The 288,358-nt window shown below is 40.2% G+C and overlaps 2 protein-coding genes across 6 annotated transcripts; both read right to left on the minus strand.

The window, feature by feature from the left end:
- Positions 1–40,578: 40,578 nt before the first annotated feature.
- Positions 40,579–159,398, minus strand: LOC149147469 (NADPH-dependent aldo-keto reductase, chloroplastic-like). Of its 5 annotated transcripts, none has more exons than XM_089445257.1 (8): positions 159,253–159,398; positions 158,030–158,189; positions 76,877–76,927; positions 76,381–76,457; positions 41,758–41,845; positions 41,419–41,646; positions 40,990–41,238; positions 40,579–40,874 (listed from the first exon to the last, which is right to left on the minus strand). In XM_089445257.1, exons 2-8 carry the CDS (start codon positions 158,159–158,161, stop codon positions 40,788–40,790), a joined length of 912 nt encoding a protein of 303 aa, XP_089301383.1. In that variant the 5' UTR covers positions 158,162–158,189; positions 159,253–159,398; the 3' UTR covers positions 40,579–40,787. The 5 variants fall into 5 exon arrangements, with proteins under 5 accessions (XP_089301383.1, XP_089301386.1, XP_089301382.1 ...); XM_089445260.1 differs by having other exon boundaries at positions 159,282–159,305; XM_089445256.1 differs by lacking the exon at positions 159,253–159,398 and adding an exon at positions 158,974–159,181.
- Positions 159,399–166,681: 7,283 nt separating this feature from the next.
- On the minus strand, positions 166,682–170,989 carry LOC149147470 (uncharacterized). Its single transcript, XM_089441845.1, has 2 exons — positions 169,051–170,989; positions 166,682–168,585 (listed from the first exon to the last, which is right to left on the minus strand). The coding sequence occupies exons 1-2, from the start codon at positions 170,987–170,989 to the stop codon at positions 166,682–166,684; spliced, it is 3,843 nt and encodes a 1,280-aa protein (XP_089297971.1).
- Between the last annotated feature and the right edge of the window lie 117,369 nt (positions 170,990–288,358).

Below are 288,358 nucleotides of genomic sequence, written 5' to 3' on the forward strand. Positions count from 1 at the left end.
AATAACTAGCATAATAGAAACCCTAGATAATTAACCCTTCCATACATTAAACACGAAAAGTAACGGTTTATCAAATCCAAGGTACACTTACAATATAGAATGCATGAGCAAGCCTTTATTTCTCCAAAACAACATATTTTAAGCCAAAGAAATAGCTCCAATGGAAAAAACCACCATAGGTTCACATCTCCATGAGATACAAGCTAGGCCCAAATTCTCTAGAGGGTTGAAAAATATCACAAGTGATGATGAACAATTAAATGAACTTATCCTCTACTTATATCAGGATTAGAACAAGTAATTATGCCTAACAAAGCCCCTAAAACAAGTTTTATCACTAAATGTACTTGGGTTACTGTTGAAATATGTAACTAGGTTCGGTCTTCATAAATGTATTTGAGTCACAATGAAATGCATTTATCAAAAGAATGAAGAAAATATTATTATTATTATTATTATTATGACTTATTAAAGCATGGGTTCCGTGCTCTGGTCATCATGTTTTAGGTGAAAGTCCCCATTGATGACTTGTAGGATTTATTCTGAGCCATTAGAGTCATTATCCATTTAAATAGACCCTTATTAGGCTTTTGAATAATGTAAAAAAAAACATTGAGTAAAATAAGTTATTTGTCACCTCCACACCAAGTCGGCCTCAAGGAGATCAAGCCAACTTCAAGAAAGACATGTTGACGGTGTTGGGCTTGCCAATGTCAGGGGATCTCCCTGGTATGAAGTCCCAACTAGACCTCACACCGTTTGGTGTAGGAGTCCCATCCGGTACGATGGCCCGGTTGCCATTATCTTAAAGATATGCCTTAGCTTTTGCTTGTCAGCATGTGAGAGTGGTCTTCTTTGTCTTTGAACAGCAAGGTTCGCGTGCCTGGTGAGTGCTAGTGTTACTTGTGTCAAGAATCTTTCAGCGCAGAGAGAGAGGGTGGGAGCGAGTCCCAAGTCAAATGGGAGGAAGCCCAACTCTAGTAGGAACACACAACACAACAGGACGTGAGCATCTTTTGGAGGAACAATCCACATGGGTGCAGAAGTCACAACACACAAGGGAAGATAGCACGTACAACACCCAGCAGACAATCCGCGTGAGTGTGACGGTCACTATAGAGATTTTACGTGAAAGGTTATGTCTGATGTCCAAGAGGTAACCAACACGGGGAAGACAGCGTTAACAACTTATACAACACATTTTCATTAATATATGTATTAGAATAGTTGAATGAATTCAAGTGTTAAACACGGGCTAAAGCAACATGTAATACACGTGTTCAAGGCAAATCTTACAAACAATTACAACACGTGTGAAAACATGTTGGCCTGTTAACAGGCTTCTAAATTAAGTGAACGTTCCAAGACACATCGATACACCATAAATCACCAACCCCGTGGACGGGGCATTGGAGCCACTACTTACTCCTCAAAGAAAATATTACAGACTCTCAAGGCTATGTGGGAGGAGCCAAGGTGAAACGTTTTTTGCATGTATAAATGAGGGATATTTATAGCCAAGGGTAAAATTGACCCTTGTAACTATTCGACTTCCCTCGTGATTGTTTAACTTTCATGACTTTTCAACTTTACATGACTTTTCATATTACAAGTGGGTCTCTTGGACTTCCACGTTACATTACATTGATTGACACAGTATGGCCCACAGTAGTGATGTGGCTAACATGACTTAAGACATGACTCAACATGACAGCGTTGGTACGTTCATGCTGTTGCTGGTGTGCATGTCAAGTTGCAGTGTTGCTGAATGATGGATATCCTTATAGTGTATCACATCTTCACCTCTGAATGGCAGGTTGTTCACAGTGTTCGATGGTCATTGGGTTCGCTTGATGTTGTGTTCACACACTTCTCCTTGCTTGTACTTTGGCATGCTTGACATGTTCATCTGTTCGTGAAAATGCATGTTCGTCTGTTCCTCTGTCCACGAACACATCTTCGCATGTTCGTCTATTCGTCCGCCCGTGAACACATCTTCGGATGGTCATCCATTCGCAAACACATCTCCTTGCATGCATCGTTTGTTCGTCCATTTGCGAACATGTCCTTTTGCATGTACTCTCCTTGTTCATCCCATCTGTCGTCACGTCATGTCTATTCATGTACATGTATTTGCAATCACTCATGATGAGACGATATCAAATACAAAAGCCTCCTAGTCTACCATGATGCATGATCGTTTTCAGATGCAGGTGACTGGAGAGAGAGGACAAGGTACGAAACCACGCGAGGCAAGTTTCGACCTAGGATACAGGCTCTAGGAACTACTAATGAAAATTGCGTAAAAGTCACTAGGAGACAAAGACGGGCATTTTGCATCGACAGTGACTATATGTGGGATCTGGCTCGACTAGAGCACAAATCTGCGCAATTTTTGGGACGAGTGTGGGTTGCAGGAGGACTGGATAGGCAAGATCTACATAATTTCGGGAGTGAGTGGGTAGCGGGAGCTCAGCAAAAACTGTGTAGTTCCTGGAGGGAGCTGGCAGTGGGCTGCAGGAGCTTAGCAGCAAAAACTACGCAATTCTTGGAGGGAGCTGGCAGCAGGCTGTTGGGAGCTGTTGGCGAGAAAAACTGCGCAATCGCTGGGAGGTTGACCTACTGACCACCTCTATGCAATTTCTGAGTTGAGAAAGCTGTTGGGCTGTAGAGGGATTTCTCATGAAATATGCACAGTTTTCCGAGTGAACAGAGTCGGCTGACTGGTGACTTCCTAGGAAAACTGTGTAATTTTCTGACGGAGACAGGGACGGGCACTGGGTGTCTATCTGGCCTGTCTGCGCAATTTTCTCAGTCAGTGTAGAGGGCACGGTCTGCAGCCTCTGTGCAAATTTTAGGGGAGTCAGTCCCAGGTTGACTTCCCGGTCAAACTCTTTGGTTGACCAGTAGGAGATTTGATTGATGAGCTTGCGGGCAGTACAGCTTGAAATGGCTTAATGGGTGCTTTTATGTTGTTCTGATGATAATCGATCGAGTTGATGACGGGGTGATGGTCTGGCTATGAGAGGGTGATTTGGTCGTCATAATTTCAGCAAAAATGACTAAGTGTGTGAGCGAGTGAAATGGTTCACATGCGACCTTGCAAACACACACTCACATGACTTGACGACAAGACACCTCAAAACATCAAGACACACATGCTCAACATGACCGACCGATGGTGCGAGCGACAAGCACGATGCTTGTGATCGTTCGTTGGATGACAGCAACGACGCTTTCACGATAGTGCATACAACTCCAAGTGTGAATCTTATGGATGTTTTCCTAAAAAACATAACACGTACACATGAAGTGAATACCTTGTACATGACAAGAACATGGTCGCAAGCGGGACATTGATACCAACATACAAAAGTTGTTCGTTGAACGATCAAGCAAGGTGGGTGCAAAGACTCACATGAGCTCACAGGGTGAATCCGAGTGCGTGCAAACATGAAGTAAAACTTTCAAATGAGACTCTGAAATTGGATGCGGACCAAAATTTTGGAGGGCGTTGCAGCCGCTACAACACTCGGCGACACACTGGTAGAACTCTAGCTTCTCTATTTTGGTTCATTGTGTTAAGTTATGGTATGTTCTACGCTTATAACAGTTTACTTCTTTTTCTTATTATATTCCACCGATTAGCAATCACATGTACATAAAGTAAAGTGCAGATAGAACATTAAACGATCGACAGAAAACAAGCCAAGACAAGAGACACAAGATGTGGCGGCTAGCCAGGGACAAACCCCACAATGTGTGGGGAAACCCTTTGATCAAATCTTCTTTTATCTTCAATAATTCAGCAGAGAGAAATAGTACAAAATTTGATTCATATCAGCAGTAGCAAACCCTAGATCAGCAGCATCAGCATTAGCGGATTCATTATCAAACTAGGGCAGACCATATCTCACAAACCGACCGTCGGATTGACTTCATTCCACCACCAAAAGTTTTGGCTTCCAGAGGAGGTTTAGATGAACCTACAGTGCAGTTCAGATGAGGAGATCTTCTAGGCCATGCAAGTCAATCTTTACTTCTGCAGTTGCAGCTTCAGTTTCAGCAGTTTCCGGCTTCAAACTAGGGCAGTCGATATCTTACAAATTGTTCGTCGGATTGACTTCATTCCACCACCAAAAATTGCGGCTTTCAAAGGAGGTTCAGATGAACCTACAACGCAGTTCCAAAGAGGAGATCTTCTAGGCCACGCAAGTCAATCTTTACTTCTGCAGTTGCAGCTTCAGTTTCAGCAGTTTCCGGCTTCAAACTAGGGCAGTCGATATCTTGCAAACCGTTCGTCGGATTGACTTCATTCCACCACCAAAAGTTGTGGCTTTCAAAGGAGGTTCAGATGAACCTACAATGCAGTTCCAAAGAGGAGATCTTCTAGGCCACGTAAGTCAATCTTTACTTCTGCAGTTGCAGCTTCAGTTTCAGCAGTTTCCGGCTTCACATGTGTGAGAGAGAGAGACCCATTTCAACGCAGTAGAGAAGAGACTCATATCTGCGCAGTAGAGAGAGAGAGATGTGATGAGATGAGTGAGTCCAAATGAGGAAAAGTCCTCTCATATTTATACACAACGTTGGTGGGTGAATAGATGCGAATGTTGGGCTTCTGAGCCTACATGAGTTGTAGGTCGGCTTGATAATAATTCCATAATCAAAATAAATTCATATCTCCATGAATACTTATCGGAATCGGATGATCTTTATATCAATCTTACACCTCTCGACGAGAGGAATCTAATAAAAATATTATCAGCCATGAATAAGATGACCCACATGAAGTTTTTCCCTGGTTTCCAATTTTAACACTCCCTCTCAACCATGGAGAACTTCATCTGCAATCTGTCTATTGGTCGTTACTATTCATCCATCAAATGCACTGCCCTGTACAGCCTGACCCTTGCCCTGCTCTGCTCTATTGTGCCTGTTCTGCTTTGTCTTGTTCTGCCCTGCACTGATTTGTACTGTTTTGCTCTGTTCTGCTCTGCTCTTGCATTGTTCTATTTTGCTCTGCTTTTGTCCGAATTATGAAGAAGAAGAAATGATCGAGGATGTATCATACTGACTCAAAGTCAGTCTCAGAGTATGTACCACTGATCCCAGACCAGTCTCAACCGACCCGAAGTCAGCGTCATAGTATGGTACAACTCCTACCACTGGTCCCAGACCAGTATCATTGATCCCAGATCAATGGAGGTCATCCTAGCGTAGGGAGTACGGTAGTTACAACGATGCGTCCATCAGTACTACTATGGTCCCTATCTTCATTTCCCTGCTCATTGATCAGATGAGAGGTACTTCCCATGAGTCCAGAATGCATGGGTAGGATGCCTCGACAGGAGAACTAATCAATCTTGTCCTCACAGGAGAACACATCAATCCTGCTACAATCGCCATGGAGAACACATTAATCCAGGCCTCACAGGAGAGCTAATCATCCTGCTACCAGGAGAGCGAATCATCCTGTTCCACAAGAGAGCGAATCATCTTGTTCTAGTGTGCATCACCAGGGGAGGGTGAGTCACCCTGTGGTCGTATGTTGCTCCAGTAATAACCGCAAGCCCTCAGAGCTCCTAGAGCTCAATGTATGGAACATGCAAGACCCTTGTACAAGGGTTTCTTACCGACTCCAAGTCATTTGGGAAAATCACAGATTAGATCTTTCCTCGGGGCTTTGACAAGGTGTATCAACCTGTACATCATCTTAATGCGATGGAGCCTCCTTGCTCATCAACTTACCATATCCAAGATGATGTCTATCTGCTGGAGCAATCGACGAATACAGGATTCCTCAATAATCGAATCCCACCTCTGGTTGTTATAGAGAATCACAGTGGTATCCAATGTAAATCCAAACAACTCTATGAAGAGCTTTCGCAACCAGACTACCTCACACGAGGTTATGCTAGCAACAATATATCCTGCTTCGGCGGTGCTCAAAGCCACCGACTTCTGCTTCCTGCTCATCCAGGATATCGAAGCAGATCCCAAGGTGAAACAGCACCCGGAAGTGCCCTTACGGTCCACCATACTAACTGCCCAATAAACATCAGTATATCCAATTAGTCTCACATCTCTCGCAGTGTATCTTAATCCATGAGAGATTGTGTCCTGAAGACATCTCAGAATATTCCTGGCATCAATCCAGTGAGGCTCAACCAAATATGAGCTCACAATGCTAACTACAAAAGATATGTTCAGACGGAGGTTCACCAAGAACATCAATGCGAATGAGTTTATGAAACTCAGAGGCATTTCCCAAATCTGGTCCGACATCACTACCATATAACTTTTAAAAGTTAAGATCCTCGAGGTAGTCACAGGCTTGCAGTCCATCATACCAAATATTTCCAATATCTTTACCACATATTTCCCTTGAGATAGGAAAATTTCCCTTGGCTTCTGCCATACTTCAAGTCCTAGGAAGTAGTGCATCAGTCCTAGGTCTTTCATTTCAAATTCAGAGGCCAGCTCCCTCTTACATTTGTGAATGAGATGGTTTGCACCTGTTAGAAAGAGGTCATCCACATACAACACCAGTATGAGAGGCTTGTCATCTTCAACCTTAAAGTAAATGTTAGGATCAGCTTCACTCCTAGTGAATCCCAGCTTCATCAAGTAGCTATCAATCCTCTCATACCATGCTCAGGGTGCTTGCTTCAGCCCATAGAGAGCTCTCTTCAACCTGCATACATGAGATTTTCGATCATAAATCTCAAATCCTTCGGGTTGCTCCACGTAGACCTCTTCTTTGATCGAGCCATGCAAGAACGCAGTCTTGACATCCATCTGATGTAGGTTCCATCCTTGTGAAGCGGCAAGGGCTATGATCGAGCGGATGGTCGTATATCTGGAAACATGTGCAAATATCTCATCATAGTCTATACCTTCCTTTTGGGAGAAACCTCGAGCAACAAAACGAGCCTTATACTTTTCCGTGCTTCCATCTGCTGCATGCTTTATCTTGTAAAGCCATTTGGAAGTAACAACAGTCTTGTCCTGGGGTCTGGGAACTACTTCTCAAACATCATTCTTTATGATAGACTCATATTCTTCGGTCATAACATCCTTCCATACTTGATGCTTGACGGCATTTGAGAATGACGAAGGCTCATTTTGTATGATCGTGCTCATGATGGTCAGGTATCCTTGATACTTATTAAGTTTCTTACTTTGACGGAAGGTTCCTTAGGGTGCAGCATGTCCTTCAGCATCATCAAGTAACCCCTTAAGCCATGAAGGCCTCTCCCTAGAAGAGGAAGGCTCATATGGAGGAGGATCAATCGGATCCATGGGTTCTTCTACATCAGGCATTGATTCATCATCCTTTTCTTTCGGTTCCCTGGTGTCGGCTTCTTGAGAGCTCCTCAAAGTCAGAAGATTGATCACCTTGCTAGAGCCATATCTTCGTCAAAGGTGACATCATGACTAATTATGACTTCCCTTTGACCGGCTACATAGATTCTATAGCCTTTAGTATTTTCACCATAGCCCATGAAAATTCCCTTCTTTCCAGATGCTCCCAATTTATTTCTTTTCTCTTTCGGCACATGAAAGTATACAAGGCTTCCAAAAATTTTAAAATGAGAAGCATCAGGTTTCTTACTGGTGAATTTTTCTTCAGGAGTCTTGGAACCCAATGCTTGATGAGGGCATCAATTTTGTAAATATACGACGGTGATTGTAGTTTCAGCCCATAGAAACATCAGAAGTCTCTGATCATGTAGCATGGCCCAGATAACTTCCATCATAGTGCGGTTCTTCCTTCCCACCACACCATTCTGCTTAGGAGTATGTGGTGTAGTAGTCTCCCTCTTAATGCCAACCTCAGGTATGCCTGAGTGAACCAATTGTAATATATCAGAGGTCTTGCTTTGGCTTGAGGGGAATGGTCCCCTTTTGAGCTTTCCTTCAGCACATCCTGGACATACACCTTCATTCTCTATTCAGAATTTGGGCATCCCTATCACCATTTGTCTTACACCGAGTATAGCTTTATAATGAAGGTGGGCAAACCTCCGATGCCAAAGTTCGGACTGAAGAGATGTGTCATAAGACATGACACCTAGCAAACTTCCATCGACCTGATATAATGAATCAACACTAAACCCAAGAGTAAAGGCATCTTTAACATTATTTTTCCATATACATACCTTGCCATCGCTGAAGGTTACCTTGTAGCCTTTGTCTTCCGTTCCCGAGATGGACACTAGGTTCTTTTTGAGGTCAGGTGCATTTAATACATCCTGGAATTTCTGGCCTTCTTGAATGCTTGTCCTCTTCCTTGATTCCCAGCTCTCGTCTTACCTTTGTTGTTGAATTTGTCATTCCTTTGATTGCCATCAGAGGGATTTTGATCATCGTCCTAGAGTGAGTCCTTTCTATCAGGGCACTCCCTTGCATAGTGACTTGCTTTATCGCAAATGTAACATCGTCATTTTCTTCTAGCCTTAGGTCCAGCCTTTCCTTTTGATTTAGTCCTGGAATTATTTCTTTTCTTTTCATGAAAAGAAAAGGCAGCAGGAGGACCTTTAGGCATGGGCATTTCTTACACTTCTTCCCTTGTTTCTTCTTGAATGCATCTAGCCATTAATTCCTCAAAACCAGGAATTACATTATAGTTCAGAAGAGTAGTCCTGAACACATACCATTCAGATGGTAATCCTTCAAGAGTTGTGAGTGCCATTTCTCTGTCAGTAATAGTTTCCCCAATAGATAGGAGATCGTTTTTGATCTCGGTGATTCTTAAGAAGTATGCTTGCATACTCTTATCTTTATCCTTCTTGATTTCCCTCAGCTTATTTCTAAAAAACAAAACTTGATTTGCATCATTAACTTTAAATAAACTCACCAGTCTGTCGTAGATTTCCTTGGAGGTGTCTAGATTAGATATGTAGGCCACCAAGCGCTTGTCGATAGAGTCCCGGATGATCTTCTTTGTTTTGACTTCTCCATTTTTCCATTTGTTCCAGGCAGCAGCAGATGCATTTGATGAAGGCTCAACAATATTGCCTCTTACATGGTCCAGCGCTCCTTGATCTTCAAGGGTTAGATCGATAGACATCTTTCATCCGTGATAGTCAGCTTTCTCACGGAGCTTGTCTTTGGCAGGAAAGAGTGTTGAGGACCCCATAGTTCTTTTAGGATAGCCTTGCCAATCTTCTCTTCAATGATTGCTCTTGCTCTTGCTCGGGCTTTGTCTTCACCTCAGCTCTAATACCATGTTAAGTTATGGTATGTTCTATGCTTATAACAGTTTACTTCTTTTTCTTATTATATTCCACCGATTAGCAATCACATGTACATAAAGTAAAGTGCAGATAGAACATTAAACGATCGACAGAAAACAACCCAAGACAAGGGACACAAGATGTGGAGGCTAGCCAGGGAAAAACCCCACAATGTGTGGGGAAACCCTTTGATCAAATCTTCTTTTATCTTCAATAATTCAGCAGAGATAAATAGTACAAAATCTGATTCATATCAGCAGTAGAAAACCCTAGATCAGCAGCATCAGCATTAGCGGCTTCATTATCAAACTAGGGCAGACCATATCTCACAAACCGACCGTCGGATTGACTTCATTCCACCACCAAAAGTTTCGGCTTCCAGAGGAGATTCAGATGAACCTACAGTGCAATTCAGATGAGGAGATCTTCTAGGCCACGCAAGTCAATCTTTACTTCTGCAGTTGCAGCTTCAGTTTCAGCAGTTTCCGGCTTCAAACTAGGGCAGTCGATATCTCGCAAATCGTTCGTCGGATTGACTTCATTCCACCACCAAAAGTTGCGGCTTTCAAAGGAGGTTCAGATGAACCTACAGTGCAGTTCCAAAGAGGAGATCTTCTAGGCCACGCAAGTCAATCTTTACTTCTGCAGTTGCAGCTTCAGTTTCAGCAGTTTCCGGCTTCAAACTAGGGCAGTCGATATCTTGCAAACCGTTCGTCGAATTGACTTCATTCCACCACCAAAAGTTGCGGCTTTCAAAGGAGGTTTAGATGAACCTACAATGCAATTCCAAAGAGGAGATCTTCTAGGCCACGCAAGTCAATCTTTACTTCTGCAGTTGCAGCTTCAGTTTCAGCAGTTTCCGGCTTCACATGTGTGAGAGAGAGAGACCCATTTCAACGCAGTAGAGAAGAGACTCATATCTGCGCAGTAGAGAGAGAGAGATGTGATGAGATGAGTGAGTCCAAATGAGGAAAAGTCCTCTTATATTTATACACAACGTTGGTGGGTGAATAGATGCGACTGTTGGGCTTCTGAGCCTACATGAGTTGTAGGTCGGCTTGATAATAATTCCATAATCAAAATAAATTCATATCTCCATGAATACTTATTGGAATCGGATGATCTTTATATCAATCTTACACCTCTCGACGAGAGGAATCTAATAAAAATATTATTAGCCATGAATAAGATGAACCACATGAAGTTTTTCCCTGGTTGCCAATTTTAACACATAGACAGCATAAGGCCTTGGTATTTCGGGGAGTATTGAATCATTGTGTGGGTTGCTTTGGTTTCCCCACTGACCCCATGGACAGACACAGTTCACCATTTTCCATCTCAGTCAAACACAACAAATATTTCAGCTTGATCACAGTGTTTTGAAATCAGGGTAGCTAGTTTGGTTCGCGAGTTGAAAATTTTCACGAGTATAAGTTTTCATCTCTGGTGTTACTTTGCTGCCAGCAGGCCTAGATAGTACCCCGGCCGAGTCACGCAGGAACACACACATTGCTCCATTGCGAGCGAGCCTGGTCAGTACTCCGCTGGAGTTGCATGCTTCACCTCTCTGCGCAGGAAGCCTTTCTTTTCTTTCGCCTTTGTATTTTTTCAAGAGTACTTTGCATTGGCACTTATTTGTTTTTGGGTAGAAGAGGGATCCTGACTTATTGAGAGCAGAAGAGGTTGTTCCTTCAGAGAAGCATATAAGACCTCTGACATAGGTTTTCTCGTTTAGATATTCCCCTTCTCCATTTCTACTAGTTGGATGAGCTTGAATACACATAGCAGAAGGCTGAGTACAGGCATGGGGTTTCCTAGTGTGGAAACAAGTTCATGGTTGGACCAAAGTTCCCCTTGCAGATGGCTCATATTTTCCATCAAGACTTCATCGGCCGAAGTTTACAACTAAGCACAAAGAAGATGAACGCAAGACTGGCCAAGTGTTGCAGTGTCGCAAGTCTCTTAGATTTCATCAACATACTCATTCAAAATCCAAAACTCAGTAAATGGAAGCACTTATTTCTGGAAAACAAAAATAGCAAGGTATCAATCAAACAAACAAAAAATGAAACAAAAATAGTAAGCAAAGCCAACACAACAACAAGAAAGCAAAGCAAACAAGCAAATAAACTAAGCCAAGTCAGCAAGCAAACCAACGAGCAAACCACAAGAAAAGACAAGCGAAAAAGAAAACACTACTTCTACTCCTACGCTAAACGGTCAGGGTTATGTGAAATGAAATTTCCAATGAAGCCACTATAGGCGTACTCGACCCGCAGTCACAAAGATATGAGCAATTAAAACAGATAAAAAACAGTGTGCAATAGAAAATGCAAAAACTTGACAAACTTGCACACGAGAGAGAACGTCTCGCATGTGGACAAAAGAATGTGTCACAACCACCCAAGACACATGCTTACCTCTTCCGTGACTACCATTTTTCAACAAACCTCGGAGGCCTCTTGCAAGTGTGTGTTGTTCTACACCAAGTTTCTTAGCAAGTGTGAGGAAGGATTGAAGCTTGTTACCTGTAACATGACTCGCCAAGTAAGATTGTTCCAGCCAATCAGTGATTTGATCATAAAATACGTGATGGTTGTTTTGAAAGATTCGTTACCTTTGAGAAGATGGATTCCTAATTCGAGAGAGGGGATCACGATGGGAATCTAATACGGATACATATATTTGGTCATTCTCGTCGATCATGTCAAGGCAGTGAGGGCCTTCCATAGCCATCAGCACAAGCCAAAGTGCCTCACTTGCTTGACAGAATTCTAAGAAGAAAGATGTTACACGGTGAAGATAATAGTGCGTGAAGCGACTATCATTGGATGTATTGTTGGGAAAATAATAAATTGACTAACAGCCACCCAAGATAGAAGAAAAATCAGACCAATCGGTCGAGATGCCAAATTCTCAGATTGACATGAACAGAAAATTTTTGAACAATCATGCAAACACTCTGAATGAGGGAACCAAGTTCGTTGTGCGCTAGACATGATAGAACACCCACCTGCAACTGGTGAAAAAGTGCACATGCATCATGGTCATCACGGAAATGTAGAAAGTATGCCAGCACTGTGAATGTGTGAAACCATTTGAGGTGTAGTGAAATGAGAGTAACTTGATTCGTGCAATAGGTTGTGCACTCGTCATCACACAGGGAGATTGCTGGTGTGATGAGTGGGCAGATTTGATGTGCAAAATTTGCAAAAAGAACAAGGAGTTAATTACAAGAGAGAAAATCTGATAAGTATGATTCCGGATAAAGATATTCTTTGAGATGATCAACTCCATTGTCCCATGATTGCATGAGGGACGGACACTCCCAACCCGAATTGGATGTAAGAGAGGTGCATGAAGACGGACATGTCGTAACAGACTCGTGGGTTTGATCATTAGCGAAAATCTGAAATTTTGAAATATCACACCCATAATAGTAAATATTCTTTACATGGGGATCCACGTCGATTGCAACCATGCCGATAGACAGATTGTGTGTGAGAAACGAGACCTGATTTGGTTTGACGGGCTTGCTAGAGTCGCGAGGTCTTGACATAACCATCAACGGACGTTGAAGTGCCTCGACTCCCTGGCATATCCCAGAACTTTCCAGAATTGAAAAATTGCATTTTGAGATGTGAACCAGATCATGCATGGCTTGAGGATGGCTATTGTTACTGATTTCAAAACTGCTCTTAGGATGACAACCATCTCTGTCACAGGCTTCATCAAAATTTTCAGCAAGCTGACTTGACGAGTTGTCTTCATGCAACACACAAGATGATGACAAGTGGGAAGAGTCCTGTGTGTTGAGACTATTTTCATCATGGACAACCTCATTGCCTTGTGTCGATCAAGGAGATAACTCATAAGATGAAGAAGCAAGAGAACACGGAGTATCTCTGACGCATGTTGATGCGTTGTGAATGATAGGACACATGGGCAAGTGAGGTGCAAAGGAAGCTTCGATATGGATGTTTGCTTTGACTGATGCGCATTCCAAATTTGAGTTAGAGTGTACATGAGATGACAGTAGATCATATGATGTGCTTGGGCGTTCATCACAACATACGGAAGCATGGGAGTGATGACAACCCAAGACTGGAGGTTGATCGAAAGAATTGATTGTGCATGATGTTTCACCAAGATTCGCAGATCAAGAATCAATCAAGAATGGAAGCTCAATGTTTTGAGAGGAATTGATTGTGTCTTCATTGTCCTGCTCCTCTACTTGTATGATGAGACTTCCTTGCACATGACTGCAACTTGATCCAGCAGCTCGATAATCAAGAGAGTCTGTGCATCTAGCTTGTGAAGTAGATCACTCAAGTGAGTCATGGTGCAAGGAGTTATGGCTTGTAGATGATGGAGGATGGAAGAGATGAAAATTAGACTCAAGACTTGGGTTATGAACATTGATGTCCTCTTGCGGAATGGAGGGATGAATTTTCACCATAAGCTTTCTTAACCATTCTGGAATTTCCTCCATTGGGGCAGGAGACAGCAGAGTAGATGGGTTGGGAATGTGCTGCGCAGATTTCTCAGTTTTGCAACCGCTGCGAGGGGGTACCCACTGCGCAGATTTCTTAGCTGTGTGGTTACTGCGAGGGGGCACCCTCTTCGAGACATGAGGTGTCTCGTGATCTGCAAGAGTCGAGGAAGAAGGGAAATTAGGAGGTTCATTGTTTCAGGAGACATGAAACAAGCGTTTCATCTCTTGGCTCATGAAGTCAAGGTCCACAAACCATTCAGGAATTTCATGACAGAGGTGAAGGAAGCGGGTATCAAAGTCCTCAACTGATTCGTCAGTCTTCATTCTTAAAAGAGATATTCTTTCATAGACACCTTGGTGGTCACACTCATCGATTGAGGAAAGTGAGAAGGGAATGGATGGAAGCAGGTGGCAGGGTATGACACCACTGATTAGCATGACCTTCAAGGGTGAGGAAGAAGAGTACGTAAACAATCTCATAACTATTGATTTCATGAGATTTGCATAAATGAAGAAAATCATAAATGTGCTCGGTTACGGACATTAATTCCTCACCGTCAAACTTTAACGACGACAAGTAATCGAGAAGCTCATCGGGGATTAGTAGATGATTAAGGGAGAAATGAGAGAAACACCCCGGAAGCACGAATTGTGTATGATTCAATGGGTAAGAGATTCAACCTAGATGTACGGGCTCAGCTTGTCATTTATCCCTCCTTCTAGTGCCAAAATGTTAACGGCGTTGAACTCACCAACATCAGGGGATCTCCCCGGTATGAAGTCCCAACTAGACATCACACCATTTGATGTAGGAGTCCCATCGATACGATGGCACGGTTATCATTATCTTAAAGATATGCCTTAGATCTTTCTTGTCATCATGTGAGAGTGGTCTTCTTTGTCTTTGAACATCGAGGTTTGCATGCCTGGTGAGTGCTAGTGTTACTTGTGTCAAGGCTCTTTCGCCGTAGAGAGGGGGTGGCAGTGAGTCCCAAGTCGCATGGGAGGAAGCGCAACTCTATTAGGAACCACAACACAATAGGACGTGCGTTGTTGAAATATGGAAACAAGAATATTCCAATTTAATTTGTCCTTGAATTAAATTGTGAATTAAAATCGAATTTAGTCTTAAAAGCTACTTGAAAATAATTAATTAATTAATTTTTAATTAATTAGTTGGAGAAATTCAAGTTAGAAGTCTTTCTGAAGTCATGCAAGATTTATCCCTTAAATTAAGGAAATAAGATTGAGTTGTAATTAGTTAACTCAGTTTACTGAGTTAAGTCCAGTTAAATTAGTTCCAAACTGTTTGAGGAACTAATAGTGAGTTAACAGTCAGTTGATGCATTAATGCACTCAACTAGTGCTACTCCAGTTAACTGAAGATCCCCTCATCAGAAACTCATGCATGTCTATTCTAAGAAAAACCCAATTGTGATAAATGTTCAAGGATAGTGTACTATCAGTTGTATGTGTTTTCTCATGGAGAAAACTCATGCATGCAGTCAAGGATTCATCCTTGAGGATTACGTAGTTTTAAAGGATTGGTTTTCCACTTGGTAATAGGCTAATCATCCACAAGGAACAGCGCAAGGAAATAGGAGCTTGGGGGGCAGAGAGAAAGGCTGCAGAGAAGCCAAGATTTCCTTTGAGCATCTATGAGGATTGTACTTAGAGCTCGCTCGCTGTGAGAGCTAAGGCTTTGTATAATTCCTATGTATTTCCACCTTGTGTGATAATACAATAGTGTGGGGCTTTTAGTTGAGGCCTTCCCCAAAAGTATTTTTATGTGTATTATGCCATTGATTCTTCTTCTTCTGGTCATATTGTTTAGCTCGATCTTTAAGCTTCCTCAAATTGATAGTAGAAGTAGGTTATAGTATTCTGCTTTGATTTATATTGCATTATCGGGTTAACCTACCACCATATTTTCTACATGGTATCAGAACTATGAACAGTATACTGAGAGAATTCGAAGTTTGATGTTCGGGGTTGCAGGTGCAAATCGAATTCATATCATACTTCAAGGTTGGTCAATGGAGTTCTATGGCTTGAGACTCGAGTATGCCTTGGAAGGTAGCTCGAATTACATAGCATGGAAAGATAGAATGGAGACTATATTAGAAGACAATGGCTTGAAGGAATTCATTGATCAGGAAATCCCAAAGCCAGTTTCAACTAATGCACAAGAGTTAGCTGAGTGGAAGAAGTGTGTGGCGAAGGTGAGACGGGATCATCCTTGAGGGAGTTTGAGACCATATTGTCTTGAGTCTCCATGGGAAGGATACTCCATTTTCAATGTGGAAGACATTGAAGGACCTCTACCCGAACAGTTGCCACCAGAGGAAATTGGTGCTCAAGGATAAACTTCAAAGAATCAATATGGATAAGGGCGATACTATTTCCACATATCTGAACAAGTTCACCACCTGCAGAGATGAACTTGGCAGTGTGGGAATAATTATTGCCGATGATGATATGGTGAGCCTCACTCTCCTTGGCCTTCCAAAGAGTTGGAATAGCTACCAGGACTTTGTGAATGGAAGGGAGAAACTGCCGGATTGGGAACGACTGTGGTCGGATCTTATGCAGGAGGAGATCAGGAGGAATACACGAGATGATTCTTCATTTAATAATGTCGATGAAGAAAATATGGCCTTAGCAAGTAAGGCAAGGAAAGGAAAGGGGAAGGCTTCCCCTTTAAAATTGAATTCTTCTCATGGAGGGAAGAAGGGTGACATGTCTAAAGTAAGATGCCTTAATTGTCACAAGATGGGACATTATGCAACTAATTGCCCATCGAAGAAGTCTAAGAAGGGATCCTCAGAAGGATCGAAAGGTGAGGCATTAGCCTCTTAGTTCGAAATGGAATTTACCCTCATCGCATGCATGGTGTCATCGATGATGGGTTGTGTATGGTATCTTGACAGTGGAGCCTTACTCCACATGACCGGTGATAAAAATGTATTCAATGCCTTGGAGGAGAAAGACCTCAAGATGTGCATAGAGATGGGTGATGACGGAAGGTATAGTGTTTCAGGAGTGGGCATGGTTGATTTTCAGAGGGAGCATGGAGCTCCTCTCACCTTGACAGATGTGATGTATGTGCCTGGACTGAAGAAGAACTTGGTATCAGTCACGATGTTGGAGGACAAAGGCTACGATGTTTTCTTCAGTAAAGGAAAGGCGTTCCTAAGACACATAGACACGGGTCAGACCAAGAAGACAGGGATTCGGGTGAAAAGTCCCTATAAACTAGAGGTAGATGATTGTGCAGAATTGAGTACGAAAGCAGAATTGGTGCAAAGCCAAGACATTGGCTAGTTGTGGCACAGGCGGTTGGGCCATTTGGACCATGGGGCTTTGAAGATAATGCAGCAGATATCTACAAGACTTCCCAAAGGTAAACTTGAGCAAGTTGACACATGCAAAGGTTGTACCTTGGGAAAGTACACCAAGTCTTCCTTTCATGATCAAGACAGTTGAGCAAAGGCTATCTTAGAGCGATTTCATATTGATTTGTGTGGACCATTCTCGACGGAATCCACAACAAAGCAAAGGTATTATGTTATTTTCATTGATAACTATTCTCGTAAACGCTGGATTTATTTCATGCAGAAGAAGAACCAAACCTTCACAAAGTTTTGTGAGTTCAAAGCTTTGGTTGAGAAAGAGTTAGGGAAGAAGATCAAGGTCTTGAGAAGCGACAACGGTGGAGAATGTGTCTCTCAAGAGTTTAAGGACTTCTGTGCAGCGAAAGGAATTAAATGAGAGTTGATGGCACCTCATAACCCACAGCAGAATGGGGTGGCCGAGAGGAAGAACAAAACTATTGTAGGGGCAGCACGGGCAATGTTGCATGACCAAGGCCTACCACTTCACTTGTGGGCTAAGGCATGCAACACAGCGATCTATTTGTAGAATAGAAGCCTGCATCGCATACTTGGGATGAAGACACCAAAGGAAGCTTTCTCTGGTAAGAGACCAGATGTGGGTCACTTCAGGATCTTTGGCTCATTGGTATATTGCCATGTGACAAAGGATGCACGGAAGAAGCTTGAGCTGACAACAGAGTTGGGAATATTTGTGGGGTACACTGATACACCTCACAACTATCAGGTGTACTTACCTACCAGTCGGAGGACAGTGGTTCGCAGAGATCTCAAGTTCGATGAGCAGAAGGTCGTGCGAGTTTCCCTTGATAGGGAGCTCCAACTACAGGCTATGGAGGAACTTTTGGTTCCTAATGAGGAGGAGCCTCAGACTGATGCGGAGCAGCCGCATGCAGAGGTTCCAGGAGTGGAGACATCCACTCAAGCAGAGTCTTCCAAAGATGGACGGAAGTGCACAAAAGAAGCTGACAGATTGTTGGAGGATGTGAGAGAGAATGTGGGAGCACCATATTCTCAGTGCAGACAGAGGAGGTCACCTGAGAGGTACACTGGATACATGGCCCTTGCTGGGGAATGTGTTGAGACTGAGCCATCTTCCTTTGAGGAAGCAATGTAGCAGCCGATTTGGGTTGATGCTATGGTGGAGGAGTATGACTCCATAGTTCGTAACAGTGTTTGGGATGTGGTTCCGAGAGCGGAGAACAAGTCAGTTGTGAGTTCCCGTTGGCTTTACAAGGTAAAGCAAGTTGTTGATGGTAGTGTAGAGAAGCATAAGGCAAGATTTGTTGCTCGTGGCTTTTCACAGGTCGAGAGAATCATGTTACTGCAGTATATTTCGACAGAGGAGAAAGATGTTGATATTTTGACAAAGGCATTGTCAAAGTGTAAATTCGAGTTCCATAGAGACAGGATCGGGGTGGCGGATAATCCCTTTCTTGTTAAGAGGGAGTGTTGAAATATGGCAAGAAGAATATTCCAATTTAATTTGTCCTTGAATTAAATTGTGAATTAAAATTGAATTTAGTCTTAATAGCTACTTGGAAATAATTAATTAATTTATTTTAAATTAATTAGTTGGAGAAATTCAAGTTAGAAATCTTTCTAAATTCATGCAAGAGTTATCCCTTAAATTAAGGAAATAAGATTGAGTTATATTTGAGTTGTAATTAGTTAACTCAGTTTACTGAGTTAAGTCCAGTTAAATTAGTTCCAAACTGTTTGAGGAACTAATAGTGAGTTAACAGTCAGTTGATGCATTAATGCACTCAACTAGTGCTACTCCAGTTAACTAGAGATTCCCTCATCAGAAACTCATGCATGTCTATTCTGAGAAAGACCCAGTTGAGATAAATGTTCAAGGATAGTGTACTATCAGTTGTATGTGTTTTCTCATGGAGAAAACTCACATATGCAGTCAAGGATTCATCCTTAAGGATTGCGTAGTTTTGAAGGATTGGTTTTCCACTTGGTAATAGGCTAATCATCCACAAGGAACAACATAAGGAAATAGGAGCTTGGAGGGCAGAGAGGAAGGCTGGAGAGAAGCCAAGATTGCCTGTGAGCATCTGTGAGGATTGTATTGAGAGTTGGCTAGCTGTGAGAGCTAAGGCTTTGTATAATTCCTATGTATTTCCACCTTGTATGATAATACAATAGTGTGGGGTTTTTAGCTGAAGCTTTCCCCAAAAGTATTTTCATGTGTATTGTGCCATTGATTCTTCTTCTTCTCGTTATATTTTTTAGCTCGATCTTTAAGCTTCTACAAATTAATAGTAGAAGTAGGCTATAGTATTCTGCTTTGATTTATATTTCATTATCGGGTTAACCTACCATCAGATTTTCTACATGCACAGCTTCCGGAGGAGCAATCCACACAGATGTGGTAGTGACAACACACAAGGGAAGAAAGTGTGTACAACACTGAGCAGACAATTCGCACAAGTGCGACGGTCGTTATAGCGAGTTTACGTGAAATGTTAAGTGCTATGTCCGGGAGGTAACCAACACAGGAATGACAACGTTAACAACTTATACAACACATTTTCATTAATATATGTATTAGAACAGTTGAATGAATTCAAGTGTCAAACACAGGTTAAAGCAACATGTATTACAAGTATTCAAGACAAATATTACAAATAGTTACAACATGTGTGAAAACATGTTGGCCTATTAGCAGGCTTCTGAATCAAGCAAAAGTTCCGAGACACATCGATACACCATACATCAGTAACCCCGTGGACGGGGCATTGGAGACACTACTTACTCCTCAAATAAAAGATTACAGACTCTCAAGGCTATGTGGGAGGAGCTAAGGTAAAAAGTTTTTTACATGTACAAATGAGGGATATTTATAGCCAAGGGTAAAACTGGCCCTTGTCACTGTTCGACTTTCCTCATGATTGTTTGACTTTCATGACTCTTCAAATTACAAGTGGGTCTCTTGGACTTCCAAGTTACATTACATTGATTGACACAGTATGTCCCACAATAGTGATGTGGACGACATGACTCATGACACGACTTAACATGATAGTGTTGGTACGTTCACGTTGTTGCTAGTATGCATGTCAAGTTGCAGTGTTGCTCGGTGATAGATGTCCTCATGGTGTATCACAAATTCACCTCCGCATGGCAGGGTGTTCGGAGTCTTTGATGGTCATTGGGTTCGCTTGATGTTGCGTTCGCACGTTGCTCCTTGCTTGTACTTTGGCATGCTTGACATGTTCGTCTGTTCGCAAAAATGCATGTTCGTCTGTTCATCCGTCTGTGAACACATCTTTGAATGTTTGTCCGTTCGTTCGTCTGCAAACACATCTTCGCATGGTCGTCCATTAGTGAACACGTCTCCTTGCATGCATCATTTGTCCGTTCATTCGTGAACATGTCCTTTTGCATGTACTTTCCTAGTTCATCCCATCTATCATCACGTCATGTCTATTCATGTACATGTATCTGCAGTCACTCATGATGAGACGACATCAAATCCATAAACCTCCTAATCTACCATGATGCATGATCGTTTTCGGATGCAGGTGACCAGGAGAGAGGACAGGGTTACAAAATTGTGCGAGGCGAGTTTCACGCTGGGATGTAGGCTTCGGGCAATGCTAATGGAAACTGCGCAAAATTCATTGGGAGACGGAGACGGGCATTCTGGATCGGCCATGACTGTCTATGGGATCTGGATCAGTTGGAGGACAAATCTGCGCAATTTTTGGGAGAAGGAATGTGGGTTGCAGGAGGAATGGGAAGGTAGGATCTACGAAATTTTTGGAGTGAGTCGGTAGCAGGAGCTTGGCAGCCAAAACTACACAGTTCTTGGAGGGAGCTGGCAGCGCGCTGCAGGAGCTTGGCAGCAAAAACTGCGTAGTTCTTGGAGGGAGCTGAAAACGAGCTGTTGGGAGCTGCTGGCAGAAAAAACTGCACAATTTCTAGGAGCATGACCTGTTAACCACCTCTGCGCAGTTTGTAAGCTGCGCGAACTATTGAGCTGCAAAGGGCTTGCTCATGAAATCTGTGCAATTTTTCGCGTGTGCAAAGCCAACTGACTAGTGACTAGCTGGGAAAACAGCACAATTTTGTGAGGGAGACAGGGACGGGCATTAGGTGTATGTCCAGCCTGTCTGCATAATTTTCTCAGTCAGTGGAACGGGCATGGTCTATAACGTCTACACAATTTTTTAGGGGAGTCAGTCCTGGGATGACCGCCTAGTCAAACTCTCTGGTTGACCAGTAGGAGGGTTGATTGATGAGCTTGCAGGCAGTGCAGCTTGAAATGGCATGCTGAGTGCTTCTACGTTGTTCTAGTGACATTCGGTCGAGTCCATGATGGGGTGATGGTCCGTCTATGAGAGGGTGATCTGGTCGTCAGAATTTCAACAAAAATGACTAAGTGTGTGAACAAGTGAAATGGTGCATACACGACCTTGCAAACACACACTCACATGACTTGATGACAAGATGCCTCAAAACATCAAGACACACATGCTCAACATGACCGACCGACAGTGCGAGCGACAAGCGCGACGCTTGTGATTGATCATTGGATGACCGCGACGACGCTTGCATGACAGTGCATACGACTCCATGTGTGAATGCGACGGATGTTTACCTAGCGAACACAACACATACACACGAAGTGAAGACCTTGTGCACGACCAGAACATGGTCACAAGCAAGACATTGATACCAACATACAAAAGTTGTTCGTTGAACAATCAAGCAAGGTGGGTGAAAAGACTCACACGAGCTCACAGGGTGAACCCAAGTGCGTGCAAACATTAAGTAAAACTCCCCAAGGAGGCTCCAAAATTGGATGCGTGCCAAAATTTTGGAGGGTGTTGCAGACGCTACAATAGGACAATTCAACCTCACTGGAAGGCTATATATAAAAGGAAATTTGAATTCATTTAGAGCAATCACTCTCTCTCTCTCATAAGTTTGATATCCAGAAGAAAAAAGCTGGGAGGTGCGTAGTTGGAAAAGAGCTGGAAAAGGGTGCGAAATTTGGAAGGAAGGAAGAAGACATCAAAATTGAAGTTTTGGGCCATCTATCTCTCACTCAAGAGGAGTGTCTAGGAAGACCAAAGTTTTCCTTTGTCTATTCGAAGTTGTTGTTGTTGCTACTGCCATTTTTTGGCTCAAAGCTGCTATTGCAAGTTGTGGCTGCTAGGTCAAAGTTGTTATTGAAGGGTATTCATCTGCAAGGAGGAAGTGAGGATTGACTTGGTGTGGAGGAAGTCTTTGTCTAGGTAAAAATTCTTGGATTATCTCGAGAAATTATTGAAGGAAGAATTGTTGACTGGGTTTTCCCCTAGATAGGGGTTTTGCCCTAGCTATCTGCCTACATCTAGTGTTCGTGTGCTATTGTTTTGGTAATTTCTTGATGAACTAAAAGATAAAAGAAAAACATAAGGATAAAAAATCACAAGTAATTATCTATATAATAAAATCTTTCTATCTTTCTGATTTCCTAACATGGTATCAAATCTAAGGTGAAGAAGGAAAAAGGAAATTTGAGGATCTACTGAAAGGAGTCTAAGAAATCTCAAAAGGATTGAACTAAGGGATCATATCAGGAGATCTTATAAGGGAAGAAGCTTACTACCTTCAAGGACAATGTCTAATACAATAAAGAGTGAGAACAAATTGGAAGGAGCATCAAATTACAGGGCATGGAAGAAGAGAATTGACCTCATTCTTGAAAAGAATAAAGTCTTGGATTTGGTCAAAGGAAAAGTGAAGAAACCTATCGAAAGATCTAGTGATGCAGATAAAGTGAAGTTTAGAGAGTCAAAAATATTGGCTATGACACTAATGGTAGAAAGCATAAAGGACAATCTTGTCACATACATTTCCAACATAGACCATGCTTAAGAAATGCATGAAGCCTTATCAAAATTGTTCACTATCAAGAACATCAGTCAAGTAGCAAGTCTGAAGAATGAATTAAGGATGACATTGCGGCTTCCTTCTTTATAAGGATATCTAAAATTAAATATGATCTTCAAGCCATAGATGAGATTGTACCGGAAAAAGAGGTAGTGATTACAGCATTATTGGGACTACCACCTACTTGGAGTTCTTTTGCTTCAGGTCTCAACAGCTGAAAAGAAGCTCCTACATTCGAACAATTATGGAATGCTTGCTGCAACGAAGAAATGAGAATCTCATTAGTATCCAACAATGAAGAAGAAAAGGTTTCAAATGCATACTCCGCTTCTCACAAGAAAGGAAAATTCAGGAAGTCAAAAGGGCCAAGGAGGAAGGTAGACATGTCCAAAATAGAATGCTATCAATGCCATAAAATGGGTCACTATAGAAGTGATTGTCCTGATAATCCAAAGAACAAGAAAAGGAAAAGGAGCCAAGCTAATGCTGCTGAAGAAGGATCTCCAAAGAAGAATAAAGCCAAAGAATAGGATATTAGGGACTTACATTACTAAGTCCTTTGATCTAAGCTTTAGTTGTTTCATTTTTATTCCTAATATTTATAGGTTTAACATATTTTGGAAAAACATTTTTGATTTGTTTTTATAAGGTTTTAGGTATCCCTCAAGCTTGGAGGGAGCCCTCACCAACCTCTAAAGATAAGTATCTTATTACCCTTTTCATTTTTTAATTTTCCTTATCTAGTTTTGCTTGCATTATATATTAAACACATTTCTATTCATATTTTCCTTGTTTAGGAAAAGCTTGCTCGATACTCAAGGATTATGGAAGAAGGCCTCACAAGACCAAGCATTGGAATTACAAGGTTTGTTTTACAAAAGGTATGCCTTAGACTTTAAGTTTTGCTCTCTTCATGATATTCATTCTTAATTAACTATTACTAATATCATTGTGTGTAGCTCTCTTGAATCATAAATATTCTTGATTGGGTGATTCCTCATTAGATAAATCTACCCTCCTCATATCTTTGATTACTCTTGTGGAACCTTAGAAAGGCTTTTTGTAAAAACCCTAACTTAAGGGTTTGTCGATGATAATGTGTGAAGCCCTAGCCCACTGAGGGTTATTGATGAAATATAAAGAAAACGTTTGATGCTTTGATGAAGTCATGTTTGGGGTTTTGGCATGGTTATGAAAACCCTAACTTGTTAGGGTTGAATGGTGATGTCTAAAATCCCAAACCTTTGAAGTATTGATAATTTAGGGTTTATTATGTTTTGTATTGAAACCCTAGATTATTAGGGTTTGGTGGGATTTTTTAGAGAGACCCTTATTTTAGATAGTATCCTAGAAATGATATCCTAGGTATATGTGTGTTTGTCTGATCAAGTTTATTATATGTCTAATATATTGATATGTGTGTCATTGAGTGTGACTAACACATGTTATGATATGCTTGTGCATGATGATGGAATCCAAGATATATGAGTTGACCTAATTATTGATGGTCATAAGTCCTAGGGTTTGGAACTAAGCCCTAGTCAAAGTTTGATTCTCTAGGATGATAGTATTAGTGAATTCTAGGGTTTTGTAACTAAACCTTAGTAGAAGCTCAATTCTCTAATATGTGATGACTAGTGTGATAATCTAAGACTGTTGAAAGATTGTTGAAATCAGAAATTGAGCTATGATTGATGTTTGATTGTTGAAGCTTAATGACTAACGTATGAAATCTAGGATCTTACACTAAATCCTAATGGAAGTCTAACATATAAGCTCTAAAGTTGTTAGATGCATTGTAGAACTCTATTAGTTTGAAATGTTTCTAGGGTTTGCAATATTTTGTATTAGGGTATGTCATACCTCTAGAAGAAATATTGAAGTTTTAGATATAATAAAGGTTGTTATATTGATTAAGGTACACAAAGTCTTGATGATGTAATCTAGGGTTTATGACAAAACCCTGGCATGGAGTTGAAGTATACAAGTATGTGTTTCTTGTTTGTGAACCTAACTAAGTTTAGGGAGTTGATGTCTAATGTCAAATGCTTCCATTATTATATGACTCTGATATGGTTAACTTCATGCTTTAATAGATTTGGTTGTACTTGCTATCTAAAGTTGTGCAGGGACAAAATCTTCAAGTTGGTGAAGATGTTCGTTTGATAAGCATGATGAAGAAATTTATAATGGTCATAATAAAGTATGGAAGCCATGAAAGATTCTTCGATGTCGTATAAAAGAAGTGGAGCCCCTTAAATTAAGGGAGAGCTTGGATGAAAGAAATCTCCCTAATTTGAGACGGAGCTTGGATGAAAGGAATCTCCCTAGTTGAAAGGGAGGTCATATGATAGTTATGGTGGACACCTTGAAAGAAGAAATTGGAGAATGTATTTTGAGCGACTGCTGAGATAAGAAAAGTTGGATCTATTTGTAGAATATGTTGTTGCATGTGAAGTAGGAAAAGAATATGTATGATTAGGAAATCTTCTGTCAAGATTCGTTTGGAAGTCCTACTATGATAAACTCAGAAGCAATATCAGTTGTCTAGAATACCCTAGAGGTTTGTGTTTACTTGTGTACATTTGAAAGTTTGTTGCTAATTGGGGTTATGTTTGTACAGGTAAATATCTCATAAGTTTGATAGCATGTTGGTTTCACGAGAGAGATTTGTTACCGATCTATTTGATCGGGTGGGATTTGTTACCAATTAATCTGGAGCATTGAGGCTTTATGTGTAAGACACATTGCCTAGGAGGGCATCTGGTTGGTACTTTGTGTTGATGTCTAGATCTCGAAGTAGGGAGGGTGGCATTGGTCATAGAGCTCTGACCTCGGATACGCACCTGGATCCCTGGGTTGGTGGTTAGCAAATAACCCTGGTGGTACTTAGAGAGGTTGAAAGTTGTAATCCATATTAGTCCCACTCGAATAGATTCCCTGGTCAGGAATCTAGTATGTGGCACTGTGAATGCCTAAAATGTTTGAGGACCTTAGATAGATTACCCTAGTCAAGAATCTAGTCCATGGCATTGCAGTCCCTAAATTCTTCATGGTTCATGTGTTTTCAGATCTTCCTTGTACTTATGAATACCTCCCTAGTTAAGAGGGAGTGTTGAAATATGTAACCAGGTTTGGTCTTCATAAATGTATTTGAGTCGCAATGAAATGTGTTTATCAAAATAATGAAGAAAATATTTTTATTATTATTATGACTTATTAAAGCATGGGTTCATGCTTGGGTCACCGTATTTTAGGTCAAAGTCCCCATTGAGGACTTCTAGGATTTATTCTGAGTCATTAGAGTCATTGTCCACTTAAAAGGACCCTTTTTGGACTGTTGAATCGTGTAAAAAGAATTAATATTGAGTAAAATAAGCTATTTGTCACCTCCACACCAAGTCAACCTCAAGGATATCAAGTCAACTTCAAGAAGGACAATTCGACCTCACTGGAAGGCTATATATACAAGGTCGTTTGAATTCATTAGGAGCATTCAATCTCTCTCTCTCTCATAAGTTCGATATCCAGAAGAAAGAAGTTGGGAAGTGCAAAGTTGGAAAAGAGCTAGAAAAGAGTTGGAAAAGGGTGTGAAATTTGGAAGGAAGGAAGAAGACATCAAAATGGAAGTTTTGGACAATCTATATCTCACTCAAGTGGAGTATCTAGGAAGATCAAAGTTTTCCTTTGTTTAGTCGAGTTGTTGTTGTTGCTACTATCAGTTGTCGAAGCTGCTACTGCAAGTTGTTGTTGCAAGGTTAAAGTTACTATTGAAGGGTATTCATCTACAAGGAGGAAGTGAGTGTTGACTTGGCGTGGAGGAAGTCTTTGTCTAGGTCAAGAGTCATGGATTATCTCGAGAAGCTATTGAAGGAAAAATTGTTCATTGGGTTTTCCCCTAGATAGGAGTTTTTCCCTGGCTATCTGCCTACATCTTGTGTCCTTATGCCATTGTTTTGGTAATTGCTTGATGAACTAAAAGAAAGAAGAACATGAGGATAAAAGAATCACAAGTAATTATCTATATAAGAAAATATTGTTACCTTTCTGATTTTCTAACAGTTGCAAGCCAACCCATTAGCTAACAACAAAACGAGCCTAATTTTCCCACACATGTGAGACACAGCTTCCTTTATTACTGACATCATGCCTAATTTATGCTCGAAATGCCATGCCATGGTGCAATGAGGTGTCCAAATGTGTGTCGATGCTTATGTGACCCAAAATTTGAGGGTTGGCCCTCAAATTTTAATCAAAATATCTTGTGGGGTCCCAAGATCTAGTTGCGCTGCCACAAAATGGTCTCCACGAGTCTCCAACATCTAAATGAGGCCCCCTCTCTAGCATGAGGGTTTCCTCTAGTGCAACAATCCCTCCCTCGTCTCTCAGTGTGAGATCATCCTCATATGGGCTATGAATCAACTCCTACACATCTCTGAAAGGCCTGGATACCTATGGAGTGGGTGCTCAAGGCCTAGGTTGTTGAATGACCTAACAAGAACATGGATTCTAGTGAAAGCAAACAATCATTAAGGACCAAGTTCAATAATGCATCTAAGTGAACCAAACTTGAATGTTAAGGGCAATCTAAGAATTCAAACAAGGATCATTTTCCAAAATCAAGACCAAGGTCTCGCAAAAGTATTTTCTCCCTAAGTAGGGGTGGCTAAAGGTCAACTCTACTAAGTGCTTCCAACCCCTAAGAGTAAGTAATAATTCCTTGGTCCACCCTTCAATTGATAGGTATTAATTAACAATAATGTGGTAATGGAGGCGAGAAGACTTCATGGCCAAGTTCCATGGTCAAAGGGACCAGTTGATGGGGGTGTCCACGTCCTAAGTGTATAGATGTGAAGAGGGAGAATTAGTGGATACATGAGCTACCAACTCGACCTTGGTTTTTCCACCCCTCTCGTGCACCTTTTACTTCTTCTTGATTATTCCTTGAATTACCGCTCATAGATCAAGGGTTAGAGTTTGCTTTATATGACGTAGCAATTTTAATACCCCTTTAAGAGGAGTCAATTTATCAATAATCGAGGTTGAGACATGCAAGGGTTCCTTATTTGATGTAATGGATCATGTGCTCAGGAACTGGGTGATGGCCATATGAGGTAAGTAGAGCTCATGCTAGGTTTTTTCCCATGTGCTAATGTGTATGTCCCAACCACCAATTTCTTTCCTTTGTCTTATTGTGGCCATGCTTTGTTTTTCCCTTTTCTTTTAGCTACATCAACCTCCCAGGGAAAATTTCAAGGCCCTACTCAAGGTATGTGAACATGTGAGTGCCAAATCCCAAGAACCAATGACAAGTTATACCCAAAGAATGGAGGTGAGATGCGGGGCTTGTAATGTAGGCTTGAAGGGGTTCAGTATGATATAGGGAATATCAAACACATTATCTCAATCATGGCTTCTCATGTAGTGCCCCTCCTATAACCCAAAGGGCCTTATGGGAGGTCCCACTAGACTAGGGTAAAAAATTAACCCCCCTGGTAAGGTGAGAGAACAAGAATATGATCAAGGTTTTTCAATCTTACAGATCACCCCATAATCCATACTAAATGCCCAAAAACAAACAAGTATAAGCACCTGATTGCAAAAATATCAACATACCTTTTGAATGGCAGTCCACCTTCGTCCAAGTGCTAATGCCAAATGAGTGAGAAGAACATGATGTATGCAAGTAGAGGAAGCGCATGGCATATCATCACCTAATGGTGGTTCGCAAGGGATGTTAGATGTTTGGTTGACCAGCTAGCTATCAAAATGTAGGAGAAAAAAATTCTCCTATGGTGTTACCCATTTTGGTGGGTGACTCTACCCATTTGTTTTATGGTCCTCCTTAAACTACCAAACTCAGAGAACACATTCAACCATTAACAATTGTCCTAATCTCTCTGCTTGGACTCCCATACACCCCATCTGATTAAGGGGAGGGAATGTTAGATGTCTAATCCCTTAGGGTTATGGTGTGGAATATGAACCATCATCGAGAGTCCAAGAGACCTCAGAAGACGAGTCCAATGATCGTAAACATTGTATTTATATATGTATCACACCTGTCTTTTCAAATTTTGGTCTACAGACTCAACAGAATCCAAGTGGAACCTCGAAAGGTCACCCATTGTCCCCTGAACAACCTACCTCTGCCACTTTAGGCCAACTCTCCTCGAACTCGAGGGGGGCTTCGTTAAAGAATCGCTAGGGCTAAGAAATAAGGGGCAAGGTGATATTACAAGTAACCCTAGCAACCAAGTTAAGTTTAAGAGAAAGGAAAAGATCAGTTTTGGAAGGATGTGAAGATCAATGTTGATATTCAAGGGAGATGGAGTCTAGAGAAGATCAATGACAAGAGCATATCAAGAAGAAGAACCCTCCTTTTGTCAATTACTCGAAATAATGGATCAGGGGAGGGACTGTTATCTAGAGGATGAGTAATCTCTTAGCCAATCAAGGCAAAATGTAAATCTAAAACCCATTAGAGAGCATTCCTCAATAAGTGTTCCCTCAATGCAAGGATTGACTATGTCATGAAAGAAACAATTTTTTTACTAAGGGAACCCTTTAAGAGTACACCTAACAAAGAGGGTCAATGCTTACTTCATACTAACAAAGGGGAGATGAAGATGTGTGTCTTTGACATCCCCATCCAGATGACAATGTTGCCCCTCAATTAATCAATCTCACTAAGCCCTGTGTTGATCTTGAATTGCTTACTAATTCAAATTCTTAAATATTATTGCAGACGTAACCAAAAAAGAACAAGTCTTCTTTGTTGAAACATACATCACATAGTAACCACTCAACCTCAATAGACACTAAGAAATATTTTCATTAAACCCCAGAGAGAAGAACACTCCCACTATCCAACCATAAATTACAAATGAAGGAGTCCTTCCTTTATACAAAGGAAGCAAGAAACATCCTTCACATTAAAATAATATTAATATAGGATTTCTTTAGATTTAGCAAAGAAATTCTAAATCTAAACTACTTCTAAAACTAGAAATTATTAAAATAAAGTGATCAAAGCCATATGTACAATTAGAAATAAATAAATCTCAATGAGGAAGGGGTCAATCCTTGCAAATTAAGAAATAGTCTACAAAAGGTTATTCCTCTGAGCAATGTGCTAGACATTGCCCATGATTTGGGCTAAAATAGTTGATAAACTTTGAAAATAATGCCCAATTAACCTTGAGGTTGTTTGATATCCTTGAAATATGCTCAATGTCCTAAGAAAACAATTGAAATAGTAGTTAAACATTGAATAATGTGCAAATCAAACCTGCATAACAGACATCACCTGGGTGGAGGGGGTTTGATTTGCTTAAGGAGACCCACGTTCACGTTTTGAGTAATGAAATACATTACAAGGAGAGGCTTTCAAACGAGGTGGAATTGTCTCTGAATAATATTCAAATGCCCAACATTGACTAGGGAACCTTCTTTGACCACAATGGCTAGTTGACCCCCTTTGACTAGCAATGTCCACTTGCTCTTATCCATCTTGCATGATTGATGGGGCATTTTGCTTTGAGAAGATAACTCCAATCTTAGAGAGGCCAACTTTTAACCAATCTTAACTTGGGGCATTACACGTTCACCACCTTACTATTCCAATGTGTTGGCTAGGAGAGCTCAAATTGCTTGCATGGAGCTTGAGATCAACAACATTCCTTCTCTTTTGACCTTGGAAAGGCTTGCATGGGTGATATGAAGCCTTATAACCCACATGTAATGTAGAATATAGCACATGCAACTTCCATTTGTTTTGCTACCTTTATTCTCTTGGAATACTATGCCAATGTTCTCGCTTTGGAGATTAAATTTGCCACAAATTTTGATGAAAATTGCCAAAATTTTCAATGTAGCATGTCAAGTATGCCTCTAGCTAATCATAATGAGCCCTTGTTGAATTTTGGAGTGGGGACCTTGTGCATTGGTATTTACGAAGTGCCTCGGGAAGTGTGAAAATGCCCAAAAAATAGTCTCGTCTCCAATCTACCCTACTCATAAAAAAAGCAAATTAACTATGTGTACATACTACTAGGAGGGGTAACAAGGCCCACTCTAAGTATCATTTTCTTTTTTGGGTTCGGAAAATGAAGATACTTTCTTTTTTACAAATGCAATTCACATATCTCACCTTCAGTTATTATGGTTCCTTATGGTTCCAACTTCATTTCTAGGGCATACCATCCAAGATAAAACTCTATGACACATTAACTGAACTTACAATTGTATATGGGTTTGAGATTTGTGGCTCTAGCTTTAGCATCTTATATTATCATGCTTTAGCATCTTATTCAATGCAAGCAATTTGTTCTTTAATCCATTGTACAAGTAGTGTTTATGAATATCCCCTTCATCATTTTGATTCATCTTGAGACAACGTTTAGGCTAAAAATACACCTTTATGGAGTAGGACAAGTGGAAGACTTAGTGTGATATATACCCCTATTTGGCACTCTACTCCTTTGGGAGACTTGCATCCATATGCTAGTCAAGTGAACAACCTTGTCGGTTTTGCAGGCACAATCTTTGTGGAGATGTGGGTATTTTGATTAATCACTTCCCTCCCTACTTTCCTTCGATTCCCATTCCCACCTCCTACCCATAAAGGAGGAATTAAGTCTATGGCCTCATTGTCAAACTGAATTACCTTCAATCATGTGTTTTACACTCATTTGCCTCTAGATGAATTCCAGGTCTGCTCACACTGTTTGAGAGGAAAGGTAGCTCACCATCTCTTTAGGGTAGAACAAATCTATGAACTTTGCACTCGCATCAGGTAGAGATTAGGCATCACTTTATCATTAGGTGCCCAATCAATTATGAGATTAAAAAGAAAGGTTTCAATGTCTTTGCAAGAGTTCAGGAAATCGTTATTAACCTTTTTCAAATACCCAGAACAAAGGTGACTTGCCTTGTATATTTGAGAGGCATTAAGTCTCAAATGCCATTCTCCTTCCTCTGATATGGGACACTGGGGGCATAAAGCACCTCACAAATCTCATTTTGTTAGAGTCCAACCCTAACCCCCTTATTTATGTAATAAGATCGAGTCATAGTTATAAGTAAAGAGTCAATAAAGCCCATATTAATAATTGTAAGTGGTTGACCCGCATTTAAAGAAGGGACCACAGTTAGTTGCAAATGGGCCATGGTATTAGATAGACGGTATTAATAAGAACCATGGTATTGACCCATAGTATTGCATGTATGAATCCTATATAAAAGATAGAGACTCCCCTCGAGGAGCATCGTGTCTTATTTTGTAATTGAGCCCAGCTCTATTGGAGGTTGCCCCCTCGAAGAGGCAAGTGAACATTGCTTTCATGTCTGAATAATAAATACTTGTTGTTATTTCTTATTGTTTTGTGTTTTGGGTATATTTCTTCGCATATTTGGTATTTTGGTATCTTCTTGCAAGTCAAGAGCATAACAAGTGGTATCAAATCACTTTTTAGAGCCGGTGGGATCTCCATTTTTAACAACAACAAAAAAATGGCTAGAGACGTGTTCCGGCATCTTTAAACCACGGGATCTGTCGTTAAGTGCATAAACCTATGGATTTGGGGAGGCATGCATGTAGGAAATACAAGAGGTGGTCACGCTTGTTGGACTCCCTTGTAACCCTTGTGGGTACCCCTTCGAATAGTAGCGCATTAGATAGAACCGTGCACGGACTGTCTTCCAAGTACCCTTTGGGTATAGTGGAAGCCCCCTAAGCTCTCCTGAAACCTCGCCATAGATAAACTGTTGGTCGTCTTGCTGCTACAGTGCACCAAGAACAGCACTCGGGGAGATTACTCGCGCATATGATAGGGTAGTCAGGTTGTACAGCTAAAGGTACAATTGATCCTCCTTGGTTAGTGCCCTAAAAGATTGGGCCGAGTACTACTGTCAAACCCTTATGTATATTTCGATCTGTAGCACCTGACACTCCTTGAGACCATAGTTCCTGGGTCTCTCTCTAGATCACACATCATCTTTGCCAGATCAAATCTAGCAGGTGGGGTTCTGTTGCAGCCGCAACAATCAGTTCCGCCATTCAGATCTATCAGATCCACCAATCAGATTTATCAAATCCGCCATTCAGATCTAGCCGTTGGGTTCAGTAGCAGTTGCCACAATCAGATCCGCCATTCAGATCTAGCAGCAGGGGTTCGATCACTGCCACATTCCTACTCAGACTCTGCAGTTGAGGGAGCCAACAGATCAGACTATTTGTGTGGGCCCCTATACCTGGGCGCGATTCTCGCAGGACATTGGGCAGAATTGACTTTTCTGGGATTCGGCTACTGCAGTATTCCTAAGCGAGGAGTAAAACTCCTTTCGAAGTAAAAAAAAAAAGTCTGAGACCCTCCTAGGACGCTTATAGGAGACTTAGCCCATAAGAATCAGGTCGACGAGCTGAGCAAGGTGGTACCATTCACTTGTTAGCGTCAAAAATTTCGAGCAGTCCCAAATTTTAAAGTGCACCGGATCGGTGCATGGTACAAACTAGAGCTCAAGCTATGGCCAATGAGAAGATCGACACCCTTGAAACAAAGTTGGACGCAGTACTGTCGTCGCTCAAGACCTTAGCTGACACACTCGCAAAGGGCAAGTCAGAGGAACACTCGGAGGCATATGCTTTCAATGAAAACATTGAGGGCGAGTCTAGCCATTCTCTTCACCTCTTTGGCAACCACCAACAGTCCCAGACGCGACCACCCAAGCTGGACATGTATAAATTTGATGGCTCTCATCCAGCCACATGGCTAGCACAAATGGAGCAATATTTCACACTGAATCACATCAGAGATGATGCGACTCAGCTTAGTGTGGGTAGCATGTATTTGGACAATGAAAGATGGCATTGGGGGCAGTGGCATCAATGTTGCTATGGAAGGCTTGTGACTTGGCAGACATTCGCAAAAGCTCTTACGGTTCGCTTTGACCATGAATCTAACTTTTTGGGTCGTCTCACTAAGCTCTGACAGACAGGAACAGTGAACAAATATATTACAGCGTTTGAAGCCTTAGCCTTCCGCACAGGAGGTCTACACGATCATTTCTACTTGGAATGTTTTGTCAGTGATCTCAAAGAAGCCATACAAGCCCACATCCGACTGCAACACCCAACCTCATCGTTGGATGCTTGCAAGATAGCTCGTGAAGTAGAACGTGCGTTAGCGGCCCAGTCCAATCGCCCAAATTTCATAGCCAAGGGTCACCCCACCCAGGCTCAAAGCACTACCCAAACACTCAAGGTTCAAAAGGTGTCCCCAGCGGAAATGGCGGAAAGAAGAAAGCAAGGATTGTGTTACTACTGTGATGAGAAATACTCCCCGGGCATAAATGCAAGGAGCCCAAATTCTTTCAAATTGATGCTACTGATCACAGTTCATCAGAAGAAGCCCCACCACTTGAGGAACCAGAGGAGGAAGATGAGGACAACCAGCTGAACAATGTACCTAAAGAACTAGTTATCTCACTTCATGCTTTCGCAGGGGTTTCTTCTCCCCAAACTCTCAAAATCGATGGTTTTATTAAGCATCGCCCTGTAGTAGTCTTGAATGATAGTGGCAGTATGTATAACTTTATCCATCAAAAACTCGCGGAAGCAGTGCATTGTTTTGTCATAGCAGTCTCTAACTTCCAGGTCCAAATTGCTGATGGGGGGACAATGAAATGTGAAGGCCGCTGTGAAAATGTCAAACTTCAAATGGGGGATTATCAATTAAAGACCCACATGTTTGCCATACACATGGGAGGGTGTGACATTGTCTTGGGCGTTGAATGGCTCTGCACACTCGGCCCAATCACAATGGATTTCCAAGAGTTATATATGAGCTTTAAGTAGAACAACCACACACATACCCTCCATGGACTCCAGGCAAGTGATCCCTCTATCATCAGCTCACATAGGATGGAAAAATTGTTAAAAAATGGCCACCATGGCGATATAGCCCAATTTAATGCCATCCAGGCCTTCGAACCCACTTCTCTTCATATTCATCCTGAGATGCAACAAATCTTAAACAACCATCTGCTAGTGTTTGACAAGCCTCATGAGCTTCCACCCTCGAGAGGGGAACATGATCATAGCATTACTTTGGTCCCAGGGGCCCAACCACCAAATGTGCGCCCATATAGATATCCGTTCGACCAAAAGAATGAAATTGAAAAAATCATCAAGGAACTCTTGGAAGCAGGCGTCATTCGTCCTAGCATTAGTCCTTATTCAACACCTGTGGTCATGGTGCTCAAGAAAGATGGGGAATGGCGTATGTGTCCAGACTTCAGGGCCCTCAACAAGTTGATGGTCAAAAATAGATTTCCCATCCCGGTTGTCGATGATTTGCTGGATGAACTAAATGGGGCTCAATTCTTTACTAAGCTCGACCTTCGCTCAAGGTATCACCAAATTCGCATGAAATTCAACATTCCAAAGACTGTTTTCCGAACTCATGAAGGCCATTATGAGTTCCTGGTCATGCCATTTGGTCTTTGTAATGCCCCATCCACTTTTCAGAGCCTCATGAACCACCTGCTCAAACCATATCTCATAAAATTTGTCCTTGTTTTCTTTGATGACATCCTCATCTACAGCCGCACCTGGGCCACACATCTTCAGCATGTAGATCTGCTCTTGCAACTGCTCCGGAAGCATAAATTATTTGTCAAGATGTCCAAGTGCTCTTTTGGCATGGAAGAAGTTGAGTATTTAGGCCACATTGTGGGGCGTGAAGGTGTCAGGGTGGACCCCAAAAAGATCCAAGCAATGCAGGATTGGCCTCAACCAAAGACCTTGAAGAGCTTGAGAGGATTTTTAGGTCTCACGGGCTACTATCGCAAATTTGTCCACAATTATGGTCGCATTGCTAGACCCCTCACTCACCTCAAGAAAAATTCATTCTCTAGAATGATGAAGCGCAACAGGCATTTATAGCTCTCAAACATGCCATGTGTTCCACTCTCGTATTAGCACTACCCGACTTCACCAAATCTTTTGTGATTGAATGTGATGCTTCAGGTACGGGTATTGGGGCGGTCTTAATGCAGGAAAGTCAACCCTTGGCCTTCACTAGCCAGCAACTAAGTGGGACAAATCTGGGACAATCTTCCTATGAGAAGGAGATGATGGCCATCTTACATGCAATAGATACCTGGTGACCATACTTATTGGGGCAACGTTTCCAAATCTGCATAGACCATCAAAGCCTTCAATATTTTTTGGAGCAATGCCTATCCTCGCCACAACAAAATAAATGGCTCGCAAAAATGCTAGGATATGATTATGATATAATTTACAAGAAAGGGCGTGAAAATGTCGTAGCAGATGCATTATCACGCCAATTTGAGGAGGAAAGCACCCTGCTCGCAATCTCCCTTCCCATTCCAGAATGGATTGAAGACGCTCGCAAAGAATGGTTTTCACATCCTTTGCTCTCCCAACTCATTAATAAATTGCAGGCGGATCCAAATTCCATAGCGAGCTACTCTTGGCAGGTTTGAGATTCTTCGCTACAAGGACAGAGTCGTGATATCACCAACATCCACTCTCAAAAGTCGCATTTTGGTGGAGTTACATTCATCTCCCACTGCAGGCCATTCAAGCTTTCAGAAGACTTATGTTCACACTAAACGTTCATTCTTTTGGACAAGCATGAAAAAGGACATTCTTACTTTTGTAGCTGAGTGCGACGTATGTCAGTGCCACAAAGGAGAAACAGTCAAATCCCCAAGCACATTACAGCGATTGCCCATCCCGGCCTCAAACTGGACGAAGGTTTCTATGGACTTCATTACAGGTCTTCCGAATTTGGGCAACAAGTCAATCATCCTGGTGGTTGTGGATAGACTTACTAAGTATGCTCATTTTTGCGCCCTACTGCACCCTTTTACACCGACTTTGGTAGCTCAATCTTTCATGGACCAGATCTTCGAATTGCATGGCATGCCCACTTCCATTGTGTCTGATCGTGACCCGATCTTCACCAATAACTTTTGGTAAGTGCATATGATCATCAAAACCACTGTCCTCTATTGCTCAGAGATCTAGGGACCAAGTCTGTTGCAGGCCGATTGAGCCAAGACCGAGAGCGTCCATTTGGTGCCGGTTGCATCAGAGCAACCTGTACTCTTGGCATTGATTAGTTACACTTACGCTCGCTCGGTTCAACCAACAAAGAAAGTGACTATCGGCGGTTGGTGCCGGCTCAGAATCACCTACTAAGAAAGTGGGCTTATTCTCTTTTAACCGGGACCTCGTGCTGCTCATGGCCGGGTTGTCTTCCTCCTATTTGCGCTTGTTGTTATTGTTGGGATGAGAAGCTGCGGACCTCGTTCTAGTTGTTGGGCTTATAATCATCCTTACCTGCTATACCGATTATCCCCGAAGCTCTGTCCAAAAGAAAGAAATAAGCAATCGTAATGGCCTGCCTAACGACTGTGAGACTTACCGGTCGAACAGAGACGAGCTAGAGGTAGACCTGCTTTGATGCGCCTACTATTAATACCCGGATCAATTGCTTCTGGGTCTAAAACTGGCGGGGATGCTACCTTTGCTTCCCCTGCCTTTCTTGGAACCAAGCGAATGGGTGCTTACTCTTGAACTGCTTATTCAACGAGGTATACTACGACTTTCACCTTTAGAGCCGTTTCCTCTCCTGCCATAGGTGCTTATAGGTCTCGATCTACTCTTGGTTTTCAAACAGGTCATGGATCACTTCTTTTTAGCTGAATCTGCTCGATCTGCATTTGAATCTGCTTGAATGGGTGATCAAAAAGTTGGAAAGGTGGTATGCTACAAGCTCTCGATCTCGATATGGGGGGGAGGGTGCTTAGGGGAAAGCTCCTGAATCAATTGGTTCCAGGTCAACTTGGGTTTTGAAACAGTCCATGGTACTTATAATGGTTCGGGAACAACTAATGGCGGGTCAACTGTTGGTGGTGCTTATAGCTCAATCTAATCAATCTGTTGAAACTGTTGCTCCTTCCTATGCTGTTAGTGATGATGGTAGTGAATAAACTGAATCAACTGATGCCGGGTGGTGCTACTAAAGTTTCTACTCCCTACTCACTCACTCCGCGTGTGGTTGGTTCAACCTGCTCCAATGAGCATTCTGATCCCTCGGCTGTGATTATATGATCTAATTCCTAGCCATTTTCCCCAGTACAGCTCAGGGCTGGCTGGGTCCCTCACGTTCATTCACGGAGTGTGCTGTAATCACTCGTTCCAGGATAGAGGTATAAATTAGGTAAGGTCCTCGGCCCCATAATTCTCATTGATCCGTATTAGTGCTAGTTATCCCCGGTAGTCACTGTAGTAGGTGGATATAGTAGTTGAGTTTAAGGGGGCCACAGGTGATCCGTCCACTGTGTCTTGAGTAGCTTCATAAGGTCCCATGCATGATTCATTAGTCTCCCTAGTGTTTCCGCTCACTCTCTACGGTCGTTCTACTGGTATTCTTTCTATATTATCCCTATATTATGATAAAGGAGCCTTGCCTTTGACTATGATGGTGGTTCTGGGTCAACTACTCAGTCAACTGCCTGTCTCTCTGCTGACTTAGACGCCTTTAATCTTGCTACCTATGCCGCTGCTTCCGGTGCTTATGCTTTTGCTGGTGAATATGCTTATACGACTGGATCTATTGATTCAAGGTCAATTGGTGCTGCTTTCATCTTTCCTTCGTTCACTTTTATATCACGACTACTGAATAATCGTTCAAGACTGCACTGCGAATCTGCCCTATTACTCTTCAGGCTACAAGGTACCCAACTACAACTCAGTACTTCCTATCATCCCCAAACTGATGGTCAAACTGAAGCAGTCAACAAATGTTTGGAGACCTACCTTAGGTGTTTCACTTCAGAAAAGCAACATCTATGGGTACAGTGGTTACCTCTAGCTGAATGGTGGTATAACACCAACTATCATGCCACCACCAAAATGACTCCATATGAAGCAGTTTATGGTCAACTCCCTCCTTCACCTACTTCTTATATCAAGGGATGCTCGAAGGTACAAGCAGTGGATCAACTCCTATAGAACCGCACAACCATGTTGGCCCACCTCAGAGAGAATCTCCATCAAGCTCAAAACCACATGAAGCAACAGGCAGATCAACATTGTTCAGAACGCCAATTTCAAGAAGGGGATCAGGGATTTTTGAGAATGCAACCATATAAGCAAACATCACTCAAAGACAAGGGTTGTCAGAAATTATCTCCAAAATTCTACGAACCGTATCAAGTACTTCAGCGCATTGGAGAAGTCGCCTACAAGCTAGCTTTGCCACCCACTGCAAAAATCCATCCAGTGTTCCATGTCTCATGCCTCAAGAAAGTGATTGGGAACCACTGCCGAATTCAAACCAGTCTACTTGAATTGGATGAAGAAGGGTCAATCTGGCTCCAACCTGAACAGGTTCTTGACACACGAGAACGGCACCTGCACGGCCGCACAATCAAGGAAGTCCTCGTCAAGTGGAAAGACACCTCTCTGGAAGATGCAACCTGGGAACCAGCCATTGTCCTTCAGCAGTTTCCGCAGCTTCAGCCTTGAGGACAAGGTTATTCTTATGGGGGAGGGCATGTTAGGGTCCAAGCCTAACCCCCTTATTTATGTAATAGGATCGAGTCATAGTTATAGTTAAGTAAAGAGACAATAAAGCCCATATTAATAATTGTAAGTGGTTGACCCGCATTTAAAGAAGGGACCACAGTTAGTTGCAAAAGGGCCATGGTATTAGATAGATGGTATTAATAAAAACCATGGTATTGCATGTATAAATCCTATATAAAGGATAGAGACTCCCCTCGAGGAGCATCGTGTCTTATTTTGTAATTGAGCCCAGCTCTATTGGAGGAAGAGGCAAGTGAACATTGCTTTCATTTCTGAATAATAAAATATTTGCTGTTATTTCTTATTGTTCTGTGTTCTTGGTATATTTCTTCGCATATTTGGTATTCTGGTATCTTCTTGCAGGTCAAGAGCATAACACATTTTGATAGCACTAACATATTTGGCACTATTCTCTGCCCTACAATACCTGGGTTCCTAATTGTGTCATGTTGATGACTCATAGAAGGACAAGATATGCTCGAGTGCATCCCCATGACCTATTTTGCTCTTGGGAATGGAATTAGATCATGATTTCTAGATTACTTGTGATCTGATCCATGCTAGTCGATGTTGCAGGTTTAGAAACATTGACTAACATGGACCAAATTGCAGATCACCCAGAAAACATATATACTAATTACATCAATATAAATTTTATTTTATTTCTTCTCAGTTCATTGCATGGTTTCCTCATTTTTTTGATCTTTCCCTTTCATAAAAAAAAAATTGAACCCTACTTGCAACGTAAATTACAGAAGTAAACTTCTACTATCCACTATATTATTGACCGTTTGCCAGTGTGAAATACTGTCAAACTCCAAATCCACAGTGGGTAATCCAGGTTGATTTGATAATAAATTATCCTGTTAGGAGCCTTTACCATAAGTTTCCTCCTAGCATTCACTGTAAAATGTAATTGAAGAAATAACATTGATGTTAACAGGTTATATTTAGTAGAAATTGTTGTCTGGGTTATATATGATATTTTCAAAAAAAATAGTTCATATATATGTTATTCTCAAAAAGTTTCAGACCAAACACTATTCAAAAATATCCAATGGCAGTTGCTTTAGTTAGCAGCAGTCAAATTTCAAGTCTACTTGTAACTCAAGGCAAAATTATGAATAAGAAACATCCTCTCAGATTTCCCCGTCCCAAAGTTCTTCCACACTTTTAAATGGACCACGTGTCTCGTTGACAAGAAATTCGCCTCGAATCAACCTTACCTAGAAAACCACATAAGAAAGGGCTTTAAGCCACATACCATAAAAACACAGAAACAAAAAACTCTTTGGAAATGAAAATGATTCACTGATGTTAGGCAAACTACAATGTACATACCTGCTCTATTTCGGAAAACTGATCAAATAATTCTTTAGGGATTGACCAGTCAAATACTTCAAAGTTTGCTTTTATTCTGTCTTCATTGGTGCTTTTTGGTAGGACACTATTGCCAGTTTGTAAACCCCAGCGAAGTGCAACTTGTGCAGGTGTCTTGCCCAACTTCTCTGCCACTTGCTTTAGTATAGGGTGCTCTAACATTTTCACTTTAATCCATCCACTACCTGGAGAACCTAGAGGAGAGTATGCCTGTAACAATTGCGAAAAATATAAATATTCAGATCTAAATTTGTAAACTGAATCCAAAAACGGCACAAGAACTGAAATAAAAACACCATATATTGCAAACAAATAGTATATCCACATTAGTTCCATAAACAAGATAATAACGTTCATTGTGAAGGATTCATTTAAACTGATACTACTTACAGAGAGATGAATATGCTGGGACTTGCAGAATTCACGAAGATTATGTTGCTGCCACATTGGATGGCATTCAACCTGGTTCACAGCTGGCAACACTTTTGCATATTTGAGTAAATCCTGCAACTTTTTCACAGAAAAATTGCTAACCCCAATAGCACGGACTTTGCCAGTATCTACTAGCTTCTCCATTGCCTTCCACGTGCTGGGAATGTCAGCATTTGGCCAGTGCATCTATTGCAATGAAAGAACAAGCATTGTGAAAGAATTTACCAGACAGCTTAAAATTTGAAGCCAAAGGAATCAAATTAATTAATAACGTAGTTAAAAGTTAACGGCACAGACAAGGTAAAGGTCAATATAGTCAAGCTGCAGATCCTGCAAAGTACAATCCAAAGCTTTTGGCACATCTTCTGGGGCGCAATCACTGATCCTGCAGTATAAACAAATAATCACAACATCAAAGATAGAAGCATGATAACATCCTTCCCCAATCTAAATAGCTTAACAACTGCACATCAATTTTAGGAACAAGCACTGCAACATGGATCATGGCAGGGAAAGTAATAGTGAACAGTTTATGTACAGTAACGTGCTTCAAACTTCAAAGATTCTTGACACGTTAAGATCATAGAAGCTTTCCCTCTGATAAGGTAATAATAGCATATAGGAAAAAGAAGCATATGAATACTAAAAACATGGTCACTATAAATATTCATGATTGAGAGGATAAGTGGAGAAATATACCAACATAACTTTTTCAAAGCAGTCTGAACTGCCGCAGCATTAACTCTCTTCTGAATGTAACAAACCGAACCCCCTAGATGCCCTCAAGGAGATGGGGTCACCAAAAAAAACAAGAAAAGCCTTTAAACTAGCTCAAAAGTCTATTCTCAGCTCACGTTCATCTTCTACTTGTCAATAGTCTTTGGGGGATTGGCATCGTACCCTGCCAAGTCATTGGGTATTAACTTTTAGGCACATTCATTGATGTATAACCTCACGTACTACCATTGTTTTATTTAGCTTACTGGTTAATCGCATCATATTTTCTTTGCTATGTGATATATAGCTGGCTCAAAAGCTCCTTTACCAAGCAATATATCGCTGGCTCAAGAGCTTCTTTGCCAAGCGAAATAATGCTGGTTCAAAAATATATTTGCCCCGCAATATATCTCAAAAACTTCTTTATTGCACCTGGAGTCACCATGCCAACAAGCCACTGGAAGGGAGACATTCTTCTCCCCACTACCTTGTTCCCATCGCTCCACAAGTCGACACCTCGGCCATACCCTTGTCACCAAGGGTTATCAGTTATCACTCACCCAATCTTTTCAGAGGCATGATACAGGGTTCAAGATCTTTCATTTAGCCCGACACAGGGTTTCCTCATTTTGAGGGTTCAACTCATGCCCCGATTTCTCCTCAGGCACAACATTTCACAGGTCCAATATCTTTTCGTTGGCCCTGTTACCCACCTACCTGGTGCAAAATTTTCCTTTAGTGATTCTTGTATCCTTCAATTTGTGACAATTGGTCAGATGAGAAAATTCCTAGCTGAATTGAATGACACGATCATGATGACTTGAGAGTTAAAAAAACTAGAGATTCCATTAAAGTGGTGGGACTCTGTGGATAGATATTCCGGTCATAATAATGAGGGAAGATAACAAATCACCTTTTGTGCCAGAAACCATGCGGTCTCTCTTCTTCAAATGGTGCACCTCATATTTTGGAACATTCAACCTCTGGTGGTGTTGTTCAAATGGGAGGTCTTGAGGAATCTGATACTGTATAGGGTATACTCAGGTGTCTATGTTGAGGTAACCAATTGGTCCATTTTACAGAGAGCCAGGTCAAGAACTTGGAACTTGTACCATTCTTGATGTGTTTGTCTCTAGTTCAGTTACAACTCGAGCTCTCATATGTCTAGACTCTGGTTTTGAAAGAGAAATTTGTGGAGTGACCCTTTCTTGTTTAGATTCCTTTCTTGGAGGAAAGCATTTGAATCAATTTGAGTATGGTGTTAACCAATCTGTATGTCTTGGTAAAGCCTGCAAAGGGACATGCACTCTTGCCAAATGAGATTCCCCAAAGACAGTCATTCACCGTCCAATATACCTGCTTCAAAAATGGGTTTGGAAACTATGATATATTTGAGAACAATTGCGAGTAATTCACAATGTTTTGCAACACAAGAAAGAATTATGCCTTGGAGACATTCTTCCAGCACTTAATAAGGGGAAAAAATTTCGGCCTAGTTTCCTTTGACATCAATCATTCTTTCCATGCATGTAACACATACACCATCAAATGGAAGAATCCTGGGTCATTCTGGAACTATTTATCAAAACAAGACCCCTTTGCACTTCAAATATTTATACAGTGTCTGAGGAATTGGCAGCATATAGTGCAGCAGGTCTCAAGTTCATTTAAAAAATAGTGGAGCTGTAGACTCTGTATACACCTTAAGTAAAGATGACAGGATAAGATTGTGTCTGTCCAAGCTGTTGGCAGCCCAAGTGTGTGGGTATTTCAGGGTTATTTTAATTATTCGGAAGCACTATATATGTGTGTGTGTGTGTGTTAAATACTGGAATACAGACCTGCAGCCAACCTTAAGCTTTAAAAATTTGAAAGGAACTTAAGGAGAATTACAGGACCGAACCATACTTGAAGAAATATAAGTCTAGGGCCGACTTGAAGTAAGTTGTGGACAGGGATAACTTGTGTGAATTTTGTAATAAGAGGGCTCTTTTTGGAGACTGTCCGATGTGTCCATGTGTGAAAGAAGCAAGCCCTTGGGGTATTACTTGCATGATTGGTGGCGACCCACCATTTAAGGTGGCGTTGTCATTTTGGAAGCCCACTTGGAGAAATTTGGTTAATGGTTTACATTCCTTATGGCGGAATTCAAGCGTTGAAGGACCTTTTGAGGTTGGATGCTATGAGGTGAGGACCTTTCTAATGATTTGTCTCAACTTGCAGGGCTCATGCCCCTTAAATTCTGTATATATGGCTTGAAAATCCCCTACATTATATTTTTTACAATTATTTAGCTGAGCAAGAGGGCTTTTTACCCCCTCCATAGGCTAGATTAAGGGCTTTCTCTTAGGAAATTAATATTCTATTGTAAAAAGGAGGTTGAGCCTTTCTTGGTATAAATAGAGAGGAACTTCCTCTCAATTTCTCATGGTTGGCTTGGAGCTAGAAATCTCTTAGCAAGTCTGAAATTTCTATAATTTTACTTTTCTCTTAAATTTGGCTATGGATGGATGAATCGAACAACCTCTTGGAAAGGACTTGTTGATGTCTATTGCACTGTTTTCTTGGATGGATATTGGTGAAACTTGGATGAATGCATAATAAGTGGACTTTCTTTGTCTTGGTTATGTTTATGGATGATGGTAAATAAGTATTAAGCAAGTGGTGTGTGGTATTTTATTTGCCATTGGCTCTCTTAAACAAACCCTTCTTCCAAGTCTTTGAGGAAGGAGCAAGTGGGCTCCTTCCCTTATCTCATCATTGAAGATCAAGAAGCTTTGCGTTAACTTTTTAAGGATATTGAGTGGACTTACCCCAGTCTTTTAAACGTAGATCTACTCCAATCCTCTTCAAGTGTGCTGATCCTTAACCCCTTACACCCCCTGAAAATATATTGGCAAGCTAAGGCACTAATCTTCTATCCACCATCACCCTTTTCCGTCTAAAATCAAGTAAACCATTTTGCTGGGATTTGCTCTTCAAGATCACGTCATAATTTCTTTATTGTGTGTGTTTGGGGACCTCTCTTGAGGTTATATTAGTTGACCTAAGTCTTCCAATCAGCCATTTAACCCTTTGAATTCTAACCCAAAAATTACCTTCAGAACCCTAGCAATCCTATCTTAGGGAGAAACACCCCTTGAGTTCGAGGAGTCGGCTAGGAGTCAGAAGAGGGTTGGTAAGGGGACAAATGGCAAGGTCTTCTCAACCTGAGGATTTATTGATGGAGCCTTGAGGCTTGTTGCAAGGTATTTTCACAAGGAGTTTATTTTATACAAGGGATCTATTGTCAAGGAAGAATAATTTTCTTCCAAAACACGCCCTTTCTCTAAAACATGACTTATGTGTTTACAAGATCAATAGGTCAAAGCTTGACCTATAAGATAGCTCTCATAATGATAAAACATAATCAAATACCTCCTTTTTCTCTAAATGTGTGTGAAATGAAGCTCTCCAACATGACATCATCCTCAATCAAAATGTTAAAAGGTCCAAAAGTGCTCCTCACATCAAGACATCTCATCAACGTGAAAGGGTGCATCTCTAAGCCACAACTTTCCAACCATATGTCTAATGATGAAGTCACATGTCATCAATCTAGGGCTTGCAAGGGTGACATTGCAAGCCTAGAGCATGACATCATCATCAAGATAGGGTGTACCAACCCTCCCAAAGCATCTTGAGTCATCATCATCCTTATCTGGGCCTTGGATCGAGGCAACGCCCATCAAGAAGGTGCAAGGCTCTAGGAGCATCTTGGTTCCTCTGGCGTACATCAATACTAGCAACATCCTAGTTTGTGCTTAGCGTTTCAGCCTCTCAAGGTGTAGAATGTATCATACATCCATGTGGGGCTCCTCAAGGGCCAATGCTCATCTATGTGCGCGCAACGTTGTGGTTGCAAGGTCATAAGTGCTCTTATGTTGGGCAAGATGTCCTCTTCAAGGAGTTGTAGAGGTGTCAAGCCATCCCTCAAGGGATATCCAATGCATCTGGGAGAAACCACTTGAGACATACGCTCAACATCATTAGGTAAGGAAACCATAAATAAGTCATAGTGGGCCATATTTAATGCTAGGGGCACCAAATTACTTCACACAAGCCTTGCCTTCAAATGTCTTTATAGATGATGATTTATAAGCAAGTTAGCACACCTATTTTTGGGATGGCTAATCAATAGCCCTATTAGGTGCTTCCAACCCTAAGGGGAAAGACAATTCACATCAATCCACAAGTGCATGGGATAAAGGTGGGTGTGAAATGGGAAAGACTTCAAGAAAGATGCCATTGCCTTGGTACCAAAAGAATGAGGTCCAACATCTTAATTATAATGATAAGAATAGGGGCAATCATGGGGGCCTGAGTTACTCCTTTCCTTAACCTATCTTTACCACCCTTCTAGTGCATCTTTTGCTTTAATGATTTTCTTTTTCTTCCTTGCACAGCGTGGGTTACCAGTTTGCTTGATGCTTTTCAATACCCCTTAAAGATGTAGTGGTTGATCGCTCATCAGAGTTGGGACATTCATAAGTTCCTTTTATATAGATAAAGCACAATATGCTAGGAACCGAGTCATGGCTAAGGAGGAGAGTAGAGATCAAGCTATTCACTTGTCCATGTACTATTATTTGTCCCAACCATCTTTTACATTTTACATTTCTTTCATTTGTGGCTATAGGTGCTTTTACCTTTCTTTCAGTCGCATCAACCTCTTTATGGAAAAGTTTTCAGGCCCTTACTCAAATACAAGGATAAAGGGAGCAAAAACCAATGATAAATGGCAATCAATCCAAAGAATGGATGTGGATATAGGGTTCTAATGTAAGGTGATAAGTATAGATTGCTTTGGGCATGGTATATCAATCAGTGCCTCTTATTTGTGCCCCTCTTCAATAATGGAAAAAAGAGGCCGCAGGGAGGGTCACATTAGACTAAGAGTAAGGGGATAACTTCCTAGGTGAAGCATGGGAACAAGGATATAATTAAGAGCATTCAATCATCGGTGAAAAATTGGACAACCCAAATTTCTACTGCAACAACTGATTAAGTCTCTTCTATTTGTTAAATTACTAAAAAAATTATTTACTGCATCCTACAACAAATACCTAAACTAATACACTACAGTCTTCACCAATTAAATTAGATGCGAAAACAAGAAAGTGAACAAGAAAGAAATATACAACACATGACACCATTATTTTTGTACAAACGTCCCCAGAAAAAACCAATGCAGGAAAACCAGTGCAACAGTTGAGGGTTTTAATTATTATGTAGTAGTAAATGTGAGTACAATTCATTGGATGCCCAACTGGCTATCTGATACAGAGAGAAACTGGCAAAAAGGTTAGTGAGAGAAATATCACATTGTTCTGGGAGATTCAATTATAATCAAGGGCTTGCTGACTGGCCCTACGCTACCTCTACGCAGCTTCTACGTCAACCCTACGCATAACTGCGACACTCTGGCTGGGCTCAACGTCAATCCTTCTCTTGACCTCCCGCTGACTGGAAATTTGATCTCCAGGCCTTCCAGTCTCACACCCCAGATTCCTGCAAAGAATCTCGTCTCTCCTAGCTGGAATTCGAACTCCCTCTGAAGCTCTGTGCTACCTCACTGAACTGTTCTCTGCCATCTCTGCCTTGCAATCCCCAGATTTGGAAATCTTCCTCTGGTCTACTATCCCCGCCCCTCACTGCAAGAAATCACCTTGATCGATTCTCTAGCAACTATTGTGTTGCCCTCTCTGAGATCTCTTGATCTCTCTCTGATGTATCTTCCAAATTCCCATCAAGCCTCTTCTTATAATCTTCTCATTGAGAACCAACGGCCCAGATCAGATTCTAATCAATGGCTCAGATTATTTTGGCTTGATCCTCGTCTTCTTCTAGAAGTTTCACCCCGAGTTTAATTAATACCCTTTAATTATTTTAATTTCCTAAGTTTAGACTTAGGCCTCCATTAAAAATAATTAATTATTTTAATAAAACCTTCTCCGGGTGGAATTTCCCAAAACGATTTTTGGGTATTGTGGAATGCATGTGATCTAGCCTCCCTGCAAATTTTGAGGCTTAGAGCACATCCAATGCTACCAGAAATTAACACTTCCTCTTAGCGAGGAATGTGCTCTAGTAATGCAACCTGCTGAAGCATCACGCTTCTTTGTAGCATCTCCCTTTGCGTTGCTAATGTCTGACATCACTGTGCACCAACTACTGCGCAAATGCTACATATGTACTGTTGTTGACCCTGCCACTGCCAACACTGCATTTGCACTGCAACCCTTGTAAATGCTACATCTGCATTGTTGCTGGCCCTACCACTCCCAACGCTACATCTGCGCTGAAACCTTCTCCAACTGTTGTTGCTACTATATCAGCAACGGAAAAAACATCCAAAATTACTAAACAGGTGTTCAGTATGATGCTTCTGCTGCTAGAGTTCTGACTGCTACTAGTCTCTGCGTTGTCATTGAAGCCACTGCGTTGTTGTTGACTCTGCTCTATGCCAACTACACTGTTGTCAACACTAGCTCTGCGTTGCTCTGATTCTGGTGCTCCTAGCCACTGCAACTATCACTCCGGCACTCCTCTGCACCAACTGACACTGGTCCATCCTGCTACTTCTGTTCTAGGCTCCCATAGCAAGGTATTGATCCGAGAGGTGGACTCCTCAAGGATTCTGCCCATCTGCAGTTCTTTCGAACTACAGTACTAGATCAACCCACCTCTCCACTGGAGGTATCTGGGCAACCATGGAAAACTCCTCAATCTTTGCCGATGCAGCCTTCGGATCATGCTTCTCGTCTTTGTCCTTCTTCTTGAGAGGACACTGTGTAGTGTAGTGACCAAGTTCACCACACCGGAAGCACTCGATCTTCGAGACGTCCTTCTTCTGCCTTCGTTGCTCATGCTGCCCCTTAGATGCAAAGGTTGCATTCTCTTCCTCCTCCTTAGGCTTCGTCCCACTGCTGCTGCTACTACTATCAAGATTGCACTTGACAAAGTCTCTCCTCATCTCTTCCTACTGAAGAACTGATCCGGATTTAAACAGGAACGCAATAAAATACAGAGATAACCATAAAGACAGATATGCAGCGGAAATAATACCTCAATTCATTACTGTAAAATACTGAAATATGCTTACAAACAGAAATGAAAATAAACCAGCTAGGGCGATGGTAGCTTATCTCTGAGAAGAGATGTGGTGGCTACATGCCTCTGAACTGTCTTACAATGAGGCTCGAAGGCCTATTTATTGTTGAGAAACAATGGAAAACCCTTCACATTCCAAAACCTAACCCTAGAAGATGAAACGCCAAATTGTGGGCCACGTTTTTGGGTAAGTTGGTACATCAACTTCCCGGGGTCGCGAATTGGTCGTACTATCTCCGTTTGACGTGCATGATAGCCCGTTGGAAAGATCTCTCCGAGGACTACAACGAAAAAGACTATTTTTATCAGAAAAATCGCTGGCGGTGGATTTCCCAAAAAACGTCGTTTAGGGTCTCAAAAGTCAAAACGGCTCCAAAAAACGTCGTTTAGGGCCTCAAAACGGCTCCAGAAGTTTAGGACCCGAAAAACTGCTAAAAATAGTAAACTGTGCTATAATTAAGGAAACTGAAAAAAACTGTAAGAAGCACTAGAGGGGATCCAAGTGGAATTAGCGGGTGGCCACCAATATCCACCTGGATCAAGAACGGCCCACATCCCTTCCCAATCTGGCAATCTCTCTCTTCCCAGGATGTTCTGGACAAACACTTGCCACTCTTCTGAGACTGAATTTAGGACCAGCCTCACCATCTCGGTAGGCTGAGGTGTTGACCCCACAGTTTCCAACGAGTCTCAGATCTCCTGAAGCTTCGTAAAGAACGGATCAATGCATTCCCCCTTCTACATCTGCTCCAAGTACATCTTTCGTTGCTCGAAAGATCCTTCGTATAGCGTGGCCAAAGCTTCCCACATTTACCAGTAGTATCCTTGCCGGCAATGTGACAGACCATATGATCCCTCACTCCATCGAGGATCAACCTCTTGGCCTTCACCATCTTGGCCTTGTACTTCTTGAGCGGATCTGGATCTACGGATACAACTACCACACTATCGACGTAGGTTTTGAGATCGCGCTCATCCAGAAGGCATGAGATCCTTGCCTTCCAGATCACATAGTTGGATGCTCCCTCCAACCAATCCTAATCTCGCAACCCATTCACTGCCATCTCTGCCAACGAACTGTCGAGCTACCTCCTCTCTTCTCTGCGCAGTACCAGGCTAGCCTACGCACTCCCTACTGGAGTTAGTAGATCAGCTCCTCTCTATTGTGGCTCAGCACTTGAGAAATCAGACTTTTTGGCTAGAAGTCCTCTAAGGAAGAATTCCCTCCACAATGTCTCCTTCTTCCTTCTGATGCTTTTCTGCCCTAGCAACTGCTGCAGAAAATTGTGTCTCACCAGAAAACTTCTCTGCGTTGAAGCTTCTGTGCTGCTCCCTCTGTCACTGGAAAACTTTGATCTGGAAATCTTTCTCTTTATCGACTCACTCAAAGAAGGATTTTCCCACGAAAATTTTGCCCTCCTGGCCTGGACTGCGCAATCCCTCTAGGGATTTGATTTGCTGCCTACGCAGCACTTCGACTTCCCTCCTCTTCAGCGTTGGGTGCTTCTAGCTCTACTCTCTTGCTTTACCTGCTCTCTGATACTATGTGAAAATTTGGAAGACCCAAATTTCTACCGTAACCACTGATTAAGTTTCTTCTATTTGTTAAATTACTAAACAAATTATTTACTGCATCCTATAGCAAATACCGAAACTAATACACTGTAGTCTTCACCAATTAAATTAAATGCAAAAACAAGAAATTCAGCAAGAAATAAATACACAACACATGACACCATTATTTTTGGACAAATGTCCCTAGAAAACCCAATGCGGGAAAACCAATGCAACAGCCGAGGACTTTAATTATTATGCAATAGTAAATCTGTGTACAATTTGTTGGATGCCCAACTGGCTATCCAATACAGAGAGAAACTGGCAAAAATGTTAGTGAGAGAAATCTCACACTGTTCTAGGAGATTCAATTTTGATCAGGGGCTTGCTGACTGGCCCCACGATGCCTCTGTGCAGCTTCTGCGTCAACCCTACGCAGAACTGTGTCACTCTGGTTGGGCTCTGCGTCAATCCCTTCGCTGACCTCCTACTGACTGGAAATTCGATCTCCATGCCTTTTAGTCTCACACCCTGGCTTCCTGCACTGAATCTCGTCTCTCCTAGCTGGAATTCGAACTCCCTCTGAAGCTCTTTGCTGCCTCACTGAACTGCTCTTTGCCTTCTCTGCCTTGCACTCCCTGGATCTGGAAAGCTTCCTCCGGTCTACTATCCCTACCCCTCATTGCAAGAAATCATCTTGATCGATTCTCTAGCAGCTGTTGTGCTGCCCTCTCTAAGAAATTAGATCTCTTGATCTCTCTCCGATGTATCTTCCAAATGCCCATTAAGCCTCTTCTTATAATCTTGTCATTGAGAACCAACGACCAAAATTAGATTCTAATCAAATGGCTCAGATTATTTTGGCTTGGTCCTCATCTTCTTCTGGAAGTTTCACCAACAATTTAATTAATACCCTTTAATTATTTTAATTTCCTAAGTTTAGACTTAGGCCTCCATTAAAAATAATTAAGTATTTTAATAAAACCTTCTACAAATGGAATTTCCCAAAACGATTTCTGGGTATTGTGGAATGCATGTGTCCTAGCCTCCCTGCAAATTTTGAGACTTAGAGCACATCCGATGCTACCAGAAATCAACATCATCCAACTCAACCTGTGATTCATATTAGAATGCTTTTAACATTAAATGAAAGCACGTGATTACAGAAATGGTTAGTGTACCTTATAATACATGACCCACCTTCCCTCAAGAAGTATTCTAGATGGAAGAATAGCACTGGCTGAAGCATATGTGAAGTGTTCTGAGTCATAACTATTTGTGGTTCATCATGGGGATGTTGGGTGGCAAGCTGATTAAATAGAAGAAAAATTTTCTCCGAGGGGTTACCCACTCAAGTGGGTAACAGGATATATCATACCTCGGATTTCACTGTAGGAAAGGCATGTATCTAGGCTAGTATATGGCTTGTTCCAAAGGATTTAGTAAAGCTATAAAACCCTGTATTCAAGGTACACTATAATTAGTTAAAGAACCCTTCAAAATCCCAATTTCAACCAAGTGCAAGACCCCATTATAAGGCTTTTAACGAAGCCTACCAACAATTGAATGTAACGCCTTATTATAAGGCTAGATCCAAACGCTTCCAAGGGTGCTCATGAGGCTTTTCCAAGGCCATGAAAAGATAGTTCCAAGAGGCTTCTATGAGCCTTGAATTGAAGTTGTGCAAGGCTGATTACAACGCATACTAGTGAAGGCAAAAAATCTTAGTTTTAAGACCTTGAAGAGCCTAAAACACTCTTGTTTAAAGCCTCACTCTAAGCTTCAAGAATGAGGTCACCTCCTCATCATGTAAACTACTCCAACCACCCCCTATTTAATAGTGTAAACTACTCCAACCACGTTCCCTCCACCCCCCCCCACCCTCTTTTGTAGTGAACACTTATTCTTGTTAGCAAAGTGTATATACAACATAGTATCAATATATGTGCTCACACAACATTTAAAGGCATTCTCCACAATTGAATATATCAACCAATGGAGATTACCCTTATCCACCCACAAATAACCATACCATTATCATATCCATCCCAATGTTGCATGAAGCAAGGATGAGGCAGGTGCATTTTTTGGAAGCAAAGCATCCTGAAAACGTTTATACACACACACACACACACACACACACTATGTCACAAGGTTCGTCAAACTTTAACCTTGAGGTTCAAATTTTGGCGAACCTTTAAAAAATTTCAAGGTTTGGCAAACCTCATTTGAATCTCATCTAAAAATTCGAACTCAAACTGAACCTAACCCAAACCATGTGACATTATATATATATATATATATATATATAAACATCCAAATGACAAATTAGTTGTAGAATATATGAAAACATGCATATTTGTACATAAATCAAAATGTAAATGGCATCCATAGTACATTAATGATTAATTATTCGAGCATCAACCATCTAGATTCTAGCAATTACAAGCAAACATCAAATTTTTACGCATATCGCAGACGATAGAAAGTGAAAAGTATCAAATTTTTAAGCATATAAAAAAAGTAACAAGGTAATGACTTGATGAAGATGGATGGTGAAGGAGAGAGGAATGATGGAAACGAAAGCCGACGAGCTCGATGGTGGGTTGGGGTTTTCATTGAATTTTTTACTGCAGTTTTTACTGAACCAAGCGCGGATTGCTCACGGTTTGTCTGTCAACTGGTTTCCCCCTTTGCCTCGGGGTTATTCAAAGTTGGTTTTATATTATTTCACTCCTCGTCCATGGTGTTCCTTGTCGCTAACCGTCGCGGCCTCTCGAGGGTTTTTTCGTTCTTTACTGCTTGTTGCTTGGGTGGTTACCTTAGGTTGTCACGGGTTTTGGCAGCACTGTCAGCGACTGAAGATAATCCTCCACGGGGTTTCATTCCAACGTTTACAGTTTCCCCTCGCATTGTTTCATCTGACGATTTTTTCAGTTTAGGGTCGCCCTCTAACCCTGGTCAGTGGGCACAAGGGTTCCTCTACGGCTTTCTCGGAACGGCCCCACAAATTTATCTACGGCAGCTGTCAGTTGAATGGAAGAACAGCTTCTTGATTATTCTTCAAACTCGCTGGCTCCAGAAGACATCTAGGTCAACTACTCACACCCGTCAACTGCCGAGTCTACACCGAAAGGTAACTGCTTACTGGCCCCTCAGGTAATGGAACTTACCTCACTCTTCGATATGGAGGTCTCTCTTCAAGACTTGGGCAACTCTCATCCAGTGGTGGCTGCGTCAGGAGGTCTTTTTAGTTCGGGCGAGGGTGTTGAATCGCCTTTCCTTTCCATTCCCTCTCCCTCTAAGCTCCAAGAGTGGTCTCGGGCTCTCCCAACTCTCTCAATCCCTCACGGTGGTACAGGCATCTCGGTGGGGGCACCTAGTGGTTCTCTACTCGCTTCGCAAGGTTTTGACGCTCAGGCTGGACCCCTGGACTCAATGCCTACAAGCTCAGCACACCTTCCCTCGGTCCCAGTTCCACCCTCGGGGTTTTTCAGTGGTATTTTAAGGACTGATATAAACACGGAGGAGAACAGGTCCTCAGACTCTGACAACAACGTTCCTGAGGAGGGCGCCCCGGCCGCTCTTCCACCATCCCATCATGAAAAGAAGAAGTCAAAGCTCTCCAAGATCCGTGAAAGAAACAGGTGACTAGTTTTTGGAGCTGGCATTACTATGGCTCAGGCTGCCCTTACAGAAAGCACTATGCTCGTGGGTAGGGTTCGAGGCAGAAATTACACTCCAGTATGGCTGCAGAAATGGACCGGCTCAACTTCCTGGTATCATCACCCTATCACGAGGATGGTTCACCCTGATTTTTGCCCAGCCTGTTCAGGTCGATTGGGTGCTAACTAGATACTGGCACATTGAAATGGCTCCGGTGTTGCTAAAGCATTGGTCTCCGTTGTTTGATCCGAACAAAGAAAATCTGGGTGCTGGGTCGATTTGGGTTCGTTTGTTGGGTCTACCACTCCAGTTTTGGGCAAACAAGGTCTTCAGAGTCATCAGTGATGATTTAGGGGTATACCTTGATCATGATCGGGCTTATCAGGATACGGGTTGCTTGGCTTTGGCCCAAATTTTGGTACATCTTGACACCAGAGAGGGCCTGGTGGAGAGCTACCTGCTTCAAATGGGGGATGTTACGCACACCGAGATTTTGGATTATGAATGCCATGAGGTGGGTCATTTATATAAGGATTGCCCTCTTCTATCTGGGGCACAACAGGAACCACCCAAAGCTTTGGTCTCAACCAGCACTCAAACAGTGGACTCGAACTTTCCCTCTCCGGAGGCGCAACCTGTGGTTATGGAGCCGCAGATGCTGGGTGCGCAAGTACCTACCTCTCAGCCAACCTCTTCGACTGTCGTGATTGCACTCACTAGCCCTCGGGTTCGTGACTCGGCCTTTGCAGGTACTTCTTCCCCCCCTTCTCCTATGATTACTGTTGATTGTATGGTTTCTGATTCTGTTTCTACTTCTTTATGTTCTGGGTTGCTCCCTAAGTCTAGCAAGTTGTGCTCCCCGGTGTGTCTGATTCTCCCAGCCCCTCCCTCCTTCCCAAAATCATCACCTGCAACCAGCTCGATGTTGTCCGTCCCTAGTCAGGGGGGGGAGCCCAACCTACAGTGGCTACCAACAATATTTTCTCCGCTCCCTTCCTGCCTCTCAGTCCCCGACCTTCGGTCTAGAAGCGGATCCCCTTTCCCCCATCCCTTTAAAACCACCCCGCAGCAAACAGTCCAAAATCTCCAAAGCCATTAAGAGGGCCAGTGTGGAAGTGGCTTCGGGAGTGCAACATCCCATCGATTGGGTCCTTAGAGCAAAGGGTAACCCACTTTCTGATCTCCCATGAAGTGCCTCTCCTTCAACTGCAGGGGTTTAGCCAGCCCGGAAAAAAACTGGCTTTAAAAAGGCTCTGTCTGTTAGAGCGTTTCAATGTCATTTTCTTGCAAGAAACCCTTGGAGAAGGGAGTTTGGTCAATTCTTTGCTTATGAGCTTCCTCCCTGATTGGGAGTTCCACTTCCTAGATGTCTGAGGTCGTTTTGGAGGCTGTGCTTTGGGTATTAATAAAAGAACCCTATTTCTTCACAATGCTTGGGGAGGGGAGGGCATTCTGGGTGTTGACATTACCTCCTCGGAGTTAAACAGGCCTTTTAGGCTCATCAACATTTATGGGCCATGTCACAACAGGGAACATTTTTGGCACAGTCTCTTGGACGCTGACTTTATGCAAGTCGATAACCTGATTATTGGAGGAGATCTTAATTTTTCATTAGGATTGGCCGAATCTTGGGGTTGTCAGGCTCAAAGTGATCACCTCTCAACTTTTTTCGAAAATCTATTGGATTCACATGATCTCCTTCCCTTTGGGGCGCTTGCTAGGAGGCTCAATCGTTTTTTGATAAAGGCCCTGCTCCTCACCAGCTTGAACCTCTTCCACCAGTGGGTGGGCTCGGGTGGAATTTCGGATCATTCCCCTATTTTTTTGGAGATCAGGGATAACAATTTTAAACCCCTGGCACCCTTCAAATTCAATCCGAATTGGCTTCCTGAAGCAGATTTCGTAAATTAGTCACTGATTCGTGGATTCATTGTCATCTTGTCGATCATCTCTCCTTGAATAAGGTATTCTCCAACAATTTGTCTCGCATTAAATCTAAAACTATCATCTGGGCTAGGGAGAAGCGAAGAAGAGATGAGGCCAATCTCCTTGAGATTGAGGAAGCCCTCAAAAATCTGGAAGTGTCCAGGATTGCTTGTTTTGCTTCAGAGGGAACAAAGGCCCATTTAACTCATCTGGAGTCGGAAAGATCCAGATTATTGCGACAAAAAGAAGACCTCTGGAGGCTCAAGAGAAGAGCTCTTTGGTTACAAGCAGGTGATGAAAACTCCAAATTTTTTCACAACTTTGCTCGTGGGAGAAAAGCAATCAACACTATATGGGAGTTGCAGGATCAGGCTGGCAGAAAGGCTAATAATTTTGAGCAGTTGGCCGACATGGGAGTTCGTCATTTCAGCAAAATTTTCAAAGCCCCCATTGGTGTTACCCTTCCAGAAATCCTTCGAACAGCAGAAGCTCTACCCAGATTTGTTGACCCTGATGAATCAGAGTCATTAAACTCCCCGGTCACTAGAGGGGAACTGGAGGCTGTGCTGAAATGTTTCAAAAGGGACAAAAGTCCAGGTCCGGATGGGTGGCCGGTGGAATTTTACAACTCCTTTCTGGATCTTATTGGCAACGATCTACTACTGGTCATAGAGGAATGTAGAAGCTCAGGCCGAATGTTTGGGAGTTTTAATGCGACCTTCTTGGCCCTCATCCCCAAATCAAACAACCCCTCATCCTTTGATGATTTTCGCCCTATTTCCCTTTGCAACAGTATCTACAAAATCATTGCTAAGATCATCTCTCTCCGAATTAAACCTTTTCTTTCTCGAATGATCTCCCTGGAGCAGTTTGCCTTCCTCAGTCAACACCAAATTCATGAAGCTATAGGAACAGCTCAGGAAGCCCTCCATTCAATCAAAAAGCAGAATATAAAGTCCATCATTCTCAAAATCGACCTCTCCAAAGCTTTCAACAGGGCTAGTTGGACCTTTCTTCAGCTCACTCTTATTCATATATGTTTCCCCCATGCCTTTGTCGCCTGGATTATGTGTTGTTTCACTTCTGTTTCCTTTAGTGTTCTCATAAATGGTGTTGCCTCCGGTTTCTTTCATGCGAAACGCAGGCTAAGGCAGGGATGCCCTCTTTCCCCCTTACTCTTCCTCCTCATTATGGAAGGTTTTAGCAGACTGATTAAAAATGCTCGTGTGGTTGGAGATCTGGGGGGTGTCCAAATTTCAGACATGATCACTCTCTCCCACCTTCTATTTGTTGATGATATACTTGTTTTTCTAAATGGCTCTATTCGTGACTCACAAGTGTTCAAGAATATCCTTTCTCTCTTTTGTAAAGCAACAGGTATGGAACCAAATTATGCGAAGTCCTCGATTATATTTGTAACTTGCCTTCCTAATGAGGCAAGATTCGCATCACAATTGTATGCCTATGTTTGTCACGAGCTGGATGCAGGTTTAAAATATTTAGGCTTCCGCCTGAAGCCGAATGGATACCGTATTTCCGATTGGGCTTGGCTCCTAGCAAAAATCGAAAACAGAATCAATATTTGGCAGCAGCGCTGGCTCTCCAGAGCGGGTCAACTCACCCTTATAAAAGTTGTTCTGGAGGCTATCCCTATTTACTGGATGTCACTGGCTTGGATCCCTAAAGGTATCTTAAAAAGAATCCAACAAATCTGTTGCCGCTTTCTCTGGAGGGGCCAAAATATAGGAAGATTTTTGCTTGGGTAAGTTGGGACCAGATTGCCAAGCCCAAAAAGTTGGGGGGATGGGGCATAAAAAATCTACAGTTATTTTCAAGGGCTCTTGCGGCAAAAATGGGTTGGCATATTATCAATTCTCAAAGCCTTTGGCAGCAGGTTATGTATTTCAAATATATCTACCCCCTCCCAATGTTGGATTGGATCCGCAGGCCCATCCTTCCCCTGACTGGTGCTTCTTTAATCTGGAAGGCTATTACCCAATCCCTTCCCATCATAAAAAACGAGCTGGCTTGGAAAATTGGTCAAGGCACTCAGGTGAGATTAGGCACGGATGCCTGGGGTGGATGTGGTAATTCCCACATTCTTCCTCATGATCTATGTCATTTTCTTTCAAGGTCTGGTTTCACTCATCTCTCACAGATTGTTGTTGTGGGTCATGATCAATGGATGCCCCAGCGTTGGATGGACCATCGGGACTTAAACATCCCAGATAGATGGATTGAGGACTGGCAATGTTTCATTGGGGCTCTTGAGAATGCCAATATAAGATTATCTGACCAGGAAGATGTGCTCATTTGGGCCACAGACCCTCACAGTAGATACACTCCCAAAGCTGGTTATTTGGCAGCTATGGCCGCTCGGGAAATGGGTGATAGCATTTGGTGGTGGCGTCATCTCTGGAAATTAAAAGCCCCCCCAAAAGCAAGACTGTTCATGTGGTGCATTCTCTCGGAAAAAGCCCCAACTGAGTTAATCCTCAGACACCGAGCCTTCCATGGTCCCTCAAGATGTTGTCTCTGCAAAGAGCAAGAAGAGGACACAAACCACCTGTTTCTGTCCTGTCCGATGACGGTTGGTTTCTAGGCTAGTATTACAACAAGTCTGAATTTGCCGACGATCTGGTCTGGTCTGGGAAAAATGTTGGGGAGGCTTGGCATAATTGGTGGAACAGGGCCATCACTCACAAAGCTAGAAACCTTCCCCTGATTGTTTGTTGGGGTATCTGGATCAACAGAAATAGGAATATCTTCCTAGACTGCCCGTCAACTGGTTAACTTCCTGTATAAATTCTTTAGCCATTTACAATTTGATCCCAGACGATCCGAACAACAACCCTCCTTGGGTTATCTCTCCTGAATCTATCGACTTCAATTTCCCATGGGGATATTTTGATGGTTCGGCCCAAGCTGAGGTTGCGGGGGAGGGGCTATCTTGCACATCAACAATATTGTGTCCTTCAGAATTCAAGTTGGTTTGGGCAGGGGTACCAATAATTTTGCCGAGCTAAATAGTCTCAAACACCTTCTCCTTTTTGCGAAGGAACAAAATTGCCAAAAGATTCAGATTTTCAGGGATTCACAGCTGGTTATCAATTGGTTTAATGAAGTTCACCACTGTCACTTGCACACACTCAGACACTCGATGGAGGATATCTTATCATTAAAAGCTCAATTTGATTTTACTGTATGCTCTCACATATATAGGGAAAGGAATGAGATCGTTAATCGTCTTTCCAAAGAGGTCGCGCAGCTGAACAGAGGACAATGGGAAATCCAGGAATTCAAGGAAGGTGTCTTCTACCGTTTTTCCACAGGCCGTTCATAGAGATGCACAGGGATCTTTTGGAGTGATCCATGATCACTCTCTTTTTTTCTTTTTGTTCCATCGCAGTTAATAGTTACTTTATGGACATATCCTATGTATTTTTTGTTTTTCCTTGCTGCATATTTATCACTATGGACATCTATGATGTAATTTGTATATCTGGGTTCTAAACTTCTGATCTGCTATTGTACTGAGACTGCATCTCATACATGTTGGACTGATACAACATGTAATTTTCTTAAATCTTTAATGAAAATTGCGCCTTTTTCCTTGGAAAAAAAAAATAAACATCCAAAATGACAAATTAGTTGTAGAATATATGAAAACATGCATATTTGTACATGAATCGAGATGTAAATGGCATCCATAGTACATTAATCATTAATTATTCGAGCATCAACCATCTAGATTCTAGCAATTACAAGCAAACGTCAAATTTTTACGCATATCCCAGATAATAGAAAGTGAAAAGTATCAAATTTTTAAGCATATAAAAAAAGTAGACCATTAAAAGTTAAAACATTGAACTAGGTTATCTGGCAACTCTCAACATGAGCAAATGGTAATGTTTATAAAATAGGCCATCTGCAAACTGAAGTAGGAAGAGTGAAAGTTCAAATTTACAACACTAAAGTCTAATCTATCATCTATAGATTATGAAAATTAAAGTAGTGAATCTATCTACTAATCTCTCCTCTTTACACTGCGACGACTGTTGTGTGGGCCTCAACATGGTGGTAGTGAAGAATATGGTGGCCATGAAACTAAAGATGAAACCCCATTGTTGTTGTTGAATTCTTGGATGTGGGGATCATGGCACTGGATTTGGGGGGCATCTCAACACGATCACCACCATTCTAGATAAGAGCATCTTCCAGTTGCTCTAAATACAACACTCCATCCTCCAAATTATTCTCATCTAGATTTTTGTCCCAAACCATCAAGTCTTTATTTGTCTTCACCTCATCACAGTAATGGGGCAACAATCACAAGTTCTAATAAACATAAACCAAGCTCTTTGCCTGATTTACATTCAACTTTTTCTTTTGACACTGTGGATGAAACTATAGGTTCTCCACCACCTCTCTATAGAAGACGCACTAACCACCTATGACAGCACCCACATTTCTAAACATTGTAGATGTGTAGTAGCACCGCCATGCATGTTCCACCACTCCAGAGAAGGAAAATTCCCTCGATCTTTGACTGTATGATTGGTCTCAAAGGCACCAATGCAAAGGATGTAGTTGCTCAATTATCTTTGTATGGTATCACACTCCTCATCAGGGATCAATTTATCCAATGCTTTCATATAACTAGCTTGAACTTCTAGATCTTGATGTTGTTTGCTCTCAAACCCCCCACCAAGTGTTGGTGATGAAAGCCATGATATATGATAGTATTTAGGTGTAAGAATATATGCTAAGGAATCTCGTGAAATGTTTAGCATTTCTCATCATTTTTCCACCTCTACACAAATAGAATTATACAAGTTGACATCTCTAATCTCAATAAAGCCTTTAATCAGCACCAACATACTATCCATCTGCTCATACACTTCCTCAATTATTAGCTAACCTGATCTGCAAACTTGATCATGTGATAAATTGGCTTGGTGAATTACCAAACATATCTAGCTTGTGATCAAAAGTGATTGTCAAGAACAGTGTCCACTACATTAGCACGATCTCTATCAGTGCTCATGTCATCCCATGAATCACTCTTCACCATAGCACCCAAAGCTTTCATCAACTTCAATAGGTGCCTAAGGGTGAGGTAATGGCTTGCAAGTCTAACTTTTGCCATTTTAAGCAGCTACAATTTGGAGTTAGTGCCATAAAAGTAATTGACCCTTGTATGCCATGTGACAAATTTAATGAGTTGCGTCCCTGTCTTGTATAGTTGACTAATCGATCCATATTCTTTGTGATTCACAATATCATGCATCAAAAGGTTCAATGTGTGCACCGAGCACCCAAGCCAAAAGATGTGCGGATAAGTCCACTCAATGAGATTTCCTACTCCCTTACAATTTGTTGCACTATTAATAATTATTTGAACCACATTATTAGGACCAACATCATTAAATACTTTCAATAGAAAATCTATAATGTTTTGAGAAGATGCAGTGATTGAGGAGGATTCATGACTCGCAAGAAACAATGCATTGCTAGTAGAAACACTAAGAACATTTATTAAATGTTGACTTCTAATATTTGTCCAACCATTTGATATAAAGGGTACCCCGCAATCCCACACTCATTTGTAAACCATGTCCAAGCTTTACGAAGCTTTGCTTTTTCTTTGTCTAATAACAAAGCTCTAGATTTCTCAAAGTTGGAGCTCTTGCATACTTTTGGGGATTCATTAATGGCCTTAACCAAATCATGCCAATAGGGAGAGGGAAGCAAATTGAATGGTATACCACAAGCACAAAGAAACTGCAACACTTTTGCAACCAAATCATCCCTCCCACCATTATTACGGAAATATGCTATTGTTGCTTCAAGTTCAAAGATACCAAAAGTTCAATGGTAAAATGAAGTTGTGTGATGATAGTTACCCACCAAAATGGGCAACCCTATAAGAAAACTTTTTCTCCTATCTCGTATAGCCAACCAGCCAACAAGCCCACACATTGCTCAGCGATGATGAAATGTCACATCCCTCCGCCATTTGCATTGAGCATGTTGTCATTTATGTCAAAGCGAGTGGTTGTAGGATGATTGAGCAGGTGTACAACAAGTCATTGATGACGAAGCAAGAGCAGAAGCATGTATCAGGAAGATTAGAGGTTGTTGTTGATTTGGGTTAGCATCGGATGTGCTCTAGCCACGAAATTTGGTGGAGAGATTGGGCACATGAGATAAACAGTTTGGGAGATATTAAAATAATTAATATTTTTAATGGAGTCCATAAGTCTAAACTTAGGGAAACTAAAATATTAATGTGAATTAAATAAAACTATGTTAGAATGGTCCAAAAGTCATGGATCAAGCCAGATCGAATCTTAGCCGTTGATTAGGGACTTAATCTCAGTCGTTGAATTGTCGATGAGAAAAGTATATGAGGGTCACTTGGAGAATACACGAGAGTGATCAGTTATTCTATTCTCTAGAGTGGGGTTTGCTAAGAGAGATAGAATCAATGATCAGTTGCAGCGAGGGGCAGTGAGTACGAGGCAGAGAGGCAAGGACAGTGCCAAAAGACCAGCGCAGAATCAAAGAGAGGCAGACGCAGAGCCAAAGGGAGCCACGCAGAGGCAGCAGATACTGCGGAATGCCAGAAGGGTCTGCGTCATCCACGCATAGGCTACAGGAGTGACGCAAAGAGCCAGAGAGGTTGCGCAAAGCCTCAATAGGTTGACACAGAGGGTTTCAGGCCGACGCAGAGGCCAGCAAGGCTGACACTGAACTTCAGATTGTGCTGGAGAGGGATTTCATGGAGCAGACTTTCCGAATACCTATTTCCGAAGAGAGGTATTGATGCTAGATTTTTATCTCTATCGGGTTAGCCAGTTTGGCACCTAGTGTACTCAGAAAATAATTACTTAATAATAAAACCCTCAGATAGTTGCACCAGTTTTCCCGCATTGGGCTTTTCCAGGGACATTAGTCCAAAAATAACGGTGTTATTTGTGTGCTTGTTTCTGTTTCCTTCAGTTGATGATATGTAATGTGTTGAGCATGCACTTGTATTTAGTTTCAGTATTTACATGGTAAATAACTTGTTAATTAACAGAACAAGTAGGTAGGAATCAATTAGTAAAGTGCATGAAGGGTTTCTAACGTGTTAGACTTAGAAATTCCAACACGGTATCAGACCATGGTTGTAGATCACAGGAGAACTAAGGACATCAACAGAGCATAGCAACAGCAGCAAAAAACAATCGTCCTGAGTGACAAAAGTTGTTCCTAGCAGCAAGGGGTGACTTAGTGCCTGCATCATCAAGTTCGAGCCAAGGAAGAAGCTACGCAGAGGCTGAAGGAAGCAAGGACAGGCTCACGCAGAGCCACATAGAGGCCAGGAGGGCTAATGTAGTTGGCTTGAGAGAGCTAGTTTGTCAGTGTCGGGACTGCGCAGAGCCTAGGAGCTCTCACCTTTAGGTTGTTGGGGTTTAGGAGGCTGTGGGTAAGTTGCAGAGTGGAGTTGGTGGGGTACTATAATCAAAATAGTACCTAACAGGGCAAGACCAAGGAGGAGGGAGTTGCTATCGAGGGTTTCTTGCCGAGAAATCCGGATCAGTGGTACAGTTGCACAGACGATCAACGTAGGGGGCATCTCCACATCGACAGAAGGGTTTCCAGGAGGGAAATCAAGGATCAGAGGGAGTCACATCGAGAACTTCCAGGAGGGAATTAGAAGAGCAGCATGGCACTACACAGAGTAAGAGACCAGGACAAACTGGACGGAGCCTCAAACTTCGAAGTCTGGAAGGCCAAAATATCATCCGTACTTGACAGAAATCGTGTCAAGCACTTCGCTTTGAGGAGGGAGTTGCTACCGAGGGTTTCTAGCCAAGAAATTTGGATCAGTGGTGCAGTTGCACAGACGATCAGCGTAGGGGGCATCTCGACATCGACAGAAGGGTTTCCAGGAGGGAAATCAAGGATCAAAGGGAGTCACATCGAGAACTTCCAGGAGGGAAGTAGAAGAGCAGCATGGCACTACACAAAGTAAGAGACCACGACAGAATGGACAGAGCCTCAAACTTCGCAGTCTGAAAGACCAGAATCTTATGCGTACTTGACAGAAATCGTGTCAAGCACTTCGCCTTGAGGACGATAACGATCCCAGTTGACCTAGCTGATAATGACAAGTACGAGGAGGCAATGGCGAGGGCCAAGAGCATCATCCTTGACAGGGTCAAGGACCATGTAGTACCACACATTGTCGAGAAGGAAACGGCAAATGAGATGTGGGAGGCCCTAAAGAAATTGTACCAGCATACTTTTGTGCAAAGAAGGATATTACTAGAAAAACAGTTGTGGTCATACTAGATGAAGAAGGGAGAACCGATTGACACCTTCCTCGGTCGACTGAATAAGATCCGGGATCAGCTGACTTCCCTAGGGACCACACCGGATCAGGAATTGATGGTGAGAACAGCCCTAAACGCAGTCTCAAAAGACTGGGAGGTATTTGTCCAGAGTATACTGGGCAAAGCGACCCTTCCACACTGGGAGAAAATGTGGGTGGTTCTTCGCCAAGAAGAGATCAGAAGGCTAAGCAAGATGGAAAGCAGTAGCAAGGGGATCAGAGTCAAGAAGAAGGAGGATGTTGCCCTAGCATCTGAGGGAAAGGAAGGGAAACATAAGAAGAAGGACCTCTCCAAGATCAAATGCTTCCACTGTGGGGTGCTGGGTCATTATGTGACCTAGTGTCCAAGGAAGAAGAACAAGGGAGAGGCCTCTAAGACCAAGGCAATGCCAGCAAGGGCAGAGAAGGAAGTGGAGACAGATGATGATTGTGCCAAGAGTGCACACACGCCACTTGAGCGAAAGTGGGGAGACATCGAGCTATAGTCAGACAGACTACAGGCGATGAGGGGCAGGATCCTCGAGGTACCCAACGTCTTGGATTAGACCATGCTATGGGAACCCCGAAGAGGAGTAGCAGGACTGGCGGATGTGGGTAGAGACAAATGCGAATGAAGCGGCAGAGAGAGCTACAGTGCAGAATTCCTAGGACAGCGCGAGGCTAGCGGGCTGCAACAGTGCGAGAGACACGAGAGTGTTGCACCAGTGAAGGATGGCACAAAGAGGTGTGCAACTGTGCGAGATGCAGCGAGTTGTTGCAGCAACGCAGAGGTCAGAGAGGGAGCACTTGTCAGTGGCAGAGGGAGCTTCAGCATCAGGAGTACTCTAGCCTGACAGAGAGGTCAGAGTTGGGAGATCAGTTACTTACTTCTCAGTAACTGAGTTGTAGTGCAGCAGTTAGCAGTGGTAGTGCTATGGGCAGCACGATGCAGCATGATGAGAGGAGATGCAGTGCAGACGCAACAGTGGCAGTGGCAGGGCCATCGACAGCAGCGCGGATGCAGAGGGACTCGTCGTACAGATGCAACAATGGCAGTGGCAGAGCAATGGGCAGCAGTACAAGATGCAGCAATGCAGAGGATGTTGAGAAGCAGGCCTAGCATCAACACAGGAACTGATGCCAGATGGTCAAGGTAATAATCAGTGAGGAGTATTACTAGAGCACAATCCTCACTAAGAGGGAGTGTTGATTTGGGGTAGCATCAGATGTGCTCTAGCCACGAAATTTGGCGGAGAGGTTAGGGCACATGAGATCTCCAATACCCTGAAAGGGTTTGGACAGATTCTAAACGATTTGGGAGATATTTAAATAATTAATATTTTTAATGGAGTCCCTAAGTCTAAACTTAGGGAAAATAAAATATTAATGTGAATTAATATAAAATTGTGTTAGAATGGTCCAAAAGTCATGGATCAAGCCAGATCTAATCTTCGTCGTTAATTAGGGACTTAATCTCGATCGTCGAATTGTCAACGAGAAAAGTATAAGAGGAGGCTTGAGCGTCACTTGGAGAATACACGAGAGTGATCAATCATTCTATTCTCTAGAGCAGGGTTTGCTAAGAGAGATAGAATTAGTGATCAGTTGCAGTGAGGGGCAATGAGTACGAGGCAAAAAGACAAGGACGATGTCGAGAGACCAACGCAGAAGCAAAGAGAGGCAGACGCAGAGCCAGAGGGAGCCACGCAGAGGCAACAGAGACTACGCAGAGCCAGAAGGGCCTACGTCATCCACGCAGAGGCTGCAGGAGTGACGCAGAGGGCGAAAGAGGTTGCGCAAAGCCTCAATAGGTTGACGCAGAGGCCAGCAGGGCTAACACTGAGCTTCAGATTGTGCTGGAGAGGGATTTCATGGAGCAGGCTTTCCGAATACCTGTTTCCGAAGAGAGGTATTGCTGCTAGATTTTTATCTCTGTCTGGTTAGCCAGTTTGGCACTTAGTGTACTCAGAAAAGAACTACTTAATAATAAAACCCTCAGATAGTTGCACCGGTTTTCCCGCATTGGGTTTTTCCGGGGACATTATTCCAAAAATAACGGTGTCATTTGTGTGCTTGTTTTTGTTTCCTTCAATTGATGATCTATAATGTGTTGAGCATGCACTTGTATTTATTTTCAGCATTTACATGGTAAATAACTTGTTAATTAACAGAACCAGTAGGTAGGAATAAATTAGTAAAGTGCATGAAGGGTTTCTAACGTGTTAGACTTAAAAATTCCAACAGTTGCAGGAAAGAAACCCTAAGCTCCAGAGTTTGGGTTCCTTGGATGATGTCCACACCCCATTTTTGTTGGAGCTTTTTAGGGAGCAAATCAACGAATTTATCTGGGAGACTGGCCAGTAGATTCTCCTCGTCACGTTGTTTCCGTTGATATGTGGAACGCCACATAGGCTTTCACGGTTTGAGAGAAATGCTTAGTCAAAGTGTTGCACCCATTTCATGAACCAAAACCCCAAGGGTGGTTGATGTGGTACTGCTCAATTGATTTTTAAAATAAGATGTGATGATGTGGCAATCTTGTTGGCATGATTAAAAAGGATGATGTGGCAATCTTGTTGGCATGATTAAAAAGGATGATGTGGCAATTACTTTCATATGAAAAATGTCATTGGGCAATTAATTATTGTCAAGGATAAATATAATTTTAATATGATCCAATTTAAAAAGAATATATGGGACCCATATTAAAATAAATTATCCTCTTTATCCAAGGTGTAAAGAAGTTTTTGGCCCCACGTTTAAAATAAACTGATATAGGCCAAGGAAATAAATTCATATCCAAATTAAGGCTTGGCTTCACAAATCGAATACACCAAAGAAAATTTGGGAGAATTTTTTTATTAAAATTTAATTTCAAATTTGCTCCAACCCTGGTCAGCTGATCCATCTAGAAGCCAATCAAAATCTATAAACACACGGATTTCTCCAAAGGAAGAGTGCATCATGAAGGAGATTATCTATAGCAGGTGATTGGTCTCTTTCTGGAATCGTTTTCGGGCCTGTGGAACAGAGCGAAATCTTTTCTTGCAGCCAAGTCAATCTAAAGGGTGAATCGAACGACAAGTTTTACGGCCTGGTTTCTCGTTGGTTCTGTAATTGTTCTGGAGATCGTATTTTTTTTAGGAAGGGTTTTTGTCTGCGGTCATAAGAGATGATGAAGATCGGTGCATCCAAGCTCTACATGCCTGCAGACTCAAGGAACAATTGAGCTTGCCTTTTCTGAATTATTATTGCGGTCTCTGTCATCAGTGAAGGGGGTCTTTAATTTATTTTGAGGGACAAGAGTTTCGATTGGTTATTTTTGCAGGTGATCTGAGATTCTTCTTATCTGTATGGCCAGGGCACAACGATTTCTGAAAATCTGTTGATGAAGTTTCGATTGGCTAATTCAGTGAACATTGACTCACTGGGGAATCTCTGGTTCATGGTTTATTTAGGAATTCACTTTTCCCTGTACACAAAGGTTTCGTAGGGATTTTCTATTGCAAGGATTGAAGACAATATCAAATTTCCTAGTTCAACGCCTTTCTTAGCCTCATATCATCTGAGACCTTGTTTCTGAACATTCTTTTTCTGAGGCTAAGAGTTTTCTGGCAAAAATGATATGAGGAACCGAGCCTATATCCCTATCTAAATTGCATCGAACTGTCATTCACTGAGGTTATTTGCAGACGGTTCTAGCTCAGATCTAAGGCATGAAGGCATAGTATTTGAAGACCTGTGATCACTCCATCAAAAGCACTAAGCCAACTTTGCAAATTTGAAATACCCTGCTCACCTATTCGATGTTGTTGAGAAAACTGAACAAACACCTGAAAATGCTAAGTGCTGGAGTTGGTAGACATTTGGTTATTTTCATAAGTTTGTGACAGGCATAATAGTGATGCCTTGTGAGTCAAAGATGCACTTGAAAGCTTGATGCTACAAAACTATTGAATATTAATGAGACCTATTCACAGTGACAGAAGTCTGAATCCTTTACCCTACAGATATGAAGCATCAGTGAAGGTTTCCATATGTTTTTTGCACTATATGTTAGAATTGACCAACCTTTTACAGATCTGAGCGAGAAGCTTGGTAATTCCAGCAAACAAATGAAACATTGTAACTTGTAGCGGAGTTGCACTAAGCCTAAAGTCATTCTGCAGGCAGAATGCCTTGATTGCGTTTCAATTGGTGAAGGTTTTCATTTGGATAGAACTAAAAGGCCATAATCAGTACCTCATAATACAGTAAGGAGCTTACTCGAGATCCTTGAAGAATTAGAGATGAAACTTACCATATCTGAGCTGAAGTGTAGTAAATATATCTCTGTCAGACCTGGGAACAAACCATAAGGAATTGTCATTAATGTGTGGAGTTGTATAAGGGTTATCTTGTGAAGATTTGAAGTAATATTAATGATGTTGTCATGCCTCTGAAATTCATACCAGTAAGGTCTTGTCAGTGAAAGAAAAATTATATAATATCACCAACATTTTGGATGGATATCACAAGATTCATGTATTGTTGAATGTTAATAAAGCAGAGACCATAGCATGAATTGGGCATATTGAGACAGGATTGTGGCAGAAGTATTTTTGCTAGGATGACATTGCAGAAGAGATCAGGATTATTGACAGTGGCATCCATTTATGACAACATATCTCACCTTCAGTATAAAAAGAGTCTTAAGAAGGAGCTTCAGCATATAAGAGCAAATGGTTTGCAACCTAGATCCTTGATATTTAGTGTGAGGAAAGGACTGTGGCTTGAATGTTTGCAAAAATTGTCTTAACTGCAGCCATCCTTATATCTGAGATGTATCAGTACATGTCATTGACTCTATAACAGTAACCTGTGACAGTGTGATGCAAGACATTGAATCCGTGACAATGACATACGGCTTATGACAGTGTGGTTGATGAATAACAATGACAGTGCACACAGTGAACCAATGAACAGTGATTTGGCATGATGATACTGTTTTCTCTATGACAGCAGGACAGTAGTGAAGTGGCAATTATTGGCAGTCAGATTGTGAATGAGCTGAGCTGGATTTTGACAGTGAACCAGTGACAGCAGATGAAACAGTAAAACAGTATTGGTTGCAGCAGTTGAATATGAACGTGACAAGAGCGTGATTGAGGTGCAACAGTAGTAGAGGGGGCAGGAGTAGTTGTATGAGTAAGGCAGTGGGAGCCATGGATTAGCAGAAGCAGAGTGCAGTAATGGATAGTGTGTGTAGCATTGGCAGCGTTGACAGCTATAGTATCTTGGACAGAGAGAGTGAGCAGTGGTCCATTGCAGCAGGAGCAGAGGTGGCAGAGTGGACAGTGGCAGTGTGGCAAAAACAGAAGCAGTGGAAGTTGTAGTGGCAGCAGTCCATTGTACTTGGGTCATTATCCCTAGTACGGGAGCCCAACCACTCAAGGAGCAATTGCTTCCTTCAAGCTTTAGGAGTCTTGTACTTCCTTCCAGATTTCTCTGGTAAACTATTGTATGTACATTCATACATAATGGAGCTTTTGTTAAAGCCAGATCTATTGTACTGTTCTTCATGTGATGTGATTTTATGATTTTATGTTGATCCTCTAAATAACTGATAACAACTAACTAACTGTAAAAATTAACGAAATACTGATTCACCCCCCTCTCTGTGTTTCCAACAATTGGTATCAGAGACAATCCTTAAGTTAACAAAATACTGATTCACCCCCTCTCAGTATTTCCAACAATTGGTGTCAGAGACAGTCCTTCAGTAGAAGCTTAAGAGCTTGAAGGCAGATCCATAGCATTCAGAATTTAATGACGAGATGGTTGTTGATTGCGAAGAAGATGTCGAAACCCTCAAAGACAAGGTTAAAGTACTAACACGTGACTGGGAGAGGTCCAGAACCTTGTATGGTGTTCTTCAAAAAGAAGATGAAGACCTGAAGGCTGAAAAGAAGAAGATTGAGGAAAGTATTCAGTTTACCGCTGCTGACAGCATCTGGCTTCCAGCTCAAATTAATAAGCTACAATCATCTGAAAAGGATAAGGAACTTGATGAAGCCAAGAAGGAAGTGGAGCATCTCAAAAGAAAACTGCTAGAGGCAAATGATAAGGAAAGAACCTTGACAAGTCAGCTCAAGGAAAAGGGAAAAGGAAAGCAAAACAAATGGAACAAGCAAGATAAAGAAAATCAGACCACCTCCTTGAAGAGGGAACTTGAAGAAGTCAAAAGTTTTGAGGATGTCTTAAAAGGTCAGATAAAGCAGAAAGAAGAAGACTGTATAAACCATGAGCAGGAAATCGTCACCTTGAGAGCTGAAGTGAACAAATTGAAACAAAAACTGAGAAGTTCACAGGTCTTGGAAGACATTACCAATTGCCAGAGATCATCACTCATCGAGACAGGTCTTGGATACATTGGTGAGTCCTCACATTCCAATGATGAAGAGCACCCACAAGAAGAGATGCAAACCTCATCCCAATGTTGAAGAAAAGCCACATGAAGAGAAGCCTCATCCAAATGATGAAGAACAACCACAAGAAGAGAAGAAGTCTTATGAAAGAAAGTCCCATTCCAAAAATGGAGAGAAGCCCAAAGTTAAGGTCCTACATAAATCAACCAACATAGAAAGCTGGAAGACCAATGCCTCAAAAGTTCAAAACAGGATGATGCATTCATAACACCAACTCATGAAAGAGCATTCAGTAGTGGAGAGCAACAAAAATATTCTCAGGGACGAGACACTTTCAACAGATCTTCATCTTATACACCCAAGTATGCAGAGACATTTCATGGTTATTGTTACACATGTTCTAACTATGGACATAGAGCTCAAGATTGTAGGACAGTATCATGGCATTCCACATGTTCTAACTATGGACACAGAGCTCAAGAGCTAGTGCCTTATTTCCATTGGGCCTTTTGAGGAGTTCCTTGCACTATTTGAGGGATATGTTGCACCTTGGAGATAGTACTAGCCATGATTTGAGCCTATTTGATGGAGCTGTCCACTTCTAGAGGGACTACATGTGTGTCCTTTTTCATTCTTTGGAGGAGGACAATTTGGTGGCTTAATTTGAGGAGTTTGTTGAGGAAATTTTGACCCATTCCTCCTTTATTATGGCTATAATTGTATAGGTGGCATAAGAACCTCATATTTTACTAATTGTTGACCATATCTCCGCACTTAGCTGAGGAGATAATGGTTGTCTATGTTTTTCTAGGCTAGATCTAGGAAAAAAATATTTTCTATTGAGAAGGTTGTTCGATTTCTTGTCTATAAAAGGAGCAGCACCTCTCATTATAAATATTGCTAGAAGCTTGTGAAGAAAATACTGTCTACTTTTGATTATCTTATGGATGGTTAGCTAGAGAACTCTCTTGAAGATCTTGTTTTGTGGATGCTTTGCAATTGATGGTTGTTCAATGGATCAATGGTCTTATGTCAATTTGATGAGTAAGTGGTTATCTTTAAATCCTTGTGGTAATTTATTTTGAATTGTTGTAAGTGTGGTATTGATTCACTAGTGTTGGCGGTCTGCCCTCTTCTCTTTTCTTGATCGGTCCCTTTTGAAGACAATTGGAGAATTTCAGTGGTAGGATCTTCCCCTTGATCATCTTGAAGCTTGTAAGGTAATTAGGACAATTTGGTCTGTCACTGACAAGTTCTCCCTCTCTAGCCTATGCGTTGCTGCAACAACTCCATGCATCTCGCACCGTTGCACACCTCTTTGTGCCATCCTGCACTGGTGCAATACTCCCGTGCCTCTCGCACTGTTGCAGCCCGCTAGCCTCGCGCTGTCAATTGGAGAATTTCAGTGGTAGGATCTTCCCTTTGATCATCTTGAAGCTTGTAAGGTAATTAGGACAATTTGGTCTGTCACTGACAAGTGCTCCCTCTCTGGCCTATGCGTTGCTGCAACAACTCCATGCATCTCGCAGCGTTGCACACCTCTTTGTGCCATCCTGCACTGGTGCAATACTCACGTGCCTCTCGCACTATTGCAGCCTGCTAACCTCACGCTATCCTGGGAATCCTGCACTGTAGCTCCCTCTATCGCTCCATCCACATCCATCTCTACTGACATCGCCAGTACTGCTACTCCTCTTCGGGGCTCCCGTAGCAAGGTCTAATCCAAGAGGTTGGGTACCTCGAGGATCCTGCCCCTCGTCACCTGTAGTGGCACATGAGCACTCATGGCACAGTCATCGTCTGTCTCCACTTCCTTCTCTGCCCTTGTTGGCACTGCCTTGGTCTCGGAGGCCTCTCCCTTACTCTTCTTCATTAGACACTGGGTCGCATAATGACCCAACTCCCCACAGTGGAAGCATTTGACCTTGGAGAGGTCCTTCTTTCGTTTTTCCTGCTTTCCCTCAAATGATAGGCAGCATCCTCCTCCTCCTCCTTCTTGATTCTGATCCCCTTGTCGTTGCTTCCCACCTTGCTCAGCCTTCTGATCTCTTCTTGACAAAGAGTAGCCCACATTTCCTCCCAATCTGGAAGGGTCGCCCTACCCAGTATGCTCTGGACAAACACCTCCCAGTCTTCTGAGACTGCGTTCAAGGCTGTTCTCACCATCAATTTTGGATCTGGTGTTGCCCCTATGGAAGTTAGTTGATCCCGGACCTCCTTCAATCGACTGAGGAATGGGTCGATCTATTCTCCCTTCTGAATCTGATATGATCGCAGTTGATTTTCTAATAGCATCTTCCTCTGCACGGAAGTATGCTGATACAACTTGGTCAGGGCCTCCCACATCTCCTGTGCCGTGTTCTTCTCAGCAATATGTGGTACTATATGATCCTTGACCTCGTCAAGGATGATACTCTTAGCCCTCGCCATTACATCCTTGTACTTGTCGTTATCAATCAGGTCAACTGGGATAGGTATCGTCCTCAAGGCGAAGTGCTTGACACGATTCCTGTCTAGTACGGATAAGATTTTGGCCTTCTAGACTACGAAGTTTGAGGCTCCATCCAGTCTGTCCTGGTCTCTTACACTGTGTAGTGCTCCTCTACTTCCCTCCTGGAAGTTCTTGGTATAACTCCTCTGAGCCTCAATTTCCCTCCTGGAAACCCTTCTGCCAATGTCGAGATGCCCCTTTCCAATCGTCTGTGCAACTGCAACATTGGTCTGGATTCCTTGGCTAGAAATCCACCTCGGTAGCAACTCCCTCTACCTTGGTCTTGCCCTATTAGGTATTGTTCTGACTACAGTTCCCCACCCACCTTCACTCTGCAACTTACCCACAGCCTCCTAAACTCCAGCAAATTGAAGGTTAGAGCTCCTAGGCTCTGTGCACTCTAGGCACCGACAAATCAGCCTCCTTAGCCAACTGTGTCAGCCCTCCTGGCCTCTGCGTGGCTCTGCATGACCCTACCTTTGCCTCCCTCAACTTCTGCACTGCTTCTTCCTAGCTCAATCTTGATGACGTAGGCAATACGTCACCCCTTCCTTCCTGCTACTCTACTAGGAACAGCTTTTGTCACTCGGGACAGTTGTTTTCTACTACTGTTGCGTTGTTCGGCTGATGTCCTCAGTTCTCCTGTGATCTGCAACCACCCTCTGATACCATGGTGGAATTTCTAAGTCTGACACATTAGAAACCCCTCATGTACTTTCTGATTTATTCCTACCTACTTAACAAGTTATTTACCATGTAAATACTGGAAATAAATACAAGTACATGCTCAACACATTACAGATCATCAACTGAAATAAAACAGAAACAAGCACACAAGTGACACCGTTTTTTTTTGGACTAATGTCCCCAGAAAATCCCAATGCGGGAAAACCGGTGCAGCTATCTAAGGGTTTGATTTATTAAGCAGTTTCAAAATACAATCTGGATTCCAAATCCGGCTCACCCAACAGAGAAAATCTCGACAGTAGTACCTCTCTACTTGAAAGCAGATATTTCGGCTGAAACCCTAGATAAACACTCCGGCAGCTCCACAGCTCCAATCTGCCCCACGAAACCCCAGCGTCAACCTCTAGGGACTGCGTTAGCCTCTCTCTGGCCCTGCGTCAGCCCAATAACCCTTGTGTCAGCCTCTGGAGGCACTGTGTAAGCCCTCTGGCCCTCTGTGTCACTCACGCTGGCCCTCTGAGGCACTGCGCAGCTCCTGGCTGCCTCTGCGTGGGCCCTAGCTGGCTCTGCATCCCTCTCTCCCAGCTTCTGCGCTGATCCTCTCGGTACTGCCTCTCTGCTTCTGTATTCACTGCCTCTCCGCTGCAACTATGATCACTCTCTCAATTTTCTCAGCAAACCCAGCCCCAGAAAGTCGAAATCTTGATCTCTTGATGTGTTCTCCAAGTGACCCTCAAGCCTCCTTTTATACTTTTCACGTTGATAAATCAACGGTCGAGATCAAGTCCCTAATCAACGGCTAAGATTAGATCTAGCTTGATCCATGTCTTTTGGACCATTCTAACATAGTTTTATATTAATTCACATTAATATTTTAATTTCCCTAAGTTTAGACTTAGGGACTCCATTAAAAATATTAATTATTTTAATATCTCCCAAACTGTTTAGAATCTGCCCAAACCCTTTTTGGGTATTGGATATCTTATGTGCCTTGGCCTCTTCACCAATTTTCGTGGCTAGAGCACATCCGATGCTATCCCAAATCAACAACCTAAATCTGGAATTTACCTAAAACAATAAACTTCACTTTCAACTTTCATATCATACTAAGTTGGTTATAATTGGGTAGTAACATAAGTGACCTTAGAATCGACTCGCCTTACCTTAGGAACCCTATGTGCTACTAGGGAAGTCCCCCTTGTGTTGGGTTTGCCCCACACTAAAATGAGGGAAGTAGTTGTTTTGGTGACAATGGTAACACTTACGTGTAATAGTCAACCTTGGTACCTTGTAAGGGCTTTGCACTAGGGTGCAAAATTGTGTGATGACACCGCCACATGTGCAATAGTCTCTCCAAATATCTGAACTCAACAATGAAACACACCTCCAAACATGTAAAAGTCCATTAACACGTGAAAGAAAAAGTAATCATGTTGATCTCTACCACTATCTTCCCCTGCATGATAAATAAGATGGTGCTCAAACCAAAGACTCATACCAAGCTCCTAAAGTTCACATCAAGTACAGTACTGCTGAAAAGGGTACCTCCTAAAATGCAAAAATGGACCTTGCATTTTCAGGAGGTAACAAGTACCAAATGGATTTGCAAAAGCCCATGTGAAGTCCAAAGTTATCATTAGCTGAAGGAGGTTAGAACATGAAAAAGTACTCTCAGAAAAGCTCAAAAGCTCTCTATATAGCTACGAAAATATTACCCCTTTAAGATTTAAAGATATAGATGATGAGTTCAAAGTACAAAATTAGAAATTAACTTGAAAGATGAAATCATGAAAGCTTAGTATACAAGTAAGAATGAAATCATGGTAACGATTCATTTCAAATCATTTTTATTGTCATCAACAGTACTGCATACAGAATGAAATATGAAGCTGACAGCGATGTAGACTACCTAAAAAGACATCACCTATACTCGGAATCATTAGAAAGGTATATGTTACCTAATTTTGGATGTAATCCATAGATCCTGACGTTTCACCACATTCAAATGAAACATTTCTGTCAGCGCACAACCAATCTGGCAAACATATAAATTCATCAGGACATCAGACAAGGTCATTATGGAATGCGCAGCGAACAAAACATCCAGATTAACAGGCGATCTAGACATGCTTCAAACCAAAAACTAGTGCAACTCGCTTAATTATTGGAAAAATTCTAGTAAATATACAAAAATAAGCAACATACCTGTTGGTCAATGACTAGACTTTCATCTTAGAAGGACACGGCAGTGTCAAGTTAACCTTATGATTTAAAGAAAAAAAAAAAATGATGCAAATGGAAAAGGAAGAAATACCAAACATTAGTTGGACAGATCAGTTTGGATGTGCACTCTAAAGTCAATAATAATCATATAGACCATGGTGGCATAAAATTATTGTGTTGCTATTTACCCAACTATTAAGGATGTCATGCGATGTCTTTTGTGGCAACTACCTCTTTTTCATTAGCATATGCACGAGCACAATCAATATGTCTGTATCCAACCTGCATCAATAGGAAAAATAAATTAGTCACAAACAGTCAAAAGCATTGGTAAGAAAGTATGTAATATGCACCATACTTTATCTTGGCTCACACATTGATCGATAATTACTAAATCTCAATCACATCAAGACGATTCCAAATAATTTCAAAATTGACAATGAACTTATTGATAGAAATTTCAAGAGTTTGAACAAATGTAACAGAGCATTGGCAATTGGTGCCATTATAAACTGCAACAAATGAAAAGAGGAAACATTCTATAAGCCATCTACACCGTGTGTGTATATATATAGGGAAGCAACCCAATGACTAAAATCCCTGAAGCAATGCAGCTACATCCTCTGGCATTTTATTAGTAAAGATGTTGCTAGTACTGACTCCTGAGCCAGCTCAGATTACAAATCACTGACTGCCTGGAGGCTACAATGATTAGATTAAAATCAGGATGACACTTATTCTAGCAACATTTAAGAGCACATGCCCCGAAGGTGGCAGAGCCACAAGCTGCAAGCCACAGAGCAAACCCACCAAGATTTGAACCCGGGTCATCTCCACAGCAACACTCCAAGTTGCCGCTAGACCACAACACTCTCTCTCTCTCCTCTCTCTCTCTCTCTCCCTCTCCCTGTATATATATAGATATATTCAGCACCATACCCATTAGTACATACGTATGTCCAGTGAACTTCTACATACATACATGCAGAGCATGTCAATGATTTTCTGAACACCATTTACAAGTAAATTTTAATAATGTCGCATTTTGCTTAATATTTATTCCCAAAGAAATACCACCTATAAAAATGAATCAAATCAATGAACCATCCAAAATAGAAAAGACACAAATATAAATACTTGGCACAAAAGTTAGGGAAATTTTGGTAAAAGAAGACAACAAGAACAAATATCAAAAAGTTCCAAAAACTTAATATAAACCTGAGAATAAATGAACCAAACAATAAACCATCCAACATATAAAAAGGTAGAAATCTAAATATTTGGCACAAAAGATTACGGGCATTTTGTTACGAGAGTAAGAAGTCAAACAAAACAAGAACTTGCTACATGATATAAAATAATTCGAGAATAACAAATGTAAATTTTTATAATAAAATTACTAACCATGGGTTTGTTACCCCCCTGGTTTGCATGGGTTTGATTTTGAAAATTTTGTTTAATGACACTGTTACCCCTCAAACTAGCAAGGGTCCTAGAGGGGATCCCATAGAACAACTACTAGGTCAAGGGGCAACAATGGAGCCATAGCCCACTGTCACCTCGGCTAAGGCTCCCTGCTCTTTACAGACTTTCACCGATGGGAGGAGACCCAGTAGAAGAGGAATCACAATGATGAATAGATCAATGATTGGATAAGGAGTGCTTCTTAAAGCCTATTCACAAGAGAGACTCAATTAATAGCTTGCTTAAGAAGCAATGTAATAGGCTCTCTGGGAAGGGCTAGGAGGATACTTAAGCCTAGGTTTTGAGAATATCTCTTGACAAGAGCCTTCCTAAGTTTAAGGATTCTTGTGGAAAAATGGCTTAGATGTAATCCTTGTAGAATATGAGTTACAAAGTTGTGAGACCACAAAGAAACCAAGTGGACCCAAACTAGGTCAAGGGTATGGAGTTGATCACTCAAAGAAGGGCTTGACCTAATTGGGGAGGAGAATAGGATCAAAGGGCTAATTTTCTCTTGCAATGACCCAAGTGAGGACACTAACCTCAATCAGCCTAGGGCAAGAGATGGTCTCGTGGCTAGAGCTTGTTATATCTCAGGATTCCACTGTCAAAATTGCTTGAAATTTGGAGGACCCCTTGAGCAAACTACAACGTAGTAGTGGACCAATTTTCAAGGTGTTTGGATGGCTACAAAGAGATTCGTTTGATGCCCTAGGTGACCTTCTAGGGTTAGGCCTAGAAATTGGAGAAGTGAAGAAAAGAGGGGTAAATTTGACCACCAAAGGGATATGAGGATCAGTGCCTTATTGATTGGGCTTAATGGAGTCAAGATACACATAGAACATGATTTTTTGTGAGCTAAGGAGCCTTAATTGATCTTTGTTAGCCTCTCCAAGGGCAGCGACTAGATCAATAGAGATTTATACTTCAAATTTGCCAAACATGAAGTTTCGATGCTCAAAACCTATTAGGTGCGTATAGGAACATTCACCCACCCTCTTCAAGTACAACGAATGCATTAAATCACTTATTCAAGGTTCCCAGAAGAATTTCGCATTTACTTTAACCCATACAAGAATAATGATAACCATAACATGCAGTAAACCAGTAAAATAACAAGAATAGCATCAAAATTCGACTTACATGAGAGAGAGAGTATATCCATTCATCAACTTCGCATTAAAAAGAAGCTCCAAAGACAATAGCGAAAATCCAAACCTCATAGTGCATCAAGAAAAGCTCCAAAATTCATCCCAGCAAAAAGTGCGAAAATCTCTTAAGAGATATCAATCCAATCCAAGTGATGATGATCAAAATGAATCATCTCACTTCTATTTATACAATCACTAAGGAGTTCAATTTGCCTAATTTGGCCTAATTGAGCCCCAAATAATAAAATAATGTGCAATAATAACATCCCTTGGTGACAAGCCCACCAAGATAGCTCAATAACATAATGATAAGCCTCTCAAGAGGGTCGAATGATCAATAAAGTGAGTCGTTGGGCCTTTGAGGAGGCCTAATGAAGTCCTAAGTGTGCCATGATGTGAGAATGGACCTCAAACATAGTGGACAAGGGTTTGGCCCCTTATTATCCAAGCAAATCCCTGTGGTGTCGCCAAGTGGGTGTGGAGGGCACAAGGACATCCTCATGGGTTTCCAAGTGGATCAAAAGTGCCTGTAAACCATCTATAAGGGCTCGGATAATGACATAAGTCCTCATCTGGACCCCGGATCATCTATCAAGTGTATGGTGCATGTGTGAAGTCATTTGGGCATTGTGAACCAGATGCATCATCCTCATCCCAAAGGTGGAACACAAGCAATCAATGAGTGGTACTGGGGATCCATGAAGTATTCTCTGCAATGGGTGGAGGCCCATGGCTCTCAACGATCACCCTACAAGCAGTGTTTTTAAAACCGGAACCGGTGACCGAACTGGTCCACCTAATGAATCGGTTTACTGACCGGAACCAGTCTAACCGGGACTGCTTTGGTCTAAACGAACCAGTTTTAGAAAAATACATTAAATAATTGATTTTTAATGAAACAAAACTATTTTTAAGATTTAAAACCATGATTCCAAGCCAATAGAGACAAAATATGCAAAGTTTGCTCATTTATATACCATGTAAAGGTGAATATATCGAAATGGCACCGAGTGCAATACATATCATCGACAAAATAGCAAAATACATAAGAAATGAGGCTCTAAATGGCCTATAAAGTCCAAAAACAATGTTGCAAGCTATGAGGCCATTGGCCTACTACAAGTCTACAGTGTACACATGATCAATCATAAAGTTCATCACCACTACTAGCCACAGGATCATCATCAAGAGCTACATAGACATCATCTGGTTCAGAGTTTGAGGATGCCTCAGCCTAATCTACAACCTCAGTAGCAATGCCACCAATAACAATAGAAGTGGACCTAATGGAAGCACGAGTTTGTCAACCTGCACAACTAGTGCCTTCCATTGGTTCTTTGCCTTTCGTTGATGCCGCTACTGATCCTGGTTCTGATGCTGCCACAAAATCTGCTTCATCCCCCACTAAAGCCATGTCGATATCAAAATCAGCCTCAAACACAAGATCTTCAATCTCCTCCACCCATTCTGAAATTGGATCAATATCGTCCAATACAATGGGATCTAGATCAGGTGCTTTGTTCATCATTTGGTTCCTCCTCAGTCGAAGGTTGTATTGCATGAACATCGAAAACAAGATCATTTAACTGTTTTTGTTCCTTAAAGGCTTGGAGAGGGCGTTTTTGGAGGGAAAGCACCCTTAATTTCCCTCTAAAACCCCTAAAATACCTTGGAAAAGCATCATTATGGGTCCTCGGTGGGCATGGCAGGTAACCAGCCGGTTTAGGACCGGTTAGGACTGGTTAGACCGGTTTAGGACCGGTTAGGACCGATTAAGTCAAATTTTTCGCCACACAGCCTATTAAACCTGGTTTTTTCATCGGTTCCAATCGGTGGGCCTGCTACCCGGCTGATTAAACCGATAACCGGTTAGCTAGGCCAGTTTTGAATGCCATGCCTACAAGTATCAATGTGGCCCTCTGGAGGGCTAGGACCCTATCTAGGGAGACCAAGCCCCAAATGGAGACACACATGCAATTCTACATAAGATCCAATGCGTTCCCCTGCCCTCCAATATAACAAATCATTAGAATAATCAAGTAAAAGAGCATACAAGTCATGGAATCAATGGGGCACTTCATGGTGGCATGCCCTTCCATAGCGGGTTTTGGCATTTACAAGTGTCTCCAAGCTCAATAAGTGGGTTAACCAAGGATCCTATTAGGTGGTTTCATCCTTTAAAGGGGGGAAATGTCCATGGTACATCCTTCAAGTGGTAGGTGGTAAATGATAAAGTAATGGAATGGAGTGGGGATCATGGGAATCATCCAGACCACATGTTATGGTTCAAGGGTAGCTATAATAAGGGAAGCCCACACCAGGGTATATGAGAGTAGGAGGGAGCATATCGTGGTACATGAGTTTCCTCGAACTTTGTTTTTCCACCCTTCTTCATATGCCTTTTGTCTTTGATTGATTTTTCTTCATAATTACCCGGGGCTCTAGGGGATGAGAACATGATGTGTAGTATATAGCAGTGGATACCAATGCCTTTTGCCTTTGATTGATTTTTCTTCATAATTGCCCGAGGCTTTAGCGGATGAGAACATGATGTGTAGTATATAGTAGTGGATACCAATGTTGCACGAAGCGGGGACGAAACGGGGACATTTTTTGGAAGGGGGGACGCGAAAGCGTCATTTTCCAAAAATCTAGGAAGCGAAGCGTCTCGGAAGCGTCTACTATATATATATAAAAAAAAAAAAAAAAATTATATCTTTTTGCATTTATATTAAAAAAACATCCAAAATACCAAATTAGTTGTAGAAGACATGAAAAAATGCATATTTTTACATAAATCAAGATAGATATGGCATCCATTGTACATCAATGATTAATTATTCCAGCATCAACCATCTACAAACTAGATTCCTCTTCTCTTGTCTATCCTTTGCCTTTACTTCAATTCTACAGGGATTTTAGTCAACATTGCCTAATTTGATCAAACAGCTTAATCCAAACCTAATTTTGATCGAACAGCTTAATCCAAACCTTATAATATGGTAGAGAAAGCTTAACATGCCTGATCAATGATTTTGACTTGAGTGAAGGGTACATAATTGCTAAGGTCATGACAAAGGAGTTCAACAATCAATAAAACCAACACTGGGGTACATATAGGGCTTGTTTCTCTTGATTAAATGCCAATCACATGCCCTCATACATGATATAATCCAATGAAACACCACAATCCCATTGATCCTGAAAACTGTTAAGTCTGCTGAATTTTGAATGGGATATGAAATTCTATTTCTACATATGAAGTCTGATGAGGTTGGAACCACTCTCAAACATCCTAAGTCATTTCATGGTAATGTTAAAAATTTAAGAATTTAACAGTACCATTAGGAAGCATCAAGGGGTACCTTGGGAGTATTCGGAAAGTGTAGTTCCCCACAGAACAGTTCGAAATTTCCAAAAACCAAAAAAACCCAGCGGAATCGTTCGCCTTCTCTCGGATCCGTTCATGATCCGTGGTGGATACATGCTCGAACCTCCACAGATCCGCACTCGATCCTTTCCGGATCCGAGGATCGGGAAATAGGAACCGCAGATCGGGCAGTAGGAGTCGCGGATTTGGCCCCCACAAATCCAAATTTGCAGGAATCGCCAAAAAGAGGAGGAACTGCAGACCCGATTTTGCGATCTGCGGTTATGTCGAAGGATCAGTGGCAGATCCGTACGGGACGTGGATCTGCCTTTGGATCCTTGGGGGGGACGGTTCCTGCAACACTGGTGGATACACCCTTAAAGTGGGGCGGTTCATCGCCCACCAGGGGTTAGGACAATCATGGGTTCTTTAATGATGGAGGGGGTTCATCTAGGGCCCATAGGAACCAGGGTGATGGCCATAGATAAGGGGTAGAGTTCATGTTTGGCTTTTGCCCACATGCTAAATTTGTATGTCGCAGCCACCTTTTTCATTTTGTGGTACATTTCCTGTTGAGAGTGGCCCAATTATGCTTTTTCTTTTCTTTTTCGCTGCATCAGCCTCTGGGGCATCATTTCAGGCCCGACCCAAGGTGTGGACATGGGGAGGGGGAGGCTAACCCTTTTGTACCCAGTGGACACATGTGGACCCGGATAGGAGAAGAGATGAATAAGGCCTAAATGAGTGGAAAGAGGTAATGTATGTGATGTCGGGCAGTGGGACCACACAACCAAAATCGGGATTTCCCATGTAGTGCCAACCCTAAGCTAATGGCCAGTAAAAGAGATCCCACGGGACTAAGATACAAGGCTAACCATGAAATCGGGCAATGGAGACAAGTACAAACCTAGCCCACTCTTTCCATTGAATACCCCCATCAATCCGTGCCCCAAAGTGCCCATGACAAGGAAAATTACTCAACTATACCAATGAAAAGCCATACATTCAGGGTCAGGAGACCCACCTTAAAACATGTTATCATAACAAGTGGGTGAGAGACCACATAGCTGGCTCAGGTGGTGGAGATAATGGCAGATCGAGTTATCTGGTGGCTGCAAGGGGTTTTTGGCTTCCAGCTAAGGACCATCTAGGAGAAAAAAAAAATTCTCTTAAATACACTACCCCACAAGTGGTGGGTAATAGACACCACTCATGATCCTGAAAAGCAAAAGGATGTAATGAAGGTTAGGGAGCTAGAAATCACATTTTATCCCAAGGGTGAGGCACTGCCTGTAAATTTTGACTTTACACAAGCTACAAACCATTATAAACAATGCCAAGAGAAATGCATTTGCATCTAAGTTCAATTATATGAGAATTGTGAGAGCTAAAATACCATCTATTATTTAAATTCACCTTAAAGGACCTCAAAAAAGGAAACTGGAACCAAGACATTACTTCTTGTAAGCATACTTCAAGTATTTCAATGCAAGTCGTTTAGGTTTGATTAGTCAACTTTCAAGCACTTATGGTACCATTCGTCTTACTTGAGCATATAAGACATGAAGGAAATTCACCATTTGCATTAAGACTTGTTAACCCCTAGATTTTCCCCCTTACAAATCAAGAGGTTTAATGACCAGCACATTTCGCCAAGCTGATGGTTCAAAGACATGCAGTTTCGGTTTTGCTTGGTTTGAGGGTTAGTTCCTAGGGAGACTAGTTGCAGGATTGATTCAATGATGATTCAGGGACAAATTTTCTTTAGATTTGAGAGAGTTGCTAGTTTTAGCAGTTTTCATACTTTGTAGGAGACAAAATTTTGGGGCTTGTATGATGACACTGATTACATATTCGAAGTCCTTATGAACTCAGGATTCCAATGAGACTTCTTTGAGTGACACGCATGGCACTTACTATTTTTAGCAGGGAATCCTTGCGAGATCTGAATCCAATGAGTTGTTAATTTTCTAAGTGCAATATGGACTAGCACAATATTTCTGAAATACTGATAATTACTTTTGATGTTGATCTTCTTTTAAATTATTCCAATATATCATTTAGCAATTATAATTCAGAAATTCAACCATACAAGAACAGTAAAACAATAGAGATCACAATGCACAAAGAGAAAACAAGATTTACCATGGGAAATCCCAACGAGGGAAAAACCCAGCAACATTTTCAATAGAGATATTCTTCTCACAACAAGAGACATGCCAACTTGATCAACCCCTCCAAGTCAAGCCTCCCAATCTGATCCATAATTTTGCTCTACCTGATCTAATCCTGAATTTTGGCCCTCTTGCAACTGTCAGTTACCCCATAATTTCGGCCCCTGCGACTACCCAGAAATTCAGCCCCCTGCAACAGAACCACCCATAAAAGCTGTGATCCAGAAGAAGAAGGGACTATCCACACATGCGAGCTTGAGAGAGAGCTAATTCATCTTCTTTTCCATCCTCCTTGTCCTTCTTGATCTTCGCTAGGATGGCCACAAACTGTCTTCACAAGAGAGTGCGAATTGGTGCCAAGAGAATGAAGTCGAATTGCCTTTATATAGTATCTTCTAGGTCTAATGTGTGTGTCCTTTGCCCTAGGTCGATTTGACAACTTTGAAGTTGTTACCCACCACCTGTGGGTCACACCCATAGGAGAAATTTTTCTCCTAGATTGTCTTCAGCCAGCAACCCCGTGCAACAACCAGATAGCTCAATGTGCCATCAACTCCGCCACCTTAGCCAGCCATTATGCACCCTCACCCATCGGTTATGATCATATGTTTGAAGGTGGGCCTTCCAACCCCGAAGGTATGGTTTTCATTATGTAGTTGGGTATTTTTGCTTACTTATCATGGACACTTCTGGGCATGGATTAGTGCGGGTATTCAACAGAAAGAATGGGCTTGGTCTGTAATCCTGTCCCCTTGTCCAACTTGGTGATTAATCTTGTATCCTAGTCCTGTGGGATCTCCTTTATTGACTACTAGCTTTAGGGGGAAATCTCATTTTTGGTTGCATGGTCCCACTTCCCGACACCACATACATCACTTCCCTCCACTCATTAAAACCTCTTTTCACATATTTCTTGTCTATGTCCACATTTGTCCATCGAGTCCACAAGGAATTAGCCTCTCCCTCCCCTTGTCCACACTTTCAGTCGGGCCTAGAACAATGCCCCAGAGGTTAATGCAGCTAAAAATAAATTTAAAAGCATAATTTGGCCACTTATAACAGGAAATGTACCATAAAATGCAAAAGATGGTTGGAACATAAAAATTCAGCACGTGGCAAAAAGCCAAACATGATCTCTACCCCTATCATTGTGGTCATCACCCTAGTTCCTAGGGCCCCTTATGTGATCCCCCTACATCATTTAGGATCCCATGATTGTCCCCACCCCTGGTAGGTGATGAATCATCCAACCTTAAGGGGGTATCCACTGCGATATCATTCACATCATGCTCTCATTCCTTGGAGCCCAAAGCAATTATTAAAAGAAAAAAATCAATAAAATGCAAAAGGCATGTGAACTCATGTACCACAATTGCTCCCTCCTACATCTATACACCCATGTGTGAGCTTCCTTCATTATGGTTACCCTTGTACCACAGCATGTGGCTTGGAGCCTTCCCCTGCTACCCCACTCTATTCCATCATTGTTTCATATGACACCCACCATTTGACAGATGTACCATGGACCTATCAATCCCTTAGAGATCAAAACCACCTAGTAGGGTCCTCGATTATCCTCCTCCTTGAACCTAGAGAACCTGCATATTCTAAAGCTCATTATGGAAGGGCATGCCACTATGAAGTGCCTATTTGGTTCCATGATTTGTAAGCTCATTTACTCAATTGCATTGATGGATTGTTGTACTAAAAGGTGAGGAGATGCATTGGATCATATACAGGATTGCAGGTGGGTCTTCATCTTGGGGCTTGGTCTCCCTATACAGGATCCAAGCCCTCCAGAGGGTCTTGATGGCACTTGTAGGGTGAGCGTTGAGAGCCATGGGCCTCCAACGTAACAGAGAGTAGATAGTCACACCATGGGATCCTTCAGCACCACCTATTACTTGCTCGTGTCCTATTTATTTTATGATGATGATGCACCTCGACCACCTTGCCCCGCTGGCTACACACTTGGCAGCTTATCTAGGACCCAGATGGGGTTTTGTCTCACCTACGGAGACAAGGGAGGGCTTGCATCATTGTTCCAGCCCTTATAGTTGGAGCACTGGCTTGCTCAATTTAGTTGGAGACCGATGAAGATGTTCTTTGTGCCCCCACGGCCACTTGGGAGCACCAAAGGTTATTTGCTTGGAGATTAAGGGGCCACCCCCTTCATCGTTGTTATTGAAGCCCTCCTATTCATTATGGCACATGAGGGACTTCATTTGGCCTTCTAACGGCCCTTCTAGCTATTGTATTGTCATTTTGGCCCTCTTAAGAGGCTAATTATTCATATTATGGAGCTATTTGGTGGGCTTGTCACCAAGGTAGGGTTATTTTGCTCATTATTTTATTGTAGGTGCATCATTAGGTTAAATTAGGCCATTCGAATTACTCCAAGGCTCATATAAATACAATAGAGCCTCATTGTAACATTCATCGTCACTTGGATTTGGGACGTATCTTTCTAAAGATTTTGGACCTACAATTTGTGGAATGATTTGGATGATTAAATGCATTTTAATGTGTGGAATATTTTCGCTATCTCTCTTGAAGCTTCTATTTGGCAAGTTGATGGATGGATATACTCTTTTTGTCATGTAACCACTCTTTTCATGCAAATTTCATAATGTTTCATGTCTAATGTATGGAATGCTATGACATGATTTTACTTGTGCCCTAAAATTAATGTGAATTTCTAAAACACTTGTAATCTTTGCTCACTGCATATGTTATTCATCTTGGCAAGAAGAACAAATTTTCCTAGGGGTGGGTTGTGCACCTTTTACCCTGAAACTCCATCAAATCTTGCATATCGAAGTATAAAAGTCTAAACTTGTCATGCAGCTGCATCCATCAATAGTGAAGCTGCTTCTTTAGGCCTCCTTAAAGAGCGAAGTTCCCAAATCTTGGTCATTTTGACTCCAATATTCCCAATAGCCAGGCATTGATCCGAGATCATTTATGGTCAACCCTAAAACTACTTTTCTTTCACCTTTTTCTTATTTTTCTGCCCTAACCCTAATAACCTCCTAGGGCCTAGTGCTAAATGGATTTGGCTAGTTCAAATCAAGTATGAGTTGGTCCCCATGTTGCTTGGGAGCGGGAGCAAAAACGAGAGCAGGAGCGACCATTTTCAGAAGCTCCCGGTTTGGGAGCGAATCCAGGAGCGATTTTTTTTAAAAATATATATATATTTTATATTTTTTAATTTTTGATACATATATGTCAACAAAAACATGTAGAATGATGAATTAGACACAAAAAACATAGATTGATCATTGAACCATATCACATCAATCTTCTAGAAATTATAATTGTCATCAACCATGTCCACAAGTTAGTAAAATACATATTACAACTGCAACATATTGAGTCTCATGAATCATGATTCATCAAATTCAATCTTAAAGTTTCAACTTCAAGCTTTCAAAATTGAAAATTCAATAACATTTATCATCATTGATCACCAAAGTTGTACTTGTAAGCTAAGTTTAACCATTACAAGAAGTAATATCTTAGATATTTCTAAGTCCTAACTTCTAACTGTTAACATGATATGAAATGTTATAAATTTATAAAATGAAACACGAATAATGAAATGAAATGAAACAACTTTAGTCTTTCACGAAGCATCATATTCATAATTCACAAGCATTGCCAATGAGTTAAAATTGCCAAGGCCCAACTTCAAACTTCAAATTTTCATTGTCACAGTGATATATTGTTTACAAAAAATATCATTATGATATGAAAGAATCAAGAGTCAAGAGTCAAGGACTCAAAACTCAACAGTTATGAAAACTAAAGTCTAATAGAAACTAAAAAAGACAAGTAAACTGTAAATCTACATGTGGCCCTTGCCACGAGAGTCTCCAGGAGTATGAGCAGGTCGTGGTGGTCTTCTAGGAGTCTCCCGCACAGACCGACGACTAGAACTAGAACCTCCACGTGAGGGTGTAGATGGAGCTGACGACAGCAAAGGAACAAGACTTGGACCTCGAGCACTGCTACTGGATGGTGGAGGTGGAGGTGGAGGTGGCATGGCTGCTGCAACTGCTTCATCTTCATCCCTTACAAGTTCCTCTTCCAGTTCTTCAATATGTACAATGCCATCCTCCAAATTGTCATCCTCTAGGTGATTGTCCCAAATTTTTATATGTGGGATCCTCATAAGCCCGATCACAGTAATGACTCAACAACCTCAAGTTGTAGTACACATAAACCAAGCTTTCTGCTCGGTTTTCATTGAGTCTGTTTCTTTTCACATTATGTATGTAGTTGTAGGTGCTCCAACACCTCTCTGCAGAAGAAGTATTTACAACCTGTGAAAGAACTTTTTTTGCCAATTTTGGCAAAAGTCCCTAGCCGCCATATGTTTCCCACCATGTGAGAGTATCAAATCTATCTCTGTCGTCCATTGCATGGAAGTTACCATACAACCCAGTGCCACTGAAGTATCTGCCTATTTCAAGGCGCATAGCTACACATTCCTCCCTGTCAGGTACCAACTTTTCTAATGCTTCCAAATATCCTCTAGTTACCTCTGGATCTAAATGGGGTTTGGTCCTAACCCCACCCCCTGCTGCAGGTTGGCCCAACCAAGATGTAGAGTAGTATTTTGGCGTAAGGATATACGCCAAGCAATGTAGTGGCAGATTAAGTCTATTCCACCGTTCACACACACAATCGCGAATCAGTTTGTACAAGTCGGGATCTCTGTTATGAACAATATCTTTTATTTGCCCCAACATGGTATCCATCTGCTCATACACCTCGCCAATCACTGGTTTGTCTGTATCTGCAAACCAAATCATGTGATAAATGGGCTTGGTGAAATCCAATACTTGCCTCACACTTGTCCAAAACTTACCATCAAGAGCGGCCTCCTCCACCATTTCAAAACCTCCCCTGTCAGCTGCATTTGTAGCCCTTTCCTTTAATACCTGCCAATGTGGACTTGATACCATGCTAGCCAATGACTCTCTTACCTTCAAAAGGCGCCTGAAGGTGAGGTAATAGCTACCAAATCTGGTCTTCGCAATCTTCAACAACTCCAATCTCGAGTGACTGCGGAAAAGGCCATGGGTATTGCTATGATTTGTAATAAATTTTATCATTTGTTTGCCTTTCTTGTACAAATCACCAATCCATTGGTATTGTTCATTTTTGTTCTTGACAATATCATGCAACAAAAGGTTCAATGTGTGAACCAAACATCCAGACCAAAATATGTTGGGGTATTTATCCTCAATAATTGCTCCCGCTGCCCTACAATTAGAAGCATTATCATTGATGACTTGGATGACATTGTATGGCCCAATACGGTCAATTGTTTCAAGTAATGTTTCTGCAATGTTGATGGCGGTCTTGAACTTGTATAAGTAATCATGTGCAGTTAGAAAGATGGGACCACTAACAGACACAGCAAGAACACTTACCAATGGCTTGCCTTTTACATTTGTCCATCCATCAGATACAATGGACACCCCATGGTCAGTCCAAGAACTTGTCATTCTATTCAAAGAATGTGATATTTTTGTTTTTTCATGATCAAGGCCAACGATTGTTGCCTTGTCATACCCAGGGCTCTTGTATCCTTTAGGGGCATCATTTATGGCAGAAACCATTTCGTGCCAATAAGGTGAGCGAAGAACATTGAATGGTATCCCACATGCATAGAGAAACCTGTAAACCTTTGAATCCACATCATTCCTACACCCCTCATCAAGGAAATCTGATATGGTTCTACACCTTAAAGATGATGACCCTATGCCTCCATATCCACTGCCTTGGGAGGATGCTGAAGGAGTTCTTTGTGATTGTGAGCTTGGTTCAAAGAAACCCCTTGATTTTTTTTATTTGTATTGGGCTTCCTCCTCTTCCCTTATGTATTTGGCTCTATCCGCTACTGACACCGCTGTACAAGTTTTGATTCCTATTTGTTTGTCCCCATCCCATGGCCTTTTCCCGCAGAGGTGTCTTCTAGCACGGGTGTATGAACCTATGTAATCAGTGTTGCAATGGGGGCAATGAAATTTAGTGGTTCCACCCCCTCTCCCTGTTTCAACCCTGTTAACATATTTCCACAATGGGGTTTGGTCTTGTTTAGTTTTTTGAGGGTCATGTTCACCCTCCTCCAGCTCCTCCTCACTGGGGTTTTCATCAATTCGACTTTCTCCAGCTTATTCATCCCCCTCTTCAGTTTGGCCCCTCCATTTCCTACTCTCCAGCACCATAATAACCATAAAAGGGACCAAGAAGAGGAAAATGCCAAGAAATATAGCTAGGTCCATGGCGTTTGATGTTTGTAGGGTTTTGAATCTGCAAATTAATTTAATTTATTGGGATTAATTAATTTAATTTATTAATTTAATTTAAATTCATGATTTTTAAACTAAATAAACTAAATTAAATTAACCAAATTACTACCTAACTAAATTAAACTAACTAAACTACTAAGTTACTTACCTCTGCAGGCTTGCTCCTCGCTCCTCAGTGCTTGCTCCTCGCTTCTCCTTGCTCCTTTGCTCTTGCTCTCCAACAAACTCAACTCAATGAAGTGATAATGAAGTTTTTTTAGGCCCATTGGGCTTTTAAAACATTTTTTTTTTTAATTTATTTTTTTTTGAGGTCCGCAGAATTTTTTTTCCGCCAGATTGCTCCTGGCGCCGCCCGAAACGCTCCCGGAGCGATTTTTTAATGCCCGGGAGCGATCAGGAGCGATCGCTCCCCGATTGCTCCCGGGCTTAAAATTTCGCTCCGAGAGCGACGGAGCGACCGCTCCCTACAGCGCTCCCGAAAATGGCAGGGAGCGCAAATTTTTCCCGTCCGGGAGCGATTTCGGGAGTGTGCTCCCGAGCCGCTCCGAAGTCGCTCCCGCCCGGAGCGCGATTCGGGAGCGGGTTCCGGGGGGGCCACTCCCCCGCAACTATGGTTGGTCCATAGTTATGTTGGGGTGTCCTCCAGGTCTCCACAAAATTTCAAGTTATTCCCATAATTGAATTTCGAGAAACGCTAAGCCCTAGCTCCAACACCATTTTCGTCCTAGGTTGCTTTGGTTAGTGGCTCCCAAAGGGTCATCTCTCGCTCAAAAACTCAAAGGAAGTTCATCTTCAAGTGCTTTTTCTCATCCTTGTTTGGCCTAGTCGCATTGTTGGATGATCATCCTAAACACTAGGTCTTGCTTGAATCCCCTAGGTCTCTCTCTTGTGATCCGAAACCATTACAAATCATCATTTTACATTGCCCTAAGAGAGGTGCTTTCCCATGTCTATGAATCATTGATCTAGGTATACTCCTTGTGTTGAATACCCTTTCACCTAGGCCTGGGCCTCCTATCAATAACCCTTTTTGCTCAGCCCCTCTCTTGCTTTTAAAGCAAGCAAGCCATTATTTGAGCCTCTCCTTTTAATGGGGTTTGGAAATCACATTGTACATTCTTATTGACCTCAACATTCTAGTGATTTCCTTAATACCAAGACTCCTCCCATCGGTGAAAGTCCATAAAGAACAGGGGACATTGACTGAGGTGACAGTCAGTCATTGTCCCATTGTTGCCACTTGATCTAGTAGTAGTCCCTCTGGAAACCCTCCTAGGACCCCTGTTAGATTGAGTGGTAACAAGAGCCAAAAATTTCAAATTCAAAATTCAAAATTTTCTTCTTTTAAAAGTCATAATGGGACTTTGACTTAAAATATATTTGTTCTTTTGACTCTAGCATTTAAAATATGTTTTACAATAATCAATACAAATACATCAAGTGGTCAAATATACGTTTTGAAGACCGACCATAGTTACAAATTTAACACTCCCTCTTAACTATGGAGGTATTCATAATCACTGCCATTGGTGTTCTCAAGTTGAAAATTTTCTCTAAGAAAAGGCTAAAACAAATCATCATCTACTATCAGCATATCCGGGGTAGTACCAAACCCATGGCATATCATCAAAATATCAAGACTCACTCCTACAGAGTGACCGATCCTCGAATCCCAAGGCCTCTCACTAGGCAAAAATGTTGGGATCTCAACTAGCAAGCACTCACTCACCCTTCTTCATGAGCACTCTATGCCAAGACCTCATTCAACCCTTCCTTGGTTAGTGATAGAGTCTAGATGTTAAAAGGACCTCATTACACCCTTCCTGGTGTGTAATCGGGTCCAGATGTTGAAGGACCTCACTACACCCTTCCTAGGTGTGTGATCGAGTCCAAGACCTCACTACACCCTTCGTGGTGTGTGATCGGATCCAAATACTAACAAATCTCACTACACCCTTTCCTTGTGTGTGATTAGGTCCAAATCTTACTCAACTACTAAGTTATGGTATGTTCTATGCTTATAACAGTTTACTTCTTTTTTCTTATTATATTCCACAGATTAGCAATCACCTATACATAAAGTAAAGTGCAGATAGAACATTAAACGATCAACAGAAAACAAGCCAAGACAAGAGACACAAGATGTGGTGGCTAGCCAGGGACAAACCCCATAATGTGTGGGGAAACCCTTTGATCAAATCTTCTTTTATCTTCAATAATTTGGCAGAGAGAAATAGTACAATAAATCTGATTTATATCAGCAGTAGCAAACCCTAGATCAACAGCATCAGCATTAGCGGCTTCATCATCAAAACTAGGGCAGTCGATATCTCACAAACCGACTATCGAATCGGCTTGATTCCACCACCAAAAGTTGCAGCCTTCAGAGGAGGTTCAGAGGAACCTACAGCGCAGTTCAGATGAGGAGATCTTCTGGTCCACGCAGGTCAAACTTCACTTCTACAGTTGCAGCTTCACTTTCAGCAACTTCCTTCAAACTAGGGCAGTCGATATCTCGCAAACTGTCCGTCGGATCGACTTGATTCCACCACCAAAAGTTGCAGCCTTCAAAGGAGGTTTAGATGAACCTACAGCACAGTTCAGATGAGGAGGTTTGATGGTCTATGAAGGTCAAACTTCACTTTTGCAGTAGCAGTTTCAGTTTCCGCAACTTCCAGCTTCACATGTGTGAGAGAGAGACCCTTTTCTGCACAGTAGAGAAGAGACTCTTTTCTGCGCAGTAGAGAGAGCGAGATGTGATGAGATGAGTGAGTGCAAATGAGGAAAAGTCCAAATGTATTTATACACAACTGTTGATGTTTGAATAGATGCGACTATTGGGCTTCTGAGCCTACATGAGTTGTAGGTCAGCTTGATAATAATTCCATAATCAAAATAAATTCATATCTCCATGAATACTTATCGGAATCGGATGATCTTTAGATCAATCCTACACCTCTCGACGAGAGGAATCTAATGAACATATTATCAGCCATGAATAAGATGACCCACATGAAGTTTGGCCCTAGTTTCCAATTTTAACACTCCCTCTCAACTAGGGAGAACTTCATCTGCAATCTGTCTGTCGGTCGCTACTATTCATCCATCAAATGCACTGCCTTGTACACCCTAACCCTTGCCCTACTCTGCTCTATTCTGCCTGTTCGACTTTGTCTTGTTCTGCCCTGTATTGATCTGTACAACTCTGCTCTGTTATGCTCTGCTCTGTTTTGTTCTGTTCTGCTCTGCTTTTGTTTGAATTATGAAGAAGAAGAAATGATCGAGGATGTATCATACTGACTCAAAGTCAGTCTCAGAGTATGTACCACTAGTCCCAGAGTAGTCTCAACCAACCTGAAGTCAGCGTCATAGTGAGTACAACTCCTACCACTGGTCCCATACCAGTAACATCCTCTACTAACTCAAATTCAGTCTCAGAGTGCGTACCACTAGTCCCAAACCAGTAACAACCGACCCGAAGTCAGTGTCATAGAATGTACCACTCCTACCACTAGTCCCAAACGAGTATCATTGATCCTAGATCAATGTAGGTCATCCTAGCGTAGGGAGTACAGTAGATACAACGATGCGTCCATCGGTACTACTATGCTCCCTAACTTCATTTCCCTGCTCATTGATCAGATGAGAGGTACTTCCCATGAGTCCCAGACTGCATGGGTAGAATGCCTCGACAGGAGAACTAATCAATCCTGTCCTCACAGGAGAACACATCAATCCTGCTACAATCGCCATGGAGAACACATCAATCCAGACATCACAGGAGAACACATCAATCCTACTACGATCACCATGGAGAACACATCAATCCAGGCATCACAGGAGAACACATCAATCCTGCTACAATCGCCATGGAAAACACATCAATCCAGGCATCACAGGAGAACACATCAATCCTGCTACAATCGCCATGGAAAACACATCAATCCAGGCCTCACAGGAGAACACATCAATCTTGCTACAATCGCCATGGAGAACACATCAATCCAGGCCTCACAGGAGAACTAATCATCCTGCTACACAAGAGAGCAAATCATCTTGTTCCACAAGAGAGTGAATCATCTTGTCCCACAAGAGAGCGAATCATCTTGTTTCAGTGCGCACCACCAAGGGAGGGTGAGTCACCCTGTGGTCGTATGTTGCTCCAATAAGAACCCCAAGCCCTTAGAGTTCCCAGAGCTCAATGTATGCAACATGCAGGACCCTTGTACAAGGGTTTCTTGACGACTCCAAGACGTTTGGGAAAATGACAGATTAGATCTTTCCTCGGGGCTTTGACAAGGTGTATCGACCTGTACATCCTCCTTGCTCATCGACTTACCATATTCCAGATGATGTCTATCTGCTGGAGCAATCGACGAATACGGGATTCCTCAATAATCGAATCCCACCTCTAGTTGTTACAGAGAATCACAGTGGTATGTGTTCAAACAGCTCACTAAAGAGCTTCCCCAACCAGGCAGCTTCATACGAGATCATACTCGTAGATATGCATTTGGTCTCAGCAGTGCTTATGGCAATCGACTTCTGCTTCCTGCTCATCCATTATATCAAAGCAGAATCCAAAGAGAAACAACACTAAAAGTGCTCCAATGATCCTCCACACTTCCTACCTAATTAGCATTCGAATAATCATGCAGTTTCATATTTTCAGCAGTGTATCTCAATCCTTGAGAGATTGTGTCTTGAAGACATCTCATAAGATTCTTGGCACCAATCTAGTGAAGGCTCAACCAAATATGAGCTCACAATGCTAACTGCAAAACATATGTTCGGACGAAGGTGCACCAAGAACATCAACGCGAATGAGTTTTTGAAACTCAAAGGCATTTCCCAAATCTGGTCCGACATCACTACCATATAACTTCTGAAAGTTAAGATCCTCAAGGTAGTCACAGGCTTGCAGTCCATCATACCAAATCTTTTCAGAATCTTCACCACATATTTTCCTTGAGATAGGAAAATTTCCTTTGGCTTCTGCCACACTTCAAGTCCTTGGTTCTTCATTTCAAATTCAGAAGCCAACTCCCTCTTACATTTGTGAATGAGAGGGTATGCACCTATTAGAAAGAGGTCATCCACATACAACACCAGTATGAGAGGCTTGTCATCTTCAACCTTAAGGTAAGGGTTAGGATCGACTTCACTCCTAGTGAATCCCAGCTTCATCAAGTAGCTATCGATCCTCTCATACCGTGCTCGTGGTGCTTGCTTCAGCCCATAGCAAATTTCCCTTGGCTTCTGCCACACTTCAAGTCCTTGGTTCTTCATTTCAAATTCACAAGCCAACTCCCTCTTACATTTGTGAATGAGAGGGTATGCACCTGTTAGAAAGAGGTCATCCACATACAACACCAGTAAGAGAGGCTTGTCATCTTCAACCTTATGGTAAGGGTTAGGATCGGCTTCACTCCTAGTCAATCCCAACTTCATCAAGTAGCTATCGATCCTCTCATACCATGCTCGGGGTGCTTGCTTCAGCCAATGTTTTAAAACTCCGACTCCGACTCCGACTCGGCCGAGGGTCGACTCCGACTCCGACTCCGACTCGGTATCGACTCGGCCGACTCGATTTCAATGACTCGGTCGTTGTAAAAAATACATTAAATATTTATTTTTTATAAAAACACATAATTTTAAAGATTTTCATTCATGTTTCCAAACACACAGCATTAGAATATAGATAGAAGACAACATATTATCAAAGTAGGCTCATGAATATATCCATTATATCAAAATGGCACCCAGTGCATTGTCCAATACATACACGATGATGATATAGAGATCAAAACAAAAACAAATAACCAAGGAGGCTATAAATGGCCTCTACAACAAAACTCTGTGACCAGTACTACTGGCTACTGCTAGAGTTGCCAACATCATCTGGCTCAGTGTCACTTGGGAGCGAGAGCGAAAGTGGGGAGCAAGAGCGAAAACGGGAGCTGGAGCGACATTTTCAGAAGCTCCTGGTTTGGGAGCGAATCCTGGAGAAGTTTGACAACCAATGTCACTAACATCAAGGTACAAAGAGGGATTGGTGCTCTTGGTTAAATACGAGTTCCATACCCTAATACAGGACAAAATTCAATGGAAACTTTGTAATCCTCCAATCCTGAAATCCTAAAAATCTGATAAGTCTGCTGAATTTTGAATGAAATCTAAAATTCTACTTTCTCCATATGAAATCCAATGAGGCCGGAACCACTCTCAAACATCCTGAGTCATTTCATGGTAATGTTAAAAATTTAAGTAAAAGGATGAAAATGAAGATTAAGGAGAATGTCACTTTTACTTTAAGAATTTAACATTACCATGAAATTTGAGTAGCATATCAATACTAGGAGAGGTGAATGGACCCCAAATAGCACTTAACCAATTTAGAAAACACCTTGGAGTCCCCAACAATCAGCTAAATGTTAAAAAGTTCAAAAAAAATTAGAAAAATCGTTGTTTTTTGTGGGGACTGGCTAGATTTAATGACTCGGCCGAGTAGATGTGGAAACGGCCGGGTTGACCGAGTCATGATTGACTCGGCCGAGTCATGCAATAACTCGGCCGAGTCAGTCATGACTCGGCCTCCCGAACTGGTTTTTCTGCCGAGTCATAAAATTCTTCAATGACTCGGATCAACTCGGCCGTTTCGGATTCGATTCGGCCGAATTTTAAAACTATGGCTTCAGCCCATAGAGAGCCTTCTTCAACTTGCATACATGAGATTTTCAATCATAAATCTCAAATCCTTCGGGTTGCTCCACATAGACCTCTTCTTTGATCGAACCATGCAAGAACGCGGTCTTGACATCCATCTGATGTAGGTTCCATCCTTGTGAAACCACAAGGGCTATGATCAAGTCAATGGTCGTATATCTAGCAACAGGTGCAAATATCACATCATAGTCTATATCTTCCTTCTAGGAGAAACCACGAGCAACAAAACGAGCCTTATACTATTCTGTACTTCCATCTGCTGCAGCTTTATCTTGTAAATCCATTTTGAAGTAACAATTGTCTTGTCCTGGGGTCTGGGAACTACTTCCCAAACATCATTCTCCATAATAGACTCATATTCTTTGGTCATAGCATCCTTCCATACTTGATGCTTGACGGCATCTGAGAATGATGAAGGCTCATTTTGTATGATCGTGCTCATGATGGTCAGGTATCCCTGATACCTATTAGGTTTCTTACTTTCACGGAAGGTTCCTCGGGGTGCAGCATGTCCTTCAGCATCATCAAGTATCCCCCTAAGCCATGAAGGCCTCTTCCTAGAAGAGGAAGGCTCAGGTGGATAAATAGGATCCATGGGTTCCTCCACATCAGGCATTGTTACATTATCTACCCATAGAGACAGCTCCCACAATCGTACGGTTCTTCTTTTTGGCCACACCATTCTGCTCAGCAGTATGTGGTGTAGTAGTCTCCCTCTTAATGCCAGCCTCAGATATCCCTGAGTGAACCAACTGTAATATATCGGAGGTCTTGCTTTGGCTTGAGGGGAATGGTGCCCTTTTGAGCTTTCCTTCGGCACATCCTGGACATACACCTTCTTTCTCTACTCGGAATTCAGGCATCCCTGTCACCATTTGTCTTAGACCGAGTAGAGCTTTATAATGAAAGGGACAAACCTCTGATGCCAAAGTTCGGACTGAAGAGATGTGTCATAAGACATGACACCTAGTGGACTTCCATCGGCTTGATATAATGAATAAACATGAAACCCAAGAGTAAAGACATCTTTAACATTATTTTTCCATATACGTACCTTGCCATCGCTGAAGGTTACCTTGTAGCCTTTGTCTTCCATTGCCGAGATGGACACCAGGTTCTTTTTGAGGTCAGGTGCTTTTAAGACATCCTGGAATTTCTAGCCTTCTTGAATGGTTGTCCTCTTCCTTGATTCCCATCTCTCCCCTTACCTTTGCTATTGAATTTGTCATTCCTTTGAAAGCCATCAGAGGGATTTTGATCATTGTCCCAGTGTGAGTCCTTTCTATCAGGGCACTCCCTTGCATAGTGACATGCTTTATCGCAGATGTAACATCGTCTTTTTCTTCCACCGTTAGGTCCAGCCTTTCCTTTTGATTTAGTCGCGAAATTATTTCTTTTCTTAGCATGAGAAGAAAAGGCAGCAAGAGGACGTTTAGGCATGGGCATTTCTTGCTCTTCTACCCTTGTTTCTTCTTGAATGCATCTAGCCATTAATTCCTCGAAACCAGGAATTATATTATTGTTTAGAAGAGTAGTCTTGAACACGTACCATTCAGATGGTAATCCTCCAAGAGTCGTGAGTGCCATTTCTCTGTCAATAATAGTCTTCCCAATAGATAGGAGATCGTTCTTGATCTCGGTAATTCTTAAGAAGTATGCTTGCATACTCTCATCTTTACCCTTCTTGATTTCCCTCAGCTTATTTCTAAGAAACAAAACTTGATTTGCATCATTGACTTTAAATAAACTCACCAGTCTATCGTAGATTTCCTTGGAGGTGTCCAGTTCAGAAATGTAGGCCACCAAGTGCTTGTCGATATATTCCCAGATGATCTTCTTTGTTTTGACTTCTCCATTTTTCCATTTGTTCCAGGCAACAGCGGATGCATTTGATGGAGGCTCAACAATATTGCCTCGTACATGGTCCAGCACTCCTGATCTTCTAGGGTAGCCTTGCCTATCTTCTCTTCAATGATTGCTCTTGCTCTTGCTTGAGCTTTGTCTTCACCTCAGCTCTAATACCATGTTAAGTTATGGTATGTTCTATGCTTATAACAGTTTACTCTTTTTTTCTTATTATATTCCACAAATTAACAATCACATATACATAAAGTAAAATGTAGATAGAACATTAAACGATCGACAGAAAACAAGCCAAGACAAGAGACACAAGATGTGGCGGCTAGCCAGGGACAAACCCCACAATGTGTGGGGAAACCCTTTGATCAAATCTTCTTTTATCTTCAATAATTCAGCAGAGAGAAATAGTACAATAAATCTTATTTATATCAGCAATAGCAAACCTTAGATCAGCAGCATCAGCATTATCACCTTCATCATCAAAACTAGAGCAGTCGATATCTCACAAACCGACTGTCGGATCGGCTTGATTCCACCACCAAAAGTTGCAGCCTTCAGAGGAGGTTCAGATGAACCTACAGCGTAGTTCAAATGAGGAGATCTTCTGGTCCACGCAGGTCAAACTTCACTTCTACAGTTGCAACTTCAGTTTCAGCATCTTCCTTCAAACTAGGGCAGTCGATATCTCGCAAACCGTCCGTCGGATCGACTTGATTCCACCACCAAAAGTTGCAGCCTTCAAAGGAGGTTCAAATGAACCTACAGCGCAGTTCAGATGAGGAGGTTTGATGGACCACGCACGTCAAAATTCACTTCTGCAGTTGCAGCTTCAGTTTCAGCAGCGTCCAGCTTCACATGTGTGAGAGAGAGACCCTTTTCTGCGCAGTAGAGAAGAGACTCTTTTCTGCGCAGTAGAGAGAGAGAGGTGATGAGATGAGTGAGTGCAAATGAGGAAAAGTCCAAATGTATTTATACACAACTGTTGATGTTTGAATAGATACGACTGTTGGGCTTCTGAGCCTACATGAGTTGTAGGTCGGCTTGATAATAATTCCATAATCAAAATAAATTCATATCTCCATGAATACTTATCGGAATCGGATGATCTTTAGATCAATCCTACACCTCTCGACAATAGGAATCTAATGAAAATATTATCAGCCATGAATAAGATGACCCACATGAATTTTGGCCCTAGTTGCCAATTTTAACATCAACCCTTCATGGTGAGTAATCGGGTCTCTTCCGAGAGGCACTCACTCAACCCTACCTAGTGAATACTCTAGGCCTCTCGGACCATTGTCTCGATCGGGAGAATGTTCATCCATGCTGGTATCAAATCAGCACTCCCTGTCATCAAGAGGGGTAATCTCCACGAGCCCCAGCTTGCCTTGAAGTATACGAACTTCTCTCTTGGCAATAGTTTCATCAGAACATCAACTGTGTTGATTTTTGAGTAGCTTGGGAGGTACTCCAAGCCCTAGGGTTCGGGGTTTGGAGGACAAAGCGCCACAAGAGTCACTTGTGGGCTTGAAACCATCGTGATCTGGGACAAAACCATGGGCACATTTCGACATGTTAAGGATGAGGATGATAGCTCTCACCGAGATGAATCCAACGCAACGAAGATCATCTGATTCCGAGTTGTAGAAATGGAGTTGTGAATTTTTGAAGTTTAGAAGTGGGTTTTGCACATGTATGGTCAAGTCGGCTTGATGATAATAAGCCACATGACAGTTGTACAAGCCCTATGTTGGACGTTTTGAGGAGCCCTTGTATTTGGTATAAATACAAGGTGATGTGTGTTATTTCACTCATCCAAAAGTGCAACACAAGCATAAGAAGAGCTCATTGGAGGAAAGAAGAGACTTTTGTCTAAGCTGCGACAAAAGGAGAAAGACCAGCGTGGAAGAGGAGGTTTTTTGGGCTTCCTTTTGGTAACCGACTTGTAGGGAAGGAGGGTCGAGGTACAGGGGTAAAATTTGGAAGGTTTGAGGGCCGTTCCATGAGGGGATTGTCCCAAAACAAGGCTACTGCAGACCTGTAGGTGAAGATCTAGGGCAGCCGCAAAGAATTGAAGGAGGGTTGAGGGTTGTTTGAGGGCTAGAACAGCGCAGACTTGCAGCAAACCACCTCGACCCCTCAAGGAAAGACAATCGCAGTCTTGACGAGGAAATCTAGGCAGAATTTAAGGGTTGAAGTGACTATGGGTTTGCCCTAACCAGGCCTAGGTTGACTGCAAAAAATCAGACCTCAAACATTGAGTTGAAGGTATGTACTTTGGTGCATTCTTGTAGGTGTTAGATCCGTGTTTGGGATCAGTTTTTGTTACATTATGGTATGTTCTATGCTTAGAGCAATTTACTTCTTTTCTTCTTATTAGCAATCACATATACATTAAACATGTCAGGCCAGGCATGTAACTCCTCAAAACAATTCGTATCTTATTCCTTCAGGTTGGTCTTTATTATATACATGAGGGAGAGACTGTTCACTTCATCTCCCAATGACTATTCATATTTCTTATTATTTATTTACATTAATTACATTCACCCAATCCTGATGATTAGATGTCAACATTCCCCCCCTTAATCTGAAGGGATGTTGGTGAGTCCAAGCATCATTCTGAATCGTTCAAGCTTTTCTCTTCCAAGCGCTTTGGTGAAGATGTCTGCAATTTGCTCATTAGTGGAACAATGATGGACATGGATTGTCTTGGCCTCAACATGATGTCGAATCAAGATAATATTTAGTATTGATGTGCTTCGTTCGATCATGGAACTTTGGGTTCTTGGCCAACTTTATTGCAGAGGTATTGTCAATCATGAGTGGAGTTGATTGTACTTGTTTTACCTGCAAATGTTCAAGAAATTTCCTGAGCCACAATTTCTTTTGTTGCCTCAGCCGCTACCACGTATTCTGCTTCTGTTGTGGAATCTGCTGGAACTGATTGTTTGCGTGATCTCCATGAGACAGCTCCTGATCCAAGACTCATAGCATATCCTGAAGTAGATACCCCAGTTTCTTTGTCTCCATCGAAGTCTGAATCAGAGTATCCAATCAAACTGAAATCGTTCACCTGTGTATACTTGATTCCAAAGTCTTGAGTTCGCTTCAAGTACCATAGAACTCTTTTTGCAGCAGACCAATGTCCCTCACAAGGCTTTTGCATAAACCTGGAGAGGATTCCAACAGCAAACGAAATGTCTGGTCTGGTAGTAGTTAGGTAGTTGAGACTTCCTACAAACTGTCTATACTTTGTTGCATCCTCAAGTTCCTTTCCTTCAATAGATGTGAGTTTTAAGTTTTGTTCCATTGGAGTAGTTAGAGGATTGCATTCTGTCATGCCAAACCTATTCAACAGATCTCCAATTTACTTCTTTTGAGAAAGAAATATGGACTTCGGATGTTGAGTTACTTCAATACCAAGATAGTAATGAACATAGCCCAAATCAATGATTTCAAAACTTTTCCCCAATTCCTTCTTTATGGATGCAATGTAGCTTTCTTCGTTTCCTGTCATCAAAAGATCATCTACATATACCACAAGATATACAACTGTTTTGCCAACTTTCTTGACAAATAAAGTTGCATCATCAAGATCATAATGTTTGAAATTGAGTTTCAGAAGATGCTCAGTTAGCTTTTCATACCAGGCTCGCGGTGCTTGTTTGAGGCCATACAAGGACTTCACAAGTTTGCATACTTTATGTTCATGTCCTTTCACAGCAAATCCTTCAGGTTGGGCCATAAAAACATTCTCTTTTAGATCTCCATTCAAGAAAACAGTTTTTACATCCATTTGATGGACTTTCCAACCGTTCTGAGCTGCTAGGGCAAAGAGTGTCTGGATGGTAGCCCATTTTGCTGTGGGGGCAAAAGTCTCCTCATAATCGACCCCTTCCTCTTATGCAAAACCTTTTGCCACAATCCTAGCTTTGTGCTTGTCAAGTGAGCCATCAGCTTTATACTTGTTCTTGTAGACCCACTTGCAGCCAATTGGTTTGATTCCTAATGGAGGATCAACCAGCTTCCAAGTGTCGTTCTTTATGAGGGCATCATACTCCTTTTGCATCGCTTCTTTCCATTCATCATGAGAAGCAACTTCTTTGAAGGAAGTTGGTTCAAAATCTGTAAACAAGTTCAATTCACAATCATAAGAAACATCCATATCAACAGGTGAATTAGAGTCATCTACATCACCTCCATTTTGCCGGTTTGAATTTCTAGTTCCTGTCTTTCCAACCTCATCAGGATGAACACTTTCAAGTGTCTTTGTCAACCACTTTGGGGGACCTTTCTTAGATGGTCCAGGCTGCTCCGTTGATTGAGTTGGGACTGAATCAAGATTGAGTCTCCCAATTCTATCAATCACATCACTTAAAGCATCATCCATTGCTGGAGTTTCATGCCGGGGAGAGTGTTCTTCAGAAGAAGATTCCACATGTTGATCTAGTATAGGAATCCCCCCTTCAAGATGTGGAATCTGATTATCAAATTCTTGAAATGATTTTGCTTTTGTGAATCTATCCATGCGATCAAATTGCCGCACAACAACATTGTCAGTTTTGGATGATTCAAGAAAAATTACATCTCTAGATACAACAAGCTTTTTATTTACTTCATCATAGAGACGGTATGCTTTAAAGGTGTTTGAATACCCCAAGAAGATACACTTACGACTTCTTGCACCAAGTTTGTTTCTGGGTATCTTTGGTATCAAAGCATAACAGGTGGAACCAAAGACCCTGAGATGCTTTACCGAAGGAACATGTCCATACCACATTTCATATGGCGTCTTGTTTCTAATAGCATTAGATGGACATCTATTCTTTATATATGCAGCACATAGAACAGCATCAGCCCAAAACATTATCTTTACATTTTTGAAGAAGAGCATGGATCGTACCATATTTAAGATTATCCTATTCATTCTTTCAGCTACACCATTCTGTTGGGGATTATAAGGCACAGTTGTTTGATGTTTGATCCCATGTTGGCGAAGATAGTTTTCAAATTCATTTGATGTGTATTCTTTTCCATTATCAGTGCGAATAGGCCCAATATGAGATTGTGCATCATTTTCAATCCATTTATGGAAGTTCTTGAATGTTTGAAAAGCATCAGATTTGTTCTTCAATAAATAAACCCAACAAATTCTAGTGTAGTCACCAATAAATGTCATCATATATTTGTTTCCATTTGCAGAAGGAATAGGCATTGGACCACATAAATCTGAATGAATGAGTTCAAGTTTTCTATGTGCTCTTGAATGTGAATCATGAAAAGACTGTTTGCTATGCTTTCCTAGAATTCAAGCATCACATTGCTTAAGTTTCCTAGGAATTGTAGGCAAACCAGCGACACCATTTTCCTTCAACAAGCGGAGGCTGTCATAGTTCAAATGTCCAAATCTAGCATGCCATAATAAACTTGATGGAAGTGTACCTTCTTCATAATGAGAATTGTATGAGAAATGTTGTGCACGTGCAGAGGTACCTTGCAACTTGAGAAGCCTTTCTTCTTCTATTCCCCTCATGACAAGTGAGTGGTCAGATGCTTTTCTCACCTCAAAATTGCCATCAAACATATGAATGGAGTGACCTTGCTGGTGGATGTGGATCAAGGACAACAAGTTTTTCTTCAGCTGTGGGAGATATAAAACATGATGCAGAAGAAAGTCTAGAAGACCAGGCAATTTAAGCCTGATTGTGCCAAACCCTGATGGCTTGATTTTTGATTGGTCTGCAAAGTATACTACTCCATCAACATTGTCAGTGAATTCTTCAAAAAAATCTTTATTGTGAGTCATGTGGCAAGTTGCTCATGAATCAAGCAACCAATCATTTTTCCAAGAAGCAAGTGAAGCATTAAATAAATCTTCATTTACTCCAATATTACATTGTGCCACAACATAGTGAGAAGATTCAAGTGCTTTACCTTTGTCTGTATCATCAGTTTTACCTTTCTGTTGGTTTCTTTGCTGCTCAATTTTGTCCCATGGTAACTTGCATGTAGAGGCATCATGTGATCCATTTCTTTTGCAGCGTATGCAGTGCAAATCTTCCTTTTCTCCTTGAGAGTGTCTACCCCCCCCTGCCTCTGAAATCTCTTCCACCTCTTCCTCTGGAAGAATCTTGAGCAAGATTATGTGCAAGAAGAGTTGTCTTCTTTTCCAAACCCTTCTCTTTTTCAACAAACTTCTCCATCATAAAAATTTGAACTGAGCCCAAAATAATTACAATATTCGTAGCAAAACACTAATAGTAATTTGCTATGTCTTTACAAAATGGAATCAACTGCAAACTCTCAATATTCATATATCATGCAATATATATTCCACATATTATACCATGGTATGTCATATATATGCACATCATACAAATCAGAGGGACTAACCAACGCAAAGAATCCCAATCTATGGATTGAAACCAAGGTTTGATGGTGATTTTTTTAATATCAAATATAGCGCATGCATTCAACGCAGAGAGATAGTGTTAACTAGCCCACAATATTTGTAATCCAACAGTTCACCAACACATCATAAGAAAAACTCCACACTTCATAAGAAGAAGTCAACGTAGAAATTGTGAATCCAAAAAAAAGGCACCAAGCACCAAGCACGGTTACCAAGCTCAAAGGTAAATACACAAAGTTTTATAGTGTAAATACCAACAGCGTCCTCAATATACCATGTATTCAGCTGGTCGTGGGTTCAATCCACGGTTTACCATGTAGATGACAACAAATAAAAAATTTACCAAACTTGAAGGGAAATATTTAACAAACAGATAGAGGCTCACAGTTACAGTTCCCTAATACCAACCCACACACAGCTCTCGCTCTCGGCAGACTTTAATTAGCCCAAACAGCACCAGCATTTCTTCATCTTGATGTTTCACTCATCATCGAGATTGTCCCAGCAAATGAACGCGACCAATAGGGAACCTCAATGATTCTATTGAAGAGGCATGAAGGGAGATTCTGTGCCACGTCTAATATTTACAAAAGACTGTGATCAAAAAGCGTAAAAAATTCCAAAATCTCTCCAAAACAGTACTACCGGTGTTGCAGAACTCAGACTCGGCAAACCGGTGTTGGTGTGGTAGCGATCAACATATGGGCAGCGTTCAATGTACAACACCAAGACTGTAATACACCAAGACCTTAATACAACGTAAATACAACAGACTTTAATATATATGGCCAGCGTTCAATATATGGGCATTATATTAGAGGTGGAGTGGGATCAGTAGTAGAGTATAGCAGGAGATAGAACATAAAACATAACAGTAGCTGGAGTGTGGTTCTGCTGCGCAGTGGGAGACCTGTGTGAGTTGAGTAAATGTATGGGCAGCGTAAACGTAAATAGATATATGAAATAAACTCAAGGTAATATGGGCAGCGTAAACAGATATATGAAATAAACTCAAGGTAATATGGGCAGCGTTAACATCAGCGATGATACCAGCAGCGTAAACAGATATATGGAAAGAAGGCAATCTGAATGTAAACCTGAGAGCTCTTATCATCGCCCATACGCCATGACCATCTGATTCTATCAATCACAAACATTATCTTAACCTCACCTCATCTCCATGAAACCACCAGAATCAACGTTTGCTCGCTTCTGCCTGCCTCCAATGCCTACGACTGTCAAATCCTCCAATGCCTCTGAGAACGTCCAGAAGGTATTTCAAAGGGTGAGCAGCGAAGCGTATGGTGAATATGAATAAAAATGGTCAGAGAAGAGGGCGCAAAAAAAAAATGGTTATGGCAGAGAGCCCAGAAAAATTAATACAAGGAGTTACAACTAATTTTAGGAACCTGGGAGCTCTGATACCATGTCAGGCCAGGCATGTAACTCCTCAAAACAATTCGTATCTTATTCCTTTTCCTTCACGTTGGTCTTTATTATATACATGAGTGAGAGACTATTCACTTCATCTCCCGATGACTATTCATATTTCTTATTATTTATTTACATTAATTACATTCACCCAATCTTGATGATTAGGTGTCAACAAAACAAACAACAGAAAACAAGCCAAGACAAGAGACACAAGATGTGGCGGCTAGCCAGGGACAAACCCTAATGCAGGGAACCCTTTGATCAAATCTTCTTTTATCTTCAATAGTTCAGCAAAGAGAAATAGTACAAAATCAAAATTCTGTAATTTTATATTAGCAGCAGCAAACCCTAGATTAGCAAAGTCAAACTTGGTCAAACGAGTTGAAATTGACCTCCAATATGCTTGGTCAATTTCCGGTCAACTAGCCCTCAAACAACCTGAAGAAATAGCCCTTGAACAACCCCAAAAACACAGTCAAACTGTTGTTGACTGAAGTCAACCTGCTGCCCAAAACTAGGGCAGTCAACGCTGGTCAAACCTATGGACAGATTGCCTCAATTTTTGTGCCAAAATCCGTTGCCTGCCTAGGAGAGGCAGCGACACCAAAACCGCACCCTTGATGAGTCAACGCAGGTCAAAGAAACCTTCAGCAGCTTTTGCATCCTCCTTGCCTAATGCGTCCTCCTTCTTCCCACATGTGAGTTGCTCCTTGTATAACCCAAAGCTAAGGAGAGAGAGAGAGAAGAATGAGTGAGATGAGATGATGAGAAAATGAATCAACCTCTCTTGTATTTATATGATTCACTAGGCATGTGTGCCACACATTTAACTGTTGCCCGACCTTGACAATTTGTCAAGTAAATACAAAGAAATTCATATGTCCATAAATACTTGTCGGAATCGGATGATCTTTAGATCAATCCTACACCTCTGGACAAGAGGAATCTAGGAAAAATATTAACTGCCATAAATGAGGTGACCCACATGGATTTTGGCCCTAGTTGCCAATTTTAACAGCTTTGGATCAGTTTGTTTAGAAGCCTGTGGAAGCCATTTGGAGGACATTTTGGTGATGGTCAAAAGTCTATCCTAGGAGCAGATCGTGCAATGGATGTATTGGGCATCATTGGTCTGATGGAAGGCAACACGTTGATAGCCCAAAGTAGCCCTAGAAAAACATACAAGAAGGGCATTGGTTGTTGCGTGATTGGGTGAAGTATTGGAGCCTAATGTACAACGCTTTGATGGACAAAAGTGACTGCTAGATTGGCGGATTGGAGCTCAGGTATTGGCCATCTTAGAGAGCAGATTGGATCAGCTTGTGTTCATTGTAGCAGACATGACTTGCAGCAGTGATAAGAGGCAACCCTTGTTGATTTGGGGTAGCATCGGATGTGCTCTAGCCATGAAAATTGGTGGAGAGGCTAAAGCACATGAGATCTCCAAAACCCAGAAATGGTTTGGACATATTGTACCCAGTTTGGGAAATATTAAAATAATTAATATTTTTAATGTTGTTCCTAAGTCTAAACTTAGGAAAAATAAAATATTAATGGGTATTAATATAAAACTGGGTTAGAAGGTTCCAAAAGTCATGGATCAAGCCAAATCTACTATTAGACGTTGATTAGAGATTTAAACTCGGTCATTGAAGGACCAACGAGAAAAGTATAAGAGGAGGCTTGAGGGTCAGTTGGAGAATACACCAGAGTCATCGGTCATTCATTTTGCTGGAGCAGGGTTGCTAAGCAAAAGTGAATCAGTGATCAGCAGCGAGGGGAAGTGAGTATTGGACAGAGAGGCAGAGACAGTACTGAGAGACCGGCGCAGAAGCAAAGAGAGCGAGAGTGGCATCCAGTTCAAGCCACGTCGAGCCTAGCAGAGACAGCGCAAAGGCCAGAGGGACTGCGTCATCCACGTAGAGGCTGCAGGATTGACGCAGAGGGTCCCAAAGGTTGCGCAGTGCCTTAGAGGGCAGACACAGAGGGTCCTGGGGCTGACGCAGGTCAGCAGGAGGTTGACACAGAGGCAAGAAGGGCCAGCGCTGAGCTTCAGAGTCGCCGTAGAGGGTTTCATGGGACAAGTTTTCTGAATACCTGTTTCTGAATATAGAGGTATTGTCAGTTAGGCACCCAGTTGTACTCAAGGAATTACTGCATAATAATAAACCCTCAGAATAGTTGCACCAGTTTTCTCACAATGGGTTTTTCCGAGGACATTTGTCCAAAAATAACAGTGTCACTTGTGTATTTGCTTTCTTTCAACTGATGATCTATAGATGTTGTGACTGTATTGTGTTTATTTCGGTATTTAAATGTTTTAAATAACTTTTTCAGAATTTACAAGTAGAAGAAATAAACCAGCAGAATACAAATTAATTTTCTAAAGGATAGACTTAGAAAATTCAACATGGTATCAGAGCGTGGTTGCAGATCACAGGAAAGTTGAAGGCATCAGTTGAGCAAAGCATTTGCAGTAGATTCAGCTCTCCCAAGTGACAGAGTTGATCCTTGCAGAAAGCGACAAAGGAAGGGTTGACGCAAAGGGACTGCGTCATTAGTCCGGGCCTGAGAGAGGCTAGTGCAGAGGTTAAGGAGGGCAGGAACAGACTCACATAGAGCCACGTAGAGCCCAAAAGGGCTGACGCAGTTGGCTAAGGGTGTTGTTTTGCCAGTGTCGGGATTGCGCAGAGCTAAGAGGCTCAATCCTTCAATTGCTGGGGCGAAGGACGCTGTGGGCAGTTTGCTGGAGGGAAGCTGGTCGGGTATTGTGGTCAAAACACCTAACAGGGCAAAACCAAGGTAGAGGAAGTTGTTGCCGAGGCAGATTTCTAGCCAAGAAATCTAGATCAATGTTGTAGTTGCACAGAAGATCAAAGAGGGGCAACTTGAAGGTTGGCAGAAGGATTTCCAGGAGGGAAATCGGGACTCAAAGGGAGTCGAAAAGAGAACTTCCAGACGGGAAGTGTAAAGACTCAAAGGAGTTGAACCGAGAACTTCCAGACAGGAAATAGAGAGACTCAGCAGGAGTCGAACCGAGAACTTCCAAGCAGGAAGTAGAGAGACTCAAAGGAGTCGACAGAGAAGAGCAAAGAGATGGTCGTGAATGGGCTGAGGGATAAGGATAAGCTGGACGGAGCATCCAACTTTGTGATCTGGAAGGCCAAGATCATGTCCATTCTAGACAGACATCATATCAAGGGCTTTGCCTTGAGAGTAATGGCTATCCCAGTTGACACGGTAGCTAATGAAATGTACGAGGAGGCAATGGCTAAGGCAAAGTGCATCATCCTTGATGGGGTCAAAGATCATGTGGTCCAACATATTGCCAAGAAGAAAACGACAAAGGAGATGTGGGACACTTTGAAGACATTGTACCAACATACTTCCATGCAGAGGAAGATACTCCTGGAGAATCAGCTAAGGTCATACCAGATGCAAAAGGGAGAGCAGATAGATGTCCTCCTTGGTCGATTGAAGGAGATTCGTGACCAACTGACTTCCATAGGGGCCATGACAAATCAGGGGTTGATGGTGAGGACCGAACTTAACACAGTCTCTGAGGATTGGGAGACATTTGTCCAAAGCATACTGGGCAGGGCGAGTCTTCCAGATTGGGAAGAACTATGGGCGGCTCTTCGACAAGAAGAGATTAGACGGCTGACCAAGATGGGAAGTAGCAGCAAAGGGGTCAGGATCAGAAAGGAAGAGGAAGAGGATGTGGCTTTGGCATCCACGGGAAAGCACGAGAAGACCAACTGACTTCCATAGGGGCCATGACAGATCAGGGGTTGATGGTGAGGACCGCACTTAACGCAGTCTCTGAGGATTGGGAGACATTTGTCCAGAGCATACTGGGCAGAACGAGTCTTCCAGATTGGGAAGAACTATGGGCGGCTCTTCGTCAAGAAGAGATCAGACGGCTGACCAAGATGGTAAGTAGCAACAAAGGGGTCAGCATCAGGAAGGAAGAGGAAGAGGATGTGGCTTTGGCATCCGCGGGAAAGCAAGAGAAGAGGAAGAAGAAGGACCTCTCCAAGGTCAAGTGCTACCACTGTGGGGAACTGAGTCACTATGCGAACCAATGTTCGAGGAAGAAGAACAAGGGAGAGGCTTCTCAGTCTAAGGCAGCGCCAGTGAAGGCGGAGAAAGAAGTCGAAGAGGATGACAATTGTGCCATGAGTGCTCATGTGCCACTTGAGAAGAAGTGTGGAGACATCAAGTTGTAGTCAGGAAGACTACAAGCGATAAGGGGCAGGATCCTTGAGGTACCCAACCTCTTGGATTATACCTTGCTACAAGAGGTCTGAAGAGTAGTAGGACTAGCAGATGTAGGTAGAGACGGATGCAAATGAAGCAGCAGAGAATGCTACAGTGCAGGAGTCCGGGGCAGTGCGAGGCTAGCAGGCTACAACAGTGCGAGAGGCACAAGAATGTTGCACCAGTGCAGGATGGCATAGAGAAGTGTGCAACGGTGCAAGATGCAGGGAGTTGTTGCAGCAACGCAAAGGCCAGTAGAGGGAGCACTTATTAGCCACAGAGAGAGGTTCAACATCGAAAGTGTTTCTAGCCTGATAGGGATGTCAAAAGTTGGGTGGATCAGTTACTTACTTCTCAGTAACTGAGTTGCAGTGCAGTAGCAGTATGTGGTAGCACGATGCAACATGATGAGAGGGGGATGCAGTGTTGCGAGGATGGACCAGCAACAGCACAGATGTAGAGGGAGATGTCGTATGGATGCAGCAGTGGCAGAAGCAGAGCCATGGGCAGCAGTACGGGATGTAGCAATGCAGAGGATGTTGGGCGGGTAGGCCTAGCATCAGCACAGGGACCGGTGCCAGATAATCAAGGTGATGCTAAATGTGGAGTATTACTAGAGCACAGTCCTCGCTAAGAGGGAGTGTTGATTTGGGGTAGCATCGGATGTGCTCTAGCCATGAAAATTGGTTGAGAGGCTAAAGCACATGAGATCTCCAAGATCCATAAATGGTTTGGACAGATTGTACCCATTAATATTTTATTTTTCCTAAGTTTAGGCTTAGGAACTTTATTAAAAATATTAATTATTTTAATATCTCCCAAACCGATGGATCAAGCCAAATCTAATCTTAATCGTTGATTAGAGATTTAATCTCAGTCGTTGAAGGACCAACGAGAAAAATATAAGACGAGGCTTGAGGGTTAGTTGGAGAATACACCAGAGTGATCAGTCATTCATTTTGCTAGAGCGGGGTTAATAAGCAAAAGTGAATCACTGATCAGCAGCGAGGGTCAGTGAGTACTGGACAGAGAGGTAGAGACAGTACTGAGAGACCAGCGCAGACGCAGAGAGAGTGAGAGCAACAGCCAATTCAGGCCACGCAAAGCCCAACAAAGACAATGCAGAGGCTGCAGGGCCCCAGAGACTGCGTAGTGCCTCAGAGGGCAGACGCAAAGGGTCCTAGGGCTAACGCAGAGGCCAGAAGGGCCGGCGCTAAGCTTCAAAGTCGTCGGAGAGGGTTTCGTGGGACAGGTTTTCTAAATACCTGTTTCCAAATATAGAGGTATTGTTGTCGTGTATTTTTCTCTGTCGGGTGAGCCGGTTAGGCACCCAGTTGTACTCAAGGAAATACTACATAATAATAAACCCTCATAATAGTTGCACCAGTTTTCCCGCATTGGGTTTTTTCGGGGACATTTGTCCAAAAATAACGGTGTCACTTGTGTGTTTGTTTCTTTCAGCTGATGATATGTAGATGTTGTGACTATATTGTGTTTATTTTGGTATTTAAATGTTTTAAATAACTTGTTCAGCATTTACAAGTAGAAGAAATAAACCAGCAGAATACAGATTAATTTTCTAATGGATAGACTTGGAAAATTCAACAGCCCTCCTAGAGTCTCTGTGTTGTCCTTTGATGGGCTAAAGGACAGCTAAAGAGCAGAACGGGAGCGAAGGACCGACAGGACGAGATATGACATAGAGGCTACAGCGTGATTGTCATTGTATCTTGTATTCCATAAACTGTTGTATTATTCAGATTGGTTTAACATAACGAAGATTGGGTTGTATATTATTGTACAATATTTGGTTTTAAATCGTGTATACTTGTGCATACGTGATTTACTGCTTTATATTTTCCATTGTGCAAAGTAGTTCTATTGAGATTCTTGGTTTGGTAGAATCAGAGATTCTAAGATTCTAACCTAGACTCAAGATCATGCAAATTCAACATGGTATCAAAGCGTGTCTGAGCTACTTTGGAAGTCAGTGAATCAGAGTCGTGCACAGCGAAGTATAGCTTAAGAGGGATTTGGTAACATTGTAGGTGACAATGTTGAAGTTGCAAGCTGGGATCTGGTATGAGGACAGGTTGGAGGGGTTGTCCAACTATAGTCCATGGAAGGAAAGGATCAAGTTGGTCTTGCAGGTCAATAGGATCTAGGAGTTCGCCAAGAAAGCCATATAGAAGCCAACTGACCCAAAGGCACTGGAAGTGCATGAGGATTTGGATACGAGAGCGAGATTGATCATCCTTGATGGTGTGAAGGATCCCCTAATACCTCATTTGTCTGGGAAGAAAACTGCACATGAGATGTGGATGGCTCTTTAGAATTTGTTCCAGAATAAGAACGAGAACCGGGTACTAGTATTGGAGGATAATTTGAAGTCCACCAAGATGATACAAGGTGAAGGAGTGACTTCGTATCTAACAAGATTGTCTCAGGTCAAAGATGAGCTTGTTGTCGTCGATGTGACTATTTCAGAGAATGATATGGTGAGGATCGCCTTGAAAGGGTTCACCAAGGAATGGAAGCCCTTCATCAAAGGGATTGTTGCCAGAGAGAAGTTGCCAGACTAGAATAGGCTGTGGGACGACTTCATTCAGGAGGATTTGTGAGACGAGGATCTTCATCCGAAGAAGAGGGCTTCAGATGATGACATGGCACTTGCAACACGAATGAAGGGTAAGCAGAAGAAGGAATTGAGTAAAGTCAAGTGTTTCAACTGTGGCGAGATGGGTCATTTTTCATCGAGATGTTCGATGAAGAAGAAGGGAGATGACGAGAAGAAGAAAGGAAAGCAAGTCACCGGTGTTTCCACTTCTGCTGAGATAAATGCTCTCACCAGGAGGTTGGAGGAGGACTTTGCTATGATCTCTCATTTCTCGCAGGGTACTATCTGTTGAGAAATCTAGGGCATTAGTGTTAGTTGATTTCTCTTCCATTAGTGACTGCTTGTGAATGCTTTTTACTAACTTAGATTAAGATCTTCTTTACGTTAGATTCTTAGGGTTCTTCTTCATCAAACAGTAACCAATGCATGAACATAAATAGACAAGAGACACAACATGTAGGCATGAGCCAGGGCCAAAACCTCTCACTCTTTGAGAAGAAAACCCGCACAAATTCTTCTTATCGAGATTCCAATTGACGAATACCAAGACCAAGACCCTTGACCTATTAGCCACTCTAAGACCAAGACACAAGTCCTCTTTGACAGTCCACCTTCTTCTTTTATTCTCTTCCACTTCGATCTTCTTCGTAAATACCGAGACCTTGCTTCTTGTGATGGCACCGAGTCCTTGTGATAGCACCGAAACCGAACTGTAGTTTCCTTTTGCACCGAACTGTAGTATATCTATACTTGTCCAAACTGTGTAACACAAAGATTCTTGTTGTCACTGTGTTTGCAAAGAATTCCGAATTCCCTTGACTACACCGAACTGTAGTATCTTCATTGAACTGTGATAGGATACCGAAACTTTAGTCATCTCCTTCACTGCTTCTATTCACACGAAATTATAGAGGCATCCAAAATTACTTGATTGTTGTACCTTGGTTTGAGTTTCTTATCCAAACTGTCTTCTGCACTCTTATCCGAATTGAATACAATGACTGCCCATCGAATTCAGAGTATGACTGTCTCTCTTCATCAAATTCGAACTTTTGTCTCTGTAATTGACCTCCAAAAATCTCAGAAATAGTTAAGTTCTTTATTGTCTTTCTATGAAGATCATAGTCATGTTATTTAAATAGTAGTATGTCAATAAATAAGCCGACTTGTATACATGAAGAGATGTGTCTCTTATTTGTGAGCCGACTTGTGTTATTTAATTCATCTTGCAGGCTAACTTCAAGAGCAGATTTGTGCTTTTCTTTTGGAGGGCTATTTTGACAGTTCTATAAACTTAGAATATTTTTGACATATCTTCATACATGACATTGACTCTTTGACAAATCCTAAAGCTCTCAATGGTAGCCATCTAGAAATAAAAACTCTTGCTCATGAAATCCATGAAGCAAGGCATACAAAAATAATTTTACTCTTTTCATTTCATCATTTACAAAGATCATAATTACATGTCCTTATGAAGACCGAACCTAGTTACAGTTTACAAGACTCCCTCTTAACTAGGGAGGTATTCATAATGGTGCTTGGTCATTCTCAGTCTGAAGAATTTCTCATAAGAAGAATTCGGATTTGTAACTCATTTGTATAGCATCGTACCAACCAACATTTATATAGCAAGGCCTTGACTAATAGCTCTATCTCTCCATAAGATCAGAGAAAAATGCATTTCTAATCTACACCAACCAGCGTATATATAGCAAGGCCTTGACTAACAGCTCTATCTCCCCATAAGATTAGAGCAAAATGCATTTATTTTTGTATGCCCGAGAAGCATTTCTGATCTACACTACAAGAGGAGTCGAAGTATATTGAAGGCAAGAAGGCATTGTCATAATTTTCAAGGTTATAAAGCAAGCAAGGTCTCTCTCCTCGCCCTTGAAGAAGTTCATCCAAGGAAGCAGCAAATCATCCTCATCAAAAGAAGCAACCTTCTCTATTGAAGAAAGGCTTTCTCATTTGAAAGAAGATCATCCAAGAGGAAGCACTAATACATCTTCTTCAACCATCATCAAGGTGATCAAGATGAAGATTTCATCTTCACTTGTCAAGTAAGTATTTTTCATTCCCTAAATAATTTGGTAAAATGGCTTCGTGTTTGCAAGGAGATCTATAAATTGGGTGGGTCGTCAAAATTCCTTGCATGAAGGAGTATAGACATGGTCCTCTAAGTGGTTGAAGTCATTAAACATATCAAAAGGTCTCCTCTAAATTCATGGGAAGGAATACTTATGAAAGATCCCCTCATATAGCAATATTGGAGACATCAAAAGGATGCATATGATAAACTCATTCTCTGAAGGTACGATAAAGAGGTCAAATGAATTAGATCTGATCTACACAAAAGTAAAGATATCAAAGGATGAAGGATATCTTCATAAGTTCTCATCTATAAGATGTAGCATACCTAGGGGGAACATTATGGGGTACAGAGGGAGGTACCCAAGGGAATAATGTAATAATGAGATGGGCCATTGTTAATAAATAAAGTGGTTAATCCGCATCATGTAAGGAACCACAAGTAGTTAGCAATAATGTGATAAGCCCATTGTATTCGATATATGGTATTAAGAGAACCATGGTAATGACTCATGGTATTGGATGTATGAATCCTATATAGAGGCTAGAGACTCCCCACTGAGAGATGTCAAGAAATATTGTATGGACAAGCATATGGCTTGTGGAGTGTTCTCCTTCCTTAAAAAGTAGTTGTATGGTGTTACCCTACCTCAAGGGTTTTGATATTAATAAAGATCTGAAGTTTATCTATTTCTCTCTTGTTATTTCTGGGCATACTTCTATTCTCCTATATTTCTGGGTCAAATCTATTACAAGTGGTATGAAGCACTTTCTTGAGCAAAGCAGACATTTTTTTTTCCCAAAATTTTTTGGGGCGGCGAGTTTGCAGATCAAATCTACAACTTCTGATGCAAAATTTGAAGAAAAAAATTGCAAATCTGGATTTTTTGCAAAAAAATACCCAATTTCAAAAGAAAAATCAGCCGAATCGAGTGCGAATGAGGGAGCTATCGATGATTTAAAAATTAGCTATGTTGAAATATTTTAACGAAAAATCATGGACAGCAGATCTCTAGTTAATTTTTATTGTTTTTGTGGGGGGGTTTTAGAAACTATTTGCAGATCTGAGATCCTCTTGAAGTTTTACCCAATTTCAAAAAGCAAATCAGTCGAATCGAACCCTGAATGAGGGAGATATCACTGATTTAAAATCAGCGCTTTTTCAGAAATTTTGGGTGACGACGAGACAGTTGCAGCGTAAATCTGAAATTCCAGAGTGCCTAGATCGGGATTTCTATTACATGGGAAGATGTAGAATGGTCGTTCCATTTCCGAAAACATGTCATAATAGGGATTCTAAGCAATATTGACCGAACTATAGCCATTTTAAACTTTCGCCAAGTGATTTTTTTCAAAACCCTCTTCATGGCTTCTAGCAAATTGTTTTTTATAGGAAAAAATGATGGGCCGGCAATTGAAAATTTTATAGAATCTCAGAAGTGTGACTTCCCATGGTGTTGGAAGGACAAAATAGGTTATTATTTGAAAGATGAGGCTGCTATATGGTCGAAATCACTTAACAGTGAGATTCTAAAGTTATGTCGTGCTGACGAAATTGAAAAACTATTTTTGGACAAATGGTCTCATACTGGAAAGAAGGAAACCAAAAGACCTAGCAAGATTTTATTTTTACAAGAAAAGATGATGGTCCTACTATTGAAGAAGTCATAAACAGACAAAAGTCATTATGGCCAAAACATTGGAAAAATTTTGCACAGGATAAATTTAAAGATGAAGTGGCCACATGGTGGGAATCACTTAACAGTAAGAAGTTGTTAAGCCTTCCTGATGACAAATTTGAAAAATTCCTTTTAGACAAATGGTCTCATGCTAGAAAACAAGATAATGAGAAACATGTGGAGCTATTTTCTACTAGTATCTCCTTATTACAGGGTCATGGATGTATTCAGAGGGAGAAGATCATTGTGTCTATAAATCCTAGTTGCAAGCAAAATCTTATAAATATTAATTTGGCAAAAAATTTGCAAGTTTCAGCAAAACAGATTGAAAACACACAGGTTGATAATAAGGATGTGCAAGTTTATGAATATTTGAAAATTTCTATGGATAAGTATGTATTGCATTCTGATTTTTATGCTTCAGATATGGATAATGTGGTTGTTGTTTTGGGATACCCTTGGATGGAATCTATTGGTACTATCAATATTAATGTGCAGAAGAAATTCTTGAAGTTCTAGTATAAAAAGAAGAAAATTACATTACAGGATATTTCCATCAATAAACAGGTAGAGTCCAAGGAGGCTGAAGCAGATGATGTTGCAGGAACTGACACATCAAATGAGGAATTAGTGGTTGAAATAATATTGAAAGATAAGCAACAACTGCAAGCACCTCAACATGTACCAGATACCAATCAGGCTCTATTAGGGGGTGAATTAAAGAAAGATAAACCATTGATTAAAACTGCAACAGATCACCACCCACATCACCCAGCAAGAAAACAACCAACAAGATGGCAACAAATTAGCCACAAGGACAACAACCCCCGCACGACAGATAGAGAGGTGTGAAGATCCAACCATAGCACATCAACACAGAGGAACCGCCAGGATCAACTCCCATCTCAAGCGAGCGAGGCACCGACTAGATCGAGTAATCACCTCTCTCTGGGATGGCTAAATGCATGTGCATGGTACCAGTGGACTACTCTTTTGAGTAGATCTTATTATTTGTGTTCTTCTTATGTTTTGGGGACGAAACATGTTTAAGGGGGGTGGAATGTAGTATACCTAGGGGGGATATTATGGGGTACAGAGGGAGGTACCCAAGGGAATAATATAATAATGGGATGGGCCATAGTTAATAAATAAAGTGGTTAACTTGCATCATGTAGGGGGCCACAAGTAATTAGCAATAATGTGATAAGCCCATTGTATTAGATATATGGTATTGAGAGAACCATGGTAATGACCCATGGTATTGTATGTATGAATCCTATATAGAGGCTAGAGACTCCCCATTGAGAGATGTCAAGGAATATTGTATGAACAAGCATATGGCTTGTGGAGTGTTCTCCTTCCTTAAGGAGTAGTTGTATGGTGTTACCCTACCTCAAGGGTTTTGATATTAATAAAGATCTAAAGTTTATCTTTTTCTCTCTTGTTATTTCTGGGCATATTTCTATTCTATATTTCTGAGTCTGATCTATTACAGAAGACCATCCAAGAGGGAGCACTAATACATCTTCTTCAACCATCATCAAGGTGATCAAAATGAAGATTTCATCTTCACTTGTCAAGTAAGTATTTTTCATTCCCTAATCAATTTGGTAAAATGGCTTCGTGTTTGCAAGGAGATCTATAAATTGGATGGGTCGTCAAAATTCCTTGCATGAAGGATAGTCCTCTAAGTGGTTGAAGTCATTAAAAATATCAAAAGGTCTCCTCTGAATTCATGGAAATGGATACTTATGAAAGATCCCCTCATATAGCAATATTGGAGACATCAAAAGGATGCATATGATAAACTCATTCTCTGAAGGTACGATAAAGAAGGTCACATGAATTAGATCTGATCTACACAAAAGTAAAGATATCAAAGGATGAAGGATATCTTCATAAGATCTCATCTACAAGATCTAGGAAAGAAGATAATCATCATTGATCTATAATGCAAAGACTATGAACATTATAGGAAAGATTGTCCTTAGCTTAAGAAGGACAATAACAAGAAGGATACAGAAGATGTCCATTTCACCAAAGAAGCCGAGGAAGCAAAAAGAAGGAAGTCCACAAAAAAGAAGCATTAGTAGCAAGAGCTCATTACATCACCATAGGAAAACATGAAGGACCACTGGAACAAAATCTATGGTAGTCAACTTTGAAGGATATAGCTCTTGGTGACCTCATTGGAAGATCAAAGGAAGAAGTCATACAGGACAAGTCTCATCATACATCAGTTTAAAATGGAAACATCTGCTCAATAAGGATATGCGAGATGGAATTCTCATTAGAGGATTCATCGATCGAGAAAGGAAGCAAGTGTTTCATCAGGATATCCAACTTGTGGAGTTCATGGGATGATGGTATGATGACATGAGAGATGAAGCAGATCAAGCGGCTAAAGATCTTTTCAATCAAGGAAGTTGTTGAAAGAAGCCTAGATGACCTAAAGATAAAATGAGGTATGCATGCTTGTATTTAAAAGTCATGTCGTATGGTTGCAAGTAACAAGGATCACTACTTCTATTTTGATAAACATGATCAAAGGAAAGGATTCTCCTCCTATGAAAGAATGTCGGAAGGCATGAGTCACACTAGATGAAATCAACATAATATGTCCTCATATGAAGTATGAGGTGGTTGACTACGATTGAGGAACTCTGATTGGAAGACCCTGGGAATGAAGTGTGTGAAAAGATAGGAAGAGATCGTGATAATATGCAACAAAGGTAGAAGGCATTCAACATCCGAAGTCCAAGAAGATTTGACTAGAAGATCTCTCGGAAGAATGTGAAGTCGAAAAAGATAGAGACCCTTGACACTGAACATCTATGGGAGATGTGTCAATCTGCATGCAGGATGCTAATACTTATGGGAAGATGTCATGGTGAAAGATCATCACAAAGGTAAATATGATTTGAAGTGTTCGGTTATTATTTTTGAACTAACATCTGGTTGGGCTTATGTAGGATTGTCAAAGGGAACATGTGTGAATGATTCCAAGCAGACTATATAGAAGGATGCAATGTCCTTACGAGAGATATGGCATGAAAGAAGAATGACATGAAGCAAAGCCAGATGGAAAAATTGATGGATCACTTTTTGATGAGTTAGGGACATGACTAACTCATGGACAAAAGTGATGGATGATCTGTGCCCTATATATGGAAGTTCCCAAAAGTTGAAGACTCCTTAAAATAAATTCATGACATCAAAGAAAGAAGCTCTTCATGTAGCTAAGTGTTCTAGAGTTGCTATAGGTCCCTGGATAAGAGGGAGTCTAAGAAGAAGTTTCTTACTTGAAGGAAACTCGGAAATTTCTAAGCCAAAAGCTTAGGTACATTCCTCTGTGATAGGAATGGGTACATCAAAGGAAAAAAACCTCTTGGCATAAGGAGTGATAAACATGTTCTGTGCTTCACCTGAGAAGACAGAATGGAGGATTGTGTAATCATTCCTAGTGGAGTATATTCTGAGAGGGACAATGATGAGGATGTCTATAAATCATTTGTGCAAAAATGCATGGCAGCACAAGGTTGAATGTGCTCTCTGAAATGTTAACATAAGGTGGTGGTTTAAGGATGGCCACCAACACTGGAACGCTTAGTGTAGTTCCTGAAACTCTTCCAAATATGGCAAGAAGCTAAAATCTTCTACTAGAGGAAGTGTCCCTGATGCTTTGAAGAGGGAGACCTTCAACCTAGAAAATGGAGGTCTACAGCCTGTGGTGGTTTAAGGAAGGCCACCTATTGAGAAATCTAGGGCATTAGCATTAGGGGGTTTCTCTTTCATTAGTCACTGCTTGTGAATGCTTTTTACTTCTTTAGATTAGTATCTACTTCACGTTATATTATTAGTGTTCTTCTTCAACAAACAGTAACCAATGCATGAACATAAATAAGCAAGAGACACAACATGTAAGCATGAGCCAGGGCCAAAACCTCTCACTCTTTGAGAGGAAAACCCGCACAAATTCTTCTTATAGAGAATCCAATTGACGAATACCAAGACCAAGACCCTTGACCTATTAGCCACTCCAAGACCAAGACATTGCTTCTCTTGACTGTCTTTTCCTCTTCGTGATTATTCCTTCGCTTCGATCTTCTTTGCATCTCCACATCATTGTCTTATCAAGATCGTCTTCTCACTGTCATGTCCTTCATAGTATAGAAATGTATGGTTGTGGTAACCTATGAATTGTCTCATCTTCTTCGTTGTTACTAAAACATGAACTGTATAGAGATCTTAATTCTTTAGATACCCAATCTCTTCCTCTTGTCTGATGGATCGAGCTCTGCTCTCACATCTGAATCATAAAGATGCTCCACTGATCATCGTCCCAAAAACTCAGAGAGGATATCCGAAGTCCGTTGACCATAGATTAATCTTTGATATCATTGTAATCTACATTCAAGAGGGATCTGAATTCCTTTCTCCATAGAACTGTGATCTTTTAACCTTCCAACTTGATCCGGATTTAAATAGGAACGCAATAAAATATAGAGATAACCATAAAGACAGATATGCAGCGGAAATAATACTTCATTTCATTAATGGAAAATACTGAAAGATGTTTACAAATAGAAATAGAAATAACCTAGCTAGGGCGATGGTAGCTTATCTCTGAGAAGAGATGTGTCGGCTACATGCCTCTGAACTGTTCCAAAACTGTGTTTACAAGGAGGCTCGAAGGCCTATTTATTATTGAGAAACAATGGAAAACCCTTCATATTCCAAAACCTAACCCTAGAAGATGAAACGCCAAATTGTGGGCCCCGTTTTCGGGTGAGTTGGACAGCCAACTTCCCGGGGTCGCAAATTGGTCGTACTATCTCCGTTTGACGTGCATGATAGCCCGTTGGAAAGATCTCTCCGAGGACTACGATGGAAAAGACGATTTTTATCAAAAAAATCGTTGGCGGTAGATTTTCCAAAAAACGTCGTTTAGGGCCTCAAAACGGCTTCGGAAGTTCAGGACCCGAAAAACTGCTAAAAATAGTAAGTTATGCTACAATTAAGGAAACTGAAAATGCTGAGAGAAACAATGGTGGGGGTCCAGGTTGGACTTGGCAGGTAGCCACCAAGATCCACCTGGATCATTCCTCCCCCCTTAGGAAGCAATGGTCCCCATTGCATTGAGTTCCTCCATGAGATGAGGAAACTTTTGCTGAACTTGGTCCCTGGTGAGCCACTTGCCCTGGTGAAGGAGTTGGCCTGCTTTGACAACTCGATACAGTTGGATATTCTGTTGGCGAGTGTTCTTGACCTGTGTGTCCATGATCCGATCAGTTGCAGCTTGTTCCATGCAATCTGCATTTAATTCTGTGGGTGTGAGCTATTCTGCAATGTCGGATGTGTCTAGCAATGGTGGAAAGTATGGCCGGAGGCGGTCCACATTGAACATTGGGTGTAGGCCAAGGAATGGGGGAATGCTGAGCTCAAATGCATTGTCTCCCACAGCCTTAATAATGGTGTAACGACCATATCGGAGTGGTCTCAGTTTCCGATAGGCTCCAGTAAAGCGTTCCTTTTGCAAATGCAACCAGACTTTGTCACCCACTTGAAACTTGTGTGGCACCCAATGTTGATCATGTCGCTACTTGTACTTGGCATTTGATTTTTCCAGAATGTCATGGACCTGCTGGCGAATATTTTGGATGTGCTCAATGAAGCTGGTTGCCTTATCTGTTTCGGACTGGACATGAGTTGAATCTGTGTGAGTAGCTGCAAGTGGCATGGCCACATCAATGGGGCATAGTGGCTGGAATCGCAGGCCCACCTGAAAAGGGTTGTGGCCCGTAGAGCTATGAAGAGCTCGGTTGTAGCTGTGCTGAACATAGGGGAGGCTCTCGTCCCATGTGCGTGGGTGCTTTGAGTTGTACATGCGCAGAATGTGTACAATCATCCGATTGACAACCTCTGTCTGGCCATCAGTTTGAGGATGGAAGGCTGTGGACTTAGTGAGTTTGGTGTCCAGCATTGACCAAAGACTGGACCAAAATGTACTGAGGAACCGACTGTCCCGATCTGAGATGATAGACTGTGGGATCCCAAAGTGAACCCAAACTCGTTCAAAGAAGAGTTTAGCAGTGGCTTCTGTTGTGATATTCTTCTTGCAGGCCGCCATAATGGCCATCTTCGAGAACCTGTCGACGACCACAAAAACACAATCATTTCCATGCTTAGTGGAAGGAAGGCCTGACATGTAATCCATGGAGATGGATTCCCAAGGTCGACTAGGGGTAGGCAGCGGGGTATAGAGGCCTTGCTTCTTGATGGTTGGTTTGGCAATGGCACAAGCAGTACATGATCTGATGTATTTCCCGACATCCTGTCGAAGATTTGGCCAATAGAAATACTTTTGCAATACTGCCACCGTTTTCTCGACCCCAAAATGCCCAGCAGCCCGACTGTAGTGTGCTTCCCAAATCATCTTGGCACGCTCGCTTGAAGGAACACAAAGGTGACCCAGGTGGCATAACAGGGCATCTTGGAGATGAAAATCTGGAACATGCCGACCCCCCAAGAGTGTCTGGTATGTGTGGCCAAATTCTGGGTCGCTTTTGTAGAGAAGTGGCCAATCAGAAGTCTCATGCCCACAAGAGTTGAGCACGGTGGTTAACGCCATGATTGGTGGTCGACTGAGGCAATCTGCAACATTATTGGTGCTGCCCTTCTTATACTTGATATTCAAATGGAACTGTTGCAGATATGTAGACCACTTCTGATGGCGATCATTCTGCAATTTCCCTTGGGTCTGTATGAACTGCAGGGGTCGGTGGTCTGTGTGGATGACCGTTTCCTTCCCCAAAATGTAATGCTTCCATTGTCGGCAGGCCTGCACAATGGAATACATCTCTTTATCATAAGTGGGATACTTCCGGACTGTGTCTGAAAGTGTTTCACTGTGATATGCCACTGGATGCCCGTGTTGAGTAAGGACTGCCCCAATAGCATAGTCAGAGGCATCTGTCTCGACCTCAAATGGTTGTTGTAAATCTGGTAATGCGAGCACCGGTGCCGTGTAGAGGCGATCTTTCAACTCTCTGAATGCCTTCTGTTGAGATGCAGACCAGAAGAATTTCGCTTTCGCTCCTCCCTTGGTGACTTGACTCAAGGGCCAAGTGATATGAGAAAACCCCAACACGAACCTGCGGTAGAAGTTGGCAAGACCTAGAAAGCTGCGGAGCTCCGTCAGAGTGGTTGGAGATGGCCAATCCCGAATGACTTGGATCTTGGCCGGATCTACATGCACCCCCTGTTCATCAATAATGTATCCCAGATACTAAACTTGGGTCATGCCAAAAGTGCATTTCTCCAAATTGGCACATAGCTTGTGTTGCTGCAGTGTTTGAAGAACCTGTCGGATGTGGTGGAGGTGCTCTTCCCAACTATGGCTGAAGATCAGAATGTCATCCAAGTATACCACTACAAATGAGTTGGTGAATGGCCGCAAGATGTCATCCATTTGCCTCATGAAGGTTGCAGGAGCATTCGTCAATCCGAAAGGCATAACCAACCATTCGAAGAGGCCCTCCTTGGCTTTGAAGGCAGTCTTCCACACATCAGAGGGTTCAATTCGTCCCTGGGGATATCCTGACTTCAGATCGATCTTGCTGAAATATTTTGCCCCCTTTAGTTGGTCCAAGAGGTCATCAATCCGCGGGATCGGGTACCTATTACGGACAGTGATCTTGTTCAGCGCCCGATAGTCAATACAGAGTCTCCAAGTCCCATCCTTCTTTTGTACCAACACGATCGGGCTCCCACAAGGTGATGAACTCGGACGGATGTGACCTTTCTGCAACAGCTCCTGAATCTACCTCTTGATTTCATCGTTCTCCAGAACGGAGCGCCGATAAATTGGTCCATTGGGTAGCGGCGCACCTAGGGTCAAATCGATGGAGTGCTTGACTTGACAGTGCAGAGGAACCCCTGCGGGGGAGGTGAAGATGTCCTCGTACTCCTGCACGACCTTATCCATCTGTAGTTGTCGTGCAGAGGGGTCTTGTCTGGAGGCCATGGCTACTGTCTTATTCTTTCTTTGTGGGCGTATCATCAGGAAAACAAATTTCCCAGTCTTGGAAGTGAGCTTACTGCATTGTTTTGCAGTAATCAAAGAGATGGCGGTAGGCGGTGCTACCTCTGGTATCTTGTACAACTTATTTCCCAATGTAACAATAACAGCACGGGGCCTTGATTCATACACAGCATGTCGCTTCCACAAGTATGGTTGTCCTAATAATACATCACAAACTTCAAGGGGAGCAATGTCACATAATACCTCATCCGTGAAGGGCTTGATGTTGTACGGAAGGCGACACTGCTGGCTCACGCGAAGATCTCGTCCTTGGTGAAGCCACCCGATGGTGTATGGTTGTGGATGTGCTGTGGTCGGCAAGCCCAACCGCTTCACGACCTCTGCCGAAATGAGGTTCTTTTGGCTCCCGCTATCGACAATGAACTGTAGCGGGGAGCCCTTTACCCACATCTGGGAGTGGAAGAGACGCTCCTCCTCTTCTGGATCTTCGGGTTCATTTTTCTGGATCTTTGCGGTAGCAACAGTGGCGTTGGGATCCGCGTCAATGATCTACTTCCCTTTGTCATCCCCCTTGTCGGGTTCTGACTCAGAGTCGGAACATGCATCTGATTCTGGAACCTTTAGTTCAGCCACCAGTGACTGCTTGGCTCGACACTCACTGGTGTTGTGAGTGGAGCTCTTATGGAACTCACACCATTTTCCCGTGTCCTTTTTCGTCTTCGCGGCGTTGTTCTTTGCCTGCAGCTTTGGCAGGTTGTCTTGGGCTGCCCCGCCTTGGCTTTGTCCTTTGTTCTGTGTTTTAGGGGCACCTTTCCCTTGCTTCAGATTCGCAGATCCAAAGTCTCGCTTCTTTTGTTTAAACTTTTGCTCGACCTTGACGGCATATCGGTACGTTGTGCCGAGCGAGGAGATGTTCAGGAATTGTATTTCTTCCTGGATGTACTTGTGCAGGCAGCCGCGATATTTGAATATCGAATGCTGCTCCATATCCTTGATCCCCAACTTTGTGCGAAGGGTATGGAAAAGATTCGTGAACTCCGGCACATCTTGGTCCCTTCCCTGCCGCAACGTGGTCCATTTTATGTATTCATCCTCATAGCTTCCGACAGGGTAGTATTGCTCCTTGATGGCATCCCATAATGAATTCCAGGTGGGTGCAGCTGAAAATAGTGAGCCAGTATTTTCATCCTTCTGCTCGCAGTAGGTTTCCCACCAGTCCTTGACGTGGGGGGCTGCTTTGAGAAGAGCAAAAACAATCTTTTCCCAACTTGAAAATTCATGAACAGAAAAATAACCCTCCAGCAGATTTAACCATTTATCTACAGCATCTGCGTCTATCTGACCCTCAAATATGGGGATTTCAAAATTAACTTGTACCTTAAAGGGTGTGGCATTTCCAGAGTAGCTACTGGAAGTCGATGCGTCGCTTCTGGGTAGCCGCTGAAGGATTTGGGCAAAACTGTCCATCATCGCGTTCCGTTGTCGCTCGAGGGCTTCTTCGAGCAAGATTTTGATAGGATCTCCTGCCCCCTCGTCTTTCTTCTCATCCGCCATAGGAGGCCGTCGGGATCTGCGAGGCTGGTCTCACAAAGGTTCGACCAGTTCAAGCCCTAACTCCTTATATCCCGACCTCGTTGGGGACATGCAAAGAAAAACAGAGAAAAAGCAGACCGCTCTGATACCACTGATCCGGATTTAAATAGGAACGCAATAAAATATAGAGATAACCATAAAGACAGATATGCAGCGGAAATAATACTTCATTTCATTAATGGAAAATACTGAAAGATGCTTACAAATAGAAATAGAAATAACCCAGCTAGGGCGATGGTATCTTATCTCTGAGAAGAGATGTGTCAGTTACATGCCTCTGAACTGTTCCAAAACTGTGTTTACAAGGAGGCTCGAAGGCCTATTTATTATTGAGAAACAATGGAAAACCCTTCACATTCCAAAACCTAACCCTAGAAGATGAATCGCCAAATTGTGGGCCCCGTTTTCGGGTGAGTTGGACAGCCAACTTCCCAGGGTCGCGAATTGGTCGTACTATCTTCGTTTGACGCGCATGATGGCCCGTTGGAAAGGTCTCTCCAAGGACTACGACGGAAAAGACGATTTTTATCAAAACAATCGCTGGCCGTAGATTTCCCAAAAAATGTCGTTTAGGGCCTCAAAATGGCTCCGGAAGTTCAGGACCCGAAAAACTGCTAAAAATAGTAAGTTGTGCTACAATTAAGGAAACTGAAAATGCTGAGAGAAACAATGGTGGGGGTCCAGGTTGGACTTGGCAGGTGGCCACCAAGATCCACCTGGATCACAACTGTACCCTCCACCGAAATGTAGATGATCTGCATTCTGTACTGTGGACAGACCTCTGAAAATACTTCACTGTGACATCCGAAATCCTTTATTGTAACTTCCCTCTGAAACTACAGAAGGATCCGAGTTCTAAACTATCCTTATGCGAAGATCCTAGTTGGGTATATATAGTAGTTTGTCCCATATATTAAGCCGACATGACAGTACTAATGGATGTGTCTATTGATGTAAGAAGGCATGAGATCTTACACAAAGTTCGGAGGCCGACTTGGATGAGGATGGCAAGTGCTTGTCATTGGAGGGTTATCTAGACATATTCATAGGCTCATATACATTGACTCGTGCTCAAGAAGAGCTCTTCATACATGACATTGACTCTTTGACTTAATGATAAATCCTAAAGCTCTCAATGGGAGCCACTAACAAATAAAATCTCTTGCTCATGAAACCCATGAAGCAAGGCATAAAAAGATAATTTTATATCATAAAAGTCACAATTACATGTCATTATGAAGACCGAACCTAGTTACACTTTTCAACACCACCAAACAAAGGAATTCTTAGTGCGATTCCCGGAACTCTTCCAAATCTAGCAAGAAGTTGAAGTCTTCTGCTAGAGGAAGTGTCCCCAATTCTTTGAAGAGGGAGAAGCTCAACCTGAGAAGGGAGGTCTGAACCCCGCATAGATGGTTTAAGGCTTACCACCAACCAAATGAATGCTCAAGGGCATCTTTGTCTTTGGCTACAACTCTGAATCTGGTATGGCAGGTTGTGGCTCAAACTCGCTTGTTGTGGCTTTGAAGCTTGTAGATGACCATCACTTCCCCCCCGTCAGATACAAGGTGAGATGATGGAGAAAACTCAACTGCAAGACTTTTCAATACTTTAAAAGAAATTCTAACATATGACTGAAATATCTTCTTAGTTGTTGAAACCCATTGCCAAGAAGCGATCCATCCAAAGTGAATCTTTATTCTTGCAGGAAGCTTGTTTTTGAAGCATTTGTTTGAAGAATGAGTGGTTTTATGACAATGCTCACATGGATGAAGATCAAAACAGTGATCTTTCATATGGTCAACTCTGTCACAACGTTGGCATTTAACATTTTTTGTGGTTGTTGTGTAAGAGGACCAGAATCTAAAACAGCTCAAGATGAATTGTCATAAAGAAATCCAACACTCTGAAACTGAATGGACTTTAAGTAATCTGGAATATGAAAGGACACATCCTTGTCCTACTCAAGACCAGTTTTGTACTTGTTATGGACAAGTTCATTGAGGTCTCCTCCTCCCCTAGCGTAGGACTACAAGGCCTCTAGCCCTAGCTGTTTCCCATCCTAGGCCTAGCATTGGCCTTTGGCCCTCCTCTAGCCCTTCATTCTTCCCCTTTTTGCCTCATTCCATCTCTAATTTTGTTATCATTTGATTTTTGAGCTAATAGTTGGTGTTTTACAGAGATTTTGGATCAAATTGTAGTGATTGTAGGTGGTTATCTCACTATAGAAATTTTGGGCAAGTTCTCCATCCATCTCCAAAGCCAAAAGGCCAAGTGGTTTGATTCCTCTAACCCTCACTGCCTCACTGTTTTGTTTACAGCCATCTGAACATTACATTAACAGTGGTATATAATTCACTTAAGTGGCATAAAAACACTTAATAAATCACCTAATACATTCCTAAATCAATTGCATCAATTGGGTAGATCCCTGTCGGGCTCTTTTCATCAAATTTTAATGACTGTCTTACAGTTTTGAAATGCATACCAAGGTCTGATATATAACAGTGACATAAGCATCTTCTAATTGTTTGCATTTCACCTTAAGTAAATCAAGAGGAGCCGATAATTTTGGGACTGTTTTGGCATATTTGACATAAGTTACTTAAGGTTTCGTGAAGTGTTTAATGGCATGTTGTGGAAAGGATAGCTAGCATTGATGACAATGGATTTTGAAGTGAATTTACCATTGGTTTAGTTGTTACGTTGCTCATATTGTTCAAGAGATCTAACATTGTGTTTTCTTGTGAGTTTCATAAAGTTCATAATCTTGCACTTAATAATCTCACTCACACAAGCACATAATCCTTGCACACGGTGGGAAAACCTATCATAACTCAGTTGTCAAACCAGCAGTGAGAACAATAATCTCTGGCTGCTAACCGCGAATGCAGACTGACTCATCACCGTTATTCATGGAAAACCACGCCACCTGGAATAACTTGTTGGTGGTCCATAAGAGAGCAGGCTTTCACTCCTGCCAGATGCCTCAGGGTCTTTGGTCGTTAATCTATTTCCTTACGTCCGAGGAAGATGAGCTCTTAAGCCAAGAAGAAGCAGTTTTAACTTTTAGGGCATTACAAGCACATAATCCTAAGATCTAATATCTTGTTGAATGGTTAATATCGCTTAAATTTTGTAATTCAAGGAATTATTGGATATTGGCATTTCTTGTTCTCTCACAATTACATTAAGATCTAGTTTCTACACATTGAATTTGGCATTGTGATAATTGATTGACATAACTTGGAAATTTGCTAATGGTGTTGAGAACATTGATCATCTAATTGTGTATCTCTTGGGCAATTGTCATTAATATCCTTTTCATTCTTGTGTCGTCTCATATAAGTGTTGAAGGAAACCTTGGTTAATTGTTCTAAGTAACATTTTGGATAAGTACTCTAATCTCCTTTACTTGCCATCAGTGTTATTAATGTTTCATGGCTAAAATCTATAGTGGACGATAATTTTATCCTTGGCATATTGGTGATTTGTTGTTAAAAGCATCTATCTTATTTCTTGAGCAATTATCTCTTGGTTGGATTTGATACATCTTGTGGGCACTAGTAATATTGAGCACTTATTTTGTGTACAAGATTTTCTCTCATTCATTAAGTACTTTGTGTAATAACTGAAGCTCAATCATAATTAAGTACTTAAGATCATAAGCAATATCAACTCAAGAACACTCAAGTCAAATTTTGCATTTACATCCTAGGCCTAGTCCTGCATTAATTAAACTTACCTCCAAGCATAAGCTTGGTTGATAGAAAGATAGAAGCACCATCTCTTGCTTGTGAATGTCGTCAAAGCCATAGTCTCTGCAGCTTTGGAGGCACCAGGTAAGTTAGATTTCAAGGGGAGGTAACGTTAATCAAGTCTTCGGTTGCTTCGCCTTGACTTCTCTCTACCACTTACTTTTGAGACTAGCCTCAAAATAGATAGGGATTGAGGGACTTACTTAGCTAGGCATTTAATTAAAATAAAACAAGATCTTGCATTTCACCTATATTTGGTTCTTGTATTTCACATAGGATAGATAAGCATTCTTTAAGCAGTGGTTGTTCATCCAGTCATCTAGTCTCCAATCCATTTGAAGCAAGTAGTTGACTCCATAAGGCACTGGTCTCATATATAAATCTAATCAAATCTTTAAAACTTGCTAAAATCAACCAAGTGGCTAGGCCATTCAATCGTTTCTCCAGGACTTGTTGGTTGCCAACGAGTCTTGCATTCTCTCATTTCATAGGGACTACCCCCCATGGCATGCTATTAAGAGACAATTAGAATGGAGACGGCAGAGATCAGAGTGAAAACCCCTGCCCTGAGTCAGTGTCGCAGTGCTTGTACAATCTGAGCGACAACATTTTCTAGCGTCATTGTTGGGGATAAGTTTATCTTGTTCTCAACACTTCAACAACAATTTCTCAATCTTCATCTCCGCATTTTCTAGCTAGCAGCAAAACATTTTTGGGCGTCATTACGATATTTTCCTTATCTCTTCATCTTTTCATCACCTTATCCTTTATCCTCTTACTAATATTTTCATCTTCTCTATCCGCACCTTTAGCACCTGGACGTTTCGAATGGTTTCCTGTTTGGGTGGCGACTCCACTTATTCATCCATTGATAAGAGCTCCCAATCCTAAAATGGCTCTAAGAACTTGGTTAAACAAATTACATTCTAGTAAGCATTTAATCTTTCTCGAACAGAAAGCTCTCCCTGATATCCACTTGCTTGTCCCTGATCCTGTAAATCAAGACTTCATGAATTACTACAGGCCTTGCAGCTTTACCAACATTCAGGGATATCCTCACGACCTTCTGGATGATTTTGCTATAATCAAGCTCCCAACTTTCCAGGGGAATAATGCAGTCAACACTAATGCTCACATAAAAAAGTTCACAACTTTTATACAAAGATATGCTCATGCAACTGCATACAATCATGAGGACATTAGAATGAATCTCTTTTTTCTTTCATTAGAAGATGATGCGTTGCAATGGTTTCATGACAAGCCTAATATCGCTTTTGGTTCTTTGCAAGCTCTCACTAGTGCCTTCAAAGATAAATTTGGGGACAAAAGAGAGGGAAAATATTTGTGTAGACAACTTAACTCTATTAAGAAAAAGGAAAATGAAACAATTGAAGAGTTTAATCAAAGATTCAATGGTATCCTCAAAGATATGACTCAAGATTACAAGCCACCTGACAAAATAGTGTTAGAGCAATATCTCGAGGCTTTTTGTGTTGACACTCAATACGAGATAAGACATGCCAAGCCTGCCAATTTAGCTATTGCTCATAATGTGTTTTAGGAATTAGAAAAGGATAAGAAATCTTCGGGTAATTCAAAGATTCCTGGTTTTGAAAGAAGTCTAGTTAAGTCTAAAGGAAAGGAAATAAAGGAGGTAGAGCATGACCCAATTAAGGAATTAACGCAAATGATTAAAGAAATGAGAATTGAGCATGTTAAAGAAATGAGTGCCATGCAGTCTAGACTGATTGAAATGGAAAGAAATCAAGCTTAGAATGTTCAGCCTAGAAATAATAATAATAATAATAAAGGAAACAATAATCCATGGCCAAGAAGGAATCCTCTTAATGATCAGAGACCTCCCACTCCACTTCCAACCTATCACATTTTGTAGACCATGTGAAGGTTTCCATGAAGAAAGTGCATGTGCTATTGCTAGAAAAATCTTAGATGAAGCAATAAATGAATAGATAAATAATGTAAATCTAAATTCTTTCAAGGAAGGTCGTTGCACAAATATGATTCCCTCATCCTTCACCATAAACAACTTCAATGATGAAAAGGATCCTATAACTCAAATCTATGGTGAAACTCTATCTCAGCAACAAGTTCTGGAAATTGCTAAAAGTAAAGGTTACACATATCAAAGGAAAAGTAAAGACCATAATCAAAATAAGCAGGTTGCATCTAAAAGGTATAAATCAGGATTAAAAGTTGATTGGACCACATGGATAAATAGTATTAAAATGTTTGTCCCAATCTTTGAACTTTTGAAGATTCCTTCACAAAGAGTTGCATTCTTTAAAGCATTGGGTATCACTCAATAGGATAAAAATAATGAACATCCAAAGGACGAAGAAATTAAGACAAAAGACTTAAATTGTTACATGACAAATGAGGAACATCAACCTTTCTACCTGATCTTGGATATTAATGAACATTTGCTTCATAATTGCATGTTGGATTTGATGCTTCAACAAATGTTATGACTAACAAGGTTATGGATCAATTGAATTTGAGGATTTCTAGGCCTTATCATAAAATTTCCTCTATGGACTTGAATAAAATTGAAGCACTTGGTGTAGTTAAAGATTTACAGGTCTCCTTGGCTAACTATCCATACAAAATCATCACCATGGATATAGCAATCATTGATGTTCTTGATGTGTGGGGAATGCTTCTCTCAAGGAAGTTCGCAGTCGATTTAGGAAGATGTATTCAAATGGATCTCTCATATGCCACTATTCCTATAGCAGTAGGTGGTATGGTCAAGTTATACAAAGAAGTAGAAAGAAGATACCAAGTTGAAATTCCAAAGAGGCCAGAAAATGGTGAAGAAATTGAACCCTAGGGTCATCCACCGCAATATGAGGCTGAATTCATTCAGCTAGTTTGTCACTTTTCTCTATCTCATATTTTGAACAAGAAAAGAAGAGGGTCTGAGATTGACAGAAGTGTGCATCATATTCTTCATCAACCAAAGAGGGTTAGAATTCAACAGGGGACATCTGAAAAACAGCCTATTGATTTACCTATCAGCAAGCAGATGTTCCAGATTGTGCCATAGGGATGACATCTGATGCCATGGGGCATCTTTGTATAGTATCTCTAACCCTACTCCCTTTCATTTATGTCATTAATTAGTTTTCTTTTTATGCATTTATGTTATATGTCTTTACATTTCAATTTGTTAGAGTAGATTTTTCTATTCCAGCAGATATTCTATATATGCATGATGATTTTGATTATGAGCGGATATCTATTTGATGGACTTCTATTTTCTTGGATACAGGATTCTGGATTCTCACGTCACTTCAATGAAGCAACGTGTCCCCATATGGAGCCAGATGTTGCACCTATTTTGTCACAAGTCCAAAGAAGTAGTTGTGCAATTTTTTTCAAAATTCAGAATCACCAACCAGCGCTTTGATGTATCATTGTAAACCCAATTTCTGCAACTTGTAATGTAAATGATGCTAGTACTACCATTTAATTATGTAACAACACCTAGGTAAGCCTTTGATTTTGGCAACGAATTTCATCCTAGGAGGTTTTTTAACCTCATTGCATTATGTGTGTTTCTAAACACAGATAATTAGCAGAGTTTTTCCTCGAGCTTAAACTCCAAAGCTAGCATGGAATTTATTGACAAAGTCTTAGGTGAGTCCTAGTGTAATAATTTGAGCTATTTGGCTAATTATTTTATTACAGATCACTTGGTCTACACTAGATCATATTGTGTCATTGAATTAGGTAATTATTTTGAGAGTCTATATGTAAAAGGGTATTCCCCTTTTGAGGGTTGAATTTGTAATATCTGATGTAAAAATTATTTTAGTGCATGGTCCCTCATACTTAGACACCATGGCTAAAATATTTGAGGGTGGAAAAAATAATTAATCCCCTGTTGTGTCAATTAATTAATTTTTTGGAAAAAATTAAATTAAATTCTAAGCCAAAAAAATTAATTAATTTAGAGCCAAAAACTAATTTCAGTTAAATTAATTTCTCCAAGTGGAAAATGACCCAAAAAAATGGGTCAAAAGGAAATTAATTTTTGGAGGTTTCCCACCAAGGCAAAAATGGATTTTAAAAAAAAAAAAATTAAGCCCTTAGGCCTTGGTGGTTAAGTCAAAGTCAAAATTTTGAGGGAATTAATCCAAAAAAATAATTTTTGGATTAATAAAAAATGGGCCTTATGAGAAATTCGAAATTTTCCTCAAAATAAATATTTTCGATGGCAGAGATTAAAAAGTGATCAAATATTTATCAACGGTCAAGATTATTTTGACGGGGATGAAGGCAACTAGCCGTTATTTTCCACTTGGAAGATTTATCAACAAATTAGAATCCATTTTGCTTCTCAAGTCATTATGATGACTCTGGTTCTGGAGTATGTAAATTTGTAATGTTGGTATTGAGCTTGTTATCACTTACAGCAAAATTGTTCGAATGATACCAAGTGATGTCAAAAGAATGCAAAAGAGTAGAGAAGCTTGTAGTCCCGCAGAAGGACTCAATGCCTACATTGGACCCACTCCATTGGAAAGTGCTCTGAACCAGCTTTCCAACAGCATGTGGAAGTCCAAAAATGGACTCCTGGATCAAAAGATATGGTCTGTTGAAGTTTCAAGGATTAAAGCCTCAGGGAGGAAAGAATATCGACAATCACATATCGGAGGTCCAGAATATCGACGATCACAACATCGGAGGTCCTCGCATATCGGCACTCGAATATCATAGGTCCTACATGTCAGAGGTCCAATACATCAGAGTAGGCAGTATCAGAGATCAAAGGAAATCGGCGCGTCACAATATCGCAACATCGACAATTGGAGAATCAGAACTTATGAAAATGTAAACCTTTTAAAAGTTGCGATATTCAAAAAGTTTCGATAGTGTTAAAATTGTCGGGAATGCCAATAAAGGATTAACAAACGATTTCATCGCAAAACCAAAGGTGGCCAGGTGGCCAGGCCCTTTTCTCTCTCCTCTAGCGAGACACGTGGCAGCATCTAATTGGTTCCGATAAAGCAATAGTGGCATCCGACGTCAACAGAACGTGGCGGTATGGAAGGACATGTGGCAGTGATTTTTGGCATTTTGAGGGCCTAAGGGGTAAATCTAGATGACACGTGTCACCACTCATGAGGTGCCATGTGGAAGTGATGATGTCATATCGGAGATCGCATATCGGAGGTTGAGGATGTCAGCACTTTATAACAGTTGGCAATTGAAAAAGTGTCGATAAGGGGGCTCCAATATTAGAGCTGGCACATGGTCGAGAAGAACTTATAGAACTAAGGGTGCTAAGCTCTTAACAAAGGAAAAACAGCCCCCGGGTAGGAACAAAATACCCTACCACCTTCAGGCTAAGCCTTCAGTCACTCACCCAGTCCCTTGGAGGAAAATAGAAATGGGCTAAACAAAAGGGCCAAGGGCATCGGAACTCACTATTTTCATAATGTCTCTTAAGAATAAAGTTCTAATGAGGCAAAGCTTCGATATACCACTAGTAATATTATTGGACATATTGGGCTCCGATAGTGTGACGTAGAGAGTTAAAGGCATATGGATCGACAGATGCAAGATTAATGCGGTAACAGAGAAGTTGGTCTCAGAAGTAATGGCAACGGTCAAAAATCGTTGGGTCAAGGCAGCAAGGAAAGAGTATTGGGTTTGCCTTGAGGTAATACAAGCCATCTCTGTTATCCGACGCACGTCTTCAGTGAGTAAATAGAGACATGGGACTCAAGAAGCAATATGCAAGTCACCTGAGAATTAATTTCTAAGCATGGTGCTCCACGCAGTCAGGCAACGAAAGACTGCTAGTTCGATCTCTGGTTCTGCACTGACAAGAAACTGACAGTTGATCGCTCCCAGCTCTCAAAGTGGGGAATTCAAGCAGTTAAGGCGAAAATGACAGGTGGACCAGCCGAGTAATAGAGGAGGAACATCATGGCAAAGGCATGGCTTGATCAGAGGCAATCACAGGAATTGGCATGGAGATATTTTGCTATGGTCATCATTCAGTTTTCCCATGTTTTGTTATTTTGTACTTTGTTGCATTTTAAAGAAGCAATCAAATCTATTGTAATCATTTTGGGGCAGCAGAGCCATCACACACCGAGACAACTAGTCGATCAGACAACTAGAGCTCGGCTGAGATATTTTGTAACTGTTGTTCAAAGCTCCCCTCTCCTTATAAATAGAGGGAAGAAACACTTAAAGAAGGTTCAAAATTTTTGGAAAGAACTCTTGGAAAGGGCCTTTTCCTGTTTTCATGAAGGCAGTGTTATGAATCTTGATGTATGCACATTTCTCAGAAGATTAATACGAGATTTCTGGTGATTTCAACTTATTGGATTGCAGTATGTTCATCTCCCTTTGTGTTTTCATATATGTTAAATATTCTTCTCAGGTTTCATGTCACATAGCTGCTAAATATATTTCGCATTAGATGCAAATTCATTTAAATCAAGTTATTGATGAAAAATCCCTGTATTGATGTGGAAGTAAAGTCTTTAAAAAGCGCTCCATGTATCTTAGCATTCCATAAACATTCTCTTTCTCTTGTCTCTCTCTAAATCCAAATATATAAAATTCTTAAAGTTTAAGCTCTGTATGATGGATTTCTCCTCTACTGTCTTCTACCATTACATCTATCTTAACAACTGATTTGTTGCAAGCTCTCAATCTGATTTGGCCACCACTGACTGAGGATTATTTCCTATGTATTCCTGCGTGTACATTGGTTCATACATTGTATCTTTATGAATGGTTCTGAATCAATCCTATTTGAATTACTTGTGAAAAACTATGGTGCTACAAGTCCTTAAGACAAATTTGACAACACTAATTAAGATGTCCTAAGCACTGGTCTCCTATCAACCCAGAGGTTGTCTCTAGGAGTGACAACAGAGCCATTGCTCTGATGGGAACGTTTGATATCATAATAAAATACTTTTGGGGTTTAATTCATGTTGTCCTTGTCTCATTGATCTGTGGTACGTGCTAGTTATGTGTTAATCCTATATTGTGCTTTAGTGCTATATGAATTGTTATTCATTTGTCAATGGTAGGAGCATTTTATTGGTAAATTTTGGATTTATCTTAGGCGATCTGATTCATTATATGATCTAACGATTTTTCTTAAGAAAGATTATAGAGATTTGCAAATACACTAGCCCTTGGGCTCCAAGTTCACAGATTGTGGGCACGGGCCAACCTTGTTTGGGCTCCGAGAAATTTATATGGTATTCTTACTTCACTAAAGGGTGTGGCCAATATTAATCTGTAAAAAAAATACATTGATCCATTATTCAGAGTTAATTTTCTCAAAAAATTCTATTTCACAAGCATTGTATATTTGTAAATGTTTTGTACATAAATTTTGTAAATATTTTCTAACCCTTGTTTTTGCAAAAATTGGGGTTTGGGGTTTTATTTTGAATTTTGTATATATTGGGGTTTTAGGGAAAATTTGTTTTCATTTGTGTAGGTGACCTCTTAAGACAAATCTGAAATTTTGGAAGAAATTCAAGGGTTTCTATCTTTAGAATATTTTCATTGGGGTTTCTAGAGGTGGATCTAGGCCTAGGAAGGCAACATCCACCCTCTATTTCTCCTCCAAGATCAATGTCCAGGCAAGGAAGGAAGTCGTCGGCCCTCAAGGAAGATTTTGTGATGATTTTGGAGCAATTTTGAAGATCTCAAGTAAATTTAAATTTTTGCTGGGGTTTGAAAAAAAAATTAGGCCTTTTAGGCCTAGCATTGGCCCTCTTAGCCCTAGCCGTTGCCTTTCTTCCCCTTCAAATTGAGCCTCTATCCCTTTTAGGGCTATCCACAGGCCTAAGAGGCCATTTTAGGGCCTCGACCCTCTTCCTTCGCCTAATCGCAGGCCTCCAAAGGCCTCAACCTTCCTCTTCTTCCCTTGTCATGGGCTTGGGAAGCCCTTTTGGGCCCTTAGCTCCCTCTTGTGACCCTACTGAAAGCCCTTTAGGGTTGTTCCTCCTTGGCCACGGGCCTTTTCGACCTTCCCTTGCCCTCCGCTAGCCTCTCTCCTCCTCTTCTCCCTCTCGGCCTCCCTCTTCAGCTTTGTCGTAGGCCTAAAGGCCTCTTTCCTTAGGCCGCAACCCCTCTTTAGCCTTGACATCAAGCTTTGAGGTCTCCTCCTCGCCTAGCGTAGGTCTCTAAGGCCTCTAGCCCTAGTTGTTCCCCATCCAAGGCCTAGCGTCGGCCTTTGGCCCTCTTCTAGCTCTTCATTCTCGTTGATTTGGGGTAGCATCGAATGTGCTTTAGCCACAAAATTTGGTGGAGAGGTTGGGGCACATGAGATCTCCAATACCCAAAAAGGGTTTGGGCAAATTCTAAACAGATCAGGAGATATTAAAATAATTAATATTTTTAATGGAATCCCTAAGTCTAAACTTAGGGAAAATAAAATATTAATGTGTATTAACATGAATCTGTGTTAGAATGGTCCAAAAGACATGGATCAAGCCAGATCTAATCTTAGCTGTTGATTAGGGACTTAATCTCGGCCGTTGAGATGTCAACAGAAAAAATATAAGAGGAGGCTTGAGGGGCACTTGGAGAACACACTGAGGGAGACCAGTCAGTTCAATTTCTGGAGCGGGGTTTGCTGAGAAATTGAACCAGTGGTCTGGAGAGCAGTCAGGAGACAGCAAGTACGGAACAAAGAGACGGGAGATCAACGTAAAAGAGGCAGACACAGAACCAGAGGAAGCCACACAGAGGCAACAGAGACTGCGCAGAGCCAGAAGGACCTGCCTCATCCACACAGAGGCTACAGGAGTGATGCAGAAGCCCTGAGAGGCTACGCATAGCCTCAATAGGTTGATGCAGAGGGTTTCAGGCTATAGCAAAGGTCAGTAGAGCCTACGCTAGGTTTAGGAAAGCGTTGGAAGTTTGTCTATCTGTGGGTAAGCCAGTTTGGCACCCTGTTGTATAAGAAAAAGAATAATAAATCCTCCCTTGCTGATGAGCCCCAATTTTTGGTACAATTTGGGCTCATTTGGCCTACTTGCTCTGCTCAAACCATTCATTTTTTATTGCTTATGCATTCATTTCTTGGTTTATTCGTGTTGTTTGTAGGAAGAAGGGTAGGCATTCTATCTACGTGACTAATGCATGATAATTTCAGGTTTTTGGCATTAAAATGGAGCAAAGATCACGAAAAAGGAGACAAGGAGACAATGAGGTGGCACTGCTGGTTTTTAGGAGAGGATGTCCACGGTCTTGGGACCTTCCTCGTGATTCCCACCATAGCTCCGAGCTCCAATCCATCTCCCCACCGAGCTTAGAAGCAGCCAACTGTTCTACAGGAACAGCAGTTATAACTGTTCTACAGGAACAGCAGTTATGACTGTCCTACAGGATCAGCAGTTTAAACTTCAGTTGGACAGCCGAGCTCCTAAAATCAAGGACACCTGTTGGATGATCATTTGGCATAAATACTGAGGCCGTAGCATTGGATAGGAGCTTTTTGAACTTTTGTATTGCTCTTGTAATTTGGAAGTACGAGCTACAGCTCGGTTTTGTAAGCCAATTTTGGCATGTCATCAGACTTTCGTTTATGAATAAAGGCAGGCAGATTTTGATCTCATCCTGAGTTTCTAAGGGAGCTATAGCTCTCAGGTTAGGGCCCAACCTGAGAGCAATAGATCTCCTCGGTGTTGTAATGTGTTTGCATTTCGTTCCAGCACTTTGAGTTTTTACTTTCACATGCAATTCGAATTTACAGTTTGTTAATTTAGTCTTTTTCATGAGCTTAGATAGGATTAGTTTATGGTGAATTTGTTTCAGTTACTGAGATTCGATAGGAGGATAGTTATAAAATTATTGGAGCTCCAGCAAAAGGTTGTTAAGGCTCACTGCCATCTCTCTTAGGGATTGGGGTGCAGCCCATAACCAACCACCAAAAAGAAACGCAGTTCTTCTCACTTCCATGCAAGCTGCAACATAGACATTTTCGTTGAAGATCCATCCATGCACTTTTGACATTGAACCATACTTCTACATTTCACTTCCATGCACAAGTTTCATTTCTTGGTTTTCCATTGCTGTTCATAGGTTTCATAGCACAGTTATCATAGGTTAATGAATTTCTCGTTTTTGGGTGCATAAGTCATTTGATTCATTTACGCTGCTCCTCATCATTCCACTTTCTTCTTCTTCTTCTTGATCTCTCCTCAATCCACCTACTCAGCCTCTGTCCAACTCATTTACCCTCCAACTCATCCATTATTCACTTAGCTCCATTCACTTCAACTTTCGTTGATCACCATCCTTCCAACCATCAAACCACTGCATACACTCTTCCTCCATCTGATTTCTCTGCTCCTGAGCCATCACCAGCTCCATCTCCATCTCACCTATTCTTCCACACCACTCCAACACTCCTCCATCTCCAAAAACCTCCACGGCCAAACATCCTGTAGAATTGCACAGACTTCCTGTAGAAACCCCTGAGTTTCCTGTAGGATCCCCTGCAGACTTCATGTAGAAACCTGCAAACTCGGTTGTTGAGCATCCGAACGTGGTAGGCTTCTGTGGACTGATGCTGGAGACCCTCTGGGACCTCCCTTAGCCATCCTGACCTTGCCCATGCTTTCCTTCCATTCCAACCGCTCCTGCACAACCAAACCCTAATCAAAAGCATCATCGCAATAGATCCAACCACTTAATGAAAAAATACAAAAACATGATTTTTCAGATGCAAGTAGCTTAGATGCATGTATTTCAGTTCACTGCAAGTAATGGCATTAGTGTTAGTAGTTTCATTCACAGTTTTGCATTGTAAGGGTCTAGCTAGTCAAATTAGGGTTTACTAGGGTTTTCATGCTTTATTGGCTTTCAGCTTCTTTCTGCAACTAGATTAGTCTTCTTTCAGTTAGCTTTCGTCCATCATTCATAAAGCTTCTTCTGTGAGCCTATAGAAGTTGGCTTGAGCCCTAGCGGACTTGTGCCAGCTGACCAAGTGATAGCTGCGACAAGAGCTAGTACTTGTGCATATAGCACCGTCGCTTCCAAGTTTGTACGAACTACCGGGTTGATAAAATTAGAGATAGGAAGCTCCAGGAGTTGTAGCATTATTGCTACAATACTGGAGCCCACCACTTGCTGCACCGGTTTTCCCACATTGGGTTTTTCTAGGGACATTAGTCCAAAATAACTATGCCAATGTGTGCATATTTTTGTTTTTGTATTACAATGTGATATTAGCAGCAGTATTTATTTTAATGTTTGTTGAAGTAATTTCATGAATAACTTATGATGAAATAAGTAGGAAAAGTAAATCAGTTACGGCAGTCATAGAATTTTCACATGGTATCAGAGCAAGTAATCAGAGACAGAAAGAGAAAATCAGTTACGGGTCAAGACCACGATGCAGAGGCATCCACCTTGGGGACTCACACAGATTTTCAGAAGATTGCATAAGAGAGAGACATTTCGATTTCTCTATGTTGGCTTCCAGGTTAGAAGAAGAAGTGGCGTGCATGACTAGTGTTGCATCATCGGAAGTATGGTATATAGACAGCGGAGCCTCGTGGCATATGACGGGAATCAGGGAGTGTTTCTCAGAATATCAAGAAGAGAAGATGAACTTTCAAATCACCATGGGGAACAAGGCAAAGTGTACTCCAGTAGGAAAGGGTACCATAGTTTTTCAAACAGAATCGGGAGAGCGGTTCCGTGCCACAAATGTGTTGCATGTGCCAGGATTGGGGATGAACTTACTTTCTGTGTCACAACTACAAGGCAAGGGCTATGACGTCTACTTCATCAAGGAAAAGGTATACGTCAAACACCCGAGCTGGAAAAAGAAAGTGCAAATCGGGATCAAAAGTAATCGGTTGTACAGATTACAACTAGAATCTCCAATGGCACTAATAGGCAATCATGGGGACAAAGACTTGAACAAACTATGGCACAGAAGGATGGGTCACTTGCACCATGGAGCTCTGAGAATTCTTAGGAGCATTGTAACAGGAGTTCCGGATTTGAGTACGGAACGAGATGATGTATGCAGGGGATGCGCTCTAGGAAGTATGCCAAGGTGGCATTTCCTAGGAGCAACCACAATGCCAAGAGTGTACTAGGATTGATACACACAGATATCTGCGGACCTATGTCCGTCAAAGCTCTTAATGGTGTCGAGTATTTCCTTACTTTCATTGATGACCACCCGAGGAAAACTTGAATATATTTTTTTACAACCAAGGATGAGGTTTTCTGTCGATTCAAGGAGTTCAAGGCTCTCGTGGAGAATCTGACAAGTAAGAAAATAAAAGTCTTTCACTCAAATAATGGTGGATAATATGTCGATAAGGACTTCATTGATTATTGCGCTAAGGAGGGCATCAGAAGAGAGTGGACAGCTCCCTACAATCCGAAGCAGAATGGAGTGGCAGAAAGGAAAAACAGGACTATTGTAGAAGCAGCTAGGGCCATGTTGTATGATCGGGATATGCCAAAATCCCTGTGGACAGAAGCATGCAACACAGTTGTCTACGTCCAGAATAGGACTCCTCATCGGGCATTGGGTAAGATTACTCGAGAGAAAGTCTTCACTGGGAAGACACCTAAAGTTAGTCATCTCAGGATATTTGGGAGTTTGGCATATTGTCGCATACCCGAAGAAAAGAGGAAGAAGCTGGATCAGACTACAGAAAAGGGGTATCTGGCAGGATATGGCGAGAATGCTAAGGCATACAGGATCTATCTTCCAGGGAGCAGGAAGGTAGTAGTACGACGAGATGTAAAGTTCATGGAGGACAGAGCTTTCAGAAGATCTCGTGAAATGCCTTCCAAGGAGCAGTCGACAGAGAATCCGTTGGTCATGCCTCTTCAACCAACGGAAGTGAAGAATCCTTCCTCAGATCAGGAAGATTCTTAGGATGAGGAAGAGGAGCAAACAGAAGCACCTGTTGGTAGAGGAAGAACCAACAGGGAACTTCGTCAGATTCTGGGTTATGTAGAGAACATCGGAGAGCCAAGGAACAGTAAAAGGGAGCGAAAACAACCAGACATGTATCAGGCATTAGTAGCTCAGGATGGAGAGCCTGCCAACTTCAAGGAGGCAGCTCAACATCAAATCTGACTAGATGTGATGGTGGAGGAGTATAACTCCATAATGGTAAACAATGTCTGGGAAGTGGTGTCAAGGCCTCAAGATAGATCTGTGGTAGGTTCAAGATGGATCTACAAGATCAAATATGTTGCGGACGGCAGTATTGAAAAATAAAAGGCCGGGTTTGTGGCTAAGGGGTATGCTCAAAATGAAGGGATTGACTATGAGGAAACCTTCGCCCTGGTAGCCAGGTATACATCTATTAGGACCGTGATATCTCTTGCAGCCTAGATGGGATGGGAGATCCATCAGATGGATGTCAAAACGGCATTTCTAAACGAAGTAATAGAAGAAGAAGTATACATTGAACAACCAGAGGGCTTTGAAACTCATGAGAAGAAGTCTCATTTATGCACACTGAAGAAAGCCTTGTATGGGCTGAAGCAGGCACCAAGAGCGTGGTATGGTCGAATAGATGGCTACTTGCAGAAGATGGGGTTTGTCAAGAGTGATGCGGATCCGAATCTCTACTATCTGGTCGTAGAGAGCGAGCCACTTATCTTAAGTATTATATGTGGATGATCTCTTCCTGACAGGATCATCTAGACTCATTGAAGACTGCAAGAAGAATCTAGCCAAAGATTTCGATATGAAGGATCTGGGACGAATGCACTATTTTCTAGGGTTGGAAGTTTGGCAACATAAAAGAGAAATCTTCCTTGGGCAAGGAAGGTATCCTACAGTAATTCTGAAAAGGTTCGGAATGGGAGACTGTAGAACTATGGCTACGCCAATGATCACCAACTGGAATAAGATTGATGCATCAGAAGACAAGGATGTTGATCGCACCCTGTACCGACAGCTCACAGGGTCCCTAATGTATCTAGTCAATACCAGGCCAGATATTTGCTACGCTGTCAACACCCTCAGTCAATTCATGGTGGAACCAAAGAGGGCTCACTGGGAAGCAGCCAAGCACGTTCTCAGGTATTTACAGGGAACAGTTGATTATGGGCTCTTGTACAACAAGGGGAAGGATATCAGGTTGAGTGGATTTACTGATGCAAATTGGGCAGGAAGTTCAATGGATCGGAAAAGTACCTCTAGGTACTGTTTCAACATTGGATCAGGAATAACCTCCTGGTGCAGTACAAAACAGAAGTCCGTGGCTTTGAGCTCATCTGAGGCAGAATATATGGCAGCAAGCACAGCTTCGTGTGAGACCATATGGCTTAGAAAACAACTAGTAAACCTATTCAAAAGAAATATGGAGGCGACCAGGATCATGTGTGATAATCAGAGTTGCATCAAACTCTCTGAGAATCCAGTATTTCATGATAGGTCAAAGCATATTGATATCCGGTGTCACTTTGTCAGAGATTGTGTCCGACGTGGAGCTGTACAGTTGAGATACACTCCTACAGGGGAACAAGTGGTAGATATCCTCACCAAGGCCCTTAGAAAGTCAAAATTTGACTACTTCAGGGAAAAGATGGGGATGGTGAAAAACCCCTTTCAGAAGTAGTGTGTTAGCAACACAAATGAAGAGGGAGTTGGAGTGCAGATGTAGTGTTGGGAGAAAGGACCAACAGCAACACAGATGCAGAGGGAGTCGCAGTGCAGATGCAGTGTTGGGAGAAAGGACCAACAACAGCACAGATGTAGGGGAAGGTGCAGTGTGGATGCAGTGCTGGGAGAAAGGACCAGCAGCAGCACGGATGCAGAGGGAGCTGTCGTACAAATGCAGCAGTGGCAGTGGCAGAACCATGGGCAGCAGTACAGGATGCAGCAGTGCAGAGGATGTTGGGCAAGGAGGCCTAGCATCAGCACAGGTACCGATGCCGAATGATCAGAGTAATACTCAGTGAGGAGTATTGCTAGAGCACAGTCCTCGCTAAGAGGGAGTGTTGATTTGGGGTAGCATTGGATGTGCTCTAGCCACGAAATTTGGTGGAGAGGTTGGGGCACATGAGATCTCCAATACCCAAAAAGGGTTTGGGCAGATTCTAAACAGATCAGAAGATATTAAAATAATTAATATTTTTAATGGAGTCCCTAAGTCTAAACTTAGGGAAAATAAAATATTAATGTGCATTAATATGAATCTGTGTTAGAATGGTCAAAAAGACATGGACCAAGCCAGATCTAATCTTTGTCGTTGATTAGGGACTTAATCTCAGGTGTTGAAATGTCAACAGAAAAAGTATAAGAGAAGGCTTGAGGGGCACTTGGAGAACACACTGAGGGAGACCAGTCAATTCAATTTCTGGAGCAGGGTTTGCTGAGAAATTGAACCAGTGATCTAGAGAGCAGTCAGGAGGCAGCAAGTACGGAACAGAGAGACAGGAGATCAGCGCAAAAGAGGCAGACACAGAACCAAAGGAAGCCACGCAGAGGCAGCAGAGACTGCGCATAGCCTGAAGGGCCTGCCTCATCCACGCAGAGGCTGCAGGAGTGACGCAGAAGCCCAGAGAGGCTGCGCAGAGCCTCAGTAGGTTGATGCAGAGGATTTCAGGTTGTAGCAGAGGTCAGTAGAGCCTACACTAGGTTTAGGAAAGTGCTGGAAGTTTGTCTATCTGTGGGTAAGCCAGTTTGGCACCCTGTTGTACAAGAAAATTGCTGAATAATAAAATCCTCCCTTGCTGCACCAGTTTTCCCACATTAGGTTTTTCCGAGGACATTAGTCCAAAATAACTGTGTCAATGTGTGCATATTTTTGTTTCTGTATTACGATGTGATATCTGCAGCAGTATTTATTTTAATGTTTGTTGAAGTAATTTCATGAATAACTTATGATAAAATAAGTAGGAAAAGTAAATCAGTTGTTGCAGTGATAGAATTTTCACAATTCTTCCCCTCTTTGTCTCATTCCATCTCTAATTTGGTTATTATTTGATTTTTGAGCTATAATTGGTGTTTTGCAGAGATTTTGGATCAAATTGTTGTGATTGCAGGTGGTTATCTCACTAGAGAAATTTTGGGCAAGTTCTCCATCCATCTCCAAAGCCAAAATGCCAAGTGGTTTGATTCCTCTAACCCTCACTGCCTCGCTGTTTTGTTTACAACCATCTGAACATTACATTAACAGTGGTATATAACTCACTTAAGTGGCATAAAAACACTTAATAAATCACCTAATACATTCCTAAATCAATTGCATCAATTGGGTAATCCCTGTTGGGCTCTTTTCATCAAATTTTAATGACTGTCTTACTGTTTGGAAATGCAAACTAAGGTCTGATATATAACAGTGACATAAGCATCTTCTAACTGTTTGTGTTTCATCGTAAGTAAATCAAGAGGAAGTGATAATTCTGGGATTGTTTTGGCATATTTGACATAAGTTACCTAAGGTTTCTTGATGTGTTTAATATCATATTGTGGAAAGGATAGCTAGCATTGGTGACATTGGTATTTTGAAGTGAATTTACCATTGGTTTAGTTGTTACATTGCTCATATTGTTCAAGGGATCTAACATTGTGTTTTCTTGTGAGTTTCATAAAGTTCATAATCTTGCACTTAATAATCTCACTCACACAAGCACATAATCCTAAGATCTAATATCTTGTTGAATGGTTAATATCGCCTAAATTTTGTAATTCAAGGAATTATTGGATATTGGCATTTCTTGTTCTCTCACAATTGCATTAAGATCTAATTGCTACACATTAAATTTGGCATTGTGATAATTGATTGACATAACTTGGAAATTTGCTAATGGTGTTGAGAACATTGACCATCTAATTGTGCATCTATTGGACACACAAGCACATAATCCTAAGATCTAATATCTTGTTGAATGGTTAATATCGCTTAAATTTTGTAATTCAAGGAATTATTGGATATTGGCATTTCTTGTTCTCTCACAATTACATTAAGATCTAATTGCTACACATTAACTTTCGCATTGTAATAATTGATTGACATAATTTGGAAATTTGCTAATGGTGTTGAGAACATTGACCATCTAATTATGCACCTATTGGGAAATTGTCATTAAAATCCTTTTCATTCTTGTGTCGTCTCATATAAGTGTCGAAGGAAACCTTGGCTAATTGTTCTGAGTAACATTTTGGTTAAGTACTCTAATCTCTTTTACTTGCCATCATTGTTATTATTGTTTCATGGTTAAAATCTATTGTGGACGATAATTTTATACTTGGCAGATTGGTGATTTGTTGTTAAGAGCACACATCTTATTTCTTGAGCAATTATCTCTTGGTTGGATTTGATACATCTTGTGGGCACTAGTAAATTGAGCACTTTATCTTGTGTATAAAATTCTCTCTCATTCATTAAGTACTTTGTGTAATAACTGAAGCTAAATCAAAGTACTTAAGATCATAACCAATCTTAACTCAAGAACACTCAAGCCAAATTTTGCATTTGCATCCTACGCCTAGTCTTGCATTAATTAAACTTACCTCCAAGCATAAGCTTGGTTGATAGAAAGATAGGAACACCCTTCATCTCTTGCTTGCGAACGCTAGACCCTCTCTAGTGGTCAAAACAGTGACCTTGTAGTCATCAACGCTACAGCGTTTGCAGCGTCAGAGGTACCAGGTACGTTAGATTTCAAGGGGAGCTATCATTAACCAAGTCTTTGCTTGTTTTGCCTTGACTTCTCTCTAGCACTTACTTTTGAGACTAGCCTCAAAATAGATAGGGATTGAGGGACTTACTTAGCTAGGCATTTAATTAAAATAAACCAAGATCTTGCATTTCACCTAGATTTTAGATCTTGCATTTCGCATAGGATAGATAAGCATTCCTTAACAGCGATTGTTCATCCGGTCATTTGGTCTCCAATCGATCTGAAGTAAGTAGTTGACTCCACAAGGCACTGGTCTCATGTTTAAATCTAATCAATTCTTTAAAACTTGCTAAAATCAACCGAGTGACTATGCCATTCAATCGTGTCTCCTAGACTTGTTGGTTGCCAACAGGTCTTGCATTCTCTCATTTCACTGGGACTACCCCCCATAGCCTGCTATTAGGAGACAGCTAGAACGGAGAAGGCAAGGATCAAAGTGATAGCCCCCGCCCTGAGTCATTGTCGCAGTGCCTGTGCAATCTGAGCGACAACAGGTCACCAATTCCATCTTGTAATTTTCACTTAAAAAATAACAGAAAAGTGAAAATCTAATGTTTTGAAGTCACTTAGTCTTAGGAATCTAAATGAAATGTTCTAGAAGTTATAGACCATTAGTAATGTAGATTAGGATTTAGTCTTAATCATACATCTCGCAAATGAGAGAGGTGGCAAATAGGATGGAGGAGAATAGTTCTTTCTCTCAAAGCATAACGAGGACAAGATGGGAGAACTCAACCTCACATGAGAAGAGAGCAAGAGAGTTGAAGGAAGAAATAGTAAATACACAGAGAAAAGAAGGGCAGATTGCTAAAGTGACCAGCAATATACTAACAGACCATACAGGCCATATCACTGTTGTAGCCACCTTCTCTTCATGCACAAATTATACATGTTCAGAACAAGACATACACCTTCAGATTTGGTCGTACACAATCTTCTGTGGATTGCTAGAGTGTGTCATTGTTAATTTTAGGTATGTTCTATCCTTAGAGCAATTTATTTCAATTTTCACAGATCAGCATTAAAGTAAACTGCAGATAGAACATAAACATAAATCGCAAAAGACAAGCCAAGACAAGAGGACACAAGATGTGGCGCTAGCCAGGAACAAACCCCAATGTGGGGAAACCCTTGATTAATTCTTCTTATATGTTCTTCAACAGTTCAGCAGAGAGAGAGAGAGATAGTATGTTTACAACAGAAGTCAACACTTTGACTTATCTAGATAAGAGCATAGATCATCTCTAAGAAGATGATACATGAGATTAGATGAAGACATGTTGCTTCAACTGATTCTCCAAGGTGACTCCTTCACCTATTGTTGTGCTGCATTTCGTCATCATGCTGCACCTCACTGTGCTACACCATGCTGCACCCATCATCACTATGCTGCATCTCATCATGCTTCATTAATCATGACAGTACCCATCATTGTACCGCATTATGTGCCATTGTTGCATCATGTTGCCATACTGACCTATGTGTTGGCTGCATCTTGCTTGCTTGTTGTCCCTAGCATGCCTGTTGTTGCATGCTAGCTGTCCCTTGCATGTTAGTTGTAACATTGCATGCTTGTTGTATTTGTTGTTAAGTACCATACAACTATCCCAATGTTCGTTAGTTGTCCCTTGCATGCTGCTCTCCTTCGGAGACAAATGCTTTGGCTGTTCCCGGTAGTTCCGGCCGTTCTAGGCAGTTCCGGCAATTCCAGCTGTTCTCGACAATTCCAGGCAGTTCCGACAATTCCGGTTGTTCTCGACAGTTCCAGCTTCTACCCTCTTCATCAACCTTCCTGCCTGTTTCGGCAGTTCCAGCTTTTCACAGCTGTTCTAGCTATTCTCGGCAGTTCCCAACAATTTCGGCTATTCCCGGCAATTCCAGCAGTTCTGGATTTTCCCAGCAGTTCCGTCTATTCCCGGCAGTTCTAACAATTCCGGCTATTCCTGGCAGTTCCCGACAGTTTCGGCTTTTGCCCTCTAGATTAGGGCAGTGTTATCCCTTAGGATCTCTCCTCCTACTAAAACCCAAAGACAAGTAGAGAGGAAGAGATCCCAAGTGTGTTGTTAATGACTTGAAGGCCACCTCTATTTATACTAAAACGTTGAGCACAAGTGGGGTTTATTTGGCTGTTGGCCGACCTTGACGAAATGTCCCATAACACAAATAAATTCATATCTCCATGAATACTTATCGGAATAGGATGATCTTTAGATCAATCCTACACCTCTCGATGAGAGGGATCCAAGAAAAATATCAGCTTCCATTAATAAGATGACCCACATGGAGTTTGGCCCTAGTTTCCAATTTTAACACTCCCTCTCAACAAGGGAGAACTCCATCCGCTGATCCATATGTCCGACTGTACTATCTCTGCCATCAATGCCCTGCACTGCTCTGCGTTGATGAGCACTGCTCTGCTCTGCTGAACCATGAAGAAGAAGAATTGATCAAGAATGTCTCATACCATTCTCTACTGACCCGAATTTAGTTTCATCTAAAGAGAGCATGTCACATCACTCTTATTGGCCCGAAGACAGTTTTATTAATCCCAGATCAATATCACATGAGAGTGTCTCAAACCACTCATACCGATCCCAGATCAATGGAGGTCATCCTAGCATAGGAAGTACGGTAGATACATCGATGCGTCCATCGATAATACTACTATGGTCCCTAACCCCATTTCCCTGCTCATTGATCAGATGAGAGGTACTTCCCATAAGTCCTAGACTGCATGGGTAGGATGCCACGAAAGGAGGACTAATCATCTTGTCCACAGGAGAACGAATCATCCTACCCCAAAGTCGCCATGGGAGAAATAATCATCCCGGCACACAGGAGAACTAATCATCCTGTTTCATAGTTGCCACGAGAGAACTAATCATCCCGCCCATAGGAGAACTAATCATCCCGACCCACATGAGAACTAATCATCGTGTTTCATAGTTGCCACAGGAGAACTAATCATCCCGGCCCACAAGAGAGCTAATCATCCTGTTTCACAGTTGCGACGGAAGAACTAATCAACCCGGCCCACAGGAGAACAAATCATCCTGTTCCATAGTTCCCACAGGAGAACTAATCATCTCGGCCCACAGGAGAACTAATCATCATGTTCCACAATTACCACGGGAGAACTAATCATCCCGGCCCATAGGAGAACTAATCATCCTGTTCCACAGTCGCCATGGGGTATCACAAGGGAAGGTTGAACTTGTCATCCTGTACATAGCGCACCACCAGGGGAGGGTGAGTCACCCTATGGTCGTATGTTGCTCTAGTAAGTACCCCAAGCCCCCCATAGCTCCCAGAGTTCAATGCATGCAAAATGCAGGACCCTTGTAAGGTCTTTCAACGACTCCAAGTCGTTCGGGAAAGTCACAAATTCGACCTTTTCCCAGGGCTTTGACAAAATGTCTACAACCTGTACATCAGTCTCAATGCGATGGAGCCTCCTCGCTCATCGACTTACCATATCCCAGATAAGGCAGTATCTGATGTCTATCTGCTAGAGCAATCATCGAATACAAGATTCCTCAATAATCGAATCCCCTCTCTGGTTGTCACAAAGAATCATAGTGGTATTCATCATGTGTACAAACATCTCACTTAAGAGCTTTTGCAACCATGTAGCTTCACACGAGATCATATTTGTAGCTATGTATTCGGTCTCGGCGGTGCTTATAGCAACCTACTTCTGCTTCCTACTCATCCATGATATCGAGAAGTGCTCTAGTGATCCTCCACACTGCCTGCCCAGTTAGCATTCAAATAATCATGCAGTTTCATATTTCTGGCAGTGTATCCCAATCCATGAGAGATTGTGCCCCGAAGATATCTCAGAAGATTCTTGGCACCAATCCAGTGAGGCTCAACCAAATATGAGCTCACCATGCTAAATGCAAAACATATATTCGAACGAAAGTTCACCAAGAACATCAACGTGAATGAGTTTATGAAACTCAGAGGCATTTCCCAAATTTGGTCCAACATCACTACCATATAACTTCTGAAAGTTAAGATCCTTGAGGTAGTCACACACTTGCAGTTTATCATTCCACATCCGGAATCCAACTCCCTCCTACTTCTGCAAATGAGAGGGTCTGCACCTATTAGAAATAGGTCGTCCTCATAAGGTGCCGGTATGAGAGGTCTATCATCCACATACTTCGGGTAATGGTTTGGATCTGTTTCACTTCTAGTGAATCTCAGCTTCATTAGACAACTATCAATCCTCTCATACTACGCCTGGGGTGTTTTGCTTCAAGCCATAGAGGGCTTTCTTCCACCTGTATACATGAGATTCCCGATCATGAATCTCAAACTCCTCGGGTTGTTCCAAACCTGTGGACCTACTGCATGAGGGGAATGGTCCCCTTATAAGATTTTCCTTCGGTACATCTCAAACATGTACCTTCATGCTCTTCTTGAATTCAGGCATCCCTATCACCCTCTGACTCACGTCAGGTAGGGCTCCATAGGTAGACCTCCGATGTTATAAATGCTATATGTCAATTGACATGATCCCCAATGGACCATTCTACAACTTGATACAAATTGCCAACCATGAACCCATGAGAAAAAGCATCTTTGAAAATTCTATTTTTTAACACGTACCTTTCCATCGACGAGTGCCACCTTGTAACCTTTGACTTCCATTGCTGAAATGGACACCAGGTTCTTCTTGCGATCAGGTACATAAAAGAGATTCTATAAATGAATCGAGTTACCTTCATTCAATTGAGGGGTAACATTCCCTACACCCTTTCTGGGATAGGTGGCATCAGCTCCAAGTATAATCCCATGATTGTTTCCTTCTCTACCAAATTAGAGAGTGCACCCTTCTATCCGATGAAGTGCCTTGAAGCACTACAATCAATAAGCCAGATTCCCAAAGAATTTGAAGGAGAGGGCCAATACAAGATAACGCTTCTTTATCTTATCAAAAACAACATTTGGTTCTTCATACCTGGGATTCCTTGCTTTGCCTGAAGAGTCGGTCGTTTCCTTGATGGCCTGCATTACCTGTAATTTCTCTGATCATTGAAGATGTCCCTGGAATCATTGTTATCATCATCAAGTGATGTGTCCCTACCTCAGACTCTCCTTCGCATAATGGCCGAACTTATTGCAACCAAGGCATCTGCCTTTCCTTCCACCCTTAGATCCAGACTTCCCAATGAAGTGATCTTTAGGTACGCCATCAGAAACTTCCGCTGCGCCATTTTGATAATATTCTCTGCTTCGACTTCACCCTCGGTGAATTTGAAGAGGGATGAGGAATCCACTGATCCTTTTGTCCTTTCCCAACTGTCTTCAATGATTGCTCTTTCACTCTTGCTTGGGCATTGTCTTCACCTCAGCTCTGATACCATGTTAATTTTAGGTATGTTCTATGCTTAGAGCAATTTATTGCACTTTTCACAGATCAGTATTAAAGTAAACTGCAGATAGAACATAAACATAAATCGCAGAAGACAAACCAAGACAAGAGCACACAAGATGTGGCGCTAGCCAGGGACAAACCCCAATGTGGGGAAACCCTTGATCAATTCTTCTTATATGTTCTTCAATAGTTCAACACAGAGAGAGAGAGAGAGATAGTACGTTTACAGCAGAAGTCAACACTTTGACTTATCTAGATAAGAGAATAGATCATCTCTAAGAAGATGATACATGAGATCAGTTGAAGACATGCTGCTTCAACTAATTTTCCAAGGTGACTCCTTCACCTATCGTTGTGCTGCATTTCGTCATCATGCTGCACCTCACCGTGCTACACCATGCAGCACCCACCATCACTATGTTGCATCTCATCATGCTTCATTAATCATGACTATACCCATCACTGTACTGCATTATGTGCCATTGCTGCACCATGTTGCCATACTGACCTATGTGTTGGCTGCATCTTGCTTGCTTCTTGTCCCTAGCTTGCTTGTTGTCCCTAGCATGCTTTTTGTCCTTTGCATGCTTGTTGTTGCATGCTAGTTGTCCCTTGCATGCTAGCTGTAACATTGCATGCTTGGTGTATTTGCTGCTAAGTACCATACAATTGTCCCAATGTTAGTTAGTTGTCCCTTGCATGTTGCTCTCCTTCAGAGACAGACGGTGGCAGTTCTCGACAGTTCCGGCAATTCCGGCTGTTCCCAACAAATTCTGGCAGTTCCGGCAATTCCGCTGTTCCCGGCAAGTTCTGGCAGTTCCAGCAATTCCGGCTGTTCCGACAGTTCCGGTTGTTCCCGGCAGTTGCGACTTCTATCCTCTGCGTCAACTTTCCTGCCTATTCCGGCAGTTCTCAGCAGTTCCGGCTTTTTCCAGCAGTTTCGGCTATTCCCGGCAGTTCTGGCAGTGCCCGACAATTATGGCTATTCCCGGCAGTTCCAGATTTTCCCACAATTCCGGCAGTTCCGGCTTTTGCCCTCTAGATTAGGGCAGCGTTATCCCTTAGGATCTCTCCTCCTACTAAAACCCAAAGACATGTAGAGAGGAAGAGATCTCAAGTGTGTTGTTAATCACTTGAAGGCCACCTTTATTTATACTAAAATGTTGAACACAAGTGGGGTTTATTTGGTTGTTGGCTGACCTTGACGAATTGTCCCATAACACAAATAAATTCATATCTCCATAAATACTTATCGGAATCAAATGATCTTTAGATCAATCTTACACATCTCGATGAAAGGGATCCAAGAAAAATATCAGGTTCTATTAATAAGATGACCCACATGGAGTTTGGCCCTAATTGCCAATTTTAACAGTCATAGCTATTGAGAGGAGAGAAAGAGCATTTGTTTTTCAGGAAAGGAAAAAATAGAGCAAGCTGTGATGGTTTACCTATACCCTCTTTTACACAGGTCATGCACTGTTGTTTGAGATGATTTAATGACCATACATTTGCTGGTTAATGCACGCTGCAGAGGTCACCTTGTAAGCTCTGATCAAAGGAATGAAAAGTTGATTGAAAAGAGAAATACCTGTGTATGTGTTTTATTTCTTCCGCTGTTCATTTTTCAGCTATTGTGTGATTGATGCAATGTCCAAAAATTTTACTTTCTACCTTTAAACAAGTTCTGTTTGAGTTATTTAATAAGGGAACATTGGGACAGTGGTCACCTAGGCTTGAAAATTTACAAGCGCTGCCCATATTGTCTTGGAAATGGACTCACAAAGGGGTTTTAGCAGAGAATAGAGGATGTAGAAAATAATTCTAGATGTATAACTTGTTGAATGGGCCAAAAAGACATGACACTACATTGTAACCCTGCAATTGTCGAAAATAAAGACTGACCATAATCATTCAAAAATAGTTTTTCCCATTTAGGTTTCCAGGGTGAAATATCTATTGTCCATCGTGATTAATTGTGGTGTCTAATGTCATGGATTTCATTTTGTATGAGTACATAGTTCAAAGCCAAACCCCATTCTTTGTTTAGTGTGTGAAATTTGATAAATTCTAAATGCATTCGCTGCTCTTTGTGGTTAATTCAATGGCAATCTCTAATCAATGAACGATGTAGTTGTTGCTCTAAAACTAGCTTCCACACAAATTGTTTACAACTAGTGTGCAATTAATTTGTGTCTTTATGTTGTGAGGGGTGACTAATAAAGGATGGCACAGAAAGTCTGGTTCTTGGCTTGTACACCTAGCTATTGGAATTGCTTGAGGACAATGCCTCACTGTCAGCGATTTCCTCAACACATTGGGACGTTGTTGTCCGCATATAAAGATAAGAATGATATTCATTCTGGCTAATGAGATTGATGGCTCTGGTGACAAAGTTGTTATTCCCTAGTTTCAATATCCAGCCTGATTGCCATTTTCAATCCCCTGAATTTAGGGATTAATTCATTTTGACATTCTTGGGCGTCATGAAAGCATGGGCACTTTCCAATAGCATTTTGTCCAACATGAAATCCATTTCGTTGATCCCTTATACTGTATCAATTCCTTTAGCACAAGAATCGACCTTTAATTGACAAGTTGTCCGTGGTGCATTACTTTATCTCCCTCAGAAGACAGGTAGTCAAGGGAAGCCTCAGCCATCACTATTTCCTACAACCATTCAGAGCAAGTGAATACCTGCATCCCCATTGCCGTGTCTCTCAACTAAGAAAATAGTGAGGAACCAAAGGGAGCATGCTAGTTGGTATATCATAGGCTTGAGGGTGTTGCCTAATTGTTGCACATTTGAAAGTGGACTAAAATCTATCAACCAACCCCCTAGAATCAGATCTGAATACATACACAACCATGAAAGTGTCTCAGCCTTGTTCATCTTGAAAGAACTAATCTCAATTGGATATTAACTTGCAAAGGAGTCAATTGAATTTTAACTAAGCAGCAGTGTTGTTGATTGGCATATTGCACATCAAAGTACCATGCTATTTTGGGATTGTCAACTGGTTGTTTTGTGTTCAAAATCGCACTGAGAACAGAAGCGTTGGAGTCAATTCTCAAGATCAAAGATCTCTGCATATTTCCAAGAACAGAGACCTAATTTCATTGTTGCAAAAGCTTTGTATTGGTGAGGCGTGTGGAGTATAAGCCCTGTTTTACGGATCAATGCTACTTATCAAAACAGATGAACCATAACTTCAAAATGTCTTCCTCCACAACAAAACCAAAAACAGATAATAACCAGTAAACGCAACTCCATAACAAACCCTAAAATAGATAAGAACCTGTTAAAAGAAGAAGGAGCGAAAGGTTGGAATGCGAGAATACCTTTATAGCTGTTTTTATGGCATCCCCAACTACACCTGGTGGAGCCTGCCATGTTCCCAGTCCCACGGCCGGTATCTTAGCTCCTGTGTTTAGCTCGAATGACAGGGTAGTTGCTTCAGAAATATCCCCCATGCTTTCAGTTTTCTCTGTTGACCCTATCCTGCAATATGCATAGATTCTGTTATCTTGTATCATCAAACGGATACATCTTCTGTAAATGTACAGATATTTTATATAAATAAGAAAAGCGAGTTTTCCATTAAAACAACATCCAGACCGCAAAAGTGAACATAACCTGAATATACACAACAAAGACCAACATGCTATCCATGGAAATGATATCACCGCTTTTAACGTATAACGAAATAAAAGAAATTTGACTTAAAGGATGGTAATATTGCATAAATTTGACAAAAAAATACCGGAACCGCCACTCAATTGATACCCAATCTAGAAGAAGCCCTGCCAGGTCTATCTGTAAACATCACTTCGGATAATCTACTCGTGTAGTAAACCACATTCCCTTTTCCATTATCTTTGCGTGGAAATTTTCAAATTTCAGGTGAGATTGTTGATTATTAAAATTACAGTGTGGAGTTGCACCATTGAAAATGAGAGCTGAGAAATCCACTTCAGATCTGAGAATTTATTAAATCGCAAATTTTTACCGACAAAAATGTGATTTTTCAATATCGGATTCTGTCAAGCTGCTCTACGGACAAGACTGTTTGCTACACGATTTGACGACTCAGAATCTAACCGGTATAAAAGTGCACAAATGACAAAATACGAAATTTAACTGTAAAAACTCATAGAACCTTGAAGGTCTGGTTTAATTTATACCAAACTGGCAAAGTTTGAGTTAGTATTGAAGTTTACTATATTATCTGGAATTTCCCCAGGATCTTTAAACCCAAAGAACTGACATGCATCCAGAAATCTACCTTATTAACCGAGATAATGGTGACACCGGCAAAATGAAAACGAAACCTCTATCGCAGGGATTAAACCTTTAGAAATAAGATAATTTTTAGCTTTATATACAGAGATTTGCACATAGAGGCAGGAAACAATGGCCGAAGTGTGAGAAAAAATCAACATTTCCTACAACTGAACATAAATACAGCAAGAAATACAGCAAAACAGTGGGCATTGGCTGAAACGTTGGAAAATCAACAGCGTTGTATTTATGGAAACATTTTACGATTTGCAGAGAGACTCACCCGTATTCAGGGACAGAAATTGCACGTACTCAGACAGAAATTGTACCAAAACACCTTGCCAGTAGGGCAAGATTATATGAATCAGCTCAATATCGTGACAGTGACAGTGACAGAGTAGCGACCGTTCTTTGATGTCGATGTCCGCTTTACAATTTCGAAGAATGTGACCAGAAATCGCGGAAAGTGTTCAATTCTACACGCAAATAAATATAAGCATTACGCGTGTCCTTCGTAGGAACATTCAAATGGCATATTATTAAAGTTGTAAGCATTAATTATGAGGTGTAGATCATGGTTTAGGGTAGGGGTTGGGGTTCAGTTTCGATAGTTAATAGCCACCCACCGAGAGTGAATAAACAGTCCTAACAGAAATCTATTTCAATAAACTATTTTTAATAAAGTTTTTTTTAATTAATTGTATAGTTTTGATTTTGAATCAATTAATGTGATTCATCTAACGTGAGAAGCATGGATGTATCATTTCGCAGAATGAGCTATTAAAAATAGTTATTAGTAAATTATTTAATATTTAATAAAAAACTTACTGTTATATAATAGTTAAATATTTTATTTTGATTTTATAAATTAATTTTAATGATATCAATTTATGTAATAATATTATCTAAAAAAAATTAATTTATATAATATATATCTAAAAAATTAATTTATATAATATTATTTGTTGATTTATTCATATTAAATAAAATATATTTGATTAAAACTTAATTTAGGGGTAATAAAATGATTTTGAATCAATTAATGTGATTCATCTAACGTGAGAAGCATGGATGTATCATTTTGCAGAATGAGCTATTAAAAATAGTTATTAGTAAATTATTTAATATTTAATAAAAAACTTACTGTTATATAATAGTTAAATATTTTATTTTGATTTTATAAATTAATTTTAATGATATCAATTTATGTAATAATATTATCTAAAAAAAATTAATTTATATAATATATATCTAAAAAATTAATTTATATAATATTATTTGTTGATTTATTCATATTAAATAAAATATATTTGATTAAAACTTAATTTAGAGGTAATAAAAATATTTTATTTCATTATTATTAATAATATTTAATATTATCAATTTTTATAATAAGAATATTTATTAATATACTAATTTAAGAATAAGAGACAATGAGATTTCATATAAGTTATTTATTATTTATCAAATAAAGTTTTTTTTAAGAAATCACATAGTAAATTATTTAATATTTAGTTAAAAACTTGCTGTGATGTAATAATTAAATATTTTATTTCGATATTATAAATTAATTAATTAATATAATAATATTATCTAAAATCATTAATTTGTATAATATTATTTGTGAGAGGTTGACTTATTCCTATTAAATAAAATATAATATATTGTCAGGGATAATAAAAATATTTTATTTCATTATATGATAATTTATTAATATTATCAATTTCTATAATAAGAATATTTATTAATACTATCACTTTAATATGACCATTATTTGTTAGAGGATAGCTTATCTCCCCTGAATAAGAGGATAGCAAGGAATAATTCTAAAGGTTTATCAGAAAAATATTAAAAGTCAAGTTGAATTATTAAGTGCAAACAAATTTTAGTTTGTTAGCCATTTTGCTCAGAAATATACTTACCAAGCTAAACATATGAAGTTAAAGAAAATTAATAAGGATATAAGGGGATAAAACTAGAAGAAGATAAAAGAGAATCAGAAAGAATAAAGAGGAGAGAGGAGAGGAGAGGGAGGAAGAGTCATGAAGAGAGAGACGGAATCCAGCTCTTACTCAATTTCCAACCATCATCCCTATTAAGGTTTCTGGCATGCCTTTCAATCTCAATAGCTTCCGTGAGTTTCCTGTGGTGGAAATGACCAACCCTAACAATGATGATCAACCCTAGCAATGGCTTTGGATTCTTCTATGCAGACATGGTGTTTTGATTTCTCTGCATGTTCGGTAAGGGCTGATGTGCGGGAGCGATTGTGCCTAATGTTAGCAGTGTGTTCATGTTCAGGATCAAATCCGAATGATGTGATTAATCAGAAAGACTTGTATCTACATTTATGGATCACAAAAGTCTTAAATATAAAATTATTTTTTATTAAAATTTAAAAAATGAAAATGAATTTTTCTTTTTTACTTTATAAAATTCCTTCTTCTTTTTTCATGTTCATGTTTGGACAATTTAATATTTGTAACAATAAGGTAGAAATGAAGCTGCAAATATTAAAATGAATTAAAAAGAGGGTGGTGAAGGCTTTTTCTTTAAATTAGTGAAATATTGGATAGAAAGGAAGTTTCCCTCCACATTCATATCATCATGTTTATATAATTTTGCTTCTAAATGGTAAGGTTGTGTAAATATGCGAGTGAGGATGAAAAGAGAACACTAATTTTTTTTAAACATCGACTATTAAAATTTATTTTTCACATAATTTGAAAGTAGGAATAGGGTTGAAGAGGTTTTGTAAACCTTTACTTAAAAGACAGAGTGTTTGAGGTGAGTTGTTAACTCCCTCACCACCTAGGTTATATTCCCTAAAATGGCATGCTTAGCTTGTATTGATTAGGCTCAAGGAATAGGCAGCCTCAATAAGTTTTCACTCCTTCCATTGTCAATACGAGACGTCTCGACTCTTGCTTAATTATTGGGTCATTACTGTCAAAAAGAAAAAACCTTTAATGGGTGGGGCATTGATGAATATTGGGTTGTCATTGAAGTTCAAAACTTGGTTAACCTGTCTAGCATGCTTGTTTGCAGTTATGTTAGGCTCAATAGTATAAGGCAATCCCTCATACTTAAACCCAAGCCTCCTTGATAACGGATGACAAGTCTACCGGTTCTCTTAATACAAAAATAAAAATAAATAAATAAATAAAAGAATAAAAATATGAATGATTGGATTTAGGGTAAAAGTGGTGTTTTCACGATATCTTGTTCGCACGAATACCTATCTAACATATTTTAATGAAAACTTTTAAGAAAACATTTAAGTATATTCACTTACAAATAATTTTATTTTATATCACATAACACATAGTCCAAACAGCAAAAGGATGAATATGCTAATATACTTACCACTTAATCAAATAATCATTATATTAATAAACTGCATAACTTTCTTATAACTTATCATAATATTATAAATCATTTTTCTTAACTAATTTAAAATAGTAAATATTTTTAAATATAAATATTTTTAAAATGACAACATGACTTTCTTATAACTTAACATAAAATCACCCTACATGGGTCCAACATCAGTAGGAGGGGGGAGAGTTGGCATGAAGCTATGCACAATCCCTCCTAAACATGTCAAAAATAATTATGGAAGTGTGTGGCCATTATCACAAGCTAAACCATTGCACTAGTCCTTACCACTCAATCCACCACATACAAGGTACCGTTGAAGCAGTCACCTTGAGGGAGTTTGTAGGATAAGGCCCGCACAATTGCTAAGAGAAATAATGAGGAAATTTGGCCAATTAAAGCCTCGCCTGCAAAAGGTCAATCCTAAGTTAGCAATTATGCATCAGATTTTTAGAAATGTTGTCATCAAAGAGGGCACTATATATGGTAACTTCCCTTCAAGTTATTTGTGCTCTGCATTTCAGTTTGCTTGTTTTCTTTGTGGCTATGTGGACTGCCATTTGGTGGGATTACTGCCAGAGTAGTAGTCGTAATGGGTTACTCTTATCGCAAGCATAGGATGTTGCAGTAATAAGGGGAAAGGGGCCATGGCCAGGTTGCCCTACATGATCTGAATTGGATCATTATATTTTTTTTCATCCATCTCAATGCATTTGGAGTGGAAAAAAGTGAAGGAATCAGTTCATAGGACCATTTTACCGATGGGACTTAGTTAGGCGAAACGAGGTATGAACCCTTCTGAGAGCTTTTTGAGGCATAAAACAATGTTTTTTGGGGGTAAAACTTTCTCGCTCTAGAACAACACCTTTTCATGTTATTCTACAAATAGAGATCTTTCCAGCATTGTAAGAAGTGCGTCAACCAGAGTCTGTATGCAAAAGTTATGTCACTCAGAAGTTGACCTTATTGTTTTCACACATATAGTTCAGGAGGAGGTTACATCAGCCCCCATTATTCATGGAAAATAGGCTAGACACGTGTTTGTGATGTAAAAGACTCTAGAATAGTCTATATTGTAACTCTAGTTAAGAGTTGATGTAGTCAAAATTAACCACTAGTAGGCTATCAATATGGGTTATAACCGGGCCACTAGGAGGAAGAGGCATTCCATTCTTTCGATATCATTTTGTTCCATAGTTGAGCAAAGATAGCCAGGAGAGATAGGAGGTAGAGCACACAAAGGGGATTTGTACATTGTAGCAACCCACAGGTCACATGCATTACTTCTTTGTACCTGCAACCATATTTCCAGACAGAAAAAGAGCGAAACAACCTCACCTTCCAAATGGGTTTTCTCCCGAAAGGGTTTCCCAGAGAGCAAATCTTGTGTCTTATGTGTGTGTGTGAGCTTATTTTGTCGTTCGATAATTTTCTACATAATATATATTCACATGCATGCACTAATTACAATTAAATCTACATATCTTAAAGTTTAATAAAACTGTAATAATGTAAAATTTCAGTATTTTAATATATTATTATCATATTTGTTGTGACGAACTGTCCAGTGGAATATCCACGACAGTTTAATGATCACTATAATACTAAGGCAAAGAGGGATGTAAAGGCTTCAGCTAATGCGTTCCACATATCTACTTCCTTGAAACAATATTATTTCATCTGGGAGCTCGAACAGAGGACCAGGGTTGCGAGGAAAATGATTGAGAAAGGCCAAATGGAGGTTGAAATTGCAAAAAAATTTCAAGGACCCTGGGACCTCGCACACCTAGGGCACAAAATTTCAATGAACCAGAGAATAATATTGGCATAGAAATGGCTTTGTTGCTCAAGTGTTATCATTTCAAGAAGAGAAGAGGAATTGCATCACTACAAGGTTGGAGACACTTGAGAGGCAAAACAGGTTTCTTGAGAGGAAAAACCTCCAAAGAGTCTCACATAAACCTCTTTAATGAGGTAGAGCACCTTGAAACACTATGACCTCATGATTTGCTTTCTCGTTTTAACTTTTAGTCTCGTTAATTTTATGGTTGTATGAGTTAGAAATATTGTAGACCTAGTTTCCCATCAAAGGCAATTCAAGTCTTATCTTGGATATCTGCCAAATCCTAATTTCCCTTATAAACAAGATTCCATATTTTAGAATATAATTTTGTTTGATGTACATGGTCTCTATCTCTTATAACTATAGCAACAAGTATTAAGATAAATATTGGACATAAAATATTGAACAACAAAATTGAAACAAACAAAAAAAAATAATAATATTTTGACAAATTAATAATAAAAAAATATTAAGTTATTAAAAAAAAACAAATTCTTATCATAAAATCGTAAAACACTTTCTCAATCAAATATAAAACAAAGGTCACATAGTAGCTAGTACTTGTAGCTTAGCTTAAATATAACTTAATTAAACTAAAAATAATAAAGTCAAAGAATTTATCACAAAAATCAAACAACTAATAAAATATTGTATTAAGAAATGGAGTTGTCTATAATGTGACTTTTTGGAGTTTCTAGCAACAAGTATAGTAACATGGTCTCTATCTCTTATAACTATAGCAACAATATTAAGATAAATATTGGACATAAAATATTGAACAACAAAATTGAAAAAAAAAAAAAAAAAAAACTTATAATAATATTCTGACAAATTAATAATAAAAAACATTTAAGTTATTAAAAAAACCAAATTCTTATCATAAAATCATAAAACACTTTCTTAATCAAATATAAAACAAAGGTTACATAGTAGCTAGTACCTGTAGCTTAGCTTAAATATAGCTTAATTAAACTAAAAAATAATAAAGTCAAATAATTTATCTTTTTGTGTAAGTCAGAAGTTTATATTATATAACAAAATATAGTACAAAAAAATCCGCCGAAGCAGATAAGAAGCAGGGATTACAGTATATCATCATTAGACACCTGCTCAGAGGATTCAAAAAGAAAGTTCAAAATGCACACCGCGCAGGGTGGCCCGAGCTAGACTTGTAACTATAACCGGGACTGCCAAAACATTACAGTCCATTACATTAACACAGAGAGAGTGAGAACGAAACATAGCAAACGACGAAGGCAGCAGCAAAAGAGACTACCCTAGATAAACTTTCCCATATGACTGATGGTATCCAGACCCATCTCCCGAACACATTTGTCCACCCTTGCCTGCAGTGCTTCGATTGGTTCATGCTCCTGCGCCTCGGCGGTGGCCTGCTGCGGAGTTACTTGAGTTGTGTTTACAGTATCCCTCAGGATCCTGATGAGCAGAGTCAGCTTCCTATTGACTGTTTGAACAGCCTCATGCACAGTAGTAATTCGGCTGTCCAGAGCTTTGTTGTAGTCGATTATTTTTGCCATTTGAGCCTCCGTGAGGTTCACCTCATTCACGATATGCTGCTTTTCTTTCTCAAGCGATTCCAGAGCTTTGGCGATGAGAGTCTTGGTTCGCCAGCTCTCTGCTTTAGTTCTGATAAACTGAGTTGCCCTCTTCGAGGGGGTGCCCGGATCCTTCATCCAATCCACCTCCTCTGCAATCGCCTCCTCCGTGCGCCCCTGTTCCTGCAGCTTCACCTTGGCTTCCAGATCAGCCATTTTTCGTTTGTTCTTAGCAGCCGTGCGGGTTTCATAGCTTCTCTTCGCCTCTTGAAGGTCCTGATTGGCAGCAGCACACCGGCAACTTCCCGGATCCATAACAGACTCTCTATACCTCTCCCAGCTAATGCAGTTGCCGCTACAAGATGCGTGCTCGACACTATAATGTGGGAATATGGACAGAACAGAGTGTCTGCCCTCGGATTTATAGTGTTTTCCCTGGTGAATTCCCCTGTGGAAGGGCTTAATCCCGCTGGTAGTGGGAGTACTGATGAAATAAATTTGTGTGAGGCTCGCACACGCCAGGCCGTCACCAATCGAATTGGCTCGAAGGTGGCTGCTCATAATCCAAGTAAAAATATGCCAAGTGTCCTGTACGTTTGATCTGTTGCTGTGGTGAATATTGGTGTTTGAAAAAACCTGTTTGCCTGCATGTCTGGCCGTCCTGTGCAAAATCTCGAGCCAACCCGCCTCTTTTGATGTCACCATAAATGTTATTGATGCTACCCTATACGGAACCTTTCCATGTGTCTTATTTTTTATGCTGCTGACGCTACAAAACCTATAGCTCGATCTGTTATGATCTTTCGTCTGGCAGGCCTGCCGCCGCCATGAATTCCACCTTCGGTGACGTCCTATCATTCCATTACCTTGGTAATTATTGCTTCTTTTACCGGTGTCTTCAACAACCCGGTAATTTGAACCGAGACCTTCACCGGTTAGGTGTGATCGGCTTGGGTTAAATCCTTTTCCGCCAATTGTGCACATGTCACTTTGATGTTGGGGCAATTAACCTCCTGCCAACAGCTGTCTAAAATCTCGTTCGGGTTGTCAATACCATGGTTTGCCAAGAAATCTGCCACCCCGTTTGCCTTTCTTCTGACTGTCTGAAACACCATACCTCTCATTTCCGCTATCAGCTCCGCTATGCTTTCAGTAGCCTTAGCTAGCCTCCAATGTTTGGTGGCTTTACTGGCTCTCGTTCCTGCTTGTAAGCGTTTAGCCGCTGTGATAGCCAAAGAGGAATCCCCCTCAACAATGACACTCCCATGTCGGGTGGTTCTAAGAATTTTCAAGCCTTGCTCAAGCGCCGCAAACTCTGCTTCATTGTTAGTGCTTTCGCCGAGAGCTCTGCAATAGACATGAACTATGTCCCCATCCTGATTTCGAATAACACCTCCAATCCCTGCTATGCCTGGATTGCCCCTCGAAGCCCCATCAAAATTCAATTTGAGGCCTCCTTCTGGCGGGCACTGCCAACTAAGGTATTGCGATAAAGGTTGAGTCCTGTTTCCCCCGGATGGTTGATTGCTGGAAGCGTCCAGTTGAAAGCTTTTCAATATTCGTAAGTCCTGATCCGAAGGTTGTTCATTCAATTCTATTTTGCATTTTGTTTGTATGAGCTGTTTAATGTTAATAGTGATAGACTCTTTTGCATATTCTATGTTTCTGACTTCCTCCTGAAAGATTCTACGATTGCGCTCTTTCCATATTGTCCATAGAATAAAGCCTGGGGCGCACTTCCATATACTTTCAACTCTTCGAATTTTAGAAAAATTTCTCCTCCAGTTGATGATAGTATCTTGAATGGAATCTCTGTTCCGATCCGAAGCCCCAAGTACTTCTTCCATCCATTGCCACAGCCGGGAAGCCCATTCACAGGAATTAAAAAGATGATTCATTGTTTCTGCTTCCTCCCTGCACATAGGACATCTGGAAGGTCCCCTGAACCCCTTTTTCATTAAGTTTTCCCATGTCAGAGTTTTCTTCTGCATGAGAAGCCATAAGAACGTTCTAACTTTTGGCCATTGAAGATTGTCCCATACTTTTTCCGTCCAGGGCATTAGATTAGGCTGCTCTTCCCTCTCTATGATGCTCCTGGCTTCCTTCAAAGTGAAGTCCCCGTTGCCTTTCGGTCCCCATCTGAGCTTATCATTTTCATCAGCAATTCGGATTTTTCTTTTGAGGATCTGTTGATTTAAATCTTGAATGCTTTCCCGCATATCCTCGTTGTGGGTTGAGTTGAAAACTGTCCATTCCCTCCAAACCGGGTCTTCACTGGTTGGGTTCCAGTATTGGTTGACTTTGAGTTTGCCCTCATTTTGATTGCTAATCTTCACGGGAAGCAGTTGAGGGGTGTCCAGTTTCGGGGCCTGTTGCCAGGCATCCTCCCAGAAGAATGCCTGATTTCCATTTCGTATCTCCCAGAAGCTATAGTCCTGAACAATACTTCTATTGTCTCTGGCATGGTTCCATATTGGCGAACCGTTAGGAGCTTCCTGCATTCTTATGAGTTCTTGAGTAGTGCTGTTCGGCATATACTTTTCCTTCCAATGAGTGGCCCAAGGGAGGCTTGTTTCTGATACCCACTTCCACCAAATTTTGCCCCCGCAAATTCTATTAACTACTGAAGGATCAACCAAATTTAGTCCCCCTCTGTCCTTAGGTTTACACAGTTTCTGCCAAGCTACTAAAGACCACTTTTTCTTTTCACTGTTACCGCTCCATAAAAAAGATCGCTGGATGATTCTCATTTGATTTAAGATTCCTTTGGGAGCAGGAAGAATGGATAGCAAATACTGAGGGATAGCCTGCAATACCGCTTTTGTTAGTATTAATCTACCTGCAAAATTCAAAGCTCTGTTAGTCCAGTGTTTACACTTTCTTTCCATATTTGCTAAGACTTTCTCCCAGTGAACCTTTTGCCAAGGTTTTAGAGTTAAAGGGGCACCAAGATATCTTGAAGGTAAGGTGCCAATTTTGAACCCTAGAAGTCGAGACAGATGAGATTGGATAGCTCGGTGAGTATTGAAGAAGAAAATAGTAGACTTGGAGAAATTGATCTCCATTCCCGAGGCTTTGCTAAACAGATTAAGAATGTCCTTGTAAGCTAAAGCTTCTTTGACTGACGGAGTACCATGTAACATGGTATCATCCACAAACTATTGATGAGTTGTGGCCGGAATGGATCTGATGGGTTGCAGCCCTCTGATGTGACCCTCTGCTTTTCTCTTGGATATCAGCCTGCCTAGGCCCTCCATTAGTATGACAAACAAGAAGGGGGAAAGGGGATCACCCTGCCTGATACCTCTGGTGGGGCTGAAGGGAGCGGAAGGGGCGCCATTCACAAGGATAGAATATCTAGGTGATCTTATTAGGGCTAAAACCCATTTGATCCACTGTTTACTGAAACCAAAAGCTTCTAAAACTGCTTCCAGATACGACCAGCTTACCTTATCATAAGCTTTGGAAAGATCTAACTGCATGAGCATTCCGGCTTCTTTCCGCGAATGAAGAGAGTGAATCATCTCTTGTGCCATCAAAATATTGTCTAGAATTTGTCTTCCTTCCACGTAGCCAGACTGTTCTGGCGAAATAATGCCAGGGAGAATCGCCTTCAATCTGTTGGCTATGACCTTAGAAATGATCTTGTAGATGACATTGCAAAGGGCAATGGGTCTGAATTTTTCTGGTGTGTTAGCTTCCTCCACTTTGGGTATAAGAGCAATGAAAGTTGAGTTTAGAGATTTTAGGATCGTTTTGGATCTTCTTGAGTCTTCCACTATCTCCCATATGTCTTGCTTTACAATGTCCCAGCATGCTTTGTAGAAATTGATGGTGAATCCATCCGGTCCAGGAGCTTTGTCGCTTGGCATACTTCTCACTGCCTCCTCGACCTCTTCCATAGTGATTGTTCTTCTTAGGGCCCAGTTCTGATCCTCTGTGATGGATTTAGGTATATTATTGGTAACTTCTTTGATGGCCTCCTCTCTGTTTGTTCCTGGTTCTTGCGCTATGCTTCTAAAGTGATCCGAAAGGGCTACTGATATCTCGTTATGATTTCTAAGGATTTCTCCCTCACTGTTTTTTAGTTCTAGGATTTTGTTGGCACTTCTGTAGTCCATGGCTGATCTATGGAAGAACTTAGTATTTTGCTCCCCTTCCTTCAGCCAAAGGATTCTTGATTTCTGCTTCCATAGCGATTCTTCCTGCTTGCATCTATTGTGCCATTGTTGAGTGAGCTCTTTTTCTAGTTCATAGGTTTCTTCTCTTCTGCATCCTGCCGCACCGTCTTTGTGAATTTGTTCCAGCTTGTTTTCGATGATAATTTTTTCCTGAAAGATATTTCCGAAAACTTTTCTGTTCCAGTCCTTTAACCTCATTTTGATGTTTTTTAATTTCTTTTGAAGATTGAACATTTTGGAGCCTTCAATATCTAATGGTTCTGACCACCATTTTTCCACCATTGAAAGGAAGTTGGGGTGTTCTATCCAGAATTTTTCGAACCTAAAGGGTTTGTTCCTGGGGGTGCCCTGAAGCTCCACAGCAAGTGAGATCGGCCAGTGGTCCGAACCACCACTAGGGAGGATGTTCGACTCCACTACCGTTCCATCTAAGATTATGCTTTCCGAGACTAAGAAACGATCTAGTCTGGATGATATTAGCCTTTCACCCCCCCTTCTGTTGTTCCAAGTAAATTTCCCACTCTTAGGGTAAACATCTATCATTCTTGCACTATCTATGAAATTTATGAAAACCTCCGCGTCCCTGTTTAGTTTTCTGAGGCCTCCCTTTTTCTCCAGGAGGGAGGTTATCATGTTGAAATCTCCCCCCAATATATATTTAGCATCAGGGTGTCTGTCTATAAAATTGGATAAGGACGCTAGGAAATTAATCTTGTCTTCTGACTTCTGGGGACTATAGACATTGATGCATAAAAAAGATGTAGAATTACCTGTGGGTTGCAGTTCCAGAGCTAGGTAATTTTTGCTTGCTTCAGCTGTTAGAACCTGGTACTTCCTTGTGTCCCAGAACGTAGCTAAGCCTCCTTCTCGCCCTTGGCTTTCTATCTCTAGGACCTCCATGAATCTTCCTAGCTTAACTCGTAGGCGATCTATGATAACTTTATTACATTTGGTTTCTTGAAGAAACATAATGTTCGGGTTGTACTTCTGCATCTGCCTCTTTAGAATCCTCTGTTTAGCCTGGCTATTGATCCCCCTTGCGTTCCATGATACAATCTTCATGTTTAAACAGGTTTTTGGAAGGACGGGTAATCACTTAGCTGTCTGATCATACCTGCGTTGTACAGAATCTCCCCAAGCTCCTGCAGATGTTCTCTGCTTGTCTTGCGACCTCTACGGCGTTTGTGCCTCGAAGCAGAGGCTCTTCCCAGGATTGCTTTATAGTTTGGGCTGTTTCCTTTGAAGATGCCTAACTTCTTTTTCTGTTTCTCTATTTCTGCATTCTGCCGTGCAATGAAGAGGTCATTGACCTTCCTGATTTCTTCCTCCGGTACTGCCTCAATCCCTTTGGCTTTCCAGCTTTCTACAATCGCCGTGAGGTCCATTCCTTCCATGGCTAGGGTTTCTTCCAGCTCCCGGTCTAGGTCTTCACTTCCCGCTTCACTTGTTAACATCTCTGTTTCTTCTTCCGTTTCTGTTGTTCTATCCTGCATATGGATTTCACCGTTTGATTCTCCTTCCGTAGTTCCTTTCCTTATCGGTTCCTCCTGTTCTTCTTGCCCTGCCACCACATGAGGTGTGTTTTGCTTTTCCTCCGAGTCAGTCTCCAGATCTAGGATCTCAAAGGGGTTACTGAAGTGATTTCTTTCTGTGCTACCTTTATTAATCCTTCTTCTGTTGGCACGCTGCCTGTTCTTTGGTTTTATGAAGTTGTTCTTGTCTGTGTGGTTTTGTATTTTCTCGTCTGCCGCCTCCTTTTTGTTCAGTGGACAATCCCTTATCAGATGCCCATGCTCGTGGCATTTCCTGCATCTGAAAGGTATCTGCTCATAGTCTAAAGCCTGAAAGTATTCCTCATCCCTGTATTCGAGCCATAACCCTTCATGTAGTGCGCCAGATACATCCAGTTCTACACATATTCTAGCGTAGGAGGTATATCTTTTCTGCATGGTTGCCTCCGATGCTTTAACAAAGGTTCCCAGCTTATCACCTATTTGCTTTAAGGCATTCAATCCCCAATAGTCTATTGGGAGAGAGAAGAGTCTGATCCAAACCGGCACCTGAGTGAAAGATTCCTTTTCTGGGACAAAGTTTGGCTTCCAAGGTCTCATGTATAAGCCTGCTGCTGCTAGAAAGTAAGGGCCACCTTCGAAAACTCTGTCTTTGTCTTCTAGACTTGTAAAGACTACTGTGAAAAATCCTTTAGCTCCTAGGTGCAACTGCACATCTCCTTTTGGCTTCCACTGCTGTCTTATCCATTGGCACAGAGTCCTTTCAGACGGCCAGATTCCCATAAACTTGCAGATGATGGCATGTTCAGCCATGTGCTCCCTATAGGCCTGGATTTCAGGGTCAATAATTGTCACCCGCAGGTTGTCTTTTTTCTTGGGCTTGCAGGCATTACTGGTCATGGGGGTCCTGTTGGGACGCGCGCTGGATTCCCCTTCCTTCTCCGGCTGAGCCTCGCTGTTGTTATTTGGCTCTTTGTCCTCTCTTGGTCGTTCCTCCTCATTTTCTGAGGGTGGGATCTTTGCGGCCGTTTTGTCTCTTGTATCTTTTTGGTTCTGTTTCTCTTCAGTTCTGACTTCTGAGGTGTTTTCTGTCTTGTCAGACATTATTGGTGTCTTTTCCTTGTTTCTTCTGCTATTCTGCAACTTGTTGTTCATTCCCTCTATTCTGACTCCTTCTTTCATTTTCTGTAGCTGTTTCTGCAGGATAACCTGCTTAAAGGTTGGGGTCCCACTGGACCCCTCTGCTCCCATCCAGTCCGACAGCAATTGCCCCTTTCGAAACAATGCTGCCAGTCTGAAACTGTGATTTTCCAGCCCTGTATCACGCGTTGTTTTGCATAAACCCTAGCTCAGTCGACCACCGTTCTCTCTTCGAATGCTCTTTGTTGTATTATTCACTCTCGCCAATATCATGTTTTCATTAGCAATATCTATGCCTCAAATAATTTATCACAAAAATAAAACAACTAATAAAATATTGTATTAAGAAATGGAGTTGTCTATAATACGACTTTTTGGAGTTTCCATTGCCGAAATCCGGTGGAAAAAATTTGAGGTGAAATCTTGATTTGTATTAATTAAACTAGTTTTTTGATTGTATATATGGATTCAGCAACATGAAAAACTCCTAGGGCACTTCTATTGTGCACAATTTACCCATCAATATTGTGATTTCAATGAATTCCGACCGGATTTTAGAGAAATCCACGGGAAATAAGTCCACCAGAAAAGCTTCAAAAAAATAGCACTAAACACAACTCCTTAACAAATATGATTAACTAATATTATTTATATTAACATATATACACTAAATCTACGGGAAATAAATCCACTGGAAAAGCTTCCAAAAAATAGCACTAAAGACAACTCCTTAACAAATATGATTAACTGACTAAATATAAAAAATTTACTGACCTTAGGTTCTCGCCATCGATTCAAGACCTAGAGCGTTGCCATGAAGCCCTAGCCTTCTGCCTGCGCTTCGACCCCTCTGTGCCCTAGATCCCTCTGCCTTGCGGCCCACGGCTTTAGGCCCCCTGCCCCACTGCGTCGTTCCTAAGCTTCACCTTTTGAGAGTCTGTGATTCTTTGTTTGCTGTTGGGAGGGGCTACTAAGTTGGGTTACTCCCATGGAGGTCCCGAGCTCACCCCAGGCAGGCCCTCCCCCCCACCCTCTGCCTTCATCTTCCGAAGCCTTCTCTCGGCTCTTGGACGGCTTGCCGCAGAAGAAAAAGAGTGAAGTAGCCAAGTTTGTTAAGAGGCTCAAAAACATTCCTGAAATCTCCCTACTACCAGAGACCCCAATTCAAGTCACCCTCCCCTTAGCTGAGCGGGCCCTTGTTGGCCAGTTCACCGGTCTATGGCCCTCTCCTAAGTCCACCAAGAACTGGGTCAACAGGAACTGGGCTCCTCTGATCAAGAATAGCGTCACTTCTTACTTCTTAGGAAGATGGTTTTTCCTCTTCGAATTCACCTCAAAGGACGACAAGGATCTGATCTTCCAGAATGGCCCCTATTTCATGGGTCCTCAGGGCCTTTATCTCAACAGATGGACACCGGATTTCGACCCTACAGTCGATGTTCCCACGGCTGTCCCGGTGTGGGTCAGACTCCCAAACCTCCCAGTGCATTGTTGGAACTGGGACTCGTTGAAGCACATTGGCAACGCCCTTGGGAAATTCATAGATCGGGCAAACAACAAAGATCAATATGACTGTGCTCGAATCTGCGTAGAAGTAGATCTAGAGGTGGGTCTTCCGGAAGCCATCAATATCAAAGTAGGAAGCTAGACTCACTTGCAGAAGCTAGACTACGAGCAGTTGCCTTTCAAATGCCGAAAATGCCATGTCTACGGTCACTTCGCTAGAGGATGTCCATCCAATGCTGAACTAGATAAGGGTAAAGAAGAAGGTTGGAGCCAGGTCAAGTGCGCCAGGAAAAGCCAAAAGTAGGTTGGTCCAAACAGAAGAGGTCCCCAGCAGTGCCCTCCTCAGCAACCCCCTCCCAGAATGGACCAAGAAAATAAATTTGCCCCTCTAAGCTCGCACATAGAGGAAACACATGAAGCAGACAATCAAAAATCAACCTCCCCGCTAAAGGTTCACCCTCTTCTCCTAAGGGGGTAAGTCTTGCTGAGAGTTCCAAAGGAAACATTGTCGAAGTTGAGGAAGTTGAGCAAGAATCTGATGGCTCGGAGGAAGAAGGTGAAATAGGAGAATCCCAAGCTTCAATAAGGAGATCCACAAGAGGCTGCAAAACAGATCGGGAAAAAAGAGAGCAAGAAACTTTCAAAGATAAGCTCCAAGGCAGCCAACCAACCCTTGAGAAGCTATTAGCATCAAAACCAAAGATGGTGAGAAACCAGCCCCAAGGCTCCAAGGGAGCCAACCAAAAATACAAATGATGAAGATTGTCTCCTGGAACTGTAGAGGTATGGGGAGCAGAACCAAAGAAGAAGCCATCAGAAGTTTAATAAGAACAGAAGCTCCTGACATACTCCTCATCCAGGAGACCAAACTGGAAGACTCTGTCTTCCTTTAGGCAAGTAAGAAACTCTGGAACAAATGTGAGGCAAAAGCAATCTCAGCCTAAGGGGCTTTCGGGGGGCTGGGCACTCTCTGGAACGCTAGCAAATTCACAGTCATTTCTGAGAACTTCAACATTCACTGGCTGTTCTTAAAATTGCAGCACTTAGATTCAAAAGAGATTATTAGTCTCTTCAATGTGTATGTCCCTGTGAATGCTGGGGAAAAAAGGCTTGTTGGGAATCCATAAGAAGCCAAGCAGACCTCATCAATCTTGAGAATATTATCATTGCAGGAGATCTAAACCTCACTCTCTTATCAGCAGACAAAAGAGGAGGCAGCATAGTTTGAGATCCGACAAGGGAATGGGCAGAGGACCTTATGCAGGACTGGGACCTGCTGGACATCAAGCCAATCTCTGGTAAGTACACTTGGACTAATAAAAGAATTGGACCTGGCCACATTGCTGCCAGGTTGGACAAATTCTTTCTCCAAAGCTCTTTTCTTCTGCTTGGATTAGAGGCTAGAGTTCACATTCTCCCATGCAGTACTTCTGATCATAAACCCATCAAGCTGGAACTGGTGTTTCAGCTTGACCTCGGACCAATTCCCTTCAGATTTAGCCCACTCTGGGCTAAGGAATCAGACTACATGCAACTAGTCAAGGGCATTTGGATGCAGCCGGTCAAAGGCTCCCCCTTTTTCATCTGGGAGGAGAAGCTCAGAAGAGTGAAAAGGGCTTTGAAAAGCTGGGCTAAATCTCTGCCCAATCCAGCCATTGAAAGGAAAAATTTCCAACGCACTCTGGAAATTCACCATCTCCAAGCTGAAACAGCCGACATAACAAAAGAGATCCTAGATAAAGAAGCCCAGCTCCAACAAAACTATCACAAGGCTTGTCTAGCTGAGGAAGAGTACTGGAGACTTAAGTCACGTAGTCTTTGGCTTAAAGCAGGAGATAGGAACTCTTCCTTCTTTCACAAACAAGCTCAAGCAAGGAAATGTACCAATTCCATTTCCGAAATCAAAGATGGCACTATCATTTACAAGGATAATGCAAGCATCAAAAAAGCAACCTCCCTTCACTTTAAAAACCTGTATAGTGAAGATATAAATCTGGACCAAAACTCTGATATGATGGACGTTGTCCCCTCCTTGATTACTGCTGAAATGAATCATCTTCTTGAAGCTAAAGTCACCAAGAACGAAGTCAAGGATGCCCTCTTTGCTATGGACCCAGACAAAGCCCCTGGGCCAGATGGATTCTCAGCCAGATTCCTCCAAACTTGCTGGTCGATTGTGGAAAAAGATCTTTACAAAATGGTTCTTAAGTCCCAAGTCTGCCAGAAAATCGGAGGCAACACGAACTCTGCTTTTCTTGCTCTCATCCCCAAAGAGAAAGGAGCCAACTCCTTCAACAGGTTTCGCCCGATTTCACTCTGTAATATTGGTTACAAACTGATTACCAAAGTCATCGCTAATAGACTGAAGCTCATCCTCCCCAAAATCATACCGGAAAGTCAAGGAGGATTCATTCAAGGTAGACAGATTGTGGACAATTTCATGTTGGTCCAAGAGGCAATCCACTCAAGCCTAAGTCGTAATGAAAAAGGTATGGTTGTCAAACTTGATTTAGCAAATGCATTTGATAGAGTTAAGCATAGTTTTTTGCTAAAAGTCTTACAAAAGCTTGGATTTGGTGAGCAATTTATAAACTAGATTTGGGCTTGCATTTCGGAGCCTTGGATTGCTCCATTAGTAAATGGCAGAGCTGCTGATTTTTTCAAAGCCACTAGAGGGCTTAGGCAGGGGTGCCCTCTCTCACCCCTTCTTTTTGTTCTTCAAGCCTCTGTTCTCAGTTTCTATTTAGAAAAAAAAAATGATGGATTAGGAAATCACTGGGCTTTGCATAGCAAGAGGTGTTAAAAACATAAATCATGCCCTCTTTGTGGATGACACCTTGTTATTGGGAGCTGCTTCTGCTCTTGTTGCTGCCAGATTCAAAGGAGTTCCGGACGAGTTTTGTATGGTTTCGGGGAGCAGTCTAAACAATGGCAAATGCCATATCTATTGCTAGAACACCACTTCTAGCTTGCTCAACTCCATTTCCAGAACCTTTGGTTTCACTGCCTCCTCAAATTGGACTTCCTTCAAGTACTTAGGCCTCCCTGTATTTCTCAAAAGAGCCTATAGCAGAGATTGGATCCCTCAATTGGAGAAATTTAAGAACAAATTGCTTGCCTGGAGCTTTTCCTGGCTTAACATTGTTGGTAAGTTTGTTCTTATCAAATCAGTCCTTAATAGTCTTCCCTTATTTCAGTTTTCTGTCCTTCTTGCTCCCACTGGCATTATCAGAAAAATGGATGAGATCATTCGAATTTTTTTTGGAAAGGGGGCAAACAGAATGAGAATAAGATTCCGCTAGTCAACTGGGAAACCATCTCCAAACCACTGTTGGAAGGAGGCTTGAATTTCAAAAATCTTGGCTATCATAATATTTCCATGGGAGCTAAGCTTATCTGGAGAATTATTGCACCTAACCTTGGATGGGCGTAATTAGACCTTTGGAAAAAATACTTCAAAGGCCAGCGCTCCCGCTGTCTAGATCACCCTCTGATGCATCCAAATACGCCCTTCCTGAAGCTCTGTATCAAAGCCTGTCCTCTTATCAATGCTCATGCCTACTGGATTCCCGGTAATGGAAAAAGGATCAACCTTTGGACAGACAGAATAATGAACCACGAGCCGCTGGGAGACTGTCGCTCACTTCAAGCGTTGCGCAGATGGATGAATGAGGCTGGTTTGCATTCCCTGTGGGACATTTCCGTCTGGCAGGATTCACGATGGGTTGGCTGGAATATTGAAACGCCTCCAGATTTAGCTATGGAGCGCGAGGTCTTGCTCTCCAAGCTCCACGGATTGGCTCCAACGCTGATTCGAAAACGGGACTCAAGAGGTTGGGGTGTGCAGGCTGGTGGATACACCGTTGCTCAAGGATACGCCAAGCTGTGTGAACACCCTCATGTGGCCACGAATCCAGAGCCGTGGAAAGGGATATGGCATTATCCCTCCTTGCCAAAAATCGATTTCTTCAACTGGCTGCTATGCCACTCCAAAATCTTGACAGATGATAATCTTTAGAAGCGAGGCTTCCACAGCCCTTCAAGGTGCAGTCTTTGTAAGGTAAACCAAGAAAGCGTTTCACATCTGATGCTTGAATGTACCTTCACATTGCAGATCTAGACCGAGCTGTTGGGAACTTTTAGTTCCAGCTTCGATTTGCCCTCCTTCATTCCTGATTTTTTTGATAAATGGCTGCAAAGGTATCCTGGCCCTCCTCCAAAAAACAAAATTATTAGAGCTGCTTGGTCCACTCTCCCTAAAATAATCTGTTGGCAGGTTTGGCTTGAGCGAAATAAAAGGATCTTCAGAAACTGCGAACAGAATGCCAAGCTTGTGGTAGTTAAAATAAAATGTCAGTTAAAAGAGTGTCTGAGAGATCATAAAGATGATTTAAATCTCAGCCAGCAAGATATAAATTGGGGCTCTTCTCTCGATCTTCAGTTCCAAAAAATTACAAAGAGTATCTCCCTCCCAAAAGAATGGCAAATAAGGGCTACAACAAAAGAGTTCCAGGGATGGATTGCAAACCACCAGAGACACTTTCTATTTTTTGATGGGGCTGCAAAGGGCAATCCTAGAAGAGTTGGTGCTGGAGGAGTCATATTGAATCCAGATGGCTTTAGGATCCACAGTTTCGCCTGGCTTTAGGATCCACAGTTTCGCCTGGGGTTTGGGCTTCGCTTCTAGCATCCAAGCTGAGGCTTTGGCTCTTTTCCAAGGTCTCAAGATTTTGAAAGTGTTGAACATCAAAGAGGCTAATGTTATTGGGGACTCTCAGGTTATCATTAACACTATGGTGACACATTCTAAGCCAACGGACCTAAGGGTTGCAAGGTTGATTCACAGGATTACAGATCTTGGAGACTCGTTCCAGAATTTGAATTTCTACCACGTGTTGAGAGTCAATAATAAGAGGCGGACATTGAAGCTAACAAAGCAGCCCTTCTTACAGTTGGAGCCCTGCTCAGAGGCGAACAGGAAATATGGGAACCTATTCCTTAATTTAAAAAGCTGTCATGTTTTATTGCCTACTGATAAACCAGTTTGTATGTATCCACAATATTGGGAAAATTTTTGAAATTGACCACATAGTAGCAGCTAAAAAGAGATGTGAGCTAAGTATAAATGCCACGACCTTACAAGGTTGTGCGATAATTCTGGATTTAGACTCACCTTTTGTAATCCGCTCTTTGGCATTAAGACCAAGTATCCAATATATCCACTATCTGTTTTTGTAAAAAAAAAACAAATATGATTAACTAATATTATTTATATTAACATATACACACACACACACATAATTAAAATATGTTTTTAATATAATAATAAATTATAATTCATGAAAATAGAAATAATGGAAAATGGAAAAAATCAAAATAAAAAAGTTTAAAAAAAAAGAAATAAATCTAAAAGCAAAAAAATGGTAACTAACATAAATGGAAATTACTAAAGACCCCATAATAAAACCTAAACTAATCACTTTACAAATTTAAATAGTAATAAAAAATAACAAAAATTAAATTCTTAATGTTAAACTACAAATGTTTTTTTCAAGTCAAAACAACACTGAATGCTTAATACCATGCCTGCCACAATATAATAATAAATAATTTTAAAAATAAACATATTTTATAATTTACCATATCAATTACATAGGATTAATATTATATAATATTATGTTTAATTAGTTCATTAATATTGCATAATATTATGTTTAATTAATTCATTAGAATTCATAATCATTTGAATTGTGGTTAAATTTATTTGCTAACCTGTTTTAAATATATATATATATATATATATATATTATCTAGCTTGGTGGTGTGCTTTTTTTAGCCGTGGCCTTCTCTTGCCGCTCGTGGTTCGTTGTGACCCTCTGCTTTGTCGGGGTCCTCTCTGATTGCCATCAGTATTCTAGTTCGGGTCTGGTGTTGTCCAAGGTTCTGCTTTGACGTGCCACCACTTCCTCGGTGTTGTCATTGCATGGTTTTTTTCATGCACGTGCTTTTTTGTAAGGATGATGTATTAGTTTTTTGGAAAATAATAATAATAATAATAATAATTAATGAATATTATCAATTGAGATTATCTTGAATGGTTGGATCTTTTTCGCTCAAATTCAATTCCTTAAAAATGACATGATGATAAAAAATAATGTTATAATAACTACTTACATATAAATATTGTTATATCCACGCTCACTTTTACCTTTAAACTGAGAAAAATAAATAAAAATTATTTATAACTTGAATAAGATTTAAAAATAACAATACATAATTTCTTTTTAATAATAATATTATATTAAATTATTTTAAATCCAAAAATCTTAAACTTAAGATTGCAATCTGAGATCTATCTTATTTGTTTTAGAATTTTTTCTCAATAACTTACGATGATATAATCATGTATTCTAATTACAAATTTTTAAAATACAAAACGTAAAATTCTACCAACATTGTAGTTTCAAAAAATAAATAAAAATTATTACTTATCTGGAAGCTGAATTTTCACTTTGACTTAGATAATTATATATTTTAATTACCCATATTTAATATATATATATATATATATATATATATATATATTCTAATTACCCTCCTTCCCAATATATATAAATATAACTAAATTATTTTAAATTAAAAAAAGCGAAACTAAAAAAAGTAGATCATAACATTGTAATTTAAAAAAAATATCTCAACATAATATTTTAGAAATTTTCATTATAACGGGATAGAAATTTTCATTATAACGGGATAGTTATATATTCTACTTATTATTTTTTAAATTTAAAGTTATAATATTACATTATATTTAAAAGTTAAAAATCTATATAATTAATTTTTTATACATATTAGAAAATTTATCATAATTAAGTTGTTAAACTAATCATTAGGAAGGTTATCATATGTTATAATCTTTTAATACACTATTATTTAACGAAAATTACTCTACTTATAATTACTATTGCTGATCTATAAAGAGATAGATTTTTTTATAATTATCATTGGTGATCTATAAAGAGATAAGTTTTTAATCTCGTAAAATGTTTCTGAATTTTTAGTTGTTAACCTGTTTCTTTATGTTAAAAAAACCACTCTTTTACCAAACAAAAACAATTTTAAAACATACTTTCCACTAAAAACTCTATACAATTATATTCAAAAAAAAAAATTATCTACCAAAAACAAAAACGATATTATACTAGATTATCTCCAATTAAAAAGTGTAGAATTCTAATCGTATACCCATTACAATTCCAAAAATGACATCATTGCTTACCTCTACCCAAAATTTAAATAATTCTCTAGTTGACCTAAGATGTCGACATCCAAAATCAATGGAAACAAACCACGACATATATATGAAATCGACGTCCAAAAGCAATGGACCATACCAGTACGTATTTTGAAAATGAGATCATTGCTTACCGCAACCATTTGGAATTTTATGGCAGTATTGTCATTGTATACTTAACCTCGAGAGGAGGGAATTGGGACATTTTTTTTAATAATGAATTCAGATATATATATTTTTTAAATTATATTTTTTTGGGTAGTTTAATTATTTGAAGTCGAGTTGCTAAAGTACTTGTTTTTGGGAGGTGATGGTTTTATTTTCCTCGATATTTTTTCAGGTTCTATATTAGTTTGTTGAGAAAATATAGTTTCCCCTTCACATAGAACTACCTAATTTTTCAGAGGAAAAAAGAAGTGTGTATATATATAATTTAAAAAAACCTTATATAATAAAGATATATTTAAGAGAAATTAAATTATTTATTTTGTATTATTTTAATTCAACACATGATATATATATACTTTTTATTCAATATGTAGTATATATTCTCTGATGGGGTGTGAATTTTGAGAGGGTCGAAAGTTGTGTTAGGCTCCGTTCAAGGATAATCATGCAAGTGGGAGGATAAATGGGGTATAACAATATCCTCACTAGTTTGTTCATGCAAGGAAAAGCGTCAACGGAGGAAGGCATTCAAGTTGACATAGACAGTTCAAGCATTACATATGCCGCAACATGGGTATCCTTCTGATGATGTTATGTCTTGGATGCAGTGAAGCCGAGCAAATTAGTGTGCCCAAAGGCCCACCCTTCGTAAGCCATGGACGGTTGAATTGGGAGGCTTGGTGTGGCCTTGCCAGCAATTGTAAAGGAGGATGCTTGAAAACTATGCTTGGAGGTATATCCACTCCTCGTCCCCCTCGGCAATCTCTCTAATGTCCGCTGAAGTCTTAAAATAAACCATTAAACCTATGGTGTCGGGTGTGGCTTGCAAGTTTATTCTCGCTTTTCCATGTCAATTATTTTGTCCCCTCTGGTGTGTTAAGTGGTGGTGCTAGAAGGCACAGAGGACCACCATGTTGGTTGCGTCAGAGTAGAGGGTGGCGCCCTAACTACGAGCTCGACCCTCCCCCTCATTCTTGTTCCTACTTCGCTATTATGTTATTGTGATTATCCACAATGCATGGGTGATTTCATGTGTTAGGTTTCAAGGATTCCTATTGGGGTGGTTCGATTTCTATTTATGGAATTCGGGTGTGTCGGTCAAAATTGCAGTGGTTCAATATTGGTTAGTGGAGGCCTATAATAACGGTCTTCAATTTTCTTCCCTTCAGTCGGGCCCTTTTCAGTGGAGTGAGAACCTTGCAGGTGTACAAGACAGACGGGGTTGGGCTGGGCAGAGGCATAGATTTCTTCCCCTCATTGCTGGCATGGCGATGATGAGGAGGTGTCCTGCTCTAGTGGGCGGCGACACCATTTATCAGAATTGGGTGGTGCAACGGGTTCCTATGTGTTTTGCGACCTCCAATGGTTATTTATGAACTCTCTTCTTTATGGCTCCTACATGAAGCTCTCGTTTGACCCTTGATGACAACAGCAAGGCCCCTGAGACGAGCTCGATTGGGCGTTGTCGGGGAAAGACACCTCAATTTGCAGGCTCGATAAGGGCTGGGGATGTGCATGCTCCAGACCCTCGCAGAGGTCGTTCGCCACTGCTGAGAAGGGGTGGTGATCCCCCTCGTGCCGCTTAATCCCATCTGCGACAATATGTTAAAGCTCAGCTTGAGACCTTCGAAAAGAATCATTGCGAGGAACATGAGGCCCTTATCGCGATTCTGACCCAGATCCAGTGCTTTTAGTGTCATCTGCGGGAACGTGTTGTGGTGGTGTGGTGTGGGCATACCCGCATCTTAGAAAAAATTGAACAATTGGAAGCTTGGATGGTCCACCTGGAATAACATCTTGGATACTCATTCCCCCCCCCCCCCCCCCCCAAACCGAGGATTGGGTCAGACAACCTTGCTTCCATCACCTATGATGACTGATCATGTCCTTTACTCTTTTGTTGGTTTTTGATGATTTTTTGGCATCCCTGGCCTCTGAGGTTATGGTCGGTTAGCTTGGATTTTTGTGGAAAGTATGTCTTGGTTTGTTAGCTCATGCCAACAAATTCGGTTAGGGTGAGACTAGAAGAATTATTTATGAAATATATGTAAACATTGATATTTGAAGTTAATAGAAAACTTTGATTCACCAAATAAAAAATATGAAGTGTGTGTGTGTGTAATGCATTTGAACTTCGACGACGAATATTTGAATTGAATACTTATGTGGTGAATTATATTTCTATTGCAATAAATCTAAATTTTAACAGTGATTATTTTGTTTGTAGTGAATACAAATCCAAACATTTGTGCAACAAACCCTTAAAATTGTGCGATGGATGCTTGAATTGAAACTATGTGGTGAATTCATTTTCTGTCGTGGTGAATCTTAATTTTAGGGATGGTTATTCTTGTATGTACATATATATCCTCTCATTAGGCACATAATGATATCTCTACGGTGGCTTCATGCATCTCTGAGGTGAACATATAATGGGTTATCTATGCCATATACACACTATCTCTATGGTGGGTTATTTTTGTGGTGAACATAGCAGGTACATAAGTTTCTCTTCTTATTTATTTTATTTCTTCTTCCTTATTTTCTTTGTTTTCAATTATGAGCACTTCAACGCATATGCTAAAACCTCAGCCCAAGAAGGGGAGGTGCGACAAGGTCACCCTAGGTAGTTATTACGATCATACAAATTTATTAGAAATAGGGAGAAAAGAAAGCAAAATTTAAATTATTATAAGATAAATTGGAGAATATATTTCTAGGTTTCAAGGTTCAACTGAAAAAAATGGAGGCTAGATTACAAGAAATGGAAAAACAGAAACAATTAATTGTTGAAATAAAATTACAACTTAAGAGATGGCATTAAAGAGTTAAAAGAAAAAAAAAAAAAAAATTGGCCCTTATACCTATGGAAAATAAATTAGATATCAAACCCATCAAATATGAAAAGGTTAAGTTAATTCAATTGGATCATAAGTGCAATAAAACATCCTTGAATTCGATGTGTAAAACATGCCTTTGTGCTGAATTTAACAATTTTCCGCCGCTCTGTAACTGATCTCCTCTGCGATTGAGGCTGTTGCCTCGGCCCTGTGGCTGCTTCGGAGGGCTTTGCTCTTCTCCTGTGGGCTGGGTTTTCCAATACTTGAGTTGTTCCTGCGCGGCACCTAGACTGGGAGTCGCGGCGCATTGGGTCGGCGCGACGCTTTGAGTCGGTCGTCCAGTGTTTCATTTGACTGTGCGTGGCGCTTTGAACCTGTGCGGCGCTATGGCCATTCTGCACGGCGCATCGACCCTCTGCTCTTTTCTTGGCTTTACAGGGGCTCTATCACTTCTGTGTTGGCTAGAAGGACCATGTTTTGATCGTTGGGATTTGTGTGTGCTCGTTTTGATCGAGCTAAGGCGTCGCTGCATCAATGGAGCCACCCCCGCCGCCTCCCCTTTCTGATGCTGACGCCTTTCTCAAACTTTTGGATTCTCTTCCAAAGAAGAAAGCGACCGAGGCTGCGAAGTTTGTGAAATGTTTGGATGACATCCCTGAGATTTTGCTCCCTCCTGAGGGTCCGATTCAGGTCGCCCTTTCTTTGGCTGAGCGTGCTTTGGTTGGACAGTTCACTGGACTCTGGCCCTCCCCCAAAACCATGGAGAGCTGGGTCGCAAGGAACTGGGCGCCGCTGATTAAAAGCAGAGTCACTTCGTATTTTCTAGGGAAGGGATTCTTTCTGTTTGAATTCTCTGAAAAGGATGATAAGGATCTGATATTCCGTAACGGTCCCTATTTCATGGGCCCTCAGGGGCTGTATCTCAATAAGTGGACGCCCGATTTTGACCCAGCAGTTGACGTCCCCACAACCGTCCCTGTGTGGGTTAGGCTGCCCAACCTGCCAGTGCATTGTTGGAATTGGGAGTCTCTTAAGCACATCAGAAACACCTTGGGAAAATTCATTGATCAAGAAAACAGTAAAGACCAATACGACTGTGCTAGAATCTGTGTTGAAGTTGACCTTGAGGTCGGTTTGCCCGAGGCAATAAAGATCAGGGTTGGAAGTTGGACTCATGTTCAAAAGCTGGACTATGAGCAACTTCCATTCAAGTGCCGGAAATGCCATGTCTATGGCCATTTTTCTAGAGGTTGTCCAAAGAATAGTGAAGTGGAGAAAGGCAAGGAGGAAGGATGGACTCAGGTCAAAAGGACCAAAACTGCCCACAAAGCCCCTAGAACTGGTAATATAAATGGCAAAGGCCCCCAGGCAGGCTCTGGGATACAAACACCTTTCATGGAAGAACAAGGAAACAAATTTACGCAGTTAAGCTCAGCAATAGAAGACACCCAAGAAATAGAGATGCAGAAAGAAGGATCACCCCACAAAGAGCCCCCCTCGGGACCAAAGCAAGTCGAAAGTAATGCAGACAGATCGAAAGAGATACCCACAAAAGAGGCTGAGGAAGTGCAAGGTTCAGAGGACTCAGAAGAAGAAGGTGAAATAGGGGATTCACAAACCTCGGCTAGAAGATCATTGAGAGGCCGAAAATCTGCCCGTGAAAAAAGAGAGCAGGAGACTTATAAAGACAAACTCCAAGGAAGCCAACCAACCCTCGAGAAACTCTTGGCAAAAACACCGAAGACGACCAGAAATCAGTCCCAGAGCTCTAAAGGAGCTCTCCATTCAAAAAGCAAGTGATGAAGATTGTCTCCTGGAATTGTAGGGGTATGGGGAGCAGAATAAAAGAAGAAGCCATCAAAAGCCTGATAAGATCCGAATCTCCTGATATACTCCTCATCCAGGAGACTAAAATGGAGGACAAGGCCTTCCTCCATATCGGCAAAAAATTGTGGAAGAGAAGTGAAGGGCAAGCTGTTTCAGCTCGTGGTGCCTCAGGAGGCCTGGGCACCCTTTGGAACGCAAACAAATTCTCAAGGATCAAAGAGGTCGCCAACACCCATTGGCTATTCTCTAAGCTACAACACGTTGATTCAGAAGAGACCCTCTGTCTCTTCAACGTGTATGTTCCAGTCAGCATAGGAGAGAAAAATATATGCTGGGATTCCATTAGAAGTTTGGCAGATTCTGAAGATTTAGCGAACATAATCATTGTAGGGGACCTAAATCTCACCTTATCTTTGGCTAAAAAGCGCGGAGGAAGCATTGTAAGGGATCCGACGTGAGAATGGGTTGAGGATCTGCTTCAAGATTGGGACATGATCGACATTAAACCTTCGTCGGGCAAGTACATTTGGTTCAATAAAAGACTCAGTCCGGGACATATTGCTGCAAGGTTAGACAGATTTCTTGTTCAAAGTGCTTTTCTTCTTCTTGGTTTAGAGTCTAGAATGCAAATTCTCCCTTGTAGTGTCTCCGATCACAAACCCATCAAACTTGAACTTCTGGCCCATATGGATCAAGGTCCTATCCCTTTTAAATTCAGTCCCCTTTGGGTCAAGGAACAGTCCTTTATGTAACTAGTAAAAGATAGTTGGAAGCAACCAGTTAACGACTTTGCCTTCTTTGTTTGGGAGGAAAAACTCAGGAGAGTGAAAGCTGCAATGAAAACTTGGGTAAAATCCCTTCCTAACTGAGCAGTGGAAAGGAAAAAGATCCAAGAATGTCTCGAGATTCATCATCTGAAATCGGAAAATGAAGAGATCACAAAAGAAATTCTAGACAAGGAGGCTGAACTTCAGCAAAAGCTACTCAAGGCAAGCTTGGCCGAGGAAGAGTACTGGAGGATTAAATCCCGTAGGCTTTGGCTTAAGGTAGGAGATAGGAACTCATCCTTCTTTCACAAGCAAGCCCAAGCTCGGAAAAGTTTCAATTCCATCTCAGAAATCAAGGAAGAGAACATCAAACACAGAGATATACAAAGCATAAAAAACGTTGCTTTCCTTCACTTCAAAAATTTGTACAACGAAGAAGAGGGACTGGGGCATATTTCAACTTTAGTGAATGAGGTGCCCTCTCTGATTTCTGCCAGAAAGAATCAGTTTTTGGAAGCAGAAGTCACTAATAATGAAATAAAAACCGCCCTCTTTGCAATGGAGCCAGATAAGGCCCCGGGCCCAGATGGCTTTACTGCCAGATTCTTGCAGAATTGTTGGCAGATTGTGGAAAAAGATTTATGCAGAATGGTCCGGAAATCACAAGCTTGTCAGAAAATTGGGGGAAGCACCAATTCGGCTTTCCTGGCCCTTATTCCTAAGGAAAAAGGCACCAATTCCTTCACCAGATTTCGTCCTATCTCCCTTTGCAATATAGGCTACAAGCTGATAACAAAAGTGATTGCAAACAGACTGAAAACCATTCTTCCAGACATTATTCCTGAGAATCAGGGAGGTTTTATTCAGGGAAGACAGATTGTGGACAATTTTATCCTGGTCCAAGAGGCGATCCATTCAAGCTTGACCCGGAAAGAGAAAGGAATGGTTATCAAGTTAGATCTTGAAAGTGCCTTTGACAGGGTGAGACATAGATTTCTGTTGGATGTCCTGCACAAATTTGGTTTTGGCCTCAAATTTATCAATTGGATCAAGGCTTGTATTAGTGAGCCCTGGATTTCCCCTTTGGTGAATGGGAGGGCTACTGATTTCTTCAAAGCCTCTAGAGGGTTGAGGCAAGGGTGTCCTCTCTCCCCCTTGATCTTTGTCCTCCAAACTTCTGTTCTCAGCTTCCTTTTGAATAAAAAATAGACTGATCAAGAAATAATGGGATTGAACATCGCAAGAGGTGTCAAAAACATAAACCATGTGCTATTCGCGGATGACTCTCTCTTGCTGGGTGCAGCCTCCTTGGCCTCGGCTAAAAGATTTAAAGATGTGGTGGATGTCTATTGTGAAGACTCAGGAAGCAGCCTCAATAAAGGCAAATGTCATATCTACTGCTGGAACTCTACTGCCAGATCGCTCCAAGCCATCTCCAGCTGTTTCGGTTTCGCAGCCTCCTCTTCATGGTCATCCTTCAAGTATTTGGGGCTCCCTGTTTTCCAAAAAAGTGCTCTCAGCAGAGACTGGCTGCCTCTGTTGGAAAAATTTAAGTCCAAAATCCACTCCTGGGGCTTCAATTGGCTCAATCTGGCTGGCAAGACAGTGCTTATAAAAGCTGTCTTGAACAACCTTCCCATTTATCAGTCTGCAGTTATGATGGCTCCTATTGGCATCATGAGGAAAATGGAGGATTACATAAGGAATTTCTTTTGGAAAGGCGGCAAAGCAAATGAGAAGAAAATCCCTCTATTAAGCTGGGATATAATCTCCTTGCCCAGAATGGAAGGTGGTTTGAACTTCAAGAATATTAGTAAGCAAAATATCGCATTGGGTGCAAAACTGTTATGGAGGATAATTGCCCCAAATCCGGGTTGGGCTCAGCTAGCGTTGTGGAAAAAATATTTCCGTGGGCAGAGAACACGTTGTCTGGACAATCCCATTACAACCTCCGGAACGATGATCCACAAACTGTGCACAAAAGCTTCCTCCTTAATTAATCTCCATGCACACTGGATCCCTGGAAATGGCAAGCGCATTAAAATCTGGGATGACCGTATTATGGGTTGTGATCCCCTAGCTAATGATCGCTCCCTGGTTTTGTTGAAAGATTGGATGGACAAAGCTGGTTTTAAAACTCTGTGGGACATTTCTCATTGGGAGAATGGTGATTGGCAGAGTTGGGAAAAGTTAGAGGTGCCTAAGAACCTTTCCAAAGATTACGTAATCTTTCTATCTCTTAAAAGGAAAAGCCCCTTTGAATAGCAGAAAATCAGACACTCGAGGATGGGGTCCAATCCCTGGGCGTTACACAGTTTCACAGGGTTATAGGTCGATCACTTTGCATCCTCATGTACCTCCTGACCCGAAGCCCTGGCAGGGGATCTGGTCTCAGACATCGATCCCTAAAATCGACTCATTCTGCTGGCTTCTATGCCATCAGAGAATTTTGACCAACGATAGGCTTCGGAAAAGAGGCTATATGGGGCCCTCCTGTTGCTTGCTATGTGGGGAATGTTAGCTTTGCTATGCCAGAGGATCCATGGTGGCTGTTGAAATCCTCAAATTATGGCCAAAAACCTCACTCCGATCAAAAAACTGCAAGAGGAAAGTCCTTGAAGGGGCGGAAATACATTATTGGGAGGCGCAATTGCTCTAAAATCATTAGTAAATTCAAAAAATAGGCTTAAGGATCCGCTGTAATCTCGGCCGTTGGATCTGGCTGATCAACGGTCCAGATCGCGTCGGCATTTCGCAATCGGAGGAGGCAGGCAGCGGCAGCAAGGTGGTATCGCTGATGGACGATCGCCGATATCGCTATCGGCGTATCACAATGGAGGATTGACAAGGGGGCGGGGCTTTAAACATTTGCATACCTCCGACCCGATGGGTCGGACCCGACGGGTCGGACCCGATGACAACACAACACTCCATTTCATATTTTTTCAAGTCTGCGCCCTTAGCGTTTTCAATGTATTTTGTGTATTTTCTTTATATAAAGAAAATACAAAAGGGAGCCTTGATGCCTTGCGATGCGAGAAGTCCGGACCCGATATCATTAAGTGCTCCATTTTATAAACTTTCAAGTCCGCGCTGAGGCCATTTTCATTGATTTTGGGCGCGTTTTCTGTGTATTTTTCAAATTTCAAGGAACATAGGATTGGCCAGCGACTATACGTGACTGTGACCCGAGAGGCAACCCGATAGAGGAGTTATGCATGAATGAGCCTTTGGTGCTCAAATGAGGCAAAGGGGGCACAATTTCTCAGCGGCGCGGAATGTGTTAAAGCAAGCATGGGGCAGTACAACGAGCAGCGGCTTCAATTAATTCACAACATGGCCGCATGGAAAGAGGACATGCCTTGGGCAGATAGCAGCAATTATCAGTCATGGACTTCGTCCATATCACACGCCACCTGCTCAAAGAAGAACCGCCGAACTGCAAAAAGGGTCAATTTATTCATTAAAGCATGCAGATCGTAGTAGAGGCCCATTTTTAACTGTAAATGTGGTTGGTGGCCATTTATGGGCTCCTCCACGCATCAACAACAGAGCAATTTTGTAAACAAACTCCATATATACCCAAAAGAGGGATGTAATAAGGTTGATGAGTGTTAGATGAAGAGAACCCTGTTGTAAGGTTCAACTTCTGGAGACTGTAACTAATTTGTAACCTGCAGCGTCTGGTCTTCATTTCCAGCTAATACAAGCTTCTTTTGCTGTTTATTGCTCACTTTCCACTTCTCTTTCTTGTTCCAGGTTGTGCCTGTTTGCATTTGTTCTATTGTTGTGAATGTTTAGCATCATAGGGGCTGTCATCCCACCTCTGCGTTAGGATTTAGCAAGTATCATAGAACATGTGTGCAGGTTTATGTTGTTTAATGCATAGAGAGCTGTCATCCTGTCTGTGCATTAGAAACTAGATTTATAGACCTCTTAACTGGTTGCAGCCGGCCATCACAGGGTCCTGTGCATCTGCTAGTGTGGTCAGTCTTCTCCATTATCACCTTATCCTCAAACTGTGAGTAATAGGTGGTTAAAAGCTTTGTAGTCTGGGGGTGTTCACCCATGTCTGGGGTCAATCATAGTAGAAGTGGTTATCTGGCTTGAATATGAAGCATTTGTTCCATTCATCCACCATTTATCCAACTATATTTCGTTGAATTTGTAATGTTCCCGAGCATCACCGATATGCAACCTAGGTGAGTTTCTTGGGGTGATAACATTAAATGGCGCCGTTTCCAGGGAGACGAGAATCGAAGCTCAGCTTCCCTGGGAGACGACACAGTTTCAAGCTTTGATGACAGACAAGGCTTGAACACAGATTTTGGTTGTAATCATCTGTCTGGCGACTCCACTGGAGGAAGGCCATCCTTTGGCGACTCCACATTGAAGTTCTGGCGCAGTTCGTGAAGCTTGCTCGGAGAAATCTTCAGAAATCACTAGCTGGCCAGTGCCTGATCCTGAGAAGATCGTTAATCGAAGAAAATATTGCAGAAGGAGCATCAGGGTCAGGTAAGCCTTAAAGAAGTTTATGTATCTCTGCTGTTGAAGTATTTCCTTCAGAGATTCATTCAGCTCCTTCCCCCATTCATTTCCCTTTCGGATCTCAGTTGAAAGAAGCATCCATGCTGTCTATCGTTTTCCTCTATCTCTCTTATCCTCTTTATTGATTCATATCACTCAGTTTACTAGTATCTTTTTACCTTACCTCAGTCATGGCAGGCCAACAAGCCCTTTCAAAGATAGAATGAATAGTTGCTGCTAGGTATGCACCTTTGGTCTTGCCTACCCCTTTGAATGCCATGCCTGTAGGAGATTATATGGAATATATGCCTAAGTTTACTGGTGCAGAAGGAGTATCAGCTGAAGAGCACCTCGAATCTTTTTATTGTTACGCTGATAATCTTCATATCAATGAAGAGGATGTTTGGATGAGGGTTTTTGTTCAAAGCCTAGATGGGGAGGCTAGAAAATGGTTTAGAGATTTACCCCCTAGGTCCATTGCAGACATTGATGCTTTAGATGATGTATTTTTAAAGCACTGGGGAAATAATAAAGATATGCTCTTCTATCATGATGAATTTGGGAACTTGCAGAGAGATCATGGTGAGCTGCTGTCTGATTTCAATATCAGATTTAATCATTTGTACAGCAGAATGCCAACAGAAATAAAACCTACCCCTTCTTCTGCCATGCTCACATATGCTAATGCCTTCGATTCTCAGTTCTGCCTGCTGTTAAGAGAAAGGAGATGTGCTTCTTTGGCTGATATGCAAGCTGCAGCCTTTGAAGTAGAAGCCAATATTATGGCTGCAGGAAGACTTGAAGGTGATGATGAATGCAGAAGTCAGGGAGGTGAATCCTCATCATCCTCAGAGCCTGAGATTGATAAATTAGCTAGGATGATTGAGCTTTTGACCTCTGAAGTTTCCAAGTTGAGAGCTGAGCAACATTTTGAAGAAGCAGGAGCTCATTGTTCTATTTATTTTCCAACTCCAGATCCATGTAGACGAACACATGAGCATGCACAGATTTTGCAGAGAAGCAGAGAGGTAAATGAAGATCAAAGGGTGAAAACCCTTTGTCAAAATATAGTCATGGAAGAAGAGCATCCCGAAGAGGAGGAGGTCCATGTTTTGGAAGGTGCTCCTTTCTTAACAAGGGCTGCTTATGAGGAAGCAATATCCAAAGTCACTGTTCAACAATTTGTCGTAACTGCAGAAGAACAAGTTGACCAGCAGTGGCAGCCAGCAGCAGATCCCTTCCCCCTCGAAGAATTTGTGCCTGAAGCCAGCTCATCTTTACATGGCTATGCAGATCTGCCAATTTGCCAGCCCGCTTTTGTCCCCAATCCAGCGATTAAAAAGGGAGAGGAAAGCTCTCCATCATCATCTTTTGTTTCTTTGTATGCTCAGATGACAAGCCCTCATGGTTGCCCACTAAGCCCTGAAGCAGGCTATAACTCAATGCCCAAGGCTGAGATTGATCACCTCAGTCTTAATATTCTGATGCCTGCTCAGGAGGTCTCCACACAAATCGAAAGGGCAGCCGTCCAGATAACAGAGGGAGAGGATGCGCAGTCATGGGAGTCCTCCTTGGATGAGGATTGTTCAAACAAAGTTTCAGGAGCGGAGGCTGTTTCTGTATCCCCTGCACAAAAATTCAATGGTTCCTTTTTTATATTAGTGGAGCAGGCCGCAAAAGACACAGACTCGTACACTGCAGCCATGATTATCCAGCAGGTGTACAAAGGCTCCTCTGAAAAACGTCCAAGGAGGAAAACACACAGAAAGGGAATGAAGCACCGATCATCTCTACCTATTAAGCTCAAGTGTCCTAAACTGTTTGAGGTGGATGATCAAATAAATCCTGTCCTGCTGATATATGATGAACCAGGCTGAGAGCAGGAGAAACAATTTTGGTGGCCCAACAAATGGGCAAATTTTGAAGTTTACATTTTCAGGCTTTTATGTTTGTAAATAGTTTCTTGTTCAGTTTTTATTGTATGCTTAGTTGACTCCATGCCCAATGGATACTAGGCAAGTGTTTTTCAAGCTGATTTTGTATGAAGGCATTGATCTGCAGGTTCTTGAGACCTCACAGGGAGGATCTCATCCCCAGAAGGAGCCAGTGTTAGCTTTGCTATGCCAGAGGATCCATGGTGGCTGTTGAAATCCTCAAATTATGGCCAAAAACCTCCCTCCGATCAAAAAACTGCAAGAGGAAAGTCCTTGAAGGGGCGGAAATACATTATCGGGAGGCACAATTGCTCTAAAATCATTAACAAATTCAAAAAACAGGCTTAAGGATCCACTGTAATCTCGGCCGTTGGATCTGGCCGATCAACGGTCCAGATCGCGTCGGCATTTCGCAATCGGAGGAGGCAGGCAGCGGCAGCGAGGTGGTATCGCCGATGGGCGATCGCCGATATCGCTATCGGCGTATCGCAATGGAGGATTGACAAGGGGGCGGGGCTTTAAACATATGCATACCTCTGACCCGATGGGCCGGACCTGACGACAACACAACACTCCATTTCATATTTTTTCAAGTCCGCGCCCTTAGCGTTTTCAATGTATTTTGTGTATTTTCTTTATATAAAGAAAATACAAAAGGGAGCCTTGATGCCTTGCGATGTGAGAAGTCCAGACCCGATATCATTCAACGCTCCATTTTATAAACTTTCAAGTCCGCGCTGAGGCCATTTTCATTGATTTTGGGCACGTTTTCTGTGTATTTTTCAAATTTCAAGGAACAGAGGATCGGCCGGCTACTATACGCGACTGTGACCCGAGAGGCGACCCGATAGAGGAGTTATGCATGAATGAGCCTTTGGTGCTCAAATGAGGCAAAGGGGGCACAATTTCTCAGCGGCGCGGAATGTGTTAAAGCAAGCATGGGGCAGTACAGCGCAGCAGCGGCTGCAATTAATTCACAACATGGCCGCATGGAAAGAGGACATGCCTTGGGCAGATAGCAGCAATTATCAGTCATGGACTTCGTCCATATCACACGCCACCTGCTCAGAGAAGAACCGCCGAACTGCAGAAAGGGTCAATTTATTCATTAAAGCATGCAGATCGTAGCAGAGGCCCATTTTTAACTGTAAATGTGGTTGGTGGCCATTTATGGGCTCCTCCACGCATCACCAGCAGAGCAATTTTGTAAAAAAACTCCATATATACCCAAAAGAGGGATGTAATAAGGTTGATGAGTGTTAGATGAAGAGAACCCTGTTGTAAGGTTCAACTTCTGGAGACTGTAACTACTTTGTAACCTGCAGCATCTGGTCTTCATTTCTAACTAATACAAGCTTCTTTTGTTGTTTATTGCTCACTTTCCACTTCTCTTTCTTGTTCGAGGCTGTGCCTGTTTGCATTTGTTCTATTACTGTGAATGTTTAGCATCAGAGGGGCTGTCATCCCACCTCTGCGTTAGGATTTAGCAAGTATCATAGAACATGTGTGTAGGTTTCTGTTGTTTAATGCATAGATAGCTGTCATCCTGTCTGTGCATTAGAAACTAGATTTACAGACCTCTTAATTGGTTGCAGCCGGCCATCACAGGGTCCTGTGCATCTGCTGGTGTGGTCAGTCTTCTCCATTATCACCTTATCCTCAAACTGTGAGTAATAGGTGGTTAAAAGCCTTGTAGTCTGGGGCTGTTCACTCATGTCTGGGGTCAATCATAGTAGAAGTGGTTATCTGGCTTGAATATGCAGCATTTTTTCTATTCATCCACCATTTATCCAACTATATTTGGTTGAATTTGTAATGTTCCCGAGCATCACCGATATGCAACCTAGGTGAGTTTCTTGGGGTGATAACAGGGAAGACGAAGAAAATGCCTCCCATCTGATGCTCTACTGTAATTTTGTTGCAGAAATTTGGAAAGAGGCCTTAGGCCCATGGAGCATCGTCTTCGCCCCCCCTAATCGCTGCTCAGACCTGTTCTCAATCTGGAAGCTAACGTACCCTGGTGGCACTCCTCAGAATGCTCACATCAAAGAAGCCTGGCTCGCCCTTCCCAAATTAATTTGCTGGCAAATATGGCTAGAAAGAAATCAAAGGATATTCAGAGACAAGAAGAGCGATCCCAAGATAGTCTGGGTAAAAATTAAAAGCCAGCTAAAAGACTGTTTGGGAGATCAGCTTGACGGGGCAGATCTTAGTGAACAAGATGCTGAATGGGGCGCTACTCTTGATCTCCACTTCATTGATATAGTCAGGCATCCCTCTCCTCTAAAACACTGGCAAATTCGCCTTAAGGCTGCAAACTTCTTTGAGTTTTGCACCAAGAAGGCAAGAAATGCTCTCTTTTTTGACGGGGCAACAAAAGGCAATCCTGGTATTTCCAGAGCAGGTGGAGTAGTCAAAAGTGCAGAGGGCAGAACTGAATTTAGATACGCCTGGGGAGTGGGCTTCAATACCAGCATTCAAGCTGAAGCTCTGGCTCTTCTCCAGGGGCTCAAGCAGCTCATTTTTCTGGGTATCAAAGATGCAATAGTATTTGGTGATTCCCAGTCTATTATAAAGGCCATTGTGGACAATTCTTCACCTTCAGATTTAAGGTTATCAAGATTGATGAGCAGAATTAGATCCCTGTTAAAATCCTTTCAGAGTTTGGAATTCCTTCATGTAAAGAGAGATAACAACAAAGAAGCTGATGCTGAAGCCAATAAAGCGGTTCTCCTCCCCCTCGGAGTCCTTCTAAGAGACGGAGATGAAGGCTAGGATCCCATCCCATAACTATCTGATTAAAATGTTTTACTGTCTTTTATTGGAGCAGTTTGTTTGTATCTGCAAATTAGGGAAGATAGAGAAGATTGCTCATATTATAGTTTGCAAAATTCGCAGGCTCATTAGTGGGGAAGCCATTTGGTTCCTGGCCGAGGAGAAATCTGAGCACTGCCTATCTCTTTGTAACCTGAATTGAGGCATTTCTGCCAAGAGTCAATATATCATACTAACCGTTTCTGTCAAAAAATAAAATAAAACATCCTTGAATTCCATAATTGTTGGTAAAAAAGAGCATAAATACAATGACACATTAGCAATAGTAAAAGAAGAACCAGAAAATAAGTCATAAGTTGAAACTCTCATAGAAGAAAAGAGGTTGGGAAAGATACTTGAACATAAAGATAAATTGAACCATGTTAGGGTAAGTTGTTGATCAGGAGCTCAGGACCAAGTGTCATAAAATGGTCAAAAATGAAAGTGCTCAGAACTAGTTTGAACCTGAATGATCGGATAGAGCTCATCTTCTTGATTCTGGCACCGCAAACGGTTCGAAAAATGGTCTCCGTATGCAGAAGTTATGCCAAAAACAAAATCGCCCAATGACTCCTAATTTTTGATTTTTTTCAAAAAAATTAAAAAAGAATATTCCACAGAATATTCCTTGAAATATTTCAAGGAATATTCCTTTTAGGCAGCGAATGGCAGGATGCCACGTGGCAGGCCTGGAGGCCGCCACGTGGCCCAGGAGGACATCAACATATGGTCGCATGTTAAAATTTTGGGCCAAATTATGGTTTTAACCCACGACCGGTCCGCTTCAAGGCATATGTTTTACCATTGAGTCACGGCAGCAGTTCTTGTTATATGAACAAGATGAAGTATGGTTAAGGTTTAAAAATATTTTGGGCGGGAAAAGAAATGGGCCAGCCCCCTCACATATGTGACCATCGCCGAAGAACCGTGGGCTTGAGTCCTTAAACCGCGCGGGTAATGGCAACGGTCACCACTTATTCAGTAAACGTGTTCACATATGCGGGTTAAACGGTGCGTTAAACAACCAGTTAAACAACCAGTCAGCACAAAAACCAAGGAAAACTGCCAGATGTTAAATCCGTTCACATGCAGTTGCAACTAACCGTTTAATGCGTGGTCAGTTAGCAGCGGAATTGGCGGGCCTATCTGGACTCTAACTACACTTAGCTGGAGTGATTCTAGGCCTAATTGGAGGAAAACTTCAATGAGCCATAACTTTGGCTAGGGAAGTCCTTTTTGGACGATTTTTTTTTTGATTTTGACTATTCAGATGATTTTGAAGCCATTGGCACATGTTAGAGAGCAATCAGAGATCGTTTGCAGGTGTTTTTGCTCCGTGGAAGTTCTAGGAGCCACTAGGGCCCAATATTGTGGGAGCTGTATAGGGTTGCAGGTACCCATTGGAGGAGAACCAGTAGTCATTCCTGACTGATTTGAGTGTTCTGAATCCAGTTTTACAGTCTATTTCACCTGTTGAGGCTTTTATTCAGTTGTATATTCATTTTGAGAATTTAATTAAAACGGGGACATGCCCAGTTGGGAGCCTTGGACCCAGCAAATGTAGCCCAGGAGGGGTGAACTGATTTATCAACTTCTTTTGCATCTGTGGTTGAGTTATTTTGCAAAAAAAATTCGTTTTAGTGTGTGTTAAACAGTAAAATGAACTAATTCTTCTATACTTAAATGGGTCATGAATAGCTGAAAATTTCATTTGTTTTTAGCTGCAAGACATGTACATCTTTTAAACATGTATGTATTGTGCAAAGAACTGTAAATGTTTTTATGTATTTTGAGTCATTTCAATTCTCTTTTACAAAGAAGTAGCATAATTGTACTGTCGTTTCTTTATTTGAAAGTGTCGTGAGTGTCGTTTTCAGTCATAGAAGAGAATCTATTTGTTCTTGATAGTCGATTACACTGTTACTCTTGTATTTGATTTGAATTGATAGTTTTTCAAGTGTCGAAAGCAAGTTTTCAATTCCAAATAGCAAAGTGTCGTCATTGTCTTCATTTTTGTTTTGGAAAGAAGCTTGTTAGTAATTGTCGCTTTGAAAAAATAATTCAGATTTGCGCTTAGCTTTCTTTTTATCATTCACACATTAAGAAGGCTGAAAACAAATACATGCATGTGCATTTGCATTTAGAATGTTTGATTGGTTTGATTTAGGACAATGCATATAGTGTGTGCTCTCTGCTCTTTGATGAAAGAATGCCATCTCTCTTTCCTTAGTAGCTAGGATTTTCATTGCAAAAAGAAGATTAAACGACTGTTTATCATCTTAGATTGCATTTTAGGAATTTTACATCTACATCACGTGGTGAACCTGAAAGGAAAATTTCTTAAGCAAGATCAACTATAAAATAAATTTAATGAATCTAAAAACACTTTGGAACCTAACGCACAACATTTAGAAGTCTAGGCTAGAGACGTATTCCGGCGTCGTAAAGCCTGGTAACTGTTGTTTTCACTATTGGTTGGGTGATTCCTCCACTTTGAGACGATAAGTGCCAGTACGGACTTGTGCTCCCACGTACCGTCGAGCATATTTTGGGAGACCACAATAGGCTTTATCCTTTATCCATAGGAAGCTGTGTTTGCCGCCCTATCGATTGCAATGCATTGAACACAGCATTCGGGAAGATTGACTGTCGTACCGTAAAAAGTATTATGCAGTTTTGCGATTGGTATCCCTCTGTCTAGATTTCCAGAGCAGTCCCTTTCGTTCCTTTCCAGACTCCTTAACGGAAAAGGTCCATCTGAGCACTTGTCACTTCAGGCTCATTAAAAATCGAAGGAGACTAGAGTCATCTTTTGTTTTTTCTCGACTCTTAAAAATTGAAAAAACAAGTTGTGTCAAAGCGTCTAAAATTTATTTTAAACGGAATAAACATCACCTTTCCTACGTTGGTCTTAGGTTGATAAAAATGGAGTCCACCAACCAAGGAGTTCCCCTTGGAGGAAATCCTAGTCCCTTCTCCTCTTGGGGAGATGTTGGTGCACCCCATATGGCCACATTGTCTCTTCCAGGATTGACAATCGGCTTGCCACGTGGAATCCTGCCATTCACTGCCAAAAAGGAAGTCCCTGAAATATTCCAAGGAATATTATGTGGAATATTCTTTTTTAAATTTTTTTTGAAAAATTTCAGAAATTAGGAGTCATTGGGCGATTTTATTTTTGGCATAACTTCTGCATACGGAGACCGTTTTTCGAACCGTTTGCGGTGCCAGAATCAGGAAGACGAGCTCTATCCAGTTGTTCAGGTTCAAACTAGTTCTAAGCACTTTTATTTTTAACCATTTTACGACACTTGGTCCTGAGCTCCTGATCAGTTGTATTGCCTATAAATTGGCATACTCAACAAATCTCTGACCTTAAAAGGGTCTAGAATCTTTGTAAATGAAGACCTCATTCCGACAGACCAAATTGAGTTAAGGAAGGAGGTTCAAAAGGTAAAGGAAGCTAGAAAAGAAGGAAAATAGGCAATAATTAGAAATAGAAAAACTATTAATAAGGATAGAGCCCAAACTAATAATAATAAAGAGGTCTAGAACATATGGATCTTTTTTTATATTATCATGGTTTTCCATGGCATAAAGGTCCTGTATTAAGTTGGATGCTAAGTGGAATTGATATTATATTTCTATTTGAAACATGGGAGCGTGACGAGTCTAAAGCCCCTCACATAGAAGGATTCATCTTATGGTTAACATGGAACAAAAAATTATATCATAGAGGGATTGGAGGAATAACCCATTATATAAAAAAGAATATTTCTCCTCACATTCAACTTCACAAGATAGACCCTTTTAATAAATAAATTTGGGTATAAATTTATGGCATTAATGCTAATAGAATTTAAATTGCAATTTGTTATTTTGTGCCTATTAATTCTAATTTTTATAAGAAATCTAGATAGAAATTTCCTCTATAATACCCTAGACCAAGATATTCACAATCTAAGGAATGAAGGTAATATCATCTTGTTATGAGGCTTTAATGCTAGAACTACAACTAACCAAGCTATTCTTCTAAGCAATGATTCCAACCCTTATCCTCTATGGCTAGTTGTGGAGCTTGTTTTAGCTAGTAGATACAAAAGAAACTATGAACACTTCGCCGAGAATTTATTTAGTTATGAGCTAGTCAAGCTTTGTCATTCTTAAGACCTAATAATTTTCGATGGCATAATTAAGTAGCTAAACTCTAACCAAATGACTTGCATTCATGGGCTTGGAGTAGTGTCATGGATTATGTAATATTCAATATCCATGTTTTTTTATCAAATAGTAATTACACCGAAGACATTTTTCTCTATGGGATTTTTATGTCCAAACATTATTCATTGCAGCGAATCATAATCCTTATTTTTCATCCTCCTTTGTCGAGTAGGAAACTTACACGTGGAAAGAGTTGTGCACTTCTCATCTTGCTTGACCCTAGTGCGCTTATCGTCTCTCTTGACCACAGATGGTGGGCACGTTTACAGAAACTGCAGAAGCCTTTGGAGGCTCTCATGGCAGAGCTCAGCGACCATAAATACTATGAATGATGAGGACTCCTGCCTCAGGAACACCTCATTCTCATCTATTACCTTTTCATGGGCTTCTCCACCGCAGTGGAAATGAAGTTCAACATTCATTCGTTCATGTTCTTCCCTACGAGCGCACTGTTGTGGTTGTGTGCGTAATCGAAATGTTGCAATGAGGGAGAGCATGTGCTGGAGGTCGCAGATGTCAGAAGCACTTTGTGCGAACCCACGTCGAGCAGCACATGGAGTTCACGAGATGGTTGGAGGACGAGTTTCTCGCTAATACCTTTGTGGAGTTTGAGCCAAGATACATCTGACAGATGGAGAGATTTGGCATCGGAGGGAAGCCCTTCTGGGCATTTGGGTCGACGATTGATCTCTCCCGGAATAAAAAAATATAGAGGCCCTAGAACATCGAGATTGTGGAGTGGTTGGACTAGAAAACGCCATTATCCGTCCTTTATGTCTTAAATGACCATGAGTTTGACTCTAATCATAGACCTTTAACCTTAACTCTAAAAGTTGTCATGCACAAAAGTCCTATGCAAGATAATGTTGAAAATAAAAGACACATGATTTTTTATAAAAGTAAAGTTGACCTCTTCTTAGAGGATTTAATAAGGAACATCTTAACTTATATGAACAATATCAAATACCTCTACCATTATTTTACTACAACCCTCTCTACTGTTATTAACAAATTCTCTATCAAGGTGTCCTATAAAAAGAATAACAGAAAAACCAACGCTTCTTATGATAATTATTATAAAATTTCTAGAAACAAAATTAGGGATACTTCTCATAGATATTTAAAGCTTAATAATATAAATATGTGTAAAGACCTTATTAAAAGGAAGAAAATATTTCAATTGAGGTTATATCGCATGGTTGTACAAAATGGTTGTTAGCTTCCCTGCACAGATCCAAACCCTTCTAATGACATGATGAGCCATAAGGCGTTGATAAATATTGTTGTAATGTCTTCATGCCTATTAATATTGTTGTATCAACTTCGAGCATTGTGAACTCTTAAGTGGGTATACCTATGTGTTGGCCTGGTACCAACAAACTTAGTTAGGCTAAGAGGGAAGTTGATTTCTTTCCTCGGGGAAAAAAATAAAAGTAAGAAAAGATACTATATAAATAGAAAGTGAGAGAAGTTTGTGCAATTATATAGATTGGAGGAAAATTATAATTCGTAAAACTAAAATAAATAATATGATTCCCTTGAAGAATTGGAATTCCTACCTTAATTTTTTTTATGAATCCCCTAATGCCATGGACACCATTTCAATGGAACCTATAAATGATCAAATCCTTTCTCTAGAAGAAATCAAGTTTAAAGTTAAGAAACTTACAATTGGGAAATCTAAGGATTTTGAATGATACCAAGCTGAAAATTTTAAAATAGGTTGACCCATCTTCATCCCTCACATACACAAGCTATTCAATTTGATAGTGAAGTGTTGACCTTATTTTCTATCAAAGGAAAAGAGATCAACATTGAGATTAAATCTTGTGGGAACAAGAAATGCTCTCCTCGTTTTAATAGAGGTGACACTCCTCTTTCAGTATGTGGAAGATTATCATATATGTTTTCTTATTAATATAATGGGTGAGTGCTAAATAGAAAACTCTAACAAATCTCTCATAAAAGATTTCTTATTAACCTATGAAGAATAAATATAAATAAATATGAATGCAAAGAACTGTCATCTATTGGGACTACCTTCAACAACAAAAAATTCCATCCTTTTAAATAATATGAATCGAGAATCAATTATGGGTTTGCAAGACAAAAGAAAAATAAAAATGGACAAGTCATCAAAGAAATTTAAAACGTTATTGTGTTAATATCGAACGAGGTTGTAAAGCATCAGGTGCACAAAATCCATTGATACATCACCAAATAAATACACAAATACAAGATGGCTCTTGAATAGTTCTTTGTGGGGAAAATTAATAAAATCTCGATGTGACAAGTTTAATAATGTCTAAGACTATTAGATAAACTATAATTAAACAACATTTTATTTTTACAAGCTATGGATTTTATTTCCCTAGACCTGAAATGTCATGAAAGTTTTTAGAAGAATGGAGAAAACATAATCAGTCCCAAATTAATCTAGTTGCTCAACATACATAGAATAAGTTACTGGAAAGAAATATTAGAAGAAACGATTGAAAGGGAAAGTCAGGCTAGTTGAATCACAAAACTCTTTGAAAGGTAAAACTTATCGTTAACAAAAATTTGGTAGAGAAAAAATTTAGCATAAAAAACTGAGGAGCCAAAAGATTAAAGCTTTTCACCCTCTCTCGCAATGTGCTTGGGATCCTTTTTATAATATTCTCCGCCTTTGTAAATGATTTATAGTTTAGTTTTTCACTTTTATTTAACTAAATAAAGATCCCTTTTTAGAAATATGCAGTTAGGAATTGATTCTCCAAGGTAGGTTCGAGATCTGATATTTCAGAGTTCCCTTTTATTATAAATTATTTTAAAAACAATTTGGTGAGAGGCTCAAAATTATTCACGATTGTTCTTTTAATTTTCCAATATAATATGTCCCGAGGGGTAGCTCAATTGGTGATCGAAGTAAAGTGAAATCTGTGAAAACTGAGAGATCCAAGGTTCAAATCCCCTTGTTTGCAACTCGGTTTACAAAGAGGAGGACATATTGTAGACCCCCAGAGGTTTACTAGTAGTTATGTGTCATGTGGGTTGTTGGGTTCCTCTAGGATACAAAAAAAATAAAAATAAAAATAAAGATAATATATATAATTTAGACCTTGGATACCATTTGAAACATGTTACTTCATTATTTTAGCTTTCCAATGAGCTCTCGGGACACCCTTAACTCAAGTTATGACCTTCAAAAGTTCATGACTCAGCCATTGTTGATCTACTTGAAGTGACTCAACAAACATTGATCTGCTCCACATAAATATTTGCTTTTATTTATTTATTTATTTATATCTCCGCCCTACTCATCCCGCATACATTGTGGGAGAGTATCAACAATGATTTATAAATAAACGGGCTCTCATATTACTTGTATGTGAAGTAGAAAGAGTCACAAGATCTTTTGTAGCTCATGTATGGTGTAGCTTTTGGTTATCGTCTCATTGCCCAACCATCATATTGATTCATTGTAGGTTTTAACCCTGTACAGAAATTACCTGCATACGAATTCTTAAACAAAGAAAATAAACAATGCGAGAGCATAACCCATAAAACACATATGCACAGAGATTTTTCCCTGGATCCCAAAACCGAAACTACCAGCTTGATTTTTCATTATGTTCCTTTCAATGTTACAATACATATTTATACATGCCGAAGCATCCAATACCATGGACCGAAAACCATCACATCCAAAAAACATGTGCAAAAATCATGCACAAAACCATAGGTGGGTCCGCCCAACCTAACATATGGTCCAAAACCAAAATTTTCCGGGGCGCTGCCCCGGACCCCATAAAGTGGGGTTACGGGTGCCCTTCAAACCCCCTATTAACTATGTGGAAAGAATATAACACAACCCAACAATCTCCCACTTGTTGTTTTCTTTTCACAGGGGGCCATAGGAGAGCTTAGTCATTTTTTCAGCCCTGAGATTCCCATTGCTTCTCTACACCAAGAGAACTTCTCAAAGCTCACAGATTTTGTCAATGCATCTGCAGTATTCTTCAAAGTGTCCACCTTTACCAGCAACACCTTTCTGTCTTCTATCATATCCCTCACAAAGTGATACTGAACATCAATGTGCTTTGTCTTTGAATGATAAGCAGAGTTCTTTGCCAAGAAAATTGCACTTTGGCTGTCACAGTCTATTCTTATAGCTCCCTGTACTAACCCCATACTTGAACACAATCTCTGCAACCAAACTGCTTCCTTGCTTGCATGAGTGGCTGCCATGTATTCTGCCTCTGTAGTTGATAGTGCCACTACAGATTGTTTCTTACTCATCCAACTGACTGCACCTCCAAATAGGTTAAACACATACCCACTTGTAGATCTTCTCTGATCCAGATCTCCAGCCCAGTCTGCATCAACAAAGCCATGAATATCCAACACTCTGTCCAATCCTGGTCTTCCTTGGTAGCACAAACCATAATCACTAGTGCCACGCAAATACCTGAAAACCCACTTCACTGCTGTCCAGTGCTCCTTCCCAGGTTTTGACATAAACCTGCTCAATACTCCCACTGCATGTGCAATGTCTGGTCTAGTACAGACCATTGCATACATCAGGCTACCCACTGCACTTGCATATGGAACACGGGACATGTCCTCTTCCTCTTCTTGTGTCTTGGGACACTGTTCAGCAGATAACCTCACACCTACAGGAATAGGAACCTTCACCGGTTTACTATCCTGCATATTAAACCTCTGGAGTATTGTCTCGACATACTTCCTCTGGTTTAACCAGAGCTTCCTCTTTGAACGATCTCTTTTAATTTCCATGCCCAAAATATATTTTGCAGCACCAAGATCTTTCATGTCGAATTTGGAGGACAATTGGGTCTTCAAATCCTGGATAATTTCTTTGTCATTTCCAACCAGCAACATATCATCCACATACAAGACTAGATAAATAATACGGTCACCAATTAATTTAAAATACACACAATGATCTGCTTTGCTTCTGGTGAAGCCAAGTCCCCGTATAAATGTATCAAATTTCTGATACCACATCCTTGGTGACTGTTTTAACCCATACAAAGACTTCTTTAACTTGCATACTAGTTCTTTCTTACCCTTCACCGCAAAGCCTTCAGGTTGCTTCATGTAGATTTCCTCTTCCAAATCCCCGTGAGAAATGCTGTCTTCACATCCATCTGTTCTATCTCAAAATCAAAAGCAGCAGCAACAGATAAAAGTAATCTAATAGAAGTTACCTTGGCAACAGGAGAAAAAATATCACCAAAATCAATCCCCGACACCTGGGAATAACCTTTTGCTACCAACCGAGCTTTGTATTTCTCCACCTTTCCTTCGAACACCCATTTGCTGCCAATGGGCTTCCTTCCAGCCAGAAACTCCACCAGATCCCAAGCCTCATTTTTGTGCAAAGATGCCATTTCATCGACCATGGCCTCTTTCCAGAGTTTTCCATCCTCTGAATCCACTGCTTCCTTCACAGTTCTGGGATCATTATCAGTAACAGACAAAGCAAAATTTGAACTGAAAGCAGATGGACTATACCTTTCTGGCTGCCTTCTTTCTCGAACAGATCTTCTCACAGCGGGAGTTTGTGGCTCTTCATCTTCTGATTCCTCCTCTGCTGCAGAGTCTGATTCTTCCTCCTTTGGCTCAAACTCTATCTTCTCAGGTTCCTTTGGTTGGACTTCATGTTGAATAACATCTTTTACCTCTCTGAACAACACATCTTGGCTGTACACAACCTTCCGTGTGACTGGGTTCCAAAGCTTATAACCCTTTAAACCATCCTTATACCCAATAAAGATGCACTTTTTAGATTTACTATCCAACTTGGTTCGTTTCTCCTTTGGAACATGTACATATGCATCACATCCAAATACCCTTAGATGTGAAAGAGAGGGTTTCTTACCAGTCCATACTTCTTGTGGAGTCTTATCCTCCAACGCTGATGAAGGTGATCTGTTGATCAGGTAACATGCAGTATCCACGGCCTCTGCCCAGAATTCCTGTCCTAACCCGGCACCACTGAGCATGCTTCTTGCCCTTTCCATCAACGTCTTGTTCATTCTTTCTGCGACTCCATTTTGCTGAGGTGTATATGGAGTAGTCTTTTGCCGTGCTATACCACACTTCTTACAGAATTATTCAAATTCCTTGCTGCAAAATTCTCCACCATTATCTGTCCTCAACACCTTTATCTTCTTCTCTGTCTGATTTTCCACCAGAGCCTTAAATTCTTTAAACTTGTCAAAGACTTCAGATTTCTTCTTAAGGAAATATATCCATGTATTCCTTGAGAAGTCATCTATGAATGATACATAGTACACAGACTTACCCAGTGATGGAACCTTCACAGGTCCAAACACATCACTATGCACAAGCTCTAATATCTGTTTCGTTCTCTTACCACCAGAGGGGAAACTCACCCGATTCTGCTTCCCATATACACAATTTTCACAGAAATCAAAATCCAGAGAGCTATTATTCATACCTTCTACCATACCTTTACCATGAAGTATTCGAAGGCCCTTCTCTCCAATATGTCCAAGCCTTTGATGCCACAACATGGTCTTCTCTCCAGAGACCACTAGATTCTCTACTCCATTTTCAAGAACCATAGAACTATTGCACCCATCAACAACAGTGCTACCTTGCAGCTTGTACAGAGTTCCAATCCGAACTCGCCGCATTAATATCAGTGCTCCTCGAACCATCTTGCAGGTATCTTTCTCGAACACCATCTTTACACATGCATCATCCAACTTGCTTACAAAAATCAGATTTCTGGCCAATGCAGGAATATGTAGAACACCCGGAAGTGTTCTAACCCTTCCACCTTGCAACTTCAACTTTACTTTTCCCCGACCAACGATTCTAGCCTTCCTATCATCTCCTAAGAAGACATCACCACCATCGTATTTCTCATACTCGCAGAACCACTCTCTATGGGGAGTGAAGTGAAAGGATGCACCTGAGTCAATCAACCATGCCTCATGATCTACATGTGTACTTGAAGAAGCCAAGTACACATCCCCACCTTCATCTGAGGTGGTTTTCGCCTCTGTAGAAGGAGCATCATCAGATCCCTTTCCTTTACCAGGAGCTTTAGATTTACAATCCCTTCTGAAGTGCCCTTCCTTTCCGCATTTCCAGCACACCACCTTTGTAGGTTTTCCTGGAGATTTAGATCTCCCTCTAGATTTAGATCTCCCACTCGATGACTTATTTTTGTTTCTGTTCTGGGACCGTCCTCGTACAGACAAGGAATCACCATTCTGGTTGTCCATATTTTTCCGTCTCATCTCCTCCGTCAGCAAGGCTGAGACTATTTCATCAAACTGCAAAGCAGTTGCATTGCTACCTATTGCAATAACTAGACTATCCCACGAATCTGGTAGAGAACACAACAGACTGATGCACTTATCTTCATCTGAAATTTTAATATCAACAGATAATAACTGACTTACCACAGTATTAAACGCATTCAGATGCTCTGTCACCGAGTCTCCATCTTTCATCCTCAGGTTATACAACTTTTTCCGCAGGAACAGTTTATTCACCAGAGACTTAGATTGGTACAAAGTCCCTAACTTGACCCACAAAGCCTTTGCCGTAGCTTCCCCTGATACATTCAGCAATACTGAATCCGAGACACACAATCGTATTGTGCTCTTTACCTTTCGATCCAACTTCTTCCATTCTTCATCGGTCACTCCCGATGGTTTAGTACTCGGATATACTGCGATCCACTGATCTTTATCCACCAACAGATCCTCCATCTTGAGTTTTCACAACTCAAAATTCTGACCATTGAACTTCTCAATCTCTATCTTTCCACTGCTCGCCATCTTCTTTCACCACCAGAATCGATCTCGTAGATCTCCCACTGAACAGGGTCTACCACAGGCCCGAGCGAAACCCTTCAGCAACAAAGGCGTCCCCTTGAAGCCAAAACTGCTCTGATACCTAATGTAGGTTTTAACCCTGTACAGAAATTACCTGCATACGAATTCTTAAACAAAGAAAATAAACAATGCGAGAGCATAACCCATAAAACACATATGCACAGAGATTTTTCCCTGGATCCCAAAACCGAGACTACCAGCTTGATTTTTCATTATGTTCCTTTCAATGTTACAATACATATTTATACATGCCGAAGCATCCAATACCATGGACCGAAAACCATCGCGTCCAATACCATGGATCGAAAACCATCGCGTCCAAAAAACATGTGCAAAAATCATGCACAAAACCATAGGTGGGTCTGCCCAACCTAACATATGGTCCAAAACCAAAATTTTCTGGGGCGCTGCCCTGGACCCCATAAAGTGGGGTTACGGGTGCCCTTCAAACCCCCTATTAGCTATGCGGAAAGAATATAACACAACCCAACATTCATTATCAAGTCATTTGTGTCTAATCGTTACCTTCTAAGTGTCACCCCATGATATGTCCAACTGGCCTTCATGTGTCATAGGGATATATGCCAAAGGTACTTAGGATATATATGACATAAGAAAAATTAACAATGTTAAGATGAGGTTTGGGAAAGGAATGAAGGTAAAAACAACTAAGTAATGAAGTATGAGAAGTGTGTGGAGAAAAGGTTTGTGCAAAAGTTAGGATTGCGTTGAGGTAATAGTGAGGTAATGGTGTGTGGAGGAAAGGTTTGTGGCTTGTGTGGAGGTTAGGGTTGTGCGGAGGATGTGGTATGCAAAACCTTCCTCACAACCTTGAAAATGGTTAGGTTGTGGCTTGTGTGGAGGTTAGGGTTGTGCGGAGGATGTGGTATGCAAAACCTTCCTCACAATCTTGAAAATGGTTAAGTATATAATATAATAAATGTTCTGTAAAATTGGAAAATGACTCAGTGTGAGAAATGATAATATAAATGACCAAGTAAAAAGAGAGAAGAGTATGTAAGGTAATTCCTCATAAAATATTACTTAGTCATGAAAATAGAAAATATATAAATGATATGAATAATGGAAATAATGATAAAAGGGGAAATAATGGAAATATGTGGGGGGAAATAGTGATATCTTTGGCATATGATATTCTTTTTGTTTTTGCATAATGTTGGATGAAGTTGAGAAATGGGTTATCAAATGAAAATATAATCATGAGCAATTTATTTCTTTCTGGTGTCTTTTCTTCTCTTCTCTCTACTGAAAGGAGAAACCATCCTTGTTGGCCTTGAATGAATAAGATTAAATCTTGTTATTTTGGAATCACTCCATTTGATGTGTGACATGAAAACGCATTAGCGTGAAGCAAGGCATCCTTAAGCCTTAAACATAAAGCTTTATTATACATATCTTTAAAAGTGGAGATAAAAGTATTCCCTCTAATTATAATACCATTATGATTAGCCCCATTTTAGTTAAATATGTACAAAACTATGTTGGAAAAGAAAATTAGCCTATGGCTAGAAAGCCACCATAAAAGAGTCAAGGCCAAGCTAGGTTTAGGAGATACCATTCTACTATGGACCACCTTGTTACTCTTAGGATCATTATGGAGGAGTGTCACAATAATAAAATCGTTCTCCTTTGTTGTTTCATTGACTTCAATTTTTTTTTTGACACCATTCCCAAGAGAAACGTTTGGAAAAGGTTGGAAGAGATAAAGGTTCCTCCTGAGTTGAGAGTTGTTGTGACAAGCTTGTATGATAATTTTATTCCCAAGTTTATGACCATAGAGTGTTGGTTGGAAGAAATTAACTGCAATACCAGAGTCAAAGAAAGGCATTCCTTGTCCCCTTCCTATTTTGGAATATACATTGATAAGTTAATATTGAAATGTGGCAAAAAGAATATTCTAATTTTAATTTGTCCTTGAATTAAAATTGTGAATTAAAATCGAATTTAGTCTCACCAGCTGCTTGAAAAATAATTAATTAATTCATCTTGAGTTAATTAGTTGGAGAAATTCAAGCTAGACGTCTTTGTGAAGTCATGCAACAATTATCCCTTAAATTAAGGAAGTTATCCCTTAATTAAGGAGATAAGTATGAGTTGTATTTGAGTTGTAATTAGTTAGCTCAGTTAACTGAGTTAAGTCTAGTTAAATTAGTTCCAAACAGTTTGAGGAACTAATTGTGAGTTCAATCAGTTAATGCATGCATGCATGAAACTAGTGTACTCCAGATAACTGAATATTCTCTCATAAATAACTCATGCATGTTAGTTCAGACAAAGACCCAGTTGAGATTTAAAGGTAGGGACAATTTACTATCAGCTGTAAGAATTTTCCTATAAGAAAATCTCTTGCATGAAGAAGGAATACATTCCTTGAGATTTGCACAGTTTTACAGTGTGTTGGAGTAGTGTGTGAGATCAGTGTCACACAAGGTTATAGTTAGAGCACCCAGGGAAAACTGCATAAGGGAATAGGAGGCTTGAGGGACAGAGGAGAAGGAAATAAGTATCCAACTTCTCCACCCAAGCTCAAGTTGTTCACTTGGTAGAACCATCATATGTGGGAAATTACATCTTCCCAATGGTACACTACAACTGTAAGTTATGTGTACTCGATCCCCTATTGTACCTTCCCTTCTCATTCTGTTTGAGATGGCAATAGTATATAAATGAGAGGGCTAATTTGAAATCTCCTCCCATGGATTGCTACTCCTTGAAGAAATCTCCCATGGGCATCTGGTCATCTAGTCCTCCATGCTCACTAGGTGTTGATAGCAAAAAGGTAGGCAACATGGTTTTCGATGGCCCACTGAAAGTAGGTGGGTGAGTGGTAGGTGAAGGGTGGTCAGACTTTTGTGAGGACCCTGAAGTCTCCCCAAATAGGAACTCATGATGAAGGTTCTTGTCCCTATTTTGTGGTTTGATCTCCTCCAACATCTCCTTCTGTCCCTTAGCCAAATCATTGAAGGCCTTCCAGAGGATATCGAATGTTTCTTCTTCCTTATTCTTTGGCTCTCTCATCTTTGCTACAACTAATGCCTTCCTACGTGGCTCCATATCAAGTGTAGTCTCCAACTCCCTTTCCCTGCTCCTATACCTATGTCTTTGATAAGTCACATTTTTCTTATCCTCCTCGTTCATAGGAAAATTTCCCCATGACTGAGCCAAGATCTGAGTTCCGATACCACTCTAATTTTCCTAAGTAGGAAAAAATAGTGATATGCAAAGCAAACAACAAATATAACACTATAAATTCAAACACTTAGTAAACACCGATGGAAACTCCATAAATATGAACCATCTGAGCCATTTTATTAAGAAATTGGGGAAATAGTACAACAGTGTGGAAGAAGTGCACTTAGGCTTGCCTCAATGGAAATCTTGAAAAAACCCATGTGACAAAACAACATGCCCAGATCATAGAATAAACTGCTCCAATGATGCCCTGCGATGCCCCATAAATATGCACCGTTTCGTGGAAAGTAACTACTAAAAACCCCATGTTTGGTGCTCAAACATTTATGCAAAATTAACCCATATCTCCTCACAAAGAAATCACCAAGACCCATAAAGGGTTTGGTAGGGTTTTGACCCCTAAAATTCAGCCCCCAAATACCACCTCCTCCTCCAGCTGTTGGAAAATACGGCCTGCCTGTAACTCACAGAGAAAGCCTTCCAAATCACACCAAAATGTTGAGTTACACTTCCCGAAGGTTCTCCTAATTTCCGCCGACAATCTCTAGCTCCCAAACTCATTCCTCAAGCTCCCACATGTGCCTAGTGAGAGGCTTCTGTGCTAGCCCTGGAAGCTGCAATTTGTGATTCCTTCAAGAAATAATCTTGTGTTCTAAAACTCCTCCAAAATGTTGATTTCCCACTAAAGCATCAATACCAAAATTCTCCTGAACAATTTCTACCCGAAAGATCCCTGAAATGACATATGCATATTCCCTTCCTGCATCCTCATGGAAAACATGGTGCTAAGAAACAAGTGACCCGACTAAGGAACACGAGCAACAAGAGTGAGTTAAATTGACAAAATACCTCAAATGAGGCTAAGCTTCTCCTATTTATAATTAGTGATCTTCCTTTTCCCACGTGGGCCCATCCATTTAGATTTTCGACCCACCTACCTTGGCTATTCAAATTTCTTCTTTGGCAAGTGCGTTTTTCCTTCTGTGTGTGGCCCCCATGCTCCATTAACCAAGTATTTTGGCCTCCCTTTTTCTCCTAAGTATTTCTCCCAAAATTTCGTGGGTCCCATGGTTACCAAAAATGAAAAAATTATGGAAAAATAAACTTGGGACAAAATAATTTAGTAAAGGACATTAAAAAATATACAACATAATTTCTACATGGTATTAGAGCTAGATTCGTAGAGAAGAAATTCAAAGTTGTTTCTCAGAGGTTCTAATTTGGACATCAGTGTTGCAGGTTTTCTTCAGAAGTGAGAAGATGACTTTTAATGGACTAAGGATAGGGTATGCCTTGGAAGGCACCTCTAATTTTGTTGCATGGAAGGATCGCATGGAGGCAGTATTGGATGAAATTGGATTGCTAGAATACATAAATTTAGATGTTGTAAAACCACAAGCATCTGATGCCCAAAACCTTTCTCAGTGGAAGAAAGATGTAGCGAAGGTGAGGATAATCATATTGGAGGGAGTACGGGATCATATTTTCTCAAATATCTGTGGAAAGGAAAAATAGTTTGCAATGTGGAAAGCACTGGCATAATTGTTTGAGAATAATAGTGACCACTGGAACTTGGTGCTCAAGGATAAAATTCGAAGTATCAATATGCAGAAGAATGACATAATTCTGTAGTATGTGAAAAGGTTCACATAGTGTCATGACTAACTTGGTGGGTTCGGTGTTAATGTCCCTAAAGAAGAATTAGTAAGCCTAGAACTTGTATGCTTTCCCAAGAGCTAGCACAACTATCAATATTTAGTGAATGGGAGGGAGAAACTACCAAATTGCGAGTGCTTATGGTCTGATTTGGTACAGGAGGAAATAAGGCAAAATACTAGAGATGGGACCTTATTGAAAGAAAAGGAAGGGGGTTTTTCTCTAGTCAGAAAAGGAATGAAGACTAAGGGAAAGAAGTCCTGAGGTGAGGATGAATCCAGTCAAGAGGGAAAGAAGAAATCTTTGTTACAAATCAAATGCTTCCATTGTCATGAATTTGGGAACTATGCCACGAAGTGTCCACACAAGAAAACTAGAAAGAAGGAGTTTGTAGTAGAAACAATAGGTGAAGCTTTGATTTCACAGTTTGATCTTGACTTCACCCTTATCACATGCATGGGCAACATAATGATGGGGAGATTATAGTACTTGGACTCAGGTGCCTCGTTCCACATGACAGGGTGTAGATATTTTTTCAGTGACTTAGAGGAGAAATATCTCCAGATGAATATTGTTTGGAGATGATGAAAGGTACAACGTGACTGGGATTGGTACTATCACCTTTCAGAGGGAGTCAGGATCCCCTCTCAGACTCAAGGATGTCATGTTCATTCGAGGCCTAATGAAAATCCTCATCTTTGTTATATTTTTGGAAGACCGTGGTTATGATGTGATCTTTAACAAAGGAAAGGAATTCCTAAGACACATAACCACGAGACAAGTGAAGTAGATTAGGGCTTGAGTCAAGAACCTGTATTCACTTGAGGTAGAATATGGATGCAAAACCTTGAGGATAAAGGGAAGGACTAGATATATGGTGGTTGAGAGGGAACATGTTAGACCTCTCAATATGCAACCTCACAAGGAGCCTCAGGAAGTTATGGAGCAACCACAAATGGAGAGGCAGAGAGGAGGAATCATGTGGAGACATCCACTAAAGTAAATACCTCCAATAAGGGGACAATTTGATCCAATTGGGAAGAGGTAGCACATGCAGCTATACCTTCAAGAGTGAGGTGGAGCGATGTAGATCCTTAGTCCAAGAGTTGCATAAATTTGGGCAGGGTCCGTTGAGGCATTCTCCTCATGGATCATTACCTTGCTACAAGGGCCCACACTATTCAGTAGTCGGGGGATCAATTTTAGTAAGATATTGAGGAGTATAGATGAGTGTTGATGGCAGAGCACAAGGCACAATAGAAAAGTCAACAGTAACACAATTTTCCTAGTAGACGGTTGTAGCTACAGTTGGTTCAATGATTTTTTTTTTATGCTTTTCAATTGCAGATGTTGTAGTAGCAGCAACAACAGTGAAGGGTGTTGCATGAAGTACATTCCACATGTGCAATATAGGGGTGGTTGATAATCAATTTATTTATGAGAGGGAGTGTTGAAAATGAAGCAAGAAATTCTCAATTTTGATTTTGCCTTAATCAAATTGAGGAAATTCAAAATTCCACATCAATACATGGCTCTTGTCACTTAGTTAAGAACACATAATTCGAGTTAATGAGTTTAAGTTCAATTTTCTTGTGTTGATTCCTAAAAAATAGGAGTCTAGCTTAGTTAATTCAAGTTAAGGGCATGAAGTTCGATTGTATGTAGTGATTCGTAAATTTTAGGAGCCTAGGTTGAGTTAATTTCAGTTGTAATCACTTAAACTAGTTCTAACTATTAATAGAACTAATATGTGGTTAGTTAAGTAGTTGGACATCAGTCTAACTTAGAGATCATCCAGCTAACTAATAAATTAGCTCATGCATGCAAAGAATATGAGTTGCCCAGTTTTGGTGGATTTTCCAAGGCACTAAACCAACAATTATAAACTAGTTGAATGTACAGATGTTACATGAGGTTAGGTGTACCATACTTGGGAATTGTTCAATGAATTAGAGTAATTTCCTATTTAATAGGTGCCTAATTCCTCAAGAGAAAATGTAAGGAAGTAGTGGCTCAAGCCAAGGCAAAAATTTACTAAGTCTGGGTCATAGGCCTTCAGTGAGCAGAGAGATAGGTTGTGCACTTGCAGGGTGAGCTTAGTTGAGAAAATAAAATTTAATACATCTATATTCTTCTTATTAATGCAATCAACCATTAGGGGTTTTAGGATATTTCTTTCCCCAAAGGAAAATACTTGTTGCATGTGTGTTTTTTCTTATTGCATGTCTAGAATTTTTATTCTAAATTGTGAAATAATGTTTGCATAATAGTAGAGTAGGTTTGTGTATAGTAATTTTGATTAAAGCTTCATGAGAAGATGTAAATATACAACATAATTTCTACAGTGATAAGGAAGGAATCATTCCTAGTTTCTATCTGATATATTCAAAGGAATCACGTGGAAGTGACTTTGTAAATATATCTACAACTTGTTCCTTTTAAGGAACATACTCCAATTTGACCTTTTGTTTAAGCACATGCTCTCTCAGAAAATGTTATTTGATTGGAATGTGTTTGGTTTTTGAGTGCATGAATTTTTTTTAGAGATACTTGTGGCACTAGTATTGTCAGAGAGAATAGACACAGGTTGAGAACAAGTGACTTGAGTATCTTGCAGTGTTTGGACCATCCATAGATGTTGAATACAACAATATGAAATAAAAGCATATTCTTCCTCAATAATAGATAAAGTGATAGAACTTTGTTTCTTAATGCACCATGAAACCAAGTGAGGTCCTAAATAAAATGAGCCCCCACTAGTACTCTTGTGATCATCAACATTACCTGCCTAATCTGCATCTGTGTAAACATGGAGTGTAAAGTCTGTAGTTTTGGGGTACCATAGACCAAAATCTTGAGTTCCTTGCAGATACTTGAATATTATCTTAAGTGATAGGAGATGAGTTTCCTTAGGATGTTCTTGAAATCGTCCAAAAATGCCAACTTCATGCATAATTTCCAGTCGTGTACCTATAAGATAGGGAAAACTGCCAATTGTAGATCTGTATTATGGTTGATTGACTGAAGGAGAATCATCATTTTGACTAAGATTGCATCCTGTTATCATAGGTGTGCATACACTTCCATTCCATATTTCTTCAAAATCTGTTTGATGTACTTGGTTTGAGAGCAAAAGATACCATTCTTAGTTTGTTGAAATTGAAGGCCAATAAAATATGTTAGTTCACTAGTAGAGACATTTCAAATTATTGGTGCATAACTGAAGCAAATCCTTGACTCATAGATTCTATATTTATTCCAAATATGATGTCATCTACATAAAACAAAAAACTATCAAAACTTTATCTTTATCAAATTTGATATATAGGTTTCTATCTGCAAACCCCCTTTTAAAGCCTTCTTGCTAAAGATACTCGTCAAGATGATAATACCATGTATGAGGAGATTGTTTTAAGCCATACAATTCCTTCTTAAGCTTGCACACATGATTTTTATCATTTCCAAGAATGAACCCTTAATGTTGTTCAATATAAACTTCTTCTTCTAGACCCCCCTTTAAAAATGTAGATTTAACGTCCAATTATATACCTTAAAGTCATGAAAGTGAAAAAATGCAAGAAACATTCTTATGGCTTCAAGTCTAGCCACAGGTGAAAATGTTTCTTCAAAGTCTATCCCTTCCTGTTGAGCATATCCTTTACATACACATCTTGCTTTGTTTCGAATTACTTCTCCATTTTCATTTAGTTTATTTTTGAACACCCATTTTGTCCCAACTACATTTTTATCCTGAGGCCTTCGTACTAATTCCCATGTATGGTTATTTTCTATTTGATCAATTTATTCATGCATTGCCTTAACCAAAAAATCATCTTTGCTTTCTTGATTCACATTTTGAGGTTCAATTGCCGATAATAAGGCTAAGTGACTAGAAGTTCCAACAAGAGTTCTTCTAGTTTGTATTCTTGCATCGTTTTCACCTAGAATTTGAGATTCAGGATCATGTTATGAACATACCTTGATGGATTCTTTTCTAATGTATATGTATTTTCATTTCCTTCTTCTGATGCTTCTGTATTTATTTCTCCTATAATATTTTGGCTTGTAGTAGGGAGAGGTTTTTCATCTACTGGTGTTTCTCTTTTGGAACATGTGGATGCTTCATCAATCACAACATCTATGCATTCACCAATCTTTTGAATACTTTTATTATAACATTTATCTCCCTTGATTCTAGAATAATATCCAAGGAGGATTCCTTCATCAACTCTAGATACAAACTTTTCAAGCTTATCATCATTTTTCTTTATGTAACATTTGCTTCCAAAAATTCTAAAGTGTCTGACAGTTGTTGGGTTACCAAACCATAGTTCATGATGGGATGAGATTTTGGGGGTTAATCCAAAATCCCAATTCCCAAATAAATCGCTCCTGATGCCTGTGGGTTATGGCCCACAAAGCCTATCGGAAGCGCCTAAGGCTTTAAGCCTTTAAATTGTGGACTTACTTTAGAATCGGAGCCACCTCATACCTGCAATGTTACCACGCCACAACAATGCTTTGATGCCGACACACTTTATTAAAACATTCAGTCGATTTCATTGCGGTGCTAACCAATCTATTCTCCCCTACAACTATGAAACATTTAAACATATATAAACGTAGTCTAGGAATTAATAATGCTGGCTATTCAGCAAAACAACTCTGAAGTGACAACCATCCTTCCGCAAGCAGATGAATTCTACGTTAAGTAACATCCCAGCAACGAGATCAGTCAGGGTTAACGCATTCATTAATTCCTGGTTCCATACCCCAACAGATCGATTTTAAAACTGTCCTATGTAAATTATGCCAACAATTTACACTCGAGCCATCATCAATTAACATAAACAACATTCAATTTAACACTTCAAACTACGCATTCATTTTGGCACGCATTCGTTCTGGCTCGTTCTAATGATAGCATTCAGGACACTCATAGACTCGTAGACTCGATTTCAAATTAGAACAACGAAAACAAGGATTTAAATCCACAATTTATGCAACGCACATTCCAACACATCGACTTGTTCAAATTGTCAATCGACCATACCACCGCCTTCAACGCTTTTACAGAAGTTAACTCGAGCCTTCTTGGTTTATTATGAAGCTCACAGCTTCACTGGCGCTCTCTCCCTTTCATTACAGATCGATATAACCAACCATTCATTCAACAAAAATAAGCCCTCACATGGATTTTAACCGTAAATTTAAACTGTAAAACTCATAATTCAAGAGACAGAAAATCGACATAATATATAGTTTTGATTATATACAAAAGACCATTGATCTAAGGCGTTGCAGCCTTAGCCAATAAATCCACACAGGCTACATTGTATTCTCACTAGCGCGCGCCCTCTCTCACGCACACAAACATGCTTATAAAGCATTTACAAAGGCGTGAATCTGTTACAAAAATCTCTCCAAAATACATGCACGCAGATAACAATAGTAAGTCATATCTGTTTTAAATCTGTTTTTCTGCTTTAAATCTGTTTTACAGCAAATTTTCCTATTTTTCTCCCTTCGTTCAGCTATGCTGTCCACGTCCTCCTCTTCGCTCCGCTTGGATTCCTCCCTTTCTTTAAGGGTGCTGGATGCTCCTGCATCAGACTCCCGAGGCATAAAAGTTTATGACCTCTTGGTCATATGCTTCTCCTTGTCCTTAGCAATTCTACCCACTGCATATCTTCAATGGAACTGCCTTCATGATCTTTGTGAGTTGCAACCAACCTCTGCAGTAACAGTCTCCTCCTGCTACATGATACCTCACCAAGCCCTCCGCACTCGGTCTTTTGGCATCCTTCTGGTTCTCTTCTCTGGAACCAATTGAGCACACCTTGCTCTAGGTTGCTGCAAATCTTCTCACCTTCCGCTCCCGCCATTTGCACGACAGTAAGACCACAAACTCTCTAGCTTAAACAACTGTACCTCCTGCTTCTTCTTCTTCTTCTATGGAATCCTTCTCTTCGCAGGAAACTTTCCCTGCTCTGATACCAAAATGATGGGATGAGATTTTGGGGGTTAATCCAAAATCCCAATTCCCAAATAAATCGCTCCTGAGGCCTGTGGGTTATGGCCCACAAAGCCTATCAGAAGCGCCTAAGGCTTTAAGCCTTTAAATCATGGACTTACTTTAGAATCGGAGCCACCTCATACCTGTAGTGTTACCACACCACGACAATGCTTTGATGCCGACACCTTTTATTAAAACATTCAGTTGATTTCATTCCGGTGCTATCCAATCTATTCTCCCTTGCAACTATGAAACATTTAAACATATATAAACGCAGTCTAGGAATTAATAACGTTGGCTATTCAGCAAAACAACTCTGAAGTGACAACCATCCTTTCGCAAGCAGATGAATTCTGCGTTAATTAACATCCCAACAATGAGATTAGTCAGGGTTAACGCATTCATTAATTCCTGGTTCCGTACCCCAGCAGATCGATTTTAAAACTATCCTATGTAAATTATGCCAACAATTTACACTCGAGCCATCATCAATTAACATAAACAGCATTCAATTTAACACTTCAAACTACGCATTCATTCTGGCACGCATTCATTCTGGCTCGTTCTAATGACAACATTCAGGACACTCATAGACTCGTAGACTCGATTTCAAATTAGAACAACGCAAACAGGGATTTAAATCCACAATTTATGCAACGCTCATTCCAACACATCGACTTGTTCAAATTGTCAATCGACCATACCACCGCCTTCAATGCTTTTACAAAAGTTAACTCGAGCCTTCTTGGTTTATTATGAAGCTCACAGCTTCACTGGCGCTCTCTCCCTTTCATTACAGATCGATATAACCAACCATTCATTCAACAAAAATAAGCCCTCACATGGATTTTAACCGTAAATTTAAACTGTAAAACTCATAATTCAAGAGACAGAAAATCGACATAATATATAGTTTTGATTATATACAAAAGACCACTGATCTAAGGCGTTGCAGCCTTATCCAATAAATCCACACAGGCTACATTGTATTCTCACTAGCGCGCGCCCTCTCTCACGCACACAAACATGCTTATAAAGCATTTACAAAGGCGTGAATCTGTTACAAAAATCTCTCCAAAATACATGCATGCAGATAACAATAGTAAGTCATATCTGTTTTAAATCTGTTTTTATGCTTTAAATCTGTTTTAAAGCAGATTTTCCTATTTTTCTCCCTCCGTTCAGCTATGCTGTCCACATCCTCCTCTTCGCTCCGCTTGGATTCCTCCCTTTCTTTAAGGGTGCTGGATGCTCCTGCATCAGTTCATGTGGAGTTTTATCAATGTTTACATGAACATGGATTTTTTAAGTATATCTACAGCTTTATGTGTAACTTCTCCCTAGAAGGTGTGAGGTGTTCTTGATTCATCAATCATGGCACACACCATTTGTTGGGCTGTTCTATTCATTCTTTTTGCCACCCATTTTGTTGAGGAGACTTAGTTATGGAAAATTGTCTTTTGATGCCATGCTATTCACAAAAATTGAAAAAAAACATATAAAATATATTCTCCTCCTCTATTAGATCTAAGACATTTGACTTTCATATCTAACCCATTTTCTACCAGAGCCTTGAATACTTTAAATTTATCAAATGCCTCATCGTTATGTTTTAGTAATCCAATACAACACATTCTTTTAAAATCATCAATCAATAATTTGAAGTATTGTTCACCATGAAGAGACTTATTTCTCATAGGACCACACAAATGAGTATGAATAAGTTCCAGTGGCTTACTTGAAGTACCTTATTTAGATTTAAACCGAACTTTGGTGTGTTTTCAGGTTTTTTACAAATGTTGACCAAACACCAAAGTAGTTGCCATTGAGTCCAAAGAGGGATATTGTTAGCATTATGACTAATGCGTTGTCCTTGATTGCAACCTACTTGATAAATATGTCAACATGATGGTTATGCAAATGCTATAGATGGTATGGATAGAGAAATTACAGTTCAAATAAATAAGAATGTTAAAGGTGGAGTTTGAGAAAGTATACATAGATCCAATGAAGAAGGGTCATGTACATACACTGGTCCTACAAAAGAAAAGTCACGTATATAACCTGAACCATTGTATTTTGAATACTGGGGGTCATTACCATAGTTTTGGCCCATAGTAATTGATGCAAAAATGGTTATTTGATCTCGCCAATGAATACTAACAACATTACCAAGGGATTTACCTAAGGTAATGGCTAAGGGTAAAACTATATAAGATGGATATCATGGTCTTATGTGTGCAAGTAATTGGTTATTATGTGATTTGATCTAGAATAGGTGTGCACCAGGAAACAAGGAGAAGACTCAGATCTAAAAGTTTGTTGATATATATGCTTGATTTATTTATTTGTTCAAATTTCTAAGTACCTAATAATGATGAAACTATGATGAATCTATTTGTTGTGATCTAAATGAAATAATTAGAAGTTTGTAGTTTTGACAGTAAAGGTTGTGGAGAGTGAAATTGTGTTTACAACAAAAGTTTTTATATCTGTATGCAGGTGTGCTTGGGAATATTTGCATACATACATGGATCCATTTATGTAGTGTTACAGGGAAAAGTGTCTATGCAGAACTGCTAATCCCACTAAGGTGTGGTAGCTACCTTAGAAACAAACAAAGTAAAACTACTTTCATTTTCCTTTATGAAAGATAGATGAGAGAAGAATAAAGGAGACCAACCTTTGTCTTGCGCTTGGTTCCTTGCTCGATTCCTCTCTCTTCTGAAAGTCCTTTGCTACTTGCATCCTTGTATACCCAGCTTCACAGAGTACCTGTAGAATCAAAGCAGCATAACACTATACGATAACATGGATCTATTATCATAAACAATCTAGGATCAGATGTAAATTGACCATACAAATGCACAAAACATAGATTACACAAGAGTATGGAGGAAAACTTGAATAGCTTTATTGATAATCAAGAAAGAGCCAAGAGAGTTACAACCAGTTTTTCTAACCCAGCATCATCCTCTCAGCAAGTAAGCCCTTCTTCACCTCATGCAAAGCTTAGATCACCCAACACTATGATGTTGCCTCAAGAAACCAACAACAATTCCTTACAAGATGCAAAATTCCAGCCTCTGGATCTCTGGGATGAGGGATCCATATATAGATATCTGTAAGGGAGATGAGTCAGCTTGTGATTTGATTAGTGTCTTCCCTTTGATAGTTCTTGCTTCCACTTGGATATTGATGATCTCTTAGTCATCCTTGGTCGAATTCAGAGAGGCAAGTGTCACAGGAGAAGTTTCTGGAAGATTCCATGCCTCTCCACCTCGCGGATTGACACTGCCATTTGTCTCTTCTCGCCCATCGCACCCCATAGAAGGGCTTTTTGAAATTCAACGCACCCACAGAGTGTACTTAGGTGAGATGCAACGCACTTTGCCTATGGAGCAGGTGAAATGATCCTGTTTTGACCAGTTCTGAGTGGTTTTTTATGGAGAACTTCTGGGAGAAGCTGTAATCAGTTGACCTTGTTCCTTTAGGGGTTGGAACAACACTTTTAGGGACTTAGGAGCCCTTGGTTTATGGAAATTTTATGCTTGGGGTTACAGTGCCCAAAAATGTCTATAACAGTTGCCCCCTAAAGCATGAGGTCGTTAATTTTTTTTGATGTCGGGTGAAATGCTTTATCATGAGGATCCGAAGTTCTTTCAAGCTGGGAGGAGACCTGAAATAAGATATAATACAATACATTATCTTCATAATATTTTCATGATCTAGCTGAGGTAGGCATTCCCATGCTCAACTTTATAAATTCATTTCCATGTACATAGGACAGACAATCGTCTGAGTGTAGACTGATGATTCTGGTAGAGCCATCATCCCTTTGATTGGATGATTATCTGTGCAGCAATGATGTACATTGATGTATTTATTTTCCTGAATATATATCGCAGCCTGGATGGATGAAACTAGATCCGGGGTCTTCAATCTTGTTCGATCTTCACTCAAAGTACAAGTCGATCCATGTGAGAGATGTTCTGAAGTCGAACATGGAAAGACATCGCCTGATTACCAGCCAATGATGTAAGCTGTTAAGAGGCACGAGAGGAATGACCGATAATGATAATGACCCTCAAGGTACTGCAGTACAATTCACGTGGTGTGAATAAATGACTTGGCGTCAAACACCACACAAAATCTTTCGGTCGAAGGCCATTGATGTAAACCTGTCACCGGAAGTGAGAAACTTGCCATTGAGGCATGCAAGCTTCAAAGTACTGAAAGGGGTGTTCCTAGATCGACTTCTTGGATAATGAGCTGATGTCGACAAGAAGCGATCCATCATAGGAGGGCCTTAATGAATCCCACATCAATGACACGAAACGGAGCAAATGATTTTAATGGAGGTGAAAACGATCTGGTGATATAAGGTTCAGAGTGGTGGTCATGAAAGAATGGAGCGTAAGTGTATTACAACGAGTGAGACACAGGTGAATTCTCTTAGTGAATTCTCTTGAACATATCAGCGACACTGACGTGATGGATTGGTAGCATTAACCCCAAATGTGGATGGTGTGATGGGACCATGGTGATGTGACCGGTGAATGAAACAACCCAACCCGACTTGGATGCGGAGTGAAAGTGTCATGTTCAAGAGCGATTTGCTACCAACAAAGTTTCTTCAAGTTTTCTTCCCAATTTTTCCCCAGTCATTGCTGACCAGTACCTCTTTATTTTTGTCAAGCTTGAGGAGGATAACATATTCTTGTTCTATAATTTTCCCTTCGGGCAAACCCATCACTATGTTTTAACGAGCCTAGCGATAGTGAAATTCGTTCTTGTCTACTATGGACAAGTTTGTCGCTATTAGGTTTTAACGAGTTTAACGACAAAGATAACTCGATCCTTTTCAATTTTAGAGAGTCTGAAAAAAGACGTAAAGGAAATTCCAAAAATCCTTTTTCGTCATCTAATCCCTTAAGTGGGACTAAGTATAAAACAATACAGAAGGGATGAATTTTCGATACTTTTAACGAGCCGAACAAAACAAGCGCTCGATCTTTTTGTGTAATAATCCCTCAGGTCCAAAAAGATTAAAATCTAAAGGAGGGATAGCACTTCCGGTCCCTTTAACGAGCTGGAGAGGCCAATGGCTCGACAATCTTTTCATATTTTACGAGTTAGTTGAAAAGAGCTTAAAGGAGACTCGTCTTTGAGGAACGAGTGATAAAATTGGGTAGCAGCTGATTCCAGGTAAGGTTTGGAATTTTCCAATCACGGTAGTGTTACAAGGATGGCTAGCGGGATCACTCTTCGCAGCTGTTCCTCAAAAGGGGTAAACAATCAAATGGAGGTGAATGATTGGCCAATACAGAGTGGAGGATATGATGGGAACACGACCAAGGCTTTAAAGGTTGAAGTACTACATTCACGATGGTTGTTTACCGGGAATTGGTTCATTTTTTATTGAGCTTAAACGCTGGGGGAAACATTTGCTCATTTCTTATGTTTATTTTTTAACGAGCATGAAGTCCGCATTAAAACTGCTCGATATATCCAGTCGTATAATAAGGATGTCTCATATATAAAACGACAATTTCTTGAATCTTTGCCCCACATCCTTTCTTTATGCAAGTTAGGATACGACGAATCCTATGAGTTTAAAGGGTTAGAGGACCTACAAATTTAAAAAATAAATGGTCGCTCTTCGCTTGCACGCCAAAAGGTTTGCATGCCCCCAGGTATAAAATAGAGTTTAAAGGCCACCTTCTATTCTACCGACAAGACATTCGTTTTATCAGGAAAGGCCTACCTCTTTTAGGTTACCAAAGATTGTTTAATCTGTCTTGCAAACAAAACACTTCTTTGGTGATGCCTACCGAAATAGACAAAGGCGGGTGGCGCAGACGTCTCCACCCACATAACTTTGACAAGGGAATCTTATTCCAGCCCAACCCCCTTTTCCAATCATGGACGGGAGCCTCAGACTAGTCATATATCCGTCACGGAAACCTACCCTATATCTGAAGTTTTCCTGCTGAAGCAGACCAGGGTGCATGCCCCCTGGGTTTCAGTCATGTCCCCCGAATCACTCGCGCTCATCAGGTGGACGGACTGGGGATTGATGAGACATTTCTTGTGTGAAAAGACCATTCAGGGATGGTATATGACTATTTGCTATGCATGAACCGGGGAATGAAAGCTGGTCTATGAGCTTGACCATTCTTCCTTCGTGCGGAAAACACATTACTCTAAACAGTGATGAGACAATGGCTCCCATGCAATAAATATAGTCTCCTCCAAGGAGTAGATTATAATCCAGGGGTCCTTGGACTACCATTACGTTCATATGAACGGTTTTCCCTCTCAAGTTTATGGGCACATTAGGAAGGATCCCTAATGGTCGACTGGTTCCTTTGTCAAAGCCTGATAGATTTCTCATCTCAGGCAAAAGCGATGGCGAACCAAGCACTTTCCAAGCAGTCGAGGAAAGGATACTCACAGAAGCCCCTTCATCTATGATAGTACCCGCCATAACCATTCTATATATTTGAGCAATGATTTGGAATGGTATACTAGCCGGTAAACGGGGTTTGCCTAGCTGATTCCAGTCGAAGGAAACAACTAGGTTGCTTGGAGGTGGGACCGAATAGACGGTCGGGTACGACTCTGACGAACTTCCTTCCTGTGGTAAAGGAATGGGTAAATTGCCCCCATGTTCATCGGAGTCTGTGTTTACGAAAAGAATTTGGACGGTGTCATCCTTGTTCTCTTTGGTGACTGTATCATCTGAAGATGGAACCTCTGAAGGCAAGATCGGGTCAACTGCCGCCTCGACCTTTTGAATTTCATCTGGTATGGGTTCAGAAGGTTTATCTTCAATGATAGATGCTTCGGACGACCACTTGGGTGGGTCAGCCGGATTTTCAACTAGCGCCGGACTCGGCAAGAGTTTCTTATATCCAGGAGGAAGTTGTAACGGTGAAACCGGACGATCGTCCAAAACTCTTTTAGCCTCGTCTAAGAAGGGACAACGGTGGACGGTGTGATCGCCTTCACACAGTTTACAAGGAAATTTGCGCTTTCCTTTTTGTCTAGGGACTTCACTTTCACTAGTCGACGATGTGTTTTCAACATGATCATCAGAGGTTGACGACACCGGGTTGTGCAAACGAGGAGACCAGTCCCTTAAGATCCGAGGGATGCAGGGACAATCTCTATGATAGTGGTCTCCTTTGCAAATGACACATGGCGATTTAGGCCTGGTCGGTGCAGTGTGTGGATTTTCGCTAGACGACGCTTGGTTGCCCCCTTTTGCCTTTGGCTCCTTCTTCTTCTTCTCTTTCTTATTCTTTTCCTTCTTCTTCTCAGATACTTGATTTTTGGCTTTACCAGCCCCATCAAGCGAAGAGGAAGGAGGAGAGGAAGAATTGGACGAAGTAGAGGGTTGAGGGGTAACTCTTGAATTGTCTAGTTGCTGATTCAATTGTTCAGGAATCGCGGTGTTCTAAACGACGGAGGTTAAGAAAAGCCATACGGGCAAGCCAATCGTCAATCCTGGAAGTGACAATGTGGCCATGTGGGGTGCACCAACATCTCCCCAAGATGAGAAGGGACTAGGACTTCCTCCAAGGGGAACTCCTTGGTTGGTGGATTCCATTCTCTCAACCCAAGACCAACGTAGGAAAGGTGGTGATTATTCCGTTTAAAATAAATTTTAGACGCTTTGACACAACTTGTTTTTTCAATTTTAAAGAGTCGAGAAAAAACAAAAGATGACTCTAGTCGCCTTCGATTTTTAATAAGCCTGAAGTGACAAGTGCTCAGATGGACCTTTTCCATTAAGGAGTCTGAAAAGGAACGAAAGGGACTGCTCTGGAAATCTAGGCAGAGGGATTACCAAACCAATCACAAAACTGCAGAATACTTTTTACGGTATGACAATCAATCTTCCCGAATGCTGTGTTCAATGCATTGCGATCGATAGGGCGACATACACGGCTTCCTATGGATAAAGGATTAAGCCTATTGTGGTCTCCCAAAATATACTCGACGGTACATGGGAGAACAAGTCCGTACTGGCACTTATCGTCTCAAAGTTGAGGAATCACCCAACCAACAGTGAGAACAACAGTTACCAGGCTTTACGACGCCGGAATACGTCTCTAGCCTAGACTTCTAGATGTTGTGCGTTAGGTTCCAAAGCGTTGTTAGATTCATTAAATTTATTTTATAGTTGATCTTGAATAAGAAATTTTCCTTTCAGGTTCACCGCGTGATGTAGATGTACAATTCCTAAAATGCAATCTAAGATGATAAACAATCTTTTATCTTCTTTGTGGAATGAAAATCCTAACTACTAAGGAAAGAAAGACAAAATTCTTTCAACAAAGAGCAAAGAGCACACACTATATGCACTGTCCTAAATCAAACCAATCAAACAGTCTAAATGCAAATGCACATGTATGTATTTGTTTTCAACCTTCTTAATATGTGAATGATAAAAAGAAAGCTAATGCGCAAATCTGAATTACTTTTCAAGCGACAATTACGAACAAGTTTCTTTTCAAAATCAAAATGAAGACAATGACAACACTTTGCGATTTGGAAATGAAGACTTGATTTCGACACTAGAAAAAATACTAATTCAGATCAAATACAATAGTAACAGGGTAATCGACTATCAAGAGCAATCAAACTCTCTTCTATGACTGAAAATGACACTTGCGACACTTTCAAATCAAGAAACGACAGTACAATTACGTTACTTTTTTGCAAAGGAGAACTGAGAATGACTCAACAAATACACAAAAAACATTTACAGTTCTTTGCACAATGGAGGCGAAATATCAGCAAGGAAAGGGGTTTCAAACAGAGGTGTACTGACTACAGGCATCAAAATTCTGGAATAGATCTGAAAAGAGTGAACAGAAACCAAAATTCAGGAACAATGCCTAGTCTGATCAGCGCACCTGTAACATAGTGAATTTGAAATGCAGCGCACCTACTACACTCAGGAAGTGCGCTGAATTTTAGATTCACAGGACAGAGAGTGTGCTGGGCCAGGGATGAGACTTTTCTTGGGTTCCGGGTCACAGTTTGCAGTTCAGTTCAGCGATTTTGGCCGAGCAAGTGGTAATCAATAAATCAACAACAGGGGTAGATCTAAGGAGGTTACTAGAGCCACCAAAAGGGCAATTAGAGAGTTTGTAAATCAGTTGTTTAATTCATAAACAAACCCGAAGATTGACTGAAGCGACATTTATCTACTTTTCATTTGCATAGCAAATGCAGTTTGAAAGCTACCTGGCTCAACTTCAGGCTCCGTCTGTAAGTTTATAAAGTAAATAGATGTAGATAAACAAACAACCTAGTCGCTCCCCAGTGGAGTCACCATTTTGTTACAGGGAAAAGTGTATATGCAGAACTTCTAATCCCACTAAGGTGTGGTAGCTACCTTAGAAACAAACAAAGTAAAACTACTTTAGTTTTCCTTTATGAAAGATAGATGAGAGAAGAATAAAGGAGACCAACCTATGTCTTGCGCTTGGTTCCTTGCTCGATTCCTCTCTCTTCTGAAAGTCCTTTGCTACTTGCTTCCTTGTATACCCAGCTTCACAGAGTACCTGTAGAATCAAAGCAACATAACACTATACGAGAACATGGATCTATTATCATAAACAATCTAGGATCATATGTAAATTGACCATACAAATGCACAAAACATAGATTACACAAGAGTATGGAGGAAAACTTGAATAGCTTTATTGATAATCAAGAAAGAACCAAGAGAGTTACAACCAGTTGTTTTGACCCAGCATCATCGTCTCAGCAAGTAAGCCCTTCTTCACCTCATGCAAAGCTTAGATCACCCAACACTATGATGTTGCCTCAAGAAACCAACAACAATTCCTTACAAGATGCAAAATTCCAGCCTCTGGATCTCTGGGATGAGGGATCCATATATAGATATCTATAAGTGAGATGAGTCAGCTTGTGATTTGATTAGTGTCTTCCCTCTGATAGTTCTTGCTTCCACTTGGAGATTGATGATCTCTTACTCATCCTTAGTTGAATTCAGAGAGGCAAGTGTCATAGGAGAAGTTTCTGGAAGATTCCATGCCTCTCCACCTCGCGGATTGACACTGCCATTTGTCTCTTCTCGCCCATCGCACCCCATAGAAGGGCTTTTTGAAATGCAATGCACCCACAGAGTGTACTCAGGTGAGATGCAACGCACTTTGCCTATGGAGCAGGTGAAATGATCCTGTTTTGACCATTTCTGAGTGGTTTTTTATGGAGAACTTCTGGGAGAAGCTGTAATTAGTTGACCTTGTTCCTTTAGGGGTTGGAACAACACTTTTAGGGACTTAGGAGCCCTTGGTTTATGGACATTTTATGCTTGGGGTTACAGTGCCCAAAAACGTCTATAACATGTAGGGTCACATATATAGTTTTTAGTATGTTGATATCTGTACGTGAGTGTTTTGCATGATAAGCACATACATACGCTGGTGTTTCTTTTGTAAGCTATGTATATGTACTAGGGTTTACAATACTATTTGATAATGAAATTTGGTGTTTGATTTGTTTTCTTCTATTTGTCAATGATGTTTCTATCTTGATGATCTGTGTCTTCCTACGATGATTGAGCCGATTTACTGGCAATAATGATTCGGTGTAGGGATATGTGATTGGTTCAATATTCTATTATTATTTTGTGTATGGTCTGGTGATTGATTCAACACTATAATCATTCATTATTTAGTTTATTTATGACCAAAGTTATTGCAAGGTGAACATTCAATTTCATCTTGAAGTGGTGAGAAAAAATTATAAGAAGATTTCCTTGCCGTAATCTCATTATTTTGTTTTCTTGCTTCTCTAGTCATAATAATTTTATAAGAAACACAATCGACAACTTTGTGACCAAAATTGTGACAAGTGAAGTATTGACCATTGAAGTAGGAATACCTAGGAGCATAATAATTTCTTGCGTAAATTTCCCTTTGATTATGGTAAGGCTGTTTTGCATGAGAAGCATTTGATCCTTCATTCTTTTGATGAGAGCTACAATTCTGATGAATGTTTCCTTTTACTACCTTCACGTATCTTCCTGTACTTGTTTAAGATGATTCCATAGGTTTTGATGTTTCACCATTTGGGATGTATTCAAGACCTGTATTGATTAGAGGAGAACATTAGACTTTGATGCTTTCTTCTAAAGTCTCACATCCTTTAGAAAATTTAAAATTTAGAGCCTTTGTTTTCTCAAGTTCCTTTCTTAAACCCAATATTTCAAGTTCTAAATTTTCATAATGCCTTTCATTTTCTAGAACTTGTTTCTTCAAAACTCCTTTAGCTAATTTAACTTATTCTAAACATATTTTTAACTGAGGTATTTCTTCAATAAGAGTATTTTTTATACAAATTTCCTTTTATTCTAGAGCATCTATAAAGACATCATCAAACTCATCTATACATTTTTCTTCAAATTCCATAAGCGACTGATAATCTTGATCAGATTCAACATCCTCATTATTGGAAGAATATTCACTATCTTCATGAGTATAAAAGTCTTTCCTGTTATCAAAACTTCTTTTAACATTCCTCTTTGGAACATTCTTCCCTTTCTGATGATTTTCTCTATAAGGAAATTTAGCAACATAATGACCTACTCTTCCACATACAAAACATTTAAAAGGAAGCTTACCTTTGAACCTGCCAGTTCCTACCTGAAGTTTCTTCACAAAGTTTGCTTCTTCTTCGTCTGAAATATAACCTATCGCGTTAAGCTATTCCTTTTGCTTCCCTTTGTATGTAGCTTTGAATGATGCTTCTTTGATATCTGATGGACCCCCTTTTCTCATATCATAGGCTATGAATATCCCATCGAGCTATTCAATAGTGAGATTCTTCTAATCTTGCATTTCTTGAATATCAGATATCTTGGAATCAAACTTTGAGGTTAGATATCTTATAATTTTCTAAAAAATAGTGTAAACCTTTATTTCAACACCAAGATTTTTTATTTAGTTAACGATCTCATCTACTCTAAGGAAAAATCTTGCAATACTTTCATCGTCATGCATTCTAAGCATCTTATATTGAATTTTAAACGTTTAAAGTTTATCCCTTTTTACCTTAGTGTCACCTTCATAGATTTGGATAATATTGTATCATATAGCCTTTACGGTATTCAAGTGCATGACCTTCACAAATTCTAATTCAGCCAAGATTCCTACGATAGCATTCACTGCCTTTCCATGGGTCTCATATTTTTCTTCCTTGCGTCATCTATGGGAATGAAGGATGGGAATCGATATCCACCTTCAAATATTTCCCATATATCAGCTCCAAGTGCCTGCAGATAAGCCCTCATTCTGACTTTCCAAAATACAAAGTTAGTTCCATTAAGAAAAGGTGGCTTAATAAAAAATGCTCCTTCTTGGCTACTCATGTTGATGGATCTCCGTGTAAGCGATCAAGCTTCTTTTGAGGGACTTTCTCTGATATCAATTATTGGGAAAAATATTGAGAGGGAGGGTGAATCAATATTTTAAACTCAACCTTCAAATTTTATATTCTAAAATATATACACTGCTATTATTGAAGCAACCTGCATATGTACGCTACTTTAGAGAAAGAAACCAACGTATATTCGTTTTACTGATTTTTCATGTATTCTATTAGATGATCATCTTTAATCATTACATCAATAGATTAATTACTTTTCAGCATATAGTAAAGAAATCACAACAAATGAGCAACACACATAGAACACCAGGCTTTTTAGGTGGAAACCTAGTGTGGAAGAAAACCATCGTTGCTACTATCATTGCCTTATTTTTACAACCTCCTCTTGTTCTCCAGCTCCTACTGGAAGGGAGCTACAACCCCCTAATCTTGTTTACCAACTTCTCCGGAAAGGAAGCTCCTACTCCCTTTATGAAGGATGCAACCCTCAGCTCCTTGTGGATGACTTTTCAAAATGTTTCAGACTAGATCCACCAGTCACATAATCATCAACCAACCTATAGGCCACCTTTCATCACATTTTCAGACTGAACCCATATCAATAATAAACCCAACCAAATATGTCAAACTGAAGCACTGAATCTGAGACATTGTAACATTGTAAATCAATTGAATTTATGAAGCATAAAATCATTGAATGTAGAACCCAACCAGAAACAACAAAAATCAAATTATGTACGCAATTGTACTCAATAAGAATCATGTACATACCCACTTCGTCTATATAACACCTGTGTACAAATCTTAAACTACTGCAAACTTAGTAATGAATGACTTTAGTGCTGAATTAATCACTGGACCATATGCAAAATAATAACAGAATATTGAACCAATCGCAAATCCCCAAAATTAAGCATTATTTCCAATTAACCAGCTCAATCATCATAGGTAGACACAAATCATCAAGATAAAGACATCAATGATAGACAATAGAAAATGGATCAGACACTAAATTTCATTATCAATCAATATTGTAAACCATAGTACATATACACGACTTCCGCAAGAAACATCAACGTATGTACACACTTATCATGCACAACAACCGCATATAGATCTCAACATATTGTAGAATATATACGCGACCCTTCAGATATGGATCTACGTATGTACGCGAATTTTCCCAAACACACTTGCATACAGATTTGAAAACTTTCACTGTAAACACAATTTCACTCTCCGCAACCTTTACTCTCAATACTACATACTTCTAATTAGTTCATTCACATCACAAAAAACAAATTCATCATAGTTTCATCATTATTGGGCACTTAGACATTTACAACAAGTAAATCAATCAAGCATATATATATATATCAATAAACTTTCAGATCTTTCAGATCCGAGTCTTCTCCTTGCTCCCTAGTGCACACTTATTCCAAATCAGATCACATATGTATAACCAATTACTTGTACACATAACACCATGATCTCCATATTCTTATATAATTTTAGCCTTAGCCAATAACTTAGGTAAATCCCTTGATAATGTTGTTAGTATTCTTTAGTGAAATGAAATAACTGCTTTCACACCAATAACTATGAGCCAAAACTATGGTAATTACCCCTAGTATTCAAAATACCATGGTTCAAATTTTGTACGTGACTTTCCTTTGTATGACCAACATATGTACATGACCCTTATGTTGGTGTTCAGATATGAATCATACAATTCACCCAATTCCACATTAATTGTTAACTCGAGGCTCGACTGGTTATTTCAAGGTTATCATGCAAGGTATATGCAGGCCACAATTTCCCTACCTAACTGTTGTAGTGTTTTCTTCTCAAAGATGTACGAAAAGAACCCACTTAAGATTGTGGATGACAAATAATATCAACAATATAAATGGATGCTAAACATTGTAGATATGCAACAAATTATAGGAACAAAACCTGTCGAAGTTCGGATCTATGCCACAATCATAGTTAAACAACAAAACAAAAGAGTAATAACTCCAATCGTCTAATGGAAACGAGATATACAAAGAATAATTTTATTATAACACCTATGAAGGGAACAAATAAATGTTACCAGTCCCCCTCTATGGGATGGGTTCTTGGCTATCCTAAAATGTCTTCAGTTTGTGTAGAGTCTCTCTCCGCTATAATGTGTAAACCCAACAAAAATATGGTGCGTGACAATGAAAATAATCAAAGTTACAACAATGAGTGCAGCAATGAAAATAATCAAAAGTGAATAATGAATGGAAAACCCTTCTATTTATAACAAAATATTGAGTTATCTTCGAATAATGAGGAATAATAAAATATTATTGATCCCATTCTTCGAATAACCACTTGGAATATTTTATTATATTTGGTTAGGAGGGAAAAAGTATTTAAAATTTTATAAATATTAAATAAATAAATAATTTATTTATCATCTCAAGGAATTAGTTAAGGAATAATAAATAAATAAGGATTTATTTAATTATTCTTAAGGGATTTAGTCAAATTTGACAAAGAATAGTAATTAATTAGTTATTCTTAGAGAAAAATAAGATAATTAATGATTTATCTGTTTATTTTTCATGATTGGGTCAAATATGTCAAGGAATAATAATTGAACAATGGTTTAATTAATTATTCCTAGAAGAAATTCAAATAAATAATGATTTATTTAATTATTCTTCAGGGTTTAACTAAAAATTACTTAACAAAAGTGGTTTATTAAGTAATTTCTCACAGTGAAAGCAATTTTACTACGGTAAAATTGGCTTTACATGGTGTACTTCGATCCATCTAGTAAATTAGGTTAGATGATAAATTTTTTGGTGATAATAGAATGCCCCCCAATGTACGAGTGTTAGGAGAAAAATGTATGACCGAAGTACGTTGTAAAGACACAATCACTAGACAAGACAGGGGAGTCAAAGAGAAAGAGAGAGAGACCAATAAAGCTGAAGTGAAAGAGGATAGAGACAGAGGGGGCGAGAATAATGTGAGTCTCCTTTTATGTTGTGGTATCGAACCTCAATGAGGTGGGGGAGGCATACCCATACCCACCGAGATAACTTAGTACAAAAATAATGGTTCGCCCAAAAATATAAAACTGAGCAATGAAGTACATGTTGAATGGTACATGACATGCTGGCATAATAGAGCCAGAAAATAATGCAATGTGTCCCATATACATAATTCACCTGGAAAAACATGAGCCGAGACTGAATACAATAATATATGAGTACATGAGATACAAAGTCCCTTCCCTCAAAAAATGGGTGGGAGGAAGGATAGAACAATCGGAGAAGCCCTGCTGAACAAGGAAGGGCTCTACAAAACTGAATGGATCATTTGGAGGAGACGTGCATGTTATGAACACTGCGATAGGTAGGAACCGAACCCATCAACTCTTTGGAACTGCATCTGAGACTGTAGCATAATAGGTATGCATTCGGGCATGTGGGGGGTTACCTGAAGGGCCACCCGCTCATGAGGTTTGAAACATCTTAGACACACCTAAGAATCACTAATACAATCTACTACATCACTAGACCATCAAGTATATGAATCAAAAACATGAAATGACCAAGTCAAAGAGAAATAATGAGTCCCTCTGCTCGATCCAAGGTGCTGAACAAGAATGGGAGCTGGAACCAACATACACTGCCCTCTAGATTATTCTTCTGGAATAAATGAGTTGATGTCGACATAATAGGGCCCATGATAGATGATGCAATGAGGATCCTCAACTGAAGCATGAGAGAAAATAGTAATGTGACAGATGGATTGATACCAGGGATAATGGGGAAAAGTGGGACTAAGGGACAAACAGACAACTACCCTTGTTAGAGCATAAAGTGGATGGTTGAGCTGGTAGCAACTGACTCAACTCTGGAGGGGATGGGGACAATATGAATGGACGCCAAAATGGGCAACAAGGTATGAACGGTATGCAAATATGGATGTAATACCGTGACATGATATAATGGGACATGAAATAGACTCCAAGAGTGCAAGGGTGACTCATCGCGGATGCTCTGAACAAGGGTGACTCGATGACGCTGCCACACAGACTAGGCCCGGTGGGGACCATCAAAACATGAGTAAATGATGGTTACTCATGATGAAAGTTGACATATGGTACGAAAAGTATGAAGAGGAGGTGGACCTCAAAGTATACGTGTCGTTTGATGATGAAATTCGATTTGAAGAGGCGACGAAGTGACCTTTCTTGGAAAAAGGGCTTCCTGGTGAAGTGTTAAATCATGAAAAATTGATGAAGACCCATTATAGAGCTTGGTGAGAGATTTTGAATGGTGTTGATGGTTCATCAAACTAAGCTACAGTCTAGTAGAAATGGGCGATAGAAAAATTGGAGATATTTTTATGAAAGGACGTTTTTCGTCTAATTTAGATTCATTTTCTAACTGGGTTGTGGTGAATTTGGAGAGGAGGAAAAGGACCTAAACCTTGTGGAGATCATAATAGATAAACTGACCATCAAAATTAGGATCTGTAACTTTTAAGTAGGTGGCCTTACTCATCTCTTTAATTTCAGTGGTTTATTGACTGATTTTTGGCACCTGGCAACTTCCTGAGAGACCCCCGCTCTTGCTCACGATTGCATCACACTTTCTTGGCCCAGAAGTATGAACTAGCTCTAAAGAAACAAATGGAAACCTGGGAGCTTGTACTTTCTGGGTTGAAAACTGTGATTTGGGGTTGGAGAGTGGGTTGGTCTGCTGGCCTGGTGGGGGTTGTAGGCTGATCAGTGTATACCATTGTTTTCTTTTCTGAACTGACAAGACATGTGGTCTTTTGCAGGCATGGAAGATCTAAAAATCAACTGGCATGAATGAGACTTGGATACTCTTCGATCTGAGATCCAGGGGGATCAGGTGGTTCGAGGGGAATTGGCTCATTATGGGGTTCTCAAGTTGGTAGAGAACCCATTGATGAGGGCAGGTGAGCCCTTTCTATCGAGAATTGTGAGCTATTAGGATCTAGACCAAGAGGTCTTTGTCATGCAGGGGCACAAGATTGAGCTCACATTACAGGATATTTACTTCTTGACTGGACTACCTCCCCTCGGAGTGGTGGGGGATATTCATCCGGTGTTACCTCATGGGAGAAACATTACTGAGTTTGTGGAGTTCCATTATCGATGGGGTGCTTGTGTGAAGGGCACGACTATCCCACTTGTTGATCTAAATAGGCTAGAGACACAGGTTGTTGATGCAACTGTGCTACAGGTCTTGGGCAGCCAGGCGTTCCACCACATCACTAGTGGGAAGATGATGTTGGTTGAGAGTGTTTTGGCTGGGACCTACTATGGGTGGGCCTAGATGATGCTGTCGTCGTTGAAATGATAGTTGAGTCTTTGCAGGAGGCAGGTGAACCGTGATTGCATTTTTGGTATAGTACTGTGTGTGTTCTTCTTTGAGAAGATACCCGCTGTCCATCCTCATGTACAGATTCGAGACGGGGGCCCACGAAAGCCTAGGATGCATCGCTGGGGGAAGCTACTGCAGAGAGGAGGAGAAGGGGGAGTCAGACGGGTGTTCCGACCCGAGTTTTTCGCACATTGGGATCATATGCCCCTTTACATTGATGATTACCCTTATAGCGGGATGAACTATCAAGGAGATCTTGACTTGCCACTTCCACCTAGGCGAGCATGGGGACTAGACGATAAGTAGTAAGTTACTATTTTTTATTGTGCATTTTATATTTCTATCACATGTATATGGTACTAAGTGTGAAATATGTTGTATGCAGACATAGCACTAGTAAAGCTGGCAGGATATGGAGGCCGAGCCATAGTGGCTGGGGTTGTAGATCGGTGGACATAATCGTCACATCAGGGTCCCAAGGATACTATGTTGCTTGCTAATCTTCATCGTAGGTTTGATGTACTCTTGACCGGAGTTTTAGAGCGCAAATGGCATGACTTAGAGGATTGGTACACAGATGAGTGCACTGGTCTTCCCTCAGAATGGCGAGGTATCGTGTGGCGCATGGTGATGGTTGGTCAGACAATATGTGATCTATGTGTAGATGGGGTAGAGCCTTTGGCACAAGATCCGTCGGATAGTGACTAGATGTAAGGACATGTGGGTCCCTTTTATTGTGATTTTCTTAACATGCTATGGGCATGTCGGATTTATTTAGAGCTATGGCTCCAAATAGTTTTATGATACATAATGTGATTATGCATTTTATGTGATGATGATGTTTCGCCATTTGTTATGTTATCTTCTCTGGTATACATGTGATAAATCCCAATCTAGAATGTTGTTTTCAATGGCATCTACATAGTTATTTTGGGTTCTAGGAACATGAATGAACGTAATGGTTTCAAATTCATGTACCAATAGCTTAACTCATAGATATTTTCTAAATAGGACTTGGTTATGCACATGATACACACCATTCAATTGCATGACAAGTAGCAAGGAATCTAAACAAACATGAAGATGAAGGATGCGATGAGCAAGGTTATTTACTAAGAAACCTATCACTGCATCATATTCGACCTGATTATTAGTGGAAGATCTAATGCACACACCGTTTGAAAGGACTAACGTATGTAAGGGGGTAAAAATGGTCCAGGCTGCCGAGGCTAGATTCTGGGAGACGGGAATCGCACTGTCAGCATGACCAATATACGGTGTGGATGATGGATCCATCTGAAAGGTGCAAAAGACAACAGATGAGATGATGCAATCTACCCAACTTCATGGCAGAAATAAAGACACGTAAATCAAAGGGATGTGCTATGAGTGAAATTCCTTGAGGTAGAGCACCTGGGGAGAATTAGGAAGGAAATGGCCTTCAAAATCCTCCATAGAAATTTCCCCTTGCCTAAGTGCAAGGGTAATTAGGGATAGACATAGCTTCCATGGTGTCCTCATCAGGCTGGGAGATGGGATGTTAGGAGGGAGAATGACTATGGTGGCATTACCTAGTGCATCAACCTGAGAAATAAGGTTCACATGGGCATCATCTGGAATGGTAGACGACGAGATGGTAGATTGAGGATCTATGGATGTTGAGACCTGGGATTCTATCAAAAGACGATCAGTAGAAGCGTGCACAGAAACCTCAAAAATTTTTGTCTGCGAAGAACTCAAGGATGACAACAGGTAAAGGATATGGCTTGTGGTTTCCATAATCTCAACATTGGGTAGAGGAGTAGATTAGTGGTCTCACTATTCTAGTTGATTAGTGGTACCCAAATCCACAGGTAGAGGAGTAGATGATCCACTATGAGTGGCCTCATATTCGCGAAGCGCCCCAAGGCAATCGTGAAATTCATCGAGACGAGGGAAACAATGGGAATAATGACCATGATGATCACACAGGGCACAAGGGTGATTTGTGCGCAACGTTTTGAGTTTCTTGGGTGGGCTCGACAAGTTAACATGGACTTCTGGGATATTTGACTCAGGGAACGCTTCATGAACCAAAGGTTTAAGTTGAGGAAGTTCAGGACAATTATTGGTGGCATGCCCAACAACTTTACACAAAGCACACGGAGGTGATGACCTTGGGGACTTAGGGGCTAGAGTAGCTTGGGGAGCCTTTTCCTTAGGTTATTTCCTCTTAGATTTCCCCCCTATATGAATGCTTTCAAAATAAGAGTTGGTTCCTGTTTGGGTTGTGATGGAATTGAAGCAATGACAAGGGCCGTAGGGACCAGCTGAATCGGGGTCAAAGCGTGGTAAGGTCTTAGCTAGCTAGGTGGAATGTTTGCAGGGGGATTGATGTACCATACTCGGATCCCAAGAGTCATGTTAGGAAGGACTGGCGAAGCCATGACAGGGATAGATATACTCATGGGGGGGGGGGGGAATAAGAAAGGTATCTGGCCTGTAGGGTAATGTCCCGACAGAATAGCTCCTAGATGGTTGAGACCCGGAGGAACGATTCCTTGTGGAAACATAGGAGAGGCACCCACAAACGGAGGAGGTCCTATGTGGGTGGATCCAGAGGGCTCGATTGAAATGGAAACAACAGGGTGTTGAGGAGCTACCTGTTGATCAGGTGTACCAGATTGCTTAAGGGTAGCCTGTGATGCTTGTAACATGTAAAAACTCATAGAGTTAAGCTCTGAGATGGGAGGGGGAGGACTAGGGAAAGCACCCAATAAAGAGGAATCTTTATAAACTCCGGGTGAAACACCGGTGAGAAGAGGTGATGACTGTTTATCTGACATTGACGAGATAATGGACTCGAGGGAGGTCATGGATGCTGGCTCGTAGTAAGTCAATTGATCGATGGTAATTATCTTCCCTTCATGGGGGAAGCATGTCTTGCAGAACATCGCAAATGCGACGGCTGACATGGCATATGTGTAAATATGACCTACAAGAATGTTTTAATCCAAAGGGGCATAAATGACTTCAACGTTGGCATGGACAGTCTTGCTCGCAAGAGTCACTAGAAAGTTGCGGTACATGCCAAGGGGCTGGGAGGAGTGTCCGTCCCAAGCACACAAAGTGATGGTGGAGGGGGACAACTCAGGTGACTTAAGTTGTTTCCAAACAGAAGCAGAAATCACATAGGTGGATGCACCTTCATTAATAATGCATCGGGAGATGATGGCATTACAGACTCGGACTGGTATTTGGAAAGCAACAGATGAAGGTAATGGGGGATGTTCTAATGTATCAACCGAGAAGACAATCAGACGATCATCAGAAAGATCTACTGCACCCAAGGTAGTTAGTACAACTTTATTTTGATATGGGCATGACTGGAGGACTTCCAGCGTCAACATGGCAGTAGGTGATTGCGCCAAGTCGTCTACTATACTGTATGTATGGGCAAATCAGTTAGAAACCACATTACAACATAATGGTCCCTTGGGGATCTTGGGAATGGCCTCAACTTTAGGTTGAGGGATCTGTAATGAACCATTTTTTGTTGTAGGAAGCTCAACATATCCTTTGGTTTTGGACTTAGTGGAAAATGAAGTCACGGGCTTGTCATATTGACGCAACCGAGTTTGTAAGTTGATATTGGAGGGATTAACCTCATCAAAGTTCATCATAAGGATCTAGTAGTCACCAGGACCAGAAGGTTGGGGGAGATGGGTTGCTTGACCTGGTTGAGGTTGAGCATCAAGAAATCCTTGCTGAGGGAAAGGATTTGTGAGCACTGCCAATTGAGATCGCGTAGGATTACTAGGTGATTGTTGACCTCTAGAAGCTGCTTGATTGACACATCTGGGGTAAGAGAGGACCCTCATGTGTATAATGGTCATGTACATCACAACATGCACAAGGCTTGTTCATATGCATAGCCTTGTTCTGAGTGGGCTAGATGCTCTGTTGCTGGTTGTTGGTGTTAGGTTGGTTCCCCTAGGGTTCACTAGGCTAGTTACCTTGATTACCCTGGTTACCCTTCCCCTTATTATTTTTCTTCAAATTTTGGGGATTGGTCACACTCTGTTGTGCAAACACTTAACCCTGAGGGGGCGGTGGTTGTTGGGGCTGAGGATGCATGGGAGACTGTGGCGGTAATGCTTGAGGGGCTGGAGTTCTTGACTGTGCATAAGGAGGAGAAACAGTTTGGTAGATAGGTTGGGGCCCTGAAAACATGTTGCTAGTAGGAGGGGCATAAGTGTTACAGGAACGGGTGCCCCCTTGCGGGTAGCCATAACTTTGCTGAGTATATGGCAAAGGGTGTGAAAGGGTTCCAACGATATCATCGGTGGCGTGAGATGCCCCCGATGCATTGGCACTTCCAGGACAAGGGAGGTCTGGAATGACGGTATAGACATAACCTGATTACACATAAATCAAGTCATATATTAGAGAGGTTTGGAGAAATTCTTCCTTAGTTTGAGGAAAATGGGTCACGACATCTTTTCCAAGGGGTGCTAGAAGGCTCCCAAGAAGCCAATCTAGATAGACACGTCTTCGAAAGGTGGGTGCACGACATGTGCTCCTCCTTTAACGTCACTCTTGAACATGGTCGGAAAGGCGAGTGGGGGAGGACTGACATAATGAGGTCAATAGCTCTGTATCAGTGCTGTACCAGAGAGGTAATTGAAATATGAAAGGAACGCTTTAGCAAGCGTCGTGAAAATAGAATGAGATGCGGAGGGCTGGTCTACATACCATTTTGCAGCGTCTCCAGTGAGAATGCATTGGAATAGCCGAAGACGAATGGAGTCATCGGTTATGTATTTAGACGAACACCACATGTGGAAGGATCAAACATGGTTGGTAGGATCCTCTCTAGCATTACCCTCAAACTTCAGGATGTCTAAGGGAAGCTTAGTCAACATAGAAGGCCAACTAGCATCATGGTGTATGGGGTCATTTATCAACTGGTTAAAATATGGTAGACTTAACCCAACCATAAAGGGGAGCATGGGGGTTGCTGGAATGGTTCCTAAGATTGTTCCGCTTGATGTGACCATCGGGATAGAATCGTAGCCAAAACCAGGTTGGGTTCCTGCATTAGTTGTGGGTCCAGACATGGTGACAATATGCGGTGAAGGAGGCTCAGACTTAGATGAGGAATCGATAGAAGAGTCGGTATGGGGACTCGGAGGGCTATGAACTCGAACCTGATGGGGAGCGGTAATATGCCCAAGTATAAACTGGGGGTGAAAGCCTAATAGTCTCCATGACAAACGCCTTGGTGGCGCAATGGTGGTAAGACACACGTGACACGGAAATGGTGGAGGGAGATCAACAATATGCCTTTGTCTCAATGAGGGGAGATAAATTTATCATGTTCAGTCTTGGATTGGTGGTGTAAAAAAAGTGCCCTTCGCTTAAGGTGTGCTTGTGTGTGCAAGTGTATTTATTGATTAAGCCCAGATCGTGTTTGTAAAAAAAGGAAAAAGCTTGCTGAAAATAACTGAAATTAATAACAGAAAATAAACAACAAAACAATTAAATAAACCCCACCCAAGCGGGGTTTGCAAAAACTTTGCTGGTTGGTGGCTAAATAGATGGAAAATACACTAAAATTGTCAAGAGATCTAAATATCGGTGTGAATGAGATCAAGTGACACTAAGCTATTTGAAAGTGGTGCAACAACAACAAAAAACCAGAGGGGAAGATCACTGCAAAAAGATAGGGCGATGGGTGAAAAACCTAGGGCAACTGATAGGACCTTAAGGCCAATGACCAAACAAGTTTAAATGTGAAACTATGGATGGTAACAACCTATCTTTACAGATCTGAAACATAAGGTTACAAATATGGAAAATGTGGCTGAAAGCACTACAGAAACTCAGACTAACTCATCTAAACTCCTTCTAGAAAGGTGGAAGCGTACTAGAAGCCCTAGGGGAGGCTAAATTCAACTTCGAGGAGTAAATAAAAGTGGATCAAGGCCTAAGTGGGAGGAGACAGAGGTCAGATAACCCAGTAGACAAATCTCTACAAAACCCAGAAACATATCTAAGAAAAACCATAAAACCCAAAAATCGTAGGCATTGACCTGTTTTCTAGTAGGGAGCACACTTTTTGGGCTGATAAGTGCGCTCTAGTCTCCACATCAAACTTTTTGGGCCAAAAAGTGTGATTTTGCTTCGTGGATCTTGGTCGGAAAATCTCGGAAAAAAGTGCCACCTTTGTCGTGGTTGGTTCCTGTGACTTGCAGAAACGACCAAAGAACTTGCAGAAATCAGAAATTTAATAGATCTAGGGTTTAAAAACTAGGAAACATTAATAGAATTGAAAAAAGAAGAAACCCTAAGCTGAAAACTAAAAGTCACCCAGGTTTCTGGATCTAAAGTGTAAACCTAGTGGAGTCGCCAATTTTGTGATTGGCAACAATAAAAAAATCCCCAATAGAGTCGCCAATTTTGTTGTAGTGTTTTCTTCTCAAAGATGTATGAAAAGAACCCACTTAAGGTTGTGGATGAAAAACAATCTCAACAATATAAATGGCTGCTAAACATTGTATATTTGCAGCAACTGATAGAAATAAAACTTGCGAAAGTCTGGATCTATGCCACAATCATAGTTAAACAACAAAAAGAAAGAGTAATAACTCTAATTGTCCAATGGAACCCAAATATACAAAGAATAATTTTATTATAACACCTATGAAGGGAACAAATAAATGTTACCATTCCCCCTCTATGGGATGGGTGCTTGGCTATCCTCAAACGTCTTCAGCTTGTGTAGAGTCTCTCTCCTCTATAATGTGTAAACTCAGCAAAATATGGTGTCCGACAATGAAAATAATCAGAGTTACAACAGTGAGTGCAACAATGAAAATAGTCAAAAGTGAATAATGAATGGAAAACCCTTCTATTTATAACAAAATATTGAGTTATCCTCGAATAATGAGCAATAATAAAATATTATTGATCCAATTCTTCCAATAACCAGTTGGAATATTCTATTATATTTGGTTAGGAGGGAAAAAGTATGTAAACTTTTATAAACAATAAATAAATAAATGGTTTATTTATCATCTCAAGGAATTAGTTAAGGAATAATAAATAAATAAGGATTTATTTAATTATTCCTAAGGGATTTAGTCAAATTTGACAAAGAATAATAATTAATTAGTGATTAATTAATTATTCTTAGAGAAAAATAAGATAATTAATGATTTATCCGTTTCTTTTTCCTGATTGGGTCAAATATGACAAGCAATAATAATTGAAGAATGGTTTAATTAATGATTCCTATAAGAAAATCAAATAAATAATGATTTATTTAATTATTCTTCATGGCTTTAACTATAAATTACTTAACAAAGGTTATTTATTAAGTAATTTCTCACAATGAAAGCAATTTTACTATGGTAAAACTGGCTTTACATGGTGTACTTCTATCCATCTAGTAAATTAGGCTAGATGATCAATTTTTTGGTGATAACACCAACATTGAACATTCAATCATAAAAATAAAAATGTGTAACAACAAGTAATAACTATAACAACAATCGGAGTAACAACAAGTTAAGACTCACATCAACACACTGATAAATCATCACATAGAAAGAAATAACACAACATAAATAAACCTATGCACACAACTAATCCAACAACACCCAGTGAGGAGAGTGGGCCCAACTTCGTGATCAGGTCTGCGGAAAGATCAAGAACTATAAAATGCTCAGAAGATCAGAAATTGCATTAATCAAAATAACATTACAGAGGTCTATTGTTACAACTCATAATTCTTGTTTATTTCCTAGTGATGGCTTTCCCAACCCCGTAACACTACTTATACATTTCATTTAACAACTAACAATTCCTAAGATTACGATAGATATTTTCCTACAAATACATAGTGATTTTGAACATACAACAAGATATAAACATAACACTTGTGCCGGTCGATAAGTTCAACCACCGTTACAGTTGATACCCAAAGATAGTGCTGCCAGCTTGATAGTCATCATACGCTAAATCATGGTCTTGATCATCATTCCTTCAAATCTGCAAGGGAACTTAAGTTAGCAAGTCGCTTTAGGTAATAATCCCTACGACTATGGTTCATAGATTAATAGTTCACAAAGACATGACAATAGATATACCTTTGCTATTTAGAATACAAATCGACCAACAAGGACATGAAATGAGTACAAGAAAGGTATAAAAAGGTGGGTAAAAAGTAGGAAAATTTAACGACCAACATCTCCCACCAACTAGCCTTTCTACATGTCCTCATGCAACTCGTCTTCTACACATATTTGGGTTAGAGCTACTGTAGTCAACATGGAGCTGTACAAGGTCATATTTCATGGCCATTTCTATTCTAGGAACCTTATATCCATCTGTGTGGAGGACTTCCTTCCACCAATCCTTGTTTACAACATAAGCTGGTGTGTATTACTCAGCTGGCAGTCAAACAATGGGAAACTGAAATCTAAGACCCATCCATCGGCTCCCACAATACTGAATACATGTGATATATCATGGTATTATTTCCAAAGCTTGAACAAAATTAGAGGCACCAAAAGGTTCGCGTATCCTAACTTCTGATGACGACAACATCCATCGTTTCTGATAGCCATCCCAGGCCTCCTCCTTACAAGTAAAAACATGCTTTGTACACATGTTAGTGCACCACTTCTTTGTTTCCAGCATCTAGCGCTTCTGTCCTTCTATTTCCAAGAAGTTATGATGTTTGTTAAAAATATTCACAACTTGACAATGCCCCATTTGAATTACAAGTGGCCTGTTCGCTTGGTTCTCTTCGAACATGTTGAAGGATTTATTCCATTTAACCTGGTTAATCATGAAGGAGGTGAAGGCTCTCAACTAAATATCCCCCACATATGGCACTGGATTGAACAATTGATCATTCCCCATAAAATAATCATGCATGTAGAGTTCACACATTAAGTGTTGGTTCAAGATATTGTGACCCTTCAGGATCCACAGAAAATGTATCGGATCTTGGATTTCATGGGTTATATCCTGATGGATGCTCTCCAAAAAAAATAACAGGTACTTTTCATAGAGGAACAAAACATAACTATGAGAAGGATGTGGGCACGTCATCGCCTGTTGCGCCAGATCAAATATTTCATCTTTGTCAGCCTTCAATAGCTGCACTTGCTCTTCTAATTCCTCAATATTTTTGTTCTTCTTCTCATATTTCTGCTTTTCTTTCCCTATCTGGGTCATATAATCAGTTATCACTTTCATATCTTGTCACCAAATTCCTCTCACTCTGTCTCGATGGGCTTCCAAAGGGATAGATCCCCGTTGAAGGCAAGAGGCAGTAGCTTGCCATTTTTGAATTTTTGTGGTTAAGAAGAGTTCCCATGACTCAAACATATGCAAAAATGACTTAGTCTGTCAGCTGTTGAGGTTGTAGGCCTGTCTTCAGTCTACACTGCTACTGAAGTGGTTTCGACTCTAGGATTTACGACAACTTGACTGACATTCCTCTTATGCTTCCTCACCTGTCTCTGCAAGTGTATCACTTGCTTCTTAGATTAATCATTTCCATTTTTAATTGCATATTATCCTTAAACTGCGACGAATACCCTTCCTGGATGGGGCCCTTATCCTTGCACAATGTTCAATGAGTTCTTGTTTGATAACGACCTCCTCCATTGATCTCACGACCAATGTTGTATTTGGTGGATTGACGTCAATGAACTCGTCAACCGGTCCTTGTTTCACCCTTATTTCTTTTGCCTCCTCCACAAATCTGGGGATGGCCCCAACATCTTCTTCCGTAGGTATTGGAACCTCCATATCTTCCTTGAATGGCTCTGGAGCCACTGCAAGCCCTTGTGGAGTAGCATTTTCAACACCCTTTTTCTGTGGCTTCTCTGTTTCCCATTCATCTTCTTCCATTTGCTTAAAAAATGGTTCTGGCCCTTGTGGGTTGGTACCAACAACAACATTTTCTTCCAATGGCTCTGTGGAAACAGAATCACCCACAATTTATTTGACTTGCCCTTCGGTCGACACTGGTTTTTGTGTAACAGTGTCGACCACTAGTTCTTCAATTTTCCCATTTTTTCTACCAGTTGACACTAGTTCTTGTGTGACAGTGTCTATGATTGTCCTCGTAGCTATCCCTACAAATCTTAGTATCGAGGGATAGATTGTTTCTTTCACTGAGCGTCTAAGGGAGCATAATTTCTTTGCCCCTCTTGAAAGGGAAGTAGAAAGCGGAGAACGAGGGATATCCTCCTCAATTTCCATCCTTTCAGCCTTCAATTCCTTCAATTCTTTCTCCTTCCCCTTTATCTACTAGATATTATGCACTCTCCTTCTCCTTTTCTTCTTGTGCCACTTGTTATTTGATTTTGGTAGCTTTCTTGGTAGTCGATGCTGGTTCTTGTGTAATAGTGTCAACTATGGCTCCTGTTTCCTCCACCGGTTCCTCCATCACTTTGGTAGGAGATGTTGGTTCTTATGCAATAAGGTTGCTTGCAATTTCTTCCACTGCTGGTAATTCTTTCACCAATTTAACAATTGACGCTAGTTCTTGTGTAACATCATCTCTTGCGCTTCCTTCCACTTCCATTTCTCCTGCTTCCAAGTCAATAGTCGATGATGGTTCTTATTTAACATCATTTCCTACACTCCCTTCTATCTCCATTCCTTCTGCATCCAGGTTAATAGTCGATGCTAGTCCTTGTGTAACAACATCATCTGTGGTCCCTTCCTCTACCGGTGATTCTGTTGTAGCATGTTCCATCACTAATTCCTCTAATTGTTTAGCAGCCGACGTTGGTTTTTGTGCAACAGTGTCATCTGCGGCTTCTTCCTCTACCACTAATTCTTCTTCCTCAGTGAATTGTGTCCAAGCCATAGAAGTCTGTGACATGGCATGCACTAGTAGCAACCTGACAAGCCTATCATTTGTGAGGACCGCCAACAGTTGGCATGACCCAAGATAAGACCGTGCCATTAACTGAAGGTTATTCCATAATAAATATGTCATATCTAGAGAATTCACACGACAGAACTGAACGCATGCAAGAAGTTTAAAATGGTATTTGAACAAGGTATATAGCTGACCTTCACAAGTAATGTATCACACAATGAAGTATGTGACCTCGGCCCATGGATGTGGCAAGGATTTCCGATCATATTCCCTTCCCTTCTCAACAACAGTTTCTCCTGCCTACAAGAATAATTCTGGAAATTTTGGTAAGGGGAATTTTCGGGCGAACCATTTCTACTCTTCTTGTAGCTACCCGCTGACAGTTGAGATAAGCTCTTCAGTGACGAGAATTTCTAGCCCACGGACTCTGGAATAATTCCCGTCCAAATTCAATGCAAATTTAGCTATAACGACTTCATCGAATCCCTGCAAACTCTCAAAATAGGTGTGCTATCTTGCATCTTGAAAAACCTGCCATACATCTCGATGGTGTCGGACCTGTGTTGTATCTTTGTTATGAAACCAACTCAAGAAAAGATAGAAAAGATAGATCAACACCTTAGAATTCAGCCTCTTCGAGGGGGCAACCTCCTTTACATTACATAAATGAACAATTCTTGGATGATACAAATGAAAAGACCCCCTTTCTATATATAGGAGTCTAAGGGGTCATAACATAATCAGAGCCGACATAACAATAATAATGTAAGGGCACAATAATAACAATAATGGGCTTCTATGGGGCACAATAGTAAAAATATGGGCACTACATGGGTACATCAATATAATAAGTGGGTTGTACTAATAACAATAAGGGTTTACACTAGTGGTATAGGGGCCTAACAATCTTCCAGTTCATGCCTAACAACTTTCCCACCCATTCTGCCAATTGCTGTGTAGTAGCACTCGGAGTAGAAACACTCAGAGTAGCAGCACAACTGTTGAGGAGAGTGTTAGCCAGTAAAGTTGCGATGATAGGGATTGCGGTGTAGGAAAATTTGGGCAAATGTTATGGGGAAAATCCATGGTAGATCATGGTAATAATGGAAATTATTACAATGCATTGGAAAGGAATGTAATTCAATGCAATCATACATGATTCAAGTTCCAATGCATATGGATAAATGTGCAAGTTGTGGTGGGGATCAGAAAATGATCGTGGAATGTATGAGTTGGAATGAGGTTCAACAATGATAATGACAGATCATCATTTCTATTAAATACGAAATTTTTAACATTAAGTATGGTACCTTCCCCCAACTAAGGGATGATAGTCCACAATCATGTCTAATCATGTCATAGTTGAAATATCAATCAAATCCACAAAGTAGGTTGGGGACATACCTGACGACTTACCTTGACAGAGTAACAACACCGGATGAGTACTTAGACCCAATCACTACGAATGGAGTAACAAAACCGGAGGATTAAAAACACTGGTGAAGTACTTAGATGAAATCGCCACGAACAGAGTAATAGCACCAGAGGACTAACAACACCAGTGAAGTACTTAGACAAAATCAACATCCGCTGAGTAACAACACTGGAGGAGTACTTAGACGAAATTAGCATCTGCAGAGTAACAATACCAGGGGAGTAACAACACTAGTGGAGTAGCAGCACCAGTGAAGTATCTACAAGAAAAATAATGATAGAGTAGTAACAATATATATATATTAAACAAGAGGTGCAGATGAAGATTTATTTACACTAACAATTTCAAAACCAGAACTATCAGAGAGATGTTTAATAACGGTGATACAATCTGTTGCGATTTCCATTTACGATCAAGGGAGTATGTGCCTCATCGATTGTTACAAGTTAACAGTCCCGTTATCAAACACATTGTCAACTTCATATGGTCCCATCCATCTAGAGAAGAGTTTTCCTTTAACATATTTGAACCAAGAGTCATATAGCAATGCCCAATCTCCTCTTTGAAACACATTTTTGTTGATAAATTTATCATTCCATTTAATTCGTTGTTGTTGTATCACAATAGTTTTTTGAACAACTATCAAACAAATTTCATCCAATTCATTTAACTATTCTAGTCGGTGTTTTTGGGCTTCTGAAAGATCGAAACCTACTTCAAGGGCTATTCTGGGTGTCTTAATTTTGAATTCCATCAGGAAAAAAGGGGATTTCCCATAGACAAACTCGTATGGTGAAAATATTGTTGTGTTCCACCATGTTTTTCTATACGCCTAAAGTGCCTCAGGAAGCTTTTCGGCCCAATTAAGGCGACGGTTTGCTACATCTTCGTAAGGATATTCTCCAACACTTTATTTGTACGCTTGACTTGACCATTCGCCTGAGGATGATATGGAGATGTCACCCTGTGCTTGATTCCATACTTCTTCATAAGTTTTGCTATCAGATGTGATGTGAACTACACCCCTCCATCTGAAACCATCTCTCTAGGAGTTCAGACCGAGCAAAAATTTCTTCAAATAAGAAGTCTAAGACAAACTATTCTGTTTCTTTCACAACTTCCTTGACCTCTACCCACTTTCTCACGTAATTTATGCAGACCAAAATGTGGACTTTCTGATTTGAAGGCGGTCTGAATGGCTCAACGAAATCGATAACCCATTTCTCAAAGGGCTCAAGAGCCAGTTGAGGTTGTAATGACATCTCATCTTAACAACCAGGTTGTCCCATCTGCTGAAAGCTATCGCACCCTCAAACGTATTTCCTTGCATCCCGAAAAATAGAGGGCCAATAGTACCCCATCTATAACACTTTACAGCTTGTCTTCTTATCTGTAAAATTTCCTCCATACGGGCCATTGTGAGAAACTTTCAGGACATCATAGATGTTATCTTCACCTATTCATCACCAAATTTTTTGACCAGGTTCTTTATAAAAGAGGCATCCCTCTATCCACAAATAGCGGGCACTATAACGGATAAAGTTTCGCTGCTCTCTGTATGGAAAATGTTGAGGTACTTTTCCTGTAGGAAGATAATTAGCAATATCTGCTTTCCACAGAGTGAGTAGAAATTGAAAAGAGATGTTCATCTAGAAAACTATCCTCTACAGGTGTACCTTCATCGCTAGTATCCAGCCTAGATAGGAAATATGAAACTACATTATCTTTCCCTGGCTTATCTACAATGGTAATATCAAATTCTTGAATTAATAATAGCCATCTCGTAATACGACCAAGAATTATCAGTTTATTCATTAGATACCTGATGGATGTATGATCAGTGTGCACGAAAGTGGGACACCCTGTAATGCAACACTGAAACTTATTAATAGCATAAATAACAACCAAAAATGTTTTTCACTTAATGTATAGTTCAGTTCAAGAGGAGTCAGATTCTTACTGACGTAATAGATCGCATACAATTTCTTGTCCTCCTGTTGTCCCAAGACTGCTCCTACTGCTGTGTGAGAAGCATCTGTAGATATATGAAATGAGAGCTTCCAGTAAGGACCACATAATATTAGAGCTTTGCAAACTAGTTCTTTGATTTCCATGAAGGTTGTTACACATTCATTTGTCCACACAAACTCTACATCCTTAGGTAATTGTTGAAAAAGTGGAAATGTTATCTTAGATCATTTTTCTATAAACGTCTATAATAGCTAGTATAACCTTTGAAATTATGCACTTGTGCTGGTGTCTTAGGTGTAGGAAAATTTAATATTACCTCTACCTTGGCAGGATCAACCCGAATTCCTGCAGCTGAAAGAAGGTGTCCCAACACTATTCCCGCCTTCATCAGCATATGTCATTTCATTGTACTAAGAGAAACATGTGTTTTCTTACATCTTTTAGGTAATTTCTCTAATTTTTCTAGACCTTCTTCAAAATAATCCCCATATGGGGTGAAGTCATCCATGTAGATTTCAACACTATCATTGACTAGATCAGAAACAATTCCTAATATTGCCCGTTGAAAGGTAGCGGGTGCATTACAAAGACCGAATGGGAGGACTATGTATGAAAAGGTTCCTTAAGGTCAAGTGAATTTAGTTTTATCTTGATCCTCAGGAGCTATTTGGATCTGGTTATACCCACCAAATACGTCTAGAAAGGAGAATAACTTCTTTCCAGCTAATGTATCAAGGACTTGGTCAATAAAGGGTAAGGGAAAATGATATTTTTGAGTTGCTTTATTTAATTCCCTATAATCAACACAAATCCGCTACTTTCCATTCTTCTTTAGAATAATGACTGGTGGGGATACCCATTGACTGTCTGAGATTGGGTAAATAAATCCCACATCTAATAGTTTTTGTAGTTCATCTTTGACAATGATCTTTAAAGAAGGATTCATTCTTCTCAGTGGTTGCCTAATAGGTTGACATCCCTCTTTAATATATATGTGATGAGTACATAATTCAACAGGGATTCCTTTCATATCTTTATATTCCCAAGTGAAGGCTTCTTTTTGTTCTCGAAGGACTTTCAGTAACTCTTCAAACTGGGAAGGTGAAAGGTCAGGATTAACGTTCAATATTTTCCCTCATTTGATTTCTACAGGAACACTATTACAGGGTACAATTACAAGAACATTTTCAACTTTAGCCTCTGGTTCAATGGCTTCCTAAACATTGCAACTCATAACAGATTCTAATAGCTGGCTAGTTGAATCAGAAACAGAGTTGTGGCTACTAATAAAGGTACTAATGGCATCATCCTCTATTTCATCCTTAAAAAAAAGGGCCTCACCAATGGTAAGTATTCGCCTAATTTCTTCTTTTTTAGGTTCAAGCCCTTTCGTAGGTAGAATTTTTTTTATTAAGGTAAATCCAGGTTTATCTGGTAAAGTAAGTTTTGCAGGGGGATAAAGGATAATATTATTTGTATCTTCCCCATTGGATATTACCATATTTCTTGACTGACACCAAATGTAAGCATCTGTAGTCGCAAGCCATGGCCTTCCTAAAATCAAAGGATGCCCACCGGTTGGGGATTGGGTATGTAATACCAAAATATCGACAGGGTACTGCCATGAGTCTACTAAAATTGTTATATGTTACAACTTCCCTACCGGTCTTATAGTATACTAATCTGCAACTTCTAGGATGGTGGGACTTGTTTTAAGGTTTCACAGGCCCAAGGTAATCACAGTTGCAGAGGTTATGACATTAATTTCTACCCCTAAGTCTACCAACACATTTGGGATACCAACCCCATTAATCTGTACCGTAATAATTAGGTTCCCTCAATCCCCGTATTTAACAGGTGTAGGATTCCCAAACTTTATGTTTGATAATTTTCCCATAGCGTGAATAGTGAGTGGATCCTTTGGGTTTCTTTCAGGTTTCTTAGAGTAATATTCTTTGATTGTTTTGGCATAAATCACTACATCCCTCACAGCCTGAAGTAATGATATTTTGACAAATAAATTTTGCAGTTCCGATAAAAAGTCAAATTCAAGACAAAGACCCTCTTTGCTCAAGGATTGTCTCTCAGGATAAGGTGGACCAGTCTGACATCCTCTGGGAACAATTGTTTGAGAAGGGAGTTGTTGTTTGATAGGAGTTTGTGTTAACTCATCCCCATTTGTTCCAGAAGAATTCTTAGGTTTTGGTTTGGAGACTTCATTATCAGTATGTTCAACAATTATTGGTGAAGTCTGAGTATTTACCACCCAACCGAACCGAAGATTTAATTCATTACATTCCGCGGTGGCAATACTATATCCAGGAAGGGTTAGTGTCTCAACCTGTTGAGCCCCCTTATTGTTTGGATTTGGGATGGATTGAATAAGCAGTTGTGGATGAAGAGGAGGATTATTGGTGGAGGCATTAGAAGGTAAGTGTAACTGCTGTTGTGGCATAGGCTGGGAGAACTTTCCTTAAGGAGGAGCAGGTCCACACAAATTCTGGGACCATGAAGGAGTTCGACCAGATTGAGAGAACCATGGTTTCTAGGGCATTTGATATTGACTATATTGCAGCCATGACGGTGAAAAAGGTATGCATTGAGGCCCAAAATTCAAATTATTAAAATACTGAGAGGGGTCTTTGAGGCATACCTTGATTCATTTTCTGTGGTCATGGTTGACATGGTTTCCTTGATCCCATGAAGTAAAACTGATCTACCTCTTCATTTTCTCCCTGAAAAACTGCCTTCATCCCAGGAAGAGATGGATAGGTGCTAGTGGAATGACTCTGCTCACATATCACAGTGGTCTCTATAGTATTCAGTCACTTTCCTTCAGTGGGTGCTTATTCCTGCATTGAGGGCATAAAATGGACATAGCCTTATTTGCTTCCATTTTCTTATGTTTTTCCTATAAAACATCCAGCTATGAGGATAGTGTGCTTAAGATATCGGTCCACAAGTTGTCCAACAAGTTTCCAATTTATGCTTTCGTAACTCCACATGAACACTTAATGCACAATTCAGATATGGTGTCGAATTCTTCCTTTGATATATATCCCTTTCCTACTACGTTCAAAAGTTCCAAAGATTCCTCCCTCAGTGCCCAGAGAAAAATTATCTTCAAGATGTCCTTATCCAGATCACTATGGCCTGATCTCTACAAGCTGTATTTGAAACGTTCCACAAAGTACTCTATGTTCTCATCCTCTTTTTTCATAATATTAAATATTTCTCCCTTAACATCTCAGGATTTTCAGTAGTCTTGATATTTTTGGAGGAAAATTGTCTTCATATCATCCCATGTAGTAATATATTCCCCCCTAAACCGATGAACCATCTCAAAGCTATTCTCATCAAAGTGGCGGGGAATATATTCAATTTTTGGGCATCAGAAATATAATCATATTCTCGACATACAATGTTGAATTCAAATAAGAATGTGTATGGATCTTCAAAAGAAATACCATGGAAGTTAGGTAATTTAGTCAAAGGAATAGGCTTCATAGGCACATCACTCCTAATATCTCCAATTGGGAACTCGATCAAAGAAGTTGCGGGAGCCATGACTATCTTCAAATATTCACTTGGAATCTCGAAAAGTTCTGATTGTTCTATAATGCATGGTTGAGTCTATTTAACAACACTTCCTTGATTGAATAGTGCAGTGAATTCCCTCAAGTCCTCTTCTTATTCTGAACTCACAATGTTCAGTTCCATGGATCCTCTGCTTGCTACTTCTTCTTCCCCGAATTGTGCTTATGTTATTGGGGGAGGTTCTGGCCATGAAACTGACTGCCCTCCAGATCTAGTATGAGATCTCACCCTAATAGCAGCTCGCGACGATTCTCCTAACTTAGCTTTTAAAATGATTTCTTGGATGTAGGTAATTCTGCCTAGATCTTTCCTTCCTCTTTTTGGGGGTCTCCCTCTTCCCCTTTTATTTGTATCTTTGTTCATGCAATAAAAAACTAAAAGGAAAACATTCAAGAAAATCGAAAGCTCAGGACCTGAAGCAGGGTGAAGACATCCCTCCCCAGGATGAGAGAGTGGCCCCTAGAAAGAAAGCAAAAAAAAGGAAAACAAACCATCCACAAAATCTAAGCTTGGAACCTAAAATGGGGTGAAAAAATATTCCCTTCCCAGGATGATAGAGTGGTTCCTATGAAAGAAACAAACCAATATAATGCTCAGGACCTAGAACAGGGTGAAAAAATTCCCTCCCCAGGATGAGAGAGTGGGCCTATGGTCAATACTAGTTGTAATTTTGTGCCTTCGTTAACCTCCCCAGCAATGATGCCAAAATGTTGGTGTTCAGATATGAATCATACAATTCACCCAATTTCACATTAATTGTCAACCTGAGGCTCGATTGGTTATTTCAAGGCTATCATGCAAGGTATATGCAGGCCAAAGTTTACCTACCTAGCATTGAATATTTAATCATAAACATAACAATGTGCAACAACAAGTAATAATTGTAACAACAATCAGAGTAACAACAAGTTACGACTCACAGCAACACTGATAAATCATTACACAACAAGAAATAATGCAATAGAATAAACCTACACATAACTAATCCAATAGCTCCTGGTCAGGAGAGTGGGCCCAACTCCTTGATCAGGGATGCAGCAAGATCAAGAACTATAAAATTCTCAGAAGATTAGAAATTGCATTAATCAAAATAACATTACACAGGTCTGCTTTTCCAGCTCAAAATTCTCATGTATTTCCTAGCGGTGGCTTTCCTAGCGGTGACAATTCCTAACATTACGACAGTTGTCTGCCTACAAATACATAGTGATTCTAAGGATACAACATAATATAAATATAGCACTTGTGCTGGTCGATAAGTTGAACCACCGTTACAACTGATACCCAAAGATAGCACTGCCAACTCGATAGTCATCATACACTGAATCATGGTCTTGATCATCATTCCTTCAAATCTGCAAGGAAACTTAAGTTACCAAGTCACTTTAGGTAATAATCCCTGGGCACACTTCTTCAGCCCGAAGGAGTGTGCTCACCTTAAGAGCATGCCTTTGTCAACTTAAAGTGCACTTTTTCTTTTGTGTGTGATTTTATTTATTTATTCTTTCTTTTTCTGCTTTTGTGTTCTTTTTGAGTGTGTGCATGGCAAGAAGGAAAGTTTCTAAGTCAATACGGACCATGAGTTCACCTAACCATAAACTTACTAACTTAAATGCTTCTAATGGTTAAGTGACGACGCTTGAGACACATTGACTTAGGAGGATGTGACACTAGGAGAAAACACACAAATAACAAATCAAACCACATGATGACACAAGGGGGCTTGAAAAGAAAGTTAGCATAGGGTCCAAAATCGACATAGGAAATTTTTTTGGAGGGTCATTTTCGCAATGACAACATGTTGTTACTACTTAAATCAAGTGATATCAATGGAAAAATTACAAAAACTAAACTCTTGTGAGACATGTAAAATTTCCATTTCATCGTTCTTCTAGTGCACACTTCTCCCCATAAACTTGTACTAATCACACTGATCTTAATGTTCCCCTTAAACTTAGTCTATTTTATTCTTTGTAACCTCATGGCATACAACTATCCTTGACATATTTGGACAACTACCTTAGTTACTTGTGAAAAAAAGTAGTGAAGATATGGATGAAACATCACTCTCACCTTTCTTCCTCAAATACACAAAAGGATCTCAGGGAAAAGGGTTAGTGAATATATCAACAACTCGTTCCTTTGTTGAGATATATTCCAACCTCACGATCTGATCAACCACCTGTTCTTTAAGAAAATTGTACTTGATGAGGATATTCTTGATTTTTAATGAAGAACATGATTCTTGGACGTACTTGTAACACTTGTATCATCACATATAATGGGAATCAATCCATCATACATTACCTTTATGTCTTTCAAAATTTGCTCATCCACAAAATCTGAGTGTAACATGAAACAACTTCCACAGTAAAAAGTGAAATAGAAGGTTTCTTTTTGCTCAACCAAGCCGCCAAACAATTCTCTAGGAAGAAACAACCACCACTTGTTCTTTTCATATCATCTACACTTCTAGCCCAATCAACATATGTGTATGTAGTAAATGAGATATTTTGACACTTTGGACACCACAAACCAAATTCCATTGTGGCCTTTAAATATTTGAAAATTATTTTTGTTGCTAATAGATGCCTTTATTTAAGGGTTGATTGACACCTTTGAACAACACCAACAACTTTCATTATGTTTGTCCTTGAGGCTATTAGGTACAAGAGGTTACCAACCATTGATATAAACATTGTTTAATTTACCTTTGGTGATTCATAACCTTTTCTTAGTTTATATCCAGTGACCACATGAGTACTAACAAATGAACACTTTTTCATTCCTAACATATTTAACATTTATTTGAGTTATTTTCCTTGAGAAATGAACATGCCTTTTTATAATTGTGTAATATGGAACCTAAGGGGAAAATGAGAGTTCCCAAAGCATAGACATCCCAAATTCAACTTTCATTTAAGTTGTAAAATTTTGGATTAATAAATCTACATCACACCAAAGACTATGTCATCAACATAAATAATAATAACCAAAAGACTTTCATTTTCAGATTTGATATATAAATTACTATGAGTTGTCCCTCTTTTGAAGCCTAGCTACTATAAGTGTTTGTCTAATCTAGAATATCGTCCCCTAGGTGATTACTCTATTCCATATAATTATTTTTTCCTCTTGCGCACATCCTCAGGATTGTATGACAACTGAAAACCTTCAATTCTTTCTATATAAACCTCTTCTTCAAGTTCTCCATTCAAGAACATTGATTTTAGATCCATTTGATATACTTTGAAATTCTTGTGACATGCAAATGCTAAAAACATTCTTATTTCCTTTATTCTTGCTATAGGGGAAAAAAATTATTCAAAGTCTATTCTTTCAACCTAAGCATAACCATTACATACTAATTTGGCCTTATTTCCAACAACTTGTCCATCCTCATTTATTTTGTTCATAAAGACCCATTTGTGCCAATGACATTTCTATTTATTGGTCTCGGAACTAATTCCCAAGTCTGATTTTTCTCAATCCGATATGATTCCTCATTCAAGGCATTTATCTAATGCTTATATTGACTTCCTTGAGAAAAATATTTGGGCTCAATCATGGGCGTCATAACAATATGTGCTTGATTGGAGGTATTTATTAGCTTTCTTCTAGTTTGAACTCCTTGTTTCTTATTACCAATAATTTTATTTGTAGGGTGATTCTTTTGTAGATATCTTGAGGGGGTTTTTGGGTGAGATCTTGCTCCCTCTTCTTCTTTTTTTTCTTCTTCTTCTCCTAATCTTCATGTGGTTCATCTTCATATTCAAAGTTAGACTCATTAGGTGGGTTGATATATCTTGGATGCTTCCTTTTGAGAGCTAACTCCTCATCCACCTTCAAAACAATGTTGTCAAGGATCTTGAAAATTTATTTATTATAAAATCTACAACCTTTGCTATTAGTTGAATATCCTAAAAATGTACCTTCATAAGCTCTAACATCAAACTTACCAAGATTTTCATCATTAATTTTGATCTAACCCTTACTGCCGAAGATTTTGAAGTGCTTTATTAAGGCTAGTTTTCCTTTCCACAATTCATAGGTAGTCTTGTCATTATTTGTCTTGAGGTGTGCTCTGTTTAAAATATGGCCTATTGCATGAGAAGCTTTAGCCTAAAAGGTATTTGGAAGATTTCTCTCATCCAACATTGTTCTGGTCATTTGTTGCACTAATCTATTTTGCCTCTCTACCACACCATTTTGTTGTGGGTGTTTGCAATTGAGAATTATCTTCTCATTCATCACAAAAATCATCAAACTCATTTGATGCCAAATTCCCACCCTTGTCTCACTGTAGAAATTTTAATTTACAATCAATTTGGTTTTTAAGCCAGGATTTGAAGATTTTGAACTTTAAGAATGCTTCAAATTTCTCCCTAAATATTGCATGAGAATGTAATTACCAATTTCAGAAACATTAAGGGTTGGTTGGAAGAAACTATTTGCAATATAGAGCGAGCAATGTTTTTCCCTTGTCTTGTACCCTTTTCAGCATATGCATTTACATGTTATCAATTTGTTTGGAAGAATAAAGTTACATTGATCAAACACTTGCTAATATATCTATCATTCTTCTTTTTTACATAAATGATATTGTTGTTATGGCCATGTAGTCCATATACTCTTTGAACAAAGCTAAGAATACTTAAGAATTTTTCTCTAATATGGGTATGACAATTAACATTAGCAAAACTGAGGTCTCGACAATTCATAAGTTCAAATAGAATTATATGCTTGATACAAGGGTGGAGATCTTATTATGTCCTTGAAAACTATTTTCAATTAGCATACTTTTGGATATGGGATAAGAAAAATATCCTCTTTGAGGTGATTGTTCCTCCTATTATTTTATTATATAGAAGTGAGGTGAGTCATAAAGAAGAATAAATCATATCCAAAATAATTTTGTAACCTATCAAAATTAAAGGACATACAACTTATACTCATCAAAGGAACAATCCTTTCACTCACTCACAACATAGCTATGAATTTCATAACCTATAATGTTAAAATTAAAAGAAATACACCTTATTATCTCGTTCATATGAAAGTGATCCTTTCTGCGATTAACATCATAGCTATGCCCATGTACCTAATGTGTGACAACAAGTGAGACAACATGGAAGACACTAGGCTTCCCAAACTCTTTTAATTCTCCAATGAAAATCACATTTGGTTTAACCAAGATGGCATATGGATGTGTTGTTTTGGCTAAACCATTGGGGAATAAAGGAAGAGATAATTTCATGGAATAAGGGTAATATTAAGAATATAATTACATCAAAAATTTTGGAGAATATTTGGTATGTTAAAGAGTTGCAGGGGAAAAAATTAAGATATTATAAGGAAGTGATAAACACAAATATAAAATATGAAAAAAATATTTGAAGAAAATAATCATTGTTAAAATAAGTCCCATTTCTCATGACCTCCATAGTGAAACTTGGCCTAATTTGGTCAATTCCCAAAAAGTCTTGGGATAAAGAGTCTACTACCTTTGTGACACTAAGAGGGTTGAATACTAAATTTAATTTATCTTCAAAATATCATGGATACACTAAAATTAGAATTTTAAGAAGACTTGTGGCATCACCAACCTTCCTAACATTATTAGTCAACTATGATGATACTTGAATGCTTTTTTGAGTAAAAAATAAAATCACTTAAGCTTCAAAATAAGAGAAACCAAATTTAGTAAGAGTGGGCATTAAACACCATCAAAGTCATCAAATGAAAGGAGACAAAGGTGCAAAAGAAGAATGCACTAAAACTAAAAAATAAAATAATTGCAAAAAAAATAAAGAACATCCCATTAATATCATCACTTAACAATGAAAAATCATTATCCAAGAAAAAAACCTACACTCTAAACCATGCTAAAAAATGAATTACAAATTTAAAATTCAACGCTTGAACTCAATAAATCATTTACTCACCCATAGAAATTCTATCCTACACTCTAAACCACACTCAAACATAAATTACAAATTTAAAACTCTACCCTTAACTCAATAAATCATTTACTCACCAATAAAAATTCTACCAACCATAACCCTGGCCTAATAAAACTCGCTTTGACAAATACTGAATCTCAAAACACTAAATAAAAAAGTATACTTACATCTTTAAGAAGAATAAACAAAGATCCTTAAAAAAATAAAATAAATACTAACAAGTAATTACCCCCAAATTGTTTTGACTAAAGTTTCACACAAAGAGTAATGTTACACATAAAAAGTTGAAAATTGATCTCTTAAAGAAATAATTACAACAAATATTTTAAAATCGGTAATCATTAGTAAAAAGAAATGTCATGTACAATGACGAATTCTAATTCGAAATCTAAATTTACATATTGCTTTAAAGTGTCAAGTGAACGGCCATAGACATGCTATTCAACGAATAACTGGTTTCAACATTATCGAATCTCTCTCCTAAACGAATAACTCAGCTTCATCGTAACGGTCGAAACTCTCTCCTTATTCCTAAAAAAAACAATTAAAAAATGGAATCGTGGGCTCGAAACCTCTCCTAATTTTGAAAACAAATAAAATATGGTCAACCTGGGCGAGGAGTGCCCTTTCTCGGAGGCCCTGTAAGTATATGAAAAGAACTCTCGAATTCGAATATATAAATCAGTGTTTGTATCCTTCAACTTCGCAATAATCGAAGTCTCCTTCGGTAGTATTATCTGGAAATCTGTCTCATCTCTCTTTCTGTTTTCCGCTGCTTTTTGTTGTTGCATTATCTGGAAATCCGTCTCATCATCTTTAGTGGGATTTTGTTTTTGCAGGTTCGTCTCCAGTCGGCATTCATTTACTTACTTTAGCTCGCTCAAACCGCACTTCTTTCATAACACACTGAGAAGCTCTGTCTTTTTCTTGCTTGCTTTACAGGCCGGAAAAATGACTCAAATTCAGTATTCTGAGACTTACAACGATGATAACTATGAGTACAGGTCTCCAACATTTTCTGTCTATAAAGGTTTATCTTCAGAGGTTCTGCTTTGGGTGTCTAAAAATTAGGGTTTCAAGACTTTCGTTGTTTTTCAGACTTTGACTCACGTTCGTTTGTTTGTATGTATGTTGAGGCACGTGACGCTTCCACCCGATGTTGCGTGCCTTCTTCCAAGGGATCGCCTTTTGAGTGAGGTAAGCCTCCCGTTTTCTTATTGGTGGTCGCTTTGCTTCTATTTGTAACAACCTGTTGGAACTTGGATGTTGGGTTTAGTTTTTTCTGTTTTTAATGATGTGGGTTGACAAGTAACTTTGTTGTTATTTATTTATGCAGAATGAATGGCGAGCATTTGGGATTCAACAGTCTCGCGGGTGGGTGCACTATGCTATTCACCGCCCTGAACCACACATTATGTTATTCCGAAGGCCTTTGGATCACCAAAAAACCGCGAACAGAAAGCGCAACAAAATTCATGACGGTAACCCTAATCGACCAATTGATTCTTCTGTTGATAAGTTATAAGTAATTTGATTTTGATTTTCATGTTGAGATTTAGTTCGTCAATTTCTCCGGACTAATTCCATCTATGTGTAATGCTGGTGATTACAGTGATTCTTTGGTGTTCGGTGATTGGAGTATGCTTTTACGGAATAATCTATTTTGCCGTTTAGAAAACTTCTATTGTTTGATCATATGGCACGTGAAAACTGAATGTTAGTTGTGAAATTTTGAGTTGATTGCCATGTAACAAAAAGTGCTAGCTGCTAAAAGCATTATTTGTGAAAGTACCTTGACATGTGAAAATGGAATGGCATATTATTTCTGAAATTCTTATTCCTTGAGGTAGAGTTTGCTATGTGAAATGTGAGATATATTTTGTGAAATCAAGGGTTGAAAATGTGGGATATTTATTCTCAAATTTGAACTCTTTGTTACCTAAAAAAAGGCATTTTTAAATTTATATCCTAAATAAAATTATTTTAATAATTTTGAAATTTATATTCATATTTTTGAAATTAAATTAAATATTTTTTGCTTTTTGGTTTTAAATATTAATGTTAATGATACAAGTAACTTAGTGGTTGTTTTGTTTATAATATTTATTAACGATGGATTGTTTTGTCATTATTTTATAAAACTAGATTTGTTTTGTTTATAATATTTATTAATGATAGATTGTTTTGTCATTATTTTATAAAACTAGATATTTACACTTATTTTAAAGACATTTGAAAGTGCTTTTAGATAGGTGACTATACAATTTCTTATAAGAAACCTTTTGTTATTTTTTTACCAAGAAAGGATTTAGTTTTATCAAATTTGACTACATCTCATGAAGGTGCCACATAGCTTGTATCATCATAGAAATAGAACCTCATGTCCTCTTACACAATCTCTATCCATGTCTACTTTTATACTTCAAGAAATGAATTATCCTAGCTAAGTTTGACCACATCTTATAGAGTTCTTGAATAGGTTTGGATGTCACATGAATGCAACCCATTTTCCCTTATCCAATGTGCATTTAAAATTTTAAACCATCAACTTTTCAATAATGTAAGTTTATAAAATAAGGAATTTGGAAAACTCAATGGAAACTAACAAATTAAAATAATATATATATCCCAAAAAAATTAGAGGAATTTAAAACTTGGTTAGTCTTGTACTAACATGACAAGTGGTCCATTTTGACCATTATCACTATAATCTCTAGGTGTTAGGCCACTCCCACCCACGAGTAAGCAACTAAGGATTTCAACATGGGATTTTGTACTCACATTTACTTTATATTTTAATTCTATAGGTGATTAAATATTATATAATAATTTCTTTATCTAATAGTTGTAATCAAAGGACATTTAAGTCATCAAAATCACCTAGGGTTGCACTTAGCATGGGCCACATCAACCCTAGAATGACTAATTTTTTTCCACATAATTTTCAATAGGCTACTTTTGCATAATGGAGTGCCTTAACATAACACCCTATCACCATCTTCTCTACACACATGCTTCAATATATTTTACTTTAATTCATTTTAATTTGTTTGTTTTTACAAACATTTTTCTCTTATATTTTTCTCTTATTCCATTTCTTTTAGAAATATTATTTTTTAGTTTTTTCTTTTTAATTAAGTTCATTTACCTTGATTTTTATTGTGTAAGGTTCTACCTTACCAACCATCAGTATTATGCTAAGGCTGGTGTAAGGTTCTACCTTACCTCAAGATGTGATTTAAGTTTAAGTTTTTAAGACGTAAAAGTTAATGCAAGGTCGTCTATATTTTTATTTCTATTTTTATTGGTATTCTTTACACTACACTAATTTCTACTAACTAACTAACCCATGGAAATATTAAACTTCTCATTAAAGCTACACAGTCATGGTTCCTCAAGATCCAAAACTTACAACCATAAGTCTTAAAATCACATTTAAATACTCATACATAACTTCTCAATTAACTAACTAATCTTTTTCATTGTCACTAACGCCAATAAGTGAACCTAATACAAGTAGAACTATCATCCATCTTGATTGCTGCATATACAAAAATTTAGGCACATAATGACTATAAATATTTAAAAATTTTCACAATAGCTCACAGCTATGTAGCTAGAACCATTGGAGAATTTTGAACAATTGTTAACAGTCACAAAACAAGCTCTTAGCTATTAAACTATCCAATAAGCAGTCACAAGTTATTTAAACTATCAATGTATTAACCATTCAACAAGGCAAACCATCACAAGCCGCAAATCTGTAAAATATAGCACATTACAGAACCAAATTCTGAAAATCCGATTTTGAAATTAAAAGCAGGGCGACATGGACATAAGGTACATATACCCCCTAAAATTAAAATGAATCGAAAGTGAAATGCCCAAAAAATGCGATTATTGAAAACCACAACCAAAAACAAATTCCTACTATCTCATTTATCACTTTTTTCAAACATATAATGTGGAAAATTATCTACAAATGTAAAAAGAGAGGGAAAAACCAAATTTATGATGTTAACATGTTTTCATAAAACTCATGGTAGCCTGAATGCTTTAGCTATTAAGACATGATATAAATCAACTTGCAATGAAACTCTACAAAAAACTTACATAAAATAAACTATAGTTATTGTAAAATTCCTTCAACATTTAGTGTGCAACATTATATACATCTAAGTTTCAGTCAACGACCAAATAAGAAAAAACCATGTAATGAACTACAAAAAAAAAACACAATATAATACTGTCAACATACTTGGTAGTGAATTTATACAACTAAAAAAATGGGAGTATGCTCCAGCTCCAATGAGAGTATGCTCCAACTCCAATATGCTTACCAACTCATTATGAACCACCCGGTTTTCCTCCCAACCATATCTAGGAAGAACTTCTCCCCCTGGAACGCCCATGCTACAAAATCTCACACACAGTACCAAAAGACAATAGTAGAGAGATTTGCAAGGAAAACTAAGGAAGCAAATTTTCACTTCCTCTTAATCCCACTCATTGCCAACCTCAATAGCTAGAGATCATAGGATTTTAATAAGAATTTCAGATTTATTATGGAAGTAATTGGCTACTCTCCATATCTCTACCTCTCACTATTTTCCTCAAGTCTCCTCCACTCTTGGCATCATAATCCCCCCCCAAGTGAGAATACATGAGACTCATATATAGGAGGAGCAACCAATTCTTGTCATAAAGGAGGAGTAATGTGAATGCATTGGATTCTGTTTATAGGAGTGTTACTTATGCCAATAAGGAGAGGTATGCATGCCTTAGTTAAGGAGAGTGTAACATATGCATTAAAGAGAGTGTAAGAGGAATATTTTATGACATATTTTTAATGAGTGAAAAGGAATATGCCATTATTTGATGAGAGCATAAAATACAGTGTAATGAATTATTTAAAAGAGAGAAGTTACATAGAGCTATGAGAGTCATGAAGGAGATGTGTGAATTGATTGAGGAGATAAAATTGATTTGTAGTTCCTTTTTAATAATAATATCATAGTCTCATAAAAGATAATATTAATATTAATAATATTCAGGATTCAATCAAGATTGAACTATTAGGATTGGTTATCGATAAGTTAAGTCTTTTTTCTTCAACTCCGCTTGATTACCAATTTATGCAAGGTGATTTACTATTTTTGGAAAGTTGTGCTTGAGATGCTCAACATGACTTTCTATTTTTAGAAAGTCATTCCCAGAATTATGAGAATGAAATTTTATTTAAGGAAATTCATCCATGAGTGGTATTTTTCTTCTGGAGAATAGGGATTCCACACCCCTATTTCATGCATCTCCATGCCTTAGTAGATTTAGGACTCCGCGCCCTCATATACTCCAAAGATCTAAGATTCCACAACTTGAAGCTTTTAAATATTCAAGACTCTGTGCCCTAAATATGCAAGACTCCATGTCTTTATCTTTCTTGGATTTAGGACTCTATGCCCTAATTTCCATGCCCTTTCATCTACTGTGCTTTGAAACTTTGCATTTCTCCTTATGGTAGTGATTGTGAGATTTTACCCATCTGATGGTTCGCTGGTAAGGTATTGTTCAAATACCTGCACACATTACAATCTCAGACCAAAGGAATCAAATGAATTTCATAATGAAATTAACTTAATCACATTTTACCTAGAATGGTGCATGGCCTACATAGTCATTTTGGTTTTGAAGAAATGACTTCCACAGTCATTCATAATTGAACATCCCTGTTGGAAAATGACCAAGTACCCTACCACATCCTGCTTAGTACAATATTAGACATGTATAATCACACAAATCATGTATCATCCATAAATCATAATTAACCATCTATTATGCATAACCATGAGAATCCATGGGTCTATGTGTCTCAATTCTCGATCACCATCGATGTCATACACCTACTTCATAAATCAGATACAAAAAGAAAAACACATGTATAACATTTACTTAACCAAAACCATCTAATACAGATAATCAATGATGCCACATATATGAGGAAATATAAGTATATAAAACATTTTTCCCCAATCGAGTGATCAATCTTCCATACATAAACATGAAAAGAAATATAACTATGTATATAAAACATTCTTCCTCAATCAAGTGATCATCCTGTCATATATATAACTCGTCAAAAATCATCCTTGATAGGAGTGACAAAAATATACTAGGAAAAAAGATAGGACACTACATATTGCAATCATGAAAAGGAAATTATTTCAATTAATTTAAAATTTTAACAAAGAAATAAAATAGTTCCTAGAGATAAAAATTGCTAAAAATAATAGGAACAAGAATGATTAGATCCCAATATGAGGTGATATAAACTGCTCTAAGTGGGAGGGTGCATGACAACTAGTTCACCAAACGTACCTGGTAGAGGACATGCCACAATGCCTTGATAATGATACATTGTAACCATCCTCACTTGAGTGGTTTAATGGTTAACAACCTCTTTACTTGAAGTTAATGGGAACATCATTTTCTATTGAAACATCCAAAGGGGCGACTCAGAGAAATTTGGGAGGTGCTTGGATTAACCTAATAGAAGATCCTCTAGGTCTCATTAATTGTGCTTGGTGATCTCAATTTCATTATGGATGTAAAAAAATTCTTGGTCAACCAAAATTGGATCCACTGGCTGACTTTAAAAAAAATTCAATCAGAAACTCCTATGGGACATTCATCCTTCCCCTTTATGCCCGAGTTGGAGAAATGGGAGGATTGGGGTTGAGGGAATTACAAATATTTCTTTAATGAGAAACTCCTATGGAACATTTCTTCAAAGCTTTATGCCCAAGTTGGAGAAATGGGACGATTAGGGCTAAGGGAATTGTAAAGCAGATTAATGTGTTACTTGTCCATTTTTCCTTATGTTATAGTTTCAAAAAGATTCAATCCACCTTTCTTTTATAATAGGTCTAATCATGACATAATTCTATTGGAATGGGAGGGGGATAATTTCCTTAATATAGTTCCTTTCTAATTAAATCACATGTGGATGGAGAAACTAGATTTTTGTGAAGTAGATAAGAAGTCATGGAACTCCCTTGTTTTAGCATAAATTTCTTGGCCATCTCTAATGGTCATATACAAACAGAAGAGGCTAAAAGAGGTGGTTCATGTATGGATAAGTAAAGGAAAACATGCACTCTCCAAGGAATTGAATTCCATTGACCAGGACATAGCGTCCTTACTGGACCCTTCCATTCCACAATATTTCTCTGATCATGTAAAACAACCCATTCTAGACTTTATGGAGAATAAAGACAAGATTTTGAGACTGAAAGAAGAGGAGTGAGGACCCAAAAGTTAGATTGATTAGATTGAAGCGGGTGAAAAAGCACTAATTTATTCAAGAGGGTCGTTTCAAAAAGAAAATGATCCAATACCATTTGGGCAATAAGGGGTGCTAATGGTTGGTTGAAAACTTATGTCCATGGAAGATATTAGGAAATAGGCTCTTGACTTCTTCAACAACTAATTCAGGGACTCAAGTACAACTACATTGAAGAGAAAATGGAATTAGTGAATTTATTTCCAACAATGGCCAAGGAGGAAGAATTAGCTATGATGGATGATCCCATTACTAAAAAAGAGTTCTTATAGACTATGAATATATGGCTAAGGATAAGAGTCTAGTGTAGATGGTTGGGTAGTGTATAATTTTCCTATATATTGAGAAGCTCATGAAATTTACCAAAGCATAGGAGAAGAATCTACTTCTACTTTCAACCAACAGAATCCAATAGATTGATGAAAACAATATGAACAAGAAGAAGATAAATCAATGATACATAACAAAATAAGTTTTTATGGGGTAGGACACTACTCAAAACCCCACCTATCTGTATTGTATTAATAAGAAATATGAGCGAAGATACAAAGCTCGTTCTCACTATAATAATTGAACAATAGTATGCTTAACTCTCTGCCTCACAATCCCACTATTAGCCAACACTTAGACAATTTCCACTGCCTTCCAAACCCCTATTTCCTTGCATGATTCCTAGGATGAATAGCATGTATTTAAAGGGAATTCATGCTTCCAGAACTACGTTATCCTAATTAGGTCCTATTATTACTCACGAAACTCTCGTAGGTTGCAGCTCAGAGATGCCTGGTAACATATAATCTTCAATATTTTTCTTTGAGCTATTGGAATGGATGAAGGTTTGGATCAAGCTAGTTAACCGTTTCAACTCTATTCCCACTCAAGACATGCATGAACACTGTCATCTTTACAAGGATTTAGACTACTAATGCCCAATAGTTTTTAGATTTAATGAATAAATGGAGAATACCGACTGTACCAGTAGATGCATATATAAACATATATGAATGACCAGCTACACGAAGTAAATGAAGCTAGCAAATCTAATTTATCAATGCAGAGATAGGATGAAAGTTATCTAGCATTAGACATAGAAGAAACATGAACAAACTAGTCAAGTGCAAGCTTAGAACAGAAGAGAAGATGGACATTGAACATATAACAACAAAAGAAGCTTATATTGCTAGAATGAAGATGAGAAGCTTGAAGGAATAGAGTATCAACAATATCCAGAAGTTGAACCCTTGTTACTTTGATATTCCAAATATTTATATGCCTGTTTACAATGCTCTCGAGCCTTTTGAGGCTCGATAGGTCTTAATCTATCCCTTTGTCTATTTAACTGCTTGATGCCTTGACTACGCAAGAATGGCTCAGAGGTTTCTTCTTCTGACAGAAGAGTAACCGCATTCTGGTATGTTGCTATGCTGGCAAGGAGATCTCTCGTGCCAGAGATGCCCCACAATCAGCTCTGTTGTTTTTGGCTAAGCTGCGTTGTCGATGCCCATGATGTTTCCATTTCGAGTGAGCTGCATTGTGAAGGAAGGGATATCGGGCCTCTTTTTTCCCTTTAAATGTTTATAATGACTGTTTTCCTATTTTTACACAAAAAACGCTGCACACAACAAAATCCCGCCCATCTCTATTCTTCTGGACTTCAAAAGTCCTTAGATCTAGTCTATTCTCCCATCAGGTCCGCCCTCTAGGTCGCTATCGCAAGTCGCTGATGGCCTGTTACAATATTCCCTTTGTATTTTTGGAATGTGTTAAAAAACACTAAAAACCATGAAAAATTGGCCTTGGCAGACCTGAAATTCTATATATTTCCCTTCTCGAACCCTTTCAGGTCTGGGTCTTGTCGCATATCGCAAGTCCAAGGTTCCCTTTGTATTTCGTTAAATAATGAAATACATGAAAAATGCATTGAAAATGGCTTTCCATAGACCTCAAATATTATGCAACATCATGTATATAACAGTCAGGTCCAGTTAACCGCATCGCACATATGAATGTGTAAAGGCCCCATGTTAGGCCCCTATACTACTAGTGTAACCCCTTATTGTTATTAGTACAACCCACTTATTATATTGATGTACCCATGTAGTGCCCATATTGTTACTATTGTGCCCCATAGAAGCCCACTATTGTTATTATTGTGCCCTTACATTATTATTGTTATGTCGGCTCTGATTATGTTATGACCCCTTAGACTCCTATATATAGAAAGGAGGTCTTTTCATTTGTATCATCCAAGAATTGTTCATTTATGTAATGTAAAGGAGGTTGCCCCCTCGAAGAGGCTAAATTATAAGGCGTTGATCTATCTTTTCTATCTTTTCTTGAGGTGGTTTCATAACATTTGGTATTAGAGCTTTGGATTCTAGGGTTTCGCTGCTCCAAATAGGTCATCGTGGCATTTTCGCTATAACTTTTTTTCTGCGACGTTTCAGAAGCTTAAAAAAAACCCATTTGAGAAGAAATCACGCTGAATCTTGGGTCCAAATTTCAGAGCATTTCGCACTATATTTGCGGAGATATGATCTGAGGAAGTTGGAATTTTTGCAGACTCCTGAATTACATTCCAAACAGGTGACCTGTGGAAAATTGTCATAGATTTCTCTCTGAGCTTAGGATTGAAATTTTGTAAGAAGGTATAGAAAGAGGATGGACTGTAGTTTCTCGTATATCTTTTTCAGATCCAAAGGTTGAAAGAGTGACTCGTGGCACGTCATACAAGTTCACTCTATTGAACTAGTCTATAATCACGTCATCTTGGGAGATTGTGCATAAATCTTTCTTGGAGAATCTAATTTGGATCAAACTAGTGGAATTGAAAAGAGGACACAGAGGACTACTATAGGTTGCAATTTCAGAACTTAAAGATCAGAAAGTACAGAGTTACAGTCGTTTCAAGATCGACCTCCTAAAATCAAGAAAAAGCAAGATGAGGAAGTTTGATGGCAAGGATCCGGTAAATTGGATACTTCAGATGGAGCAATATTTTGATCTACATGGTGTACCACTGTTACAAAAGGTATGTATTGCATCTTCATATTTAGAACGAGATCAATTTTTATGGTATGAAGGGCTTTGTTCTCATAAACAACTTGTTACGTGGTCAATTTTCACAGAGGAAATGATAGCACATTATGAGGATACAAAGAGCAACACCTTCTTTAGAGCAACACCACAATAATTGGAAAGAGTAAAAGGGATTTGTGACATAGTGGAAAGCAAAATTATGGAAACCAAGAAGCATACCCCTCACAACTATAAAGATGGAAGTGTTGTTTCTCCTAGCCTTCCACAACCTACAAGGGTTACACTACAACAATTGGAAGAAAAAGAGAAAAAGGGCTTTGTTACAATTGTGATAGCAAATGCACTAAAGGTCATAAGTGTGATGAGAAGAAATTATTTTACATAGAATATGAAGAGGAGGAAGAAAAGGATCAAGAAACATCAAAAGAAGAAGATATACGCTAGGACCCCACCCCAGAGAAAGAAGAAATGAATCAGACCATATCTTGTAAAGCATTGGCAAGAATTACCACTCCTCAAACTCTCAAGATAGAAGGAAATATCAAGAAGAAAAAGGTGCAAGAAGTGAAAGATCACATTGAGAAAGAAGAAATGAATCCAACCATATCTTGTAATTCATTGGTCAAATTTACCACTCCTCAAACTATTAAGACAGAAGGACATATCAAGGAGAAAAAATGTTCAAGAAGTGAAAGATCACTTCCAGCATCAAGAAATGAATCCGACCATATCTTGTAAAGGATTGGAAGAAATTACCACTCCTCAAACTCTAGAGATAGAAGGACATATCAAGAAGAAGAAGGCTCAAGCAGTGAAATATCACATCGAGCATGTTTGGTCAATTTGGTGAGGTCTAAATTGCTACTTTAAAATGTCAACCCGGGGTTCGTAAACTGACAAAGTGAAGTGTACTATATGTACTAGATAACCATTTCCTTAGTCTTTTGTCGTTTTTAGTTTTTTAAGTTTGTTTTTGGATTTATCTTTCCCTAATGTGAGATGATGAAAAGGTGATAAAGCAAGTGAAATATGGATGATTATGGTGATCTCTAAGTGGTTTTTCAAAACTTAAAAGAAAGAAAGCTTTAAAATAACTGCAATGAAATCAATTCTTAAAAAGAAATAAAGACATCAAACAATGAACTAATGACATCGGCCCAGTATCTTTGTTGCTGAATGAAAATGAAAGTGAAATCTACACTAAATTCAATTAAAAGTAAGAACAACTAATCCACACTATTTCAACTCTTCAACTCAATCTTCCTTGTGAAAAGATATCATGAAATGTTAAGCAATGTGAAATCTAAAAGAAGTTAAACTGCATAAAAGAAACTAATCACACTACTTTAACTCTCTTGACCTTTTGCCTTTCAGCTTAATTTACCCTGTGAGAAACAATCATGAAAACGTCAAGCAATGTGAGATCTAAAGCAAACTAAATCAAGCTATAATGAGTGATATTCTGGTTCCTAACAAAGTTATTTGATTATAGAAAGAAATCATTAACAGATGAATAACATGATATCTAAGAGCATAAAATAAATGTACAACTTAAGGAAATGACAGTATTGGAAATCAAACTTTAGAAAACAAGAGTCAGCGACAAATACAAGACGATCTCGTATGCCAATAGTTATAAAAAGAAAAGGTGAAAAATTGCCCCGGGCTGCCTAAGAAAACCTGCAGAAAACACTGATCAGTTGTAACCATAAAAGAGCAGCAATGAAAATGTAAATCAACAGAAATAAAAGAGCTTTGTTATGTACAACTAATATACATGATGAAATAAAACGCAACATTTAAATGACAACTGTACAACTAATATACATGAACAGGAAAAAAAAGTAATGCAAGAGTTAAAGGACAACTGTACAAGGCTTTAGTGAGCAGGGGCCCTCTGCCACTTCAGCCGATTCAACGAACAACTACAAGCTTAAGTTTAAACCAGTCTTCTCATATATTAAACAGCAACGTAAAAGTGCAGTGGGGAAATACAACAACTTCGAATTACATTACAAGAGATTAACTTTTACAGCGTTCATGGACGCGTTATTTATAAGGAAAGAAAGCTAAACAAATTAACTAAATCTACGCTATTAACCACGCTGCCAGAGACACGTAAATCCTCTTCAGCCCGGATCTAGGTAACTGTCATCATGTTTATTAAATCTAAGAGGTATGTCTGTTGGATTCACGCTACCAGGATGTCTTCGTGGCTAAGGACTGTGCCACGTAGCTTCACGTGCTCAAAAACAGAGCTACACAGAGCCATGCCATCATTGAACACTTCCGTTGACTATCCTTTGCCCCTTGTTTGATCGCGGGCTTTTATGGGCGTGCTGGATGATCTGGAGGGACATGTTCCATGTCCTTGACTCCTGTAACTTTCCCATGTGGCTCGTTTCTTCAGAGGATACCTATAGCATGGTGTTTGACAAAACGGCTGCGGAATCCTGTGCTGGCTGCAGAAACCTGGGTTGGCTGCGGAAACCTGCGTCGGCTGCGGAAACTGAGAAGTTTCCGCAGCTGTCTGAAAAAAATTCTAAACCAAACAACAGTCATCAGCGTAGTTAGAAAACCATGTCAAAAGCTCTTTTTTAAACTAAAATACAATGATTTAATCAACTTGGTGGATGAAATGAGTGGAAAAAGAAGGTTGAGAGGGTGTATAGGAAGGTGCAGGTTCGAGGCTCAACATACCCCCACTGTGAAGGTGTTGCATGTCCTCATGCAACCAAAACTTAGTTATTTTCCCTTAATCCATATGCTCTGAGGCTTCTGCAAGAACATCTAGCCCTCTTCTCTTTCTCTTTGATGTTAAAATGGTCCTTGGTTTCCTGACTAGACATTTGAACTTAAGATTAATCAATGCCCTGCTCAACTTTTTACACTTTTTCTTCAGCTTCCTGTTCTTCTTTTGCCACAGTCCTAAATGGAGCATAGTGTTATCATGGACAATCTTGTCTACCTTACTCTGCTCTTTGAGTGCTTCGTTTTCCTGTTTGATGTGCCTATTTAGGACTTCCAATTCAAACACTTCCTGTTTTAAAGACTGTACTTGTGCATCAAGTGGCAAGGTGGTGCTTGGTCCTGCAGCTGATTGTTCCAAGGACTCTAGGTAGTTATATACCTCTTGCTGATTAGGATCTACTTCAGGTGTCTTTCTTGGGCTAGGCTCAAAATCAAAATCTGGTGGAGGAGGAAGACTGTCCTCTCTTTCTGGCCGAAAAGGGCTTTCATCACGTGGAGGACTTGACTCAATGTCTGGCTGAGCTGGAGCTTTTTCAGGTGTTTCTTCACCTAAATCAATAAAGTGTGATTGTTTTTCTTGGGTTACACTCTTCTTTCCTTTTAGCCTACTGCTCCTCCTCACGTGTGGACTAGTGCTCTTTTCCTGTGCACTCTGTTTTCCTTTTTGTTTCTTTGTTATGGCAGCAGCTTGAAGATGTACTAATCTTTCTGCCAAAGTTTGAGAATCTTCCTCTATGGATGGTTCAGGGGATGGATAGGTTTCTTGAATGGTTATTTTTCCTTTGTCCTTCTTCTGTTTCTTGTTTTTAGCTCCCTCTTATTCTTCTTTCTGAATAGTTTCCTGAATGTCTATTGTAGGAGAGTCTTGGGCTGTAATATTCTTTTCTTTCCTCCTACTTCTCTTTGGAATTTTTGGGGAACTGCTTCCAGAGGCTTCAGTCAGTTATTGGAAGTGGTTTCTTGTCAAAAACTTTTCCCAAGTATCCTTAGTGTTTTTCAACTGATCTTCAATAAGGATTTTTATGAACCCGTGATGGTAAAGATGGGGTTCAATATTGCCTACGTGTTTTTGAACAGTAGAGCTCATTTTCTTCAAGCTTGATAACAGAAAATAAGGCAAATTAAGGGTATAACCTTCCATAAAATTCATCATTAGCCTGGCATGATACATGTACATGGAACCAAAATGACCCTCGCATGTGATAAATTTCTGGATAAGTAATAACAGAGTGGACCATTCTTCTTTTATTGCATGCACAGGGATTCCTTTTGTAAATACAGAGGTATCCATACCTGGGTTTTGGAGAATGATTCTCCATCCTTGATCGTCCACACTTCTGTTTTTGAACCACCTTTCACCTTCTTGTGGGAGACTTGTTGCAGCTGCTATTGTGGCCTCAGTCACTGTAAATTTTAAGTCTCCTATCTCCACTGTGTGTCCATTAAAGGTCCGTGCAAAGGCTTTAGTCACTTCTTTGTTATAGCCCCTGAAATTTTGAATGAATCTCAGCCACCTTGCTTTCTTCAACGACTCCTTCGTTTGAGGATAACCCTCCAGGTATTTTGGTCCTTCCGGTTCAGCTCTTAGTAGTTTTCCCATTCTCGGCTTTAAATTCCGACTGAAAATTCTACTGCGTATGAAGGTTCAGGAAAAAAATGGGCTGATTACGGGATTCTTAGGGTAACTGGAGTGGCCGTAATCGAAGTTCAGGATGTATGTGGTGACTGTAGCCAGGGTTTGGAGCAAGCTGTAATGGATGCAGCGGAAATGGAGAACAGGGAATGGTATGAGTACCGAGGGAGTAAAGGGTAAGCAACAGTAACGAGTTCAACATCGAATGCATGTGGGAGTGAAGTGATAAATGGGCAGAATAACAGCTGAGTCCTTTTGGATCGGATGACTTGCGCACACGTCTCAGCAGACGGCTATGGAAATTATGGTGAAGGAGAGCCGTAGTACAGTAGGTCACGTCTCAAAAGTACGGCCAATAAATGGGAGAGCAGTCCATCTCGAGTTTAAATTTAGAATGATCATGGGACCGTTAGAAATGAATAAGGTGTGTGGAATGACATCGTGGAAGAGGAGTGGTATGGGGCTTGCCGTATCAAATCATTGCATTTAGTGGAACTTGCCATGGTTTAATAACTATGCATAATAATGACATTGAATTGTTATTTGGTAGATATTTTTGATCATACCTTTGGAAGTTTATCATTTCTTGATTAAGGCTTCTGACCCATTGTTGTTCTTTGATCTTGAAGATGCCCCATGTCTTTGCTGCACTTGGTGATGATGACACTAACCTTTGACTGTGATTTTTTTGAAAACAGAGTGATGCCGGCTGTAAAGACAGAGTGATGCTGGCTGCGGAAATCGTTTCTGGCTGCGGAAACTGGTTCTGGCTGCGGAAACGGTTTCCAGCTGCGGAAACTAAGACAACACCCCTTTAACTGCACAAAGATAGTTAGAGAAGAACTAACTAAATAAAATAGTCCTGAGAGGGACTTTTATTGATGGAATGAAATGAAATGAGTGGAATGAGATGGAAATGAAGTGGAGTGAAGATGGAAAGAGAAAGAGATTTTTTTTTTTTTTGGAAAATATAGAGTGTCAGGTGCCCCTGATTTTCACTCTACATTTTCTGTATAAGACTGCCAATCTATGATTAGTTTTCAGGCTTATACAAAAGATTTTTTTTTTTTTTTTTTTTTTTTTTTTTTTTTTTTTCAACTGAAAGAAACAAAGACTAGGCTGATGGAGGAGAAGGATTCCTCTCCACTAGCCTCATTTCAGAATTTTCTTGAAACATTTTGACAAATTCCTCTTTTGAGAGTGGCTTATGATAAATTTTCAATCGGTGGCCATTCACAATGAGAGGAGTTTGAAACTCATCAATGGTCTTGACTCAAACTGCTCCATTGCTAAAGACTTCGTCAATCTCATATGGTCCAAGCCAATGAGTATGAAATTTTCCTTTGAAGTCTTTAAACTTGGAATCAAACAGTAACGCCCAATCTCCCTTTTGAAACTTTTTCTCTTTGATATATCTGTCATGCCACTTAGTTCTTTGGTGCTGAACTAGATCAGTCCTTAAAATTGCATCTTGTCTTATTTCATCTAGCTCATTCAGCTGCTCCATTCTGTGCTTTTGGGCTTCTAATAGATTCATCCCCAGCTGAACTGCCATCTTGAAAGTCTTGACTTGAAACTCAATGGGGAGCAGGACTTCTTTCCCATAAACAAGTTCATAGGGAGAATGTCCTGTTGTATTCCTCCATGTAGTTCTATAGGCCCATAAGGCTTCAGGAAGCCTTTCTGCCCAATCTCTTCTATGTAGATGAATAGTTTTGGTGATGATGTTCTCAAGGACTTTGTTTGTAGACTCCACTTGGCCATTTGCTTGCGGATGGTACGTAGTAGATTTTCTATGCTTGATTTTTTATTCTTCCATCAACTTCTCCATCAAATTAGATGTGAATTGACTTCCCTGATCTGTTACAATTTCTCTTGGGACACCAAAACGAGTAAAAATATCCTCAAAAAGAAATTGAACAACTGAATTTTCAGTGGCAGAAGGCAATGCCTTGGCTTCTATCCATTTAGTAACATAATCAGTGCAAACCAATATATACTTCTTTTGTTTAGATGGTGGATTAATAGGTCCAATGAAATCTAAAGCCCATTTTTCAAAGGGTTCGATGAGTACCTATGGCTGTAATGGCATTTCATTTGAAAGAGTTGGTCTCCCAACTCTTTGGCAGCTGTCACACCTCCTGACATATTGTTTTGCATCTTTGAAGAGAGAAGGCCAATAATATCCTAAAGAAAGGATTTTATAAGATGTCCTCTTGTCAGCGAAGTGCCCACCGCATGGCTCATCATGACATGCCTTGAGGATGTCAGGCATTTCATCTTCCCGAACACATCTTCTGATCACACAGTCTAGCCCTGTTTTGAACAATTCATTAGAAATCCATGAATAACTCGAACTCTCCTGAATAATTATTCTCCTTTCATTAGGAAATAAATGTGGAGGTAGTTTCCCTGTAACCAAATAATTAGCAATATATGCATACCAAGGAGTTTTAGTAGTTACTGCAAACAAATATTCATCTGGAAACTTATCCTCTACAGGAGAATCTTCGTTAGTATTTTGGATTCTAGACAAGAAATCAGCTACCGTATTTTGTTTCCCTGGTCTATCCAATACGGTAATATTGAATTCTTGTAAAAGTAAGAGCCATCTGGTAACTCTGCCATTAGTAACAGGTTCGTTCATTAGATATCTAATTGTAGAATGATCAGTATGGACAAAAGTTTCATATCCAGTTATATAGTGTCTAAATTTATTGATTGCATGAACAACAACTAAGAACTCTTTCTCAGTCACAGTATAATTTAACTCAGTGGGAGTCAGATTTTTACTGGTGTAGTAAATGGCATAAGGAACTAAATCCTTTTGTCCCAATACAGCTCCTAGAGCTGTATCTGAAGCATCTGTAGAAATATGGAAAGGAAGTTTCCAATTTGGTCCTCTCAAAATGGGTGCTTCAGATATTCTTGTTTTCAAAGTTTCAAATGCAGATTGACAATCAGGATCCCAATTGAATTCACAGTCTTTTGTAAGTAATTTGAAGAGCGGAGATGCTATCTTGGTGAAGTTTTCAATAAATCTTCTATAATATCTAGTAAATCCAAGAAAACTTCTAACATCTCTTTGACAATTTGGAATAGGTAACTTGGAGATGACTTCAACTTTTGATCTATCAACTTTAATCCCATCTCCCGAAATATGATGTCCTAAAAAAATCCCTTCAGTAAACATCATAAAACATTTTTCATGACTTAATGAAAGATTTGTTCCTTTACATCTTATAAGGACTTTTTCCAAATTTTCTAATGCCTCTTCAAATGAATTACCATAAACTGTAAAATCATCCATATAGACCTCTACACAATCATGGATTAGATCGGAAAAAATTCCTAGTACTACCCTTTGAAATGTGGAAGGTGCATTACATAATCCAAAAGGAAGTACTCGGTAGGCAAAAGTTCCCCATGGATAGGTAAATGTGGTCTTGTCCTGATCTTCAGGTGCTACCTGAATTTGATTATAGCCACTAAAACCATCCAAAAATGAAAAATACTTTTTGCCTGCTAAAGTATCTAATACCTGATCAATAAAGGGTAGAGGAAAGTGATCCTTCAAAGTTGCTTTGTTCAATTCCCTGTAATCAATGCAAACCCTCCATTTACCATTCTTTTTAGGTACTATAACCAAGGGAGAAACCCATCGGCTATCTGAAATTGGATAAATGAAGTTTACCTTGAGTAGTTTTTGGAGCTCTTCTTTCACTATCTCCCTAAGGTTTGGATTCATCATTCTCTGAGGTTGTCTAATTGGTCTACTGTTTTCTTCGATGTAGATGTGATGAATGCAAGTCTTAGGTTCGATACCTTTCATATCGGTATACTCCCATGCAAATGCAGTAGAATGCTTTTGCAAGAGTTTGGTTAACTTTTCTTGTTGTGATCTTTCCAAGTTTCTGTTGATATTCAATGTTTTCCCTGGAAGGATCTCAATGGTGGAACTACCAAACTCTTCCATAGAGAAAAGAGACATCTGTCTAGAGGATAGATACTCAATGTTGGCATCCAACTGAAATTGTGTGTAGTCATATTCTGAAAGTGTTCCAAAGTTTTCTAGTGTGTTTAGAATTTGACTATCTTCACTAATCTCAGAAATGGTAAGGACAGGTTGTATAGTATCTTCATCATCGACCCACTCATCTTCTTCTATTTCTGTTATTGCCTTTGCTGGAGGATACAGATTGAACTTCTTTGTTGAATTACCATCTGAAATATACATATCCCCAGACCTACAACTGATAAAAGCATCAGCTGTCACTAGCCAAGGTCTTCCTAAAATAATAGGATGTCCTCCTAGATTACTCTTGGGAGTTAAAATCATGAAATCGACTGGATATTCCCAAGAGTCTAAGGAGACTGGAATGTCTTCTAATACACCATCTGGTTTGATAATTGATCGATCTGCAAGTTGCAGTAAAGTAGGTGTAAAGAGAAGATTAGGAAGTTTTAGCTGTTCCATAGTCTGTCTACTCATAATGTTGATAGCAGCCCCTAAATCAATCAGAGTATTTTGAATTTCAATTCAATTGGTATGTGTTTTGACAATTGGACTACCAGGATCTGTATACTTCTGCATGGTAATTTTACCCATCATGATATCTGCAATTTCTCCTACCAGGTGGATTCTTCTTGTGTCTCTTGGTTTCTTTCCTGGTCTTTTAAGGCTCAACTCCTTTATTGTTTTTGCTAGAATAGGAATCTCTTTAATGGCTTGTAACAAGGGAATCTTGATACAGACATTCTTCAATTCATCTAGAAAATTATAGTCAGGCAACCAAATTTGTTTTTCCACTCCTTTGTCAATTTCTAATCTTTCAGGAAAAGGAGGTGTGGATAAAGATGCAGGTTGCTCAACTATGGGAGTTGTGGGGGTTAACTCTTTTTATTTTTCTTTTTGAGTGTTTGGGTTTTGAAGAGATGCTTCAGAACCTTTATTGGCTTCAAGAGACTCTTCCTCAAAAATGTCCTTTTTTTGGGCATCTATAGAAGGCTTATCTAAAATTCTACCAGATCTGAGTTGTACATCATTGAGAGGAACAATCATATAGGTAGGAAATTGTTGTCCTTCTACCATATAAGCATTTTGAGGGTTTTTATTATTGGGGTTTGGCAATGGCTGGGAAGGAAGTTGGTTTGACTTCTGTTGGAATGGAAGCAAGAGTTGAGAATTTGGATTCTGTTGAGAAGGTTGTTGTTGTTGAAATGGTAATGATAATTGTGGATTTTGATTCGGAAATTGTAAAGCTTGTTGATTTGGAAAAGATGGAGGATATTGATAAAATTGAGAAAATCTTCCATAAGGATTTTTCATACCTTGTGCCCATGTTTGAAAAGGATTTTGAGATTGGGACCAAGATTGCCAAGGATTCCAATTTGGTGGGTTTTGAAAGTTCATAGAGTTGTTAAACCCTTGATTTTGTTGCCCTTGCCAAGGTCTCCTTGCCACAAAACAGAGAGACTCAATTGTATTTGGATCTTCTTGAAAGACAGCTTTAAGGCCAGGGATTGAAGGACAATCCTTGGTCTCATGATTTTCTGAACAAATTACACGTGTCTACAACTTTTGCATCCAAGGGACATTCCCTTAGAGCATGTTTTTTTCAGCATTTTGGGCAAAAGATGGCCAAAGCCTCGGCCTCTGCTTTCTGCTTATTATGTATCTTAAGGGTGTCTAGTTGTTCACTAAGACTCCCTAAGATATCAGTTTTGAATTCATCCAGCATATTGCCAATCTCAGCCCTACTTATTGAACCAGTTGCAGATTTATTTGCTCTAATGAGAGAAGGATCTCTAGGCCCCTTTTTAGTTTTAGATTTTCCCCTTGAGAGATGGATACATAGCTCAGCTATATCATGGAGTGAAAGTTGAGATATATCTCCCTTCCCCATCATGTTCAAAATATCTATCCATTCATCTCTGATGGCTTTTAATAGAAGGGATTTTAAGGTATCCTCATCTACATTACTCATTTTTGCTCTTTTCAGGTTGTATTGGAATCTTTCAAGCAAATCTTCCAAGTTTTCATCTTCTCCTTGCACCATTTTGAATACCTCATCCTTGTGATTGGTGGGCATACAATAGTCCAGGTACCTATCCAAAAATGTTTGTTTCATGTCATTCCAAGACCTAATGGATTGAGGGAGTAACCCCATGAACCATTTCAAAGCTGCTCCTTTCAATGTTGAAGGAAACAATTTGAGTTTTTGAGAGTCTTCCAAATAATCATAAGTTCGACACACGACCTCAAACTAAAATAGAAATGTTTCAGGGTCCTCATTTCTTATCCCATGAAAGTTTGGGAGGACAGATGGTGAGATTTTTTTCATGGTTGCTCGAGAGTCTTCATCAACTATAGGAAACCCAAATGAGTTATCTCCATCTGTATTTCCCCCAATGTTACCTCTACCTTCTCCATTATTTCCTCCTCCACCTCCTCTACCTCTACCAAATTCGTTTACTCGTTCCTCTGTCATGATAGTTTCCCTAGAGACTTCAGAGTCCTCTGGTTCCTCTATTAATGGTGAAAGAGGAGGAATTCCTCCCTCTTCTTCCTCAGGTGATTCTACTTCTTCAATTACAATTTGTCCTCCTGTGGAAGGAAGGAAAGGGTCTCTTCCTAATTCAGACTCGATAGATGGTGTGGGTGAGTCAACTACTGCTTCTTGAATTCCAGGGACCCTAGGACTAGGAGTGTGGGTTGGAGATGATGAAGATGTCTCTTGTCTATCCCTTGAAGTGGATGGACTTGTAAAAATCGAACTCTTAGCCCTAGCTAAAAACCTTTCCCTAGAATCTCTTGCTCTATGCATGTCATTTCTATTTTTTCTTCAAGTCGGGGTAATAATTCCTTTTCTGATCTTCCAGGTCACTCTAGGTGCAAGAAGAGAGCATACTTAAGAAACTATTAAACCAATAACTTTCTCTTTTCTAATCCTCAAGATCACTCTAGGTGCAAGAGGAGAGCATACTTTGAGAGGTTATTAATTTTCCTTCCTTGAAATTTTCTTGTTATTATATATATTTTTTTTTTTTTTTTAGAATTTGGCTACCTAATTTCACTTCCCCGGCAACGGCGCCAAAATGTTTGGTCAATTTAGTGAGGTCTAAATTGCTACTTTAAAATGTCAACCCAGGGTTCGTAAACTGACGAAGTGAAGTGTACTATATGTACTAGATAACCATTTCCTTAGTCTTTTGTCGTTTTTAGTTTTTTAAGTTTGTTTTTGGATTTATCTTCCCCTAATGTGAGATGATGAAAAGGTGATAAAGCAAGTGAAATATGGATGATTATGGTGATCTCTAAGTGGTTTTTCAAAACTTAAAAGAAAGAAAGCTTTAAAATAACTGCAATGAAATCAATTCTTAAAAAGAAATAAAGACATCAAACAATGAACTAATGACATCGGCCTAGTATCTTTGTTGCTGAATGAAAATGAAAGTGAAATCTACACTAAATTCAATTAAAAGTAAGAACAACTAATCCACACTATTTCAACTCTTCAACTCAATCTTCCTTGTGAAAAGATATCATGAAATGTTAAGCAATGTGAAATCTAAAATAAGTTAAACTGCATAAAAGAAACTAATCACACTACTTTAACTCTCTTGACCTTTTGCCTTTCAGCTTAATTTACCCTGTGAGAAACAATCATGAACAGGTCAAGCAATGTGAGATCTAAAGAAAACTAAATCAAGCTATAATGAGTGATATTCTGGTTCCTAATAAAGTTATTTGATTATAGAAAGAAACCGTTAACAGATGAATAACATGATATCTAAGAGCAGAAAATAAATGTACAACTTAAGGAAATGACAGTACTGGAAATCAAACTTCAGAAAACAAGAGTCACCGACAAAGACAAGATGATCTTGTATGCCAATAGTTATAAAAAGAAAAGGTGAAAAATTGCCCCGGGCTGCCTAAGAAAACTTGCAGAAAACACTAATCAGTTGTAACCATAAAAGAGCAGCAATGAAAATGTAAATCAACAGAAATAAAAAAGCTTTGTTATGTACAACTAATATACATGATGAAATAAAACGCAACATTTAAATGACAACTGTACAGCTAATATACATGAACAGGAAAAAAAAGTAATGCAAGAGTTAAAGGACAACTGTACAAGGCTTTAGTGAGCAGGGGCCCTCTGCCACTTTAGCCAATTCAACGAACAACTACAAGCTTAAGTTTAAACCAGTCTTCTCATATATTAAACAACAACGTAAAAGTGCAGTGGGGAAATACAACAACTTCGAATTACATTACAAGAGATTAACTTTTATAGCATTCATGGACGCGTTATTTATAAGGAAATAAAGCTAAACAAATTAACTAAATCTACGCTATTAACCACGCTGCCAGAGACACGTAAATCCTCTTCAGCCCGGATCTAGGTAACTGTCATCATGTTTATTAAATCTGAGAGGTATGGCTGTTGGATTCACGCTACCAGGATGTCTTCGTGGCTAAGGACTGTGCCACGTAGCTTCACGTGCTCAAAAACAGAGCTACGCAGAGCCGTGCCACCGCTGAACACTTCCGTTTACTATCCTTCGCCCCTTGTTTGACCGCGGGCTTTTATGGGCTTGCTGGATGATCTGGAGGGACACGTTCCATGTCCTTGACTCCTGTAACTTGCCCATGTGGCTCGTTTCTTCAGAGGACACCTGTAGCATGGTGTTTGACAAAACAGTTGCGGAATCCTGTGCTGGCTGCAGAAACCTGGGTCGGTTGCGGAAACCTGTGTCGGCTACGGAAACTGAGAAGCTTCCACACTTTCTGAACAAAATTCTAAACCAAACAACAGTCATCAACGTAGTTAGAAAACCATATCAAAAGCTCTTTTTAAAACTAAAATACAATGATTTAATCAACTTGGTGGATGAAATGAGTGGAAAAAGAAGGCTGAGAGGGTGTATAGGAAGGTGCAGGTTCGAGGCTCAACAGAGCATCAACAACAAGTTCTCAAACTTTTAAAGGATAACGCCACTTTGGTGCAAAATCAAATGAAACAACATGTAGATCAACATCGTAGTGAAAAATGTTTTGATGTAGGTGATTGGGTATTTTTACTGCTACATCTCAAGAAAGCTATTTATGAGAAGGAAATTTTGGCAATACTACATGCACTTAAAAAATGGCGACCTTATCGAATGGGAAGACTCTTCAAGGATGAGGATGTGGAAGCATTGCTTTGTGCTCTTTCTATTATCCAACCAGATTAGACAAACGAAGCAAGGGATGAATGGAAGAAGGACGAAGAAGTATGGCCACTTATTCAAAAGTTGCAAAAGATTCCAATTCAAACAATATTGCCAGAAATTGAAGAGGAAGGAAAATCATACTGGAACCTGGAGCAGTCACAGAAACAAGAACCCAACAGCTACAAAGTCAATCAATTTCAAAGTATCTCATCAATTGGAAGAACTTATCCGCTGAAGGTTCCACATGCGAGGACAAGAATTTTATACAAAAGCATCAATAACTACTCAAGCGTTGAAGACAACTCTTTTTGAAGGAGAGGGGCATGTTAGGCCCCTATACTACTAGTGTAACCCCTTATTGTTATTAGTACAACCCACTTATTATATTGATGTACCCATGTAGTGCCCATATTGTTAATATTGTGCCCCATAGAAGCCCACTATTGTTATTATTATGCCCTTACATTATTATTGTTATGTCGGCTCTGATTATGTTATGACCCCTTAGACTCCTATATATAGAAAGGAGGTCTTTTCATTTGTATCATCCAAGAATTTTTCATTTATGTAATGTAAAGGAGGTTTCCCCCTCGAAGAGGCTAAATTCTAAGGCGTTGATCTATCTTTTCTATCTTTTCTTGAGCTGGTTTCATAACACCCCACCCCTTCACAATGTTTTGAGGTGATATTGCATTGTGACTTGTTGCAATTGCATATCGCCCAAGCCAGAGGTCTTTCATATAACACGGTGTATGTCCTCGTCGATTGTGACTCTCCGATCTGATCATCGGAAATCACCGGTTGGGGGTGTATTATGCTAATCTTTAATTCGTCCTCTTCATTTTCCCGATTGCGATTTCTTGCTTAGATCTGGGCCGTTGATTAGCTCGATCTGATGGTTTCTGTGTGTTGAACTGTGTATGCCTTCAATACATGATTTTTCACTATTTTTCATGTGTTTTAGCCTCCCGATAGTGTTTTTCCACCCTTCCAAGGGCTCTTGGCATGTGATTGTTTCGATCTTTGGATGATATTAAGCAAATTTTGAAGACTTTAGGAGTGTTTTGGATCCATTTTTGGGCCATTTTCCAACAAGGCTAACACTGGCTCCTTCTGGGGATGAAAGCCTCCCTGTGAGGTTTCAAGAACTACAGAACAATGCCTTTCCTGTAAAACAAAAATAAAACCTTCCTTCTAGTGTTCCATTGGGCATGGAGTCTATTTTGCAAAAAAATAAAAACTAAAAAAACATATTTACAATACTAAGGTTTTAAAGCCATAAATGAAATAAAGTTTCAAGAACTGCCCATTGACTGGGCTACCAAAAAATCTCCTCCTTCCAGACTGTGCAGAATAAAATTATTGTTCTGCTGAATTTCAGAGATGAAAAACGGACCTGTCCATAAGGAGTCAAAATTACCATGATTACCTTTCTTTTCCTTAAAGGCATCCCATTTGAGAACCTAGTTACCAACTTGGAAATTGTCCACTTTTACCTTCCTAACTAAGGTTTCTCTGATTTTCCTCTGATGAGCTTTTGACTTCTCAACTAGTTGCTCTTTGATCTATTGTAGTTCAACCATGTTATTCATTCTCTTTACCATGTCATTCTCTTCATCTTGTTCTTCTTGCAAGAATTTGGCCATAGGGAGAATCAACTTGATAAGGAAGATAGCATCAGCACCATAAACCAGCTTAAATGGAGAATTTCCTATGGACTTTTTGATGGTAACTCTATCAGCCCATAGTGCAAACTTCAACTTAGAATCGTAGCTCTTTTTTTTGTCCTCTAACAATTTTTTGATTACCCTTACCAGACTCTTGTTAGATGATTCTGGCAGGCCATTTCCTTGAGGATAATATGAGGTAGAATGCACCAATCGAATGCCCATGGATTCAATCATGTCCACCAGTTCTTTTGCCTTGAAAACTACTACATTAATAGTGATTAGTTTAGTTGGGCAACCAAATCTAGTGAAAATATTCTTATTCAAGAACTTTATGACAAATTGATGATTGGCATTCTTAGTGGGTATAACCTCAATCCACTTAGTGAAATAATCAGTGGCTACCAAGATCCATTTGTGTTGGCCACTGGAATGTGGGTTGATCTCACCTATAAAGTCCAAGCCCCACTTCTAGATAGGACCATTGACATGTACTGGCTTCAAGGGAAAAGATTTTAGCTGTTGTATTCCTTAAAACCTCTGACATTTGTCACAAGATTTCACAAAATAAAACACATCAAAGAACAGAGTAGGCCAATAATACCCAACCCTCATTATTTTGTGGGTTGTGGTTTTCCAATAATGATGCCCTCCATAGATGCAAGAATGGAACTAGTGCATGACTTCCACAGATTATCCTTTATCTAGACATCTCAAGAGGATTCCTAATGGGTCTTTCCAATACAACAGATTTTTATTAATGCAGAATTTGGTTGTCTGAGTTTAATGGCTCGGGCCTGATTTGAGCTAAGCCTTGGAGGGACTTCTAGCTTCTGCAAAAAATGAACTATGCTATAATACCATTCACAGGTGGCTAGATTTTTAGTTAAAGACTGATTGTTCTTTTGCTCTTCTGCTACTTCCTTTGTCTGCTCATCATCTGAATTTGGACCCATGTAATTTATGTCTAACAAACTACAATTTTCCTTAGCCATAAGTTTAGCCAAGCCCTAGCATTTGACAAGCTTAGTGGGCCTCACCTCTATGTTAAACTCTACGAATTTTGCAATCCATTTAGCTCTCTTTCCATCAATATCTGGCTGAGTTAAAACATCTTTTACTGAGGCTGAAGGTACATATGCAATCACTTTGGAATGCAGAATATAAATTTTTAATTCCTTTAAAGATTTTATGAGAGCATAAGTTTGTTTTTCAATAAGGTCATACCTTAGTTCAACATCCCTTAGAGTTTTGCTGAAAAAGGCCACGAGGTTCTCTATGCCTTCATCATTTTTTTGCAATATAACTACTGCAAGTGTATCATAAGAGGCAAAAGAGAAGATACAAAACTCCTTAGTTAATCTGGGATGATTAGAGTGGGAGCTTCCATGATATATTGTTTGATGGCTTCAAAAGAGCTTCTTGGAACATCTGTCCATTTTATCTTTGATCCTTTCTTCATGTGGAAGTGATGTGCTTCATTAGATCTGCAAAGTTTGGAATGAACCTCCTTACAAGTTAATCCTACCCAAGAAGGATTGAATTTCCCTTTTTGACCTTGGGATGAACAATGTCTAAATTGTTTGAACTCTTGTGGATCGATCTTCACACCTTCAGCAGAAACAATATGTCCCAGAAGTTTGCCTTCTTCTAGAGCAAACTGTGAATTCTTTCGGTTCACCGAAATTCCAAACTGTTTTCACTTTCAGAAGACCTTCTTCAAATGCTGCAAATGGTCCTTGTGACTATTGGAGAAGACTGTTATGTCATCAAGG

This window comes from Pinus tabuliformis, chromosome 9, assembly GCF_031772625.1.
Source record: "Pinus tabuliformis cultivar Carrire ecotype Pingquan chromosome 9, CPIR1, whole genome shotgun sequence".
Classification (NCBI taxonomy): domain Eukaryota; kingdom Viridiplantae; phylum Streptophyta; class Pinopsida; order Pinales; family Pinaceae; genus Pinus; species Pinus tabuliformis.

Bases quoted from the DNA above. Each gene is read 5' to 3' on its own strand.
- LOC149147469 (XM_089445257.1), bottom strand. From the start codon at position 158,161: ATGGGGGATATTTCTGAAGCAACTACCCTGTCATTCGAGCTAAACACA. The intron at 41,647-41,757 runs GTCTGTGCCGTT...TCATTGCAATAG, and splicing joins ACTATATTGACCTTTACCTT to ATGCACTGGCCAAATGCTGA. The intron at 40,875-40,989 runs GTATGTACATTG...GTGGTTTTCTAG, and splicing joins AGTTTTCCGAAATAGAGCAG to GTAAGGTTGATTCGAGGCGA.
- LOC149147470 (XM_089441845.1), bottom strand. From the start codon at position 170,989: ATGAAGATTGTATCATGGAACGCAAGGGGGATCAATAGCCAGGCTAAA. The intron at 168,586-169,050 runs GTATCAGGCAGG...TGAATTTTGCAG, and splicing joins TCCCTTCAGCCCCACCAGAG to GTAGATTAATACTAACAAAA.